General features: G+C 43.1%; 1 protein-coding gene and 1 pseudogene across 1 annotated transcript; one reads left to right on the plus strand and one right to left on the minus strand.

Annotated features, from left to right (window-relative positions):
- Positions 1-23534: 23534 nt before the first annotated feature.
- LOC126268246 (5S ribosomal RNA) lies at positions 23535-23652 on the minus strand (annotated as a pseudogene).
- Positions 23653-71856: 48204 nt separating this feature from the next.
- LOC126267886 (solute carrier family 26 member 10-like) lies at positions 71857-194036 on the plus strand. The gene is made up of 7 exons (XM_049973195.1): positions 71857-71910; positions 80143-80391; positions 134399-134841; positions 152190-152490; positions 161247-161359; positions 176384-176595; positions 193531-194036. The coding sequence occupies exons 1-7, from the start codon at positions 71857-71859 to the stop codon at positions 194034-194036; spliced, it is 1878 nt and encodes a 625-aa protein (XP_049829152.1).
- The last annotated feature ends 94322 nt before the right edge of the window (positions 194037-288358 follow it).

Consider the following 288358-nt stretch of genomic DNA (forward strand, 5'->3'; position numbering starts at 1 on the left):
AATACAGAGAAGCGACTGCAGCTAACGACGCCACGAATCAGTTAGATATCCGTAAAGCATTGGACACAAAGTGCCCAACTGCCAATTGTTTATGAAGGTCATATGAAATAGGTTCCCATACAGATGAGTGCCTCGAAGACTTCTTAAGAAACAGAACCCAGTACGTTATCTCCTCTGTTATGCCAGTCCCACCTGGTTTTATCCACCCCCCTCCACAAATGTTAGAAGTCCCTCCAGATCCTCGAGCGCCATGCACTCCACCTCGCCTTCTGTGTGCACCTCCTATCCCCCAAGTGGATCTTCTACAACCTGATTCCTTTCCCCCATCTGCTCTTTTTCCTCGAACATATCCATGTCGTCTACATCTCCCACCACCTTGATCTTCTTCATCCCCTGGTTGTTCCTCTTTTCCAATCCCCACCCTCTGCCGAGCCTTCACCATTGTGTCCCCTCTATCCACCTCCTCTATACCCTTCATCTCCTTTCCCAAGGAGGCTTCCATCGACTCCCCCTCCCACATGATGTCCTCTCTCCCTCAATTTATCCCTCCTCTCAACTCTGATCCTCATCTCCCCCTCCCTTCCTCTTTCCTTTTCCCAGGCTCCCTCTGCCCCCCTTCCATCCTGTTTCTGCTCTACCTATCCTCTCTCTGCCTCCCTTCTCTCCCCCAAGTCCTTTTGCTCTCTCCTCCACTGCCTTTTTCACTCTTTCTCGGGTCTGCCCAGCCCCCTCCCCCCCCTTTCTATGTCCGCTTCCCCCATTTGGCTCCCCCTTTTTTTTTTCTTTTCCTCTCCTCCCCCCTTTCCCGCCTCATTGGTCCGTGTCTCCCCCCCCCCCTCCCCCCCGCATCTGCCGCCGTGTGCCTCTGTAATGCTGTTTTAAGTGAGCGTTCAGTGTACTGCGTCCCCTGTCAGTGTTGCAAACAACCACCATACTGTCGCTAGTTGCGTTGTTTTTTTCTCGTGCGAACAGAAACCAGACTCTTGCCATGCTTTTTTTAATTGTGCCTATCTATTTGCTATGTGTTTTAATCAGCATCATTGACCGTTTTGTTTTTATATTTTCTTCGTATCGTTTTCTCCATGTTTCAGTTTTTAAGAGTCACCGTTTTATCGCCTGTTTTGTTTGTTTTTCATATCTCCTGATTCTGTTTTTTAACTTTCCTGTAGGCTGCAGAGCGCCGTATTGTGCTGCTGCCAGCCCATCCATCCCTCCTCGGGGGAGGGGGGGGGGAATCGAAAACCAATAAAGGAAAAAATAAGTACTTTGTCCTCGACGGCAAGTGTTCATCAGCGACAAGGGCATGGCCAGGAGTGCCCAAGGTAAATATGATAGGACTGCTCTTACTTTCTGCATACATAAATGATTGGACAGATGGAGTGAACAGCAATTTACGGCTCTTTGTTAATCTTGCTGTCGTATACAGGAAGGTGACGTTGAGAGACTGTAGGAGGATACAAGATGACTTAGACAAAATTTCTAGTTGGTTCGATGAATGGCAGATACATCTTAATATAGAAAAATGTGAGTTAATGAGGATGAGTATGAAAAACAAAGCCATAATTTTGCAAATACAGAATTAATAGTGTGATGCTGGACACATCGACATCGATTAAATATCTAGGCGTAACCTCGCAAAGCGGTATGACATGGAATGAGCATGTTAGGATTGTAGTAGGGAAGGAGAATGGTTGACTTCGGTTTATTCGGAGATTTTGAGGAAATTGTGGTTTATCTGCAAAGGAGACCGCACACAGGACACTAGTGAGACCCTTGTTGAATACTGTTCTAGTGTTTGGGATCCTCACCAGGTCTGATTAAAGGAAGACATCTAAGCAGTTCAGGGGTGGGCTGCTAGATTTATTACCGTACATTCGAGCAACGCGCAGGTACTACGGAGATACTTCGGGAAGTCAAATGGGAGGACTACGTTCCTCTTGAGGAAACTATACAGAAAATATAGTAAACCGGTATATCAGTCTGAGTGCAGACCGATTGTACTGCCGCCAACTTACATTCCGCATACAGAGGCTTACGGAATATGCGTGTAGATGTAGATGTAGATCTGATCATGAGTTATCCCAAAACGCATAAAATTAAAGCCATTAATTCACAGGGTGGTGACGTTTTACTAACTGGTGTTTTCAGCATCTCTGCAGCGCCGCTCCAATTATCCAGTGACTAGTTCACGTTCAAAGTTACTGAGGTCTACTGACTGACTCGTTCTGTTGTTACTGCTTCTCTGCTGACACCAGAATATTCCCCGCTTCCTTTTACACTCTCATGACATCTAGCGGTCAATTTTGCACTATGTAGGGGTAGCCCGATGCTTTCGATCAAATAATCTAGGCTTATCGACTTAACTGTATTGTGTATGCTGGCACTTCGGTGATACTCGCGTGTGGATGCATTTTTTTTCATTCTTCACCTAGAATTTGGCGTATGAGATAGTTGTGCCTGCACATTATTGTTATTGAGCCCATTACATGTTGTGCTTGCAGCACTGCTGTAATGATCACAACGTGCCGTAAACGTAATCGCTTTATGTGACGTCAAAGGGGGCGAATTACCTAATAGCAAATGATATGAAAGAAAGACATTATTTAGTATAAAGAAAAGCCTCATCCAGGAAAATAGCTTCTTTCAAAAACTCACTGTGCTGTAGACTCCAGCATAAAAAAGATTATTGATATTTATAGTGGATGGCGTTGCACTTAAAACGAACGTTAGTGTGTAATTGTGATGAGATTTTATATGTCTATACATTAATTGATAACAGTATGAGAGTCTAAATAAGCTAGGAAACTAGCTTATAGAAGAAGGTGGGTTAACTCTTCATGCACCAATTTTTTTCTAACTAGCTCTCTATTGCGTGTTGTTGCCATTAGTTTGGCTCTGGGACTTAACAGCTGAGGTCATCAGTCCCCTACAACTTAGAACTACTTAAACCGGTCGCGCGGTTCCAGACTGAAGAGCCTAGAACAGCACGGGCACACCGGCTGGCGTTGCCATTAGGAACAACTGTTAATTACGAATAATATTAAGAAAATTACTCATTGGCCTCTAGGCCTCTGTCGGTGTGGAGCTAAACTTATTTAGTGGTGTTATGTTGTCAGACAAGTCGGAAATCGATCATCTTCGTTGAAGGTCGATTAGACTAAAATTCCTGTTGAAGCAGCTGATAGAGGACGTTTTAGTCCACTTACATCACATCTCTATTTCAAATTCTAAAGGTGGCAGGGGTAAAATACCGGGAGCGAAACGCTATTTACAATTTGTACAGAAACCAAATGGTAGTTATAAAAGTCGAGGGGCGTGAAAGGGAAGCAGAAGTTGGGAAGGGAGTGAGACAGGGTTGTAGCCTGTCCCCGATGTTATTCAATCTGTATATTGAGCAAGTAGTAAAGGAAACAAAAGAAAAATTCGGATTAGGTATTAATGTCCGTGGAGAAGAAATAAAAACTTTGAGGTTCGCCGATGACATTGTAATTCTGTCAGAGATAGCAAATGACTTGGAAGAGCAGTTGAATGGAACGGACAGTGTTTTAAAAGGAGGATATAAGATGAACATGAACAAAAGCAAAACGAGGATAATGGAATGTAGTCGAATTAAGTCGCGTGATGCTGAGGGAATTAGATTAGGAAATGAGACACTTGAAGTAGTAAAGGAGTTTTGCTATTTGGGGAGCAAAATAACTGATGATGGTCGAAGTAGAGAGGATATAAAATGTAGACTGGCAATGGCAAGGAAAGCATTTCTGAAGAAGAGAAATTTATTAACATCGAGTGTAGATTTAAGTGTCAGGAAGTCGTTTCTGAAAGTATTTGTATGGAGTGTAGCCATGTATGGAAGTGAAACATGGACGATAAATAGTTTGGACAAGAGGAGAATAGAAGCCTTCTAAATGTGGTGCTACAGAAGAATGCTGAAGATTAGATGGGTAGATCACATAAATAATGAGGAGGTATTGAACAGAATAGGCGAGAAGAGGAGTTTGTGGCACAACTTGACAAGAAGAAGGGACCGGTTGGTAGGACATGTTCTGAGGTATCAAGGGATCACAAGTTTAGCATTGGAGGGCATCGTGGAGGGTAAAAATCGTAGAGGGAGACCAAGAGACGAATACACTAAGTATATTCAGAAGGATGTAGGTTGCAGTAAGTACAGGGAGATGAAGAGGCTTGTACACGATAGAGTAGCACGGAGAGCTGCATCAAACCAGTCTGAGGACTGAAGACAACAACAACATCTCATCTGAAGAACTGGCATTTATGAAATGTGTAATTGATGGCCTATGAAAGAACAATCTATATTTTCGGTTTTCTGGAACTGAAAAATGAATTTCGTTTTTTCTCCCACACAGTAACACTGTGATCTTAGTGCTGTGATCATAATTCTGTTCATCGTCGGCAAATTCAGTACAGTTCTATTCGTTACTTTGATATGATATACACAGTACTAAATCCAACTTTATTTATGAATATTCTTGAAGAAACTGGTGATTCTGAAATGGATGACACTGACAGATGACAAGAAGGATGAGTGAGAGCTGGCTGTACTTGATATTGGAAATTCCATTGTAGTAGCAGTTGAGACTGATGACCATGTTAAAGAAGAAAAAGATGTTGACGAAGGAGAAGGACAAGACGATACATCATTGTTGCTGCAGAACTAAAGAGTGCTCCAAAGCCCAATGAAGAGTTTACACTTCAATTCCGTTGGAAGAATTGTCGAAAAGATCTGTCCATGCCAAAATGGACAAGTATAGTTGATGTACCTTCTCAGATACGTCGTCCAAAAGAATGTTGACATACTTTTTTTTGGAAACGAAATGTTGGCCTTATTATCAAACAGGGTATGTCTAGTATCTTTAGGCGCGGAAGTCGAACACGCGCCAGAACAAACGGACGTGGTCAGCTCATAGAGGGCTCCGCCTCCGCGGCGGCTCTTCCACGCCAATAGCCGCTCCCTCTGGTTTCGTATATAGGGACCTGCTCTGCCCTAGTCCAGCCAGTCTGGTACTCGCTCTGGATTGCGTCCCTATCTCGGCGGTACCGCTTTCTGGTCGTTGCTCGTTGTTGACATTTGCCTGGCTCTAGTTCTGAGTGGATTTACTGCTGGTGTTTGGGGTTGTGGTTTCCACAAGCCTCCGTCGTTTATCTCTTCCTTGTTGTTTCGGTCATAGTCGGTCGTGGTCGGTTGTTGTCAGTTGTCGTTGGTCTGTCGCCGACTCGTCCTGTGTTTACCCGGTGGAGCGGGCTCCACCGCCGGCGGCTTCCCCGCCTGGCGGCTCCGATCCGCAGCCCAAGGCGTTCCCGCTGTTGGTTTTCGTTGCTACAGTATGTGTTTGAAAAATACTTGATTATCAGCATTCAGCATTCGAAGTTCGTCACTGAATGAAACGGAGCAATAAAAAAACCAAAGAGATGGGACTACAAAAAGGGTATACCGTCTGGGGTGAATGGTTTAGTACATAACTTCGAGCTATATACTGACGAGAACAGCCAAACTGAACAGCTTTCTGACACAAAAGGCAGTGAAAATATTGTGTTAAGACTCGCTAGTGCACTAACAGAGCACAGAAATTGTAAAAATATTGTTTGACAACTCGTTGTGTAGTGAAGCTTTGCAACTGGAACTAGCAGAAACACTAACCTATAGCATACGAGAAGCCACTGCTCGATACATCCATCTAAAAAGGATGTTTGTTTAATAGTGTCAAGGAAGTCAAGAGTTTTGAAAGGATTGGAAAAAAACGAAAGACAGTGTTTGATTTGAAATTACGTTATTCCGTTGTAAAGTAGCATGACAACAGCTTGCGACATTGTTCAGCATTATCGGGGCAGAAAACCGAAAGACTGAAGTATAAAGAGATGACAAGAAGTTGAAGAAATCAGTCAAGATAACTCATCACAGGTTGGCATTTTTTAACAAGGCCAGGAGTGTTATGGAATGGTCCACGGCATTCCATACCACAGTATATTTTTTGTATGCTTGGTCTGATGGCAGAGATGTCTTATAGAAGACATGAACCAGCATGTGGAATGCATCTGTATAGCACATTCCTCTAGCCTAGTTCAAGAAGGCCATACGTAGAGTTGTTTATATTTTTCTAGGGGAAAACTGTTGCAAAAAGCAATAGAGACCTAGAAGTAGTTCTGCTGAGAGCTCCTCTACAACAAAGGAAAGAAAGAACCATTTCCTGTAATGAGTAAAAAATAAGTGACTAGATGGCATAGGACATTTGTATTTCATGGACAAGAAAGGAAAGTTCAAGATTACATGCTGGTGAATTTGTTTCACAGAAGTTTTAAGTAGGCTGTTTAGGTTTTTTTATTGGTAACGCCACGTAGCGCTCTGTATGAAAATCACTGGCTGCGCTGTGTGCAGTCTGTGGCTGGTTTGCATTGTTGTTTGCTATTGTAGTGTTGAGCAACTGGATGTGAACAGCGCGTAGCGTTGCGCAGTTGGAGGTAAGCCGCCAGCAGTTGTGGGTTGGGGAGAGAGATGGCAGAATTTTAAGAGCAGACAATATGGACGTGTGTCCGCCAGAAAGAGTAAATTTGTAATACTGAATACCATGAACTGATATACATATTATGACTTTTGGACACTATTAAGGTAAATACGTAGTGTGTTCTCGGTCAAAATCTTTCATTTGCTAACTATGCCTATCAGTAGTTAGTGCCTTCAGTAGTTAGAATCTTTTATTTAGCTGGCAGTAGTCGCGCTCGCCATATTGCAGTAGTCCGAGTAACGAAAATTTTTGTGAGGTAAGTGATTTGTGAAAGGTATAGGTTAATGTTAGTCAGGGCCATTCGTTTGTAGGGATTATCGAAAGTCAGATTGCGTTGCGCTAAAAATATTGTGTGTCAGTTTAGTGTTGATCAGAATAGGTAAAGAGCGAAATGTCTGATTACGTTCAGTTCTGCTCAACTGTTTGAAAATCAAATAATGTAAGAGGTTTTCCAGCACAGTAATTCATTAATTTTTCTAAGGAGACGTTTCATAAAGCTAAGAACTGTTTCTGGAACAGTTTCATACCTCATATTATCATTTGGTTGCAAGTTCAAGAGCGCGACTGAAAATTTTATAAACATTGTAAATAAATGAAAAATATTTTGCATAAAACTTTTCATTGGTGTGCATATAGAAATAAATTTATGTATGAGACAAACCTCTTTATAAATATAAGTGAATAATGGGAAGACGTTGCCATATGGTAACAAACCTAAAATACTGAATAAATAACAACTAAATCAAAATTTTACAGTGTAATGTAGCTATTTTAAAATTAAAAGAGGTTTCCTAAAAGAAAAGTCGTGCAATATAAGGCTAATTTAAAAACTTCACTGATATCCAGAGTCGATTACACTTATATTTTCGGATCTCCGTGCTGCTGGAATATTTTTATCTCATTTATAAATCTTGTATTGATGTCATTGAATAAAAATATATCAGATGAGATTGGGCATAAGAGTGTTCAGCGAGTAGTAGCGATTAGTGGATTCTGCAACGCTTCAGCTGTCACTGTTTACTGGAGCAGAATAACGGTACAATTAATTAACACCTCGTTATTTCATTTCAGCTGGGTTTTAATTACATTTCTATTTTATGCTACGCCGAATTAATCAGTTCCCGATTGAATGTTAATTGGTTGCTGTGGAGGTGTACGAGGCGAGCTTTGCCAGGTGAGTAGCCGAGTCATAAGCCAATACACAATGTCACGTTCACCGTTTCTGATACATTGATTAGAAACACAAAAAAAAGATCAACATCTACTCCATTTACATTGTAATATGGATGAAATATGTCTGAGATTCCACTATCCACAGACGATAACGTATTTTGACAGCATCGTTTTGACGTCGAGTATTAAAAACGCTATATCTATTGACCATTGAGCAGTTTCCTTTTTATTTCTCCTTTTTCGTCGTGTAAGCTGTATTCGACGACGGGGAGAAGTGTGTTTTGAAAGGAGTCTGTGCCGTTAGCTCATTGTATTTTATATGTAACGAATCCAGATTTACAGGTTTCTGTGCACCGTTAATATTGAGCCAACACAGTACATTTAAGTAGCGAACGTAAACTAACCATATTACAAAAGAAGAAACCCATTTGCTGTTGTTATGCTACAAAATTTTCTTAATCACAAAACGACTTCTTCGTCTTCAGATTTCCAGACCGTTGTCAGGTCGACAATGGCAGTCAGTAGTACATGTGGATTTTACCTCGGGAAAGGATAAAGCCAATGACTGACAACAACATGGTTGGGGATAAAATACACTTTGTCATTTACAGGAGGCCGACCCCAGATTTTGCAGGCGTAAAGCTCAGAGCACTCTGTGATTACATTCCTCTCAAGATATTCCAACGGCGGCCGTTGCTGTGCTGGTCATAGAGTCTTCTCCTCCACTTCTGCTATCGCTGGTGAAGTCCCAGTACCCACACTAATATAAAATTACTGTATTGCAATCAATTTTTGTAAACTTATTTCATGTGAGAAGAATGTGCCTTCTGCAAGATTCTCACATCCAAGCAGCATCCCTAGAGATTATCTTTCCACTTAATATTACAGTGTGTATGTAAAACGTGTCCTACAACATAATAATGATAAAATGATATAGAAATGAATATAATTATTATATATTGTTAAAATGTTAGCAGTTTAACAGGTACATTGCTCACAATGTAACTTTCCATCAAATTGTAGCAAATTGATGTGCTATTAGAAAGGCATGGTAACATCGCAAAAAGATACAAATCTGAACTCAAGTAATTTTTTCGGGGAAATGCAAGAAATAGTAAAGAAGATTAAACAGGGAGGATAATGGAAAAGAGTAATAGAGCTGTAAGGTAAAAATGGAAATAGAGATAGCTGCTGTGACGTGTACGAAGGGGGCTTTACTAGGTGAGTAGCAGAATTAGATCCACAACAAAGTGCTACACGCAAAGTACCACTTGAAATTGATTCTTATGTGAAATATTCTGCATAATCTAATGCTGATCCACCAGGTTGTGGTTTCGTACGGCCATGGAGACTCAGCATCTTCAGAGCTCAAGAGCTTGTAAATGTCCTTCCAGATAATAATCTAGTAGGTTCAGGCACGACAACCTGGAATAATCCACTTCTTCCTCTCCATATGCCACCGAGTTTCTTATTTAGAAGGAAGAAAGGATTGAGAATGAAATGCAGACATCCACCGGGCGCGGAGTACTCACTGATGGAGCCATTTCTGCCAGCATATCAGGAAGAATATTTTTTAAGCTACGGCTGCAGATCGTTCATTAAACCTGCGTACAATATGAACAATTTTCTGAGAGCAAAAGAGACAGTGGCATTCGAATGCCTTGGGGCAGAAACGAGACGTTTCCGTGAGTTATCAGTCTCAGCTACTGAACAATACAGCACGTCATAACATTGTAGCAGGCACTGTGAATACAGTGCTGAGTTTAGTATGCCTCCTGTCCTGGGAGAAGGAGGCGGGACTGGCTTTCCCTACACACCTTCCCACGCCGCAGCAGCCGACATACCAAACACAAATGCAAGGGGCATTTCTGATTCTTCAGTTGCGCTAAATGAGAAGAAAGGGCTTAAATTAGAAAATGTTATAGGTGCTGGTGCGGACTAAGCACGCAGCAGCCGACATACCGAGCGGTGATCGCGTGCTTATTGCTCACGGCGTCCTCTGCGAAAAGGCCAAGCTGATACAAGTGTCATTGTCGACTACCTGAAGTACTAATGCATTCACAAGTGGCGATATCCTCATCGTCCATGGCCACCCTCAATCAGTATTGCCAACTTACTGCTTTTCGTACTAGACATGGTGATTCACAGACTTCGTCCACGCTGAACAATTAATATCATCGAGTAGTCCCAAAATTGGCGACAAATAACAATTTGCAATGTTTTATACAATTCATTTCGTATGTTAGAATTTTGACTGATATTTTGTTTTTTTTTATAGAACTGAACATAATTTGTTAGGATTAGGTTTCTACTTTGTCATGACTCATTATTTTACGACGAAGACTAGGATCGCCCGGCTGTGAGTTCTTAGCACTGATCTGTCTGCACCAGTGTTGTCGACCATATTGTTTAAACAGTACATTTATACGGGTTTTTCCCTGCTTTCTACGGTGTAAGGTTAGAACACTAAACCACACACAGTAAAAGCAGTCCTAGAATATGAATGTGAAATTAAAATGAAATTAATTTACATTGTGTCAACATTTATACGATTAAGTAGTTTGAAAAACACAAATGCATGGGGCATTTATGATGCTTTATTTGCGCTAAATGAGAAGAAAGGGCTTAAATTAGCCAATGTAATTGGTGCTGGTGCGGACTAAGCATCAGTAATGTGTGGCATCAATAATGTTCTCTTTAAAATTCTGAAACATGAATACGGGTAGCACATTTGCATTTTCTCGCTGTGTACGCCATTCCCTCCAGTCAAGTGTATCGCATGCATCTCGGGAAATTCTTCCCTAATGTATTTAATTTTTGATAAGAGAATTACACTTGGTTCAGCTAGTTCCTGAATAGACAACATTAATAGCACAAAATCTACCAGAGAATAAATTGTGGGGAGATTCCTTTAACAATACGGCTCTCAACCGAGCTGCTGTGAGTAGGATTTTGTAGCAATGTGTTGGACTTAAGCTGCATTTCTCAATCTCAGAATCAAAATACAACTGACATGTTGTCAGTGCATTTTATTGAGAAAAATAGAGTGTATTAAATGTAGTTCAAATCTGTGTTAGGAGAGGCGCAAACAGCTGTTTAAAGGTAGGAGACGAGGTCCTGGTAGAAGTAAAGCTGTGTGGACGGGGCGTGAGTCGTGCTTGGGTAGCTCAGTTGCTAGAGCAATTGCTCGCGAAAGGCAAAGGTCTCGAGTTCGAGTCTCGGTCTGCCAGGAAGTGTCAGCTGTTTAATAAGAAAGCAAATCCGACTAAGCTCCTTGCAACTCTCTTAATCGTTTTGACTTCTAATTGCCACAAAATATTCCAAACTGAGCGTTCAAGAAAGACACCAAGCTCTGAAATTACAAAACTAGCAGACGCTTTTGGTTTTCGTCGTATCAAATTGACAGAAAAGACGGCCAATTGAATAATCTCTCTCTAAAACCTGGGACAACAAATAAGGTGCAGGGAAATTTGGGTGGAAGTATTACAGTTTAGAGATGTTGAACATTTAAATCTATTTAAGGTCATGTGTAAACCGTCTGTGCCAGTGTTATCTCTCCCTCATAGTAATGCAGAAGTGGAAAGGTTGTTCAATGCTATGGATATAGCGAAAACCAATTTCCGTAATCGAAAGAGGACAGTTTTTTTAGATACAGTTTTCATGTAATGTACGGGTTAAAAAGAATGGAACATATGTTACTACAGGGTGTTTCAAAAATTACCGGTATATTTGAAACGGCAATAAAAACTAAACGAGCAGCGATAGAAATACACCGTTCGTTGCAATATGCTTGGGGCAACAGTACATTTTCAGGCGGACAAACTTTCGAAATTACAGTAGTTACAATTTTCAACAACAGATGGCGCTGCAAGTGATGTGAAAGATATAGAAGACAACGCAGTCTGTGGGTGCGCCATTCTGTACGTCGTCTTTCTGCTGTAAGCGTGTGCTGTTCACAACGTGCAAGTGTGCTGTGGACAACATGGTTTATTCCTTAGAACAGAGGATTTTTCTGGTGTTGGAATTCCACCGCCTAGAACCCAGTGTTGTTGCAACAAGACGAAGTTTTCAACGGAGGTTTAATGTAACCAAAGGACCGAAAAGCGATTCAATAAAGGATCTGTCTGAAAAATTTCAACGGACTGGGAACGTGACGGATGAACGTGGTGGAAAGGTAGGGCGACCGCGTACGGCAACCACAGAGGGCAACGCGCAGCTAGTGCAGCAGGTGATCCAACAGTGGCCTCGGGTTTCCGTTCGCCGTCTTGCAGCTGCGGTCCAAATGACGCCAACGTCCACGTATCGTCTCACGCGCCAGAGTTTACACCTCTGTCCATACAAAATTCAAACGTGGCAACCCCTCAGCGCCGCTACCAGTGCTGCACGAGAGACATTCGCTAACGATATAGTGCACAGGATTGATGACGGCGATATGCATGTGGGCAGCATTTGGTTTACTGACGAAGCTTATTTTTACCTGGACAGCTTCGTCAATAAACAGAACTGGCACATATGGGGAACCGAAAAGCCCCATGTTGCAGTCCCATCGTTCCTGAATCCTCAAAAAGTACTGGTCTGGGCCGCCATTTCTTCCAAAGGAATCACTGACCCATTTTTCAGATCCGAAACGATTACTGCATCACGCTATCCGGACATTCTTCGTGAATTTGTGGCGGTACAAACTGCCTTAGACGACACTGCGAACACCTCGTGGTTTATGCAAGATGGTGCCCGGCCACATCGCACGGCCGACGTCTTTAATTTCCTGAACGAATGTTTCGATGATCGTGTGATTGCTTTGGGCTATCCGAAACATACAGGAGGCGGCGTGGATTGGCCTCCCTATTCGCCAGACATGAACCCCTGTGACTTCTTTCTTTGGGGACACTTGAAAGACCAGGTGTACCGCCAGAATCCAGAAACAACTTAACAGCTGAAGCAGTACATCTCATCTGCATGTGAAGCCATTGCGCCAGACCCGTTGTCAAAGGTTTCGGGTAATTTCATTCAGAGACTACGCCATATTATTGCTACGCATGGTGGATATGTGGAAAATATCGAACTATAGAGTTTCCCAGACCGCAGCGCCATCTGTTGTTGACAATTGTAACTACTGTAATTTCGAAAGTTTGTCTGCCTGAAAATGTACTGTTGTCCCAAGCATATTGCAACAAACGGTGTATTTCTATCGCTGCTCGTTTAGTTTTTATTGGCGTTTCAAATATACCGCTCATTTTTTAAACATCCTGTATTATTAAGAACGCTCTGGTGAAAATAATTGGTTATAAGCCGCATATAGCTCGAAAAGTACTCTGCCTTCAAGTAGTGTGGCAGCATAAGAAGGTGATGAAACAGGAAGGTTTCCAGCCAACCAGCAGATGAGTATTAACTGATAAGCATTATTACTATAAAATACTCTGACGCGTGTTTTAGACCTTACTCGTCCGAAGTCAGCGTTCTTCTGATGACTTACATCGAATACTCCCTTTTAACCCATACGTCAAATGACTCACTCAGGAAATGACTCACTTAGGAAAAAACGTCTTTCAAACGGAGAGAGTCAGAAGACAGATTCAGTCGAAGTGAATACTTACTGACAAACAGAATCTGAACAATGTTAACACGAACGTAAAGTCAGCTATGGTATAAGGGCTCGGATGGCGTGTTGTCTAAAGAAGCCCATAAACTTTTGGTACTATGTTAAAGCAATCAACAGATCAGAGTCGTGTGTCCACATAATTATGAAGACATCGAAGGAGAACATGACGAAATGAAAGAAAGATACTGCACTGATTTCTGTCTTCACCAGAATGATGGCAAGGTTGAGAAATGACAGTGTTAATTAGTGGAGAAACATAGACATATCTCACTGATATTTATTGGTACGTTGTACTCTTGTATGACACATTTTTAGATACTCAGCGAATCATCTGTAGAAGTCGACTTAGGCCACTTGAACACTGATTTGTTTGCCCACGAGTGTCAGAAGGCTTCTGATGTCGTAATACTCGCTGGTGCCGTATTGTGTAACTTCTGGTAGGCCATCAATACACTTGCCACGAGGTGGTACATTTCGAGTGAATTCCTGTTGTTTTGTTGTGTTGTAACTAAGAAGTAAGTAACATTTGTATGTAGTAGCCTACGTTATCGGAGTTTGTGAACTTCTTTCGTTACTTGAACACCGCATAAACAATGCTTAAAAAATACTAATACGTCCTTTAATAGACGCAGTAGATGCAGGTACTTATGACCTCCTTGAGATTACAGTCCATAAGCTCCTTTGTTGTCACAAAGTAATGATGATTTATCTCTGGCCACTTGTGCCTTTCTGAACGAAGAAATGACATTTTCATAAACCAGGATGTCGATCACACATAGCTTGCTTGCTGACCTGATTCTCTGCTTTAAAGTGGAACAGAATCTAGTAATCCGGAAGCTGTAAACGTTCGCAGATGACAAATGGGTGCTGACTTGATGTAGTTGTTTGTTGATTGTTAGGCCGGCGTTGATACCGGTAACTACCTCAGAGCGACAGTGATACTTAGTAATCGATCAAATTAGCAGGCTGTATGTGAGGCTGTCCAACAGTGCCTGTATGTCAGATTTACAGAGTTAACATCTGCATTTGAGCTTTCTCATGGAGAGTACATATGTAAAATTTTCATTCTGCATCGGAGAATCGCATTGGATTGAAAATATGTACTTCGTCTGGAGTTCGTACTGTATTTATTAATGCTAGGTTAAAGGACTATACAGGATGTTTTAATGGTCACCACTATAACATTGGTACGTACCACAAAATGTGGTCACGGTGTTTGTCATCCTTTACCAAAGCACCCTCCAGTGTGGCACATTCTTCCCAGCTATGGATGAGTTGACGGAAATCTTCGTTGTAGACGTAAGCATTTTGGGTGTTGACCAAACGTTACGCTTTGGACACAACTTAATCGTCATTCTTGGCAAGGCCGCCACGCAAGGGTTTCTTCATTCGAGGAAAGAGAAAGAAATCACTTCATGCCGTGAGAGGAGAATATGGGATGGGTGGGGGGAATGAGTGAGACAAAATTTGACAGCCGAAGACGCACTATGTTTCACAGCCCTGAGCAGAGTGAGCTGGGACGTAGTTGTGGAGTAATAACGTACCATTGGACGGTTCCCCACGAAACTTAGTCTCGAAAGCCTCACATAACATTATCAGGAGGTTTCCGTAAAATGCTTTTTGTCACGATTTTCCCCTTACCGAGGGCTGTCTGCTAGCATCACACCATGGCAGTATCAGAACAGTCGGCATCACTTACCTGACGACGGCAGTGTCTTTCTAGAGTTTCCGCTTTTTTCCTGCGGTGGGGAAACCGTATCTAAACTGAACAGACTCGTTAATGTGAGCACTTGGGAAAAGCGTGAATAACCAACTCGTGCAGCGCGGACCGCTTCTAGACGCGCAGGAAAAGTGTAGTGTCCTGCGGTCGGCAGGAAAGAACTAACAGTCAAGTTTGAAGACACTTTATTATAACTAAAAAAGAAACGCGTACGGATCTCCGTGCCAGCACGTTCACAGGAGCTCAGTCCGTCAGTTCACCTGATGAAAGCTTATGGCATAGAGTAGGGTCGAAAGTGGGCACCATCGGAGCTACCGAAGCACGACTCACGCCCGGTCCTCACAGCTGTACTTGTGCCAGTATATCGTCTCCTACCTTCCAAACTTTACAGAAGCTCTCCTGCGAACCTTGCAGAACTAGTACTCCTGAAAGAGAGGATACTGCGGAGACATGGCTTAGCCACAGCCTTTGGGATGTTTCCAGAATGAGATTTTCACTCTGGAGCGGAGTGTGAGCTGATATGAAATTTACTGGCAGATTAAAACTGTGTGCCCGACCGAGACTCGAACTCGGGACCTTTGCCTTTCGGGGGCAAGTGTTCTACCATGGGAGAGCACGCGCACGTGAAAGGCAAAGGTCCCGAGTTCGAGTCTCGGTTGGCCACACAGTTTTAATCTGCCAGGAAGATTCACTGTTATCCAAGATCGAGGGATTTGTCCGAAGCCCCTGCCACGCCCCCCAGGCAGATGTTTGAATTTTGGTGGGAAATCGAAGTATGTGCTTCTACATGTCACCCTACAGGCCCCCGCTCCCCGCCCTCCCCCCACCCCGCTTTCCGACTTTTTGCATGATAGTGCTTTATCCTCTTGGAAAATGGGTAGGAATTTTGGAGGGAATTTTGCTCTAAGAGCTTACTGCTGCAGCTGAGGGGAGTTCGTATGGTGTTGCCCCCACCAGATACTGCTAATGGTGACATTCAATTTGAATATAATTTATTTATCTTTGCATAAATTTGCATTAATTAGTTTAAATTTGTTGAAATTTGTTTAAATTTAGTATCTACCTACAGCAGCAGTCTCTTAATGTGGTGTTCCCACCACAAGAGGCTGAGATGTCAGTGCTTTTTGACCTGTCGATGTGGAAGGAACATGTGTTCAATTAGTGAGACGTTGGTGCCACACAGGCGGAGTTTTAATAGCTGTTTTACATGCAATCATTCAGCAGAGGAATGCATGCACAGCTCACTGCATGAAGAATGGAAATGAGTCTCAATGCTTGAACATATGAAGAGGAAGAACACGGTCCTGCAAATAAATGTTTTTCATCGAGATGCATTAATGAATCATTAGACAATGCATGGAAACATCTCCCTCTGCCGGAACTCTCTATCATTTCTAAAACCTACATATTAGCTCCCATCCCACATGAAACAACTGCCTCTGATCCATCAGACCAAAGAACTGAGCTAGTTCACGAGTTTACCACTGGGGGGCTCCACGATAGATAAAGAAATCATGCAATTCAGCAGCCAATAGGAGCACAGCATCATGATGACATACACCTCATACAGACATGATAACTACTCGTAGATCACTGACATAATGCATGCGTAATGCTATACTGCGCGAGGTGGCGCAGTGACTAGCACACTGGACACTCATTTTGGAGGACGACGGACACTCATTTTGGAGAACGACGGTTCAATCCCGTGTTCGGCCATCCTGATTTTCGTGATTTCCCTAAATTGCTCCAGGAAAATGCCGGGATGGTTCCTTCGAAAGGGCATGGCTAACTTCCTTCCCCATCCTTTCCTAATACGATGAGACCGATGACATCACTGTCTGGTTTCCTCCCCCCAAAACAACCCAACCCATGTGTAATGCTATGCAAACATGCTCACAATGGTTAAACTCCCTTGAAATAATGCAGTGCACAAACAGTCAGTGCACATAAGTAACGGAACGTATTAGCATCTCGAACCCTGATTCTACTGGATGGAAAGCCTAAGCGCACCTCCTAACACATGGAATCCGTCCAGATATGGGAGAAGGTTAGGTTAGTGCACTACATTAATTTTAGCCTGCAAACTGACGCAAATATCGATCCTAATTACATAATTATTCGCAAAGATTATTCTTAATTACACAGCTATATGCATAGTGCTACACAAGCACAACATAAAATTGAAATACAGCGCAAAAACTGATAATACCATACAACTGGTGCTATCCTGCTGGGAAAAAATTTCGTGATACCACTTGAAACCAGTGACAGAAACACTAAATTTCTACACTACATCTAAAAGCTGGCGGAAAAACAAGCTGGGGAGTAAGGTGCTTTTGGTGGGAAATATATTCAATTCACTAGATGCTGATGTTGGACAGAGAGAGTTTAAGGAATGTATTACCTGCAAGCATTGTTTGATGCCAGAGCCTACTAGAAATCACCCTTCAGTGCAGCTAACGAATGCCAATACACGCTGTCACAGCTGGTGGAAAAAATGCGTCACAGTTCTAAACCACACTTCGGAATTGTCGTGAAAAACCAGCACTTATATTGAATGGGTCATAATGCAGCACATGTACTGGGGAAAATCGTCGTCCTATAGGACTGCAGGGGAGGCGGTAGCTGAACATGTGTTCTCCATGTACAATCACAAACTGCCGAAAATCGATGCCCTCTCACTTCCCTCCCTCCAATCACTTACACGGTGGATGGACACCTGGAGGGAGCCACTCCGTCAGCAGCCTGTATGTAGGTCGGTATACTTTGACTTATATTCGCGATGATACTCGCAAAGTAGTGGAGGGGGTGTTTAACAATGATACAGAAACTGATAAGCATCCTTCCGCATCACTGGTCGGTGATGGAATTATGATAAAATTGCTGAAAATGTTCGCACTATCAACTATGATGCTTATTATTAAAGTACATCGACAGTGTCTTTTCCATCCTAACAGTCGAGGTACAGTGTTGATTAACAGATAATGTGATTTACACTGTTAGATGTGTAGTTTCCTGGGGGAGTCAATGGACGAAATGTGTTAATGTCAGTTTAGAATCTGACAAAGGTGTCAATGTCGTGGCGAAAAAGAAATGTATGGCAGTGTACGCGCGAGCTACAGCAGAAAAATCAATGTTTCAAACAACGACACAGGGTCGCAGGGAGCGTCTCTTGCGACTTATTGTACAGTTTGTGGGGTACTGTCATCCTTCTACAATACAGCCGATGTAACTTTACACTGGTCTGTGCAATGGATAAATACCTGTATATTTAATGGGATCGCCGCATATATCGATTCCGATATATCGAAAGAGAGAGATGTGATAAAAATCGATCTGATGAAATTAACAGAGCTTTTCTAGTTTGTAATTTTTCTCTGCTTGATGGTACAGGATAACGATAATAGAGTGCTTGGGTGGTAGACGTGAATGGATCCTGAGGGATGCAGCAAGGAACACCGCCATAACTGTTTGTACTGTCATCGTGTTGCCGGAGGAGGCTTCATTTGACGCTGACCTTACAGCCTCCAGAATGTGGTGGGTATCGCTGTCTCCAACGTCTGGGTAAAATTGCTGAAATTGATCTCACTATCAACTGCGCTGTGTATTATAGTACATTGCTCCATATTAATGGCATCTTTCCAATACCAGCCGTCCACTTGGTACGCTGTTGACTACCACATCGTGACTGACACCACTCTGGTGAGATGCAGGTAATCTTGATGGAACACCGAATATCTGCTACTTGTCGCTGTGGAAAATGGGACAAAATGTAGAGAGGTCATCACCTTAATACAGTTGTTTGAAAGCGTTCCTCATTGCTACAGACTCTTCCTGTTTACATATGCTATGATAGCCCACATACGTTTTCATTTTTATTTTGTTTTTCACCATTAATTTAACAGTACCTCTTTTTATTTGTGCTACCTCACATGTTTTGTGACCAGCAGCTTCCAGGGATGGTCAACACCCGAGCAATAATCACGTACTGACTGCAAAATGACGGAACAATGCTTTTAGAAACGGATCACTGAGACATCCGCTATCCTTTAGACGTGAAGATGAGATTAACTGCATAGGTAATCACTATCAAATAGTTGTTAGAAGCGCTCTACAATGCCACAGACTTTCAGTTTCCGTATGTTGCGATGTCTTCCACATTTTTGTCAATAAGAAACATCGCGTCTGTGTTTTATTTCTACCAGCCTATGGGGTGGTATTTGTACAGTTTATGCCATGCGATGTTCAGTTTTTTGTGAGAAACAGAGGTTCGAAAGGTGATAATGTCGGTTTAGCAGCAGCTGACATGAGGCTCTAAGTCATGATACAAAAAACAAACAAACAAACCGTGTGGTGGTGTACTTTTCTTGGATATTCTACAATTGAAAAAAAAAACACTGTATTAAACTGCCTATGATGGAGCAATACAGGAACCTTCTTATGTGATTGATAGTCTGTTGCACATGGCCATCCTACACTACAGGGGATGAAACTTTACGCTGGTCTGTGGAAGCGACTTCGAACACTAAGCATCTGCTCCAATGTATCAATACCTGCATATTTAATAGGATCGCCACATGTGTGTGGGTGATGTACATGAATGCACCCTGAGAGACAAGGATCTCCTTCGGACTAGCTGTATGTAGTTTGTATATGTGTCACTGAATCTTTATCCTTTCTTCATACCATGTATTATGTGCAGTTTTTCTAATTTTCCGAACAAGAAACACAACCATAATTGCTCGTACTATCTCTCCTATTACCTCATGTTGCAGTGGAAAGCTTCGTTTGGTGCTGGTCTTACACACTGTATACGGCAAGCGGAAATATGTCACCATGGTCCTATTTGCACCATGTGGTCAACATGTGATCCTGTCGCATTAACTTTATTTTCCTACAGAATGCAGAATGTCAGACTTAAATTGGGGCCATCACATAGACTAACCTGCATGGATGGCAGGGACATAGGCTTAGGTGCAGTTACGAGATGCAAACGGACTGTCTAAAAACAGCACTGGAGATTCTGTCGTATGGGATCCTTAGCAGATAGATTCGTAAAAGTGACTCATTTCGAGATATGAGATTGCCACGAATATGATTCACCATCGCCTATAATCATTAAAAGATGTCTCTTCAGGATCCAGGATCCAACGCAAGTAAGTGGTTGAATGGATAGACTTGATTCAAAAGCTCTGACAGCATTTTCTAGCAGAAGGCTTAACACTATCAGTGGCTCATGTGTGTACCTTTAGACTCAAGACTGCTTTTTATGCATGGTGACGGTAAGGTGGTCGCGACGATCGTGCTTTTAATAGTACGGCTCTTACACGAAATGTATGTTGTGGGCTGTAGAATCCCTCTGAGGTTAGGTTCGGATGTTATTTCTCAATAGTGTTCCTCGAAAAGAACATCGTGTTCCCTCCACCGATTCCCATGTAACCTACCTGGTAAGTGTGATCCGACTACAGAAGAAAAAACAAAAACAAAAACTACTCGCCATGCAAAGTGACCCTCATGATCAATTTAGTTTCTAGATAACGAGAATGTTCTGCGTCGAGCGGTAGTTTTCGCATCAAAATAGACGAAGGTTTTTGCAGGGTGGTTGTGTCTCTACTGATCATTTGTGATCGGAGGCGGTACACGTCGATGGATGTCACAAATAAATGAGATGCGAGTGTAGTCGAATGGTAAAAGACTATACCGATTTGGTTCACAAAACTAAATAAAAATGGACTTTGTATGTTTTCATGGAAAGAGGACATTTATTATCTTCACGAATGTAGTTTTGTTCCTTTTTTTAATAGTCGCTTTATTATAGCAGTCGAATTGATATTAAATAGCACAGCGCAGAACGGCGGGCGAATTCTCAACGAGAAAAGTAACTCTCCCACGGTCCCAGTTTCGATTCCCGGTGGGGTCAGGTATTTTCACCTGCCTCGAGAAGACTGAGTGTTTATGTTGTTCTCATCATTTCATCATCGTTCATGAAAGTGGCGAGGATGGACTGAGCAAAGTTTGGAAAGTTGTACGAGAGCTGATAACTTTTCAGTTCAGTGCCCCACAAACCAAACATCATCATAATCACTCCCTCACTCCCTGCTGGAGCATCCTATGTGGAGTTAAATAAAAGTGTTTTCCATCCCAGAACGAAAGGCCTATTGGAGGTGTTGAGGATCTGTCTAGTCTGTGATAGCTCGTCGCCAAGGGTGCGCCCCCTAATCATTAGGGGTGGCTGTGCCACTATACTTTGGATGACCAAGATGCATTCAGGACAGCTGTTCTCTTATCGTCTTTTGTTTAGGTAACTATACCTGCTTTTGTGTTGGTGAAGAACCATCATCTCAAGGCAGACAGCGGCCTGCACATGTCGCAAGGCTGCTGGCGGAGTGGCTCCCTGCCTCTGTCTAGGTGGTTGGAGGGAGGGAGGAGAGAGGGCCTCGATTTTCGGCAGCTTGTGATTGTATATCGAAGAGAATGCATGTTCCACTACGACCTCCTCCGCAGTCTGTTAGGCCGACGATTTTCCCCAGTAAATGTGCTGCATTATGACCCATTCAATACGAGTGCTGTTTTTTTTACAACAATTTCCAAGTGTAGTTAGAGCTGTGACGCATATTTTTCCTTCAGCTGTGATAGCGTGTATTGGTTTCTGTTAGCTGGGTTGTAGGGTGATTTTTAGTAGGCATCTATAGCAAACTCTGACGTCAAACAATGATAGAGACTGTATGCTTGCATTTAATACACCTTACAACTCCTCTCTGACCAACATCAGAATCTAGTCAGTTGAACGTATTTCCCACCAAAAAGAATGAAGGTAGCACCTTATACCTCTGCCTTTTTTCCGCCAGCTTTTAGGGGTAGGGTAGAGTTTTAGTGTTTCTGTCGCGTGGGCTTGCTAAATTTTTTCCCAGCACCAATTGTATGGTATCATCAGTTTCTGCGGTGTATTGCGCTTTCTTTCCGTGCTTGTGTAGCACTACGCATATAGTCGTGTAATTAGGCTCAGTCTTTGTAATTAATTACGAAATTAGGATCGATATTTCCGCCAGTTTCCCGACCAAAATAAGTAAAGTACACTAACCTAACTTTCCTGTCCAAGATCTGGACAGTTTCCATGTGTTAGGGGGCGGGGGTTGGGCACTTGGCCTTTCCATCCAGTAGAATCAGGGGTTAAGTCGCTGATACGTTACGTTTTTGTGCGCTGTATTATTTTCGGGTGTTTAAGGGTTGTGAGCGTGTTTGCATAGTATTACACATGCGTTATTTCAGTGATCTAAGAGTAATTTGCACATCTGTACACGGTGTACATCATCATGATGCTGTGGTCCTACTGGCTGAACTGGATGATCACGTGAGCTATCGCTGTGAACACCCGAAGCAACTCCGTTCCTTGGTCTGATGGATCAGAGGCAGTTGTGTTTTGTGGGGTGGGAGCTTATATGTAGATTTTAGAAATGACAGACAGTTCCAGCAGAGGCAGATGGTTCCATACGTTGTGTTATGCATCTTTAATGCATCTCAATGGAAAGTATTTATTTGGAGGGCGGTATTCGTCCTCTTCATACGTTCAAGCATTAATGCTCTTTTCCATTCTTCATGCAGTGAGCTGTGGATGCCCTCCTCTGCTGAATGAGTACATGTAAATCAGCTGTTGAAACTCCCCGTGACTAGAACCAACATCTCGCTAATTGAACACATGCTCCTTCCACATCGGCAACTCAACAAGAACTGACATCTCAGCCTCTTGTGGTGGTAACACTACACTAAGCCACTACTGCTGTAGGTAGATAATAAATTTAAACGAATTTCAACAAATTTACACAAATTTATTCAAATTTAAACATTTTATATATTCGAATTGAATGACATCATGAGCAGTCTCTAGTGGGGGCCACACCATGCTAACTCACCTCAGCTTCAGGAGTAAACTCTTAGAACAAAATTCCATCCAGAATTCAAATTTTCCCGCCCATTTTCCAAGAGCATAACGCGCTATCATGCAAAAAGTCGGAAAATGAGGGCAGGGAACTGCCAGATGACGCAGCTGCTCTTTGTGAACAATACACAGTTTAAGAGTTCCACAATATTCGGGAGTGCTGCGGAACCACTGTAGCATAGCATGTGTCTCTTCACTGAATAGAACATTGCCCTGCTACATGTCATGAACTTTGATCCGAGTCAGAAACTGAAGAGCTAATTCAAAATGATGCTGCGAATCATAAGCTTTTAGTTGCTGATAGTCTGGCTTTTGTACGGGTACCTGCATAATATAGTCCGCGAAACTGTTCATAGTGTTGGCTAAACTAAACTAAACTCCTCCCGAACAGGCTATGATGGCCCAACGGTGCCGACCGGCCGCCGTGCCACCTCAGCCCATATGCATCGCTGGATGCGTATATGGACGTGCATGTGATCAGCACACCTCTCTCCCGACAGTATGTCAGTTTCCGAGACCAGAGCCGCTACCTGTCAATCAAGTAGCTCCTCAGTTTTGCCTCACAAGGGCTGAGTGCACCCCGCTTGCCAACAGCGCTTGGCAGACCGGATGGTCACCCATCCAAGTGCTAGCCTAGCCCGACAGCGCTTAACTTCGGTGATCTGACGGGAACCGGTGTTACCACTGCAGCAAGGCCGTTGGCCTCTTAGTGTTGGCTGTTTTGTAGAAATTTCTCGTGCTACAGCGTGACCACTAGTATTACCCGAGGCACGTGCTGCATGGTCAGTTACTTCAACAGCAGCCTCGACAAAATCTTCCACTGGGATAGCATGCCTTCGTCTTTCTGTGTCACCCCAAGGTCATCCATGTTTACTAATTGTATGATCTTCTTCTTTAAACAATTTAATTATGTAATTTGAAGGGGTAAGTGAAGAAGGGCAAGGAAAGCTGCATTGCTACTTAGTGTGGAGTCAATGATGATGATTGAAAAATGTGTGCCACACTGGGATTCGAGCCCAGGAGCTCCCTCTTAGTAGACAGTTGCGTTAACCACTGCGCCACTGAAACACAGTGTTTATCGTAAACGCGCGGACTATCTCGGCATGCACCCCCCAGCAACTCACATTCCCACCTAGCGCCACCTGTCAGTCATCTCCATCCATGTCCTCCATGCTCACCAATTTTTACATCCCCTCTGGAGGTCGAACGTAAATGTGGATCCGGACTGAAGATTGTGATCTCATTACCCGCCGAGACAAACCAATTATATGAATGTGTGGTGTCTGTTCTTTCAGATATGTGCAAAAGAGAAGACGCTCCGCATTCAGATAAACAATTTGATGTCAGAACTTCTAGTCGGCACACTCTCAATGCAGCCTCGTATTTGCTGTCGTTCACATTAAGCAGTCTCTCTTCTACACAGCGATACTGTTCACTCATGTTATGGCGTGTCAAATGACAGCGTGAATGTCATACCGCCACACGAACTGTGCACAGTGCCAGATTTGCACCTGGTGGCCAAAATTGGAACTAATTTCCTTCCAATGTAAATCGATTCTGCTTTAACGTATTATCGTATCTACCAAGTTCCACTGTCATTCGATAATTACAGCTCACAATGGACCACCGTGAGTAGCTGCACTTTAATTATAACCATCTGATACATTGAAAACGTAACACCCCACCGCATGCACCACCATAACAGTCACCCACACGCATCAGATGTACTTATTATACAACTCTCACACTTATAGAAGGAAAGGTTCCAGTATGAGCGAAAGACACGAAAAATCTTTCTAATTAGGGGGATGAACCTGCCCCTCGGGCTCTCTGTCATTTATACCACACGACCTTACTTGAAAGCAGCTAAAGGAATTTATAACAATATGTTTACGTAATGTGTATACATAAACATACAGTTATAAATGTCCCCGTTCGTAGTCGCTAATTATAACAATATGTTTACTTTTGTGCTGTAACATATAGCCATAATCAGCGGTGGAAATATAATTGCGAACGGCGACCGTGTGCGGCTGTTTCTTGTTGGATCGTCTGATCAGTCGGAAGTTGCATTGCAGAGAAGAATAAAAGCCTATTCAAAATATATTTATTTTTGGATAGCTCAACATGAATTTCCTAGGGGACCGTAGTTTATCATGCATTTACCAGTAGAATATGGCGCGGAGAAAATATTTCGCCGCATACAACTTCCGTCCGATTTCGAAGAAAGAATTCGTGACATGTGAACTCTATTTGGCAGAAACATAAAGAAAATTAAATAACTTCATGAAGGAGTGAGACATACATTCTATATTAAATAAATAGTCCATACACCAACTCCATTTAAATCTGAATTTATGGCAATTAATAGATGAACTTTCACTACAATGAAGAATTTTAACATGAATGCCGTTCTGACTGGCACTTCGCTTCTCGTAATGACAATAATTCCTATGTCGTTTTCACATACACGTCGCACAATAAATTTACTGCTATGCAGTATTGCACTTTTACATTACACTAAAGTAATATTATTTTCAGCTGCCTGCTGAGGTCACGGGGCGCTGTCAAACCGCAACAAATTATCCTATTATGGCCTATCACTCAACGCTCTAGTACGTAGGGTACTGGGAGCTCTCCTGGCCAACAACGTGTCGACAAATTAAGGCTATCGATGTCGATTAGACCTACTGGTTGCAATTCGTTTTATCGGCAGCGGCCACGACCCAGCGTGTCCGCTTCGCTCTTGCGGGCAGCCAGACGAGATACCGCAGCCCATTGCAGCCGCTCCCCCCCCCCCCCTTGCCACCCCTCCCCCTGCCGGCTCGTTGCGCCAATCAAGCCGGCGTCTGCTCCACAGAGGCAGCCGAGTGGAAACCGGAAGAGCGCCCGACGCTATTTGTCAACGGCGCCACTCTATGCCGCGCCACTGAGTCGATAATCGACGTCGATCGGCAGCCGGCCGATTGGTCGGTCATCAGAACGCCGAGAATCGATAGCGGCTATAGCACTGCAATCCGTCAGCATACTTCGTCAGTCGTTCTCCCGCCTGTCACAGAGACTGACGCACGCCGCACATCTTTGATCACGTCATCACAACTTAGTGCCCGATAGAGGCCATTCATTCCGTGTACCTACCAGCGAAACCGGCTATGTTTCGCAATCGTTAAATATGTATGAGTAAACGATATAGGTACTAACATCCTGCCTCGCCCTCTCTCCCTCTCCATCTCCTCTCTCTCTTTCTACTCCTTCTTTCCTGTCTCCGTCCATCGCCTCCTCCTTCTTTCTCACTCCATTTCCTAGATCTAAATCTACATACATACTCCGCAATCCACCATACGGTGCGTGGCGGAGGGTACCTCGTACCACAACTAGCATCTTCTCTCCCTGTTCCACTCCCAAACAGAACGAGGGAAAAATGACTGCCTATATGCCTCAGTACGAGCCCTAATCTCTCATATCTTATCTTTGTGGTCCTTCCGCGAAATGTAAGTCGGCGGCAGTAAAATTGTACTACAGCTAGCCTCAAATGCTGGTTCTCTAAATTTCCTCAGTAGCGATTCACGAAAAGAACGCCTCCTTTCTTCTAGAGGCTCCCACCCGAGTTCCTGAAGAATTTCCTTAACACTCGTGTGATGATCAAACCCACCAGTAACAAAACTAGCAGCCCGCCTCTGAACTGCTTCTATGTCCTCCCTCAATGCGACCTGATAAGGACCCCAAACGCTCGAGCAGTATAGATCGTTTTAGTGTTTTATAAGCGGTCTCCTTCACAGATGAACGACATTTTCCCAAAATTCTGCCAATGAACCGAAGACGACTATCCGCCTTCCCCACAACTGCCATTACATGCTTGTCGCACTTCATATCGCTCTGCAATGTTACGCCCAAATATTTAATCGACGTGACTGTGTCAAGCGCTACACTATTAATGGAGTATTGAAACATTACAGGATTCTTTTTCCTATTCATCTGCATTAATTTACATTTATCTATATTTAGAGTTTGCTGCCATTCTTTACAGCAATCACAAAAACTGTCCAAGTCATCTTCCTCTCTCTTTCCATCTTCTCCTACGCCCTCTCTGCGTCCTGTGCCCTTCCCCCTCCAACTCTTCTTCCCTCTCTCTCTCATTTTGATCCTCGTATATAGTTACTGCAAATGAAACTTTGATTGGGAACTAAAGTCGTTTTGAATGAGTATATTGTTTGCTATCATTCGTTACAGTGTATGAGAAATACCGCCCCAGCTGTTGGATCTGTTAGGCTGCTAACTCCAATTACAGTATTTCACATTGTTTAAACTCTACGAATGAGTAGGATCGGACGATTCAGATTAAATACTAGTATTGTAATCAAATGATAAACCATAAACAGAAATTTCCTGTCTTGTTCAAACCAACTGCAAGAAAGAAAACAAAACAGCGCGTTGTTGTATATACATGTTTTGTTCAACATTATATATTAAGAAAACGAATACACGTGGGACAAAAAATTTGTCTACTGGTTTCATTGCCTTGTTGTTGTTGTTCCTGTTAAAACCGACTGCACGAAAGAAAGAAACTTGCATATTTTTACAGCATAACGCAGCATTTTCTTTCTCGTAGCTAAAACATCTGTGAATTTTTGATGAAAATAATATATACCTTTTGGTTGCAAGGCATAAAAACGATTTGGTCTTTCCATCAATATTCAAAAGACAAATGTGCTAGCACAGCCACCTCCTGGCTCTTCTCTTTCCGATTTCAGCATATCCATTTCCGATACACCTTTGGAACAAGTGGACCACTTCCTTTATCTAGGAAGCATATTGTCATCTAATTGGTCATCTGAAATAGACTCGGACAACAGAATACGTGCTGCCCATGTAGCATTTGGTCGTCTCAGAAAAGGTGTCTTCCTGAATAAAGACCTAACGCTATAGACAAAACTGGTGGTGTATAAAGCTGTTCCCATCTCAACGCTGCTCTATGGTTGCGAAACCTAAACATTTTACCACCGCGATATGAAGAAAGAAGAAGGCTTCAACCAACAGAAGCTAAGGTACACATTAACATGAAACTGTATGACTTTATAATGAGTAGCACTGTTCTTGAGAAAGCGAAAATGAATAGTATAGAAGCTCTCATTATTGGGCACTAACTAAGATGGGTTGGACATGTCCAGCGGATGAGAGATAGACTTCCACGTCAAATGCTGTACAGTGAAGTGAGCAGAGGTTAAAGGCCGCGAGGTACCTCTCTTAAACGCTGTCAGGATCAGTATAAGAAAAATCTAAAAACCTTGAACATCGATCCGAATAACTGGTCCACCACAGCACACGATCACAGTCGCTGGCGCTCAGCTACCTCAAATGCTCTTCAGAACTTTGAGTGCGATCCTCAAAGACTGGAGAATGATAAACGCCAGACACGTAAACTCTTACCGGCTCCAGCCACGTCCTCCACCTTCCATCATTTGTTATTTCTGTGGTCACATGTTCCACGCTAGGATTGAACTAATAAGCCATCAAAGACATTTCCACGCCTGAACTGTGACAAAGGAAATCTCAGCAGAGAACTGAAAACTCGGATACGAGAATCAGCCGACGACGACGATGTCCTTCTGATTATTTATTAGAGTATCGTAGAAAAATTTAAAGTAAATCGGTCAAGAACTGTTGGAGATTTTTGCTGACAACGTACTGTATTATATATTTACATTAGTATACATTAACAAGAGCACAGCTTGTGCCTTTCAGGGTTTTTATTAAAGCAGCGAATAAGAAATTGAAGTAAATCAGTCAAGATTTTTCGAGATTAGTGGCAGCGTTTCCTCTTTATACATTTACTCTCTCTCTCTCTCTCTCTCTCTCTCTCTCTCTCTCTCTCTCTCTCTGCCCCTCATCCTGTAGTTGCCAGGATATTTATTTACCCTATTCTTCATTTACTTCATTTCCTCCTATACCACCTCGCTCCTCCTTCCTCCTCCTTTGTCCATGTACTCCACCATCTCACTGTGCATTTCCTCCAACACTCGCTCTCTGTCCTTCTCCTCGTTCCCCTCTAATTCCATTTCTTCCTTCCTCTCTCTCTGTCTTTGTCCACATCCTCCTCCCCTCTCTCTGTCCATTTCCTGCAAACCCATTTTACTCTCCTCTTTCCCTCTATCTCCTCATCTCCCTTTCTTTGTTCCCCTGCTCTCCCGCACCCTCTACCTGACCTATTCCTCCTCTTTCCTTTCTTTGTAGTATCCTCCTCTTCCCTCTCTCTGTCCATCTCCTGCTTTGCGCTTTAACTTTCTATTTCCTCGTATACTTTACATGTTCATATGTTACTCCCCTCACCCCTCTCACCTCTTCCTTCCCCACTATCTGTTCCCCTCTGCACCTTGACTCTCTCCGTCTCTCCATCTCGTCTTCCCCTTCTCTATCCACATCATCACTTCCACCCCAGTAGGAGGCTGGTGGTTTTAACCACCCAGTATTTCGTTCCATATTGTAGCTGATATTTATTCCAAGTTTGGTTGAACTTGATCCAGGAGAGTGAGATGAACTTTTCGCCCATGGATTTGTCCACATAGGCATATGTCAAATGTATTTCATACATATGTAACATATTTGACATGTATTTGTACACATAATTCTCCTGTATCTCTAGCGTGTTTCACCTTTCAGTTTCATATTGACTCATCTCGATGTTTATAACGTTATATCTGCTTCGCTATGTGTGTGACACACACAGTGGTTACGGTTACTACTAGTTACACCACAAATTGGGAAATGGGGCCAAATTTCTAGTAGTTTAGTGTCGAGTTGAGATTTTCACAAATGTTTTCTTCGTATCTTCAGAAACTAGCAGTACGACAATAAACAACCTTTCAAAATACGCCGCTAACGCCAATCAAAGTAATATTTGGCAATGCAATAATATAAAAAATATTTAAAGAACGTTAGTAAACAGGCTAATAAAGTAAACACAGAACTTTGTTAATAAGGTACGGTGAGGTAGTGAAGCTACGAACACCATCATTAAAAAAAAGTTAAACATGTCTCAGAAAACACACGACCAATGGCAATAAAAGGAATTTACAAACTTGGAGGAATTTAAAAAAAATTAGTCAAAAGTGTCGTAAAATATCATTAGAATATAACATACGACAGACCCGTGTAAGGCGGCCACAAATCACCCGCTCAGGAGGGATGCTCAGGCTAGACAGAATACTGACCAATTTAAATACGCTAGTAAACACAATTGCCACTCTCAGGTTGGTCACTGCGCCGACTTTTAGCAAGCGAAAACTTGTTATAATATGGCTTAACTTGCTGGCAGAATTAGAGCTAACGTCGTGCAAGGAAACATTACACCACACAGTCCTGAATGAGCGACCACATGATCAACCAACAAGAAGCATAAATTTACTCATAACCCACGACAGAATAGTACAACAATTACACCCCATCGGACAGTAACGAGAGGAGGAGGAAAGATCACTGTCTTCAATTACACCTGTGCTAGGGTCAGGAAACCCGGTCGCAGGAGGCCACAAGGCCGAATAGACGCTGGTTACACAAAATTATTACTTAATGATTAAACCTTCCAGGAACTTAACTTGCAATTATGCTCGAACAGGCAGTACACAACCTCCGATGGCAAGAATCCTTTCAGATTACGCTGATACTATAGCTCCCTACTTAGCACTCATATACAACCGCTCGCTCACCGATAGATCTGTACCTACAGATTGGAAAATTGCGCAGGTCGCACCAGTGTTCAAGAAGGGTAGTAGGAGTAATCCATTTAACTACAGACCTATATCATTGACGTCGGTTTGCAGTAGGGTTTTGGAGCATATACTGTATTCAAACATTATGAATCACCTCGAAGGGAACGATCTATTGACACGTAATCAGCATGGCTTCAGAAAACATCGCTCTTGTGCAACGCAGCTAGCTCTTTATTCGCACGAAGTAATGGCCGCTATCGACAGGGGATCTCAAGTTGATTCCGTATTTCTAGATTTCCGGAAAGCTTTTGACACCGTTCGTCATAAGCGACTTCTAATCAAGCTGCGGAGCTATGGGGTATCGTCTCAGTTGTGCGACTGGATTCGTGATTTCCTATCAGAAAGGTCGCAGTTCGTAGTAATAGACGGCAAATCATCGAGTAAAACTGAAGTGATATCAGATGTTCCCCAGGGAAGCGTCCTGGGACCTCTACTGTTCCTGATCTGTATAAATGACCTGGGTGACAATCTGAGCAGTTCTCTTAGACTGTTCGCAGATGATGCTGTAATTTACCGTCTAGTAAGGTCATCCGAAGACCAGTATCAGTTGCAAAGAGAAATCAGAGCTCGAACAGAAAGGTTTAGGTGTTCGTTTTTCCCGCTCGCTGTTCGGGAGTGGAATAGTAGAGAGAATGTATGATTGTGGTTCGATGAACCCTCTGCCAAGCACTTAAATGTGAATTGCAGAGTAGTCATGTAGATGTAGATCCGACAGCGCACGCGGCGCCAGCGTACTCAACACGCCACGGTCACGCAACAACACGCTGTCACCGGAGTTCACGTCTTCTCAGCAACATTGGCGGGTAGTGACCGCTCCTTCATGTTACGTGTCTCCTTTTAAACTCCAGTGTTGAAACGGAGGATTTAAAGGAACTTGTTAACGTCCCACCAAGGCGAAATTAACAGCAACTACTCGTGAGGCGAGTCTGTATACAACCAACAGGCGGGATACTCTTTCGTCAACTCGACCCGCTCGTTACACACAACCGACATACATCACGTGGCGACTCGGCACAACCGACCACGCCTGCTTCACGCTGGAGAGCCACACTGCCCTCCCGTGTCCACTACACTCCCTCTCCGCGCCACGCCCCTACTTCCGCGCCACCACCCGAGGTTACAATCGGTCAAAGATCTCACTTCCCGGAAGCAAAAACGCAGAGCAGAGGGAAAAGACAACCAAGCAGCCACTTAATGACAGACAACATATCAAACAAACATGTCAGGGGCAAAAACAGGAAAACCAGTGCAATCTAAACACAAGGTGTAGCACGAGTCGATACACGGCTCAGTGTGGTACAATGATATATTTTTATACTTATTTTCAGCGACATATGTGGATACAGTCTGCGCAATGTGTTTCCTATAGACGTAGTAGTAAAAGAGTAGTAAATTAAAGCGTCATGCATGTTTTTTCAAGCATTTCGTATTTGGCGACATTGTTGTACAATTACATATATTTGTATGTTCATTCAGCGGCATACGTGGATACTGCCTGCATAATGTGTTACGAATGACCGGTCTTTGTGGGCACGTGGTTCTAGGCGCTACAGCCTGGAACCGCGCGATCGCTACGGTCGCAGGTTCGAATCCCGCCTCGGGCATGGATGTGTGTGCTGTGCTTAGGTTAGTTAGGTGTAAGTAGTTCTAGGGGTCTGATGGCCTCAGATGTTAAGTCCCATTGTGCTCAGAGCCATTTGAACCATTTGTTGCGAATAGAGTTAGTGGCAAATATGTATGAAATTTAAACGTCTTTCATGAGGCAACAGTTTTCCACACATCTCTGTGATTATGACATTATACATTCTGAGGCACCTGTGTTCTAGGGGCAGCGTCTTTGATTAGCTATCAAAACATTCTCGATCCCGGGTTCGAAACCCGGCACTGTTTAAATTTTGGTTAATAATCAGCATTGGCTGCTGATGACTTTCGGCATAAGAAATCACCCTCATTCTTCCAACGGCCTCGTCAAAAAGGGCAGAGGAGTGGACATAGGTTCAGGGCACTACCCTTAAAGGAGCAATGATCGACGGCATGAGGATGCAAAAGGCATTGGAAACCACTGTATTAAAGTCATGTAACGTGTATCCCAGGACATGTGGCTTGTAATTGAAAAAGTGTCCTGATGAATTCTCCATTGGCAAAAGATTCCGTAATAGTTCGGATCTCCGGGAGGGGACTGCCAAGTGGAGGTGGACATGAGAAAAAGATTGAATAATCAACGAAAGGATAACGTTCTACGAGTCGAGGCGTGGAATTTCAGATGCTTGAACGTGGTATGGTAACCAGAAAATCTGAAAAGTGAAATGCAGAGGCTCAGTCTTGATGTACTATGGGTCAGTGCATGCGGTTCTAGGCGCTACAGTCCGGAACCGCGCGACCGCTACGGCCGCTGGTTCGAATCCTGCCTCGGGCATGGATTTGTGTGATGTCCTTAGGTTAGTTAGGTTTAAGTAGTTCTAAGTTCTAGGGGACTGATGACCACAGCAGTTAAGTCCCATAGTGCTTAGAGCCATATTACCCATCTATGGGTCAGTGAAGTGAAATGCAAAGAAGACAAGGATTTCTGGTCCGATGAGTACAGGGTAATATCAACACCAGCAGAACATGTCATAACGGGAATAGGATTCGTTATGAGTAGGAAGGTAGGGCAGAGAGAGTGTTACTGTAAGCAGTTCAGTGATAGCAGTATTCTAATTAAAATCAACAGCAAACCAATACCGATAATGACAGCACAGGTGTACATGTCAACGTCGTAAGCTGAAGATGAAGAGATATTGAAAGTATATCAGGATATTGAAAGGGTGATACAGTACGTAAAGGGATATGAAAATTTAATGCTCATGGGAGACTGGAATGCAGTTGTAGGGGAAGGAGTAGAAGAAAAGATTACAGGAGGATATGGGCTTTGGACAATGAATGGGAGAGAGGAAACACTAATTGAGTTCTGTAATAAATTTCAGGTAGTAGCAGCAAATACTTTGTCCAGGAATCACAAGATGAGGAAGTATACTTTGAAAAGGCTGGCTGATACGGGAAGATTTCAGTTAGATTACAACATGGTCAGACAGAGATTCCGAAATCAGACACTGGACTATAAACCATAACCAGGAGCAGATACAGACTCAGATCACAAATTAGTAGTGACAAAAAGTAAGCTGACGTTTGAGACATTAGTTAGGAAGAATCAATACGCAAAGAAGTAGGATATGGAAGTACTAAGAATGACGAGATACCCTTGAAATTCTCTAAGGCTACAGATACAGCAATAAGGAATAGCACGGTAGACAGTACAGTTGCAGAGAAAAGGAAATCTCTAAAAATGGCCATCACAGAAGTTCGAAAGAAAAATTTAGGTATAAAAAAGGTAATTGCAAACTGAGTAACAGAAGACATACCTTCTTTCGATCGATGAAAGGAGGAAGTACAAAAACGTTCCGGGAAACTCAGGACTACAGAAATACAAGTCGCTGAGGAATTAAATAAGTAGTTGTTGCAGGGAAGCTAAGACGAAATGGCTGCATGAAAAATGTGAAGAAATCGAAAGATAAATGATTGTCGGAAGGACAGACTCAGCATACAGGAAAGTCAAAACAACCGTAGGTGACATTAAAAGCAAGGGTGGTAAAATTTAGAGTGCGACCGGAATTCCACTCTTAATTGCAGAGGAGAGAGCGGATATATGGAAAGAATACATTGAAAGCCTCTTTGAGGGGGAAGATTTGTCTGATAGAAGAAGAAACGTTAGTCGATTTAGAAGAGATAGGGAATCCATTATTAGAATCAGAATTTAAATGAGCTCTTGAGGACGTAAAATGAAATAAGGTAGAAGGGATAGATAACATCCCATCAGAATTTCTAAAATCATGGGGGGAAGTGGCTACCAAAACTATAATTCAGAACATACCACTGAATTTCGGAAAAATATCATCCATACAATCCCGAAGACTGCAAGAGCGGAGAAGTGGGAGAATCATCGTAAAATCAACTTAACAGCGCATCCATCAAGTCGCTGACAAGAACAGTATAGAGAAGAATGGAAAGGAAAATTGAGAATTTGCTAGGTGACGATCAGTTTGGCTTCGGAAAAGGAAAAGGCACGAAGAGGCAATTCGGACGTTGCGGTTAATAATGGAATGAAGACTAAAGAAAAATCAAGGTAAGTTTATAAGATTTGTCGACCTGGAAAAAGCGTTCGACTATCTAAAATGGTGCAAGATGTTCGAAATTCTGAGAAAAACAGGGGTAAGTTGTAGGGAGAGACGGATACTAAACAATATGTACAAGAGCTAATAGGGAATAATAAGGGTGAACGATCAAGAACGAAGTGCTCGGGTTAAAAAGGGTGTAAGGCAGAGATGTAGTCTTTCTCTCCTACTGTTCAATCTGTAAATCGAAAAAGCAGTGATGGAAATGAAAGAAAGGTTCAAGAGTGGAATTAAAATTCAAGGGGGAAAGGATATCCACGATATGGTTCGCTGATGACATCGCTATCCTGAGTGGAAGTGAAGTATTAAATTGTTTGCTGAACTGAATGAGTAATGTAATGAGTGCAGAATATGGAATTATATTAAAGCGAAGAAAGACAAAAGTGATGAGAAGTAGCAGAAATGAGAACAGCGAGAAACTTAACATCCGGATTGATGGTCACGAAGTGGATGAAGTTAAGGAATTCTGCTACCTAGGCAGTAAAATAACCAGTGGCGGACGGAGCAAGGAAGACATCAAAAGCAGACTAGCAGTGGCAAAAAGGGCGTTCCTGGCCAAAAGAAGTCTACTAGTATCAAACATAGACCTTAATTTGAGGAAGATATTCCTGAGAATGTCCGTCTGGAGCACAGCGTTGTATGGTGGTGAAACATGGGCTCTGGGAAAACCGGAACAGAAGAGAATCGAAGCACTTGAGATGTGGTGCTACAGAAGAATGTTGAAAATGAGCTAGACTGATAAATTAAGGCATGAGGAGTTTATGCTCAGAATAGGAAAGGAAAGGAATATGTGGAAAACACTGATAAAGAGAAGGGACGGGATGATAGGACATCTGTTAAGACGTGAGCGAAAGATTTTCACGGTACTAGTGGGAGCTGTAGAGGGCAAAAACTGTAGAGGAAGGCAGAGATTTGAACACATCGAGCAAATAATTGAGGTCATAGGTTGTAGGTGCTACTCTCAGATGAAGATGTTGGCACACGAGAAGAATTCATGGCGGAGCTCGTCAAACCTGTCAGAAGACTGATGATCTCTCTCGCCTTCGCCCCCCCCCTCCCCCCCATGAATACCGTCTGCAAAATTTGCCGGGAATACAGTTAATATTAAAAAAGTAATGAAATAGAAGGTCATGCTTCATACTACAGTGTACAGTGTTACTGCACGAACAGCAAAAATGTAGTAAACGGTAAACATTTTTACTTTTCATGAATTTGTGGAGGGTTTCAGTGAGAAGAAGTTGTGTGAAGGTTTGAAATTAAGTGTAAAATTTTTTGAAAGTGTCCCAATGATCTCATTCTCAGCTACTGGATGAGTAAAGTACAGCTATTTATGTATCGTAGGCTACATTGCTTTTCATTCCCACCCGAATCTCTTTCATAGGGAGTTGGTGCTTGTCTCCACAGTGATACATTCTAGACGACATGTGATATGTGTGCCACGTTGGCTGAAATTGGAACTGTATTTTACGAGGAGATGCTGAGCATACGTACATACATTTTACAATACATACGAATATATATTTATTTTACATTCGACAGGTGGCACTTTCAATGAAGGTTACAATCAGTTAGCTATAATCTGAGGCTACTGGTAGCTGTAGATATGGAAGGTGAGATTTTGCAAGTAGATGGACGTGAGTTTCAAGTCACTACCATGGCTCAAAGACTATCTACTCCAAGGGTGGTCACGCCCGGGCTCAAGAACAAAAGCGCTCAGCCCCACTTCACATTTCCCTCACTGCCACGCGGTGTTGTCTGAGTACGCGGAGGGAGAAGGGGGAAAACAGCAAACGTGCTGCATAAAAAATTGTAATTTCACGTTTCTTAACACTGTACATCACAAAAACAAGTTTTCAGAATTAATTAATTATTTTTGGTGTGCCGAAGATATAATATGGTTTTTATATGGTACATACCGTCGGCATATGGACAGACTCAGACAGTTTCACAGAGTTTCGCACTCATGTTTCCATGTAATCATAACTTATTTAGTTTCACAATCGAAAAAAAGTCTTTCACAAAAATACATCGATCGAAATATTGTAGCCCTTTTGCAGCCTCATTACGGAGACTTGGAAAATCTACATGAGAAAAGCAATGTAGACATCCTGGACAGTTTCAACGCAAAAAGATTTGTAATTAAAACTAGAATTACCTTGCACGTCACTCAGTTACATCTGTACATGCACAGGGACGCTTTCAGCTGAAACAGCAAACGTTCTTAAAAACAGATTGATAATCTCCCCAAAACTTTATAAGACTTTCGTAGTGATTCCTGCACGACCACAATGAAATATTCGATCACTGCGCTTTCTTTACCGCCAGTGAGATTAGGGAAGAGGATTACCTTTGTCAGAACGTGTCCACTGTACAATGCGATTTTCTTTTTAAATGCATCCCCTTTAAATCAGGAAAAAGTTGCCTTACAATGCGTAACTGTGGGCAGTGTGCAGTCAAGTCCACTAAAACAAGTCCACTAAAATGTAAAGTTAACAATCCATTCCCGATGTTCTAATTTTCGTTCTCGCACTCCGTTTTCCTTCATAAATTCAACAATAGCGAGATTTTAAATAGAATAATCGTTCCAGGCATGTCCCTTGACTTAACCAACGTTCTTTTCAGTTGTGTATCAAATCTTCAGAATCTCCGCTTATTTCCACTGAAAAATGTTGCAACTGAAAATGGAATTATGGTTGCATTATCAGAAATTTTACTATTCGTGCCAACAATGTCTTCAAGTGCTTCATGCCCGCAACTTCAGCAGAAAGTGTTTCTTCGTGTGGAGGGCAATGAATCCTATCATTCGATCTTCGTAAATTTCTACTCTTTCATTGTCGTCTAAGAGTTCAAATTCTTTCTGCTTGGTACTGTAATTTCGTTTCGCAGCAAATAAGTAGTACCTGTCGCTTACACGAATTGAAAATTTTCATCCCTCTCTTCCGTCATTACCATTTTTTTAAAGGATTGCAGACTGCCTCTTTTTGTGCAAACAACCAGTGGACCTGTGAACGCCCTTCATGCCAAGAACAAATAGCTAAGGTTAAACAGCGCTGACACACCTATTTAGCTAACTTAGAGAGCAGTGGCAATGCAAAATGCTGCGCCAAAATGCTAAACAATTTTTTTTTTTCCGTTGCTGATCCCTGAGTTTGGTCGTTGCGGACGTCACATGACATCCGGTCAAGTTCTTCAAGTTCTTTTGTAGATACTTCCACTCAGTCACTTTTTTTTTTACAGAGGCTAACCAACTCTCTGACCGAACACGCTCAGCTACCGTGTCACTAGTTCCGGGTATTTCCGAGAAGGACCGAGTAATCCCGAGTGGCAAGCCGAGCCTTGGTTCACACACGTACCGCACACGCTGCACGTCCTGGGGCGGCCCTGACCAATTCCATGGTCTGGTACTCGACGGAACTCACCGCTTTTGTTGTATAGTGAAGCATATCTGCACGCTGAACTTCGAAGGCAGAGTCCTGCCGACCATGCAGGTGGCCAGGCAGTTCGGGTTTGAGTTCTTGCGGCCCATGTGGCAGTGGAACGATGCCGGACTCTGCTGCTCTTTTCCTCCCCGTGGTCTGTGCCTGCACCACTTAATTTATTCTCCGTATTCAGTGTGTTAGCTGCTTGAGGATTTCCGGTAAGAGCAATGCTCGCTAACACTGCATTGATGTAAAACTATACTATACCATTTTTCAGTTTTGTGTTATTATGTACGTCTTCTTGTATGAGAGTTTAGATATCTTTATTCGGATCAAGGCTTTGTCCAATATGCAAGGAGCAAGGTTAGTTTTTCATTAAGTCATCTATACAGCTTGTACACTCCTGGAAATTGAAATACGAACACCGTGAATTCATTGTCCCAGGAAGGGGACACTTTATTGACACATTCCTGGGGTCAGATACATCACATGATCACACTGACAGAACCACAGGCACATAGACACAGGCAACAGAGCATGCACAATGTCGGCACTAGTACAGTGTATATCCACCTTTCGCAGCAATGCAGGCTGCTATTCTCCCATGGAAACGATCGTAGAGATGCTGGATGTAGTCCTGTGGAACGGCTTGCCATGCCATTTCCACCTGGCGCCTCAGCTGGACCAGCGTTCGTGCTGGACGTGCAGACCGCGTGAGACGAAGCTTCATCCAGTCCCAAACATGCTCAATGGGGGACAGATCCGGAGATCTTGCTGGCCAGGGTAGTTGACTTACACCTTCTAGAGGACGTTGGGTGGCACGGGATACATGCGGAAGTGCATTGTCCTGTTGGAACAGTAAGTTCCCTTGCCGGTCTAGGAATGGTAGAACGATGGGTTCGATGACGGTTTGGATGTACCGTGCACTATTCAGTGTCCTCTCGACGATCACCAGAGGTGTACGGCCAGTGTAGCAGATCGCTCCCCACACCATGATGCCGGGTGTTGGCCCTTTGTGCCTCGGTCGTATGCAGTCCTGATTGTGGCGCTCACCTGCACGGCGCCAAACACGCATACGACCATCATTGGCACCAAGGCAGAAGCGACTCTCATCGCTGAAGACGACACGTCTCCATTCGTCCCTCCATTCACGCCTGTCGCGACACCACTGGAGGCGGGCTGCACGATGTTGGGGCGTGAGTGGAAGACGGCCTAACGGTGTGCGGGACCGTAGCCCAGCTTCATGGAGACGGTTGCGAATGGTCCTCGCCGATACCCCAGGAGCAACAGTGTCCCTAATTTGCTGGGAAGTGGCGGTGCGGTCCCGTACGACACTGCGTGGGATCCTACGGTCTTGGCGTGCATCCGTGCGTCGCTGCGGTCCGGTCCCAGGTCGACGGGGACGTGCACCTTCCGCCGACCACTGGCGACAACATCGATGTACTGTGGAGACCTCACGCCCCACGTGTTGAGCGATTCGGCGGTACGTCCACCCGGCCTCCCGCATGCCCACTATACGCCCTCGCTCAAAGTCCGTCAACTGCACATACGGTTCACGCCCACGCTGTCGCGGCATGCTACCAGTGTTAAAGACTGCGATGGAGCTCCGTATGCCACGGCAAACTGGCTGACACTGACGGCGGCGGTGCACAAATGCTGCGCAGCTAGCGCCATTCGACGGCCAACACCGCGGTTCCTGGTGTGTCCGCTGTGCCGTGCGTGTGATCATTGCTTGTATAGCCCTCTCGCAGTGTCCGGAGCAAGTATGGTGGATCTGACACACCGGTGTCAATGTGTTCTTTTTTCCATTTCCAGGAGTGTATTTCACGTTGCATTTCCACTCATTTAACACAGTCTTCAAAAGAACTAGGGGAATCCGTGTATCACGTCCGCTATGTTAAATCTGTTTTCGTACATGTACTGCTTGTAGTCTTATTGCGTAGCTTGAGATCTTCGCCATCAGTGTGGACAACAATTTATTACTGGCTGTGTTATACATTACGGTGTTAGTTTACCCATCAGACCACTCAGAAGGAAGTGACTGGCAGGCTGTTGTCCACCCTGTCCTCCAAATCATTTATGTATAAAAAGAACAGCAGCGGACGTATCACACTTCCCTGGGGAGCTCCTGACGGAACCCTTGTCTCTTGATAAACACTCGCCTTCGAGGCCAACATAGCGGGTTCTACAACTGTAGAAGTCTTCTAGTCACTCACATGTGCTCGCCTGCTATGGGGCACGGCGACAAATTCTTTTCGGAAATGTAGAAATCTGGGATGTGCCTGTTACCCTTCATCGATTATTCCCGTTATATAATGTTAGAAAAGTTCAAGTTGCCTTGCGCACTTGCGATGCTTTCTAAAACCACGCTGATTCTTGGATATAAGCTTCTAAGTCTCAAGAATGTTTAATATATTCGAACTGAAAATATGTTCTGCAGCAGGTATTCTGCAGCAAAGTGAAGCTGGGGATAGTGGTCTGCAGTTTTGTGGGTCCATTTTTTGTACCCTCTTTATACCCTGGAGTCACCTGCGCTTTTATCCAGTCACTTGTGACTTTGTTGGACGAGAGATTCACGATAAATGCAGGCGAGGGATGGGGCGATTGCGTTAGAGTAGTCTTTGTGAAACCGAGTTGGGAATCCATCCGGACCTCAATGTGTTCGTATGCTGACAGGTTATACCAAATGAAAATTTGATTATGTCCTTAGCACGCCAAAAATAATTTAATGATACTGTAAATTTGTTTTGTTTGTGACATACGTTGTTGCGAATCTTTTTTATATGAAGTCACACCACACACAAGACGTTCAGTGCTCCTTCCGTAACTAAATTGCCATTGCTGTGCATTCGCAGTTTCACTTTATTCCCTCACCTTACACTCTGACAGTATGTCATAATACCGTATAGGGGGAAGCGTGCAGCCAGGGGACAGCGCTTTGCACAAGAGTGAGAGCACTGCACATGTGCAGAATTCTTGGCCGTCCTTGACGTATTCATTGTTCATAAAGCTTACGTTGTTAATGTTCTTATTTTTATGTCTCAATGCTAGTTTCTCATAATGTGGCGCAGAATTGTTATAGCTTGACAATAATAACGTTCTTATTGGTCATTGGCAGCAGCTCTTGCTTATCCGTTATGTAGTTGTACAGGCACTACAAACCAAGAACAGAAATTTATATTTTCACTTTGTTGCCGTTGTCTTTATCTGCGGTCAAGGGTGTTGTGGTGAAAAGCAGTTTTTGCTGTTTTGTGATTACGTAGTTTTCGTTGACAAGTATTAGTAAATGGTTGGCCAGGTGTATGTAATAACTATTTGTCTGATTAGAATGTCCTGTATGTAAGTTCCCGACTTGATATGATTTACGATACTTCTGTATTAGTCTTAGGTTCCTGTAATTTTTTGAGAAACTTTTTCTCTACAGTGTGCCTTTGATTGTTAACTTAATCTAAATTCGGTTAAATGCTGTTTTTACTAATGAAAATCCGCTAGCTTTTATGTAACTAGCTTTTATGTAATATGCTTTGTCCTTTAACATACATGAACTTTCCACTGTCTATATCAATTTAAGAACTTTCTGTGCATAAGGTTACCCAAGAACTGCGTTGTCAATTTGGTAATTTTTCATTAAATCCATGGTTGTCGTGTTATAAAACTTTTCCAATTGTAAATATATGAAAGAGAGTGATCCGTTGCTGGAAATACAATATAACTGGATAGATAAAAAATCTACACACCAAGTGGCGGTAGGGGAATACACATGGCATTTTAGCTAGTTGCAAGCTTATTGAGCCAGTGGCTTCTTCTGGCAAAAGGGTTCAAGGGGAAGGAAGAGAGATGAAGGAAAAGTGGTGAGGTTTAGGAATAGGGGAGAATTACGGAAAATTTATTCGGGACCCAGGGTCAGAGGAGAGAGAGTAAGACTGATTGTTCGAGATTGTCTTTCCTTCTCATCCTACACGGTAAGTCTCCCCTGGCACGGGGTCTCGGGTAAATTTTCCGTATTTCTCCCCATTTTGTAACCTTCGCCAATCCATGTCCTTCATCCTTCTTCCTTCCCCTTCAACACTTCTCCCAGAAGCAGTTACTGGGTCTGAAAGCTTCTGCCAATTTCATAACTTTCATGTGTGTTTTACTGACATCGTTTGGTGAGTAGATTTTTTAATCTAGGCAATTACATTTTTCATTAGACAGTACGTTTGTGAAAAGGGTAGTTACTGAGCGAGCTGTTTTCGATATTTTACATTCCTTACGAAGTTCACGTCTTCTTATTGTTTCTGGTCGCCATTATCTTGTATTTGTTCGACGAATTTTTCTGGATGATTTCAGATTACATGCGTAAATATATTAATTTTGGTTACTCGGAGAGTATTATGTAAAATCCTACTACGATAAAGTTTGCTGGGCGCAAATAAAGCTTTAGTTCTATGACGCTCGCTGTTTTACGATTGAAAGAATACAATACACAAAATAACGACCTGAAGTTTATTTTAATAATAAAAGATAATTCTCAGTAACTTTATTTATGTCACTTAGGGCTTCATAAAGAAATTTATCGTGCGATATTTTTCATCCGCCAAAGCAGTATTATTAATGCAACGACTGCGCTGGAGAGTGACCAACCGCTAGCGGCGTTGCCTCAGGCGTGTGACGTCACTCTTCAGCCTGAGGCTTCAGACGTCAATCTAACCCGCATGGTGGCCGAAAGCGCTGTTGCGAGGAATGTGACAGCCTTCTTTTTTTTTTTTTTTTTTTTTTTTTGTAGGGTTCTGAACTTTACTGAGGTTGTAACCGTCGTCCCGGTTCATGACGTATAACGAAAGAAGAATTACGGTAGCCTCCCTTATTGAGCTCCCCGAAGTGGTGGTAGCCTGCGCAGCGAGTTTTGTTTTTCCTAAATAATAGCGTGTTTCCAGAAGCGAACGCGATCGGAAACGGCTTTTTGGACGGCTGGAGCGGCCTGGTGTGGCTCATGTGTTCTTCCATTCTGCCTCGCATCGTTCTTAATGTCTGTGTCACAATTCGTAGTTGAAGGTTCAAATGGCTCTGAGCACTATGGGACTTAACATCTGTGGTCATCAATCCCCTAGAACTTAGAACTACGTAAACCTAACTAACCTAAAGACATCACACACATCCATATCCGAGGCAGGATTCGAACCTGCAACCGTAGCGGTCACGCGGTTCCAGACTGAAGCGCCTAGAACCGCACGGCCACATCGGCTGGCTTCGTAGTTTAAGGGATGTAACAATATGTTTCTGGGTTTTGGAGTTTAATGTTGTTATTTTAGAACGGAATAATTAAATGTGTTCCGCCATTCTCCCCCTTACCTGACAAAAAGTGTTTCATTATTAATGAGCCCAGGATATGTCTGAGGCCGGACGTTCGTCAGACGTAAGTGTGGAGACGGCCATAGCCCACTGGACTTCTCCATCACGATGCAACAGGGAGATGGGTAACTTAATTTTTAGCTCAGTTCCATGTACTTCTAAATACACGTCTTAGTTACATGACTTCTCTGCAGATGACAATTAAGTAAGTGCCTGGAAGAGAGTTCGTCGACCCACTTTAAAGCTAGTTTACTAGCGCTCTACTATCGAAAGCGCGTGGGAATATCGAACACTCACATATTTCGGCGCGAGCACTTATTTCTCTAGCCTTATTAAGATGATGATTTCTCTTTATGTATGTCTGCAGCAAAAAATCTTCGCATTTGGAAGAGAAAGTTGGTGACTGAAATGTCGTGAAAAAATTATGCCACAAAGAGAAACACTTATTTTTGTTATAATTATTGATTGCCATCCAAACATGCCTATCGTAAGAGTAAGGCGTTCTTCCATATTTGGTGCTAAAAAAAAGCGAGCTGCCCTTCTTTGGACTTTCTCGCTGTCATCCGCCAGTCCTATCTGATACGAATCCCGTACCGAGCAGCAATTCTCCAGAAGAGAACGGACAAGTGTATTGTATGCAGTCTCTTTAATCGATCAGTTGAATCACTCAAGTGTTGTGCCAATAGAAGCAATCTTTGGTTCGCTCTCCGCACAACATAAGCTATGTGATAGTTCCAGTTTAAAAGGTTCGCTTTCCGCACAACATTACCAATGTCGTGACTGTTATCCCTAGATATTTAGTTGAAATGACAGTCTTCAGATATTTGTGATTTATATTGTTACCGCAATTTAACTGATTCCTTCTAGTACTCACGTGTGCGACCTCACACTTTTCGTTATTTAGGTTCGGTTGACAATCTCCGCACCATAAAGATGTAAATGACCTAGCAATTCTCTCTGTTCTTTTGAGGACCTTACTAGCAGTATATAACAGCATGATGTGCAAACAAGCTAAGAGGGCTGCTCAATTGACCTCTGTTCGTTTATATAGAGTACAGATAGAAGTGTGTGTTTGATACTTCCTCTGTTTTACTCGATGATTTCCGTCAATTGCTACAAACTGTGAGCTCTCTGACAGGGTCACGAATCCAGTAGTACGGTTCAGATGACACGCTGTATCACGCAATGTGATTAGAAGCCAGTATTGGGGAGCGGTGTCAAAAGCCTTCTGGAAATATACAAATATGAAAAATAATTTCAGATCCCCAGTCGATAGTACTCCTTGCTGTGTTAGAATGAGAATCTAGTTGTGTTGCATGCTAGCGATATTTTTTGAATCATTGCTGTCTACGTGTCAGTACATAATTTTTTCGAACCAAATTCATAATGTTCGAACATAGCATATGTGTGAAAGTCGCAATGCAGAACGACGTCTGTCACAAAGGTCTCTTATTTAGCGGATTACTCCTGCCTCCTTTCTTGAGTGTTGGTGTGACATGCACTGCTTTCCAGTCTTTAGGTACGGAACTGTCCTCGAGCGAGAAGTTGTATATGATTGCTAAGCACGGAGCTATTGTTGCAACGTGCCCTGAAAGGAATATAGCTGGAAGGCTGTACAATTTGTATGGATGTTGGAAGCTTCTCGTCACTGTCCTGCTTAATCCAAGGGATGTGGGATATCGAGAAGTATCATTCAAGTTGTTGTCTAACGTAGAGCCTACATTTAAACGATGGGTTCGCCCTTCAAGACGATAGTGCAAGACTACATGCGCTCACCAGGCGAATACCTTCTCCCAGGGCCGCACGGAGTGGCAGCGTGGTTTGAGGCGCCATGTCACGGATTGCGCGTCCCCTCCCGACGGAAGTTCGAGTCCTTCCTCGGGCATGGGTGTGTGTGTCGTTCTTAGCATATGTTAGTTTAAGTAGTGTGTAAGTCTATGGACAGCTGACCTCAGCAGTTTGGCCCCCTAGGAATTCAAAAAAATTTTTTCCTCCCAGGCTGTAGGAACCAACAGAAAGGAATTCTATGTTTTTATGAACGCGATGGAACATGAGCAGGATCGGGTCATAGTTACAATGCGTCGCCACAGGAACCCCTTTCATACACTAGCTAACCCCATGAGGATCACTATCGAAGAATGGGGTAGGTTTGAGGAGCAACGATGAGTACCTCCATGTTACAATGCGCAAAGTGAAGCAGGTAGCGTATAAATTGTTACACACAAGCATATTTCGATTTCAACGATATGTGGAGATATGCACTACGTGAGGGCCTGCACTTATTTGGTTTATTATTTTATTTTTATTTGGCAGTAAACATAAACACTTTGATGTAATCCGTGTTCAGATTCCTCAATTGCCGATACGCTGCTCGTCGAACGTATCAACGCTGAAAACTAGTGCTTGCTCCCCCTTCCACTTTTTACAAGTGTTCGTCTACCACATGTCTCCAGATAATGCGATAATGCGAAAGTTTGTTCTAGGAAGGATTATTTCTCTCAAATTAAGCTAAATATCATTTCAGGTCATATGACCATGTCGAAATTCGTTTTGTTTCTCTTTTTCAGAATAGTTTGACAAAATCGTTTAGTTAAACGCAGATAAAGTGCCACGCAATAATAACTGTCGCTTTGCAAAAGACATTGCCGCGTTGTTTAATTCTATAACCTTAGATCAATGTTCATTTTCTTAAACAATTAGCAATGTAACGGAACTCAGTCATCGCTGTCACGTATTACTCTTCTCCAACTTCTCTACTGCAACGTATAGAATGAATTTGATATTGCATATGAGGACTACCGTCAGGTGTGTCTACCGTAAGCCGGCCGCGGTGGTCTCGCGGTTCTAGGCGCGCAGTCCGGAACCGTGCGACTGCTACGGTCGCAGGTTCGAATCCTGCCTCGGGTATGGATGTGTGTGATGTCCTTAGGTTAGTTAGGTTTAAGTAGTTCTAAGTTCTAGGGGACTGATGACCACAGCAGTTGAGTCCCATAGTGCTCAGAGCCATTTGAATCATTTTGTCTACCGTAACGTTTCCCATCAGAGATAATGCGTTACAGTCAGTGATCTCTGTACATGAAGAGATAATAAGAGGAGATGGCGCGACTGATTTACGTTGTATGCTGCATTGAAGCCAAGGACGCCATGTTATATGGCCCAAAACATTAGCAGACTACTGTTTACGATTGCTTCCTTTTCTTAATTTCTGTCGTGTACGCACAAAAGCTGTTTTAAACAGAAAATGTTGCAGTTCTTTCGTGAATAACACAACGTAAGAAATACATTTTCCCACATTTTTCTGGTCTTAAATTCATATTTGATTCAGTAATAGGACGAAGTTCATCTGGTTAAAGTAACTTCGGTTTTGTTGTATATTTCGAATCACTAAGAGTATTTTGCTTATGTAAACTGACGGAGCTGATGTTCGGTCTATATTTTTTCCCGAAAATGCTGTGTTTAGTTGATTCCGACTCTTTCCTTCCCACATCGTTTGCCGAAAGAGCTTTTCGATTCGGGTTGATGGGAAATCTAAACTAAAATAACAGAAATAGAACCACTATAGCAAAAGTAAACAGAGCAACCTAAATTCGTGAGTAAAAAAGAAATCATTGCTTGAACGAGTCGATTTACTAATGAAATGTGATTTCGTTAGAATTAAGACTATACTCAGAGCGGTTAGTACGCCAGTATATGGTGCAAGTTAGCATTTTTGATCAGAAGACTTTCACCAGAGGCTAACGTTTCGGTTATGTAACAAGGCAGACGTCGGTGTCAAGTTTGTGACGATATGACAACTGCACTCACTATACCTCCATGTATCTGTACTACCTAGATGTCGACCTCTGATCTCATAGTGTAGAACTTAGGCGTGCCTGCGGAATCTTCTCATCTGCGTACTCCACCATGTTGTAACTAGGAAAAAAAAAAAAACAGCTGTCTGTACGTGATAGAGAATTACTTACATGTTTCGGGCTTTGAACTTTATGTCAGTAAGCGATAAACCGGTTTTATACCGGAGCAAACTCAAAGAGTATTTTCATTCTGCGTTCTCATTGCTCGTTTCACACTACTTCCCGCAAATGTGACGTCATTCTCTCGTCACGCGCAATGTCGATGATAGCATGATCTGCTATCGACTTTGTGACAAGAAATAATATAAATGTTATTACTCTTCCATTCACTCCCAGTAATTTGAACTGTTCTCTTAGGTTCCTGCCTAACAGCACACTCGGAATCGTTAAATATTTATTTCATTCCTCGTTATCAAATAACGCGGAATGTAAATAAAATAGGTAATTGCAGAAGATATTTGTGTTACATTCATAAGGAAGTCCCAGACAATATTATGAAGGCTAACATGAAAAAAAAATACATGTGACAGGATGCAAACCCAAAACTTTCGACTGCAGAGACGACAACACTTAAATCTGTGTTTTTTGTGATCTGTCTTGCTTATCACGTTCTCTGTTGAAGGTTTATATAGTTAACGTGTTATCAAATGATATTCAGTTATTGTGGTGACATATCTGTGATGAAATTTCAGTGCTCCGTTACCCCGAAACAGTGTACTGCAAATTATAAAACAAGAGAGTTTAATGTTTATTTTGTAAGTTACAAAGATAATAAACCACTCCTAACAGAGCACTCTTGTATAAAGGCATTAATCGCTGATAAATCGTTATGCGACATGTATTGTAATAATAATTATAATAAATCATTCAAAGAATGTCGTGTTTTTGTAAACATCCGGTACGCGCGCATGAAGTCTTGTGAGAGGCCCGTATCCAACGGTAGCGAAAGTCGATAGTCGATCATGCGGTTGTCGATATTATGTGTGACGTCAAAATGACGTGACATTTGCGGGAAATAGTGCTGGAGTTCGACATTCATACCTCCATGACATCCAGATGGTAAAGAGATCACCGGTTACAGTAACAATTTTTCCTATCAGAGATAATATTTAGCAATTGGACTCGAAAACCGTTACGATTTTCTCACACTCAGTCGTAACTGAGCGCAGTGGTTAGCACGCGATTTCGGGAGCACGACGATTCAAATTATGGTGAGACAAGGCAGGTTAAGATTTTCCGTGATTTTCCTAAATCGCGTAAGGAGAATACATGTGCGGTTTCTTTGAAAACGGCGTGGCTGATTTCCTTCCAAATACATTTCTAATGTAAGCTTGTATTGCGTCTCTGGCGACCTCGGTATTGACCAGACGTTAAAACTAATTTTCCTTCCTTTCATTCAATGAATATAGGTTCCTTCATCATGGTGTATAAACGCCCATTTTTATTTGCTTATCGCTCTCCTTCTTCTGCTCTAAGGTCGAAGGTGCTAATAATCAGTTGGTATTTACGAAAAAGTTTCGTTGCCTGTGAAACAAATGGCCATGACGTACGCAACGTTCTGGTTTCATTTCTATGGAAGAGCGTACAAAAAGCAGTATCTCAAAACTAGGGCTTGCGCTGTGTTTAATTTCAGTTTATGTATGAGCTTAATGAAACGTAACTTCATGACGAGCATTCGGAAAGCAACAAACAAGAACTGCACTGTTACTGTTAATAACAACAAATAATATTAACGCTTTTAGATACCAGAGAGCAGAAACTTACGTTCCATAGATAATGTTGCTAAAATACTTGATACCATGCTTGCAATACTATCTTTGTTGTGAGAAGTGTGTTATAAACGTAAGAGTATACTTCTACCATTGTGTGTAGTATAAGCGATTTGAGAGCAGTGTTGCTGTTTATTCACAGTTATAACCGTTATAATTAGTTTTTTTGTGAGTTGGGACTTTGCAGCATATAAAATTTTACCGTGGAACGTGATAATCGAGTGGCATTAAGAGGGTTTTATTGCACCATATTTAGAAGACATTGTGGAATTAAGGATCATCGCAGGGGATAAATAATTTCGCTCCTTGTTTCGTAATGTGTAAACCACTTTCAGCCGCTGGTAAGTGTTGTCAACTCTTTCCTACCATTACTATTTCTTGATCTAAAATGCTTGTCTCGAACCTAAATAATGTCTTATCTTATCACACGCTGTTACTATAATTCTCATTTTGCAGTACGCAGTATTTTATATCTCTTCATTTAACATGAAGTATGCAAAACGATTTCAGAAACAAACTTTGTTTATGACTGATAATTATGTGCATGTATAAGTAATGTGAAATTTTAGTCGTTGTCGCAGTTCAATATGAAGCGAAACGCGTGATCTTGATTATGTAGAATACGATAACTTTGTTTTGACAAAAAAAGCACATCTTATTTTGAATATTCCTTTACACATGTCTCGTGTTAAAGCGATTACATTGCATTTTTCTTTTCACAACTTTTGTTCTGTAAAGAAATGCCGTATTTTGACACCACTGAGTTATTTGTAACAATGGCACACTAGGATACATTTTCAGCACGCATAAATACGTTGTATTAGCTGTCTACCTCTGATGGCTTTTCTTGATGAGAGAATACGTCGGCTCTTCTCCGATTATTGAAAGTGTCAGGTCAATCCAGATTACTTCGTTGACAGTCTGAGTTGGCCTGATACGTTTGTGACATTTCTGCTGCCTCTGAAATGAATTACAGAAAGATACTCCACCTTATACAAAAGAGACGCACCGTTTTATTTTGGTTACTTTATCGGTGTGCTATGGTACTGCGACGCAGGGATTTAAGTGTACCGGGACTGTAGACTCGTTTCTGCAAACAAAAATAATTAAATAACTTTACTTCTCAATGTGATAATTAAAACGTTAAGACTGTCTTTTATACTTATTAAAATGAGCGTCTCATTTTGCGTTAATTACATCCAGTTGCCGTATATTCTGGAATCCTAGGCTGCGTTTTGTATGAGCATCATGTCAAAGAGGTCTTTAGTTACACTTGTCAATGTTTCAGGTTGTATCGTTATAATTATTCTAAATTTCTTGAAAGAACGGTAAGTTTTTGTAAAAGAAATTGAGTCTTGATTGCTGCTATAGGACATGCAATATATGCCATGTTCCTAATTAAGTATCAGCTCATATAAGTGATGTAACACAGATCAACAGTTGTAAGAGCTTAAGTTTCCTTGACCACTTTTCAAACATAAAATTAGGTGGAATAATGAGAAAAATGATTCCTTTTAAACATTAACAACAGTTGGAGGCAATATTTTTGAAGTTTTTGAGGTTAGTTTATTATAGGATCTTCTTCTGAATAACTGTGCTCCTTGATATGTTATTAAGCGATACGAAGGAAGTGATTTAGGAGCTTTCAACATGTAGAATGGAAGTAGGTACCTGTGCGAAAGATCCTGTGCACATACATTAACATTTAATTCCTCAGCCGTGTGTGTGTGTGTGTATTTCTTTTGTTCCATTAAATAACAAGAGAAAAATACATTTTCGTGTATATAATGCTGTTTTGAGCAATAACTAGTGAGGTCACATGTTCACCGACACCTAATCAACAGAGACCCCAATTTTTTCCAAATGCGAAAAAATTAGCAACATGTCCTGGCAAAGACTGTGACGGTATCTCATGAATGATATTGTATGAGTTGTGTAAGTGAAATTATTATTTTCTTGTTACCTTGAAATGTGCAGCATTCTAAAATGATTACTTTTTTTTACACTTCACTGGTTTCTAATTGATGAGCACAATCGTAACATGAAAGCCTAGCGTCTATCGTAAATAAACGTCAATAACTGCCCATAAACCAGAAATGAGTTGTGTGTATAGCGGGGCTGTTGTAATTTAACCTGATCCCAAATAACATGAGCTTTTTAATAATCCTTTTTAAAAAACGACAGAAAGCCAATAACAACCAACTACTTTTAATTGTGAAAATTCAAATAAAATACTAATTGTTATGTAGTTACCCTTACACAAATCAAGAGCCATCATATTTACTGAAGGCAACTTTTTACTACCACAAGCATTTATTTTGTTAACATTGTGTTTAAAGTCTTCTTGCAATATAAGACACACCATTTAGTAACAGTTACGCTTCCAAAAAAAATAAAAAAATAAATTAACCTTATGTAGAATCGTAATGACTCTAGAGTACATTTCAGGCCTTTATGGAAGCATGCAGAAATTTATATTTCTTCATTTCTTGTCTCCTTTCTCTCCTAAACTTTTTCTTAATTTAGACCAAAGAAGCCAATGTGTGGAGAAGATCCTCTGAATGGGTGCCGTGATGGTATGTCAAGAAATGAGGTTTCCCACAAAAGTAATGAGTTGTGTTGGTAAGTTCGCTGTTTGGATGTTTTTAACTCTATTATCTTCATCCATTTGCTTCAATTGAACTGTTTTATAACTGTTGCAGAAAACTTGGTTGCAGGAGTATCATCAAAATTAGCAATCGGGAAAGATATAACTCTTGCAGTCCACTGTGGTTGCACCTCTATGAGTCAGTTTTTTGCGCTCTCTTCTTGTTTAGCAGTTAATCTTCTCATTCTGAATCTTGGATCTAACATACCAAGAACATACTGAAACTGTTCTAGTGTTTGTACCTTTCGTTTTTTTTTATTACGTTCTTACAGGTTTCCACTTCAGGACTTCTTTAATGATCGATCCATAGTTCGACCGCATGTGCAGTATTGGTCGTCTCCGCTTGAAGAAGGCCCAGGACTATATAAATCCCTAACCATTCTAGGAGAAGATTAGTGACATCTTTGTAAATTATAACATTATCCACGATTTTGCTAATGTTAGCAGGGACTTTTTGAGAGTGTTATGCTGCAGGTTCTACATATTTACAAATATTATCAGTTCAAGCCTGTAGCAATAATCCTGGAAATCCCACCTAGTAGAATTTGAGAGTTGTGGCATACGATCACTATTTTCCTTTAACTAACCGAAGTGGTTGATAATGGTTCAACAAGTACTTATAAACTTAACCAACAAGCTTTATTACATTCGTAGGTGATACGTGTTCTTTGAGGAGATTAATGAAATTAGCTGAACAGGTTTTCCTTTAAAATCTGTCGCAATTTTATAACTTTAGTTTCATTATCACTGCAAACAGCAATTACATTTTTCTGAAAATTATATTCTCGCATTGTAATTTAATTTTTCGAAGATTCTATACAATATTTAGCTACGTTTGGTTGACTTCACGATCAACTGTATTTAACAGAAATTCTTGTTGGGGTATAAGGGTATTAGTTACTATAGTTCGGCCATTCTTCATGATAGACCACCAACCTCGCAGTAGTAAAACACTATGAGTTTTAACTGAAATTTTGCATGTACATCAATCTCAAGTGCAACTTTATCAAGCAACATTTCACGTACCTTGATTGCTTGAATCCTGTCTTTGTATTCTTGACTTGAGTTGTACTGAAGTCTATGATACTGGCGTAAATAGAATGTTCCTATCAATAGATTCAGCTGTTCCTTTTGTTTCTCACTGCTCTGAGTTAAAAAGTCCCACAGGTCAGTCTGATTTCTCTTCAGTGATGTTGAAATTGAGTGTTGACTGCCATGACCTGCTACTAGTGTACCATTATGACGCCTGCTCCTTCAAGAGAGCAGCTAGAGGGATAATGCATTTCCACTGTAGGACTAATATTGTTGTGTCTTGCTGGAGCTAAATCACGTGTCTCTCATTCCAGAGGAGTTGAAAAGTCTTTTATTTTACCGCGCTTATTCAGACGATATTTTATTGTTTCATATTTAACACTGTCCTCAACGTTGCAATGCTTCCAAAAAAAGCTTTCTTTTGTCTTCACCATATGTGACCCCTGAGCCCTTTGCAGCTGCCGTTCTTCCAGACCAAAAAGGATTGATGTAAAAAAAATTAGCTATAAGTAAGTAGTTGACTGTTATTCAATTCAGTTATTAAGGAGGTTATTTTTTGTTACAATTAGCTGATACATGCATTGCTTGCAACGGTTTGGTTAGTAATGCACACTACAGAATTTTATTTGGCAAGTATTCATTACACTTTGGCTCTCACAGAAAGAAACGTAGATAAAGTCAAGTAAATATTATGTGCAAAATAATGGAACAAAGAGAGAATATTCACAACCATGCACGTAAACGAAGGATTGTGATGACTGTGCAATGCTTTGGCTGCCAATATAAGAAATTTAATTTACCAATGTTTTCCTTTTTAATTTATCAGTTTTTTTCCACCAATAAAGCAGTTCTGAGAGTGAGTTTGTGTTCTGAATTAACTGTAAAAAATAAAATTTACGAGGTTAAGAGGAATCCATTTCTGCACTTCATCGTGGATCTTAAGAAATGTATAGATACATCTAACTTTTTACTTGAACGTCTATAAGGCAGAAAAAAACACTTTTGGTTATGAACTGAAAGATTTCGAAATGGCGTACTAAATTGAAGCTACATAAGACAAATTTTGCAGTCAGGCCACTGTATGTGACTGTTAAGTCCCAATTAAAAGGTAAACATTTTTTGTAATAGTAAGGTTACAGAAGTTTTTATGTTTGGTAAAACTTTTAGTGTAAGGGATAGCAAAGGTATATCAATAACTGAAGTGCCCTTTTTGCATCTATCGATATCACTTATGCACTAATATTGTTACTGACTAAATCCTCAAGTTTATATGAAGGGAACTCTCCCATTATAGAAAACTTGGTACGGTTTTGGCTTTTGATTTGGCTGAGTCAATACTTCTCTCGCTATCTTTTAACTATTTCACTTTTAATGTTTGTATATATCATTAAAAAGATGATTTGGCCACGGGAAGCAGTAATTCAAATATTATTGCAGACACTTTAAATATTCCTCTATGTTCAACAGATTCTTTAAACTGCAGCTTACCAGAGACACCGTCAACGAAGAGATCGACATTATAGCTGAGACTGGATTAGCTTGCGGTTACACTGAAAAATCCATCCATGCAATGGGTATGAAAAATTTCCAAAAGCAGCGGCAACAAGCACTACCCATTGGTGAAAGGACTAAATACTTTTCGTTGTTTCACTTTGGTCACTGCTGTGATAGAATAGGTTACGATAATTGAGAAGGCTAGCGTAAAAAAGGTTTCCGCGCTTGTAAGTCACTTGATTTCCACTTATATCACAGCCTTCATGACAAACCAAACAATTTTTTTAAAAAACAGCCTTCATGACAAACCGAACAATTTTTTTAAAAAACTGCGGTTTGTTAAATTCATTGTGTCTGACGCATGGGGCAAACGGGAAGGTACAAGATAAGTTGTTGTTGTGGTCTTCAGTCCAGAGACTGGCTTCATGCAGCTGTCCATGCTACTCTATCCTGCGCAAGCTTCTTCATCTCCCAGTTCCTCCTGTAACCTACATCCTTCTGAATGTGTTTAGTGCATTCATCTCTTGGTCTCCCTCTCTGATTTTCACCCTCCACGCAGCCTTCCAATACCCATCTAATATTCAGCATTCTTCTGTTGCACCACATTTCGAAAGCTTCTATTCTCTTCTTGTCTAAACTATTTATCGTCCACGTTTCACTTCCATACATTGCCACACTCCATACAAATACATTCAGAAACGACTTCCTGACACTTAGATCTATACTCGATGTTAACAAATTTCTCTTCTTCAGAAACGCTTTCCTTGCCATTGCCAGTCTACATTTTATATCCTCTCTACTTCGACTATCATCAGTTATTTTGCTCCCCAAATAACAAAACTCATTTACCACTTTAGGCGTCTCGTTTCCCAATCTAAATCCCGCAGCATCCCTTCAAGACAGTATCCATTCCGTTCAACTGCTCTTCCAAGTCCTTTGCTGTCTCTGGCAGAATTACAATGTCATCGTCGAACCTCAAAGTTTTTATTTCTTCTCCATGGTTTTTAATACCTACTCCGAATTTTTCTTTTGTTTCCTTTACTGTTTGCTCTATATACAGATTGAATAACAGCGGGGAGAGGCTACAACCCTGCCTCACACCCTTTTCAACCACTGCTTCCCTTTCATGTCCCTCGACTCTTATAACTGCCATCTGGTTTCTGTACAAATTGTAAATAGCCTTTCGATCCCTGTATTTTATTTCTGCCACATTCAGAATTTAAAAGACAGTATTCCAGTCAACATTGTGAAAAGCTTTCGCTAAGTCTAAAAATGCTAAAAACGTAGGTTTGCCTTCCCTTAATCTATTTTCTAAGATAAGTCGTAGGGTCAGTATTGCCTCACGTGTTCCAAGATTTCTACGGAATCCAAACTGATCTTCCCCGAGGTCGGCTTCGATCAGTTTTTCCATTCGTCTGTAAAGAACTCGTGTTAGTATTTTGCAGCCGTGGCTTATTGAACTGATAGTTCGGTAATTTTCAAATCTGTCAACACCTGCTTTCTTTGGGATTGGAATTATTATATTCTTCTTGAAGTCTGAGGGTATTTCGACTGTCTCATACATCTTGCTCACTAGACAGTAGAGGTTTGTTAGGCCTGGCTCTCCCAAGGCAGTCAGTATTTCTAACGGAATGTTGCCTGCTCGCGGGGCCTTGTTTCGACTTAGGTCTTTCAGTGCTCTGTCAAACCTTTCACGCAGTATCACATCTCCCATTTCATCTTCACTTACGTCCTCTTCCATTTCCCTTATTAATTTTCCTGTTGACAATATCTATCTTACCCCCAGTGATATGCGCCTCTAAATCCTTACATTTGTCCTCTAGCCATTCCTGCTGAGCCGTTTTGCACTCCCTGTCGGCCTCATTTTTGAGACGTTCGTATGCATTTTTGCGTAATGAATAAAGACGATGGTCCTCCTTTTGTATCGTTGTCCCAGTTCATGTTTTGTTCGTTTGCCATACCTCTGTATGTTATCCATTCATTTTAGCTTTAATCTTTTCGTATTTTTTCCATTCCTCATTTATACAGTATCTTGTTTATAACATCTCCTCTTAACGACCATCGATTTGCTTATTGTGACTTTCGAAGAAGTTTGTTATTCGTATATATGACATTTTTAACATTATTTTGTGCTTTATTAGCACAGTTGTTTCTTCGTACCTCGATTAGTCACTCGTAGCGCCATTTCACTCTTGCACTCACGCTATCGCGATACCATTTCTGTTAACTTGTTAGACTGTAATGCACTTCACGTTCAGTTGTACTCTGGAGCGCAGAAATCCCCCTTTCTTTTTATTCATTTAATCGTATGGCTTTGGCCCCCTTTCGGGCTGACCGTTCGCCGGGTGCCGGTCTTTCAACTTGACGCCAATTCGGTGACCTGCAGTCGATGAGGATGATAGGATGATGATGAGGAAAGAACAACACCCAGTTCCTGGGCGGAGAAAATTGCACGAACCAGCCGGTAATCGAACCCGGGCCCGGAGGATTGACAAGCCGTCACGCTGACCATTCAGCTACCGGGGCGGTCACCCTTTACTTTTAAGTATGTTCATATGTTTGCCCTGTATGTTTCAAATATAAAAGAATTAATAAATTTTTGGTTTGTCGTGATTCAGAACATCTGTATTTCTCTGTTGCGTAATGACTTTTGTAATCTTTTGACAGATGTTCTGATGATGAGCTAATCCCGAAGCGCATCTATAAACATGGATTACTGAAGATCAAGTGAAAAAAGAATTCTAGCTAGCTAAACAGTTGTAAAAACTTTTGTTAGGCAATGGTCCGAGAATCCCTTTAACCCCACAGAAACCCAAATTAAGCCACCGTGTGTGTGTGTCTCTGTTGTTTTTTTTTTAAATATCCTTATATCTTTGTTTTTCTCAAGCCTGCTGTACAGTGAGAGACTACATTCTACAGCTTATAGCCACGTCGTTCAATGAATAGCAGTTTGTTTTTTTCACGAGGTAGGAAATAAGGACGATTGGGGTTTATCGTCATGTGTATGATAAGGTCACTAGAAACGGAGCATAATCTGGGACTACGAGAGGGGCTTGTCATTTACAAAGAAACCATCCGAAACCATCCAGACGTTTGGTTGTAAGAAATTAAGAGAAACAACGAGAAACCTAAGACTCGAATCGCCGAGGGCCATTTGAAACGCTGTTCTCCCGAGTGGAATCCAGTGCGTTACCATGGCACCAACTCGATTAGTCGCTATTAGATCATCACAGTTTTGCAATTGAGACTCTCTCTTCTACATCTACATCTACAAGATTACTCTGCAATTCACATTTAAGGGCTTGGCAGAGGGTTCAGCGAACCACAATCATACTATCTCTCTACCATTCCACTCCCGTACAGCGCGCGAGAAAAATAAACACCTAATCCTTTCTGTTCGAGCTCTGATTTCTCTTATTTTATTTTGATTATCATTCCTACCTATGTAGGTTGGGCTCAACAAAATATTTTCGTATACGGAAGAGAAAGTTGGTGACTGAAATTTCGTAAATAGATCTCGCCGCGACGGGAAACGTCTTTGCTTTAATGACTTTCATCTCAACTCGCGTATCATATCTGCCACACTCTTTCCCCTATTACGTGATAACACAAAACGAGCCGCCCTATTTTGCACCCTTTCGATGTCCTCCGTCAATCCCACCTGGTAAGTATCCCACACCGCGCAGCAATATTCTAACAGAGGACGAACGAGTGTAGTGTAAGCTGTCTCTTTAGTGGACTTGTTGCATTTTCTAAGTGTCCTGCCAATGAAACGCAACCTTTGGGTCGCATTTCCCACAATATTATCTATGTGGTCTTTCCAACTGAAGTTGTTCTTAATTTTAACACCCAGTTACTTAGTTGAATTGACAGCCTTCAGAATTGTACTATTTATCGAGTAATCGAATTCCAACGGATTTCTTTTGGAACTCATGTGGGTCACCTCACACTTTTCGTTATTTAGAGTCAACTGCCACCTGCCACACCATACAGCAATCTTTTCTAAATCGCTTTGCAACTTGTACTGGTCTTCGGATGACCTTACCAGACGGTAAATTACAGCATCATCTGCGAACAACCTAAAAGAACTGCTCAGATTGTCACTCAGGTCATTTATATAGATCATGAACAGCAGAGGTTCCAGGACGCTTCCCTGGGGATACCTGATATCACTTCAGTGTTACTCGATGATTTGCCGTCTATTACTACGAACTGCGACCTTCCTGACAGGAAATCACGATCCCAGTCGCACAACGCAGACGATACTGATAGTAAAGTTTAAAGAATCCTCTCACCATATGAAGCAGATGAAACGCCGACTGTGGTAGCAGTGGCGTTGAATGCGTCATCAAATTCCATTGCCAGACTTTTGACGGCACCTCTATTACATCAGAATAGTTCATAGCAGGCTAGTGCGTGACACGTGAAAGGTAATTACACCAAAACAGAACCGATATCTGGCCTCACCTCTACAAGGAAATCCTATGAAATTTACAAGACAGTTGTATGCACTATGTACAGCCGTGTTAGGAAATGCCGTTACGCGAAAGCTGTTTATTGTAGCTCACAGTGCAAGAGGCCGACACGGACTTCGACGTAACTGGTGGATTAATGCCCGATCCTGTCTGGACTATCGGGAATCAGAACGCCTCCAAATATTCAGGTACGTAATGTTAAAATTTCGCAATGGACAACACAAAAAAGCTCTTGATATGCCCGTCGTGCATGAGTGATTTAAATGGTATGGAGGCAGGGATAATCTTACTACGGAACAGACACAATAAGTCCAGATTTATCCAATTTAATATATCTATTAAGCACACATGTGGGAAAAGAAATCTACAAGATATTTAAGTATGACAGAGGAACACAACAGTTAATAAACAAGGGACAGAACAAAAATTCCTTCAGGATTGCGAACGCCAACTCGAACTTACATCCTGTTTAGTGAATCAGCGCTTGTCAAACCAAAAGTAAGCACCAGAGTCCAACAGCAGCGTTTGCCCCGTCTAAATGTCATATGCATCCATCAAGATCTGATATCAGTGACGAAGTGCCCCCTTGGACTCTGATACCAGAGTAAGAGCTTAGGCGCCCGATGATGTCTGACACGAGGCTTTCTATCCATGAGAAAGCAACACACCTAAAACTTTCCTCAGCCAATAAAAGTGTGGTCAGCAGTTGAAACAAATAGATATCGACTCTCTGAAACGCTCTTCTAAGAAAATTTTAAAAATATCGATATACATATCGAGAAATTTTGAAACTCCATCGTCCAGCAGCATCAGCAAAACAAGAAAATTGTTTCCCTTGGCCTGTCAGTCTGTTTAACGGTGCTACTTGGATGTCTCCTCTTTGCCTTGAGAATTGGTTTTGGCAAGGCAATGGATGCGCTCCTCACTTCAAACTGTTAGAAGAGTGATCGACCCAACGCCTCTAAAACGAAACCGAGAAACCTGTGAGATGGCGAAGTACTGTTGTGAGAACCTATGGGCAAACAATTCTTAAATTGGTAACCGACAATTTTTCCATTACAAAAGAAGAAAATGTTTCGTGGATTGGTACACTGCATCATGTCGCTCCATAGTAAGCCACTCGGAGCGTAAGTAGTTTCTGTCTTTTGAAGTTTCTACCCCCGCAGACTTTGTAAAAGCAAACTTTTGTAGCGGGACACAAAAGAAGGAAACCGACCACATGACTCACAGCCACGCTACGGATCCCAGAGATACGAGTTTTTTCATGCCATTCGAGGATCTCCTCCTATGCCAGAGACACAGGTTTATCTTCCAAGCGCAAGTTCATTTACGGTCGTAATGATTAAAAATTGCTCATGCTTTGCCTCTATCTCGAGATGCATCTAAATTTCAAGCAGAAGATGGTATACCTTCGGGTATTAGGTAAGAAGGAAGACCAGAGCTTAACGTCCAGTCGACACTGAAGTAATTAGAAATGGGTTGCTATGAGCTACTACTCTTATGCAATTATTTCTTTTATTTCTTGAATTCCTCATTTATTCTTTTTATCAGAGAGGAGGAAATTGGCTTCACTTGAAACAAATCAGCCAGACCACGCCCTTCAACAGTAGTCTGTATAACTCACGTCCTCCATTTGGCGTCTCGTTCTCGTCAGTGTGTAATTACCCCTTTACTAATCGGTTAATGCAGTGGTATGACCTTGGCCGCTGAAGCCTAACGAGGCTGTCGTCTTCGAAACAAATTTGACCGGTTAATGGAGAGAAGTGCACTACAAATCTTTCTAAAGGATAACCCACTACACTCCATCACTTTCTACTTACTCGGGTTATGTTTAGAACTTAAAAAGGTGCTATCACTCACATAAGATACGAAATGAAAAGGGTAATCACATGATTTAGAGAGTCCACAACAAACTAAGTGAAATAATATATAAATTAATTTGTACTGGCCAGCCCTATTGGTCACTCTCCGGGCCAGGAATCTATATGTAAATATTTATCTGGGCCTATGGCAACAGAAAGTTGGTACACGTTTCTGGTAACACAATATGTTGCGAAATAATAATGAATAAAATAAAGCAATTGTCTGGTATCGTTAGTATTCAGAGATGTTAATTCGGAACACGGTATTGAAACTTATTATTGAAAAGTAAATGATTAGGTGGATGGAGCTGTTTTGTCGTGAGAATAATTTACGATAACCTCAGATTAAAGTTTACTTACGTGGACTAGATTTAAGGACATGGAAATCGAAGCACTTTTAATGGATTGCTGAAATTTTCTGGATCAACTGTCGGCTTTCAACATACTGACATCGTTGAAAGACGAACCATGCCAGTACACAACAGCGTTCTTACATCTGACATGGATATGAAATATGTGATCTTAATTTATTCTTTTGTTTGGTTTACAGTTGCCAGAATTACTTTAATTTTAAGTTGCTCTACTTAACTTTCTCTTCACTCAATCAGCAAGAATCGTTTTGCCTGTAAACATTATTGAACAACGATGATAACTTATCGATGTTTCATTTTTAATTAATTTCAGTTATCATTTTAACAAACAAACAAGACTAGCAATGTCTCTTCATAGTCATACAGTTTTTGACTATTTAAAGAACAACACTTGGGAGTTCCAGAAATGGTAGGGAATGGGACTACAATAAGCGATCCTAGGTAAGGTAACGGCCACCAAACAGAAACATACGTACTGGGATAGAAGAAGCCGTCAGACAGACATCTGGCTGTGACTTAGAAGACGTTGTTGAGTACTTTTCTCTAAATGGTTAAGTTGGAACATATTTTTGTAGTTTGTTCTTAGTGCATAGTAAACGGTAGCCAGAATGGTTGCAATGTGTTCGTAATGGCTGTCAGTAGCATTGGGCTTCAAACGACACCCTTTGTGGCGCCAAGAGACGAGAGAAAATTTGTGTGCAGAAATTAGTGTTTGTGTTCTCGACCACTGAAAGAAAATTCAACGTGGTAATTCTTTCATAATAGCGTCTGATTGTCTAAGTTAGCCTACATGCTTGTAACCAGGACGTCAATGGTCTCGCTGCCCAGACGCTGTAGCTCATTTGGTTTACAGTCCAAACGAATTCAAAAGTAATACCAGTGTACATGGCTACAACACTAGGAGAAAGGATGATCTTCACTACTCAAGGTTAAATCTAACTTTGGCTCAGAAAGGGGTAAATGATGCTGGCACAAAGGTCTTTGGTCACTTACCTAATAGCATCAAAAGCATCAGATAACCATATAGCATTTAAAAAGAAATTAAAAGAATTTCTGAATGGCAGCTCTTCTACTCATTAGATGATTTTTTGGATATAGAAAGTGGGTAATTTCCCCACCCCCCACCCAAAAAATGTAAGTGTCATGTAATATTTTGTGTAATGTAACATCTTGTATGGACACCTTTTATTAAACTGACTCACTCCACATCATTACGAAGTGCCGTATTCGTGATCTATGGAACAAGTACTAATATAATCTAATCTAATGTAATCTAATCTCAACAGGACGTTGATGTGCAGCGATAGTACAGCCTGTTCCTTTTTTTATTGCTGGGCTATGTTGTAATATCATAAACAAAAGCATACAAATACGACATCACTTTAGAAGATCGCGTACAGGAAGTTACTTTGTGAAAATTCCTGGCAGATTAAAATTGTGAGCCCGACCGAGACTCGAACTCGGGACTTTTGCCTTTCACGGGCAGGTGAACTACCATTTTTTTTTTTTTTTTAAATCTCAGTTTGTTCGGTATTGTTCGTTGCGTCTGCTTGGGACGGACATCGTAAGACATCCGTTTAAGTTCGTTGATGATAGATTAACCCAGTTTTTTTTATTACAGACGGCACGTAACCCTCTGACCGAACACGCTGAGCTCCCGTGCCGGCGATCCATCTGAGATATCGAAGCACGACTCACGCCAGGTACTCACAGCTTTACTTTTTGCCAGTATCTCGTCTCCTACCTTCCAAACTTTACAGAAGCTCTCCTGCGAACCCTGCAGAACTACAGTCTGCGTTCAGCAGGGCAGCAGTGCGCACCGCGCTCGTCCGTCCACGCCGCTGCGCCCGCGGAGTGTTTTGTTTACATCGTCGTCACAGCGATTCTCAGTCGAACACGCTCTAAATGCCAACTCTTACAGGAAGAACACTCTTAAGTTCACCTTCTCAAATGAATACGCACGACCCAAAGCACTGGCCGTCGAACGCTTCCTACGCGAAGACGTGAAGATCCCCCGTGACGAACTCATCGGCATACACCTATCGATCATTAGCAGCGTCGTTTGTGTTAAGATGACTTCTGACGCTGCCTGCAATGAGATTATTCAAAGGACGCCACATGGACTAAAATTTCGGCACTCCGACGGAAACGTCGGGCCTGTGGATGTCGACCGTGCAGGACTTGGCCTTCGGACGATCCGTGTATTCGAACTGCCTTTCGAGGTGAATGAAGATGAAGTCATCGCGGCGCTAAGCCCGTTCGGAAAAGTCCAGAGCCACGTAGCCGAGACATGGGCACAGTTTACGACGTATCCGGTGCTTAATGGTGTGAGACAAGTCCGAATCGATCTCAAACGGCACGTTCCATCGTACATTTCTATCGGCGGCTGCCGCGCGGTGGTCATTTACGACGGACAACCTCGAACATGTTCCGGTTGTGGCAAAGAAGGCCACGTCCGTAATGAATGCCTGCAACGCCGCATCACAGAACTAAGGCCCGACGATACGAACACCGACAGAAGCACGACCACCCTTCCAGTCACCTATGCGGCGACACTGCACGTCCAGCCCACACAAGACGCCGTTCATGAGCGTCTCTCTGGTCCGATACACTCGGAGGCGTCCCAGCACCTTGACACCGACGATGCCGCCCGTGAACATGTCCAACAGCCGGACACACGCACGCTAGAAGATCACAAGGATGCCAGTGAGAGTGTTCTGGAGAATGACGACCGCATCATAGCACCCGCTGCCTTTGTACCCGAACGACGTGAATCTCTTCCTTCCTAAGACACCGAAACTCATTGCCGAAAGCAGAAGTCGCCCAAACGACGAAAAAAACGCCGCAAGACATCAGAATCAACCATTGAGCCCCCTCCGCAGGACGAAGAGATGGCACATCACTCTGACGGAGAACACGATAACACTTTCTCCTCTGCCACGGAGACGCGTCATCCAAAAGACGGTGAACCGTCCAACAGAGAGCGTGCGCAAGCCCCGAGCCCTGAAGCCATGGAACATAGCACGCCTGTTGTCACCGACGCAACTGAGCCGACTCGGCCGGCGCTGCCACCTCTCGCCGATGTGAAACCTGTCGGACATTTTTCATGGGCGGATGACACGGATTTCCCACCTCCATCTGATGCGGAAATGAGATCTGTTCCTCCGTTAGACCAACACTAAAATGGGGGAAGTTTCTACGGCGACTACTGCGACTTCTATGGACTTCCAGCATCCACCACAACAATCTTCACCAGCTACGACCCTATCGGCAGCACGAATCTCCCATCAGGCGTACCGAATAGCTACTATCAACACTAATAATATCGGCTCCCACGCTAAACTTCAACTGCTCCGTGATACGCTAAGAGCAGCGGACATCGACATCGCCCAGTTACAAGAACTGAGGACAGCAACTTGGGCTGGGTGTTATGGATATGAGACGTACGCAGCCCCTGCAGCTATGGAACACACAGGCGCAGCCATCCTCCTCCGAGAAGGGATTGCAGTTTCCGATGTCGCATACCTCCCAACAGCGCGAGGGGTGGCCATCACAGTTGACGGACTCAAAATCATTAATCTGTACGCCCCATCGGGCACTGATAAACGGAGGGATCGCTCCCAGTTCTACGCAGAAGATATCACACCTTTATTCCTCGGCCGATACGATCATCTCATCGTAGGTGGAGATTTCAACTGCGTTCTCGAGCGCACAGACCAATACCCCCATTTCACCACATGTCCGGAACTTCGCTTCCTCGTCCGCCGCCTTCGTCTCCTCGACACTTGGCGAGTGGTACACGGCGACCGCCCGGGGTATACACACATTACGAGCCACTCCGCCAGCCGACTTGACAGAATATACATCTCTAACGCTCTAAAATCAGTTCTCCTCGACGCGGAACGTTGGCCGTCTGCCTTCTCGGATCATGACATCTACATCTGTACCATGAACCTACGTCGACAATCTATATGGCGCAGTGCAGGACCTTGGAAACTCAATGTAGCACTACTGCGGGACCCTGAATGTCGACAACAGGTCACCGACACGTGGCACACCTGTGTTCAACGAATTACGCGTTACGAGACTACACTGCAGTGGTGGTTGCTGTGCGCCAAACCGGCCATCCGACGCACATTGACACACTATGGCAGAGCCAAAGCCAGGTGGAATCACCATACAACTGATTTCTACTATAGCGCTCTACGTGAACTCATGGATCAACCTCCATCCCCGGATCGTCTAAAAGAAGCTCAACGCATTAACGCGAAGATTTTAACCTTGACCAGATGTCGTCTAGAGGGAGCTATTGTACGAGCACGCAGCCAAGATAGGATTAACGGTGAAGAACCTTCTATGCATCATATTATTCAAAATGTTCGTCGACGCCGACAGGCTTTAATGACAACTTTAGACTTAGCTGATGGACGCCGGCTGACTTCGCAAGCTACCATTGCGGATGCATTCACAACGCACTATAGACTTTTATATCAAGAGGTACCTGCCGGTGCAGAAGCCATTGCTGAGGTTACCCAGGAGACACTTGGTACTCTAAACGCAGCAGCTGCAACCCTCCTGACTTCTGAAGTGACCAACGACGACGTCCAAGGCGCTGTGGCTAAAGGGTCTCTGAATCGATCTCCCGGCCCGGATGGTTTACCTCTCGAATTTTACAGAACCTTCCAAGATTTGATGATGTCACGATGGAGGGACATGTACTGGGAACTTTTGTCCGGCGCGGCGAACCCGCCACCAATGTTCATGGAAGGCTTACTTGTACCAGTCCCGAAACCCGCAGGAGGAACACGACTCGACAGTTATCGGCCGATCACGTTACTCAATTCCGACTTCAAGATTTTCACACGCCTTCTAGCAGTGCGACTCAAACATGTCTTACGAGACATTGTTTCCCACGAACAAACATCTTTAGGCGGCGATCGTAATATACAGACAGCCCTCAGTGCATATCGAGATGTGATCGCTGTGGCAACAAACTCGAGGCTGCCAGGCGCTTTAATCTCCATCGACTTCAAACAAGCGTTTGACCGCGTCAATCATGCATTCCTGAACGCAGTGATGAACCGAATGGCAATTCCCCCGACGTTCACGCAAGTGGTTATGCGGCTCCTTCGTGGAGCAACGTCCAGACTTCTCGTCAACGGCAGACTTACAGAACCTATACGGATTGAACGCTCAGTACGGCAGGGTTGCCCCTTGTCGACGGTGCTTTATGCCATTGCGATGGAACCACTCATTTGCGGATTACGGCGACGTTTGACAGGTATTCCACTCCGGGATCATATGTACCGCTGCCGAGCTTACGCGGACGACTTGGCCCTCGTCGTACGTTCAGCGGCCGACGTACAAGCTGCGATGCAGTGGATTACCCGTTACAGTGAAGGGGCAGGGAGCGCTATGAACGTGGCAAAATCATGCGCCATGAAGATCGGCCGCGGCCTTCCCGCAGACAGCGTCGTCCCATTTCAACTGGTGGACACTCTTCGCTGTCTCGGGTTGGTGTACACGCGAGACATTCGCCGCACCTCGGCGATCAATTATCGGGCGCTGCTGCAACGCATCCGGGCCAACATACAAAATCACATTCTACGCCCGCTGAATATGTGCCAGAGAGTCACCTTCGTCAATAACCATCTGGCAACCCGGATACCCCATATAGCGCAGATTCTGCCCATCACTGCGACAATGGCGGCCAGATTACAGGCGGCTTTCGGCTATTTCATTTGCTCTGGACACATATTCAAAGTCCAGTATGAAGCTCTCACCTTACCGAAGCGGGATGGTGGCCTCGACCTGGTTAATGTGAGAGCCAGGACTACGGCACTTTACACCAATACTATGCTCCGGTTATGGAAAAGCCAAAAATGCTAGTTTTACTGGAATGTTGACCACCGAGCTCGCACCTGTTTCGAGACGCACACCGACGTCTTTGGCGCACATCCCACCTCCGATGTCACATATCGGCCGTTTCTTTTTGGAGTATAGCTACATATGCACCGAGCTCCCCAGGACTAGGAAGACGACCACCCGCGACAACTACCGCCTTCTCCGAAAGTCTCCACCACGCAGCCCCGCCGAAACACGTCAACCTCAAGTTTCATGGCCTACAGTTTGGAAAACGATCCACTAACCATATCAGACCACTGACACCACCTCTATGTGGTACCTTCTCGTCAACGGCAAGTATACTACAAGACAGAAACTGCATCGTATCGCACTGGTGGACTCACCCCTGGGCCTCAAATGCAATGTCGAAGATGCAGATTTACATCGTTTTGAGTGTGGGCCAGCAGCAGCTGTCTGGACCCTCGTACAGAAGATTGTGGCTTTCTACCTCCGAGTACCACCACATCACGTTTCTCCTACTATGATGATATATCCTGACACGACCTACTTCCCACCGGCTAAGTGGCACGCCGTCACATGGATCAGTGACATGGCTGTCAACTACCTCTTCCGGGACGACATCGTCGATCCGGTGGACTTCTGGACACGCCTCCAAGTACGTCAACACACACTTCGCCGGCATCGACACTATCGGGCCACTTTCGCGAACTATTTACAAAGTATTTTCACCAACCCGCCTCAAAGCTGGAATCTCAACGAACATTGCCAGCCAAGACTGGACGATCCCACGTTCCCCTTCAATGGTCAATGATAGAATGCATTTTGTTCTGATGGCGCGCCAAAGTGGAGCATGGCGCGGAAAGTATTCCTATTTTATTTCACTTCTCTTTTCTCCTCCTCTTCTAAGTTTTTTTCTCCTTATACATGTTTATTCCTTTCACACATAGCTCTCTATCTGCAGCCTATTTGTTTTTCTTTCTCCTGTGCTCCCCCAAAACAAAAAAAAATAAAAAAAAAGAGTTTGCTGCTGATGGTGACACTGTATACTCCTTTATGTAAAAAAAAGGCCTTTGCGGAAAAAAAAGATGGTAGAGCACTTGCCCGCGAAAGGCAAAGGTCCCGGGCACACAGTTTTAATCTGCTAGGAAGTTTCACGATTTATCCAGTTTGTTATTCCAATTACCTTCCTTTCTATGAAAGTACCTTCACAACTGTGAAAAAAAACTGCAATTTGTAATCACCAAAACATCGAAAACAAAACAGAGTAACGCAAAAACTATCACATGCAGAAGTACTATTAAGCAGTTGCCATGGATACAACAGCTCTGCGTAGGGCTGTTTGCGGCTCTTTTCCACTGCGTTTATCGAATCCATATACGAAGAGCGTATCGGTCTACTCTTCGTCAGTGTATCTATCCACACCACTGCGTATTAACTGCTGAAGTACACAAACCCGACTCAGAAAGAGTGAATCATCTTAAACTTGTACCGCAAATATTTCGATAATGGGAGAAGAAATTGATATGCGCATTTCACAGACAATCAGAGCGGCCCACGATTGCAGCCCATACACAGGTTGTTACAAGTTTCAAATGTGTATTTATTTACAACAGGTACAAATTTTTCGACGGAACAATCCCTATAAAAAATAAAAAAAAAGTTGGTAGAACACTTTCCCGCGAAAGACAAAGGTCCCGAGTTCGAGTCTCGGTCGGACACACAGTTTTAATCTGCCAGGAAGTTTCATATCAGCGCCCACTCCGCTGGAGAGTGATAATCTCATTCTGGAAACCTTTTTTGAGTCTATACCGGCCCTTTCATTTCTTAAATTGTCAAATAAATTAAGCGAACGATCTTCGGTGGCAGTGTCAGTAATCTGCACATAACTTGTACATTTGGAGTACCTTAGTTTGTGAACATAAATTACTAAATTTTCACGCATCATGATTTTTAAAATTCTTTTATTTATTTTTTCCCCTACTACATGATGATTGGAGAGTACATTCAAAGTATGGCCTGTTTGCAAATGTAACGTTTACAGAGCTCGCTGCCTCCAAATTTGTATCTTTCTCATTCTATGTACGTACTCCCACCTTACTCAAATGATCGAAGTTACTATCCACATAATTTTTTCTGTTTCCTTTTGTGAGAAGAATGTTGAATCTCTTCTGTTTTTACACATAAGTACATCTTCTGTTTTAGACTAATTGTTCTTTCGCTAGACAGCTGTTGTATTATAGACTGTAAGATGGCAAGAACTATGCCCCTTACATGAAGTCATTAAAGATCACCTAACTAACGTTGAGCGAACAGTAGGGCTGAATAAAAATGACTGACAAGGCACAATGCATCTTTCATAGGGTATAGTATGGACGTATTGGAATAATTAATGTCGGGTGATGGTTTTAAAGTAATTCACACGACATGAAAGCTTTGTGGAAAAGCATCGATTTACTGGAGGCTAGTTTATCCCAGGGAAGTATACAGAGTTGACCGTGGCTGGCTGGGGAGCAGCGAAGGGATGCAATAATAGGCAGCTTAGGGTGGCTCAAGTACTGAGAAAGCGGTAACGGGGCGCGGCCTGCAGCTGCCTTAAGATGAGTGACAGTGAGTGGGTGGTTGACCCCATGCTGGTGTACCAGGAAGCAGACGGAGAACTAGTACGCCTGTTGATAAATGTCTGTGGTCCTGTTTTCAGTGAAACATGCGAGTAAGCCATGCATAGCGACGATGGAGCGGTCAACATAGGCCAAAATATGCGTGTTCGTGACTATAGCAACTTCAAGCTGAATTCACGGCCCGCAGAGTCTGAAGAAAATCAGGTGAAGAGCGACAGAATGAAATACGCCAGCCTCCGATGGGAACATAGGACCGAGGAATTTGAAGTACTTTCCTGGGAGTCAGAATTCCGGAAACAATTGGTGTTTTGTGCAGATGCTAACCTTGATGGGTGGCCTGGGAAGAACTAAATAGCAGAAGTTGAGAGGAAGGGACATTTTGTGGGGATTTGTTCACTTCCCAGAGCAGTCATTGGTCGGCGCTGGGAAGCGACGCATAATTAACACAACTTTTGCAGCAGTTGGCGTAAGTGATTTTGCTGGAGGGGAAACCGAGACGAAGAGCGGACTGGGAGAAGTCCCCATATAGGTCTTACATTCGCAGCTTGCCTAGAGTGCGGATGTGGCGTTCTTTACTCAGCTTGCCTGAGAAAGAGTGAGCATCTCTGCAGTTTAGGACGTAGCAAAAGGAACGATTGAGCTTGGAGATAGGAAGTTTTGGTTCAGCTATGTACTGAGCAAGATAGCTAGGAGTGAATAGACGAGCGCACTCTTGCAGGAAAACGAGGTCGGCCGACGTCCACACAACGACGCCGCTCCGCCACGTTGTATTCGGTGATATTGCGGCCGCTCCGGCCACATTAATTTGTTGGATCACATCGGCAAAGTTTCCACGAAGGTTTCATGGCCCGTGTATTGTAGAAATCTTCTCGCACTTCGCATTACGCCTGGGTCAGTCGATAGGAATTACTTTTGAGTTATCGCGCTTTACTCCACGCAAACGCAATTTATAACCAGTGCCTCATAGGAGAGTCTTGCAGAGTGTTGTAATGTGATGATTGAAGGTTGGGAGTTAAAATAAATTTGGTGTTCAATAGCTGAATATAACATCAATGTGCACCCCTTTTTAATTAAAAGTGATCAATTCTAAATCAATTAATGTCAACACTGCCACCGCAGTTCAATCAGGAGTCACAGGGCCTTATTACTTTTTTTTTGCGTTATCCGATATTGCGGCAGTTTTGCACTCTCTGTTGATGTGTTAGTCAATTAGCTGGGCCCAACACACGCCAAAACCAGAGAAGTGACGTGTGGGGTGTTACAAGACTATCACCTCGGCCTGCTTGTCACTTAATCTGAAGTTCCTTTCTTGTTTTTGTCCTGTGACACTAGCAAATGTGGTATTCTGAATAGCCATAACACATTGGATACCTATCCCATGGCAGTTCAAATCCGAAATAAAACTTGTATACAAGATTCTTATAACATTTCACTGTTTCACTGTACATAGTGTTTAATATGACGTATAGTTAAGTTTTATTTCCATATATATATATATATATATATATATATATATATATATATATATATATATATATATATATACGACGAAACTTTTCGTATTCGTAACTGTGGGTTCTTTGGTTTTTGATTGCTCTGGGGGAAGGCTTATCAAACTAAAACACTTCAAATATTAGTTCATTTTATTACATAAACAATTAGAAGATTTATTTTACTTTGACCCAGTACTTTGCCACAGGAGTATCGGACAATTTACAACAGTCTTCGACTATGTAAGCTTCAGGTGATAACTAAGTAATAAACTGTTCTCTTGAGATACAATGTTCGACATTTATCACGGCACAAGTTAATGTGAAATTGGAACTGTCACTATCCTACACTACGGTGTCGACTGCAGTAGCTGAGGTGACGAATTGGGCGAGCTCTTGCATATTCGATAATATACTGACCTCCGGTGCGAGGGCATTGCTGTGCTGGAGAAGAGGCGTGGTGTGAAAATTATATTTGCTTATCTTTGTAATCCAGACAGTGTTATTCGTTAGGATCTGCACCATAATAAGCCACTTTCATGTAATTTGTAATGTTCGTCTACTGTTTATAACCAGTTCAGTCTAGATAATGACTGATGTACGGATACAGTCTGGCAACAGGGTGCCGTGCTTGCATTTAAAGTGAGCGTTACCTTCCGTAGGTTTGTGCCTGCGGTAGGTTCTGCCGGTCGCGGCAACTCGTGCTGAGATGGCCGCCAGCAGATCTCCGCCACAGCCGCGCCGAACTGTGTCCCCCGCGACGGTACCCGAGAGGAAGCCACCGCTTCCTCCGCAACCCAGCGGTTGGCAAATACTGTGGAAAAGATGCACTGCCTCTTGCAGCACTGCCTGTGTGCTAGAACGCTTCAAGAAGGTCAGTGCTGCCGCTGCAATTAAAAATATGTACCATAGTTCATAAATATTATCTGTGAGCGTATTGAGCTGTTTGGAGACCTTCGCTGTCTTACCTTCGTTGGATGGAACGTGGTTTTATCCTTCTCGTTTCGTCGGCGATTTGTTAATTGGAGCACATGTAGTCTCACATTCGTAGAGCGAACCTCCTGTACACGTTTAACTGCGATTAAGGTGGAAATGAACACCTAGGACCTGGCGATTAGGCACATGTGTCAGAATATTGAGATTCCGCAAAGTGGATGCCACTACAAAACCTAGCGCTATCGACACTATGTTTTAATATGCTTCTCGAGACACTGGGTGGGGAACTTTAGGAAAACGAAAATTTTTGTAGTGCATTTTAATATTATGTGCACTCCACAACATCTTTTTACGGTGCGACTATCCTTCCTTCTGATCAGTGTTATCTACATTCTATTGTAACGACACGGTATTTCATGTGAGTTAGCTGTTACTTAACAGTATGTGGGCTGCGGGGTACGTTATTGCATACGTGCTGCAGACTAAGGTACACACCACGTTTTTCAGTGATGATGATGATGGTATGATGATCATGATGGTGATGTTGCCACGATTGTTTGGACTCTCGAAATCAAGGTCTGTAGCACCGATTCTAAAATGAGATGAGCGTTATTAAATTAGTAAATGGAACTCTCATGTTTTCACGTACACAGACATTGCATAAGAGCGAGGGCACACACACGCGCGCGTGACCACACACACACACACACACACACACACACACACACAGACAGACAGACACACACGCAACAAAAAATGTCTCCCAGCAGTAGGGCTTTATGCTCGAAAAAAAAAAAGACAAATCATTATATAGAATACATTTAAACGTATATGTCGTGTTTGTTATTTCGGTCATGGGACATGTAGGAAAGAAGAGACACTATTTTCGTCCAGCAGCCATTATGAATTGAAACACAAAGTAATTACAGACACTGGGTGCGAGCGGACACTAATTGAAAGCAGGATGTGAGGATAATAGGCAAGGGGCAGTACATTACGGTGCACAGAAGAAGAATAGACTGTATTTACATCGTTTGTCGACAAACAATTTAGCTACCGTAAGTCGAATGCTTTTAGGTCGACTAGTACCTCGAAGCACGTATGGCACAAGGAAGCATCAGTGTTTATTTTCCCAACGGCGGCAAGTCAGATATTGAAGAGTGAAAAAGTGGATGGAAAACGGGTACTCTGTACTACCGGACGCCGTTCACTTTGCGGACCAGCTATGGCCATGCGGGAAAACATGAGGTCGTCAAATTTGTGAAGTGTCTTGTGGGAAGGCTGTTCGACTCAGAGAAAAAGCAACCAACCGTAAAAGCAACGAAACCTCTAATATGTTTACAGGTCAAGGTAACACATATAAAAACATCTGCCTATCTCAGCCAATCGCAATTTTCAGAGGTGGGTAAGGCCGTGGTGTCAGGCCACTACATCCAGGTGCCATGCTGGAATTTCCACGTCATTCCGGTGCGTGTCGTACTATGCAGACAGTAAGCTTTGCGTGGTATTGCACGGTCTTGTGTGGCTACAGGTACCTGTTATCTAACATACGAGGCGTGTTTTTTAAGTAAGTACCGTTCTGAAATTAAAAAAAAGACGTTCTAAGATATCTCAATAATTTTATTTTTACATGGAAGACTGTACCTTAGTCTACGCACTGACGCCGTTACATTCTGATTCTTCCTTGTTTACGTTGTGTACTGAGTGTTTAAGATGCCTTCTACTGTGAAGTACGGTCTGTTATAAGATTTCTTAGTGCTAAAATCCTAAAAGCGATCAATATTCATCGTGGGATCTTTGCTGTTTACGGAGAAAACATTATGAGTGATGGAATGGTAAGAAAGTGGGTGAGAGCATTTAAAGATGGCCGCACAAATGCGCACTATGAACAACGGAGGGGGCGTCCTTCGGTCGTTAATGAAAATCTGATACAGGACGTGGACAATAAGGTGACAGAAAACAGACGCTTTACGGTTTTCTCCTTGCGGGATGACTTTCCTAATATTTCTCGTAGTGTTTTGTATGGCATTGTGACCGAGCACTTGAATTAAGGAAAACTGTGCTCAAGTTGGGTACCGAAAATGTTGACGGATGTGCACAAAACCAAACGTTTAGACAGTGCACAGACTTTCCTTTAGCGGTGCCACAACGACGGCGATGATTTCTTAAGCCAAATTGTTACGGGTGATGAAACATGGGTGGCATAAATCACATCAGAATCAAAGCAACAGTCCATGGAAGTTGAGCAAGGGCATCGTTTTGCTGCAAGACAATGCCCGTCCGCATATGGCGAATCAGACTAAAGATCTCATCACATCTTTTCGATGGGAAACTCTAGATAATCCTCCGTACAGCCCAGATCTTGCGCCCAGTGACTACCATCTGTTCCTGCACTTGAAGAAACACCTGGGCGGTCAGCGTCTTCAAGACGATGACGAAGTCAAAACAGTGGAGATGCAGTGATTAACAACACCTAAATCGGGGAATCGCGCCACTAATAATACTAGGTGGTGGTGATTGACTTTCTAATGAGGCTCCCACAGGGTTTTCACAAGCAGCGGATGCCCCTGCAGCTCTGAATAGGTACGCTGGTATGCGCGACAGCGGCACTTCCCATCCGTCGTCAAATTGAGATTGTGAAGAGTCTTCACGTGTCCTGTACTCCGGCGAAGAATTAATTGTGTTATGTTCATCATCTTGGGTTTGTTGACGACTATTGGTAAGGCTTTCATAGTCTGCTCTTCTGAATCCCACAGCGGAACGGAGATTGTACGCCATCCTGCGATGTCCAACAAATAATACAAGCGTCGTAACAATACCCACCTCAGGTGACACAAAATTCATATGAACATTTACAATGGCAGTGGACTTTCTACTTGCATAACTTATGTACAAGCCTATATTTATTTCTACCCTGATCATAAGACCTCAATGCCCGTGAGGCCATTTTCTAGGATGGCCTTAGGCTGTGCGTTTCTGAGGTTATTTTATTGAGGTTCTAATAATTGTACCACAATCGTCAATAGCGACCTTGCCTAAAATCAAAGTACCTATTTACACACTTTATACCGTTTGGCATAAACACAATTTCTCTATAAGTGTCCGTAAATTGACGTATTAAATCATCCAAATTAGGCTTATAGTACCACAATTCTTCCAATACAATAACAGCTGGAAAATAATTAATCCTGTTGCCGTAAAGTGTTATAGCAAGTTCATCAATCCTGTGCTGGTTGTTATGAACAAGGAAGGCGTAGATCGTCCGGGTAGTTTCGGATATGGTCCCAGCTGGCATAAAAAAATTCCAACACAGACATTAGCTGTAAACAAATACCTTTATTCAGAATGTAACATTACCTTTCCTCTTACGTGAAGTCATATAGACTCTATTCCTTACAACAAATGTGACATATTTTACTTCACTTTGAACATTATCATTTTTCTCAGGCTCATCATCAGCAATTTGCAACCCAATATAAAATGGATTAGTAACTTGAAAAATACGGTTTTTTACTTTACACTCCTTCTCTAAATCTGTCCAGGATTTAACTTTAGATATATGAGCACTTTGTTCAGGCTTAGAATACGTTACAAACTTAAACCTATTCCTTCTAGTGTATTTACGACAAGGTACACCTGTTTACCTTTGTGGGTTCAGATCAAAGGCATCCATTTTATTAGTACAGGCTATACGAACTTTTTCTAATGCCCCCTGATCTTCTAATATCTTTTTGTTAGCTTGATCGTTTAGAGTTAGCCTTTCTATCTTAACATTAACCATATACACATATGTTACAATTTTATTAATAATTACAGAACCATATTTGTTACCAAAAAACTTAAATTTATCATTAATATCATAATGTTGAAGGGTAGAAAAGTTCTTCGCTTTTTCGTCTTGTTTCTCCAAAACTGCCATTTTACCATACTCAAAGCGTACACCATCTGTTTGAGTAAATTCTGTGCGCCACTTACACATACGACCGAATATAGGCCTAGTTAGATTTGTCCGACGGCGAATCCAATTCCGAGGGCGTGTAGCACGAAACTTCCGGTACATCCTCATCCGACGATAAACAGACAATTTCTTGCGGTGTTTCCGCATCCGGCGCGTTCGACGCGTCCACCTCATCCTTAAATGAAGGACATTGCACAATACGACAATCAGCATGTACGACATCAAGTCGGGAAATTAAAGCTTCATCTCCAATACTAAATTCATTCGATACAAATATGACCAAGCCGCGATGTGTAATAACCGTGCCAGATTTGTTTTTAACATGAACATACGACCGAGGGTATTCAAAAACTGGTACAACGTTATGGCAAGTACCTCAATATTGACGGAAATTAAGTAGAAAAGTAGAGTAAGGTACAGGCTTTCATGTAAAAATAAAATTATTGTGATATCTTAGCACGTCGTTTTTTAATTTCAAAGCGGTACTTACTGAAAAAGCACGCCTCGTAAATGTAGCAAAATGAGCACTTCATTTCAAGCGACCTATTCAGCAGCTTTGCAAGAGGTTCTCTTAACCCTAAGACGCCCAAGCGTTTTTTTCTAACTTGGATGCCTAAGGGGGAGGAGCAGGGGGTGGGTGGGTTCGGCGAAGCCACAAGTATTAAATAAGTTTACTGACGAAAAATTACAACTTTCAAAATTGTTTATGTATTTTAACTGAGGCATCGGTTTATAAATGTTGTTAATTGTTATAAATATCGGATTGAGTGAATAAAAAATTGACATATTACAATACAAAATACAGATGTGATCATATAGAATAGACTAATCTGAGTCCTCAACTCTAAGGCAAGATACACACTTCAAACTTTTTTCTGAATGTGTGTTACACACATGTTTATGACGATGTCCACAATACTGTTTCGATTTACTTAGGTTTTTGTACTTCTGCTTCTTTGTTTTAGCTTCTCTTACACACATATAGTACCGACCTTTCCCTGCAGGAGGCTGACGTGCTTCTGTTGTCACTTCTTTGGTTTTCTTTTGTAAAATAGTCTCCCTTGATTAAAAAATTTGTTAGATAACCCTCTTGCATTGGCACTTCTTTCTTCTGCCTGCAATTTCACTAGTTCCAGCGCCCTCTAAACAAGCTGAGTATTTCATCAATGATGAGGTGGACCCCAGGTTTATACAGTAGTAGAAACCTATCATTCACTTTGCTGAAAACATCACAGATTGCTGTGAACTTGACTGCTGTCCTTCTTAGTTGGCAGGTACTTTTGTCATCAAACCTTATGATTTCGAAAAGTTCCTTGAAACACTCTCTTGCCATAATACCCTTGTAAACTGGCTGACCCATTAGGTCTGACAAAAGATCGTGTACACTGACACAATTGTCCTTATTTGCCCCCATAAGTATCAGGAATCCTATAAAGGCATATAATTCTTTTTCATTAATCAAAGTAACATTTCGCCTAACTGCCTCTTCATTTCAATGTTTTACTATAACATGCATGATGTCAGGCGTAAGAAGTAAATTCAAGGATTCTCTAGGTGAATGGCAAACACCAGCTGAAGTTACTCCTGCCTGCTCTTTTACTATATTAGCAACAGACCTCCGAGGAATTCTAGGCTGTGTGGTTACGTACCTTCTTCCAGACTTGGCCACAATAACATCCTGATTATCACTGCCTGGAGCTGCGCTATCTTTATCTTCTCTGACTTCCACATCACTTTACCGATCTGAATCATACTCCATAACACCATCCTCATATTCACTTTCATTCCCCGAGTCAGAAATTTCATCCAAAATTTCATTCAGAACTCTTTCTATGGACGAGTCACATATTCTTTTAGCCATTTCTAAATCTTTGTGTGAACAGTAGGGAACTGCACTAACTCACTGCAAGTTTACAAGATAAATAACAACTGACTGACATCAACAGTCACTTCCTCTCAAAGTAAAACTATTGTTGTGAATATCAAGAATACCAACCAACAAGAAACTGACTTGTATTGTTTTAGAGATGAGAAATATGAAGTACTACTAAGGGAAATTTTCTGTAGCATGGAGGTAGAATGGGATAGGAATGATGATGGAAATATGATCACATTTGAGGAAGTGGAGAAAATGGTCAATAGATTGCAGTGCAATAAAGCAGCTGGGGTGGATGAAATTAAGTCGGAACTCATCAAATACAGTGGAATGTCAGTAGAAATGGCCTGGGAGTCGGGACAGGTTCCATCAGACTGGACAAAAGCAGTAATCAAACCAGTCTTTAAACACGGAAACAGAAAAGATTGTAACAACTACAGAAGTATCTCTTTAATCAGCACTGATAATAGAAATGGCCTGGGAGTTGGGACAGGTTCCATCAGACTGGACAAAAGCAGTAATCAAACCAGTCTTTAAACACGGAAACAGAAAAGATTGTAACAACTACAGAAGTATCTCTTTAATCAGCATTGTGGGTAAAATCTTTTCAGGTATTGTTGAGAGGAAAGTGCGATTATTAGTTGAGGACCAACTGGATGAAAATCAGTGTGGTTTTAGGCCTCTTAGAGGTTGTCAGGACCAGATCTTTAGCTTGCGGCAAATAATGGAGAAGTGTTATGAGTGGAACAGGGAATTGTATCTATGCTTTATAGATCCAGAAAAGGCATATGACCGGGTTCCTAGGAGGAAGTTATTGTCTGTTCTACGAGATTATCGAATAAGAGGCAAACTTTTGCAAGCAATTAAAGGCCTTTACATGAATAGTCAGGCAGCAGTTAGAGTTTACGGTGAATTGAGTTCATGGTTCAGAGTATTTTCAGGGGTAAGACAAGGCTGCAACCTGTCTCCACTGTTGTTCATATTATTTATGGATCATATGTTGAAAACAATTGAGTGGCTGGGCGAGATTAAGATACACAAAACACAAAATAAGCAGTCTTGCATATGCGGATGACTTTGTTATGATGGCAGATTCGATTGTAAGTTTGCAAAGTAATATTTCTGAGCTAGATAAGAAATGTAAGATCTATGGTATGAAGATTAGCATCTCCAAAAGGAAAGTAATGTCAGTGGGAAAGAAATATAAACGGATTGAGTCCCAAATAGGAGGAACAAAGTTAGAACAGGTGGACGGTTTCAAGTACTTAGGATGCATTTTCTCACAGGATGGCAACATAGTGAAAGAACCGGAAGCGAGGTTTAGCAAAGCTAATGCAGTGAGCGCTCAGCTACGATCTACTCTCTTCTGCAAGAAGGAAGTCAGTACCAAGACTAAGTTACCTGTGCACCGTTCAATCTTTCGACCAACTTTGTTGTATGGGAGCGAAAGCTGGGTGGATTCAGGTTACCTTATCAAGAAGGTTGAGGTTACGGATATGAAAGTAGCTAGGATGACTGCAGGTACTAGTAGATGGGAACAATGGCAGGAGGGTGTCCACAATGAGGAAATCAAAGAAAAACTGGGAATGAACTCTATAGATGTAGCAGTCAGGGCAAACAGGCTTAGATGGTGGGGTCATGTTACACGCATGGGAGAAGCAAGGTTACCCGAGAGACTCATGGGTTCAGCAGTAGAGGGTAGGAGGAGTCGGGGCAGACCAAGGAGAAGGTACCTGGATTCGGTTAAGAATGATTTTGAAGTAATAGGTTTAACATCAAAAGAGGCACTAATGTTAGCACTGAATAGGGGATCATAGAGGAATTTTATAAGGGAGCTATGCTCCAGACTGGATGCTGAAAGGCATAATCAGTCTCAAATGATGATGATGATGATGATGATGATGATGATGATGGAAGCCTAAAGGGTGGGGGGTTGTAGGAACCATAATAAGTTTGTTTATTTTTTCTTTCAAAGCTGGAATTTTCTATAAAATATATTGACACTAATGTTTCATAAAATAGCCAAGAAACAATAACTCAATGGGAATATGTAGTATGAAAGTTACTTGGGTAAAAGCAGGGGACATAAAAGAAATGTTGGTTCAACGAACCCCCCCATTAGGCGTCTTAGGGTTAATATTACACCTGGGTCACGAGGCCCCCTGGGCGACTGGGGCTGTACGGTGTACGGGAGGCCTTGTGTGAGTGAGGCTGTGGGCCCGCAGCTGGTGCCGGCGGCGGAGTGGGTGCCGCGGTACCGCTGGCGGCAGCAGCTGGCGGGCGACCTGTCCGCGGGGCTCGTGGTGGCCGTGATGCACGTGCCGCAGGGCCTGGGCTACGCGCTGCTGGCCGGAGCCGCGCCCGTCGGCGGGCTCTACGTCGCGCTGCTGCCCGTCTTCGTCTACGCCCTGTTCGGCACCTCGCGACACATCTCCATGGGCACCTTCGCCGTCACCTGTCTCATGACTGGCCAGGTCTCTACACCTATAATCACTAACGTGGAACATCTAGTGATAATGTGCTCGGGTTCGCAGCCGGACCTAGAAGCCAAGTTGACAGTCCAGCTGGACATCATCTACATCTACATCCCTACTGCGCAAGCCGCCTGACGGAGGGTACTTTGAGTATCCGAACGAATTCAAAAGTAATAGCAGTGTACATGGTTACAACACTACTCAAGGTTAAATCTAACTTTGGCTCAGAAGGGGGTAAATTATGCTGCCACAATTCTTTGGTCTCTTACCTAATAGCGTCAAAAGTCTGACAGATAGCCATATAGCGTTTAAAAGGAAATTAAAAGAATTTCTTAATGGCAACTCCTTCTACTCATTAGATGAATTTTTGGATATAGTAAGTGGGTAATTTCACAACCTCCACAAAAAAAAGAAAAAAAATATTGTGTGTCATGTAATATTTTGTGTAATGTAATATCTTGTACAGACACCGTTTGTTAACCTGACACGTTCCACATCATTACGAAGTGTCGTATTCGTGATCTATGGAACAAGTACTAATCTAATTTAGTCTAATCTAACCTCTGTCGGTTCTCCCTTCTATTCCAGTCTCCTACTGTTCGTGGAAAGAAGTATTGTCGATATGCCTCTGTGTGGGCTGTAAGCTATCTGATTTTATCCTCATGGTCTCTTCACGAGATATACGTAGCAAGGAGCAATATACTGCTTCACTCTTCGGTGAAGGTATCTTCTCGAAACTTCAACAAAAGCCCGTACCGAGCTACTGAGAGTCTCTCCTGCAGAGTCTTCCACTGGAATTTGTCATCTCCGTAACGCTTTCGCGATTAGTAAATGATCCTGTAACGAAGCGCGCTGCTCTCCGTTGGAGCTACTCTATCTCTTGTATCGATCCTATCTGGTACGGATCACACACCGGTGAGCAGTATTCAAGCAGTGAGCGAACAAGTGTACTGTAACCTACTTCCTTTGTTTTCGGACTGCATTTCTTTAGGATTCTTTCAATGAATCTCAGCCTGGCATCTGCTTTACCGACAATCAATTTTATATGATCATTCCATTTTAAATCACTCGTAATGCCTACTTGCAGATAATTTATCCAATTAACTGCTCCCAGTTGCTGACCTGCTGTATTGTAGCTAAATGACAAATGATGTTTCTTTATATGTATTGGCAGCCCATTACACTTGTCTACATTGAGATTCAATTGCCATTCTTTGGTCCATGGATCAATTCGTTGCAGATCCTCCTGCATTTCGGTACAGTTTTCCATTGTTACAACCTCTCAATATACTACAGCATCATCCGCAAAAAGCCTCAGTGAACTTCCGATGTTATCCACAAGGTCATTTATATACACTCCTGGAAATTGAAATAAGAACACCGTGAATTCATTGTCCCAGGAAGGGGAAACTTTATTGACACATTCCTGGGGTCAGATACATCACATGATCACACTGACAGAACCACAGGCACATAGACACAGGCAACAGAGCATGCACAATGTCGGCACTAGTACAGTGTATATCCACCTTTCGCAGCAATGCAGGCTGCTATTCTCCCATGGAGACGATGGTAGAGATGCTGGATGTAGTCCTGTGGAACGGCTTGCCATGCTATTTCCACCTGGCGCCTCAGTTGGTCCAGCGTTCGTGCTGGACGTGCAGACCGCGTGACACGACGCTTCATCCAGTCCCAAACATGCCCAATGGGGGACAGATCCGGAGATCTTGCTGGCCAGGGTAGTTGACTTACAACTTCTAGAGCACGTTGGGTGGCACGGGATACATGCGGACGTGCATTGTCCTGTTGGAACAGCAAGTTCCCTTGCCGGTGTAGGAATGGTACAACGATGGGTTCGATGACGATTTGGATGTACCATGTACTATTCAGTGTCCCCTCGACGATCACCAGAGGTGTACGGCCAGTGTAGGAGATCGCTCCCCACACCATGATGCCGGGTGTTGGCCCTGTGTGCCTCGGTCGTATGCAGTCCTGATTGTGGCGCTCACCTGCACGGCGCCAAACACGCATACGACCATCATTGGCACCAAGGCAGAAGCGACTCTCATCGCTGAAGACGACACGTCTCCATTCGTCCCTCCATTCACGCCTGTCGCGACACCACTGGAGGCGGGCTGCACGATGTTGGGGCGTGAGCGGATACCCCAGGAGCAACAGTGTCCCTTATTTGCTGGGAAGTGGCGGTGCGGTCCCCTACGGCACTGCGTAGGATCCTACGGTCTTGGCGTGCATCCGTGCGTCGCTGCGGTCCGGTCCCAGGTCGACGGGCACGTGCACCTTCCGCCGACCACTGGCGACAACATCGATGTACTGTGGAGACCTCACGCCCCACGTGTTGAGCAATTCGGTGGTACGTCCACCCGGCCTCCCACATGCCCACTATACGCCCTCGCTCAAAGTCCGTCAACTGCACATACGGTTCACGTCCACGCTGTCGAGGCATGCTACCAGTGTTAAAGACTGCGATGGAGCTCTGTATGCCACGGCAAACTGGCTGACACTGACGGCGGCGGTGCACAAATGCTGCGCAGCTAGCGCCATTCGACGGCCAACACCGCGGTTCCTGGTGTGTCCGCTGTGCCGTGCGTGTGATCATTGCTTGTACAGCCCTCTCGCAGTGTCCGGAGCAAGTATGGTGGGTCTGACACACCGGTGTCAATGTGTTCTTTTTTCCATTTCCAGAAGTGTATATTGTGAGTAGCAACGGTTCTACGACACTCCCCTGCGGTCCACCTGAATTCACTCTTACTTCGGAAGACTTCTCTCCATTGAGAATGACGTCGTGCGTTACGTCAGACGACGCTGTTGGTGAGTCTCGTCGAACTCGTGCTACGCTGACGTTGTCATGCCAACACTATCTCATGAAAACTGTACACACACCTGTGAGTGGACAGTAATATGAAGCGCAACTACCCTTCGTCTTTCTCAACTTGACCTCTGCTGAGGATACTTTCAATGAGGCGTACGTTGTAAGTTACCTCGAATACCGCCACGAAGATAATACCGGCAGTGCTGCATTATTCCTCTCCACAATTGGTTCTGCAGTTGGCCAATCATACACGTTGTTTCACTGGCATGCACTACATGGCCTGAAGTCTGCTAGCTTACTTTCAATAATACGTCTTAATGACTGTGAACGAATGGCTGCACATTCTCTCTCAAGAGCCGAAACGAAACATGGTTGTCATGTTGGTGACTGGAGGTAGATCGACGTTCGAACTCACTCCAAAGGTGTTCCATAGGGTAGCAAAATGGTCCAAATGGCTCTGAGCGCCTTGTGACTAAACTTCTGAGTTCATGAGTCCCCTAGAAATTAGAACTATTTAAACATAACTTACCTAATGACATCACACACATCCATGCCCGAGGCAAGATTCAAACCTGCGACCGTAGCGGTCGCGCGGTTCCCGATTGTAGCCTGTAGAACCGTTCGGCCACCTCGGCCGGCCCAATGGGTAACATTCGGTATTCTTGACACCCCAGTCTGTTTCACGAATGACAATGTTCACAAATCATTGCCTCACAGATTCTGCTTTATGATAGCATACACTGTCATGATGATACAAATAATCGTCTCCGAACTCTTCCTCTGCTGTATGTACTTCTCAACTCCGTAAAATGACTTCATATCCTTCAGTATTTAGTTCTCCTCTGCACTTTACTGTTGCACTACACATGATCGCAGGTAACGTTCCCAAGACCATCAGTGCGATTCATCTCTCCTAATCACTCGTTTCCATTAATTCATTGTCACCTGGAATCGCTCTTTCCATGGCCTCAAGCGTCGCTTCACGCTGACTGCAGGAAAGCGTGCCTTATACGGAGCTGCTCCACCATTGTACCCTATTGTTTTTACCTCCACACTAATGGGCAACCATCTATTAGGCGCACTATGAATGTAGTGGTGTGGACATGTTGCGAATGTGAGCATGCAAGGGATAAGTACCTGCAGCCGTACTATCCTCTGTCTCCTCGGTGGTTCAGATGGACGCCGGCACGGTAGCTCTGCGTGTTCGGTCAGAGGGTCAGTTGCCCTCTGTAATAATAATAAAAAACTGAGTTAATCGATCACCAACGAACTTAAACGGATGTCTTACGACGTCTGCCCCCAGCAGATTAAGCGAACAAAATGAGATTAAAAAAGAAAGATGGGTAGAGCGTCTGTCATGTAATCAGGAAATCTCGGGTTCGAGTCCCGGTCGGGGTACACATTTTCAACATGCCCCCAATGATGTACATCAACGCCTGTTTGCAGCTAGAGTGTTGAATTAATTATCATTTAATTCTAGAGAAGCTGCACGGTCATCAATGGTATCTGTACTTTCGCGAACAGATACTACTTTCATATTTCCCTACATGAAGCCGATGTGCTAGATGGACTGCTGGTAGCAAATTGGAACTCACGAGTGAATCCTGCCGCTGATTCCACGAGATTTATTACAACCACCGACTCCAATGCTCGACGGCTCCTCTCCGGCAGTGCAGAATGTCTGCCTGGTTTTCTCTATGCTGTGACTGTTCCTTCGCGTTTCCTGTTCACACTAACATCACCGATAGTCGACTTTGGCACCTTTCGAATGGCTTAAAACGACCCAGATGGATTTGTTACTCAGGTGAGATCCAATGACTAGTCCAAGTTGGAGGTCGCTAAACTCTCCTGGCCTATTCGTTCTACTGCTCCTGCCTCTGTTCTCACAACACAATACTCCCGATCTCCTGTTACACTGGCTCACCCGCCTCTCGTGAAGCCTAATGGACACTCCTCATCACGCAGTGGTGTCCGGATACTTTTGATCAGTAGAGTACATGGACCAGCAGACAGTACTCACAGTATCCACCAAGTGCTGGGACCGATGCTTCCAGTGCAAAACGCACCAGCCGCTCCGCTGCCTTGATTAACCACCAAAATCATCTGCCGCCTGAGAAAGTCGTCTCAAAATGATCCATTAAATTAAGCTGTCTGATAATCTTCTAGGTACATCTACATCTACATCTACATTCGTACTCCGCAAGCCATCCAATGGTGTGTGGCGGAGGGCACTTTACGTGCCACTGTCATTACCTCCCTTTCCTGTTCCAGTCGCGTATGGTTCGCGGGAAGAACGACTGTCTGAAAGCCTCCGTGCGCTCTCGAATCTCTCTAATTTTACATTCGTGATGTCCACGGGAGGTATAAGTAGGGGGAAGCAGTATATTCGATACCTCATCCAGAAACGCACCCTCTCGAAACCTGGCGAGCGGGCTACACCGCGATGCAGAACGCCTCTCTTGCAGAGTCTGCCACTTGAGTTTGCTAAACATCTCCGTAACGCTATGACGGTTACCAAATAACCCTGTGACGAAACGCGCCGCTCTTCTTTGGATCTTCTCTATCTCCTCCGTCAACCCGATCTGGTACGGATCCCACACTGATGAGCAATACTCAAGTATACGTCGAACGAGTGTTTTGTAAGCCACCTCCTTTGTTGATGGACAAAGGTAGAGTCAAGTTCTGTCCTCTTAGGAAGCCATCAAGCCCTGCGCTGACATGCACTAAAGTATGACGTTCTCAGCCGGTAGTAGATTTTAACATGCAGTTTTCTTTCCAACGGCTACGCTGTTAGTGCCTTCGCAGTGGGTACAGCACACACAACTCCTGGCGCATGAGGTTAGTAATCTCGTGTTTATGGGTGCCATCTCCAGAGTAGTAACATTTCGAAGGTACTCAGGACCAGCAGCGTCCCATCTCCAGACTACTGCCAGCTGAACCGTCCAAATATTATGACGAATTGAATATCTGCTTGACAACTCTAGAATATCATAAACAGTAATGTTTACGTCAGTGTAGAATACAGGGGCTATAATGTACTACCCGTATTACTGTGCGTTTTTTAAGTCAGGTGCTTCAGCTGTGCTGCCAAACTCATATATTTCTAGAACCTATTAAGATGTCATAACTCTGTTTTCAGACACAAAATTATTAAAAAATCGCCATAAAACATGATCTGCTGTCATAGTGAGGCGTGGGTCCTTTATTTCGCTCCAGTCTGGAGCCGATGTATCGGCAGAATTACTCATGTGTGCACAATGACAGATAGTATGAAGCGGATTCAGTCGAGTACGTAGTTCTAATTTTTATCCGCCAGAGTACAGTAGCGGGCAGAGAAATTCAAGAAACGGGTCAAGAAAATGTTTTTGTGAATTGTTCTGTTTGTTTCTTCAAGGCTTTTATTGTTTATTTATGTTTGTGTAGTTTTGTACATGTTTTTAGTAGTGTGAATAATGCTTAAATATGGTCTAAAGTACATATGCAGATCACTGTTATACTACCATACACTGCACGAACTAGCGTGACAATTTTTTAAGACAGTGTGAATGCACACGACGGGGAATTTTGTATCATAATATGTTAACTAACTTTAAGGTAAAAGTAAAGCTAATTCGAGTGCAAATGAAAAGAGTTAATAACATAAAGTAGAAATAAAACTTTTGAATGTTAAGTATTTATTTCGGGAAAAATTACGGTTCGAAAGTGTGTTATTTGTTGATTGGTTAGGCCGGTATTACGCTATCAAATCTCTTTCTCAAAGTTGATATGTCAAATATTTATGTCAAAGAAATTTGATGATGTGATTGGGGACTTTGTCAAATGTCGCCTGTCATCAAATAAATATGATCAAATCTAGGGCTTCGCCGTACATTTGATCATAAAAATCGTTTGTCTTGTGTTCACTGCAATGTGAAACGTAACTGCTTGGAGCTGTGGTGTCGCTACAGCTACTTGACGTCTCTGTAGTGTGTTTGTAAATATGGCTTAAACGTTGGTGTGTTCCTTCGACTCCTTTTTTTATATTTTTAATAAACTCGCCTCGACAAGGTTGGGGGTGAGCAAGGGGTACAGTGCATGCTATCAGTTGTGCGTTGATGGGCATGTGGAATATGCTGTAAGCGACTTCATGTCCACAGTTACAGCTACAGCCATCCACCTCTACATCTGGAAACATCCAGGCAGCTTTTCAGTAAGCCGGGATAGAGAATAGAAAATAAAAAAAATTCTTTGTTAGTACTCTACTTTGTTTATGCCTGAAGTCTAGATGCCACAAGTTAAAAAGCGCTTCATCTGTTTCGTACCTTTTATTAATTTTGCAGTTGTTCGAACACTAATTCCATCATTCAAAAATAAAAATAGTTTTTATTGCCCATATAGTGTACTAAACATTTATTTTCATTCACGTATTGTCCATTTAGTGCTTTATAAATCACTTCACATCTTTCAGGGATTATTTTGGTTAGTGTACAATGTGATATTCGAGTGCTGTGTTGTAAACTAGGGTAGCTCTCTCCTGTGTCAAGAAAACCCACTTTCCCCGTTTGCCTGTCTTTGGCACGTAAAGCATTTCTAAAAAGAGTATTATCTTTTGTAATATGAGAAGCCACTTTACTGAGCAAATACTGAAATACACTCTCACCCATTTGGAAGTAATTTGCGTCCTCCATTGGCAGCTCTCGTAAAACATTTGCTGAATGCTTTTACTACCTCGGTTTCATCCAAATATGTTTCCTTTTTTTCTGCTGCTTTTCTTCCAAGTACACACACAGTGCAGTTGTGGCACTAGCAACAATAAGAGGCTGTTGTCCGCCATCTTGAAATTGATGAAAAATATGACGACAGTGAATACCCGTTTTTAGCGCGACGTCAGATATCTTTGTCAAATTTGACGAATATGGTCATATCTTTGATCAAATCTTTGTCAAAGAAATATGATAGTGTAATACCGGCCTTAGTCATGAAAATCGGGGACTAACGCGGGAGAATTAACAAATTTCTATTGACCTTAAAGAAAACTTGCCAATCAGAGAACAGTATTCTTCCCGCGTCTTTTGGCTTGGAGACAGCGAATGCTTACAGCAGTCTAAAGAGTCGGAGCCCAGCCTTTCAATGTGTAGTATGAGCTCCGAAGGAAGATATAGTTTGGCGGTTTTAGTTGTGGTACATGCCTCAAAGATGCTTTGAAGTAAAGCAAAATTTATACCGGTGCTTTTTTTTAATAGAAAATATGGATTTTTTAAGTAATTTTGTGCATGAATAAAGACAGTAATTCTGCGTGGCATATTGAACAGATCGGTGACCAAACACTTGATAAACTTAATAGTATGGCGAGCATTTTATTTAAGAACAATCCGTGTTAGTAGCTGTTCAGATTTCAGGAAATACGTTACCATAAACTTTCTAATGTGAATGAAAGGGTTTGTACGTGACTGTGTTAGGATTAGCAAGGGCTTGGCAGAAAACGTGTAATTCTCAACTTGGGCGTATATCAAAGTTTTGCCAGTGTTTCCACCTTTCATTCAAAATTAAATCCTTTTCCCGAATCTTAGAACAGTTACGTTGTATGCTGCCTGGTGCGAGTCGCAGTACGGTAGGTTTCTGCTCGGCTTCCATACCGGTGATCTGCTGCCATGAGTTCACAGCTAGGTACTGGTTTAATCCCAGAAAGGAACTGCGCCACCACAGTGGGTGTGTTAATTTATGAGATGCTGGTACCTACCCCACCTTTCCAAATGGTTCTGTGATACATTCTGCTGAACCCATCGCAAATTTCAAAGAGAAGAATAAATAGCGTGTTCTGTATTTAAATACAGTGACAGAAAAACTCACAACACGAGAAGGAGTTGTGCAACATAAATGAAAGTTGGTAGGCGTGTCTCCTCATGATGATGTGTGTCCAGAGTTCGTGTCTATCGTATATGAGTGGCGCTATGCAAATCAGGTCCGCTTTGAAACGTCCCCTTTGAAAAATTTATACACGACTGTGCTTAAACTGAAACACAATATTTTTAGCGCAACGCAATCTGACTTTCAAGAATCCATACGAAAGAATGGCCCGGACTAACATTAATCTATACCTTTCACAAATCACTTACCTCAGAAAAATCTTCGTTACTCGAACTACTGCAATACAGCGAGCGCCACTACTGCCGGCTAACTAAAAGAATCAAACTACTGAAGGCACTAACTACTGATAGGTATAGTTAGCAAATGAAAGATTTTAATAGAGAACAAACAGTGTATTTACCTTAATAGTCAAAATATACATGGTAGTTCATGACATCCAGTCTTACAAATTACAAAACTCCGCCATTTCTCTCCCCACATCCACCACTGCTGGCGGCTCGCCTCCAACTGCTCAACGCTACGCGCTGTTAGCATCCAGCTGCCGCTGCCCGACACTACAATGGCAGACAACAATGCAAACTAGCCACAGACTGCACACGGCACAGCCAGTGATTTTTATACAGAGCGCTACGTGGCGGCGGCGTTACCAATAAAAAAAACCTAAACAGCCTACTTACATAGCCCCATACTCCCCACAAAAAAATTTACAAATTGTTTTGGGCAGTGGCCAATACAGATTTGAAAATTTTTTTCATAATTACAATGACAAAGAAATGAAATGCACACACTTATCGATACAATGTTGGTCAAAAGCTAAAATTTTCTTTCAGTCCATAAAAACAGTCCTGATCATTCATCAAAGTAAAATTGCAGTGTTTTTCTCAAAGTCTGAGTAGTAAAAGAAAATGCACACAGAAGTAGTGGATTTCCATGCAGTCTTGAAGAAGTAGTGTTGTCCCTCCAACGGTAAGACAGTGCTGACTCTTGACATGCAGACAGGTAGTGGGCCACAACAGAGCAAACCCACAGCAAAGTCAGTCGAAGTTTTGAAGAATATTGGTAGGTAGGTCATCACAGAGCAGACTCATTGTAGTCCTGGTAGAGATTATTGTATTGGTAGGCTACCAGAGGTGCAGACACACTGCAGTACTTGTAGAAATAATGGTATTGGTGGGTCATCAAAGGTGTAGACCCACTGTAGTCCTTGTAGAGATGGCCAGCAGCCATCTGTTTGACTGTGCAGGCGCACAATCGCCATTGAAGAGTCTTGCGGATAATATAGCAAGTCCATAACCACCACTTGTGCACTCACAAAAATTGTTTTTGAAATGTCCTTACAACCAGCAATGCTGTTATCCAGTCCCTTACTGAATTATTAACATACGTGCAAACACTATCAATTCGTACTTCTCACATATTGTCCATATACTATGACCAACAGAAATGTGTGCAGTGAAATGTAACTTACAAGTTAATTAATTTGATGAACAGGTGTCAATTACAATTTTATAACATGAGAATACAATAACAAAGGTACAAAATATATCATTAAAGAACATAATAGTACAGATAACATTTGCAGTAATACAGGCTTTATAAAAGAATCGAAATAACATATACATCAGTGTTACAGGAATTATGACAGGAGCATATACATAAAAAATCAGAATAAATTTCGAAACATCAACTTCACACATGAGCATTAAAACAAAACAGAATAAATAATGTGTAAACATCTTTACTAAGTAAATAACATGTTATTAATGCAAATTATATTTGAGGATAACAGTACTCCTCATAATAGTGAATGTAGCTTAGTATTAGAAGAGAAAAATTTCTATGAACAGTACACAGAGACAGGAAGAAAACAAATACACAAGGGTACACAAACGCATAGTAGGATAACAGAAGAGGAAAGGGCAGGGTTTGTTTTCATTGTAACATTTGGTACTGCAATCCAACCCAAAACTTCATTCTGTAGATCTTTCGCCATTACTCAACATTTGTTTCCACCAAAAATATCCTATCCAAGCATGCTTTCTGTATTTTGTTCACATCCTATTTGAAAAATAGTTTTTATCCACTGTACACTACTTTTTTTTGTCCAAACCATTTTCTTATAGCTTCTCAATGCTTTTCTTTCAATTCATCATAGTTAGTTTCTTATATAGTCTACCCCCTCTTAAGCTAACTTAAACCTACTGAGCTCAGATGCTAAACTAAGGGGCGACGCAATGCAGCAGCACAAAACAAATTAACACAAACAGCAATGACCCAAAAAAATGCAGATTTGCAAAGTGAGCAGCAGTAAATGTAATAACTTATATCTAAACATGACAAACCCACAAGCAGAAAAAATAGTATACTAAAGACAACAATTCAGATAAGGGAAAGTTATAATCACATCTTAATGCCTATGTAATTGAAGTGGTGCATCACAAAAACTAATGCTACAACAAATTACCAAATACTTGAAAAGAAAATTATATATACAGTTACTGTTATTAGTCGCTTCTTATTGCTCTTTCCATTCCAAGAGCTCCTTTTTCGAAGAATGTGGATCATAAAATAATTATTTAATAGATCTGTTGACAGAAAGTGTTCACATTAGCAAATGCATTTAATTTTATTATATAAAACCAGTGCTGCAACACAGCTGGAAACCAGATATCAAATGAAATAAGAAACTATGAAAGGCAAAGCATAAAAATATCCTTCAATAGTCATGTGACATTTCATAAGTTATTACAAATTCTCTCAACTCTTGTAGAAAGGCACTTGTCATAATCAGGTGTGCAGATGTAAGAATGTTTCAAAGAAATAAGCGTATCGTATTTGCGGTGTTTTCTACAAAGGACTGTCAATAGCGAGGATAATGGCCTCCCTTTTTTTTTTCACCTGTGCCTCTGAAAGGCACACACTCTGGCTTGTTTCCTGGTAGCTGTCGCCCAGCTGGGTGCCCACGACGCATTACGTGCAGGTGGTCACTTAACTTTCTTTACCGAAATATTTACGACACCAGTTTCCGCTACAGTGGCATTCTCATATAAAAAAATTCACAGGTCAAGAATTTGCGTTACAAATCTGTAGAAACAAATTCCTTTAAATATAATAGTGTCCAAAAAATTTTCGCCAGCATAGTGATATATTCACGCATATACACACATTTTATAACTCTTAAAGTACGATTCTTGGTTTCCAACCACCTTTTTCACAAACCAGAGTCCCTAACCACTACTCATTATTCCTTACCTTATTCGTCGACACTTCTTCAATATTTCATCACAACAGATATGTAGCATAATCAAATAAGTCACATAGCATCAGCTTATTGATCATAAACATACCGCAATGGCATAATACACATCGTCGTAGTAATAATAACATCATAACACCTGAGTCAAATCTCAAAAACGTCGTAGCTTTCTGCAATAATTTCAAAACCTAAAAAAAATTCTCTGCTCATGTCAAAAGTGTCATCTACCTCAAACGTACTTTAAAAATCATGATCTCATACCAAATATGTCATTCAAAGCTACTATAGTATCACAATGGTTCTGAAAAAATATGAACAGTTCACAAAGTACAGACAAAATACAATTTCGTAAGTGTGAAGTTATCCAACTGTGTAATTGGGTAAACATGTGTCACTGACGTAATAAAAAACAAAGTTTGTCTCCCAGTTAAATGATCAGATACCTGTGTAATTTATGTGTTAGAGAAATATGGTACCGATGTGTAAAATTGTATCAGCAAATACCATATTAGCTAGGGCTCCTTGTGCTTGCCAAACACATGGTAAACAAAGTAGGCGTGTACCCCCCTGAGGATTAATGTAATTATACCCTCAGGTTTTACAGATTACAGCAATGGAATGAAATGTATCACAGAAAACTTTCTTTTTAATTCAACAATATTAATAAATAAATGGTTTAAGTACCAAATTAATCACTCAAATGAGTGCCCTGTAGTGCTAAATGTGCGTTTTGTTGTAAGATAATTCTGTGGAACTGTCGTAGTTATCGTCCTCTGTAAGCAAAGTTCTGCTGATGATAAACAAAAGTGAAATGTTTTGCGTATAGATATCGTAGTTCTTACGTACCTTAGCGTGATCAAGAAAGTACCATAATGTAACGTATTGTTGTGCTACAGAAAAGGCTGTCTCATTGTAGCTGTACCACAAAGTTACTACTAAAACATGTTTTCCTTTCCAGAAGAATTCAGAAAAACGGTGCAGATATAAAAAATATACATCGCAAAAGCACAATGTAAATTGTGTCACACATTAGTAGCGTTGTGATATAATCGTGTAGCTATCAAAGAAACCAAATGCTAAGTCATCTTTAATCTCAAAGAAAGTACTTCAAATAAAGAATGTCTTTTCAACTAAACCAAAATGTTGCATTAAAACCTCATTAACAGTATATGTTCTAAGTATGTAAGCCTTATAGTCGTTACGTAATCGTGCAACTAACAAGCAAGAATGTACAAATAACACTGTGTCGTCTGTTCACTATAACAATGCATTCGTAATTTCTGTTTAAAAATGTTCCTTAGGCTCTAGACTGGACAGTTAACTTCAAAACATTGTTGCATGTTAACAGTTTCTCAGTGTGACAAAGCATAATATAAATGTGAAGTGAAATGTTTTATGGCAAAGACAAAGTTAAAAAGCAGATTATATTTCAATAAACGGTTTTACATGTGAAATGTGGTGTAAACCTTTACTCTTCCTAGTACGCAGAGTTTCAACTTCAACGCAATTATCATGTTTATCATGTTGTATACGTCGGTAAGGAATGCTTTAGCGTCTATGTTATTTTTCACGGAGCCAGCCGGCGCACGCGATTGCCTGCGGTGCGAGTCATTATCTGTTTCTTTGTTGGCGCGCGTCGTTATTGGGATTAGGAGACCTAACTTCTACAAATTCACCTTGCCGAGAGGGCCCTGCTCTGTTTGAATCCCGCCAGTTCTGATGCAATTCAGGTCTGTCGTTACGATCATATCGTCTGTCGTCATGTCGGAAATTTCTGTAATTAATTTCTTGTCGGTCACGTGGTGGAGAATTTCTCCCTGAATCGTAACTGCGCGCTGGACCGTTGCGTCTGAAGTTATTCCGTCTCCCTTGATGATAATTATTTTGGTTCCCGTTTTGTCTGTTTCTCTGATAGTCTCTGTGATATTCATTACTACGGAAATGCGATCTTTCTCTGTAACTATTACTCTGCCAGTGGTTGTCATATGGGTGGTGTCTGTTTTGGTCACGATTTGTGTTGTGAGAATGGCCTTGTCGTGTCCAGTTATTGTTTCTTTCATCGCGGAATTGCGACGGATGTGACCTGTAGTGATTGTTTTCCTGTTTTCGCATCCCACGACTGTCTGTGTCAATTTCTAATTCTTGTAAGAGTCCCTGAAAAGCTTCAATGTTGTCTTTGCAACGTCCTGCCAAAATAATATGTCGTAAATGTTCAGGCAATTTCATTAAGCAAATGTGGATGAGTTCTGTGGGGCTCTATGGGTTTGAAAGATATTGATTCTTATGTAACATGTCTTCAAAATATTTCACAAGACTGGAAAATTCAGATTGTTCGAAATGTTTCATCATTATGATGCCATGTTTTACTCGGTCTTGTGTGGCTTGAGACCAATATGCTGAGAGGAAGGCATGGTAAAATTCTTCTTCACTGTGGCAATCGTGAATGACCGATCGCATTCTTACAGCTGGTTCATCCTCCAAGTAGCCACACATAAATTCTAATCTGTGTTCTAATGACCAGTTGGGAGGAAAACAATGAGAGAATTGATGAAGCCACACTGGTGGATGAATGTCGTTGCCAGAATTCTTAAATGTTTTGAATTTACGTGTAGTAATGAACAGCTTATAGTCAAAATCATCATGTCGGCGAGTCGCATGTCGGTCATTGTTACATCGTTTCGACGGTTCCATCTCAAAATTCAGTGTACCTTGCCAATTTCTTTCATGATTTCCGTAATGCCCTGTGTTATTATTTTGTGGTTGTTCTGTATTGCTATGTCCCTCTTCCCGTACTGGGGCGCGAGTGTCCTCTGAAATATGTAATTCTTGTATTACTTGAGCCAACTGATCTTGTACTTCCCACATTTCTCTTTTGTACTGTGTGTTGATTTGATTTTGATTCTGTTTGAATTTTCTAATTTGTTCATACTCTTCAGTGTCAGTGAAGGCTACAGGTTTTGTGTCATTCAGATCATCATCTACCTTTGTAGATAAGTTATTGAACTGATCTGAAAGTTCGGCTACTTTATCCAATAGTGAAATTATTTCCTCTGTGTGTCTTCCTGAAACAATTTTCAGAGTATCTACTGTGCCTTTAAGTTCGCTTGAGTTTTTGCAAGTTGCGTAACCGAATCGGTAGATGCAACTGAGTCAGTTTTAGCTTGTAAGGTCTCATGATTTTCATGAACAATAGTTTGCAGTTCTTTTATGGCTGCTTCGTGATTCTGTAATGCATTTTCATGCCGCGAAAAAATAGGTTGGAAATGCTCACAAATTTTTCTTTTTGCATCATTACAGACTTTTTGACATTTTGATTCGATGTTATGTAACTCATTAGTTAAATCTACACGTGTTTGTTCAAGTGTGATGTCTAACTTTTGAAGCTTTTGTTCCATTGTGTCTAACTTTTGAAGATTTTGTTCCATTGTGTCTTACGCTTGAAGCTTTTGCTGTGTTTGTCTCTGATTTTGTTCCATTGTGTCTAACTTTTGAAGATTTTGTTCCATTGTGTCTAACTGTTGCTGTGTTTGTTTCTGATTTTGTTTCATTTGCTGCATTAATTGCAATAATAATGTATTAGTGTCGGGAATCTGTTCCTCTATGCTTTTCGGCAGTGCATTTGCACTGGCAACATTCACATTTTGACAAGCAGAAAATGTGTCTTGACTTGTGACTTCTGAAATTTTCCCGGCGTATTTGTTCTTCTAATAATTTCCGGGTATGCAGCCGGATCCCGTCGACATTCTGCCACGATATTTCGGCCCAGAGACGTCCGGCCATCATCAGGTGAGTACACAACTACTGAAGAGCCCAGGTGCAGTCGCGGTATTTATACCGATTCATATCGGCCCAGAGACGTCCGGCCATCATCAGGTGAGTACACAACTACTGAAGAGCCCAGGTGCAGTCGCGGTATTTATACCGATTCATATCGGTATAAATACCGCGACTGCACCTGGGCTCTTCAGTAGTTGTGTACTCACCTGATGATGGCCGGACGTCTCTGGGCCGAAATATCGTGGCAGAATGTCGACGGGATCCGGCTGCATACCCGGAAATTATTAGAAGTGTCTTGACTTATTTGAGAAAACGGTGAGGACGCAAAACCTGAATCTACAGTATTTGCAAGAATGTGTCCTGTCATTTTGGAATCCTGAGGCGAGCTGTTGCTGACCGATCGATCGATAATGCTTCCCTGTTCACTAATTGTTTCACTGTCTACACCATTGTTTGCAGCCCGCTCCATTTCCCTATGTACAGTTACCAAATTACTACTTTGAACATTAGTTAATTCATTACATGGTGGCGCTAACACACTGCTTTCGTCTTCACTGTCATTTCTCAGTGTACTTTGGAGCCTAGTATTACGTTTTTCACACGCCATTTTTGTCACAATATTTCACACGACAACACAGAAAAACACAATTTGAAGAGCAAAAGTAAGAGAACACATGAACATAGCACTGAAAATAATATCTAGTTAATTGCAAGCGCAGCTGCGAAATACTTGGTGCAAATCTACATGCATGCCACAACTGTTTTACTGTACAACAATGAAAGGCTACAACTACAAAGGAGATTCTCTCTACAATTATGCGCTAGCAATAAACAAAATCTACACTTATTACACAAACTACAAGAAAAAAAACCAGAAGATTCCAGTGAGGTATCCTCGGCTAGGGGTCGACATATGAAACGTCCCCTTAGAAAAATTATACACGACTGTGCTTAAACTGAAACACAATATTTTTAGCGCAACGCAATCTGACTTTCAAAAATCCCTACGAAAGAATGGCCCAGACTAACATTAATCTATACCTTTCACAAATCACTTTCCTCAGAAAAATCTTCATTACTCGAACTACTGCAATACAGCGAGCGCCACTACTGCCAGCTAACTAAAAGAATCAAACTACGGAATGCACTAACTACTGATAGGTATAGTTGAAAAATGAAAGATTTTAATAGAGAACAAACAGTGTATTTACCTTAATAGTCAAAATATATATAGTAGTTCATGACATCCAGTCTTACAAATTGCAAAACTCCGCCATTTCTCTCTCCACATCCACCACTGCTGGCGGCTCGCCTCCAACTGCTCAACGCTACGCGCTGTTAGCATCCAGCTGCCGCTGCCCGACACTACAATGGCAGACAACAATGCAAACCAGCCACAGACTGCACACGGCACAGCCAGTGATTTTTATACAGAGCGCTACGTGGCGGCGGCGTTACCAATAAAAAAAGAACTAAACAGCCTACTTACAGCTTTAAATACACTCTGTGACGATCGTGGGTGTTAGTTATCTTTGAGACTGGACGTGGTGGGTTTATGTCAGTCAAGAATACATTTACAGTGACAAAGACGTCATTATCAACAGCTCACTGAGTTTTAACGAGGTCGTGTAACACTGCTACGATAGTTATCTGGAAGCTAGGGATACAAGGCATGTAGCCTTAGCATGCATTGTCCAAAGGTGAGTTGCTCCCTTTGCCATGTAGCAAGAAGCCAGTGGAAGGAATGAGCATTCCAAACATTCGTTAGCTTGTCGATTAGTGTTGTGGTGACTGTTAGAAATTAGTGTTTTGTATCCGGCTTCCGCCAAGTGCAAAGCGCGCACTATAATTCGCTAATGACATGAACGCTACTGCGACTCATCGCGAAATTCTTTCAGTTTATAAAGAGGATGTAATGTCAAGGCAGCATGTGACGAAATGGGCACTGAATTTCAATTTTGGAAGGACGGAATTTCGCGATGAAGACATATGCGGAAGGCCGTCTGTTGTGACTGACGATGTGCTGCAGAAAACTGAAGAAAATACAGCGAGGAAAATTATTGTGTCAGTGTTTTGGGACAGAAAAGAGGTTCTGCTCGTTCATTTTATGGAAGCACGTGAAACAATAATTGCTGCATGATATTATGAGACCATGAAGAAACTTCGCAGACCCATACACAACAAATGACGCAGAATGCTGACAATGGCAGTCTGTCTCCTTCACGACAACGCGCATCCCCACACCGCTCATGCAACACAAGAGTTGTTGACTTTGTTTGGCTGGTCTATTTTAACCCACCCCTCACACAGCCCCAATCTTGCACGTAGTGACCATCAGCTGTTCACTAAATTGAAGGAACACTTATCCGACGACAACGAGGTGAAAATCGAAGTGAAGAAGTGGCTATAAAATGGCGGCGGGAGACGTCTGTGACAAAGGAATCAAGACACTTGTCCCTCGCATGGCAAAACGTTTTGAGGTGAACAGCGATTATGTGGAAAATAATGCGAGACCTATTCTACAATGAATGGAAATTTTATTAAAATAAATTCAGCTTTTGTACTGCAAAAAACTCTTGTACTCAGATTAGCCTCGTACTAGAAGCGGACTGTTCCTTCTGCGGAATTGCAGAAATACTTCGCAGGGATGCAGCCACTATAAAAGTTTGCTGGCGGCGGTTTGTCACGAGGATGGTACGGTCGGAACAAGATTGGACTCCGGACGGCTACGTGGCACTACTACATATACATCTACTTCTATACTCCGCAAGCCACCCAACGGTGTGTGGCGGAGGGCACTTTACGTGTCATTGTCGTTACCTCCCTTTCCTGTTCCAGTCGCGTATGGTTCACGGATAGAACGACTGCCGGAAAGCCTCCGTGTGCATTCGCATCTCTCTAATTTTGCACTCGTGATCTCCTCGGGAGGTATAAGTAGGGGAAAGCAATATACTCGATACCTCATCCATTAACGCACCCTCTCGAAAACTGGACAGCAAGCTACGCCGCGATGCAGAACGCCTCTCTTGCAGAGTCTGCCACTTGAGTTTGCTAAACATCTCCGTAACGCTATCACTGTTACCAAATAACCCTGTGACGAAACGCGCCGCTCTTCTTTGGATCTTCTCTATCTCCTCCGTCAACCCGATCTGGTACGGATCCCACACTGATGAGCAATACTCAAGTATAGGTAGAACGAGTGTTTTGTAAGCCACCTCCTTTGTTGATGGACAAAGGTAGAGTCAAGTTCTGTCCTCTTAGGAAGCCATCAAGCCCTGCGCTGACATCCACTAAAGTATGACGTTCTCAGCCGGTAGTTTTCTTTACAACGGCTACGCTGTTAGTGCCTTCGCAGTGGGTACAGCACACACAACTCCTGGCGCATGAGGTTAGTAATCTCGTGTTTATGGGTGCCATCTCCAGAGTAGTAACATTTCGACGGTACTCAGGACCAGAAGCGTCCCATCTCCAGATTACTGCCAGCTGAACCGTCTCTTGTAGAGTCTGCCACTTCAGTTTGCAGATTTCAGAGTACTTGGTGGCTCAACACAAAAGTTTTGTCTCAAGTACAGACAGTGTTGAGGATCAGTGGACAAAGTTCAAAACCATGGTACAATATGCGTTAGATTGAGTATGTGCCAAGCAAGATCGTAAGAGATGGGAAAGAGCCACCGTGGTACAACAACCGAGTTAGAAAACTGCTGCGGAAGCAAAGGGAACTTCACAGCAAACATAAACATAGCCAAAGCCTTGCAGACAAACAAAAATTAGCGAAATGCAGTGTGAGGAGGGCTATGCGAGAGGCTTTCAATGAATTCGAAAGTAAAGTTCTATGTACTGACTTGGCAGAAAATCCTAAGAAATTTTGGTCCTATGTCAAAGCGGTAGGTGGATCAAAACAAAATGTCCAGACACTCTGTGACCAAAATGGTACTGAAACAGAGGATGACAGACTAAAGGCCGAATTACTAAATGTCTTCTTCCAAAGCTGTTTCACAGAGGAAGACTGCACTGTGCTCCCTTCTCTAGATTGTCGCACAGTTGACAAAATGGTAGATATCGAAGTAGATGACAGAGGGATAGAGAAACAATTAAAATCGCTCAAAAGAGGAAAGGCCGCTGGTCCTGATGGAATACCAGTTCGATTTTACACAGAGTACGCGAAGGAACTTGCCCCCCTTCTTGCAGCGGTGTACCGTAGGTCTCTAGAAGAGCGAAGCGTTCCAAAGGATTGGAAAAGGGCACAGGTCATCACCGTTTTCAAGAAGGGACGTCGAACAGATGTGCAGAACTATAGACCTATATCTCTAACGTCGATCAGTTGTAGAATTTTGAAACACGTATTATGTTCGAGTATAATGTCTTTTCTGGAGACTAGAAATCTACTCTGTAGGAATCAGCATGGGTTTCGAAAAAGACGGTCGTGTGAAACCCAGCTCGCGCTATTCGTCCACGAGACTCAGAGGGCCTTAGACACGGGTTCACAGGTAGATGCCGTGTTTCTTGACTTCCGCAAGGCGTTTGACACAGTTCCCCACAGTCGTTTAATGAACAAAGTAAGAGCATACGGACTATCAGATCAATTGTGTGATTGGATTGAGGAGTTCCTAGATAACAGAACGCAGCATGTCATTCTCAATGGAGAGAAGTCTTCCGAAGTAAGAGTGATTTCAGGTGTGCCGCAGGGGAGTGTCATAGGACCGTTGCTATTCACAATATACATAAATGACCTGGTGGATGACATCGGAAGTTCACTGAGGCTTTTTGCAGATGATGCTGTGGTGTATCGAGAGGTTGCAACAATGGAAAATTGTACTGAAATGCAGGAGGATCTGCAGCGAATTGACGCATGGTGCACAGAATGGCAATTGAATCTCAATGTAGACAAGTGTAATGTGATGCGAATACATAGAAAGATAGGTCCCTTATCATTTAGCTACAAAATAGCAGGTCAGCAACTGGAAGCAGTTAATTTCATAAATTATCTGGGAGTACTCATTAGGAGTGATTTAAAATGGAATGATCATATAAAGATGATCGTCGGTAAAGCAGATGCCAGACTGAGATTCATTGGAAGAATCCTAAGGAAATGCAATCCGACAACAAAGGAAGTAGGTTACACTACGCTTGTTCGCCCAATGCTTGAATACTGCTCAGCAGTGTGGGATCTGCACCAGGTAGGGTTGATAGAAGAGATAGAGAAGATCCAACGGAGAGCAGCGCGCTTCGTTACAGGATCATTTAGTAATTGCGAAAGCGTTACGGAGATGATAGATAAACTCCAGTGGAAGACTCTGCAGGAGAGACGCTCAGTAGCTCGGTACGGGCTTTTGTTAAAGTTTCGAGAACATACCTTCACCGAAGAGTCAAGCAGTATATTGCTCCCTCCTACGTATATCTCGCGAAGAGACCATGAGGATAAAATCAGAGAGATTAGAGCCCACACAGAAGCATACCGACAATCCTTCTTTCCACGTACAATACGAGACTGGAATAGAAGGGAGAACCGATAGAGGTACTCAGGGTACCCTCCGCCACACACCGTCAGGTGGCTTGCGGAGTATGGATGTAGATGTAGATGTAGACATCTCCGTAACGCTATCACGATTACCAAATAACCCTGTGACGAAACGTACCGCTCTTCTTTGGATCTTCTCTATCTTCTCCGTCAACCCTACCTGGTAAGGATCCCACACTGGTGAGCAATCCTCAAGTATAGGTCGAACTAGTGTTTTATAAGCCACCTCCTTTGTTGATGGACTACATTTTCTAATGACTCTCCCAATGAATGTCAATCTGGCACCCGCCTTACCAACAATTAATTTCATATGATCATTCCGCTTCAAATCGTTCCATAAGCATACCTCCAGATATTTTACAGAAGTAACTGCTACCAGTGTTTGTTCCGAAATCATATTATCATACAATAAAGGATCCTTGTTTCTATGTATTCGCAATACATTACATTTGTCTATGTTAAGTGTCAGTTGTCACTCCCTGCACCAAGTGTCTATCCGCTGCAGATCTCCTGCATTTCGCTGCAATTTTCTAATGCTGCAACAAGACCATAGTGTTTGGCTTATGGCTCTGGCCCGTCGTGATGCATCCGCAGCACCAATTTCAGCAGTAGTAGGCACCACAGTCACACAACGAAATATTAGAAATCGGTTATTTCAAGGGTATCTCCTTGCCAGACTCACTGTAGAGTGTTTTCCAAAGAATGGTTTAAATGCCTCTGAGCACTACAGGACTTAACTCTAAGGTCATCAATCCCCTAGAACTTAGAACTACTTAAGCATAGCTAATCTAAGGACATCACACACGTCCGTGTCTGAGGCAGGATTCGAACCTGTGACCGTAGTGGTCGCGCGATTCCAGACTGTAGTGCCTAGAACCTCTCGGCCACGCTGGCTGGAAATGTATTCCCTTGGCCCCAAAATACCACCGTGACGTTCAAATGTTCAAATGTGTGTGAATTCCTAAGAGACCACACTGCTGAGGTCATTGGTCCCTAGTCTTACACACTACTTAAACTAACTTAGCTAAGAACAACACACACGCCCATGTCCGATGGAGAACTCGAACCTCCGGCGGGAGGGGCCGCGTAATCCGTGACATGGCGCCTTAAACCACGCGGCCACTCCGCACGGCTTCAGTGGTGTCATGTGAGGACTCATTGGACGACAGAGTGGATGTCTGTTGCGTTTTCTGACGACAGCTGATAGCTGGTTCACCCTCCGTGCCAGTAATGGTCATGTGTTGGTTAGGAGGAGGCCAGTTGAGAACCTGCATCCAACCTGTCTGCGTGTTAGACACGCTGGACCCACACCTGGAGCTATGGTCTGAGATATGGTTTCGTATGACAGCAGGAACACACCCGTGGCTATCCCACACACCCTGACTGCAGATATGTACGTCAATCTGGTGATTCGACCGGTTGAGCTCTCATTCATCAACAGCATTCCAAGAGGTGATTCCCAACAGGATAACGCTATCCAGCATACCGTCTTTGCACCCATCACGGTCTACAGAATGTCAACACGTTGGCTTGGCGTCCTCGATCACCAGATCTGTCTCCAGTCGGGCAGATAAGGGACATCACTGGACAACATCTCCACGACCAGCATTAACCGTCCCTGTATTGAACGACTAAGTGCAACGGGCATGGAACTCTTTTCTACAAACTGACATCCAGCACCTGTACAACACAATGCATTGCATGATGTAAGCGGCAGTAATTTTGTTTCCACTGGGCCCGCAGCTCGATATAAGTCGTGTAAAGACATTATGAATTAAGTCCAAAAAGCTGCGTCTGAGATGTTTATTTAATCACGACACACCTGTTTCAGCATTATTGCTACGGTAAATAAGGGAAATAGATAAGTAACTGCTCTGATGTAAACTTACAACATCGCTGATTAAACGTCAAAAAAAATATTGTCGCACACAACAAATAAAATGCAGGCTATAACTTACAACAAATATAGCCTATGAAAGCTACGTCATAAAATAACTTAAAAAGACATAAGAAAAACGCTTAGGTGACTAACCAGCAATGTTACAGGTAATAATTCCATAAATATATGGTTGACAATTTCATATATGACAAGTAGGTTACCGTCTGCCCTAGAAAATAGTATATAATAAAACCATTACTTTCAGATCGCCTGATGATAGCAATGGAGCTAAATGAGGCCTGTCGTGATTGTACGAACATCTCAATAAAGAAGCAGCTTTTTGGACTTAATTTATAATGTCTTTACAAAACAATGCACCCCGTTCAACATTCCGGCGCCTAAACCGGTTATTAATGTGCCAACATTTCATATTTGCAATTGCTTATCTCACGCTTACATTAACTTGTGATCTTACAATGTTAGTGACTTAAATATGTTACATTGATAAATATATTCCCTAAATTTCATTACTCCGCCGGCAGGAGTGACTGTGCGGTTCTAGGCGCTACAGTCTGGAGCCGAGCGACCGCTACGGTCGCAGGTTCGAATCCTACCTCGGGTATGGATGTATGTGATGTCTTTAGGTTATTTAGTTTTAATTAGTTCTACGTTCTAGGCGACTGATGACCTCAGAAGTTAAGTCGCATAGTGCTCAGAGCCATATTTTTCATTACTCTACATTAATTATTTCTTGGTTCAGCGATTCTTCTTCCGTCTGTGCACTTCAAGCAATTTTGTAGAAACTACAATACCTAGAACTTAGGAATTATCTGCCTTTGTCATCAAACTGGCTGCTATCTACTATGCTGTAGTTCCTCATTTCCAACCGTTTTAAGGAAATGCGTCACGTGAGTCACAGAGGAAACAGTGCTACATCTCCGCAATACCGGTACAAAGGTCTATGGATGAGTGTAGCTGCCTATTCTGTTTGTGTAGTTCTCATACTAGATACAAAGAAGTCCTTCAAAGCAAAACAGAAATTCCTTATTCCAACTCTAGGTGGAGAACGCAGAATGAATGCAGAAACAGTTTAGATTTACTCACGAATGTATCCTGAAGGACAGTGTCCATCCGGAATGACAGTGAAGAGAATGTAACATAAATGCAGTGGAATGGTATGCAGAGGTTAACGGACAAGCCTGCAACATGCTGTACGAAAGAAATAGATGTTACATCAGGTGTTGCTGAAGTCCAAACGTTACCTCCAGACAAACTGAGATAGTCTCTGGAGTAAGTAAGGCCAGGGTGGTTCGAATTTGCCCGCTAACTGCTTCAAACAGTGTCATATGTGACTTTACAAGCAGATTAACCCGCAGGCATCCAGAAAACTCGTGGAATTCTATCTCTCCGTCTTCAGAGGGTTCTCTTTACTTATAAACTATGTTTACGGAGTGATGGAAAGCTGAATGTAAGAATTATGTGTTATTGATACACAGAGGAAACGCGCTGGCTGCAGCAGGTTCAGCACCAGAGGCACTGAAATGTGGACGTTTGGTGTGGGATTATTGGTGACTATGTAATTCGTTCTTACTTCACTGAAGAAACCTTCACGGCTAACACACACGCACAGTTTCTAGCGGAATTCTACTGATCCTCCTAGACGAAGTACCACTTGAATAACGTGCATGTAATTGTGTGGTACCAGCACGATGGGTGTTCAGCTCACTGCCTCGCTGTGGCTAGAAAGGTAATGACGCAGACCTGTTCTGGTCGCTGCATACAACTTGAGTGCGTTAGCAATTCGCCTACATGTTCGCCCGATTGGAAGCCACTAAAGTGAGCGTCATATATGTTGGCGGCCGAGTTTAGGTTCGTTCTGCTCATCTGACGTCACAAAACACAGTCAGCCAATGAACAGAAACGACGTTGCCACAACTCGACTGCAGTGCACAGCAGAGACGAGTGTCTTCAGTTTTAGAAACGTTCCGTCATAAATAAAGTAATTGAACAAAAGCATTGTCTTGATAGCAGACTTTCTTTTATAGAAAGTTTGGAAAAGCGTTCTTTATACCAATTGCTTCATATCCTATTAATTTATTCATTAATTAAAGCCGGCCACGGTGGTCTTGCGGTTCTTGGCGCGCAGTCCTGAACCGTGCGACTGCTACGGTCGCAGGTTCGAATCCTGCCTCGGGCATGGATGTGTGTGATGTCCTTAGGTTAGTTAGGTTTACGTAGTTCTAAGTTCTATGGGACTGATGACCACAGCTGTTACGTCCCATAGTGCTCAGAGCCATTTGAACCAATTAATTAAAACAAAGAAGCAATATGCTTCCTAATTGAGGCGTTAGCAAGGAAAGGTGTTTGTATCATTCTCACTAACCGCTTTTTCGCAATAAAGAACAGCGGTAATTGTTTATTTCCTGTTGTACTTCGACGAAACGTGAGTAATTCATGGTCATACCAACAGTGTTTGACGGTATTGTGTAATATTGTAAAGTCCTGTTGAACAGCGAGCTGCGTTAGCGTAATGGGTGTGGTGTGAGTCTGCTGAGCCAAAGGTTGTGAGTTCCAACCTTGATTGGTGCTAATTATTTTCTTTCTTTTAAATATAATATCGAAGTGTCTTACTTCACGAATTTTAATCGTTTGAATGTAATTTTTTGAAATTTCTAGTGCCAACTAAAATCGACCATACGGGAAGTATGCGCTATGGAGTTTTACCTCTGCAAACTCTTCAAAATTTCGTGCACTGGTTTACTACATCTAATGCTGCACAATAACTGCGTTGAACATCGAAACAAAATTCATTTATGGGGGGAAGGTATCAGTCAAGAAGATGTGTAAAAATAAAATTTTTGGGCCAAATATTTTTTGTGAAATCGAATGATAAAGTGTGTCAAAGGAGTCGAAACACCATGTGTCTGCACAGGCGAACCGTGCAGTGATGACAAAATCGCGCACATCGCGGAATGCGGGAAGCACGTGTCTGTAGCAGCGAAAGGGTTAATGCGGCCGTGGTGGCTTTTACTTCATAAACTGCCCGCTCCCCCCTAAACGTAGCTTTGCGAACTATACTATACTGTGGCGCTGATTCTCTTGGCGCTCACAGCTGGCAACGCAGCAATCTCCCGCGTCTGGGCGGGCATGCGCGAACCGCCAGGATAAAAGAATTGAACTATAGAGTCTTTGAGTATGCTTAAATGTGAGATGCACAACTTACGACGACCAGAGATGAATTACAACATCACATTTTCTACCGTGTGGAAAGATATCAAACGAATTTTTTCAGTATGTCGAGATAGCCTAGCACGAGTGATACATCATGTATTACACGGGGGCCATTTGGCCTATTTAATGACGTACATGGAATTAAATAGAACTGTTAATGACTACTTTCTTTTGAGATTTCACTTTTACTAATATTGCTTTTATGCATTAGTGTAAGTGTGCATCTTGAGTTTAACTTCTTCTTAATGTTTTTGTAAATTTATAGTTGTTGTTTGACGATCTTTACATATGAATTTCCTGCTGTATCCATCCAACTTAATTAGAGCTGTTACCGAAGTTAAATGCTGAATACATCCTTTAGTTTTCAGATGCAGAATGAGTCTAACCACAGGCATCCAAGTGCGACTGGTAAAAATTCTAAATAAAAATGTTCTGAACTGTTTTCAACGATTTGCGATTAGACTCGCGTAGCTGTGTCATGCTAGAGCATCCCTTCAGTTGGGCGTGACAGTTCTATATAGTTACACGGTATTTAAGAGAAGATATCAACCGGTTTGTTGTTAAAAACAGATAAAGTTCTAAATGTATTAACTGCTCCGCAACTATTCATCGCGTTTCTGATAGTATGACTGAAATTATCTTTCTGCGATCTTCTGTAATAGTAGTATAAAATTACAAGAGTTACCTTTAAGAGAACGAAGGTGACACTGATATATCAGTAAACATGAAATAGGGACTATACGTCGTATAGTGATGATTTTCTTACAGTTTACGTGGGTGGAAACAAAATTACGATGTCTTAAACGATTCCGGAAATATTTTTGGAGAATGGGCTACTTGAATCACCTTCTGTGCAAAGCGTTTCATTATTATAAGTTAGCTAGCCGTGAGCAGATCACTTGGGCCTGTCAAATGGAGAAACTGTTATAGAAACTGTTATATATTCTGCTACCAGTATCGTAGATTTCAAAGAGATGAGTAAAATGGCGTGTTCTTTATTTAAATACAGTGACGGAAAAAGTCACAACCCAAAGAAGGAGTTGTGCAACATAATGAAAGTTGGCAGGCGTGTTTCTTTATTTGACAGTTCATGTCTGTCCAGACTTTGTGTCAGTGGCATAAGAGTGGCGCTATGTAAATCAGGTTTGCTTTAAATACACTCTGTGTCTGCCTGTTACCTGATTCAAAAACGGAAACGGCTTCCATAGCTTCTGGACCAGATATTTGAGGTATTATCAAGCCCCTGTTTTTCTAGAATCGTTTCCTTGTTCTCATTATTGTCTCACGCGAATTGGGAATATTTAAGTTCGACATCAATGGAGTAACACGGCACTGTAAGGGTGGTTACTCAGGGAGGTCTTCCGGTAGCCCTTTGAGGCTCCTTTCACGGTACATCTTCCTTCGTGCCACGGGCTGTTGGGAACTGATTGTACCAGAACCTTAGGCTGGATACCTAGAATTTTGTAGAAAGGACTATGGAAATGCCTGTGGAGGGTGACCTCCAGGTCAATCTACTAATACCTGTCCAGCTTGGGAGGGCCTGACAATAGCAGCGGTACAGCCGGCATAGCCCTTAACTTCACGCGACCTCGCAAAACTCTCCATCCGCACGGCCAGTGCTAAGATAAGGCAGTTTCATCAGGAGAACACGCTCAGGGAGTTAATCACAATCAAACTCATCACCTTGTGTGGAATGACATCCGTTCATTGTCCTATTAACAACCCCAACACCACCGTTTCCTTACGCAGTGCCTAATACAGTTTAAATAATAATTCCCTGATCCAATATCCTTTGAATAACAATAACCATTCTGGCTAGAGCAATGTACACTCGATTTCGACAGTTACAAATATCAAGCAGCAAACACAATAGCGAAGTTGCGGCCGCAAACCCAAGTTTGACCTAGCTAAAATGACAATGATTGTGTAACTGCCGATACCAGTCCGAATTATCATTTCCCCAGAGATGCCTCCTCCCTCGACGAGCGTCTTCCATTGATTCCCGAAATTTGTTTAACTTACAAGTCTGTTAGTCAGCCGACACTGTAGATAGGGTTCACATGCATTTATTGGCGCCAGCTGGTGTGGCTGAGCGGTTCTAGGCGCTACAGTATGGAACCACGCGACCGCTACGGTCGCAGGTTCGAATCCTGCTTCGGGCATGGATGTGTATGATGTCCTTAGGTTAGTTAGGTTTAAGAATTTCTGAGTTCCAGGAGACTGATGACATCAGAAGCTAAGTCCCATAGTGGTCAGAGACGTTTGATCCATTTATTGGTTCGGGCCTCTGTACGACTGCAAACAATCCTCCAGTTTGTCCCACTGCCTGGCAGAGCTACTAGTAACCGAATACTGGAAAAATATTGACGCTACAGGTAATCTATCAGAATACGCTGTTCAGTGAGAACTATCCCAAGTGTGAAGCTAAGCTTGGTAATAGGGAAGATTAATGCCCTACCCCACTGCAAATGCCGACAATGAGAGTGTCCTACACTCAAACTGTGTGGAACATTTTGCAAAAATCCTGCCGACAGTGCTGTTACACTGAGATGGACGCCATTTCAAATCCTCGTCCGGAATTACGGATTTCGGTTTTCCGTGGTGTCCCTAAACAGCTTAAGCTTAACGCTGCGCGATTCCTCTGAAATAATACACTGCTGACGCCCCTGTGCTCTGTCTGTAATAACCTCGACGTTGACGGGGTATTACACTGCAAATCTCGGTGAGGCCCGCGCAACTCCATCGTCCATAGCGTTCTTACTTGCTGCAATCATTGTGCGTAAAATCCCCTTGATACTGAAAACGATATGGAATAATTTCTGCGACTACTGCACATCCTCACCTACATAAACAACTTATGTTCCAATCTGATCCTACGTTTCTTTTTAAAAATTGCGGTACGTTGGGAATGTTTCATACCAACAACGGTGTCCAAAATTAAAGCAAAAAACTCCTATTTTCCAGTCCTGCGTCTAATTCGTGATATAATCATACAAACTGTCACATATGTCGTTCTGCACGGAAGATGGTCTTCCGCTCAACAGTCAACCGCGCCAGCAATCACGTCATGGCTCCTATAAAGCGGGTTAGTGTTTCCAGGGAGACCCACATGCACAACTGCTGTAGACAGTCACAGACGGTGCAGTATGGCACAAGAAGACGCCTACAGACTCTCTACTGTGGAGGGCCGTAGGAAGAATGGGAGCAGGAGAGTCGCAAACTGATGTGGCACGATGGCTAAATATGAATCGTTCTGTTGTTTCTCTGATGAGGCGGCGGTTTAGACAGACCGAAACTGTTTTCCGGAGACTAGGACAGCGCCCACCATGTGTGACATCAGAAAGAGTAGACCGTTGTTTGGCTGTAAGGGCACCACGGTACCGCCTTAGTACTTCACTGCTACTGGAATCTGGCCTCGCAGCATACCCTGGACGTGCAGTATCGAGGCAAACGGTCTACAGAAGGCTTCGGCAGAGTGGCCTTTATTGATGGAGACGTGCTTTCTGTTTACCTCTGGCGTGTCTTCGCAGAAGAGAATGACTAGACTGGAGCAGTCAAGGTTCCACCCAGACTGTTTAAAGGTGGGCCAATGTTCCTTTCATATATGAGTCCCTATTTGGTCTGGAGAGTGATTCTCGACAGATTCGTATGTGGAGGACACGTGCAACACGATTTCGGGACCCAAACATTGTAGAAAAAGACCTATATCGAGGAGGTTCCTTAATGGTGGGAGCAAGGATTATGTTTCCACTCGAACACCTCTTCATGAACTTGTACTGAGGAATTGGCAAGGTTCAACTGCTGTCACGTTTCATGATGACATCTTGGGACCTCATCTGCTGCTGTTGATAGGTGCTGTGGGCCTAGACTTCGTACTGACGGACGACAGTGCTCGACTTCATAAAGAACGGGTCGTTGATATTCTTTTGTAAATGGAAGATATTGCACGCATGATGTGGCGCATAATGTGTCCTATAGAGGACGTCTCGGATCCATCAGAGACGCGTGTTGCATCACGTCAGCATCCACTAGTCACTCTCAAAGACTTGCTAGCCGCTCCTCAGGAAGAAAGGGCAACATGAGATTGATGTCATCATTCACAACATGTCCCGTCATTGTCAGTTCTCTATTGGTGCCAGAGGTGGTCACACCCCATACTGAGCACATTAACATTAAACTGGCAGATTAAAACTGTGTGCCCGACCGAGACTCGAACTCGTGACCTTTGCCTTTCGCGGGCAAGTGCTCTACCACCTGAGCTACCGAAGCACGACTCACGGCCGGTACTCACAGCTTCACTTCTGCCAGTATCCGTCTCCTACCTTCCAAACATTACAGAAGCTCTCCTGCGAACCTTGCAGAACTAGCACTCCTGAAAGAAAGGATATTGCGGACACATGGCTTAGCCACAGCCTGGGGGATGTTTCCAGAATGAGATTTTCACTCTGCAGCGGAGTGTGCGCTGATATGAAACTTCCTGACAGATTAAAACTGTGTGCCCGACCGAGACTCTAACTCGGGACCTTTGCCTTTCGCGGGCAAGTGCTCTACCAACAGAGCTACCGAAGCACGACTCACGCCTGCTACTCACAGCTTTACTTCCGCCAGTATCCGTCTCCTACCTTCCAAACTTTACAGAAGGTCTCCTGCGAACCTTGCAGAACTAGCCATGTCTCCGCAATATCCATTCTTTCAGGAGTGCTAGTTCTGCAAGGTTTGCAGGAGAGCTTCTGTAAAGTTTGGAATGTAGGAGCCGGATACTGGCAGAAATAAAGCTGTGAGGACCGGGTGCGACTCGTGCTTCGGTAGCTGAGGTGGTAGAGCACTTGCCCGCGAAAGGAAAAGGTCCCGAGTTCGATTCTCGGTCGGGCACACAGTTTTAATCTGCCAGGAAGTTTCATATCAGCGCACACTCCGCTGCAGAGTGAAAATCTCATTCTGGAAACATTCCCCCAGGCTGTGGCTAAGCCATGTCTCCGCAATATCCTTTCTTTCAGGAGTGCTAGTTCTGCAAAGTTCGCAGGAGAGCTTCTGTAAAGTTTGGAAGGTAGGAGATGGATACTGGCAGAAGTAAAGCTGTGAGTACCGGCCGTGAGTTGTGCTTCGGTAGCTCAGATGGTAGAGCACTTGCCCGCGAAAGGCAAAGGTCCCGAGTTCGAGTCTCGGTCGGGCACACAGTTTTAATCTTCCAGGAAGTTTCAAAGATTATGCTGCTGCGTTTCTGATTCAAGAATGGCATTTGAGTATTGATTGTTTGTGTGTAGGATGGTAGTAGCTGAAAATATTCCCAGCACCTGTCGACATTCCGCAGTGTCAGTATCGTGGCCTATTGAGATTATGGTTTATTGGTCTGGGATCCCGTGAGTGTAATGCTAATATTAGATAGATTGGTTGGGAATCACTATTCCCAGCGCCATACAGGACCTGGATGGCCCCACGCATCTAGCGCCTGAGAGGACAGAAGTATTTCTCGCTCAGACAAGGAGGATCGTGGAGTTACGCCACATATCTTTAGTGACGAAACAGTCTTGTTTGTAGTGAGACATGCATCTACAAGTACGGGGCAACGACGTCTGGAGGGTCACGGATTGTCAGCACGTCAACCATTGTGGCGGATTTCCTTGACGCGGCTGCAGACAGAAGCACTCCAGCACCAGTGGGCCCAGTCAGACCGCTGGATGCAGGAGCTGAGCCACTTCGCCTTTTCAAACGAGTCGCACTCCTGTGTGTAGTTTCACGATGGAGGTTTACGAGTGTGGAGGCGCCAAGGGTGACGAATGTCGGGAGGTTGTATTCGTTATCATTATCAGCACCATCATCACACTGGCCCACTACATGGCATGATAGTATAGGATGCCGCTGGATACACAACACGACTATCTTAGTTTCACATAAGCTGTAGTTACGACAGCTGACAGAAGCACTGTTGCAAACACATGGGGCACTCAGTATTCTTCCTGATCAACTACATGAACACAATATTTAAAATGTTGTTATTTTCTGCCTTCCTGGTGTTGCAGATTCTTATGGTGTGTATGGTGAAGTAATGTACTTAGCTTTTTTTCCTTTTTTTCCAATGGGCCCGCAGCTCCATATAAGTCGTGTAAAGACACGAATTAATCCCAAAAAGCTCCTTCTTTTTGGGATCTTTATTTAATCACGACAGGTCTGGTCCAAAATGGTTCAAATGGCTCTGAGCACAATGGGACTTAACATCTATGGTCATCAGTCCCCTAGAACTTAGAACTGCTTAAATCTAACTAACCTAAGGACATCACACAACACCCAGTCATCACGAGGCAGAGAAAATCCCTGAACCCGCCGGGAATCGAACGACAGGTCTGTTTCAGCACTATTGACACTAAAAGACGTAAGAAAAACGCTTAAGTGACTAACCAGCGATGTTATACGTAAGTTAAGAATTCCGTAACTATGTGGTTGTCAATTTCATGTATGACAAGTAGGCTCCCGTCTGCCCTAGAAAATAATATATAATAAAACCATTACTTTTCAGACCGCCTGATGATGGCAATAGTAATGTAACAGGCCTGTCGTGATTAAATAAACATTTCAAAAATCTGTCTCGCGTGTGTCTTAATTCATATTGTCTTGAACGTGGCCTTGTTACAGGTAATCCCTTTGCTAATGTTCAGAAATAAAAGGAAACTAAACCCAACGTTGATTTGAGTGCCTGACGATCTAGCTCCGCTTCTCTGTAACACAATGTCCAGTGTTTTAGGCTACATGAAACCTCAGCTCACAGTCTAATACTGAGCGTGCGGCATCAGTGATTATTTACAGATGTTACCCGTGAAATTCTGATGAATATAAAGCTGATGCCAAGTTGGAAAGTCTTGAGAAAGCCATACATCACTTGAGACAAAACTACGAAGGCTATTTTCTTTTTTCAATTTCCGATCGGTGGCGAAAACTACAATGAAAATAAAAAATGTTTTATTTGCACCACCTTCCAGCTACATCTCTGCACAGTCGCCCCTTCCCTTGGGGCGTTCATTTGCACACACTTCGCAGTCGAAAACAACATTCTGAAGTGCGATGTGCAACAGAATGACGTTCTCGACAGCGTATCCTTCGACACTGGTGACACCCCCAGACGATTTAACCCTTCTCTAAGGATATCGTGGGGCTGCAATAACATTAAACATGATGTGACAGACTCTTGCATACAGTATGGAATCACTAGGGACCATTCAAAACCATTCGACGAAATTTGAACGTTATCTGTTTTCAGCCCTCCTGTTTTGCACCTTCCTGTGGCGTTATCACAAGGGGCGGATTACGACACTGACATGTGTATGAATAAATCGGCAAAGGATCCCTCTAAGAGAGTTCAGTTTGGGAACACCCTCAGTGCTAAGCATACACTTGTCATTGAGCACTTAAAAAAATAACTGTACAAAAACACCCATTGACCTAATCGTGGGTACCTGTGCGCAGGCAATCTTTTCAGCAACCATCAGATTCCGCTTGCCCTCAAGCAGACGCTAGAGCAAAAGTGTAACACCACTTAATTGTTAGGTATCGGGCGGTTTGTCAACTCATGGTTGCCTGGGAATCGGTTAAAGGTTGTCTCTGTACATATCCATTTTAGTAGCGCTCAGCAAAGGTGTGCGAGTGGCACCAAGGGTGTAGCTGAACCGGAGGAGTCTTAGAACGACAATTCACCGTTTTACTCATTCGTTTTCAGTGTCGGCACCTCCCCATGATCACGCAACAGTAGCGCGCTAAACAGGAGGGCTGATAAAGAAGAATCACCTTTCGTTGCTTTTGAGCATGCTCAGATTTCGTCTAATGGTTCTGAACGGTCCCTAGGGCTTTCACCAAGGCAACAGGGCAATATCAGTAGTCACGATTTATTTCAAGGGGTTAGATCCAGTTCGAAGGTGTTGCAGCCCCATCATGTCCTTACATAAGGTGTGGATCGTTTGAGCGACGGGATGTCGTAGTGTCAAAGTTTGCAAAGAACATTCTTCTGTTGCACATAGCAGTGCAAAGTCAAAGTTAACGACCACGAAATGCGTGCAAATGAGCTGTCCCAGTGGAAGGGCAGGTTTTATTTACACTGCTCATGGCATCTCCAGAGCCCCTTTTCATACACATTCTGAGCGGTGGTGTTTGAAATGGTTTCCGCAGCCAGTCATAACAAAACCGTGTAATTTCAACCCTGGGTATCGTGGTTCCGACTTCAATCGCAGAGGCATCGAGAGAAAAGGCGATATGTGGTTAAGAGGGTGTGTGAGAACCTTCCAATACGTGTGATACGTCCACTGTGACGCTGGGTGGAATTGTAGTGAATTTTGGCGCCAGTGTGACAATGTGTTGCAGAGAAGCGTCGCAGAGTCAGAGAGTGACTTCGCAAGTCGCAACGCTTTTGCATCGTCAGAGAGGAAGGCTCTTGATACTTTTGAGTCAAGTTTCCTAGATGTGGATCGCAATGGAGGAAAGTGACGGGCTTTCAAAGTGATCCTTTAATTTTTTGCCGCAATGCACATTCCGCGCGAGTTGTTTAGTACAATTTTAAGAATTTCGGTATGCTGCTTTAGCTACTTTTTAACAGAAATTAAGTTTCCAATTACTAATAGGGTTTAGCATTTATATTTATTTGTCTTTGTTTTATTCAATCATACTGCCAACAGCTTGGTACAAACACAAGAATGTATCGAAAGACATCAGTGTAAAGACAGCGAATAATGATCTAAGTTTATTTTGCAGTACCCACATATGATGTAGGCACAATAAGTATAGACAAAGAATCTTGGATTGATAACCAGTTAGACTTAGAATATAAAAAAAAATTCAGTGAATATTAAGGAGTATAAACTTCAGTTTAGAGAGTGTATGTAGCCACAGACAGTACAAAAACATTTATAAACTTAAGTAACTATCTCGTTTAAAATCAAAAAGAAATTTGAATATTTGAGTATATTGATGACGCAATAAAATAGGAGCACTTGTTGTAAGTGCTCCTATTTTACAAGCTGCTGGAGTAAGCGGTTTTCGTGTGCTTCGAAGATACTGTAGAAAGAAATGGTGCTTATCTCCTTCTTTCGTGTGACAGAATGGCTACGATCCTCTGACAGAATGGCACGAACGGTTATCTTTGATGTCTACAGAAAGTAAGTGGAAATCACATGAACCATGGAATGTACGAATTCGGATCTAATTACCGTTAGGATCGCATCAGGTTTTTGACCTTCATTGCAGATCTGAAGGAGACAAACCTCTACCCATTCTTATTCCGCCAGTTGCCATATACGTAACTTAAAACTGGAGGATGGTGGTTTGACGTTCTTCACAGGACCGGAAACGTTGACTTTCTTCACTAGCTAGTCAATCTTTTAATTGCAAACAAATCCTACTTCGTTTTTCAATGGATCTCACATACTTTGCAGTATTCAGATATTCGTTTTATTGCTCCACTATGGGTTTTCAGTAGACTGCTATACGCCTTTACATTTCACATTTAAAAGAAGAAACTTCAGTGTTGTAGCAGACAGCAAGAACTGCACTCCGTGTTGCTCCATCTATCGACTGACTGCCCACCTCATCCCTTCACCACACACCTCCTACCAGCTCCAGCGTAGTCACGCATGGTTGCTGCTATTGGTCTGCGGCTGCTGTCTGCTCAGCGGACCAGGCGTGTGCAACTCATACGCATGAGTCGGTGCCTAAAAATCCATTACGGCCACATCTGGTCCGCAGCGACCAAGTACCTCACTGTGCTGTGCGCTCTATGTTGTACCCTAAATCCACAGCGCCATGTTACTACCCGCTGGTGCATACTACAGTTGTGTTGCAATGTATCCAGTTTCAAGCATGGCCGGCCGCTGTGACCGAGCGGTGCTAGGCGCTTCAGTCCGGTACCGCACTGCTGCTACGTCGCAGGTTCGAATCCTGCCTCAGATATGGATGTGTGTCATATCCTTAGGTTAGTTAGGTTTTAGTATTCCTAAGTTCTAGGGGACTGATGACCTCAGATGTTAAGTCCCATAGTGCTTAGAGCCATTTGAACCATTTTTTCAAGCATCTTTCTACGCAGTTTTTTATCCGCGTCCGTGGCACTCAGTACCTAAATGCTTTCATGGAACTAATACCAATGTACCAAACTCAATGTATCACATTTCCAATGTTCATCATCAGTGTTAATAGAAAGAAAAGACTAAAATTCCTAGTTTACGGTTTTCAGATGGGTTGATTATCACAATTCAGTTTAATAGTAATGCTTGCCTTCTTCTTTGGCCTGAGAGATCGTATGTCCTCTCTACATTCCTCCACCAATCAAATCTGTTCCAGGCTTTCGTAGTCCTTTCGTGTTTTCTCGGGCCCATCCCCTTCGTATCCATGTTGATATCATCCTTCCATCTCGTCCGTGGCCTTCCTCGGTCCTTCTACCCTCTACGAATTCTGAGACTGCTACTCGCGGTATTCTTTTTTCTTCTACGCTAATTAGGTGTCATTCGCACATCAATATTCTTCTGTCTGCCATTATCAGCTTATGAGTAGAGGCCTGCCAATCCCGGCTTTTTTAATATCCGCCATTCCCGTGCCCGGCGATCCCTGTCGGGGCTACATATTTTCCTTAATATCTTTCTAATACTAGCAGTTTTGTTCATCTGTTTTGCTTAACGCAAATGTTTCAGACGCATATAGAGCTACTGAGAGAATTACATTCGAGTATCTACATTTGCTATCTACATTTGCATCTACACAAATTAAGTCCCTGCAGAAGGTTCATCGAACCAACTTTAAGCTACTTCTCTACCGTTGCACTCTCAAATAGTGTTCGGGAGAACATAAAACTAAAATCTTTCCCGGCGAGCTCTCATTTCTCTTATTTTATTATGATGACCATTTCTCCATGTGCAGCTCGGCACTGACAAACTATTTTCACGTTCTGAGGAGAATGTTGGTGTTTGAAATATCGTGAAAAGGTCCTGTCGCAGTGAAAAATACTTTCGTTTTAAGGACTGCCAGCCCTGTTCGTGTGTCATATCCGTGGCACTCTCTTCCCTGTTTCACCATAACACAAAACAAGTTGCACTTCTCTGAACTCTTTCGATGGCCCCTGTCATTCATATCTGATGCGGACTCTCTCCCCTCCCCCCCCCCCCCCCCCCCCTCCCAGCATAGCAATATTCCAGAAGAGGGCGGACAAGCGTAATATAATCTGTCTCTTTAGTAAACCTGTTGCATTTTCTAAGTGTTCTGCCAATGATCGCCGTCTTTGGTTTTCTTTCCCCAAAACAGTATCGCTCCAATTTAAATTATTTGTAGTTGCAATCCATAAGTATTTAGTTGAGATTACAGCCTCTAGATTTGTGTGATTTATCAGGTAACTGAAATTTATCGGATTCTTTCTAGTGTTCATGTGGGTGACTTGAGATTTTTAATGATATAGAGTGAACAGCGACTTCTTGCACGTTACAGATATTTTGACTAAATGACTTTGCGATTCGTTTTGATCACTGGATGACATTACGTGACTGTAAATGGCATCATAATCTGCAAAAAATCTAAGAGTGCTGCTCAGATTGTCTCCTAAATAATTTATGTAGATCAGGAACGCCAGAGGGCCTGTAACACGGCCCTTTGGAAGGCAAACGAACGATGTACGCGCCTTTATCTGCAGCAGGAATGCCTGTCCTCTCTCACTGACGTCAAACCACCACTGCAGTGTGATTTTAAAATGTCTCTGAACTGTTCTATAGCGTAGCACGTTCCGTAAGTCAATAAATACCCCATTCGTCACTGCGATTCTTACCTTAATCTCTATCTCCGTTCTGTTTTGTTCTTCAAAAATGCTTCCCAAATTTTAAAATTGCCTATCCTTTTAAAAGTGACTGAAGCAGCTGTCAGTTGGATGCCGTCATTGGGTGCATTGCTCACTACCATGTACTCAATTTTCTCCTCTTTTACTACACTTCTCCTCTTTTACTACACTACTCGCGTTTAAAATTGCTACACCAAGAAGAAATGCAGATGATAAACGGGAATTCATTGGACAAATGTATTATGCTACAACTTACATGTGTTTATATTATCACGAAATTTGGGTGCGTAGATCCTGAGAAATCAGTACCCAGAACAATCACCTCTGGCCGTAATAACGGTCTTGATATCCCTGGGCATTGAGTCAAACAGAGCTTGGATGGCGTGCACAGAGAGAGCTGCCCATGCAGCTTCAACACGATACCACAGTTCATCAAGAGTAGTGACTGGCGTATTGTGACGAGCCAGTTTTCCATTGGTGAGAGATGTGTAGAATATGCTGGCCATGGCAGCAGTCGAACATTTTCTGTATCCAGAAAGGCCCATACAGACCTGCAACATACGGTCGTGCATTATCCTACTGAAATGTGGGGTTTCGCAGGGATCGAATGAAGGGTAGAGCCACGGGTCGTACCACATCTGAAATGTAACGTCCACTGTTCAAAGAGCCGTCAATGCGAACAAGAGGTGACCCAGACATGTAACCAGAGGAACCCCATGCCAAAACGCCAGGTGATACGCCAGTATGGCGATGACGAATAAACGCTTCCAATGTGCGTTCACCGCGATGTCACCAAAGACGGATGCAACCATCATGATGCTGTAAACAGAACCTGGTTTCATCCGAAAAAATGACGTTTTGCCATTCGTGCACCCAGTTTCTCCGTTGAGTACACTATTGCAGGCGCTCATGTCTGTGATACAGCGTCAAGGGTAACCGCAGCCATGGTCTCCGAGCTGATAGTCCATGCTGCTGCAAACGTCGTCGAACTGTTCGTACAGATGGTTGTTGTCTTGCAAACATCCCCTTCTGTTGACTCAGGGATCGAGACATGGCTGTACGATCCATTACAGCCATGCGGAAAAGATTCCTGTCATCTCGACTGCTAGTTATACGAGTCTGTAGAATGTCATCTTCGTGGTGTAGCAATTTTATTGGCCAGTAGTGTAGTAAATTTGTTTTGCTTGCAATATTTCGGTAAGAACTTGTCATGAGCTGGAACTCCTTCTAAACATTCATTGTGGTGTCTGTTTATTCTATATCGTGTCTCCCTACCACTTTCGCGCAACGACGCACTGGGACGCACTGGGACCTGTTGCTGGTAAGGTGACGCCAGACCACACATGACATGTAGAATTCAGTAGAGTTCAGTGAGACTAGCGATGATATAACCAAATACTTACTGATCTCAGCGTCAGCTCCACTGCACTTCCTGTAAAAGAATCTTAATACTAACTAAGTTTAGTGGAAGGTGTTCAAAGCTTTCCTGTTTTTAGTTAGCTGGTAAAATAACGTCCAAAAAGCAGTTACGTTTACCATCGCATATTTTATTCTACTCACAAAATATAGTTTATAAATTGCACTATTGATAAAAGGAAATGTTTTAATACAGGATGGTAAAAACTAATTGCGTTCAACAAAAATGTGAACGAATATTCCCTGAATGGGTTTCCAAGTTCTAGAATCGATCGAAGGATGACCTATGCCGTATCACATCTATAATCTAGGTTTAATTTAAGTTTCAGAAAAGAGAAAACTATCAAAATGATCTACAGTGACCCTCAATTATCTTTAATTACTCATCTAACTTGTCCTAAATTACAAAATGTGAACACCATGAGATTTACTTGACGATCGACACTAGTATTACGCAAAAACGGGGTGTAACAGATGAGACTTCTGCAGTTCTGAGTGAAGCCTCATGCGCTCAAAAATGCGGCAATGCGTGCGTTTATTACCTTGTCGGTGTTTAGGCAGCGTCAGGGCAGTGGCGGGCAGCACAGCTCCGCTCACCTCGCCATCTTGGAAGCAACCCCTTCATAACTTCTCCGTCCTACAATTTACCGAATTTGGTTTACAAAAACTATATGGCTGTGTTTTCATTTGACCAATCAGGGTCTCAATGTTAACCTTAAGCTCCGCCTACAAAAATTCTGTCTATCCAATGAGAAACGTTATACTTTCATGGTGGGGCAATGTTTTTAAAGTTTGAAACGTAACAGAGACGCGAAAAGTCTCACGCTAATACCTGCAGCTGGAATGGTCCTTTTAGAGTTATCGTAAGATCTATACTGTTCTTCTGGAGGGCTCTATCTTTTAACATGGGCTGGGGGGGGGGGGTGGTGGTCCTAATGTAACAGATACGCGAAAAGGCTCACGCTAAAACTTGCGGGTGGTAGTGGCCCTTTTTGTGTTATCGTAAGATCTATACTGTTTTTCTGGAGGGCTCTAGCTTTTAACATGGGCTGGGGGGTGGTCCTTGACTTAACAGAGATGGGAAAAAGTCTCATGCTAAAACATGTGGGTGGTGTGCCCTAGTGGATAGCTGGCGACGTGGGCGTCCAGTCCGTCCCTTATAGTAGGGCCTTCTAGCTTAACACGGCTCTGCTCTCGGCTTCTGTCCTCGTTTCTTCCCTCGGAACTGCGTCAGTCTCACAGTGGGAAGGTACGACATGCATTTAGGCATTCTTGTGTTAGTCTGTGGTATTCCATTTGCTCACTCGTTACTCGTATTACTTCGGTTAATTTAATGTCACGATTTATTCGGAGCTATGTGACATACTACTAGATTTGCTTATTATGTCAGGGTTTTCATGGCGTCATTGTATGCGGTATGGGTCAGCAAACCGCTCTCCTGGCCATTGTTGTGACTCGCTCAAGAAGCACCTCAGCTGTCGTTACCAGTTGAGTGCATCTCGTTTTAGTCATCCCACTCTGACAGTACCGGGAATCGAGTCTGGATCCTAAGCATGGCAGTCAGCCGTGTTGACCTGTCAGATGTCGAGGTGGGCTCATTATTTATTACACAGTCTTATTACAGCTGGGTTTAATTCTTTGTATTACTTGCCTGTCTCTCCTAGAATTAAATTAAAAAATGTTGGAGGTAATACACTTTCTTGTCTAAGACTATTTCTAACATCAAAGTGCTCTGTCAATCCTGTACAGATCTTTACTCTGGAACAGGTTTACTTTAAACACGTCTGTACTAGACGTGTTAACTTTTGTGGAAACCGAAACACTTTCACGACATTGATGAATACAAATGACATGCTCCCAATTGAACGTAAAAAGATGATCTATAGTTGATATGTTCCTCTTGAAAACACTTTCAAAGTCCTTTACAGATCCTTCTGTAATTGGGATCATTCTTTTCAGTAGACGCTGAGATAGAATTTCGTAGCTTACATCAAGGAATGCAGTCCCTCTATAATTATCACATACCAGTGGATACTTCAACACACAAGGGAATTCAAGGCAGTTCATCCGATATCTCACTGCTATATTACCTACATAAATTAAGACAGAGACATGGATTTAATTTTTACTTACGCATAAAACCTGAAAGGTTATCTTGGTGAAGGTTTTAAGATAGTAGTTCATGAAGTTATCGATGTGGTTTTTCATGGTTCAAATATGTCGCCCACTCGCTCCATCATTGCCCAATAAATATCGAGTCGAGATGGCGATATCACAGCAACAAAAGGAGTTTTGTGTTCTCTGATTCAACAGCTGAAATTCAATTACAACTGGACGGCGTGATTTTCGTCTAGAATACGGGACTGTACCTCTTACAGCGTTCGATGATGGCCCCAACGGTTTCAATACACTGGTTGTTTATGTATTGGGAAATCACCATTTCGCCTTAAATTGCTCAGTCAACATTTTTGTCCATGTAAGTGTACTCTTCGTACGAGCTGAGACTTGTGCATTGATCGTGTGTGTGTCTGGCGTGTTTTGTGGCGATGTTTATGTTCCAGACCGTACAGCATTTAATCGCTACAAACTTTTCATAACTGTGATAAGTAACGTGCAGAGCTTTTTCAATTCATTCTGGAAGTGACCATAGAAGTAAACAATTTTCATTCAAGTTTAATGTTCAGTGATGATGCAAGGTTCTATTTGAGTGGCAAATTGAACAGCCACGTTGTGAGAATATGTGTAATGTAGCCGCCACGTACAATAGCCGAGCATAATATGCACTCTGCGAAGCTTCATACGTTTTACACCGTGTCCTCTGAAAAAAAAAATCATCCACATTTTTTTGTGGGACAGACGTGTTGCACAGAAAATTCACAATTTCTTTCCGGGGTGTGTATATCAATCTTTAAAGTTGTTACTTGGAGCAGACGCAGAGAATCAGATCCGGCTCATACTGCGTGTCACCATCGGTATCTATGTCTTGTGCAGTGTTGCACAAGGCGGGACACCACTCGCATTGCGTTTTGCGAAACTGTAATCAACAAGAGGGACCAGCGCAGTATGACATCACCAAATGCGTCATTCGGTAAGCCTTGCACTACAGAGCCGTAACATGTAACCTCTGAGCTCAGCCGCTGCATGGCATCCTAACACTGACGCAAAGTGTAAAGACAAGGGGAACTAACGATCAATGACACACGACGGCGAGGACAAGTCCGCTGGTACACCTACATCTACGTAGATAGTCCGCGAGCCACCGAATGGTGCGTGGCAGAGGTTACCTCTAGATAATGAGGCCAAATCGTCAACCACGATGACGTTATGTCCAGCTTAAATAAGATTGCTCCTGAAGCCTCACCATCAATGTATGGTCATCCCATCTTGCAGATCTCTGATTCCGAAGGAATGTGCTGCCTGGAGCCAAGAGAAGACTTCACATCTGAGACCTCAGCCAGCATGTTATAGTGGAACGTACCCATTGCAAGTGGATAAGTTGGTCACCAACGGGTTTGAAGAAGACGTGGAAGAGCCTGGCTATGGCCCCGGCGAAACACCGTACCGGCTAACTGCAAACTACCGCCTAAACCTGTTGCGTGTGGCACATGATTATCGCCTTCCTGGCTGTATGTAACACCGCTCTCCTGTCTGTATATTGTGTTCCTGGTTTCGATCCTGGGCTTCCATATTCACGAAACCCGCTCTCCGTTAGTCTTGGCACACACTTAAGCACGCGTTCCTCTTCGAGAGCGCTGGGGCCGGTAACACTACCTGCCCATGACCTGCGGTAGGCTTGCGCCTACCGACTACTCTCATGGCCACCTGCACGACACGGCCTACTCTGTTATGTCTGCAGTGCTGCTCCACGCGAGTGTGCCAGTCAGCGTGGCCTCTCCATGTAGGAGAATACAATCGGTGCGACAAATCTAATTCCAGACAATGCTGTTTTACTGACGCCTTAGGACATATGACACGCATACACACCAGCTCCAAAGCTCAGCCTCCAGCACCACTAACGTCACCACCTCATCAGCTCACTGTAAATCATGACCCAGGAGGTGACCACTACAGAAAGTTATCGGAGTCATAACCTGAATATTTCACCAACTGCGACATAATCGCATATACAAACAGTGATCCAATACTGTAAAATGCTTTTTCATTCTAGTCTCTGATCACAATATGAGTTCTTTAGACGATGACCGGTTTCAGTCTGTAATGACCATCTTCAGATCTAAAATAAATAAATATATACATCTAGTGAGCAGTGTGTCTTTTAACATAAAACAGCAATATGTATCACAATATACTGTCATGCAGCCAGGCAAATGTACAGATGAAATATGGTAAAACGTACCTTTTTTACACCATGTCCTAAAGTGATACGGCCATAATGGCATCGTCAAAACATATAAATATAATCAGCATAGCATCATCACATAGATTTAAGATATGGTGATTAATAGGCCAAATCGTAAACATAGTGATTATGGCCAACTAGCTACTGAAGTACAGTAGCATCCAGAAACCTGTTTGCCTGCACCCTCCCTAGATGTCGCTACTGTGGGTTTGCTTATGTGTAGTCATCATTTACGCAAAAACATAATCTGATAAAAGCGCATTACATAAAATGCATGTAGTAGACTTATTAAGACTGATGACTATCATAGAAACCAACTGTGATTTATTAAAATATGAATGAGGTTACCCATGTAAAATTGCCAAGCGGTTAAAGGCGCTACAGTCTGGAACCGCGTGACCGCTACGGTAGCAGGTTGGAATCCTGCCTCAGGAATGGATGTGTGTGATGTCCTTAGGTTAGTTAGGTTTAAGTAGTCCTACGTTCTAGGGGACTGATGACCTTAGACGTTAAGTCCCATAGTTCTCAGAGCCGTTTGAACCTTTTTTTTTTTTTTGTAAAATTATTAAAAGGAAATATAAGGTGAGTATAGGTCCGACCCTTTTTTATGGTGAATTTACGATCAATAATTAATATAGCGTAATACACTGCCTCTGGCAACCTATAAATTGCTTATGAAAGATGAAATGTCTATATGACAGCTGAAAAAGAGACAGATTAATGAACAGCGCCCTCTGTTGGGTCGGCCGCTAGGTTCTTATGAAGGCGCGCACCGATCGTAAGAACATAACCAATAGAGGGCTTTATATACATCGTGACATGTCTCCCGCAGAAAACGATTAAACAACATGTAAGCATTCAATAAATAAAATTATATAGTTTGGCTATACATGCATTTTATCTAATGTGCTTTTATCAGATTATGTTTTTGCTTAAATGATGACTACATATAAGCAAACCCACAGTAGCGACATCTAGGGAGGGTGTAGGCAAACAGGTTTCTGGATGCTACTGTACTTCAGTAGCTAGTTGGCCATAATCACTATGTTTACGATGTGGCCTATTCTACACCATATCTTAAAAAATATGTAACGATGCTATGCAGATTACATTTATATGTTTTGACGATGCCATTATGGCCATATCACTTTAGGAAATGGTGTAAAAAAGGTATGTTTTACCATATTTCATCTGTACATTTCCCTGGTTGAATGACAGTATATTTTGATACATATTGATGTTTAATGGTAAAAGAGACACTGCTCACTACATGTATATATTTATTTATTTTGGGTCTGAGGATGGTCATTACAGACTGAAACTGGTCATCGTCTAAAGAATTCATATTGTGATCAGAGACTAGAGTAAAAAAGCATGACATGAATATGTGGGAGATTTGGCTTTTCGCACAACTACGCGACTCTGTCTAAAAAATTTGTTTTTTCGACATGACAGAGTACCACCACATTGGAAACCGGATTTAAGAACTCTCGTAAAAGTGAACTGCCTAAAAGGTGGCTCTGTAGAATGTGCTGTCAGAGACATACTCGTGGGCAGTCGCATAACTGATCGTAACCCTTACAAGACCGCCCTGCAGTGCTCTGAATACATCACGGTAGAGTGAGTGCCTATTACTCTGTATGCTTAACTGTGTTAATTCTTTCACAATGCGAGGCTCCTTGTACTTTTTGTCCATAAAACAACATATCTATAAATCCAGCATACTAGCTGGTTTCACAGCTATCGTTTACTTTATTTCCATAATTGACCATATTACCTGAAACATAACGTACTGTAAATATGATACCAGCTACTGCAATCAGCGAATTAGACTTGGTACCAGAATACCTCTCAGTCAAGGTGACCACACTTGGACTGCATTCAAGGCATGCTTACAAACTGAACTCTACACGTTGCTCTTAACGATACAGAGTCGACAGATGCTAATGTAATTTCAGGACTACCCCAAGGAAGTGTGGTAGGACCGTTACTGCTAAATGACCTAGTAGAAAATGTCAGAAGCTACATAATGCAGATGATGCAGTTGTCTATAAGAAAGTAGCAAAGCCGGAAGACAGCGTCAATTTGCAAAATGACCTGCGGAGGACTGATGAATGTTTCAGCTTGTGGCAGTTGGCCCTGAATTTAAATTGGAGTAACATATTGTGCGTGTATAGAAGAAGAAATCCACTATAGGACAACTACACCATTGATGATAAATTTCTGAAAACTGTATCTGTCGTAAAATTTCTAGGCTTAGCCATCAAGAGCGATCTTAAGCAGAATGGCCACATGAAACAGTAGGGAAAGATGATCCCAGACTGAGATTCATAAAAATAGTCTTAAGGAAATGCTGTTCATCTACTGAAGAAGTGGTTTATAAAGTGTTTGTTCGACCGATTCTTGAATATTGTTCATCAGTCTGGGAGCCTTACCACGTAGGACCCGATAGAACAGATAGAGAAGTTCCAACGAAGAGCGGCGCGTTTCCTCACTGACGCGTTTCCTCACAGCATTGTTTGGTCGGCGCGAGACTCCAGTGACAGAAACTACTAGAGACCTTATACATAACTGAGTGACTTCCTAATGAAATTCCGAAAGAATACGTTCCGGAAAGAGCCGGACAACATAATAGCCCCGCCTTACATACGTCTCGCGACATGATCAAACTGAGAAAATTCTCGAAATTAGAGCTGATATAGAGATTTAACGATAATTATTCTTCCCACGAGCCTTTTGCGAATACTACAGAGTCAGGGGATCGCTCGGTGGTACCCGAAACACTCTCCGTCAGACACTGGCAGGTGAGCCGCAGAGGACGGATGTAGATGTAGATGTAACAACAATAGTATTTTGATTTTTCAGTGGTGTGGGAGTGACTGTTTTGAGGAGAGGCTGTGAGACAACAGTGGAATGGGCGCCACACTAAAAAAAGAAAAAAAACCATGAGTTACTAATGGTACGAAAATGCAACTAAATGGTTTTGTTTTATATTAAGTCACGGTCTGTCAGCTTGAATAGACCTTAGTTCACCCTAACTGAATGCTTCTTCTCACTGTCGCCCCCCCCCCCCTCCTCCCCCTCCAACAGCCGTCTGATTGCAGCATGAAACACAATGTGGAGGGAGAAAAAGAACTACACTGTGTTTCAAAAATATTCTTCCGATTTCTCAAGGCTAAGACTTTTAGCTTACTGAAAATGGAATCTCCAGATGAATTTCAATTTACACAGAGGACAACAAACTTTTTTGTCTGTTATATGTTCGCACTTGAACATTAGTGTACATTTTACAATTAGGTTTAAGATCAAAATCTGCATTTTCATTTCACAGATGTTTAATGTGCTCTTCGTCAGGCGCTTAGCACACATCCAGCCAGTACTCAGTTTCGTCCCACACTTTTGACAGCAAGTCTGGATTTACGGCACTCCCTGCTAATGCTATGCAACGTCGTCGTTCACACGAAGTTGTTGGGAGGGGTCGCATAGATGGAGTCTCTCATAAACCACAAAGTAGGAAGTGAGACGTACACTACCCCTTCTCTTTACTGCAGAAGTTATGTGTAGACTGCGTTCAGGTAATGTATTGAAATGTTAATGTCTTTTGCAAATCGGTTCCCATTCGGTAGCATGCGCTATCTACACTACTGATCATTAAAATTGCTACACTAAGAAGAAATGCAGAAGATAGATGGGTATTCATTGGATAATAATGTTATACCAGAAGTGAAATGTGATTACATTTTCACGCAATTTGGGTGCGTAGATCCTGAGAAATCGGTGCCCAAACCAACCAACTCTGGCCGTAATAACGGCCTTGATACGCCTCATCATTGAGTCAAACAGAGCTTGGATGGCGTGTACAGGTACAGCTGCTCATGTAGCTTCAACACGATACCACAGTTCATCAAGAGAAGTGACTGGCGTATTGTGACGAGCCAGTTGCCCAGCCTCCATTGACCAGATGTTTTCAATTGATGAGAGATCTGGAGAATATGCTGGTCAGGGCAGCAGTAGAACATTTTCTGTATCCAGAAAGACCCGTACAGGACCTGCAACATGCGATGGTGCATTATCCCGCTGAAATGAAGAGATTCGCAGAGATCGAATGAAGGGTAGAGCCACGGGTCGTAACAGATCTGAAATGTAAAGTCCACTGTTCAAAGTGTCGTCAATGCGAACAAGAGGTGACCGAGGTGGCCGGGTGAAAAACCAGTATGGCGATGACGAATACACGCTTTTAATGTGCATTCACTACGATGTCGCCAAACACATTTGCGACCATCATGATGCTGTAAACAGAACCTAGATTCATCCCCAAAAAAATGACGTTTTGCCATTCGTGCACTCAGGCTCGTCGCTAAGTACACCATCGCAGGCGCTCATGTCTGTGATGCAGCCTCAAGGGTAACCGCAGCCATGGTCTCCGAGCTGATAGTCCATGCTGCTGCAAACGTCGTCGAACTGTTCGTGCAGATGGTTGTTGTCTTTCAAACGTCCCCATCTGTTGACTCAGGGATCGAGACGTGGCTGCAAGATCCGTTACAGTCACACGGATAAGATGTCTGTCATCGACTGCTAGCGATACGAAGCCGTTGGGATCCAGCACGGCGTTCCATATTACCCTCCTGAACCCACCGATTCCATATTCTACTAACAGTCATTGGATCTCGACTAACGCGAGCAGCAATATCGCGATACGATAAACCGCAATGGCGATAGGCTACAATCCGATCTTTATCAAAGTCGGAAACGGGATGGTACACATTTCTCCTCCTTACAGAAGGCATCACATCAACGTTTCACCAGGCAACGCCGGTCAACTGCTGTTTGTGTATGAGAAATCGGTTGGAAACTTTCCTCATGTCAGCAAGTTGTAGGTGTCGCCACCGGCGCCAACCCTGTGTGAATACTCTGAAAACCTAATCATTTGCATATCATGGCATCTTCTTCCCGTCGGTTAAATTTCGCGTCTGTAGCACATCATCTTCATGGTGTAGCAATTTTAATGGCCAGTAGTATAATATGTTCCAATCGCAGCTTACAAAAACGGGATTTTTCGGAGGCTCTTATGTAGTAGACAGGTATGGTCAAATGTTTTGAATATCCCTTTGGCTATGGACCATTTGTGCTCCGGACAGAAGGGTCGTCTTGGTTTCACTATCCTACAGTATACGGTCAAAATATGAATATTACACACTTCGTCCTGGTTAAGCAAATGGAGCTAATTGGTTGTTTCGTGTTGTATTTGATGTGGTTACTGTGGGCCTTAAGGGGATTATGGAGGCACCATTAATTCATGGGGCGTTCCGCAGAAAACAACAAAAAAGGTTTTTCCGTTCTTTTGTAAGAACACAAATCTGCGGATTGCAAGGCGGCTAGACACAGCAAACGGCAGAAATTTTTACGACGTGTTCCTAAGATCCTGACCTCAAAGAACATCTAAAACTTTCTTGATGTCTTTGTCCGCTTGCTATTTGTATTAAAAGTTACTCTGCTTATAGACGTACGATACGCACGAAAACTCCTGCCTCAGGCGAAATGTAAATAACATATTAGCGCAAGAAATTGCTCAGATTTTCACGTTATATTTGTAGGTACTTATCTAGAGGCACCATGTTCCCAGTTTCAAAAGTATTTATCCACTATCGAGAAACACCCCAAAAGCATGGTATTTGGGTACCAAACTCGAGCTGCAGATTTCAAGACGGCTGTGCGCAGCAAATGGCTGTAATTTTTTATCCCAATTTCGGAACGCCTTGAAAATTTTCTTTATATCTGTTTCCGAGGTATAGAAGTTCAAAGTTATTAGCTCGTAGTCGGTTCCTTAGAGAACACAAAAAGGTGTTTTCTTACAGTTTTTTCAGTACCAAAAAACGGCCATGGCTATGCATAGCAAATGAGTGCAGTTTACAATATGTTCCTAATATTCTGCTCTCGAACAACGATGAAAAATTTCCTGATATCTTTATCGGTTTCCTAGACAGAGATTCAAATCCACCATACTTATATACGTAAAATACGCAGTGAAATGCAGTGTGAGACGAAATCTAAACAATAAATAACTGAAGCAGATTGTTCAAATTTTGAAGGTATATTTTCTAAGCATTTACCTAGATTCGCTCAACTTCTCATTTTCCAAAATATTACTCAGTTCATGCGCGGTTCCTTAGAAGACCCCAAATACGCGTTTCTTACCATATTTTCGTACCAAAAACCAGCCACCGTTTCCAAGAGGGCTATCCACTGAAAATTGCTTAAATTTCTATAATACGTTCCTAGGATCCTAATATCGAATAGCCTTGAAAATTTTCTTGATACATTTATCCGTTTCCCAGACACAGTGTTTCAAAGTTACCATACCTGTACACGTAAAATACGAACGTGAAATTCGATGGAGCCGAAAGGTACTTAATAAAGTGAATTAGCATGGAGAAAAGTACCGTGAAGTGTCTCTGTTATCGTCATAAGTGTTTTAGGAACGCCAAGTTGTAGTACTGAAACACATGCAAAGTTTTTGTGTATGTGAAATCAGGTCTGAGATGAGATGTAAAATTAGTTTTCCTACCTGATGACCGACCATTATATCTGTATGTGGAGCTGAAGCACCATGCAGAGTGTTGGCACAATCATCTGTGCTCAGTGACGTACTAATTCGGCAAAGTGTCTTCCACTTGTTGCACAGCCAGTTATATGATCGTTTTAGAAGTTTCGAAGTGGTCGCCTTCAGCAGATGGTGCCACATGATGTAAGTTGGAGTCACGAAAGTAATAACACCTATGGGCACTGCCATCAGCGTGTCTTCTTTCGCACCTTCTTTTCTTGTGCTACTCTGCTTCTTAAATATCACTCTGAACTGTCAATTAGGGCGGTTCACAAACAAGTCGAGTACACTTGTTATTCCAGAAACGTTATCGTGGAAGTAGGGGTCAGGAGGTGCTGGTGAAATAACACACACTGTTAAGGTTATCTTTTATTTTAAAGGCATTGTCAATAATAAATTTTTAAGTCTGGCATTAAAAAAAAACTTTCCAATAGTTGACAAATTTTCTTTACGAAAAGGAGAGTGCCAAGTATGACGTTAACAACTTCCCAATGGTAAAATTTTAAGACAACAATTTAAGAAAAAAACTGTTTTAATAGCTGGCATATTTTCTCTATGTAAAGGATATTGTACGGTACGACGTTAACAACTTCCTAATATTAAGATTTTAAACGTGTTATATCTATAAGAGAACAATTCCTTTAAAAACAAAACTGTTAAGTAGGTAGTTTGTACGAAAGCTAAAATAGTTGTCTTTCGCCACTTAAATAACTTATATTACGCCTGTCAGTTGTTACGAGATAAATGTGAATATGCCAGCACACAAACCTTTACATTAAAGGAAGTTTTCAAAAAAAAAATTCCTTAGCTCGGAGAGGAAGTGACACGTGTAAAGGGGGCCTAATCACAATATGCGGAATAGTTATTGGTGGTCTACAGGACCACAGTAGATGAGCTCCAAAACTTCCATTACAAGCCATCACCTCCCCGAGTTACCCAAAACCAGAAGATATAGCAAGGGCGGTGCCTGCAAAGACTTCGGACCACAGAGACACGCGATTCCGACCCTAAGTCACCCAATCGAGGTATCAATGAAACAGCCCGACCAAGAAGCAATTATCACATTCCCGCAGACAAGAAAACAAAAACTGTGGTGGGAAGACCCCAATAAAACCACTGGTGAAGAAACTCATACACTTCACTAGAACTTGAAAAACCCCTTTTTATAACTCTGTTACTGTTTTCAGTACTCAACTTCTCACACTCGATCACAGCGCCGAGAACACGTTGCACTTCCAAATGCTCGTCAGAGCCATTCGCCTCCAGTAGTTTCACCGGCAGATAAGAAGACATACGGTCCCACGCGCTGATCTCTCGCACCACGGCTTCTAAGCTCCATAAGCCACGTACAGGCAGGTAAGGCAGACTTAGCCCCTGTCAGGCAAGAGGTCGGCCAAAGCACGTGGCGAGCAGTTGACGACCCCCAACAACAGGGCCCCGCTCGCGCCACCACCTCTCTCGGTCACAGCCCAGTATAATCTGTCTGTAAACTCAAGAGCGAGCAGCACGTTTGGTGGGGGAAGTGGCCTTTCCCGGAAGAACGCTGCCACCGGCCTACAGGGGCAGCCAAAATCTTTTGCCCGTTACCTGTTTGGAGGTGTAGATCGGCGTGCAGTGATATACTTCGTTTCTTAGTTGCCAATGTTAGCCAGTTAACTTTGTATACGTACTGATACACTTCGATTTCCTGAAGTGATGGATAATCGTCAAGGATTGCAAGAAAATGTGCAGAATACGAGGAAGAGGAGGTACTTGCTGAGTAACGAGCGTTCGATCGCCTCTAATGTTATTACATCGTGTATTAAAGAGCCGACCCAAAAACAACTGTTGGCTAATATTACCAGTGCCAGTCAAAGGGCTGCAATTTATGCAAACGTCAGCAGCGTCCAATAGGACGCATAAGGAAGATACGCGCGAATAAGCCGCGTGGTTTATTGAAATTGCCACGAAGGAATACTAATAATCTTGGGAGGAAACCGATCGTTATAGACAGTTTCTAAACCACGTAAAACCTTTGATGCTTATGGAACACTAAATCTCCATCTTGGTCACTCTTCACCTGATTCTGAGACATATTGCTTGAAATCTGTGCGCAATACCTATTCTAAACACTGCTGAAATTTTCTTCGAAACATATACGTGGATTCTGGAATTCAAAAAGCTTGACATACGAGATGCGTTCACGTATTAATTTTAGTTTTGGTAAGAACTTTTTTGTTAATCTACAGCAATGTTATCCTCTTCAAAATATTTCGCATTACATACTATATACTTGTGCCAGTGCTTTTTCCAATTTCCGAAATTCTTTAGGAACTGTTCCTTCGGGGTAGTTCATAGGTCTCTTAACTGCGCATTTTTAATCTCATCCATGTTTGTAAAACCGCTGTCCTTTAAGGCCTGCTTTGAAATGTTTATACCACTTGTAGGCCGTTGGTTCACTTATAACAGGCTCACCAAAAGCAATATTTAACATTTCTAAAAATTTCATACACTTCATTCCATTCCTGTAACAAAATTTAGTACAGATTCTCTAATCTATTTTTATACCAAACAAATAATCGTTGATGCTTCCAAAACACATGTAACCTTTTTGACTGCTGACAACAGAGTAAATACCCAATATGCATAACATTGTACACAAACGTTTGAGACATGTTTACGAAGATTGTGCCAAAAAGTAGTGAAAATCGGACCAATACAACACGCAAAATTATAAATTTCTGCTTACTTTTTAAACACTCTTCGTGTTGCAAAAATTGTTAAGTTTCAATGCAGTCCTTCAAAGAAAATATCTACCTTTTAATAGCAACACAAAGTAAGAACAATCCTCAAATTCTACAGATTGATTGCATTATATGGGGTTCGTTTTACGAACAGCAATAGAGGAACATACGATACATTCAGATGAACAGGCATTCGGTTCTATGTTTGTAGTATAATCCTGACTTCCATTCTTATCTTAATATTATTTACTCTATAATATTGTGTTTCGGAAGAAGGTATCGTTTTTTGTACTCCTTATGGTCTTAATGCATTTGTCTAAAAATGAAAGTAGCCGAGACGTATCTGTAGACGGCGTCGCCACAGATTTAAATCGCGCGCCCCGGCAGGGCCGGTACTGCGATGTGAAACGGCCTGTAGAAGCGCCTTGTGACGTAGCTGGGTTGGGAGGGTGGGGACTCGCTAGCTCGCTCTTCAGTTTACCGGCAGACTATACGTATGCTCCGATCATCACGCGACCGTAAACTTGCTCCACCTCCCGCCAGAAAGCGGTAGCGGTCCAAACAGCGTCCCAAATCGAAAGCGTCACCGCAGGCACTAGACGCGAAGCGAAAGCACTCCGCCTGGCGCGCATTTCGAAGAGCCGGACACGACTACGGCTCACTCTCCTTTTGTCTATTGCGCCTTTCCGTCCTTCTGCGGTAGAAGAGTTATCGTACATTTCCAACTGTGCTATCTCCGGGTTTGCTATCGGTTCGAGTGGTAGTGGGGATGGCGCAGATCGTGTCGGAGCACGCGGGGGACGGTGTGACTCCCGAGGAGGTGGTGAGCATGGTGTCGCTGTGGTGCGGTCTGCTGCTGCTGACTCTGTGGGTGCTGCGCCTGGGGGCGCTGTGCCGAGTGCTGAGCGAGACGCTGGTGAGCTCCATCACCACGGGCGCAGCAGTGCACGTCTTCACCTCGCAGCTGCTCGAGGCGCTGGGCGTGGCGCGCGACGCACCCAAGCACCACGGCCTGCTGCGCCTCGTCTACACCTACGGGGACCTGTTCTCGGGCAGCCTGCCTCCCAGGCTGCCCGCCATTGCCACCGCGCTCATCACCATCGCGGTGCTGGTGGTCTACCAGTTGGCTGTGCCGAAACTGGTCAGCCGATGGCTGTCTGCCGAGCTGGTCGTCCTCGTCGTCACCACCGCTACCGCCTCCCAAGTTGATTTCTCTGCCAGGTAACAACCTTATACTGTCCAAAGATCCGAAAGAGCCCAGCTAAGTTAGTTAGTTAGAACAAATTACATCAACTCAGTACAGCCTATTAGGTCGAAATAAATAGGTAGTCTTCCGACAACAGCTCACGCAGTGACATGTACCAAGTGCACACTCTAAGGCCACTTATGGCTGGGTGGTTGGTGGCTGTTGCACAATTGAAAGTCGAAAGATGTGAACTGAATGAAACTTCCTGGCCAATTAAAACTGTGGTCCGGACCGAGACTCGAACTCGGGACCTTTGCCTTTCGCTGGCAAGCGCTCTAGTCTCAGAGTGAAAATCTCATTCTGGAAACATCCCCCAGGTTTTGGCTAAGCCATGTCTGCACAATATCCTTTCTTTCAGGAGTTCTAGTTCTGCAAGGTTGGCAGGAGAAAAAAATGGTTCAAATGGCTCTGAGCACTATGGGGCTTAACATCTGAGGTCATCAGTCCCCTAGAACTTAGAACTACTTAAACCTAACTAACCTAAGGACATCACACACATCCATGCCCGAGGCAGGATTCGAACCTGCGACCGTAGCGGTCGTGCGGTTCCAGACTGTAGCGCCTAGAACCGCTCGGCCACTCCGGCCGGCTTGGCAGGAGAGCTTCTGTAAACTTTCTAAGGTAGGAGACGAGATACTGGCAGAAATATGGCTGTGAAGACGCGGCGTGAGTCGTACTTGGGTAGCTCAGTTGGTAGAGCACTTGCCCGCGGAAGGCAAAGGTCCCGAGTTCGAGTCTCGGTCCGGCACACAGTTTTAATCTGCCAGGAAGTTTCATATCAGTGCACACTCAGCTGCACAGTGAAAATCTCATTCTGGAAACATCCCACAGGCTGTGGCTAAGCCGTGTCTCCGCAGTATCCTGTCTTTCAGGAGTGCTAGTTCTGCAAGTTTGCAGGAGAGCTTCTGTAAACTCTGGAAGGCAGGATACGAGATAATGGCAGAAGTAAGGCATCACGGACGGGCCGTGAGTCGTGCTTGTGTAGCTCGGTTGGTAGAGCACTTGCCTGCGGAAGGTGAAGGTCCCGAGTTCGACTCTCGGGCCGATGTACAGTTTTAATATGGAAGGAAGTTTCATATCAGCGCCCACTCCGCTGCAGAGTGAAAATCTCATTCTGGTAGTGAATTATTTTTTGTCAGCGCCCACATCAGACATGAAATGCTATTTTTAGTCATGAAATACTCATTTTCTGATATGAATCCAGATTTTATTTAAATTTTTAGTCTGTTACCTTCTTATTTCCTGGGACATTATTTTCAGCCCACAGCCAACTTTCTCACAAAAAGCGGCATAATATGCAAATTCCTTCTCTTTTTGCGCCCAAAACCAACGACTCAGTAATAAGTGCCAAAATCACGACTTACAGCGGGCCATTTCTTTTATAAAGCAATCTCAATTGCTTGAAGTTAGTTGCCACATTAGAGATTAAGCAGAATTTGGAGGTTGGCAGAAACTATAATGAATACATTGTGCCTGGAACGTTATTTAAAACTCACCAACGTACAGAAGAAGAGTGCTAAAATGAATCATTACAATGGCCCTCCTTTTTTTATGAGCATCTAGGGCAAATGGTGGCCACAGTTTAAGCCTGATTCTTCTTGGGCATGTTATTACAGCGATTACAAAGGAGAACAGGTTCTACAGCCTACTCTGTATCTGCTAAAATATCGGGACTAACAAACACCAACGGTTAAGGTGTTACAAAACTGTTAAAAACTTAGAACGTGGAGCACCCAGAGTGATTCACTTCAGTCAGAGGAAAATCGAGTGTGTTCCCCCCTTAACGGGTGACGATGGCAGGAATGACTGTACTCAGTATGTAGTCCAATAGAAATTATTTCCTCGCAACGAGAGGGGTTAGTGGGAGTTGCCCAAGCCGAAGGTTATGCTTGTTCGGCGTGCTTTTTCGTACGAATAGGTGAATAATATTCATGCTAGAGCAATACGGAGTGTGTGCACAGAGCAACGCTGAGATCATCTAATGGGAAAGATTTACTGAAGGGTCTTTGTAGCTGAGTCACAATCTTCACAGCAACGTCATCAGCTGCATTCCCTGACATGTAAGCATGTCCAAGATCCCATAAAAATGATGCAATAGTGCCAGTATTAGCTTCTGAAAGAAGACATTCGTGGATCTCTTACAATACAATCATTAAAAAATCAGTGAGCCAGTGGATGTAAATTGAAAACTGCAGATGTGATCGTAACGCCTTTGTTTGTATAAGAAGGTGTGAACAGTATGCTCCCACCAGTCCTGCAACAGCCGCCACCTGATGTACATTCATTTATATTTTTAGATCTATATGTGGTTGTCCCAGGACTGGTGGACGCCATAGCCTCATATTTTTACCTCATGATTGAATTATTTCGTAGAACACTGCTATTTTTAACTTTTGACCTACTCATTTTCTGACATGAATCCAGATTTCAATTAAATCTTTAGCCTGCTACCTTCTTATTTCCTGGGACATTATTTTCAGCCGGCCCTGGTGGTCGAGCGGTTCTAGGTGCTACTGTCTGGAACCGCGCGACCGCTACGATCGCAGATTCGAATCCTCCCTCGGGCATGGATGTGTGTGATGTCCTTAGGTTAGTTAGGTTTAAGTAGTTCTAAGTTCTAGGGGACTGATGACCTCAGAAGTTAAGACTCATAGTGCTCAGAGCCACTTGGACCATTACTTTCAGCCCACGACCTACTTTCTCACAAAATTTAGGGAAAATCTACTCTTTGCAGATGTGCGTTACCACACCCGTTGAAGGTGCAGCCACGAAAAAGTAATATGTTACCACCACCCCTCTGGAGCTGCAGCTGTTAATATAACAATTGGGGTGGGGGCGTACTAACCAATCTAGCAACCGAGAAATATGGTGGTAGTCATCTATGTAGCCCTAAAGAGTGACTACAGCCGCTATAAATGCACAGCCGATCCACAAACGAATTTTGTTTTCTTTTTCGTTACAGTCATTTCATTTTCCCATGTGGGGGTATGCTGGTAGTAGTGATGTAGCGTTCTTCAGCCTACAAGAGTATTGATAAACATGGAAATTTGAACAAATGTACCATTATCGAGGATAATGTGAAGATGCGATGTGTTGGAGCTGACATTGTGTGACGGACTGCTCAGAGTAAGTTAAAGCTCAAAGCATTCAAAGTTAAAGCTCAAAGCATTCTACTTATTGACCTGCTCCACAGTCCAAGACCTAGCTGCACAGCTGGGCGTCTGTACTGATAGAGCTGACACACTCATCCACCATTTGGGATACTCAGAGGTGTGTACCCTCCCTCATCCATCCTACAGTCCAGATCTCCTACGTTCTCACTGCCATCTGTCTGGCCCAATGAAGGACGCATTGTGCAGGAAGCAGTACATAGATGAGGAGGGTATTCATGCAGCAAGATGTCAACACAGTGGTGCCGTGGAAGCACACAGGCTCTCCAAGTATTGGAGGGTAAGGCTGTTGTATTCAACTGCGACTTCATTGAAAAATAAGGTTTTGTAATAATATAGTGTATGGAATCCTGAATACAACCAACCTGGTTTCAGAAAAAGGTGTTGTATTATGTATTGGACACTCCTTGTATCTGTGGTACTGATACATGTTGTCGACTTCGATGTAGCACCATGATCTTTGATGCACTCCAGTTTCTAACACAGTTGTACAATCTATTGCATCAGAAACGAATTATAAAATGGTATCGATGACACTGCAGCACCCGCTAGCGGCAGAACGCCCACGCTAACTAGCTCTGATGCATTCAGGCGCTAGGAGATCAAGAAATCAAAATTTTAAACAATTTTATCTTGAAATTCTTCTATCATTGCATTGTTTTTGTTGTAATATGAGTCAATTTGTTACAATTTTTGCTGCAGCATGGGGCATTTTGTTACAATTTGATTGTAATTGGCGTAATTTATCACAAGTTTTGCTGTAAACTAAGGCAATTTGCTAAAATTTTTGTTCTAATCAAATATAAAATTAAAGTATATGGGGAAATTTGTTACGTTATGTTGCGAGGTGTTACAGTGTAACAGCTAATCGGCGTCGAATGCTCTATCTTATTATGTGTATTTCATTGCCAAATCAGCATCAGGAATTATGAAGAGAGAGGTCTGCATGATACCAAAATAAGCATATGGCGAAATGTCAAAAAGAAGTAATAGTTGGTTCTTCACTGAAGAATTCGCTAATAAATGTGGAATTAATTTTATAACGCTTCAGTAATTCTGTTGCAAAATGGAATCTCACTCTTAAAGACTGCTGCTGTGCCTAGTTTTGAATGCAAAACATTCCACCAGGCTCTGTCAGAGAAACCAATGCAAAAGAAGATGGAATGGGGAAAAGATACTAAAGCCAAAGAAAACACAATGTAAATGAAAGAAGTGTCTGGTGTTATTGGAGGAGGAGGAGGAGGAGGAGAGGAAGAAGAAGAAGAAGAGGTTGATTACGATGAGGATGATGTCACTGAAGTGCATAAGAGAAATGGAGAAATATCAGGACCAAGTAGTATTAAATACAAAAACATAATTAAAACAGCATTAGCTGGTAGGTAACCATCTTGATGTTGAAGCTCTTTTGTCTGTGTTTGCTTTAACAATAAGATGTGTTTTTGAGTGGGGTCCACGTTTAACAAAACACAATTTTGTTTTCTGTCCCAGACATGTTTCACTGCAGTTGCAGCGTCATCAGTGGATTTTATATTATTATTGCTGTTAAACACAAGAAATGTTCTTTACTGTTTAAATACATGTAAACTTTAGTTTCTAAAATGTAATTACCGCTTTTTGGAGAGCACATAAAATTGTGTATTCATACCTTCTTACCACATGATGTGGTTTTCCTTCTGCATTACATCTTTACAGTGTCTGTTTTTCTTTATAGTTTGTCATCTGAAACCATATACAAGTTAATGTAGGCAAAACATTTACGCAAAAATTCTAAAATGTTATGGCTATACCTGAGATTAATAATTTATGTGAAAGATTGTGTGTGTTTGATTATCTATTTAAATAATGTTTCACTTACGTTTTCATTTTTCGTCATCTTCTTCACTGTCAAGTGCTGTGTGTAGCTGGTAGACATCGCGGCAGCAACCAATATTGACACTTAGCACAAAAAATGAATTATGTGTCTACAGAATATATATAAATTACAATGGTTCAGATGAGATTGTTGATCATGCAAACTTTTGATTGTGTTAGCAAGCGTTGGAAATACAGCTCCTATGAATGAGAACTTTTCAGTAATTTTAAAGCTTTTAGAAAGACGTATTATAGAATAATGATGTCAACGAACCTTGGGATTACAGTTCATGTGAATGAGAGAGTTTCAATAATTTCAGAGCGCTGAGAAACATGTATTATCCAATATCGAAATATCACATTACAGTTGTGCCAGCTGTATGCAATCATACATCCTCAGAAGCTCTTTCATAATTATGTATTGGCCATGCACAGCATCTTTGGTGGTATAATACACTCCTGGAAATGGAAAAAAGTTACGAGTGCGTGATTTAGAACTGTGACCAGCTTCGAACATATTTGAGTATATTATCACTTCCTGCTCTGGCAGTAATAAGTTAGTCTGCACATATTGTTAATGACGAAGTGAAAAAAAATGTACCCTCCTGGAAATGGAAAAAAGAACACATTGACACCGGTGTGTCAGACCCACCATACTTGCTCCGGAGGGCTGTACAAGCAATGATCACACGCACGGCACAGCGGACTTACCAGGAACCGCGGTGTTGGCCGTCGAATGGCGCTGGCTGCGCAGCATTTGTGCACCGCCGCCATCAGTGTCAGCCAGTTTGCCGTGGCATACGGAGCTCCATCGTAGTCTTTAACACTGGTAGCATGCCGCGACAGCGTGGACGTGAACCGTATGTGCAGTTGACGGACTTTGAGCGAGGGCGTATAGTGGGCATGTGGGAGGCCAGGTGGCCGAATTGCTCAACACGTGGGGCGTGAGGTCTCCACAGTACATCGATGTTGTCGCCAGTGGTCGGCGGAAGGTGCACGTGCCCGTCGACCTGGGACCGGACCGCAGCGACGCACGGATGCACGCCAAGACCGTAGGATCCTACGCAGTGCCGTAGGGGACCGCACCGCCACTTCCCAGCAAATTAGGGACACTGTTGCTCCTGGGGTATCGGCGAGGACCATTCGCAACCGTCTCCATGAAGCTGGGCTACGGTCCCGCACACCGTTAGTTCGTCTTCCGCTCACGCCCCAACATCGTGAAGCCCGCCTCCAGTGGTGTCACGACAGGTGTGAATGGAGGGACGAATGGAGACGTGTCGTCTTCAGCGATGAGAGTCGCTTCTGCCTTGGTGCCAATGATGGTCGTATGCGTGTTTGGCGTCGTGCAGGTGAGCGCCACAATGAGGACTGCATACGACCGAGGCACACAGGGCCAACACCCGGCATCATGGTGTGGGGAGCGATCTCCTACACTGGCCGTACACCTCTGGTGATCGTCGAGGGGACACTGAATAGAGCACGGTACATCGAAACCGTCATCGAACCCATCGTTTTACCATTCCTAGACCGGCAAGGGAACTTGCTGTTCCAACAGGACAATGCACGTCCGCATGTATCCCGTGCCACCCAACGTGCTCTAGAAGGTGTAAGTCAACTACCCTGGCCAGCAAGATCCCCGGATCTGTCCCCCATTGAGCATGTTTGGGACTGGATGAAGCGTCGTCTCACGCGGTCTGCACGTCCAGCACGAACGCTAGTCCAACTGAGGCACGAGGTGGAAATGGCATGGCAAGCCGTTCCACAGGACTACATCCAGCATCTCTACGATCGTCTCCATGGGAGAATAGCAGCCTGCATTACTGCGAAAGGTGGATATACACTGTACTAGTGCCGACATTGTGCATGCTCTGTTGCCTGTGTCTATGTGCCTGTGGTTCTGTCAGTGTGATCATGTGATGTATCTGACCCCAGGAATGTGTCAATAAAGTTTCCCCTTCCTGGGACAATGAATTCACGGTGTTCTTATTTCAATTTCCAGGAGTGTATAATAACTTCACTTTTTCGACATTGCTATTTACGGTATCACTGTTGTTGATGGTAAATATTACTATACAGGGTGTGCATTTTAAATTAGCAATGGGCCATGTTATATGTGTGGTAGTTCAGCCAGCACTACAACGTCGTGAGCCATATTTCATAGTACTAAATTGTGCCTCCAAATCACATATGTTCAACACAATATTAACAAATATTAATTCGTTATACTGACACATTCGCATGAAGTCAATCTGTTCAGTTTGTACAGAAAGACATCCTGTACAGCAGTAAAGAACTTGTTACATGCAACATTTTGGAGGAAAATGAATTTTTTCTCCACGTGTGATTAAAAATTTAAACGTGATCATACATTTGATTGCCTTAAGAAATATATAAAAGTATAGAAACTTAGTTTAAAGGACAGTCCATCGAGCTTTATGATCATAAAAGTTACTGCCATTCGAAATTCAGTTGTGGTGGTAGGATACGAACACATACTTGCAGACAGAGATTTGAAATGATGTTTTGGTAATGCACATGGTGTTAAACATCAAAGTTTAATATTTACACTTTGTCAGAAATGTTATTTAAACACTGTTGATGGCTATGAAGCTAACATAAAGTTGGTTATTATGCAAGGCGTCCATGTTAGACCAACACAACAATGTTAAGAGCCTCACTTTAACAGTTAAGTGTTACACAAAACAACATATCTATGAAACAATATTAGGAAGTGCTGATTTGTTATGCTGCTACATTTTCAGGTAGCCAACCGTATGTTATACAGGAAGTATTTTTACTAAAAATATACTAAACAACAGTGAAGGGCTCTTGTTATGTGCTAATGTCATTAATTGTCTGTGTTCGTATTTGCCTTGCTGTATAAGGCAAGTGTTTTTATTGCTTCGAAATGCACTTAAATATTATTTACAGTGAAATATTAATGACTTTATACAGATATAAATGTATATTGCTTAAAAATTTTGATTCTTATTATTTTATTTGTATCCCACAACCCTGTTCAAAAAACTGATTTCTATACGCTGTAAAATCTGCTTGTATAGTATTAAGATCACAAATAGCTATGACAGACTTAGGTATTACCCATGTGGGTGACTGCACTTGTTAATGCAACCTCTTTTAGAATGAGGAGTATGTCAGACTGTAATCAGATTAATGACAAGGGGTCAGTGTGCCCAAAAGTCTAGATGTGGTTTTCAGGAAGTTTCTCACATCCTACTACGGTAATGTCGGGCTGGTTCCCATGTCCCACGTTAGATTCACTCTATGCAAACATTTAGAACACTTTCTCATACCTGCGCACAGATTTTACTACACACCCATGCACAAAGGGTACACTGCTTGTGTCTGGTGCGATAAATAAGTATCTAATACTCTCAGTGTTCGTTCTCCATGAAGTCTCACTCAGCACCATACTTAGGTATTCCGTCTGCAAATTCTAAATGTATAAATTTCATACTTCTACAAGTGATTGTAACAGACTTTGTTACTGCACACATACAATTGTTTATGTATGTATGTGCATTATGTACACACATATAATCCACAACATCATCGAATAATGTCCTTACATATGGATGACACCGACTCAGACTGTGTACTGCCATACAGACTACACAGTATAGATCATTAAAGTCCAAGAAAATTCATTAATGAACTGTGAAGGGTCTTCTAATATTAACTTTGACATAGGAGTCCTGCACATGTAATGATTTATGATGTAATGTTACTGAAGATGTCTTTGTCAGGAAAAGCATTTGCTGAGTCATACACTGTTGTCATCAAAAGATCACTGTACCTCATCTTGTTAAATAGATGAATCCACTCCATCTCAGTATACTGCACTTTAGTATTATGTTGAACATTCTATTACTCCACAGTCACTAGTTCAGGCTACTCCTACATTAACACATTTTGCGCCACATGCTGTTAACATGTACAGGTTGGTAATCAGGAGCATTTGCACATGAACTAGCAATGACCGTCCATCGCTATGAGGGTGAAAATGTACTATGCCATACCCATACAAACTTAATGAATGTCGGAATTGTTATACATGGAACACTTTGCACAGTAAAGTAAAACCTTTCCATAAACATGTTTTTGCTATATTTGAAATTATTTGCGAAACATATCGTTTACTTACTACACTTCTGCCCTGTTCCAAGTAAAACATGTTGAATTTTGTTGATATTGTTGTCTGCTGTGCGGAGATGTTGGCACTTGTTATTGAAGATACAAGTCGCGGAATTGAATGTGAATAAGTAAAAAAAATAAAATAAAATAAAATAAATAAAAAATGGTGTAATCTTCTGGTTCAACATGCGCTGAACGTAGTTTATCAACAGGCCTAACAATAACTTTCTGGTCAGAAAACGGAACTGTGTAGTGATGGAAGCATATAGATTCACGGAGTAGTAACGTTTCCATGTTTCCAGGTGTGTGTGTGTGTGTGTTTGTGTGTGTGTGTGTGTGTGTGTGTGTGCGTGTGTGTTTGAGTACTAAATTGTTATCCCCCAGGATATTTCTTGACATTATCTAATATTTATCGCTATTAAATTATGTTATCTATCCTGTAGAACGTATTACGTCATCACATAGGAACTGACAGTTGTCAGGGGTGACTGTTGATGATGTTCCAGTCGAACGTTCTGTCTGTCTTGTGATTTCAGCGCTGCTACCTACCTGCTAACTGATAATACTACCGCTGGCCAGCCACAACTTTACTATGAAAATTTCTGCTGCAAACACCTTCATCATCAGACGATTTACATCTTCCCAGATTTTTTGATTTTTTTGAGTGTGGCAATGATGGGTACGCTGCGAGCTCGATTTCAGAATGCTACGTCAGTAAAAAGCCTTAGATAATCCTCTGTCTGTAACTCAGTCAAATTCACTTAATACTATGATTACTTCAGCAACTCAAGGCACTGAAGGCATTGTGTCTGATGTTACTGTTAAGGAAATGACAAGTTACGTATAAGTAGTGATAATGTTACACTTGAGAAAACAAGTTATATTAGTATTAGTGCCAATCTATGTTACTCTGAATTGAGGATTCCATTTGATACCACTAATAATAATGACATGTTGTCTAAAGGTAAATCTGTTTCCCCCACCATCAGCCGTATTCATGTTGATCACTTCAAAACGTCAGGTCAACACTAGTCACTTACTATCGCGTCTTTTAAATGAATTCAGAGGTAATCAAGAGCAGTGGGTAGACGTTCAAGAAGTAACATAAGAAAGAGTATCTGCAAAATAAGTGAACAACATAGTCCTGGCAGCAAATTATTACAGGAACGGTTAGCAAGTGTGCATCAACAATTGCAGTAAAGCACAAAAAGGAAAATAGGGCTGGTACGAATATACTGATAGCACAAATTCAGAATTTGTAAAGCAAGTAGGCATCAGCTGAGGATGACACTTCAGATAGATTTAACGAAGAACCTAGTGAAATGAGTGGCAAGCTGCGGCCTGAATATGATGCGAAAATTACCACTGTTGAGGATAAGCCTACTGCAATTGAAGAAAGTCGAATCGAGGCGAGGAAAGTAGTAGAAAATTAGAACAAACTCTTGCAGAAAAATTTGAATGTATTTATGAGAGGAGCGGTCCAGGGATAATGATAAAAATTCAGCTCGTGAAGCTGTTCATCAGGTTTAGCTAATCATGTTTCTACTCCGCAGAAGGATTGAATTACTTAAACTCAGTACAGACAAGGAAACGTTACGGACTAAGTAGGAAAAACGTAAGAATGCTGTCAACATTAATGAACTCAATGCTGTTGGAGCGCATGTGTTTGTGGACGTTGAGCAAAACTCACATAGTTGAGTACAAACAGTGGTCGTGATCTCTGAAGAAGTTAGATCACTTTTATGTTCTAAAGAATGGCAGATACAAATAAACCAGAGGACGAGAGACTCAGCCAAAGAGTTGCTGAAAAGAATATCTGACACTGAGGCAACGCAGGGTAATGGACCTGTTAAAACAATTGTCATATGTAGAATCGGATTCCTGATTAACAATACTATTCGGTTCATGAGGAAGTGCTAGAACCTAAATACGGTAATGCTACGACACTAGCTCACCACATTCGACAACAGTATGATAGCGGTCAGGTTTGCGTAAAACATGACTTCAGGCGTATTTTTAATACTATGTATTCTTGCGAGTAAGCTGCATGCTACGTGTGCATTAATTTTTCTTTACATGCGTAGATACCCTTTTGCGTTTAAGTGCTCATGTAAAATCTTCCCAGTTGCAGCCTGTAAATTATGATGGCTCACATCAGTCTGGAGTGGTGGAGTGTACCACTTTGAATTTCACATCATTCTGTTGAGAGAAATGATATCTAGCACGTATGAAGCTATAGAAGGTGTTTCAAAATGATGTTTTAAAAATTTTGGGGCAGATTCCTCACACCAAAATAAGAAAGGAAGTCCACTAAATACTGGCTCTAAAATGCTTATCTGAAGGGCTATGAGCAGTTGTACATCCTTGATACTCGGACCATCTCTTCTAGCTCTTTATTTACCATGTATTGCGGGGGAGGTGATGGACCTAAACAAGAAAAATATGTTCAATAAACATGGGCTCTAAAATACATCCCTTAAGAGGTAGGAGGACTTCTTCAGTAGAAGAGCTGTATCGAGGCTGAACAAGTACTCATAATTCTTAAGGTATGCGTTCCAGAGCCCATCTGCGAATAGTATCACAGGCATCGTGAATACGCTATTGAATAGCCTGCACGTTGGGAAATGGTTCAGCATAGACAACTCTTTTCAGATGCTCTCAGAGGTAAAAATCCAGGGGGTTTAAGTCCAGTGATCTAGCACGCCACGCTACAGGGCCTCAGTATTCTATCCAACGTCTGGGGAAGATGTTGCTGAGCTGGCGGTGAAGTGAGTGGAAGAGGGTGGTGCTCCCTGATGCAGAAACCACATAACCAGTCGTATTACCAAAGGTACATTCTGAAGCATCCAAAGCATCCAAGGCAGAATATTCCACAGGAATAATAGATTCCTCTGATGAGGACTGTTAAGTAATAACTGGTCCAAGTAAGTGGTCGCCAAGAATCCCGACCACACATTGATGCTGAATCTGTATTGATAAAACATCCCAACCATTCAGAATGATTCAAATGGCTCTGAGCACCTAGAACGTAGAATTACTTAAACCTAACTAACCTAAGGACATCACACACATCCATGCCCGAGGCAGGATTCGAACCTGCTACCGTAGCAGTCGCGTGGGCCCAGACTGAAGCACCTAGAACCGTTCGGTCACACCAGCCGGCCCCAACCATTCCCTGAGAATTGTCTGTAGCGCACATATGACGATTATGCAGAACGACGATGCCAGTTTCGGTAAAGACTGCCTCGTTGGTAAAGAGGACTGATGACAGAAATCCCATAACTGTGATGGTCTGGTGCAAAAACTATCGACAAAGTTTCATAGAGGGAGGCCCACTGCTGATAATCCTTGCACTCGTTGCAGGTTGTAGGGATTGTAGCAGTTGTCATACAGGATACATATAATCGTACTTTGGCTTACATCATGTTGGCTGGCCACTTGCCCGCAACTTGTATTACAGTTCGTCACAATATCTCGTACACCCTGCTCTGCCAGACCTGATATATCAACAGTCCGCTGCCTTCCCTCACGTTCATCTAGGAAAAATTACTCTTGTTCACACAAACGCTCAAGAGGAAATTTTGTGAGATGTGGTTAGTTTCTCGGAAGGGACATATTTTGGTAGAGGTATACTGCCTCTCGACCGTTTCCATCTGGTTGGCCGCATACAAACACCATCTTGGCTTGTTTGTGACACATAATTATACCAAACTATGTTGCTGATTACAGTACGATGCGTCAGTCACACGGCCTGCAACACACAAGGAACATGTGGGATGGGGTCAGAGGAACTTTCGTTCTTCAGCACCGTCTACCTTGAGAATGATGTGTTTCTGGACACATATTCATCAGACCTCTTTTCCTCTGTTGTCAGTCAGGAATCCGTCCCTGCATTTTGTCGGTTTTATGAATGTTAAACTGATAGATTGAAGTGTAATGAAGTCAATCCTGATTTAGCTGGACTTTAATCATGTGTAGAAGTAAATCGTGGATGACAGGCAGTTCGGAAAAGTACAGAATAGTAGCTTTTGAAGTGTGATGCTACAGAATAATGCTGAAGAATAAATGGGTAGATCATGTAACTAACAAGGAGATAGCAAACAGTATTTGGGAGGGAAGAAATTTGTGACAGAACTTGAATAAAAGAAGAGATCAGTTGATAGAACACTTTATGAGACATACGGTGTGGTCAGTACAGCAACGGATGGAAATGTGACGGTTAAAACTTGTAGAGGGAGGCCAAGAGAAGATTACTGTCAGCAGGATCAAAAGGAAGTAGGTTGAAGTAGTTATTCAGAGATGAAAATGCTTGAACAACATAGAGTAGCTTGGAGAGCTGCATCAGACCAGTCTTCAGTTTGAAGACAAAAACAACGACAACAACACTGTCGAGTACTTTTAAAAATGGCTCTGAGCACTATGGGACTTAACATCTATGGTCATCAGTCCCCTAGAACTTAGAACTACTTAAACCTAACTAACTTAAGTACATCACACAACATCCAGGCATCAGAGAAAATCCCTGACGCCGCCGCTGAATCGAACCCGGGAACGCGGGCGTGGGAAGCGAGAACGCTACCGCACGACCACGAGATGCGGGCCGAGTACTGTTATTACTGCCGTTAGGTTAAGGAGTCTAGTTTGTTGTGCTGCACAACTTGCTCCTTTCAAATTGCCTTTATCGTCCGCCAAATGTTGGCATTCGATTCATAATTTAATAGCCTCTGTGTGATCTCTTAGAAGGGCCTCTGCAGTGTGCTTCCACCTCACAGGAGGGAGTTGTAAGAAGTACATGCCGTGTGAACACATCTGGACAGGAGATAGGGCCTGGAGAAGCCATTTGGACATGAATGTAATGCATTTGGCCTGGTGTGCTGGCGGCATGGAGGAGAGTGCCTCAGAGTGCACTGTGGTGTGACTTAGTCAGTCACAGTGGCTTGCACATCATGACTAGGCAGCACAGCCATCTCTCTTGGCCCATAGTGTGGGCAGGGGCAGATGCGCTGGTGGGTAGTGCTCTCTGGATGCTGTGAATGCTTATAATAACATTGTAACTGCTCCAGACCTTCTTCTCACTCTGTGTGGTACAGAGTGACCACATACGTAACTGCCTGTGATAATGGTTGAACGTGGAGTCATGGGAAAACAACTTAATTTGTTAAAAAAATAGAGTCTGAATCTCCATAATGTGTTTGTTACGTAGAAAGAGTGCACTTCTTACAAGAATGAACGCAGCACCTCTACAGTGTAACTGCTATGTGGCAAGGGTGTACTAGAAGTATGCCAATACTTTATAGCAAGTATGTATTTTCTTTATAGAATGCATTAAAATACATCAGTAATTGTTTTGAGTAAGCAAAATACCTTTCACTTTTGTGACATGTATGTCCATTTTTAGTTACAACTGCACTGTAGACATTAGAACTACTGTTTAGGGTGACTAACGTTGCAGGCTTTACCATGTTTCATTATGCTATCAGAGTAACAACCATCTTGAGTTACTGGACTTAACAGTTAACAAATATTGGGCAGCCAAGTTTTTATTGTGGAATCCATTGTGGACCATGAATCACAGTAATTTAGAAAAGGCTATATTGGAGAAATATTTAGCAGCCATATTGGGTCAGGGATTATAGCAATAAAAATAAGGATTGCATAAATGTGGAGACAGCCATCTTGAGTAATGAATTAAAGCAATAAGGATAATGAATTGGGTAACAGAACTGGGAAGTAAATAAGCACTATCATCTACTCTCCAATTAATTTGATAACACACAAGTGTCAAAAATTAGTTCCTAAATAAACAACAGGTAACAGCATAGGTACGCTGCTGGGAGGGGGTAAAGACTGGTGAGTGGGACAGAAGGGTCTTGCCTTGAAAGTGACTGGTGGGGGAGGGTGTCATAAACCATTGTGCCAGGAAGCACGTAGCTCCCTTACTACACTGACCAAGGCAATATAGGACATCATTTGAAACATAGCGTCTTGTAGGACTCTAGGGTAGTGCACAGCTACCAGCCTTGACACGGTCATCATGCTGGCAGTCTGCAGTGCAACAGACATTGTTACATTGGAAAGAAGAGGATTTCCTGACCCAACCGTCCCGTACAGTGCTCCATTACCTAGTTAACAACACAACTTTAATCTTAAGTGGTAGTCGTGTGATGACTGAGATCCAGAATGGGATTCACTATGTCATTCCTAAATGCATCGATCTATACTCGCATATCGCTTGCGGAATATGAACATCAATATCATGGAATGATAAGCTGTAGTCAAAACAGGCCACTATTCATTCTGCATACTAGCACAGATTTCTAATTCGTACACAAGGGATGACACAATATTCTCCGAAACAATGTGCATTCAAATGCGTTTCTGAATGGAAATCTGGATTATAATCTTCTGATATTTACGGAATTTGGGACACATCACTGCAATACTTTATGTGGCTCAACTGAAATGATTAAAATTTACGTACAGATCCTTGTAGCACGCATCAAATTAATCTAAGATTTGTTGGATGTAACCTTTAGGATGTTGCAAATTTAATGGAAGCATTAGAAAGTTCGCATTGTTTTGTACCTAGTCAGTGGCTTGTTTCGAAATATTAAGTGAACCCCATTTTTAAGGCTGTAGATGTATAGGATTGCTGCTAGCCGTTTTATAGGCAACTCACAAGGGAACCTCCCCATCGCACCCCTCTCAGATTTAGTTATAAGTTGTCACAGTGGGTAGACCTTGAAAAACTGAACACAGACCAATCGAGAAAACAGGAAGAAGTAGTGTGGAACTATGAAAAAATAAGCAAAATATACAAACTGAATAGTCCATGCGTAGGTTAGGCAACATCAAGGAGGGTGTGAGCCGAGGAACACCGTGGGCCCTTGTTTAGCGTGAGCAGCTGCAGGACGAGAGGTCCTTTGTTCAAGTCTTCCCTCGAGTGAAAAGTTTAATTTTTTATTTTCAGATAATTATCTGTCCGTCCCTCTGTCCGATGCGACGTAGCTGACGGTAAACACATTGAAAAATTTGAAAACGTTAAAAACATATGTTTTGACAGAGCAAAGGGAAAACTGTGCGACTATAAAACTGTTGCATTCATTTGTTGCAGTTGATGTGACAAACTCTTATGTTTTCATCACTTTTTTGGGAGTCATTATCACATCCACAAGAAAACCTAAATCGGGAAAGGTAGAAGAATCTTTTTACCCATTTGCCAAGTGTACAAGTTAGGTGAGTCGCAAACATATTCCTGTCATGTGACGCACATGCCGTCACCAGTGTCGTATAGAATATATCAAACGTGTTTTCTTGTGGAGAAATCGGTTGACCTATGACGTTGCGATCAAATGTTTTCGGTTCCCATTGGAGACGCACGTTCTTTTGTCTACTAATCGCACGGTTTTGCGGTGCGGTCGAAAAACACAGACACTAAACTTATTACAGTGAACAGAGACGTTAATGAACGAACGAACAGGTCATAACTTTGCGAAAATAATGAAAGTAAATTTTTCACTCAAGGGAAGACTTGAACCAAGGGCCCGCAGCTGCTCACGCTAACCGCGACGGCGCTCCTTAGCTCATACTAGCCTTGATGTTGCCTATCTTGCGCATGGACAGTGCACAGCTTTGTATATTTTGCTTATTTTTTCATAGTTCCACACAACTTCTTCCTGTTTTCTCAATTGATATGTGTTCGGTTTTTCAAGGCCTGTCCACTGTGTCAACTAATAACTAAATCTGAGCGGGGTGTGTCAGTAGCATGGAATTAATTGTGACAATTTGTACTTAGAGTAACAAAATACGAATCGAGATCAGACATCAGTTGGTCCACACTCTGTGATCGGTTTGTAATACTGGCATTCTCACAACACGCTTACATTCTGTTTGTGTCAGGTTCGCTGTGATATGGGGAATGGGATTGACTGCTGGTGGCTCAAGAAGGTCCAACGAGTCCGTGGCTGTGGAGTAAATAGACAAAGTGAAAATTTCATGAAGAATGTGTGTCTATAAATACGTCACTTCGTGGAAATGACTTGTAGTCAAACAAAATATCGGTTGTAAATCCGACTCGTTATTTTATTGTTGCCAATTTTACGAAAGACGGAGTGTCGGTGTGCAAATGTGAGGTGGCGTGACGGCAGGTGGAACATGTCGGTGGTGGGGCCCGTTCCTAGCGGGCTGCCGAAGTTGCGCGACCCCGTGGGTGACTGGAAGCTGATGGGGGCGGTGGCGGTGGGCTCGTTGGGTGTGGCGGCCGTCAGCTTCGCGGTGAGCACATCGATGGCGCTGCTGCTGGCGCGCGGCCGCTACCGCGTGCGCCTCAACCAGGAGCTGCTGGCGCAGGGGCTGACCGCGGTCGCCTCCGCCGTCAGCGGGGGCGTGCCGCCCTCCGCCTCGCTGTCGCGCTCCCTGCTGCAGAGGGACGCGGGCGGCTCCACGCAGGTACCGCGCGTCCACATACACCACTGGCCATTAAAACTGCTACACCACGAAGATGACGTGCTCCAGACGTGAAATTTAACCGACAGGAAGAAGAAGCTGTGATAGGCAAATGATTAGCTTGTCAGAGCATTCACACAAGGTTGGCGCCGGTGGCGACACCTACAACGTGCTGGCATGAGGAAAGTTTCCAACCGATTTCTCATACACAAACAGCAGCTGAGCGGCGTTACCTGGTGAAACGTTGTTGTGATGCCTCGTGTAAGGAGGAGAAATGCGTACCATCTCGTTTCCGACTTTGTGATTGTAGCCTATCACGATTGAGGTTTATCGTATCGCGACATTTCTGCTCGCGTTGGTCGAGATCCAATGACTGTAAGCAGAATATGGAATCGGTGGGTTCAGGAGGTAATACGGAACGCGATGCTGGATCCCAACGGCCTCGTAACACTAGCAGTCGAGATGACACGCATCTTTTCCACATGGCTGTAACGGATCGTGCAGCCAAGTCTCGATCCCGGAGTCAACAGATGGGAACGTTTGAAAGACAACAACCATCTGCACGAACAGTTCGACGACGTTTGCAGCAGCATGGACTATCAGCTCGGAGAAGATGGCTGCGGTTACCCCTCACGCTGCATCACAGACAGTAGCGCCTGCGATGGTTTACTCGACGACGAACCTGGGTGCACGAATGGCAAAATGTCATTTTTTCGGATGAATCCAGGTTCTGTTTACAGTATCATGATGGTCGTATCCGTGTTTGGCGACATCGCGGTGAACGCACATTGGAAGGGTGTATTCGTCATCGCCATATTGGCGTATCACCCGGCTTGATGGTATGGGGTGCGATCGGTTACACGTCTCGGACACCTTTTGTTCGCACTGACGGCACTATGAACAGTAGACGTTACATTTCAGATGTGTTACGACTCGTGGCGCTACCCTTCAATCGATCCCTGCGAAACCCTACATTTCAGCAGGATAATGCACGACCGCATGTTGCAGGTCCTGTATGGGATTTTCTGGATACACAAAATGTTCGACTGCTGCCCTGGCCAGCACATTCTCCAGATCTCTCACCAACTGAAAACGTCTGGTCAATAGTGGCCGGGCAACTGGGTCGTCACAATACGCCAGTCACTACTCTTGATGAACTGTGGTATCGTCTTGAATCTGCATGGGCAGCTCTACCTGTACACGCCATCCAAGCTCTGTTTGACTCAATGCTCAGGCGTATCAAGGCCGTTATTACGGCCAGAGGTGGTTGTTGTGGGTACTGATTTCTCAGGACCTATGCCCCCAAATTGCTTGAATCTCATGTCAGTTCTAGTATAACATATTTGTCCAATAAATGCCCGTTTATCATCTGCATTTCTTCTTGGTGCGGCAGGTTTAATGGTCAGTAGTGTAGTTTCGCCTTGCCGGTGGCCTAACACCAAAACTGTCAAGTGCAAGCGTGTACGGAGGCCCACGAGTGGCTTACGTAAGAAGCGTCGACTCAATATTCCCCGAGCAATCTTTCTGCAGAGCGTGTAAAACAAAAACTATTTGATGAAAAGTATCTGGGCACCTATTAGTGGTTTGTAATATGGGGTGTGTACACCTTTTGCGTTTATGAGAGCCTGAATTCTGCTGGAGAACCTTCCACTGAGGTTTCTGAATATCTGGGAAGTTGTGTGGTAACCCATCTTTACTCAAAAACCTAGACATGAGAGGGAGTGATGCTGGACTCTGAGACCTGTAGTGAAGTCTACATTCTAATTCATCCAAAACGTGTCCCATTCCATTCAGATCAATCATCTGTGGGGGCCAGGCCATTTCGGGAATGCTATTGTCCTCAGACCAGTGACCCAGAGATGATGCTCTATAACACGGTGGAGTTTCACGGTGATGCAACGGTTATCTTCTGTGATTTGTTCCTCTAGTCTGCTCACTGAGAAGTGCTGTAAAATGTGTTTACATCATTGCGCATTTAGCGTCTTCTTAAGCGCGGTAGGAACATCACACCCTAGCCACGGAGAACATCCCATTCCATTACACTATCATTGTCCTACCCGATAGCTGAGTGGTCATCGTGACGGATTGCCGTCCTAAGGGCCGGGTTCGATTACCGGTTGGGTCGGAGATTTTCTCCGCTCAGGGACTGGTGGACTGGGTGTTGTGTTGTCATCATCATTTCATACTTATCAGGCGCGCAGTCGCCCAATGTGGCGTTGTATGTAATAAGACCTGCACCAAGGCGGCCGGATCTGCCCCGCAAGGGGCCTCCCGGCCAGTGACGACAAACGCTCATTTCATTAAACCATCAATGCCATACTTCAGTGTTGACACGACAAATGATGCAGATAATGTTCTCCAGGCAACCCCAAACATAAACACTTCCATAGGATTGCCCCAGAATCCAGTGTGATTGATGACTCCAGATCACTCATTACTAGTCATTCACTGTCTAGGGGCGTTAGTGTTTACATCAGCTCAAGCGCCGCTTACGAATGACTACAGAGAAGTATGGCTCACGAGCAGCTGCCCGACCACTGTACCCATTTCTTTTCATCTCTCTGGTTACAGTCATTGTAGTATCTGAACCGCTGGTAGCACTTTGAAACTCTCGAGTGATTCGTTCAGTAGATTTCACGCGGCTTTTTTAACACCCTCCCAATATTGGACGGTCACTGCCCGTCTGTCATTATGTCTGCCTGGTCTTGGTTTTTGTGTGTGGTTGTCCCTTCACCTAGTCACTTCACAATCACATCACCAACGGTCGACGTGGCCAGCTTTAGAAGGGTTGAAATGTCAATGATGGATTTGTTGGTAAGGTGACATGCAACGACTAGTCTACGTTCCAAGTCACTGAGCTATCATGATCGAATTATTGTGCTGTTACTGGTTCTCTACTGAGAACACAATACCATCTTTTGGACCGGCGTGTGCGCTTCTTGTGACATATGATGCTCAGTCCCACATTACATTGCGGTGTCCAAGTACTTTTGATCAGCCATTGTACGAGTACGAAACAGTCCCCCCACCCACTCGCCTGAACCGGTACGCCTCGTTGCATTCACCGGCAAAAGTGACAGTATATAAAATGACTTTCATCTTAATGTGTGTTTGGAGAGAGGGATTGTTTTTTGATTGAGAAATTTTCTTTAAGTCGTAACTGGTACCTGAATTTTGATTTCTGCCTCCTTGAATGATCAGCTTCTGCACCAGTTGGTGACGTATTATAATCTGGAGGAAGTTATGGTTCTTTAAGGTTTAAAATACGACTCTGTTAGTTACTTGGCCGTATTGCTGATAGCTTTGAGCCCAAGTTTTCGTAGCTTTTCATACCTAAGGGAACACTGTTGTAAATAAATAAGATCAAACAGCAATTTGCTTTTCGTGAGAAAAGGAGATTGCCTATCACTCAAATTTCCTTCAAACTACATGCCTTACTGCCTCAAAATTGGTCAGTGGAGTTCAGCACCATACTATTGTGCAAGAACATAATCCAATTAAGAAATTATGAGAGGGTGTTACGTATTGAATGAAAACTATACAGAATGCACTTCCTTTCCTGAATTTTAGTGAGCTTTTTAAACTTACATCGATTGATAGCCAGCGACGACAATGAAGTTCACCTCCTTTTCCCAAAAAACAACATATTTCTGTTCTTCATTTCCAGAAAATTTGTATAAATAAATCTGGGCACCTATTACACATACTTTACTCGGTTTCATCACTGAAATGGGAGTATTCATTAAATGTAACAAAACGTTCTGAGCGATGGCCTAGCAACACGTCCTCTTTCCACAAGATACATATCAACAGTCCTCTTTTTTTAATAAATCAATAGTCTTTTTTTTAGAGTCCATACTCAAAGATGCACAACTACTATCGTTGCAGCGATTGCGCGCTAAAAAGTTTCTTACTGTCCAGTTGCGCTTCACTTCAATTCAAATACTTTTTGAATTAAAATTTACATTTACCGTATTTACATACATAAAACCAGGCACAAATTAGTTGAAAAAGCAGGGTGAGGCTCACGTAACATTACAAGCATGTGACGTAAAAGATAGGCAGCAGCTTACGAGTACACGGGGTGGCAAGTGCATACTCACTGTAACAAAAGACTTGCAATCCGCCTAGGTTTCTGTATAAAGCTATTCTCACAAAACTCATAGCAGGTTATAAATTTTCTACACTTTTCTAATACCTAGAATACTTCGTCTGTCGTACATCACCCATAAACGTAAACCTCCTACAAATATTATTCCACATGCTTAAAGAAAAAAAAAGATCAGATTTTAATATTCCGTCTACGACAAAATTATCAACGAGAATGCCGAAGTGCTGCTAGCACTAGAACAGGGAAATAAATCAGCCATGACTCTTCAGTGAAACGATTTCCTCCACTTACCTTAAACGACTGAGTAAAACCACAGACAGTTCAAATATCACTTACCAGATGGTTATTTGGAAAGCTCATCCCCCGAATGCGAGTCCACTTTCTTAAGCAATGCGCATATCTTTCGGTCTCCTGTTCCGCAATACTCTGGTCGTTCTACCTCCAAGCCCTTCTAATGCGTGCCCACCGTAATTGCAATCGTCTCGACGTGAAATCATCATATACCGTCTTATCGACTGTTATCTACCTTACCGTAACCACACAAAATAGGTTCGCACACACTCTATTCTTGCTTATGTGCAGTCCTACCACCCTCATCATATATACATCCTATTCGTCCCGAGATTTACTTTCCACAGCATATTTCTATTAATACGTTCTCCAATCAAATGACAACCCAATCCCTTTCCTACAGCTATCAGGATCACTAAACATCGTCATTTCAATAGACACAACTGGCTTATCTCACTAGGGGTTAAGATAGATACTGCCTACAGGAAAATTAAAGAGACCTTTGGAGAAAAGAAAACCACTTGTCCGAATATCAAGAGCTCAGATGGAAACCCAGTTCTAAGCAAAGAAGGGAAAGCAGAAAGGTGGAAGGAGTATATAGAGGGTCTATAATGTGCTTGAGGACAATATTATGGAAATGGAAGACGATGTAGATGAAGATGAAATGGGAGATACGATATTGCGTGAAGAGTTTGACAGATCACTGAAAGACCTGAGTCGAAACAAGGCCCCGGGAGTAGACAACATTCCATTAGAACTACTGATGGCCTTGGGAGAGCCAGTCCTGACAAAACTCTACCATCTGGTGAGCAAGATCTATGAGACAGGCGAAATAACCTCATACTTCAAGAAGAATATAATAATTCCAATCCCAAAGAAAGCAGGTGTTGGCAGATGTGAAAATTACCGAACTATCGGTTTAATAAGTCACAGCTGCAAAATACTAACGCGAATTCTTTACAGACGAATGGAAAAACTGGTAGAAGCCGACCTCGGGGAAGATCAGTTTGTATTCCGTAGAAATATTGAAACACGTGAGGCAATACTGACCCTACGACTTATCTTAGAAGAAAGATTAAGGAAAGGCAAACCTACGTTTCTAGCATTTGTAGACTTAGAGAAAGCTTATGACAATGTTGACTAGAATTCTCTCTTTCAAAAGAGGTGACAGCGGTAAAATACAGGGAGCGAAAGGCTATTTATAATTTGTATAGAAACCAGATGGCAGTTATAAGAGTTAAGGGGCATGAAAGGGAAGCAATGGTTGGGAAGGGAGTGAGACAGGGTTGTAGCCTCTCGCCGATGTTATTCAATCTGTATATTGGGCAAGGAGTAAAGGAAACAAAAGAAAAATTCGGAGTAGGAATTAAAATCCATGGAGAAGAAATAAAAACTTTGAGGTTCCCCGATGACATTGTAATTTTATCAGAGACAGCAAAAGACTTGGAAGATCAGTTGAACGGAATGGATTGTGTCTTGAAAGGAGTATATAAGATGAACATCAACAAAAGCAAATCGAGGATAATGGAAAGTAGTCGAATTGAGTCTGGTGATGCTGAGGGAATTAGATTAGGAAGTGAGACACTTAAAGTAGTAAAGGAGTTTTGCTATTTATGAAGCAAAATAACTAATGATGGTCGAAGTAGAGAGGATATAAAATGTAGACTGGCAATGGCAAGAAAGCGTTTCTGAAGAAGAGAAATTTGTTAACATTGAGTATAGATTATGTATCAGGAAGTCGTTTCTCAAAGTATTTGTATGGAGTGTAGCCATGTATGGAAATGAAACATGGACGATAAATAGTTTGGACAAGGGAGAATAGAAGCTTTCGAAGTGTGGTGCTACAGAAGAATGCTCAAGATTAGATGGGTAGATCACGTAACTAATTAGGAGGTATTGAATAGAATTGGGGAGAAGAGGAGTTTGTGGCACAACTTGACAAGAAGAACGGACCGGTTGGTAGGACATGTTCTGAGGCATCAAGGGATAACCAATTTAGTATTGGAGGGCAGCGTAGATGGTACTAATCGTAGAGGGAGACCAAGAGATGTATACACTAAACCGATTCTGAAGGATGTAGGTTGCAGTAGGTACTGGGAGATGAAGAAGCTTGCAAAGGAGAGAGTAGCAGCAAACCAGTCTCTGGACTGAAGACCACAACAACAAGTGCAGCACGGAACTGAATATGCTGCTTAACATTACATTTCACAACCACACCGCCTTTTAATAACACAGCGGGGAAGGAAACCGTTTTGATGTTAAAATGTTGCTGCAGTCCTAGAATTTGATGTCGGATCAAATGAGGGCAGTATTACACTAAACATGAGGGTACAAAGGGACTTTAAAAATCTGTAGCAACAAAACTATTCAACAGATCAAGTTAGTAGTTGTTTGCATCATTCTGGAGCGTGCTCCAACGTTGCAAATAATGTTATTTTTTTCCTTTGGACTTAACTTTTTTGGTTTACCCAAAAGGACTGTGGAAGCGGGTAAAATGACACACTACTACCGTTGAATTATACATAGTTTCTAGATTAATAAACTAATAAGAAGTTTAAAGTAGGTCATGATTACGACTAGATGTTGGTGATTTAGTGTAAATTCTTTTCGTTATAACCGCCATATAACGGAGGATTCCGGAAATTGTGAATGGAGATTGGTATGTAGGAAGTATTGGAGAGGAAATGCAAATGATCATATTACATTACTGGACACAAGACCTCATCTGGCGTTGTTCAGCTACCCGACGCAAGGAATGAGATGAAATGATTGAAACACCATAAACACCCATTCTCTGGGCGACGAAAATCTCTGACCTGGCTCGAAATGCATCTTGAGATTCTCCCATATAGAGGTAGTGACGCTAAGCGCTAGACCATGAGCTGCCGAGGTTTGGAGAGAAATTTTTGTGTAAAATGGTAGGGGATATCTGCCAGTATGAGAGTGTAGCCCCGCGGATCGAGCTGACCCTCAAGCCGGGGGTTCGAGTCCTCCCTTGGGCATGAGTGGGTGTGTTGACCCTAGGTTAGTTAGGTTTAAATAGTTCTAAGTCTAGGAGGCTGATGATCTCAGATGTTAAGTCCCATAGTGCTCAGAGTCGACTCATCAACGAAAGAAGTGGCTTATAAAGCGCTTGTTCGGCCAATTCATGAGTATTGCTCATCTATCTGGGATCGCTATCAAGTACGACTGACAGAGGAGATAGAGAAGATCCAACAAAGAGCGGCGCGTTTCGTCACGGGATAGTTTACCTGGCGAGAGAGCGTTACGGAGATGCTAAACAAACCTCACTGGCAGACGTTACAAGAGAGGCGTTGTGCATCACGGAGAGATTTACTATTGAAATTTCGGGACAGCACTTTTGAGTCGGACAACATATTACTTCCCCCCACATACCGGTACATGTCGCGCATTGCCGTGCGGGTAGCCGAATTGACTGGGGCGGCTTGTCACGGTGCTTGCGGTTCCCCCCACGGAGATTCGAGTCCTGCCTATGGCATGGGTGTATGTGTTGTACGTAGCGTAAGTTAGTTTAAGTTAGTTTCAGTAGTGTTTAAGCTTAGGGATCGATTACAAATGGTTCAAATGTCTCTGAGCTCTATGGGACTTGACATATGAGGTCATCAGTCCCCTAGAACCTAGAATTACTTAAGCCAAACTAGCCTAAGGGCAGCACTCATATCCATGCCCCAGGCAGGATTCGAACCTACGACCTTAGCGGTCTCGCGGTTCCACACTGAAGCCACACCGGCCGGCGGACCGATAACTTCAGCAGTTTAGTCCCTTTGGCACTCACACACATTTGAACATTTGATTTGGAAGTGTAACAGCCATGAACAGGAAACTCAAATGTAGAGAGCCTGTATTCGCAGTGGACAATGATTTTTATGCTGCGACTATCGTTTGCATCTATCGTGAAAATAAGACAAGAGAGGTTACAGTAGGTACTAAGGCATATAAGCAGTCATATTTCCCTCGCTCAATACGCGACTGGAATGGGGAAGGAAATCGATAACATTGGTACATGTCCTCCGTGCCATGCACTGCAGAATGGCTTGCGGACTGCAGATGTAAGTGTACATTTACATGTCTATGTTGCAAATAACTGATAGGCCAGATGCCAACTGGGTAAGGAAAGGGTGTATTTCAACCTTCGTTTGGGGTGGAGGGATGGATGGGTAGATTTCAAGGATTCGCAACATTACTGAAACAAAATTTCATTCTTACGGGTGCCACCCCAGTGGCAATCGAAAGACTTTTGTGCCCTGCCTCCTATTTGTTACTTGTAGCAGTGACACGTTTAGAATGAACCAGCCTGGCAGGAGGACAGGACGCTGAGTGAGCGCGTTGTCGCCAGCTCGCCGGTCTCGTGTCCTGCGCCGTGCTGCTGGCTGTGGTGCAGGGCGCCGGTCCGCTGTTCGAGCCTCTGCCCAGGGCCGTGCTGTCCGCCGTCATCATCGTGGCCCTCAGGTACAGTAACACTACCTCAACCTGCCACTGGGGACCGCTAGTGTAAGTGCTGGTACTACCTGACACATTTGAGCCATAAGATAAGCAATGATCGCGTCGCAAAAAAATTTTACTGATGCTCACTATAGCGAACAGTGTAATAAAAATATGACTGTTTAACGATGTAAAGTGAAAATATTCACGCTCTTGATATGCGAATCAATAAAGCCACCAACATCAAATTGTTAGGTAGAATGCTAGGTACGCAGCATATACCGGACAAGTCTTCGACTTTCGTAAGGTTCACGCACAAACAATGGAATATACACTATGTTGATATATTTTTCCCTGCAACGTACTGACGCAAAGCTAAATTAAACATAGCTCCAATCCCGCCCTTTCGACCAAGGATGTACGCCGGTTTCCAATGGTCAAAATCACAAGTTGGAATTAGAAATCTCCTTTGAAATATTTCCAAGACCGATCCACTCTATCTCTTTTACCAGCTCGCCTGATCTTGACGAAGGATGTCGGGATCTGGAAAGTGGCAGACCTCGAAGAGCCCTATGTACCGACCATAGTCGGAAATTATTGAAAACATTCTGACCGAGTGTGCCCAGATTGTCTCCGTGCAGATACATTTTTATAGTGTTCAAGGTAGTTTGGCAGGTGGCAATGAGGAAGTTTCCGAACTCGCTAGTCTTAGAGGGATCCTTTGCCGACTTACTCACGCACGTGTCAGTCTCGCACCCTTATCCCTCCCCATCCCCCGTCGCTTCACTTGATCTGTACAGAGGAGAGTGCAAAACAGGAGAGCTCAAAGAACAGAAGCACGCTTACCTGCTTCAGATTTCGACGAATAGGTTTGTTAATATTTCTAGAGGGTTCAGCATGTGCACCAGGACAGAAACTGCATTGCACTGCACTCCAAAGGCTTTTCTGGCACATCATGTCCTCAGAGAAGGGTTGAGTCGTCAAGAGGTATCAGCAGTAACAGACGTTGGTAAGAAAGACATCCTGTTGTCCATCCCACTGAGAATTGCCGTTGTTGACGGCTGAAAGTGCAAGACTCAACGCCGCAAAGGAGGCGACGGATTCATCGATGCCTTTTGTGTCACCCCCTGAGGCCTCTTCATCTCGATTCTGAACCTCAGTCCGTCTTATGGATTTTCTTTGGCCACCCATAAGAAAACTGTCGTGGTTGTGATGTTCTTTGCGGAGGCGCGGAAAGCTGGGATGAATAAAAGGTAAAAGAAACTACGACGATTTCCCCATCATGTAACAAATCCGCGGTATCTTTGGGTAGAACTTTGGTGAAAATTGGTACCAATGGACATCATTAATGCACCTGCCACTACACGCGAACTTCTGATCTGGGGCCCTTTTTTGCATGTGTCAACATGCACTGTTTGAAGCGTCGCTGAGCCCGAGGGTGACTTTGCAGGACGCCATCACGCTTTTTGACGATTACAGAGGAACCTTGTAGGCACCTTTGTGCCAAATTTTGAAGTTCTACGTTGCAATCGAAGATAATTTCGGGGTTTCGAAAATGTGACCATTTAATTGTGTTTCTCAGTGTAGCTGTTGAATCAGACCATAGACATGAGCATTTGCATTGGATAATAAGAAATCCCGTTTAGTTATATCCTGCAATTCTGTGTGCTGAAAATTGCTGTTCCTTTACTGGGGTACATGGGTGAGTTCGAAATCGAACGATCTATAGATCGACTACGACTGCTGTGTGTTGAAGGCAACAATGTATACCCGTGTGAGGAAAACGTAAAAATACAGTGTACCACGCAGCCTCGAAATCTGAAATACCTTTTCGGGGTAATCCACTCGACTTCAACTGAAGTAAGTATACGATTGATGGTGAGTCTTGTGCAGGTCTGGTTACCGTACGATTCCACAACTGAGGTATATACAACTGTTTTTTCGCAGTCACATATACTGCCTGCGACACTGATGTATAGTGGTTTGACGTCCAATCGACTTCGCCACTGCATCTGCCGAGACGCCTATGACGCGATTGGCTTCTGGAACGTCGCTCCACAAGTTAATTAGTTAAATGTAAATGAGCGCTTATTTATTAAACACACGTTGGCCATAAAATCCAGTTAAGGTTAGACGGAAACGCGAATCTGGCTAGACTGAGAACTAAGTCCAATAACAAACAGTCACATCCAGAAGTGAACTCCATTACCAACATAGCTGAGCTAGGAGCTATGGTGGTTACTGTCCTGTAGAGCTGTTTACTGTAGGCGGCTGATTCCAGACTGGTGGGTGCTCTCTCCAGACTGCTGCTAAGTGCCAACGCCGGACTTCGTAGCTGACGCATTCTGGCTATATCTGCTGAAAAACTTTGTCCGTACGAAGAATATCGGCAGACTTGTTAGGTCACCCTCGTATATGGCTGAAGCTACAGTCTGTAATCAGCTTTACGTCCGCTGGCTATCCAAGCGCAGTGATGTCATCGTATTGCCTAACTGGCTCACTTGATGAGGCATAGCAATATAGTGCAGCCACTGCCGGTGGCTTCTGTGGTCAACCGCGGACGGGCTCGCCACCTTTGGCGTCGCCTAGAGATGTGGGCTACGCTGACAAGCCACCTTGATGGAAGGGTGGATTATCTAGCGGGGGAAGTGGTGTGGGAGACGACAGTATGCCACAGAAGGCATTTTCCTTGCCATGCTACACTGAATAGCCAAAGAAACCGGTACACCTACCTAATATCGTGAAGCGCCCCCGCGAAAACTCAGAAGTGCCGTAATACGACGTGGCATGGACTCGCATAATGTCTGAAGTAGTGCTAGAGCCAACTGATACCATGAATCTTGCAGGGTTGTCCATAAATCGGTAAGAGTACGACGGGTGAAGCTCTCTTCTGAACATGTTGCAAGGCATCCTAGATATGCTCAATAATGTTCATGCCAGGGGAGATTTGTGGCCATCGGAAGTGTTTAAACTCAGAAGAGTGTTCCTGGACCAACTCTGTAGCACTTCTGGACGTGTTGGGTGTTGCATTGTTCTATTGGAATTGCCCATGTCCGTCGGAATGCACAATGGATGTGAAGGGATGCAGGTGTTCAGACAGGAAGCTTACGTACCTGTCACCTATCAGGGTCGCATCTAGACGTATCAGGGGTCCCATATCGCTCCAATTGCACACATTCCACTCCGTTACAGAGCCTGCACCAGCTTCAACAGTCCCCTGCTGACATGCAGGGTCCACGGATTCATGAGGTCGCCACCGTACCCGTACATGTCCATCCACACGATACAATTTAAAACGAGACTCGTCCGACCAGACATTTTCCAGTCATCAACAGGCCAATGTCGGCGCCCAGGTGAAGCATAAAGCTTTGTGTCGTGCAATCATTAAGGGTACACGAGTGGGCCTTCGGCTCCGAAAGCTCGTATCGATGACGTTTCGTTGAATGGTTGGCACACTGACACTTGTTGATGGCCCAGCACTGAAATCTGCAGCAATTTGCGGTAAGGTTGCACTTCTGTCATGCTGAATGATTCTCTTCAGTCGTCGTTGGTTCCGTTCTTGCAGGATCTTTTTCCGGCCGCAGCGATAGTGGAAATTTGATGTTTACCGGATTGCTGATATTCACAGTACGCTCGTGAAATGGTCGCAGAGGAAAATTCCCACCTCATCCTTACCTCGGAAATGCTGTGTCCTATCGCTCTTGCGGCGACTACAACACCACATTCAAACTTACTTAAATCTTGATAAGCTGCCATTGTAGCAGCAATAACAATCTAGGAACTTAGCCAGATACCTGTTGTGTTATATAGGCGTTGCCGACCGCAGCATCGTATTTTGCCTGTTTGCGTATCTCTGTATGTGAATAGGAATGCGTATACCAGTTTGTTTGGCGCTTCAGTGTAGTGTGACTTACGGAATTAAGCGGTTAATTTCGGGGTGCACCCTTTGTCTCAAATTCACGTAGATTTTTCCACACGAGAGTCCAAGGACGATACTATGGGCCGAAGTAACGTTAAATTCAAATTCGCCGTTGGACTATCTCGCTTTGTGTTGAACCAGTGCTACTATTGTCTGTGTATTGGCTTTGTTTTGTATACTTTTCTACCCATGTGTTATTATAGCAGCTCTTTTCTCTGTTCAGTGTCACTAAATTGGGACACCTCATAATGATTTCCTCTGAAAGTTTTTATTTACGTGATTTACTAAGAAGATTACATCTTATATTTGCTTTCCAGGACGTCTGCCTCTTTCTTTTCAAAAGGAAATAACACAGGTTGCTTGCAAATGTTCAAAAGTCTGACACCTCCGAACAGCGGACATGCGCATTATACTCCAAGCAGTAAGTCAGTGTCAACATGAAGTTCAAGATCTTCTGGTCGAATAAAATCAGTCTCTCCTCAGAATTTTGAGTCATCGTGCAGTACCAACAGGTTATTGGGAGTTATGTCTGGCTTTCCTTAGCAACGTAGGTTAAATTTCTCGAATGTTAAATGCGACGCGTAAGTTGTTGGCCCACAGCCACCATGTTCATTTGCAGCTCTGAATACTGGATGAAAATGATGGTTAATGAGTGAAATGAGCTGGTTTGTTGATTCTACTGGGACAGAATGCATCCTGTCTCTTATGCAGAATTATACATTGGCATTTCACTTAGTGTGAAAGGGCCAACTTATTATTTCAGTTTACTTGTGATGGAGATTGTTATTCAGCGGTCCATGAAAAATGTACTACATATTTGTGCGATACTTGTGTGAAACAGTGTTCTGGCTGGGTATTTGACCAACGCAAAAGTCCTCCATCCACGGCCAACATTTCAATGCTTTTATCACGTATATTTTTGATATTTTTTGCCAACTATGACTATACCATAAGAGAAAATTGTTTCCTACAATTTCGACGCCATCTTCGAAGCAATTCATAAAGCCACAATAACGAGGAGTAAAGGCAATAGTCGTGACCAGTATAGCCATACAGCGTTGACATTTGCTCTGACACTTCTTAACATATTGGACTGCCACATAATCACATTCCAATACGCTGGACTGCTACGTACTTCTGACAGCAGAGCTAAACAGAGCTGTTACTCATCTAAATAACGTGTCTTGACAATTTATTTCTGTTCCAGTTTGTCTCCTGAATATTTGCTTGTTCTGAGCGCTAATTAACATGGCGACCTGTGGATTGGTTTCTGCTACCAAGTCCCAGTCCCATAAGAGCATTGAAACGTCTTCTCCAACACCGAAGGAGGATTCCTTTTCTTTCCGGAAGTCTCTGGACCTAAAAAACATTCTTCCACGGCTTTGATAGGTGAAATGAGAACATAACTGGGAAACTAGTAGAACGCAATTCTATGGGTGCATCTAACATTTACGACACATTAATTCAGATTATGACAGTACTGCGCTTACTAGTATCTTGAGTATTTATTTAGTTACTAGGCAGTCTACTCATTTGTTTGCTGCAGTGGACTGACGTCTTTATTGTTCATTGAATTTGTATCTTTAGAGTTTTTAAGTATATTATCACCTGAGCTGTAGCATAATTTATTGTTGAAGTCATCGTTTCCATCCCGACTATTTAAAAGTATACATGCTAAGTGTTATACTATACATATACACTAACGGCACATCTCGGTGCTGTAGACTACTTAAAAGTGTCTTATTGCTATAGAAATAGTGGGAGCGTGTCACCTCACACACCAAGTACTAACTCTGTGGCCACCGAGGGAAGTAGATATATCCACATGCATTCACTTGCCATCTGAAACTACTATTCTGAATGCCCTTACACAATCTCATTGAGTCTATAAAGCTATCACAGATGGAAGTGAACTTTTTGGCCGAAATTGAAAGGTCGTATACAGGGTGGAGAAAACAGGGTTGATTGTAAGATCGGGGGAAGGTATGGGACGTGGGATATAGCAAAATGTCCTTGGGTCGGAAAGGGACCGTTTTCTAACTACAGTCCTCAGCTTGTGCTCTCGTGGTAGCGTTCTCGCTTCCCGAGCACGAGGTCCAGGGTTCGATTACCGGAGGATTCAGGGATTTTTACCTGCCCCGAGATGATTGGATGTTGTTGCGTCGTCTCCATTATCATCTTTCATCCCCATGAAGGTCGGAGGAAGGCAACGGCAAACCATCTCCATTAGGACATTGCCCTGTAAGGCGGTGCGGGTCTCCCGCATCGTTCGCCTACGCTCTGTCAAGAAGCATGGAACTTTATTTCCATTTTCCATTGTAACTACAGTCATAAAACGAAAGCTAGCTCTTGATAGGCTCGCGTAAGTTTGTCTGGTAAGCGAACGTGTATGATTTTGTCTATCAGTGCGGTTTTCACCATGTCTTAGTTAACACTTATTGATATACTGAACTTAATAGAGTAGTCCATTTATGCTCTCTCTACTTTAGCAAAAATTAAAACATGTGGACTCTAGATTTCATTATTAATGATATTACACATTCCAGTACCAGATGTGTGATATTTACTGTAGTGCTGTGTTCGCAATATGGCTCATTAGCTTAAAAAATTAATGTAATTAAGGACCATTAATGAAGATGATTTCGTAGCAAAGCTTTATTAGCTAAACATAACAGAAAATTAACGTGTAATGTAACAACCCATGCATATTAATTTCATATTTGCCTTTCTTACACAGTGAAGTTGAAAGCAATGTCGTTGCATTTTTTTTTATTTCTAACTGCAGTCTGTCACATAGCAGGCGTTAGCTGCGCTAGTTTATGTAACTGCAAACACTTCCGCGCGCTGTCTGTCGTTTGCTACAATCTGCAAATGTTCTGAATATAGCTTCGCTTATAAAAGTGAATCACTTTTGTGGTACGCTGCGTGAAGAAACCGGTGGCATATTTATTCCGTCATGACTGAGCAGAAAGTGTTGTGCTTGATAATTATCAGTGGAGACAGGCGAAATGAAAAGAGTATCGGATTATTCCGCTCCAGAGGGCAGCACATCTTCCTCTGAGCCTTGGCGACAGGGGCATCCATTTCGATCGATACAGATGTCCTGATTGTAATGCTAATTATGGCTGTGTGAGACAGCGTCTGTCCATCCTCTACACATGGAAGCACACAGAAATGGCATATCCTGTTTGCGAGTTACGGTTCCCAGTAATTATATCAGGTGGAACGGTGCAATTCAATTTCTGTCGTGAAAGCGAGTAGGGCGCGACGCAGGGTGCAACTAAATTCCCTTCACAGACTTTGAGGGCAGGTTCCTTACACCAAAACAACTACAAAAATCTTTAATACACATGGTCTCTAAAATACGTACCTTAAGAGCTATGGGTACTTACGTTTCTTCGATACTGTAAAATACATCTCTTCTACTGCAAGCTCTTTGCTTTCCATATTTTCAGAGGAGGTAATATCGTAAAAGAAGTCCAGTAAACATGATTTCTAAATTGCATCTCTTAAAAGCAATGAGCACTTTTTCATCTTTGCTATTGTCAAACACATCTCTTCTATTGAACAGCTGTTCATAGCTCTTAATGTATTCATTTTGGAGCCCATGTTTACTTTACAAATTTTTCTTGTTTTGGTCCAAAAATACGGAAAGCAAAGAGACAGTAATAGAATGCTATCGATTATGAACAAGTGCCCATAGCTGTTAAGGTATGCATTTTAGAGCTAATGATTTCTGGACATATATTTCTTGTTTTGGTGTATGTTTCTTCCTTCTAGAAGTTTCCGAACGTGTCAAGGTACTCTTTTGCTTCTCCTAGCAACCAATTACACACCATTACTGCTGGATCAGGGACAATTTCAGTAAGAGTTGTGATGAAGGCTGTTTTACAGGATACTGCAGTTCTAACTGCTGATGTACTTTGATGTTTTGCAGTAGCATTGTGAAGTAAAACCTACAGGTATTGTGGGCAACAGGATGGTTTTCATAGTAGTGTTCCCATTCGAATATCTTATTCTGCGTCATGATTAGAAGCAAATATCAAAAGTGTACAAATCATTGTTGTAATGTCTACACATGTGCCGGGGATTCCCGTCAGCTACGTAACAGACACACTTTACACTTGGAAGCAAATAAAAACTTTTTACGAGATTTACGGTCATCAGCCTTGTTAATAACTTCAATTCACCTCCTGCTAGGGGTATTGAAAATCTGATCCACATTAAATAAAAACTTGATACTTTAATTTTTTTTCGACGGAATATTAAAACATTCGAAAGACAGAATGTGACGATTACTGTCTTAGCCACAACGAATGATTCGTTGCATATTTAATCTTTGATTAGCGGAGTATGCTCTAAAATTAACATTCGTTCATACCATTCCTTCCGAAAGACGCGCTGATAGCGAATTTTAATAAAATCGTAATATTCGTATAGCGTGACATATACACTGAAGAGCCAAAGAAACTGATACACCAGCCTAATATAGTGTAGGACCCTGCGAGTGTGCAGAAGTGCTGCAACACCAGGTGGCTTGCACTCGACTAATGTCTGAAGTGGTGCTGGAGGGAGCTGATACTATGAAACCTGCAGGGCTGTCCATAAGTCAGTAAGAGTACGAGGAGGAGGAGATCTCTTCTGAACAGCACGCTGCTAGGCATCTCAGGTATGCTAAATACTGTTCATGTCTGGGGAGTTTAGTGGCCAGCGTAAGTGTTTAAACTCAGAAGAGTGTTCTTGGAGTCACTCTGTAGCAATTATGGACGTGTGGGGTGTCTCATTGTCCTGCTGGAATTGTCCAAGTCCGTCGGAAGGCGCAATGGACACGATTGGTTGTAGGTGATCAGACAGAATGGTTACGTACGTGTCAACTGTCACAGTCGTATCTAGACGGATCACGGGTCCCATATCACAGGCCCCACACCCTTACAGAGCCTCCACCAGCTTGAATAGTCCCCTGCTGACATGCAAGGGTCGACGGATTCATGAGTTTGTCTCCATACCCGTACACGTCCAACTGCGCGAGACTCGTCCGACCAGTCAACAAGTTTCCAGTCATGTCGGTGTTGACGGGGCCAGGCGGGGCGTAAAGCACTGTATTGTGAAATCATCAAGGGAACACGAGTCGGGCTTCGGCTCCGAAAGCTGATGTCAATGATGTTCAAAATGGTTCAAATGGCTCTGAGCACTATGGGACTTAACTGCTGAGGTCATCAGTCCCCTTGAACTTAGAACTGCTTAAACCTAACTAACCTAAGGACATGACACACATCGATGCCCGAGGCAGGATTCGAACCTGCGACCGTAGCGGTCGCGCGGTTCCAGACTGTGGCACCTAGAACCGCTCGGCCACTGCAGCTGGCGATGATGTTTCGTTGAATGGTTGGCATTCTGATAATTGTTGATGTCCTTGCATTGAAATCTGCAGCAATATGCAGAAGGGTTGCACTTTTATCATGCAGAACGATTCTCTTCAATCGTCGTTGGCTCCGTTCTTGCAGGATCTTTTTCCAGCCGTATTGATGTCGGAGGTTTGATGTTTCACCGGGTTTCTGATATTCACGGTACACTCGTGAAATAGTCGTACGGGAAAATTGCCACTTCATAACTACCTCGGAGATGCTGTGTGGTATCCCTCGTGCGCCGACTATAACACCAGTTCAAATTCAATTAAATCTTGATAACCTGCTATTGTATCTGCAGTAACCGATCTAGCAACTGCGATAGACACTTGTTCTCTTATACAGCCGTTGTCGACCGCAACGCCGTATACTGCCTGTTTACGTATGGCTGAATTTGAATACTCAAGCCTATATCAGTTTCTTTAGTGCTTCAGTGTACATCGTAAGACAGAGAGATAAACATATATTTTATGATATAAAAAAAACGAATTTAGTATTAATATTTACGCTGCTCACTCATAATTAAGGATAAGAGCCACTCATAATTCGAGAGAATAGTTCCGTACTCGCCTGTAACATACGGCCAGCGGAAGCTGAAGGACAACCATGCGAATCTGAATGATATTATATGCAGGAAAATTCGTAACTGTCTGTTCGAGAAGACGCATGTTCCAGTATTTTTATCTCAGGAAACACGTGCACCTGCAGCTCAGAACTGAAACTTCTAACGATGAATGTAGACGGTTGCTAAACCTTCGTGATAGACAAATGACTCATGGCGTACGACACGTAATTTATTTAAATATTTTATAAACTTTGAATCACATCGTCAGCATGAGACAGATAGTGAGGTAATTCTCATGTCTACATATTGTCCCAAGGAGTATCTTTATAAAAATAATAGTTATTAATGAAAAGAGCCTCAAGATGTTGATTCGCCCAGCCATACTTCCTCTAATTCCTCAGTTTAATAAGACACAGCTGGGCAAAATACTACACGAATTCTCTACAGACGAATGGAAAAACTAGTAGAACCCGACCACGGGGAAGATCAGTTTGGATTCCGTAGAAATACTGAAACACGTGAGGCAATACTGACCTTACGAATTATCTTAGAAGAAAGATTAAGGAAAGGCAAACCTACGTTTCTAGCATTTGTAGACTTAGAGAAAGCTTTTGACAATGTTGGCTGGAGTACTCTCTTTCAAATTCTAAAGGTGGCAGGGGTAAAATACAGGGAGCGAAAGACTATTTACAATTTGTACAGAAAGTACAAGAGTCGAGGGGCATCAAAGGGGAGCAGTGGTTGGTAAGGGAGTGAAAGAGGGTTGTAGCCTATCCCCGATGTTATTCAATCTGTATATAGAGCAAGCAGTAAAGGAAACAAAAGAAAAATTCGGAGTGGGTATTAAAATCCATGGAGAAGAAATAAAAACTTTGAGGTTCGCCGGTGACATTGTAATTCTGTCAGAGACAGCAAAGGACTTGCAAAAGCAGTTGAACGGAATGGACAGTATCTTGAAAGGAGGATATAAGATGAACATCAACAAAAGCAAAACGAGGATAATGGAATGTAGTCGTTTTAAGTCGGGTGATGCTGAGGGAATTAGATTAGGAAGTGAGACACTTAAAGTAGTAAAGGAGTTTTGCTATTTGGGGAGCATAATAACTGATGATGGTCGAAGTAGAGAGGATATAAAATGTAGACTGGCAACGGCAAGGAAAGCGTTTCTGAAGAAGAGAAGTTTGTTAACATCGAGTATAGATTTAAGTGTCAGGAAGTCATTTCTGAAAGTATTTGCATGTAGTGTAGCCATGTATGGAAGTGAATCATGGACGATAAATAGTTTGGACAAGAAGAGAATAGAAGCTTTCGAAATGTGGCGCTACAGAAGAATGCTGAAGATTAGATGGGTAGATCACATAACTAATGAGGAAGTATTGAATCGGATTGGGGAGAAGAGAAGTTTATGGCAGAACTTGACCAGGAGAAGGGATCGGTTGGTAGGACATGTTCTGAGGTATCAAGGGATCACCAATTTAGTATTGGAGGGCAGCGTGGAGGGTAAAAATCGTAGAGGGAGACCAAGAGATGAATACACTAAGCAGATTCAGAAGGATGTAGGTTGCAGTAGGTACTGGGAGATGAAGAAGCTTGCACAGGATAGAGTAGCATGGAGAGCTGCATCAAACCAGTCACAGGACTGAAGACCACAACAACAACAACAACTGTGTCTAATGTACTAAAAAATTGTTCGTGCAAAAGATAAATTTGAGGCTTCCTGTTACACGATTTGCTACACTGAACTTATCATTTACTATCGATATAGTCCAATGGCCAGACTCCCAGTAATCTGAAGGCATATTTTGAATTACATGCAGCGGATTATGTGTTAAAGTTTCGAGGGCTTACATTTGTGAGCAAATTTGTCACTGCCTAAATCAACCCAATTAGAAATTCAATCTGTTATTACTCACTGTGTGCTTTTTACCTTCCACTAGACGGTGCATTTGCAGTGGCAGTATTCCTTTGACGTACTGAAGCAGATGCATACAGAATTATTCCGATATCACAGAGGTTTAAATTCTTTCTTTATGTTCCATGAGTTCTCGAAATCATTTCAGACGAATACGGAGATTAATTCATATGGTGGTCCACGGCTGGTTCGTCAGCCTGCACTTAGTACAACTGTGTAAATAGTTTTTTTTTAAGTTCATATTATTCCCATGGGTACGAAGAAGATGGCACGCTCAAGGGTGTCGTGAATATCTTATCTCAAGGAGAAAAAGAATTGGAAGTCTAGACCAAGTCCTTAGAACACGGGAAAAAAACCACTGATACGGCCATGAATTTTTAGCATCCATCAAAAGTGAGCCTTCAGGGTTATTGTTTGCATACGACAGGATCACCTCGTTAACCCTGTGTCTGTCTGCCTGTCTCACCGACTGTTAAAAGCCTTTTTATCAGGAACGCGTAGACGTATAAAACTGAAATTTATCACATTCTGAGGTCTATTGTCCCTTGCCGGTGTAAAACGTTGAAGCTTCTAAGCTAATGTTGTCAAAAGATACGGCAATTTATGTTACATATTTTGGTAGTCGCAAACTCACTAGACAAAACCTACAGGCCACTTCTCGCTAGCCGAGTATCATGAACTTTGCCAAGAAGCAAAGTTTCACACTACAACCAAAGGAAAAAAATCCCAAAACTGACAGCTTTTTTTAAAATTTCATCTTACACTCTGTCTGTTTGTCCGTCTCTTAAGAGCCTTTTCTCCTGAGCAATGGGTAGACCTATGAAGTTGAAATTTATGTTACATATTAAGTTATATAAGCCCTTAGCGGTGTAACAAATGTAAGCTTCTAAGAGGATGCAGCCAAAAGATACGGTCACTTAAGCCACACATTTTGATATTGGTAAACTGACTCATCAAAACCTATACGGTACTTCCCGTTGGCCCATAATCTTGAAATTTGTCAAGAAGCAAGATTCCACTGTAGAAATGAAAGAAGAAAGCTGAAAGTATTATCACGTCATATGAAGAAATGTTCTTTTGTCATTTGTTATCCGACGACAAATTTGAAACGAAAACAATCAGTAGTTCTGCATTCAGCTCCACTGACTGTCAACGGTAAAAGTGAAATATCAGGCGAAGAATGATTTTATTGCTCATATAACGTGTTTCGGAAATTACATCAGATATTCAGGAGTGATTACTGCACGCAGATAAGGCGTTTCAAGTTGTATATTAAAAGACACTCGCAGAGTAGTAAAGCACTAATACTAGTCTGTGGATATTTGTTTTGCATAGAACTGGAAGCGCCGATCTACGTGCAGTGATCGGGCCTGGATATCTGACAATAGATTCTGAAACGCGTCATATGCGCTATAAAGCCATTCTTGGCATAGTATTTGATTTTTACCATTGTGATGCAGTTGTCCTGAATGGAGAACTGCTGGTTATAATAATAATAATGGCCGTCTGCCTCCTGCATGACTTTGTGTCACATATACAGAGTGGTTCATTTATTGTGACCGGGGAAAATATCTCACGAAATAAGCATCAAACGGAAAAACTACAATAAACGAAATTCGTATAGCTTGAAGAGGGAAACCAGATGGCGCTATGGTTGGCGTGCTAGATGGCGCTGCCATAGGTCAAACAGAAATCAACTGCGTTTTTTTAAAATAGGAACCCCCATTTTATTACATTCGTGTGATACGTAAAGAAATATGAATGTTTTAGTTGGACCACTTTTTTCGCCATATGGTAGATGGTGCTGTAATAGTCACAAACATGTGGCTCACAATTTTAAACGAACAGTTGGTAACAGATAGGTTTTTTGAAATTAAAATACAGAACGTAGGTACGTTTGAACGTTTTATTTCGGTTGTTCCAATGTAATACATGTACCTTTGTGAACTTATCATTTCTGATAACACATGCTGTTACAGCGTGGTTACCTGTAAATACCACATTAACAGAATAAATGCTCAAAATGACGTCCGTCAACCTCAATGCATTTGACAATAAGTGTAACGACATTCGTCTCAACACCGACGTTTTTGAGATTCCCGATCCTCGCGCAATTAGTCTGCTACTGGTGTGCGGATTAGCCGGGACAGCAGCTAAAGCACCTACTTGGGCATCATCATTTCTTGCAGGTGGTGGTTGACGTTTCACATGTGGCTGAACAGTTCCTGTTTCCTTAAATAACGTAACTACGTGGCGAACGGTCCGGACACTTGCATTATGTCATCCAGGATACCGAGCAGCATTCGTAGCACACGCCCGTTGGGCATTTTGATCACAATAGCCATACATCAACACGATATCGACCTTTTCCGTAATTGGTTTACGGTTAACTTTAACACGGGTAATGTATCACAAAGTAAATACCGTCCTAACTGGCGGAATATTACGAGATACCACGTACTTGTACGTCTGTGACTATTACAGCGAAAAATGTGGTCCAACTAAAACATTCATATTTCTTTACGTACTACACGAATATGTAACAAAAAATGGGAGTTCCCATTAAAAAAAAAAAGCAGTTGATATCCGTTTGACCTATGGCAGCGCCATCTAGCGGATCAATCAGAGCGCCATCTGGTTTCCCCCTTCAAGATAGACGAGTTTTGTCCTTTGTACTTTTTTTCGTTTGATGCTTATTTCGTGAGATATTTGGCCCAGTCACTATCAATGGGCCACCCTGTATAGTGCTGAAACTGAAACATTCTCGAAAATATTTGAATCTCTGGGACCGATATCTTGCAACTATCAGTGTCAGTAACAGGCAAAAATGGTCGAAGTTGTCGATTGCCAGAATGGATGAACTATCTGTATACGTAATTAAGTTTTTATGGAACCCTCGATTAGATCTCACCCTGGCCAGTTTTTTAGTCCTTTATTTTTTTAATGACTGAAGGATTGCGAGACAATACAGCTGAAGAGAGGATGAACACGCCTAGATGAAGAAGGGCACCGCACGGTGGGAGGGGGTGAGCGACGGGGGAGGGCAGATGGTAGTACCGTAGCCACAGTCACTCAGTCGTTGCTCGGCTGTGTGCGTAAAATCGATTAGGTACAGGTACTTTTGTCTCGATACCGAGTAAGTACCGGTGGAAGTATTCGGTATCGAAACAAAAGTCTGGGATACTTTGTCGTACCTACTTTGTCGTGGCTAGGGGGATACGAGAGGAGTGAGGCGGCGGTCGTGTGGCAGGGGAATGGTGATGGCCGCGAGCCGCGACGTGCCGCGCATGTTCCGGCTGAGCGTACTCGACGGCGGCGTGTGGGTGGCCTCCTTCCTGGGCGTCGTGCTGCTCGACACGGCGCTCGGCCTGCTGCTGGGCGTGGCGCTGTCGCTGCTCTTCCTGGTTGTCAGGGGGGCCGCGCCGCGAGTACAGGTGCTCGGCATGCTGGCCGCCGCCAAAGGTGAGCCGCCGGAACCCCACCCCCTCAGGTTTACCGGTAACATGGTGGAGCGGGCAGCACAGGAAAAAGTGAACACAGATGAAGCACGAAAACAGGAACGTCATCGACCCCTAGGCCTACACACTAGTTCTTGCTGCTGTTGTTGTGGTGGTCTTCCGTCCAGAGACTGGTTTGATCCAGGTCTTCATGCTACTCTATCCTGTGCAAGGCTCTTCATCTCCCAGTACCTACTGCAGCCTACATCTTTCTGAATCTGCTTAGTGAATTCATCTCTTGGTCTCTCTCTACGATTTTTACCCTCCACGCTGCCCTCCAATACTAAACTGGTGATCCCTTGACGCCTCAGAACATGTCATACCAACCGATCCCTTCTTCTAGTCAAGCTGTGACACAAACTCCTCTTCTCCCCAATTCTATTCAATACGTCCTCCTTACTTATGTGATCTACCCATCTAATCTTCATTTCAAAAGCTTCTATTCTCTTCTTCTCCAAACTATTTATCGTCCATGTTTCACTTCCATACATGGCTACACTACATACAAATACTTTCACAAACGATTTCGACACTTCAATCTATACTCTATGTTAACAAATTTCTCTTATTCAGAAACGCTTTCCTTGCCATTCCCAGTCTACAGTTTATATCCTCTCTACTTCGACCATCATCAGTTATTATGCTCCCCAAATAGCAAAACTCCTTTACTACTTTAAGTGTCTCGTATCCTAGTCAAATTCCCTCAACATCACTCGACTTAATGCGACTACTTTCCATTATCCTCGTTTTGCTTTAGCTGATGTTCATATTATATCCTCCTTTCAAGACACTATCCATTCCCTTCAACTGCTCTTCCACGTCCTTTGCTGTCTCTGACTGAATTACAGTGTCATGTGCAAACCTCAAAGTTTTTATTTCTTCTCCATGGATTTTAATACATACTCCGAATTTTTCTTTTGTTTCCTTTACTGCTTGCTCAATATACAGATTGAATAACATCGGGGAGAGACTACAACCCTGTCTCACTCCCTTTCCAACCGTTCCTTCCCTTTCGTGTCCCTCAACTCTTATAACAGCCATCTGGTTTCTGTACAAATTATAAATAGCCTTTCGCTCCCTTTATTTTATCCCTGCCACCTTTAGAATTTCAAAGAGAGTATTCCAGTCAACATTGTCAAAAGCTTTCTCTACAAATGCTAGAAACGTAGGTTTGCCTATCCTTAATCTAGCTTCTAAGGTAAGTCGTAAGGTCGGTATTGGCTCACGTGTTCCAATATTTCTACGGAATCCAAACTGATCTTCCCCTGAGGTCGGCTTCTACTAGTTTTTCCATTCGTCTGTAAAGATTTCGCGTTAGTATTTTGCAGCCGTGACTTATTAAACTGATAGTTCGGTAATTTTCGCGTCTCTCAACACCTACTTTCTTTGGGATTGGAATTATTATATTCCTATTGAGGTTTGAGGGTATTTCGCCTGTCTCATACATCTTACTCACCAGATGGTAGAGTTTCGTCAGGACTGGTTTTCCCAAGGCTGTCAGTAGTTCTAATGGAATGTTGTCTACTCCCGGAGCCTTGTTTCGACTTACGGCTTTCAGTGCACTGTCAAACTCTTCACGCCGTACCGCATCTCCCATTTCATCTTAATCTACATCCTCTTCCATTTCCATAATATTGTCCTCAAGTACATTGCCCTTGTATAGGCCCTCTACATACTCCCTCCACCTTTCTGCTTTCGCTTCTTTGCCTAGAACTGGGATTCCATTTGAGCTCTTGATATTCATACAAGTGGTTCTCTTTTCTCCAAACGTCTCTTTAATTTTCCAGTAGGCAGTATCTTTCTTATCCCTAGTGATATACGTACGTTTTTACATCGTTACATTTGTCCTCTAGCCATCCCTGCTTAGCCATTTTGCACTTCCTGTCGATCTCATTTTTGAGCCGTTTGTATTCGTTTTTGCGTGCTTCATTTATTGCATTTTTGTAGTTTCTCCTTTCATGGATTAAATTCAATATCTCTTCTGTTATCAGTCCTGGAGATTCAAATATTTTCGAGAATATTTTAGTTTCAAAATTATACAGGGTGGTCTATTATCGTGACTGGGCCAAATATCTCACGAAATATGCATCAAACGAAAAAACTACAAAGAACGAAACTCGTCTAGCTTGATTTATATTAGCCCTCGTCCTTTTACCTACTTGATCCTCTGCGGCGTTCGCTATTTCGTCTCTACAAGCTACCCATTTTTCTTCTACTGTATTTCATTCCATCATTCTTGTCCATCGTTCCCTAATGCTCTCCCTGAAGCTCTCTACAACCTCAGATTCTTTGAGTTTATCCAGGTCCAATCTCCTCAAAGACCCACCATTTTGCAGTTTCTTCGGTTTTAATCTACAGTTCATAACCAATAGATATGGCCAGAGTCCACATCTGCCCCTGGAAATGTCTTACAGTTTAAAACCTGTTAGCACTAGTTAATCTTACTTAAACTAACTTACGCAAAGGACAACACACACAGCTATGCCCGAGGGAGGACTCGATCCTCCGACGGAGGGAGCTGCGCGAACAGTGTCAAGGCGTCCCAGACCGCGCGGCTACCCCAAGCGACTGTGAAAACAGAGGCAAAATAGAAACAGTGTACAATCCACGCTCAAGTTGTATAACATGGAGCGAGTATGAATAGCCGGCGCGTCGTGTTTGTGTGCTCGCGCTATTTGAATTCGAAGTGGGAAATCCGTGTTCAGATCTCCCTCGTGCCCGATTTTTCTTTTTTTTCCACAAAATTATGATGTGTTCTTCCAGTCATTGGCGTGTCTGTTCGCTGTATTCAAATTTGTGTCTGTATCGTTGTGCAACGCTCGTTTGCAATAGCAAGTTATAAGGAAGAGACCTCCGGTTGTACCTATCTCTTAAAAATGGTTCAAATGGCTCTGAGCACTATGGGACTAAACTCCTGTGGTCATCAGTCCCCTAGAACTCAGAACCATTTAAACCTAGCTTACCTAAGGACTTCACACACATCCATGTCCGAGGTAGGATTCGAACCTGCGACCGTAGCGGTCACGCTGTTCCAGACTGTAGCACCTAGAACCTCTAGGCCACCCCGGCCGGCCGTACCTACCTCTTATTTGTCTTACACAAGTACCACATCTTATGACTCTTGCGTTCCATACTGGAAGTTTTGGCTTTTGAATCCTTTGTTGTAACACAGTTCACACCAATTTATTTCTTATTTTAATTTCTGTGAGAAGCATCTCCCCTGCTGTCACTCTCTCTCTTTCCAAGCATTAATCCCGACCCTGCGAGGTCAACTGTCATTGTTCATCGGATGTGGGCTGTTAATTTTAAAGGGGTGGCCGGATGCCCTTCTTGCCGCCACCCCGTACCCCCTAGGACTTAATCAGTGTACCCCAACTGTCTGCGTCTAGTGTAAATCTTGAAGTAGTGTGAACGTGTTACAAATGTCTGCGAGCCGTGTAACTGAGGCGGAATGTGGGGACCAGCCCAGTATTCACCTAGCGCGATGTGGAAAACCGCCTATAAACCACATCCACGCTGATCTGCACACAGGCGCTCGTCGTTAGTCCGCCGGGCAGATCCGATCTGGGGGCAGCCGCGCCTACCCTAGTCCAGGAAGCAGCGTGTTAGTGCTCTCGGCTACCCTGGCGGATATCTCGCCTGCTGTCACTATTGATCATATTTACTTGTGACGGTAATATATTCTTACCACATGGCTCACATTCTGTAATCAATGTTTAGTATGACGGCTGCCAAGACTACAAAAGGAGAACAGATACATCAATAGCTATACGGAGAGTTCTTAATTTTGTAAAGGAAAATGGGCGTGAGGGAGATTTGAATACGGATCTCCGAGTTTGCAGTTCAGTACTGTGACCGTACAGCGCTGTGGTTCTTGTAATTCGCACGATGTTGCACATCTTGAGCTTGGACAGTTCAGTGTTTCTCTTTTGTTTCTCTTTTTACAGTTCAGTACACCTTCTTCTTCCTGATTTAGTGCTTGACCTGTATTCAGTTTATGACGGGGGTGTCCACCGGCCCATGTTACCACTAAATCCGAGAGTTATGCCATGGAAAGTTACCCTTCTGAGAGCGCTCCGATGGCGAACGCAACTTGACACACAGCCAGGGCCACAGGAGGGAAGGTAGTAACAGCGTGCGTATGATTCGTGGAGGTAGAAGCCCGGCATACACTGTAACAGCGTTACTGCTTATCGCGCAATAGTACTCCTGAAATTGGTGCCCCCTGCTGGCTATTGTGAAGAAAATGACTTAGTAGTAGTAAAATGACTTAAACCACAACACGCTGTGTTACCTAGTCCTGTCACGAAACTGCGCCACATGTACAGAAAACATATCTCAGGGATTTACTTTGCGTAATTCTGATGGTAAATCTCGATTATTTAATAGCAAAAGAACAGGTTTTTCAACGACCTTAACGGATGTAACCACGTCGGAGTTTCGGAACAAAAATCAAAAGGACATGAAACACGAAACCCCCGTAGATAAGTATTTAAATAATGAAGGAAATTGTTATAATCTTTTACCGTTTTAACTGTAAGAGCCGAATAAAGTCACTCTAGGTCATGAGTAAGTCGTAATATGACGTTTGACATAGCTGCCTGCTCAGATTCAAAATTCCCACCTATAGCGTGCCTTGCACGAATAGCGGACGAGCCGCCTAACTGTGGTAGGTCGGTGTTCAGAATTTAATGATGGACACAACATAACGCGGGCTGGCGCATACCACAATAAAACACACAAATGTGCGTTTTGAGAATACGTAAAACACGTGCAATAACAACTACCATAAAATGAATGAATAAGACAGAGAAACTGAATAGTATCAACTACTATTAAGAGTGAATTAGTGAATTCGACAATGACAACACATTGCAAAGACACTTTCTACATTTAGTTTTTTTTAAAAAAAGCATATACTCAGAAAAGCTTTCACGAAAGTGAAAGAAAGTGAAGCTGAAGCTCCATGAGACGCTTTAAGAGGATACAGAGAGAGCGTTTGGCATCAGAGCTTCTCGTCGCGCGGTCTGTGCATTGAGACGTCGTTGTTCGCTTATCGCGGCTGGCGGCGTAATTGAAGTAGCTCTGTCAGACAGGAAACTGCAGCCGATACATTCTCTTGATTAGTAAATGATTCCCCTGTGAGTAATAGTCTTTCGTTGCATTCCTTTACTCACAGGCTGGTCAGATATAATCGTTACTGTGTAGATCTATTTTCTATACATTCGTGATTTCAACGTCCCATACACACGTTTTTGTTGATAACGTCCCGTACACAATTTTGAAACAGTAAACAATGCACTTTTACTAGAGATCGCGACGTTAATAACAGTCTGCTTTCTTGGCAATAACAATCGCCAACTCATATTTCTTGCGAAAAGCAGAACCACATGTACCAAACAATTCATAATTCTCCACGGCGAAAGTTAAAGTTATACTGCGAGCAGTAAATCATTAACTCATGCACAAGATAATAAGTTCATTGTACTGTAATTCGGTCAACTCAGTTACGTGCAAAACAACTCGGTTCTTTCTGTGAAAATCACAGTCCATTTACATAAACATTTTACATAAACATTGTCGCTGCTGTTTATAGTACTCAATGAAGCTCACTGTTTACATTTTGTTTCATAACGTCCACGACAAAATTTAGTTTATAGCGTGACCGAAAAATAAGAACGTGGTCATAGATTCTCGTGTGCCTCCGTCGACCCCGCTTACACAACACACTCGTCCACTCCACGGCGCTACGCCCCTCCATAATGTCACTCTTCTACTCCCAGTCATCGATTCGGTCTCGCATCGCAGTTAATACGACAGTGCTGCATGTAACGTTTTATATCACACAGCGCTTTTCAAAAAAGCATTACAAAGAAAATGAAACATATATTGACACATTTTCATACAAAATTAAGAGGCGGTTCTAGGCGCTACAGTCTGGAACCGTGCGACCGCTACGGTCGCGGGTTCGAATCCTGCCTCGGGCATGGATGTGTGTGATGTTCTTAGGTTAGTTAGGTTTGAGTAGTTCTAAGTTCTAGGGGACTGATGACCTCAGATGTTAAGTGCCATGGTGCTCAGAGCCATTTGAACAATTAAGAGATTCATATAGAAATATTAATAAATCAAAAAGCATTTACATTTCATACTAGACAATCAAAGAACAAATATTCTAAACCATCAAAATATATAAATGATAATTAATTGAAACCCTGAGCTGCCCACAGGTGTTGTTGATATACCTCGATGCGGACTGCTGAAAATGTGTGCCCCGACCGGAGGTGTGCAACGGTAAGTCCCTGTAGTCGCGCTATTCATCTGTGTTCTCGGTGGCTGAGACGGATAGAGCGTGTACCATGTAAGCAGGAGATCCCGGGTTCGAGTCCCGTTCGGGCACATATTTTCAGCTGTCCTCATCGAGGTATTTGAACAACACCTGTCGGCAGGTGAGGATTTCAGTTAATCATTTTAGTGAAGCTGCACGGTCAATGGTATCTGTTCTTTCGAGAACATTTACTATCTTCATATACATCAAAATATATGTGTACAGAATAAACGAAGCAGGAGAACAGAAAGAAGGAAAAAGAAATATCTCTAATAATTAACCATATTTTCACACTGCACACCGTACGTATTGTTTCTCCCACTTTTCGAGAGCTTCCTGGAACTGATTTTCTGGGATGGCGCGCATATCTCCTGTTGAACTGTGTTGAATCTCTTCTACGGCTTGGAAACTACGTCCTTTATAACGTGGTTCCATGTTTGGGAAACAGAAAAAAGTCTTTTGGGCTATGTCCGGAGAACACGGTGGATGGGACACAACGGGAATTTAGTGTTTTGCTGCGGACAAGGAGTAACGCGTGATCCGGAGCACTGTCCGGATAACACATCCAAGTCCGGTTCTCCCAAAATCCACGACCCTTCCTGCACGCAGCGTCTCTCATGAGTGCTAGGATTCCCTGGTAGATTTCCTCGATTACCATCTGAGCACGTGATGCAGATTCCTGATGGACAGTGGCGATGTGGAAGACGGTCCAGGCTTGGGATGGTCGCCGACCGTCAGTCTCCCTCGTCGAAAACGCTTGAACTACTCACTGCGCTGCGTACGACTCGTTCAGTTAGCTCAGCAGCTGCAGCAGTTTTGCCTCGCCAAGATCGAAGATAAATTTCACTCTCTCTCACACACACATATGCACACACACACACACACACACACACACACACACACACACACACACAGAGAGAGAGAGAGGGGGGAGAGAGAGAGAGAGAGAGAGAGAGAGAGAGAGAGAGAGAGAGAGAGAGAGAGAGAGGGGGGGGGGGGGGTCTCGTTTCCCGAGCACGAGGTCCCGGGTTCGATTCCCAGCAGGGTCAGGGATTTTCACCTGCTTTGAGATGACTGGGTACTTGTATTGTCCTTATCATTTCATCATCATTCATGACAGTGGCGAGATTGGACTGAGCAAAGGTTGGGAATCTGTACAGGCGCTGATAACTGCCCAGATGAACGCCCCATAAACCAAACATCATCATCATCGGCTTCCAATGTCACTCCGGCACTAATCCGAAAAGCGGATTATGCACGCGTTCAGGTCAGCGGCCGAGGCTGACTTTGTAAGGGTCAGAGCGAAAAGCGGTGGACGGCAGTTTGTTGTGTAAGCCTGTCGCTAAGTGCGCACAGCAGCAGCAGCGCACTCCCTCGGACAGTTGGCGCGATATTTCAAAAGCTGGTTTCGTTTCTTTTTGAAATAACATTGTGATCAAAAGTCCACCTAACGGTGCGTGACGCAGGGGCTGCTATGTGCCGCTATTAGTTCTCTTTCATGTTCTAATTGCAAATGGCGCGAGGGAGGAACGACGGTTGATATGTCTTCGAACGAGCCCTAACTCCTCTTATCTTGTCTTCTCGATCCGTAAGCAAAATGTACCCTGGCGATAGTACAGTCATTCTCCAGTCAGCAGAAAATGCCGGTTCTCTGAATTTTCTCGATATTATTCCGCGAAAAGAACGTTTCCTTCCCTACAGGGATTCCGTTCTCTTCCCTCCGAGAATTCCCGTTTGAATTCACGGACCATTTCCGTAATACCCGCGTGCTAATTGAGGCTACCTGTTGTGGTATCGATAGTAACGAGGCCACGTAGTTTCAAAGGTTGGAAGTACCACGAGACACCGACGGCAGCGTCCTCTAGCTGGTGCTGTGCAGCTCTACGAGCTCCGCTACAGATTCAGTCCATTTTCATCAGGCGCAGGCAGCCAGGACACTTCACTTCAGCTTCGCATCTCATTCCAAGTTATGTATTCTTATTGCTTAAGTAAAGGAGATTTAAATTCACACAGCAGTACAGACGTGTTTTACCCTTTCCTGAGCAAACCCACGGGATACAAAATTTGTAACGAATCTTGCAGAATATTTCATTGTTTTCCTGGTGCAGATCCCCAACTTCAGAGCACTACTCAAGAGGTGGTCGCATTAGTGCTCCATATGCTGGTTTGTGTACAGACAGGCAACACTTTCCTAAAATTCTTTCAATAATCAAAAGTATCATTTGCCTTCCTTGTTACTGTCCTTAGGTGCTCTTTTCATTTCATTTCGCTTCGCAACGCTACCCCTGGATATTTAATGGACGTGACTGTGCAAGCAAAACCCTACTAAAGCTGTAGTCGAACACAGCGGTATTGTTTTCTATTAACATTGCATTAACACCCAGGGTGGTTATAATAAAACTTGAGCCAATGTAGACGGAAAACTGTTTATAGTATGGGTACCAAACTTTGTAGGAACGACACAGAAATTAAGTTGTTAGTAGTGTGTCATGGCTTAATGTTAGCCGCTGGTACTGGTACGTCGACGTAGTGTTGAAACACGAGCATTAGTTTGCATTACAGTTGCAGAATGTCAACTTGGGCGTGGAAGAGGTTAGGAAGGCTTTATCATAAAGCTATTTTATTGAAACAACAGTAATAGAGCTGGTGTTCTTCGCGAGTATCGACGCATTAAAGGAATACAGAGAGGTTGAGGATAATGATTCGGAAGTTTGAATTAACTGACGATTTGTGAATTGCTCCTGGGAGACGCCGACGGCCAATTGCGCCACCAGTTGTTGCCATCACTGAGAGAGCTGGACGCAAAGACAGTTTTTCAAGCAGTGCTCGAGCTGCTCCTCCATTCGTTAAGTGGTGCGAACAATTGTAAAATGGTATCCGTGCAAACTTTACATTACCCAGCAACTTTTTCGGCGTGATGCAGACTTTAGAGTAGAGTTTGCTCTTACTTTTCCTGCAGAGTTGAAGTTGACGACGTGTGGCCTTGCAACATTTTGTGGAGCGAGGAAGGATACTTCATTCTCACTGAGACAGTGAACACACACAGTTACCACATTTGGCGATTGTCACCGCCATCGGACGTCCATAAATTTCCACTCCATAGTTGTGTTCTGCAGAAAATACTAATGTACATGTCCTGTGAATATTAACGTCCTATCTCTAGTCCTTCAAGGTGTTCTGTTTTTTTTCTGAACATGAGTGTACATGTATAACCTTTTTGTTACGCTGTATTTTGAGTAGACATGAATCGCGCCTGATTCGAGACATTGAATTTTTACTGTAGTTTGTAGGCGGCGTAGAAACGGATCTATGCATAGTGGAAACTACGCACTGAAATTCATATGTGCAATAAATCGTTCAGATATGTAAGGAACTTCCTATAAGAATGGCGCAATGACTATTTCTGACTAGTGCCTCTATTCACGAAACTTTGTTCCGTTTTAGCGCTCGCAGATCCCTCTTCCTCCAGCCACTGCTGTCAAGTACATTCTTCTGGAACCGTTGAATATCTCAGCATTATCTAAATATGGTAACACAGAACAGGTCACACAATTCTGATAAGATCATCCATGAGAATGATGGCAAAAGATTCAAGAGAGTACACCAGTTCAAATACCTGGGATCTCGGTTTATCACGGACAACAACATAAAAATGGACATCAAGGAAAGAGTAGCAGTGGGAACGAAATGCATGCATTCCCTCAGAGAGACGCTTGGCTCTAAATTGATCTCAGTGAACACTTAAGATGAAAATCTACAACACAGTGATATGCCCAGCAGTAATGTTAAGTTCAGAGACATGGAGCATGACTATTTGAGGACGATATGGGGACCAGTTTTAGATAATGGAGAATGGAGGAGGAGAAAAAACGAGGATATTTACCTTCTGATGCGACCACCAACACAAGATAAAGAACAAAAGAATACAATGTGTGGGCCATGTAGCCCGTATGCCAGATGGAAGACAGGCGAAGATGGTACTAGCGGGGAAACCAAACACCAAACGCCCCATTGGACGACCAAGGCAGCGCTGGATGGACGACCTGGCGAAGCACCTAGCAGCTCTGGGAACTGAAGACACCTGGAGGAACCGGGCCCAAAACAGGGAGGAATGGAGGCAGTTTGTGGAAGCAGCGCGTGGTCTGCAGGGCCTGTGATTGCTGAATATCTATCTATCTATCATCCATGTGGACTAAATGAGCGTTATATACTCTCGTATGCAAAACTTAAGGACGTAAGTAGCTTTCGCATGATGACTCTCATTGCTCGCTAAACTTGGCCTTATATAGAAAAACTCTTACAAAATGACACACAAGGTAACTGAAAGAAATACGCTATGAGTCGAGCAGAAATGACACTTTTATTAGATTATGAAAATTACACCGAGATCACACTGATTTACGATGGTGCCCTGGTCAATGCAAAAGGGGGAAATGGGTCTTAATAGGGCGTGTGATCACATCGGGAGGCAGTGCATGTTCTGCGACGTGGCCCCATGCTCGTCATAAAGTTGGTAAGCATCACCTGTCGCATGACTTTCCGTTCCTCCAGCATCGCGGCAGACGGCTGGTTCATGTGCATGTGCCGCAGAACGCCTCCTCAACATGTCCCACATGTGCTCGATGGGACTGAAGTTGGGGAAACGGACAGGCCAGTCCGTTTTCGAATATCCACTTTTTCGAACAGCTTCTCCATCTGTGGTGCTGGATGCTGTGGCGCCTCGTTATCCATAAGTCAGGGCCGAATTGGCCCCCCTGATAAAGCGCACAAGGGGAAGGAGTAGAGTGTCACAATAACTGATCGTGTTCAAAGATCTGGAGGTCAGTACGTCTACGTAACGTTATGCCTCCTCACAACATAATAATACCTCGATCACCAAATCAGTTATGTTCGACAGTTTTCCTTGGTGTGCTATCTGTTCTGATCAGTCGCCATATGAGGGTACGTCTAGAATCACTACGCAGACTCAGTGGGCTCTCATCCGAAAATAGCACACAGCCCTACTCTTCATTGATCCAGTTCCTAAGCACTTGGCACCATCGCAAAACGTTGAACATTGTACGCTTAGGGGTGAGTTTCACTTGTGAATGTCCATTCACCTTTTGGTAGTAACTTTCTCTGCACCAGTTTGCACCCCTACCCTGTCAGGAAAGGAATAATGCTTCTTGACTGGATGATCTGTAGTAGAACACTAAACGATTGTATAGGGTGCATCAAAAGTTTTCTATTGTCAGGTTAACTAAGCTTTTAAAGGACAAATAGTCTTCGAAGGAATATAACGATGTGTTGTTACTCCTTTGATACATAATAACCACGAAGTCCCTACTAATCTGAAGTTATCGATATACAAAGACAGTTTCCCTTAATAATCAGCTTATGGCATTGAACCAGACCTGTTGCCGAAAATCTTACGAGCGGATGTTCTGTGTTTATCACTACTCACTCAAATACTCCACAACTGGATCCCTTTCAACGTGCAGTTCTCGGTCGTGACTATCAAAATATACTAGGCGGACTTTAGTTATTCATTAAGTCACAGTTTGCACAGAAAGTCTGGAATTCATACTTGATGACTTTAGAACACTCCACATTCAAGTTTGAGTCATAATTCCGTTAAATTACGATCAATTTTCAGAGATCCTAATACATGCATAAACTTATAAGATCATAGTAAGAGGACTATCAAATTACTATCAAAATATTTTGTACGTACAACAAATATTAGGTAGTTTTACCAACAACAGAGCACTGACAGTTACGTGGCGGTTTGCTATTGATGTAATACACAAGTCGAGGTCACCTACCCTTAAGTACCAATATGTAATCAGTCAAGATTTCAAGGTGTATCATGTATATTAAGGATTTCAGCGACATTGTATTTGCCGGTTCCTTGAAAATAGCTATAAAAGCAGAAACAGATTTCTCGTGAAATAAAAATTGATAATTAAACAGCAGGCCGATGTGGCCGAGAGTTCCAGGTGCTTCAGTCTGGAAACGCGAGACCGCTACAGTCACAGGTTCGAACCCTGTCTCGGGCATGGATGTGTATAATGTGCCTAGGTTAGTTAGGTTTAAGTTGGTCTTAATTATAGGGGACTGAGAACCTAAGATGTTAAGTTCAATATTGCTCAGAGTAATTTGAAACATTTTGGCAGGTAAATTGCAGCTATACTGGAATATCTTTATAGCAAAGTATTCATGTAGTACGTTTATTCATTGGGCTATTGATTTTTGTCGTTTGTTCAAAAATGGTTCAAAAGGCTCTGAGCACTTGGGACTTAACATCACAGGTCATCAGTCCCCTAGAACGTAGAACTATTTAAACCTAACTACCCTAAGGACATCACACACATCCATGCCCGAGGCAGGATTCGACCCTGCGACCGTAGCGGTCGCGCGGTTACAGATGTCGTTTGTTAGTTTGTGGTCTACGGTATCGCTAGTTTTAAGAACTTTCAGTTGGGTTCCTATGTTTGTTGGGTGGTGGTTTTGGGTCAGTAAAGTATCCGAAAATGTTCAGATGGAGCTGTTACTTTCCAACGCTGTTAGATATTACGAGTGTGTGCGTCCGAATTTCTTACGTGCACTGTGCAGTGTTATGCGTCACTAGTTAAGTTCATAGAGTATATACATCTATACAGTGAGCATAGCCTATAGCGCATGTACTCATCACCAAACCAGTATTGTCACTTGATTATTGGGCAACGCTGCTTGTCTACAATTTGCGGTTATAGTTAAATTTGAATATTACACATATTCGCCTTGTTTTAGATGCTTTCCTTCACGATTGAGTTTTAGTGGCATTTATATTGCAGTATCGTCGTTGCTACGGTTATAAAGAGAAGTATGTTAACTTAGAACTAGTCACTTTTCAAAGGTGTGTACTATAAATCTATAATTGTAAATGACGTATTTACATGAGGCACTTTTTATGTTGAAAAATATCGGCACGGTATTATAAAGTGATGCGTTGCACAGGCAATTTCTGCGATTTTATGGCCAGGTATTTACGAAACAAGTGATAAGTAAATTTTCAAATGTGTTTGAGTAAACTGCCAGTAAATGTATTCCTACCAGTGTTATGTTCGTACGCAGATACACTTTATACATGACAGTTGATTGATTCCCTCCGATCTATGCATGTTCTCAGATCCTTGTGTGTTTATAAGTAATCATGGATGAGAAACTTTCGTATACATTGTCACCGAATGTAATTAATTAGGACAGATTCGGAAATAAGAATCAGTGCAGCGAAAAATATTACTTGTCTATAAAAAGCAGAACAGTAGAAAGATATATTCAAAATATTAATGGAGAAGCAGGTGGTGGAAATCGCTTACTCTATTTGCTGTAATAATTTCGTAGTTCGAAATTCGTTGTTCCTTCGTAACACTTCGGCGCCTTGTACAGTGTAACGTAATTAATTAGAGCAGAAATTCCACAATACTAGTAGCTACATCAGAAAATGTAGTACGATATTGTTGGCTGTCACTTCTTATACTGTTACTGAAAAAATGTAAAACAAGTGGAATCTGAGCAAAGGAAGTGTGGCAAAAGAGCACAATATCATTGCCCTTCTCAAATTTTAGCCAAAGTTAGTTCCAGATATCGAATTGTTAATATGTCTTCAAACCGTGTATACATAGTTTCAGGGTACTTCTGAAGGTAGTCAGTCAGTAGGAACGAAGTATGTTGTTGTTGTTGTGGTCTTCAGCCCTGAGACTGGCTTGATGCAGCTCTCCATGCTACTCTATCCTGTGCAAGCTGCTTCATCTCCCAGTACGTACTGCAGCCTACATCCTTCTGAATTTGCTTAGTGTGTCCATCTCCCTCTACGATTTTTACCCTCCACGCTGCCCTCAAACACCAAGTTGGTGATTCCTTGAGGCCTCAGAACATGTCCTACCAACCAATCCCTTCTTCTAGTCAAGTTGTGCCACAAACTCCTCTTCTCCCCAATTCTGTTCAATACCTCCTCATTAGTTATGTTATCTACGCATCTAATCTTCAGCATTCTTATGTATAACCACATTTCGAAAGTTGCTATTCTCTTCTTGTCCGAACTATTTATTGTCCATGTTTCACTTCCATACATAGCTACACTCCATACAAATACTATCAGAAACGAATTCCTGACACTTAAATCTATACTCGATACTAACAAATTTCTCTTCTTCAGAAACGCTTTCCTTGTCATTGCCAGTCTACATTTTATATCCTCTCTACTTCGACCCGTATACTAACAAATTTCTCTTCTTCAGAAACGCTTTCCTTGTCATTGCCAGTCTACATTTTATATCCTCTCTACTTCGACCATCATCAGTTATTTTGCTCCCCAAATAGCAAAACTCCTTACTACTTTAAGTGTCTCATTCCATAATCTAAGTCCCTCAGTCCCCAAGTTAACTCGACTACATTTAAGGTTCGCCAATGACATTGTAATTCTGTCAGAGACAGCAAAGGGCTTGCAAGAGCCATAGAAAGGAATGGACAGTGTCTTTAATTTTTTTCCTTTATTGAATTTCGATTCCTCCCTAAGGGGGTGGGCTGGCAGCAGCTTAGTACGCTGCTCTGCAGCCTACAGACTTTTCAAAACATAAGAAGAAGATAAGAAACAATAAAAGCAGGCGATGAAACGGTGACTTAAATTATAAAACGGTGGAAAATTGTGGAAAGTTAACACATAAAACAAAGGGTTCGCAATGCTAATAAAATACACAGGAAGCAGACAGGTAAAATAGTAGACAGACAATTAAAAAATATGGTGACAGTCTGGTTTCTGTTTGCAAGAGATATAAAAATCACACTCAGTGACAGTATGATTTCCATTCGCAACACTTCAGAAAAGACACAGAACACTGAACACTCACAATAAACACTGAACTAAAATATTGGCATAAAGATGACACACCATAGCCAAGGGCTGAAGGGGGGGGGGGGGGGGGAACTGGACAGATGAGGGGGAAAACAAGGATTGAGGAGAGGAGAAACGAAAAGGGGGAGGGGAGAACCGAAGGCGGTAGAGGACTCATAAGGGGTGGTGCTGGGGCAGACGTGAGAGGGAATGGGAAAAGGCAGGAAGGATGGGGGGGAATGCAAAGGGACTTGGGGGAGGGAAGGGGCGCAGAGAGAGGGTAGATGGGGAATAAAGAGTATGGAAGGAGGGAAGAGGGAGCCCATGAAAAGGATGGAGGAAAGGAGGGGGGTGAGGATCAGAGTTGTTAGGAGGGATAAATGGAGGGAGAGAGGGCATCATTCGGGAGGGGAGGTTGATGGAAGCCACCTTGGGAAAGGAGATGAAGGGTGTAGAGATGGAGGGTAGCGGGGACGTGGCAGGGGGTGGGGATGCGAGAGGAAAGGAGCAACCAGGGGTGGGGGATCAAGGCGGCGGGAGACGTAGAGTATGGGGATATGTTCGAGGAATAGGAGCAGATGGGGGAAAGGAACGAGGTCAAAGAGGATCTGCTTGAGGGACAGGAGGCATATACAGAAGGCGAGGCAGAGTGCATGACGCTGAAGGATCTGGAGGGACTAATGGAATTTGGGAGGGGGGGGGGGGCAGATAACCAGGTGGGCATAACAGAGGATGGGACGGATTAAGGATTTGCTGTCTAGATGTTTTTTTTACTTAATTGTTATTTTAATCACCTCATACAAGGTGCGCTGTCAGCAGCATATTACGCTACTCTTCAGCCATGAGTGGTACAATAATATAACATACAGGGGGCACAGCTAAAACAATAAAAACGGCGGGAAAAAACTGTAGACATAAACATAAAGCCGTTCACGCTGGACGAGTAAAAACACTAACACTTGTTGACACGGTGCACATAACACGGATGACTGCGACGGCACATGTGAACAGTGGTGGCATGACGGCGAAAGAACACTAAACACAAAACGAAGGCACGCACACGAGACAATGATGGCGATGATCTCCGGCGCGCGAATGTCCACTGGGTGTGTACGAGTCCGGGGACCTGCCAAGAGAGGAGGAGTGGGGGTGGGAGTGGGAGAGGGGAGAGCAGAGATGCCACGGGCAGGGAAGATAGGGGGAAGGGAGGAAGGGGGAGGGGAAACCTAGGGGAGGAGCGGTGGAGGAAGGGGAATGGGGAGAAAAGGAGAGAGAAAGGGGGGGAGAGCGCCTAAAGGAAAAGACACAGGAAGGTGAGGGAGGATCAATGTTGATAGGAGGGGTAGATGGAGGGGAGGAGGACATCATCAGGGAGGGGGAGTTGGCGGAAGCCACCTTGGGAGAGGGTAAGGTGGGTGGAGTGATGGAGACTGGGTGGGACGTGGGAATTCAGGCGCGGCAGCGGGCGGGGGTGGGAGAGGATGGGGGAGACAAGCGGGTGAGGAGGATCGAGTTTACGGGAAGTGTACAGGATCTGTAACGGATTAAGGATTTGGTGTCTAGAAAGGACGAGCGAAGTAATAATTCTCAAAATACACTAAACACTATACGAGCGCCGTCCCAGAATCGTGTGACTCGAAGTGCAAAGAGATGTCGCTGACAGAATTCTCGTTTTGCGCTTCCGGAAGACCGCTCACTTTGTACGGTCGCTATACGCGCAGGCCCGCCGGCGTACGTGGAGCTGGACGGCAACGCGGCCGCCGTGGAGCGGCCCGGCGTGCGCGTGGTGCGGCTGTTGGCCGGCGCCGCGCTGGCGTTCCCCAGCCGGGACGAGCTGCGCGAGCAGGTGTTCGGCGCGGTGGGCGTGGAGCCGGCCCGGGTGCTGGAGCTGCAGCGGCTGGCGCTGGCCGCAGAGCCGGACTCGGCGCAGCAGCGCGACCTGCTGGAGCGCGCCGAGCAGGCGGCGACGCCGCAGTGGCGCGTGCGGGCCGGCGCCGCGCCGCAGCCGCACCGCCTCACGCACGTCGTGCTCGACCTCTCCACCGTCACCTCCTGCGACTTCTCGTCCGCCAGGAGCCTCGAGCTGCTCGCCGCCATCTACGACGCCATCGACGTCACCGTGGTGCTCGTGCTGCAACAGCCCCTCTACTCGCTCGAGTCGGTGCTCAGCGTGGACGCCGCCGTCCGGATGATCGGCGCGCTCAGGGAAGAAGAAGAAGAAGACTGATGTCTGGCTGTAATCACGTATAACGGGCATCACTGAATAACGGGCAGCGTCGGTTCTGCACGGAGTAACCGTCGGTTATTCGCATAACAGAAAGACTTTCCTTCTAGGATCACTTATTGACTGTATGGATTCCTTTGTTTTTGCGTGTATTTCGAGTATAAGAAGCCTATTTTTATAATATTTACTTATGTAACATTTTAGATAATTTGTTTTAGAAAGTAACTGTATTAGTAACTTTATGTAGAGCACGACTTTTGACATGTGAAGTTTATATCCTTGGAAGCAAAATAAAGTTTATAGGGAAGAGTTGATGTGTGTTGTTAATCTGATATCCATCTTATTTATACCATTCAAAGTGAGCTGCATGTACAGAATCTTTTAGAAACCATATAGACACCCATAGGTGAGGCGAATTTGGTGTCACAAGAAGTGAACCCGCTAGAATAAAAGGAGGCATTTAGTATGTTGTTGTCAGCAGAGGAGCAGTAACAGTAGAATGGTTCAGCAGAGCTCATTGACTTCGAACAAGAACTAGTCACTGCATGTCACCTTAGTAAGAAATCCATCAGGAACATTGCGACCCTTCTAAAACTGCCCAGATCGACTACTGATAATGATAGCTGTCAAGTGGAGATGCAAAGAAACGACAGAAGCAAAATAAAGACCAGACAGACCTCATGTACTGGCGGACGGTCACCGTCAAGCACTCAGTGGTTCTAAGAAATCTAATAAAATCAGCTAAAGGAAATATTGTCAGTTTCAAAGTGTTACCAACAGTCCAGCCATACAGGGGCTGTGTGTAGGGCGTTAAAGGGAACAGCGGTTGAGCCGCTCCTGAAAAGCCACGTATTTCTATAGTCAGTGTTATGTGACAGTTGGGTTGAAAAAGCGACGACACCACAGTACAGTGGATAACTGGAAGAAAGTGATCTGGACTGATGAATCACGCTATAAGCGTCTTCAGGCTACAAGTGGATCATAGGGACCATCCGCCCTCCGTGTCATCCTCAGATGAGGATGCGGATAGGAGGGCATGTGGTCAGCACACCGCTCTCCCAGTCGTTATCATGGTTTTCTATGACCGAAGCCAGTACTATTCGGTCGAGTAGCTCAATTGGATTCATGAGGCTAAGTCCGCCTCGGAAAATGGCAACAGTGCATGGCGGCCTGGATGGTCACCCATCCAAGTGCTGGCCACACCCGACAGCGCTGAACTTCGGTGATCTGACAGGAACCGGTGTATCCACTGCGGCAATGCCTTTGCCACGATGAGTCACGTTATACCGTATGTTAATCCAGTGGAAGGATTTGCGGTTGGTGAATGCCTGGAAAATATTACCTGCCATCATCGGCAGTTCCAACAGTGGAGTACACAGGAGGTAGTATAAGGATGTGGCGATGTTTTAGTTAGTGAACATATAGTTATGAAAACATTTTGCAGCATCGTGTGCTGTGTAAAGTGGAGGAACAGCTCGGAGTCAACGATTGCTCGTATCACTACAACAATGCACCCTCTCCTAAAGCGCGACTGCTACGATCTTAGGTTCGAATCCTGCCTCGGGCATGGATGTGTGTGATGTCCTTAGGTTACTTAGGTTTAAGTAGTTCTAAGTTCTAGGGGACTGATGACCATAGATGTTAAGTCCCATAGTGCTCACAGCCATTTGAACCTCTCATAAAGCAACATTTGTGAGACAATGGTTTGTGGACAATAACAGCCCTGTAATGGACCGACCTGTGCAGAGTCCCGACCTGAACACAATGGAATACCTTTGGGACGACTTAGAACTCGATTTAGCTCCCAACCCTAGGTTCCAACATTACTACCATCTCTGCTTATGGCTCTTCAGGGAGAATGCCCTATCGTTCCTCCACAGACACTCAGGTACGTTGCTGCAGCCAGCAGGTTCAAGACGCCATAAGGCTGAAGCCTGCTGCTCCAGCCATTTGAATGCCAACTAATAGGTTTCCATTCACTGCAGATCGGATAGTGTACATATCAAAAATAACTTTAGTCAATTGATATAAGATTAAGAGCAGAAAGAAAGCCGTTAATCTGTGTGCCAACTCAGCGTGCTGACCAGCTCAGTTGTACAAATCTATGAGGTCACACAGAAAACACTGGTTAGCCTGCAAGTCAAGGCATAGCCGTGCCACACGTGTACGAAGGTTGTCCAGAAAGTAAGTTCCGATCGGTCGCTAAATGAAAACCACAGTGAAAATCAGGAACATTTCATTTGCAAGAGTTAGCTACACTTTCCAGATACTTATCTACATGCTCGTTTTCCAGCTTACAGATTTGTCGGAGCGTTATATCAAATTTCCAACACCATCTTAATAGAAGGCAGCCGCCTGTGCTTTCCCATAATTCTCTACGCTGGTCTATAGCGCGTAGCCTGCGCCGAAGTGTTGTCTTCGTATGCAGCGTTTCGTGTGAACAGATATGATACTCAGGACGAGCCAATTAGGGCTGTGTTGTTGGTGATCGAGCACTTCCCATGGAAAAGGCTGCAGGAACGTCTTCACTACTGCTGCAGAGTGCGGCTGAGAATTGCCATGAAGAAGGAAGTGCGTGGCAATTGTATTAGGTGGCTGCATTCATTAAGGCGAAGCCTCTCAGCACGCCCTCCTGATCGGCCGGAGACATCGTTGTTCTAGGCACATTTACTCACTCACAGTGCGCTCACAACTGAAAAGAGTGTCTTGATGCGATCGGCGGTCATTCGAGAGACACTACCCATACATCTGTGCAAAGCTTCATCGGGTTTTCACTGTGGTGTCCATTCGTGACCTAACGGAACTTACTTTCTGGACAACACTCGTAGAACGTCATGTAAGCCCCGTTAGCTTTATAGTCTTTCTCATACCACTTTACAGAAACTATTCATCAAAAAAATGTCAACTTCATGGATAAATGCCAATCATCTCGGTAATGGTGACACTTATTGCGATATTCGTATTTAAGTAAGACATTTCACGAAATTCGAAAAGGTTTGCATTTTACGACTAGTGCATATTACACCATATGCTGCTGTGAGTGAAATTTAACCAAGACATCGAATTTTTCTTTAAAATTGGGAGGAGGTCTCTATTTGTCTCTAATCTCAAGAAAATGGAATTTACGTAGCACTTTCACATCCGACCTCTTGGGTGCGAGAATGAAATATTCATAACATACGACACATCTCTTAAATCGTTCGAGATATCGATACGAGATTTTAGCAAATGACAGCACGCAACGAGGAGAGTATTTCCCCGTACGGTTAATGTACACAACTTGCTTACCTATGTCGACTCAGAGTAAGCTACAGTTTCTATTTAATTTCATTTTATTTTTTTACAACCTAATGCTGTAATTTTTAAAAATTCATTTACGGCTATTGGAAAGAGAGCTCGCTAGTATGAAAATACATGTGAAATTTCTTACCTTACGTTAGAGCAAACCGACATAACGAGGATTTGTTTAAGGTATTCACCATTTTGGTTGCCTGTTGCTTGTTAAATAAGACACTATTTCAAGATTCAGTCGCAGTAGCTATTAAAAGGTGAGCATGTGCAATTTATACAAGTTTTCGTAAAAAACCAAATTAAACTTGTCAATAAAGGAAATATAGCCGTTCCTAATAACTGATGATGCTTGTCCAAACGAGAAATGGTTAACATTTCAGACAAAAATAAATCGCCAGTTCTGTTGCAGTTTTGGTAGAACCCTGTAACCCACCGTGTTTCTAACAGTGACCGACTGGAATGGCAAATTATCAATGTACTTTCTCCTGTTTTTCATCTCAAAAACACAAATTAATTCGCAGCAAATAGTGTACCATATTTGTGTTCCTATCCCCATTCAGAGTGAAGTGGTGAACTTATCCTCCATAATTAACTTTTAACGTGTTAAAGTTAGTTCAAAAATACTTATAATCCACTTTATCCTTAATTAACAGTCTTGAGCTACGTCGTAAGCGAATTTGATTAATCAAAATACAGGATTGCACACTCATCTTTTAAAGCGATAAATTCTCTCATAGCCGTACACGTTTGCTGGAAGTAAACACAATTTCCCTTACATTTCGTCAAAGAAGTCTTAAGGCAGAGAAGCAGAACCATCTTCCACGTTAGTTAAACTGCTTTTTTGTACTACTGACACTACATGTAGTGCTCACCGTACTACAGTTTGGTTGCTGAATATACTGAGGATCTCTCTGCAGAAGTGGTTGGTGTATGTTACATGATGACACATTCGAGGATGTTATCCGTATTCGTTGTTGACCGGAGAGGTGTATAAAAGGCAACCAAACATCAACTTTTGTTGCATGACTGTTTTTCCCATAATTATCCTCTAACTATTATAAAATCATAGTTAATTGTCTAACAATATCCGAATAATTAATCCCCATCATTAATGAGGTTTGTATCAGTATTAGTGGTTCCAAGTGCTAATGAATGCTGTTGTTGTTGTTGTTGTGGTCTTCAGTCCTGAGACTGGTTTGATGCAGCTCTCCTAGCTACTCTATCCTGTGCAAGCTTCTTCGTCTTCCATTACCTACTCCAGCCTACATCCTTCTGAATCTGCTTAGCGTATTCATCTCTCGGTCTCCCTCCACGATCTTTACCCTCCCCGCTGCCCTCCAATACTAAATTGGTGATCCCTTGATGTCCCAGAACATGACCTACCAACCGATCCCTTCTTCTAGTCAAGTTCTGCCACAAGCTCTTCTTCTCCCCAATTCTATTCAATACCACCTCATTAGTTATGTGATCTACACATCTTCAGCATTCCTCTGTAGCACCACATTTTTAAAGCTTCTATTCTCTTCTTGTCTAAACTATTTATCGCCCACGTTTCACTTCCATACATGGCTACACTCCATACAAATACTTTCAGAAACGACTTCCTGACACTTAAATCTATACTCGATGTTAAAAAACTTCTCTTCTTCAAATTTCTCTTCTTCAGAAACGCTTTCCTTGGCATTGCCAGTCTACATTTTATATCCTCTCTACTTCGACCATCATCAGTTATTTTGCTCCCCAAATAGCAAAACTCCTTTACTACTTTAAGTGTCTCATTTCCTAATCTAATTCGATCAGCATCACCCGACTTATTTCGACTGCATTCCATTATCCTCGTTTTGCTTTTGTTGATGTTCGTCTTATACCCTCCTTTCAGGACACTGTCCATTCCGTTCAACTGCTGTTCTAAGTCCTTGGCTGTCTCTGATAGAATTACAATGTCATCTGCGAACCTCAATGTTTTTATTTCTTCTCCATGGATTTTAATACATACTCCGAACTTTTCTTTTGTTTCCTTTACTGCTTACTCAATATACAGATTGAATAACATCGGGGAGAGGCTACAGCCCTGTCTTACTCCCTTCCCAACCACTGCTTCCCTTTCAGACCCCTCGACTCTTATAACTGCCATCTGCTTTCTGTACAAATTATAAATAGCCTTCGCTCCCTGTATTTTACCCCTGCCATCTACACAATTTGAAAGAGAGTATTCCAATCAACATTGTCAAAAGCTTTCTCTAAGTCTACAAATGCTACAAACGGAGGTTTGTCTTTCCTTAATCTTTCTTCTAAGATAAGTCGTAGGGTCAGTATTGCCTCATGTGTTCGAACATTTCTACGTTATCCAAATTGATCTTCCTTGAGTTGGCTTCTATCAGTTTTTCCATTCGTCTGTAAAGAATTCGCGTTAGTATTTTGCAGCTGTGACATATTAAACTGATAGTTCTTTAATTTTCACATCTGGCATCTGAATGTAGCTGACACATTATAACATGAAGTGCTTGTTCATCTAAGTAAGACACCACTGAAGAAGCTGCAAGTAAGTAGGCGTGACAAGGTCATGTAGACAGCCAGGAGTCCCACACCCCAGACAAGTTCCTGGAATGACCAAACGGCCAGCTACAAATGTCAACACGTCTTGACTAACAAGCTTTCCTCTGAGGAGGAGCCAGCAACAGTAGGATATCCAAAAAACAAAATTTTGAAAAACACAGCCCTCAGTCGCGAACACAATTAATTTGCGTCCTAGGTTTCGGTGTCACAAGGGACATCTTTTTCTGACAAAGTTAAAACTAAATGTTACAGCATAACGTAGCAAAAAATACGAAAGCTGCGGTCATACCTGACAGCGTCAGATAGACAGAATTAAAATAAAATGCAACAGAGGTGCACGCCACTAGGGGCTGCCATGTGCCGTCTGCTTCAGTCAACACAAAATTGAAACATCATGTAACTTGCGTGCCACGGCTACTTCGAGACAATACCGCCATCTGGTGGCTAATTGGTAAAACAAGCTATTTCGTAAACATCTGTCTTAACTGCAGAGAGGGAAATAAACAAACACCTGAACGGTATACATGAAGTAATTACAATAGCTGGGTATTGTATAATATAAAATACAACTAATGAATGACGCTGTAGTACAAAAATTCCAGAATAAATGCATAAAGAAGACACATACGAAATATCCATTAAATGACATTATTGCTTGCTATAACAGATACGTTATAAAAAGCAAATTTGTTTTTTAATTTACGTATATGAGCCATGAAAAGTAGAAAGAAATGGTATCTCTGAATCTGCAAGAAGTAGATGGTACATCAAAGTATTAGACCTCGTCAAGCAGCGGCTTTAATGCATTGAAATAACTTCTACCGCGCAACTGCACCCGCTCGTTGAGAAAAAGTCCTTCATTCTAAAGTAAATGCTTAAAAATTTCTAGCTCCTCCAAAATATCAAGTTCACGCCCTTTTTTTCAATATGCAAAATTTCCAACTTCTCGACCCCTTTAGGAGAGCGCCCTGTGATTAACAGGTGATCTGAAAACGAAGAATTAGGGGCACACGAACTGTTTTTCCTCAGAAAATGTTCTTTACAGCGAACTGAAAAGCCACGTCCTGTTTGACCAATATAATAGGCACCGCAACTGTCACATGGAATCTTGTGGACACTAGAATTCTGCAGAGGGCTAATAGCTGACTTTAAATTATGGATCACATTGTTTTTCAAGTTGTTATTTGTAGAAAAGGCAATATTATATTTGTATTTAATCCGAAGCAACCTTTGAATCTGGTATGCCCCTGGAGCTAAAAATAGAATTGAGAAGAATTTTTTCTCCGATTCTTCTGGGACGCTGATGAAAGAACCAAGTGCAGCACCCTTCTTGCCAATCTTCGTTCTGAGGACATCATCTACCAACCGACCTTCGTAACCATTATTGACCGCCACAGTTTTAATAAGACTAGTCTCATTATTAAAGTTTTCTTTCGAGAGGGGAATGGAAAGTGCTCTGTGAAATTTTGTATAATACAACAGTCGCTGATTGACAGCCATGTTAAAAACGTTAAGTAGGATATCCCTTTGGGGTACTAGTAGAAACTGTGTTGTGTTACGACATGAACGTGGAAGGTACAGAAAGGAAATTTATAGCAAAACCCAAGACTCTTTGGGCAGCAAAATGTAGAAAATAGGACCTTCCTCGAAATACATCACCGTCAGGGGATACGATGAAAATGTGGAGAGGGAATCTACATTCAGATCACCTTTGTGTTGTGAGCATGAGATTCTAACGGACTTGTGCACATCAAGAACCAAATGTTTAACACAGTGTAGGAACCACTTGGATTGGCTACTGTAAATAAATTAGCGGTTATAAAGAAAAACAGGGCTGAGTTGTCGAGGGCCAATCTCACTGCCGAACAAAAAGATAGAGAGGCTGTTTTTCAGCGTAAAGTGTTAGGGAACAATTTACTGTCTAACCGCCTGAAATCGAAGCTTCAGAGTGGACCTGCTTCTTGTAAGAAATCTTTTTACTGGTAGCCTTTCGGTATTTCTGTTGCTCACGTAATGAATGAAAATGCGAGAGCCCAAGTCTTCCTTTTGGGAAGCTGGCGAAACATCACCTCATCTCATCGCCCGACGCTTTTGCCAGCCTTCACCGCCAGCCAGGAGCCAAGCAAATGAGTACCTCTTCGAGCACATGAGCTGCCCAAAGACTGTCATCCGGCTCTCCATGCTATTGTGGCTATGTCTCACTATATTAATTTGCAGGTAAGTTTGAAGTGGCTGAAAAATGATTAATTGATTCCGCACCAACAACCTGTGTGTGTAGTTAAGTGTGAATCAGCCCGAAATGACAGTAGTTTGACAATTTCACAGCAACGATGTCTTATATTTAGAAAGTATGGGCACTGTTATACAGATGATATAGATATTACTTGGTTGTTTATATGTCTACTTTTGCTCTACCTTCGTAGTAGTTTATGTTTATAGCGATCGTAGACGCTATTAATTTATAGATGGTTAATGGGTGGGCGTATTTTCTTTGACGTGTATGCTTTTGTCAATTTCTATTTTCCATAATTTTTCGAAAATTAAATTTTAGTGCGTGTTGTACTGACATTATGAGATACGTAACCAATCTATGGATACGAGCAACTATGCGCAGGTTTAATTTTTTTCCGGCATCTTTGGCTAGACAATGCACTTTTAATTTATCAGTTTTCTTTCTCGAGAATTTCAATAATTTTTAACGCCCATCTCTTCATTAACTATGTGCTGTGGTCGATTTCTTACGTGTACGTAAATTTCAAGTTCCTCAAGAGTGCTCACGCTAAGATATTTATTCTGTGAATCACGTGCAATGCACGTTCAGTTGTATCTACCAGGCGTTGATGGTCTTTTAGGAGGGGAAAAATTGATTGGTTATTGTGGATATTCCTAACGTGTTCTTTAGACCGTGTGATAAAATTAGTTCCGGTCTGGAAAGTGTAGAAATTATTGCAGCTTTTGCATGCGACTGTGTGTATGTTACGACCAGCATAGGTTGGTGAATTTATGTTACGTTATAACATTTTCTGTCTGCGTTTGTTAGTGGTCTGTGCTCCTATGCATACACAGGAAACATATGTCAGAGTGTGAGTAGAATATGTACTAAAATGCCATATTTTATGAAAAATTATCAAGAAATGAAGTTATAAAAAGCATACATGTCAAATAAAAAACGCCTACATAGTTAACATTACTAAATTAGTAGCACTTACGATCGCCGAAATCATAGACTACAAGGAGCATACAGCAACCATAGTTATACGTACAACCAAATAATATGTACACCATCTGTATAACAGTGCTTAAACCTCGAAAGACGCGAAGAGTGGCCGTGCCGTTAGAGGCGCAATATCATGGATTGCGCGGCCCATTTCGCCGGAGGGCATGGGTGTGTGTGTGTTGTTCTTAGCATCAGTTAGTTTAAGTTGGTTCAAGTAGTGTGTAACTCCACCGACCGACAACCTCATCAGTCTGTTCCCTTACGAATTCACACACACACACACACACACACACACACACACACACACACACATATGTATACCTCGTAAACATATTACATCATATCTGCGTCTTGATGCGATCGGCGATCATTCGAGAGACACTACCCATACATCCGTGCAAAGCTTCATCGGGTTTTCACTGTGGTGTCCATTTCGTGACCTATCGGAACTTACTTTCTGGACAACACTCGTAGAATGTCATGTGAGCCCCGTTAGCTTTATAGTCTTCCTCATACCGCTTTACAGAAACTATTGATCAAACAAATGTCAACTTCATGGATAAATGCCCATCATCTCGGTAATGGTGACACTTATTGCGATATTCGTATTTAAGTAAGACACTTCACGAAATTCGAAAAGGTTTGCAATGAAAAATATGGGTCGCTATGATCTTACGACTGGTGCATATTACACCGTATGCTGCTGCGAGTGAAATTTAACCAAGACATTGAATTTGTCTTTAAAATTGGGAGGAGGTCTGTATCTGCCTCCAAACTCGAGAAAATGGAATTTACGTAGCACTTTCACATCCGACCTCTTGGGTGCGAGAATGAAATATTCATAACATACCTCACATCCCTTAAATCGTTCGAGATATCGATACGAGATTTTAGCAAATGACAGCACGCAAGGAGAAGAGTATTTCCCCGTATTGTTAATGTACAGAACTTGCTTGCCTATGTCAAGTCAGAGTTGGTTCAAGTAGTGTGTAACTCTAGGGACCGATGACCTCAGCGATCTGTTCCCTTACGAATTGACACACACACCTCGTAAACATATTACATCATATCAGCGAAACTGTCAAATCACTGTCATAACAAATTTATTACTACTTTAATTCAGCAAGCATAGAACTATAGTCAAAATACAGTCGCCAGTGATATTATGTGTATGTCAACCCATCTATATGCGTGAGCAGCTATCCATGGTCATGGTTGTATTGTAACATAAAAATGTATCATGGAATTACTGTCAGCCACATTGTACGATAGGTCACCGGATAATGGCAGATTAACAGAAATAGATTTGTGGTATAATATCGTGTAACTTATTTTTTGAAGTTCCATCGCAGGACACCACGCTCCGTCAGTACCCCAGCTGACCCATCTGAAACATAGTTTCGAAACCATAAAATCTTATCGACATTTACTAGTACTGGTTTTGTAAAATGCTGTGTGACCACGTTTCTATGGTGTAGAGCCAGCTGCATCTTCAGTATACTGTAGCGGGACTCCGAATTTCGCCGCGCTACACTCGTTCCCTCAGACATAAATTATACCGTCGCAGCGGTATGAGCGCGCCACGGCAGAGAAAATACAAAAATTGTAACTCTTTTTTTCTATCCGTTTCTTTATTTGTCTCTCGAGAGCGGACGCTTAATGCAGACGTGATCTGATTAAGACAAAGAAACTTATTAATGTGTAGACATTGTGGAAGTTACGAAATTCGGAGGTAGGAGAGAAGCAATTGTCTTTAATATCAAGATGGTTTTGGATACATTAGAAATTCCTGGACAATGAAACTTATTGCAAGATTTCGGAGCAGACTTTTCACGCAGAAATGAAGGAGATTTTTGAAGATCTGGACGCCGCACGAAAGAAGACATTTAACCTGGTAAAGGATGAACTCTTATGTACGCCATTTCCCCCTGTCAGGTCCATTTTGTTAGTCTCTGTACTTTTTCAATAATTTTTGTAGTGGAAATTGGTTTAACTTTTGCTCAAAAACGCCACAAGAACCACCCTAACAATAGCTTTTCCGAATCACGAAGTCCGATAGCTTTTCTGTAATACGAAGTCCGATTTGCTTTTCATTCTTTTCTTTTTTCACGGTCAGTTACGATTTTAAAAGCCCCTTTTTATTCATCATTTCTTCCCATATTTTGAACCTTTTCTTTTCTTCTCTGTTTTTCTACTTTATTAACCACTACAATAGATATGCAGAACAGTTGGACAAGTAACTAACAATTGTATTTGAATTTTATGTTCTTAGGGGGTCAGTCTGATAGAAAAAGAATGCACGTCCAAGATCAAAGATGTTTCTTCTCTCTTACTACATTTAGCAATTCTAGTACCTTTGGATCACCTTTAAAGAAATTCATATTGTTGGAGTAGATGAGAAACTGATTGAGAAAGTGTGAAGTGTGTGTGTGTGTGAGAGAGAGGGAGAGAGAGAGAGAGAGGGAGAGAGAGAGAGAGAAGATACAGAGGAGAGAGAAGTGGGACGAGTTCGAAGTTTGGTGCGAGGGAAGTTGCAGCTGAATGGGGACGGCAGTTGGCGGGGCAGGGGAATGAGTGTGAGAGAGACAAGAAAGTGAAATCGGGGAGATGGAGGGATGCTCTTTATTTCGTCATGATTTCAAGGACTTGGAAAGCAGTACGTAACGGTTAAAGGATCACTACAAAGGTACCCGGCAGTTAAAATCAATAACATAAAACGAGAAGTTTTAACTCGATATCTGGGGGTGCAGTTTGACGAACAGCATAGATTCAACAAACACGTATGATTAATCATGAAGAAAGCCGAAAGTATATTTCACGCCGCGCACGGTAGCCGCGTGGTCTGAGGCGTCCTGCCACGTTCCGCACGGCTCTCCCCGTCGGAGGTTCGAGTCCTCCCTCGGGCATGGGTGTGTGTGTCGCCCATAGCGTAGGTTAGTTTAAGTTAGATTAAGTAGTGCGTAAGCTTAGGGACCGATGACCTCAGCAGTTTGGTCCCATAAGACTTTACCACAAATTTTCAATTTCCGTATACTTCAGAAACTAGGAACACTAATTTTGAGACGATGCACACATACGCGTAAGAATGTAGTACTGTGCACTTTTTGAGTCAGTTCTGAGCTTTGTAGTTGCGACATGGGCACACACACTTTTTCCCACTATTGTGCGGGGACAGAGGCGTGTGCTGTATAGACTATCTGGGGTGTTCGGCACTGCATCAGTCGATACGCTGTACGTGGTGCTTGGAATATAGCCAATCAACATTACATATCGGACTGCAACATCTGGCATAAGATGGCCAGACCTGAGATAGTGTTGCAGGACAGTGGATAGCACATAGAACACAGGCGACACCTAAAAAATTGGCAAGTGGACAATTGGCAATAAGATTGTCAGTACCGGCGGAGGCATGGTTTATTATGTGACTTGACGTTGATCTTATCCCATGCACTGGCAATGCGTCTCGCTTTCAGAAAGCAAGTGATGCACATGGAGGGAAATTGGTTCCCCAAAACACTTCCTTCTGAAGTGCATCAAATACAGCCACTTGCAAACCAACGGAGGACACATAACGGAAACTACACTATACGAAGCACTGAGGGACCCGCGTACATGGACGCAACCGAACGCAATCGCTAACAACATTTCAGAAGCAGAGCGTGACGTTTACAAACAGACTCTTCAATACAGAAGGCGCAGAAGACGAAGACAGGCCGACATAGATAGCTCGAGTAGTTTCAGTACTGACGATGAACCGAGTGACAGTGACAACGCCGGCATAACATAGGCACACAAAACACACGTAAAATGGAACACACAAAACATTCAGAACAAGTAACACGAACATTAATCAAGGATTAATATCTCATTATATACGAATGTACTAAAAGTAGAAATAATTAGAACAGTCGATGGGTAGATATTGTTCTAGAATCCACGTTAAACCTTTGCATATCGTTGTTAAGTAGTAATATAACTGAACGCATCATTGTGAATGTAACAACATGAATGTAATAAAAATTCAATATAAAGTAAGAAAGCAGTAATTGAAACAGCGTTAATATGCAACAGTGACGGATCATGCGCTTACGTAGTATATACAAAATTATCAAGTACACTACTCAAAGAAACTATTTTTGTTATAAAATTTTATTTCTGTGGATCCATAACCTCAATATGTTTTGTCTGTATTATTTTTTTAAAAATTATCTATGCTTTTAGTCAGTTTCGACCTTTGGCCATTTTCAAGTTCCATGCGATGACTGCAGAGTGTGACATTTCTTGTTAAATCTGATACATTCCTTCAACTAGATACCATTTTTGTGAACATCCGTTGATAATATATAATTTTACCCCGTTATACCTCTGGCAAAATTTTATTTTTATGGGGTCCATAGCCATGACGAGTTTTATGAATGAAAACATTGTGCAGGTAACCTATATTTTTTCGATTTTCTATATGATTGGCTAATGTAGACCTTTTGCTGTTTTCAGTCATCTTGGGATGACTGTAGCTTGTAGACATTTCTTGCTGAATCGGATACATTCGTTCACTTTTTTTTTCCATTTACGTGAAGTTCCGTTAGTAGGATATAGTATTAACCCGTTCCACCTCTAGCGAACATTTTAAAATTCAATTTTTGTGGAGGTCTGTAATTTTGTTACACAAATATGTTTTTGCAACATTAATAATTAGATTAATTGTGGCTTGTTATTTCTTTCTAAGTGAGGCCTCTGTATACGTTAATTAGATTATATTGAGGCAGGACATTATTCCAAAGCCACGCAAACTTTGTATACTAACTAATCTCGTTGCAGTAGTTGTTATGGAACCTAATAAATATTAACTCACGCAGCACGATAACAAAGAACGCCAACACCAATTAGATTAGATCCCCATGGACTACACAAATAAAGTTTTCCCGAGGAGTGATGTTCATGTGGATAATACTAATTTGGGTAGCACCACACAGGGGCACTGGACTTGAAGTTCAATATCAATTCCCCTTACCCAGGTAGTGTTGGTGAAGGGACATCTACACTCCTGGAAATGGAAAAAAGAACACATTGACACCGGTGCGTCAGACCCACCATTCTTGCTCCGGACACTGCGAGAGGGCTGTACAAGCAATGATCACACGCACGGCACAGCGGACACACCAGGAACCGCGGTGTTGGCCGTCGAATGGCGCTACCTGCGCAGCATTTGTGCACCGCCGCCGTCAGTCTCAGCCAGTTTGCCGTGGCATACGGAGCTCCATCGCATTCTTTAACACTGGTAGCATGCCGCGACAGCGTGGACGTGAACCGTATGTGCAGTTGACGGACTTTGAGCGAGGGCGTATAGTGGGCATGCGAGAGGCCGGGTGGACGTACCGCCGAATTGCTCAACACGTGGGGCGTGAGGTCTCCACAGTACATCGACGTTGTCGCCAGTGGTCGGTGCACGTGCCCGTCGACCTGGGACCGGACCGCAGCGACGCACGGATGCACGCCAAGACCGTAGGATCCTACGCAGTGCCGTAGGGGACCGCACCGCCACTTCCCAGCAAATTAGGGACACTGTTGCTCCTGGGGTATCGGCGAGGACCATTCGCAACCGTCTCCATGAAGCTGGGCTACGGTCCCGCACACCGTTAGGCCGTCTTCCGCTCACGCCCCAACATCGTACAGCCCGCCTCCAGTGGTGTCACGACAGGCGTGAATGGAGGGACGAATGGAGACGTGTCGTCTTCAGCGATGAGAGTCGCTTCTGCCTTGGTGCCAATGATGGTCGTATGCGTGTTTGGCGCCGTGCAGGTGAGCGCCACAATCAGGACTGCATACGACCGAGGCACACAGGGCCAACATCCGGCATCATGGTGTGGGGAGCGATCTCCTATACTGGCCGTACACCTCTGGTGATCGTCGAGGGGACACTGAATAGTGCACGGTACATCCAAACCGTCATGGAACCCATCGTTCTACCATTCCTAGATCGGCAAGGGAACTTGCTGTTCCAACAGGACGATGCACGTCCGCATGTATCCCGTGCCACTCAACGTGCTCTAGAAGGTGTAAGTCAACTACCCTGGCCAGCAAGATCTCCAGGTCTGTCCCCCATTGAGCATGTTTGGGACTGGATGAAGCGTCGTCTCACGCGGTCTTCACGTCCAGCACGTACGCTGGTCCAACTGAGGCGCCAGGTGGGAATGTCATGGCAAGCCGTTCCACAGGACTATATCCAGCATCTCTACGATCGTCTCCCTGGGAGAATAGCAGCCTGCATTGCTGCGAAAGGTGGATATACACTGTACTAGTACCGACATTGTGCATGCTCTGTTGCCTGTGTCTATATGCCTGTGGTTCTGTCAGTGTGATCATGTGATGTATCTGACCCCAGGAATGTGTCAATAAAGTTTCCCCTTCCTGGGATAATGAATTCACGGTGTTCTTATTTCAATTTCCAGGAGTGTATATCTACTCTTTCCTGTCTTGTTTTTATTCTCTTCTTATAATATGCCATAAATCTATAATTTCGTAGTTTCACATTTCTGCATTTTTTTTTAAAGTAAGTGTAATTGCTGTAAGTACCAGAGTGGAGTCAAACGAACTCTACGCAGCCCCACCTCCACATGTTACTGGCTGGGCATAATTTTAGTGCGTGGTGGTGGCCATGGGTGGTAGCTAAGAGGTCTGTATGGAGCACTACTGCCTGCATAATGTAATAAGACCGCAGACCCTAGTAATCACAAAAAAGAAAGTACACATAGGGATGAGCATTGTACTATTTAACTACCGCCTTAACGTCTTCATGGAGCGTTTAATTGAACGACGTGTTCTACGGAATACTAGAGACCTTCAGAGGTCGCACATTAATGGTTCTCGATGAAACCTTTCGGAAAAAAGAGAGGAAAGTATTAAATGTGAAAAATGATACGGGTGGCTAAACGAAAGCTGAATTCCTCCATGATATCTTAAATTGAGGAAGCAGGAATCCACTTTTTCTATTTCTCTTAATGATAATCTGAAATTTTTCTGATGTTTTCGCAGATTTCTATACGATGTGCGAAATTTCAATCTTATCAGACGAACAGGTGATGTGTGAATGTGCGAAAAGACTTTAGGTACCAATTTGTAACGCGGAAACCTATACGAAAAGAAAAGTGAATACTTATTTTATAAGTTTTTCTATGGTAAAGTTGACAATCTATTAAACGCACGATATACGAGGGTGAGTCAAATGAAAACCTTAAACTTTTTTACCCTGTAAGTTGGTAAGCATGCTACAAACACCGTGCAGAATGGCCTCTAGGTGGCAGCATAGTGCAGATGCACACATACCGACGTAGTATCAGTATGAAGATGGCCGCCACACTTGCGACTTGCACCAGGGAAGAACAGCGTTCTGTTTTTCGGTTTTTGCGTAGTGAAGGTGTCAAACCAATTGTAATTCATCGACGAATGAATGGTCAGTACGGTGATGCACGTTTGTCACAGCAGCAAGTCTACGAATGCAGTAGGAAGTTCGCAAATGGTGTGACTTCAGTGGAAGATGCTCCTGGTCCAGGTCAGGCACAACGAGTTGTGACTCCACACAACATTGCAGCAGTTGAAGCCATAGTGAAGGAGAACCACCGGGTCACACTGAATGACACTGCAGCATGTTTACAGATTAGTCATGGGTCAGCACACCACATTGTGCATGATGTGCTCCAGTTTTATAAAGTGTCTGCAAGATGGGTGCCACGGCAGCTGACTCCTGAAATGAGAGAACGGCGTGTTGATGCTTGTGAAGAACTTCTTCGGCGCTTTGAACGAGAAGGTGATGGCTTCCTTACAAGAATCGTTACTGGGGACGAAACATGGGTTCACTTCCACCAACCGGAAACGAAGAGAGCGAGCAAGGAATGGCGCCATTCCTCATCACCAAAACCAAAGAAGTTTCGAACAGAACCATCAGCAGGGAAGGTTATGTTGCCTCTCTTTTGGGACCAAAAAGGTGTCATTTTGGAGCAATACATGCCTAGAGGGACCACTGTCACCAGTGCATCATAAACAGATCTCATAAAAAATCATCTGCGGCCTCCAATCAAATCAAAGCGACGTGGATTGCTGGCAACAGGTGTCCTTTTTCAACATGACAATGCAAGGCCCCAGACTGCCCGTACAACAGTTGTAATAATCACAGACCTGCATTTTTAGTGTCTTCCTCATCCACCATACTCACCAGACCTTGCCCCAAGTGATTTTCATACGTCTGAACCACTGAAAGACGCAATGGGAGGAAAGAAGTTTCATTCTGATTAAGAGGTAAGCCACGCGGTGCATGAGTGGTTGCGCGGACTACCAAAATATTTTTTTAGATTTATGCACTTTGTAAGCGCTGGAAGACTTGCATTGAGCGTGGGGGATACTATGGAGAAAAGTGATACAGCCTTGTACCATTTCTACACAATAAATAATACTAAAAAAATATTTTAGGTTTTCATTTGACTCACGCTCATAGTTTCGCTGTTGTAGTGCCGAAACAACAGCTACAAAATAGTGTGCAGTCTTCGAGAGAGCACTGACTGATGCGTCTTCGACATTTATTCAGTAGTGTACCTTCCCCTTATCTGTGAGAAAGGTTAAGCACGGATCGTAAATGAGAAAGGACAAAAAAATTTCTTACACCGTATGTGTCAAGAAGAGCTAAGTATCATGTAATATCCTGCCACATAAATCCCGCGAAACAACCATGGCAGTAATTTCATACAAATTAGTGACCGTAATGAGGCTTACCCTTCCGCAGTCTTCGTGCGCACAGACATTATATTCACCACCTATAATACACTCCTGGAAATTGAAATAAGAACAGCGTGAATTCATTGTCCCAGGAAGGGGAAACTTTATTGACACATTCCTGGGGTCAGATACATCACATGATCACACTGACAGAACCACAGGCACATAGACACAGGCAACAGGGCATGCACAATGTCGGCACTAGTACAGTGCATATCCACCTTTCGCAGCAATGCAGGCTGCTATTCTCCCATGGAGACGATCGTAGAGATGCTGGATGTAGTCCTGTGGAACGGCTTGCCATACCATTTCCACCTGGCGCCTCAGTTGGATCAGCGTTCGTGCTGGACGTGCAGACCGCGTGAGACGACGCTTCATCCAGTCACAAACATGCTCAATGGGGGACAGATCCGGAGATCTTGGTGGCCAGGGTAGTTGACTTACACCTTCTAGAGCACGTTGAGTGGCACGGGATACATGCGGACGTGCATTGTCCTGTTAGAACAGCACGTTCCCTTGCCGGTCTAGGAATGGTAGCACGATGGGTTCGATGACGGTTTGGATGTACCGTGCACTATTCAGTGTCCCCTCGACGATCACCAGAGATGTACGGCCAGTGTAGGAGATCCCTCCCCACACCATGATGCCGGGTGTTGGCCATGTGTGCCTCGGTCGTATGCAGTCCTGATTGTGGCGCTCACCTGCAAGGCGCCAAACACGTATACGACCATCATTGGCACCAAGGCAGAAGCGACTCTCATCGCTGAAGAAGACACGTCTCTATTCGTCCCTCCATTCACGCCTGTCGCGACACCACTGGAGGCGGGCTGCACGATGTTAGGGCGTGAGCGGAAGACGGCCTAACGGTGTGCGGGACCGTAGCCCAGCTTCATGGAGACGGTTGCGAATGGTCCTCGCCGATACCCCAGGAGCAACAGTGTCCCTAATTTGCTGGGAAGTGGCAGTGCGGTCCCCTACGGCACTGCGTAGGATCCTACGGTCTTGGCGTGCATCCGTGCGTCGCTGCGGTCCGGTCCCAGGTCGACGGGCACGTGCACCTTCCGCTGACCACTGGCGACAACATCGATGTACTGTGGAGACCTCACGCCCCACGTGTTGAGCAATTCGGCGGTACGTCCACCCGGCCTCCCGCATGCCCACTATACGTCCTCGCTCAAAGTCCGTCAACTGCACATACGGTTCACGTCCACGCTGTCGCGGCATGCTACCAGTGTTAAAGACTGCGATGGAGCTCCATATGCCACGGCAAACTGGCTGACACTGACGGCGGCGGTGCACAAATGCTGCGCAGCTAGCGCCATTCGACGGCCAACACCGCGGTTCCTGGTGTGTCCGCTGTGCCGTGCGTGTGATCATTGCTTGTACAGCCCTCTGGCAGTGTCCGGAGCAAGTATGGTGGGTCTGACACACCGGTGTCAATGTGTTCTTTTTTCCATTTCCAGGAGTGTATATCAAAATTTAATCAACGTCTAAAAGGGGTGTGAAGGTCGTGCAAATGGGACGTCCGCCCTCATAATCCCGTAGACACTTCCAGATGGTGCAAAAATTATTCTGAAATTCATGAGTAAAATATGTGAGGTTGCCTTTTTAAACTGCATATGGATGCCGCTTAATTTATGACTAAAACAGAGCACAATCGAAGGCGACAAATAAATTGACGAGGTTCAAGATGTTTTGCTAAGAAAACGGTAAGCCCAAATGGATATTACTTATACTGCCCAGTCCCATTAACGTGAGCACCTGACAAAAGCCTGACCACCTTTCGCACCGCCGGCCGCTTCTAGATGTACAGGAAGAGAGTCAATAAGGTTCTAGAAGTGACCGACAGGCATCTGCAAACACGCCGATTCCACTGTCGTGGCCAGTTGAGCTAAGTTTCTCATTTGAGGATCCACGCGCGAATAGCCCGACCGACGTTATTTTATTTTATTTACACGTCAAGTACCGTGGGACGAAATGGCGGAGCAAATCTCCAAGGTCATGTAACGTGTCAGTACATGAAATTACAAGATAAAAGTAATAAAACATAAAAACAAAGTTTATGAACGCGAAAAAAGTCAGTCCATAAGATTAAGCAAACGCAATCAACAATAGAAAGAGAATCAGCTTAATTTATCGAGGAAATCCTCGACAGAATAGAAAAAGTGACCAATGAGGTAACTCTTCAGTTTAGATTTGAAAGCGCGTTGATTACTGCTAAGATTTTTGAATTCGAGCGGCAGCTCATTGAAAATGAATGCAGCAGTATAGTGCACACCTTTCTGCACAAGAGTTAAGGAAGTCTGATCCAAATGCAGGTTTGATTTCTCCCGAGTATTAACCGAGTGAAAGCTGCTTATTCTTGTTAATAAGCTAATATTGTTAACAATGAATAACAATAAAGAATATATATATTGAGAGGCCAATGTCAAAATACCCAGACTCGTGAACAGGGGTCGACAAGAGTTTCGTGAACTTACACCAATTATTGTCCGAACTGCCCGTTTGTGAGCCAAAAATATTTCTTCTAGAATGGGAAGAGTTACCAGAAAATATGATACCATACGACGTACGCGAATGAAAATAACCAAAGTAGACTAATGTTCGTGTCGAACGATCACTCAATTCAGATGCCGTTCGTATAGTAAAAATGGCAGTATTAAGTCTTTCCACGACACCTCACTATCTATCTGAACACCTAGAAATTTGAACTGTTCACTTTCACCAATTATAAGCCAGTTCTGAGAAATGAAAACGTCAGAAATAGTAAAAACTAAGCCTTACTGTCATTTAGCGTTAGTTTATTTTCTACAAGCCAAGAACTTAGGTCTTGTACTGCAATATTTGAAACCGAGCCAGTATTGCACACAACATCCTTTACTACCAAGGTAAAGCAAACAGAAATATTTTAGAGTTACCCATAATACTAGAGCACATACTATTTATATAAATAAAGAACAGGAGTGGCCCAAACACTGATCCCTGGGGCACCCCCCAACCCCCTCACCTCACAGTACCCAACTCAGACCCCAAATCACAGCCGTTATCAACATTGTGAATAATGACCATTTGCTGCCTGTTGCTAAACTAAGAGGTGAATCAATTGTGAGCTGTTCCCCATAATGGTCCAACTTCTGGTGCAATATTTTGTGATCAACACAATCAAATGCCTTACTTAAACTAAAAAAAAATATGCCAAGCGTTCGAAACCTTTTGTTTAACCATCTTATCCAGTACCTCACTGAGAAAAGAAAATATAGCATTTTCAGCTGTTAAACATCTTCAAAAGCCGAACTTTACATTTGATAGCAAATTGTGTGACATAAAACGATCAACTATCCTTATATTTACAGCTTTTCTAATAACTTTTGTAAACACTAATGGGATAGTAATATGTCTAAAATTATCTACATTATCTCTCTCTCCCTTTTTATAAAGCGGCTTTGCTACTGAGTACTTTAATCGCTCAGGAAACTGACCACAGCTAAATAAAAAATTACAAACATGGCTAAATACAGGCCTAACATGTGCAGTACAGTACTTCATTATTCTGCTAATTTAACAGAAATGCTCAGAAAATGATTGTTAAATACTGTACATATATCTGATTTATCATTAACAGAAATATTTTTACTGCGAAATGACTTTATATCGTCGATCTTGTGCTGTTGACCATACACTTGCTTCACAACTGACCATATGGTTTTAATTTTATCTTGTGAATTTGCTATTCTATTTGCATACCACATACTCTTTGCCTCCCTAATAACATTTTTAAGCACCTTAGAATACTGTTTGTATTGGGCCACTGTAGCTTGATTGTGACTACTTCTAACATTATGATATAATTCCCTCTTTGTTCTACAAGATATCCTTATTCCACTAGTCAGCACCCGGACTCCCTATTACTGCTAATATCCCGTTTAGAACGTCATAATGGAAAGCAACTCTCGAAGAACATGAGAAATGTGTTAAGGAAAGCATTGTATTATTCATCTATGTTATCGACACTATAAACATCCTGTCACTGTTGTTCCTTGACAAGGTTTAAAAAACTCTCTATTGGTGTTGGATTAACTTCCCTACATAGTTTATAATTAAATATGACATTTGTTTGAGTACAAAACCCTTATTGTGTTAAAATTTGTGCATGATGGTCTGAAAGGCCATTCACACTTTTACTATCAGAATGGCCATCCAGTAATGAAGAATGAATAAAAATATTGTCTATGGCTGTTCTGCTGTTCGACTGCGTCCTATTTGGAAAAGATACAGTCTGCATCAGATAATATGAATTTAGGAGATATACCAACATCCTTTTTCTTGCACCATCATATACTAAATTAATATTGAAATCAACACATATAACCAATTTCTGGTACTTACTACAAAGTGAATCAAGAACTCTCTCTAGGTTTAGCAGATATGCTCTGAAGTCAGAGTTAGTGGATCTATAAACAACAATTAGAAGTTTAGTTTCACTAAATTCAACTGCCCCTGCACAACATTCAAATATCTGTTGAGTACAGTGTCATGATACGTCTATGGACTCAAATGGAATACTGTTTTTTATGTACATAACCTCCCTCCACCCCGCAAGGAACTCCTTGATAAACAGCCAGCTAACCTGTATCCTGGTAAAGGAAGCCTCTAAATTGTAAAATTATTTAAGTGGTGCTCTGTTATACCGATAATTTCAGAGTCAACGTCTATAATCAGTTCACCAGGTTTATCTCTAATACGTGGTCCCATAGACACTCGATTGGGTTTTAATCTGGATAGATTGTTGTCTAGGAAAGAAGGTAAATTCATGCTGGCGTTCTTTGAACCATGCACGCACGCTTTGAGCTGTAAGACACCTTGCATTGTCCTGCTGGTACATGCCATTGTGCCGAGGAAATCCAGGCTGCCTTTAGGGATGGACATGGTTCCAAAGGATAGATGTATACTTGTGTTGAGCCACTGCCCATCCCAGAATGAAGAGATCACCCAGGGAATGCCACAAACACATTTCCCAGGGCGTTCAATTTCAGACGTTTCACGCCGTACATACCAAATGCCATAGTTCTGATATAGTGCAAAACCTGACTCATCTGGAAAGGTCAACTGTCGCCAAGCAGCGGATGTCTAGTTGTAGCACTGGCATACTAATTCCAGCCTTCGTCGATGATGAACAACAGTCACTGTGGATGCCAGACCCAGGCGCCTGTTGTGGAGGCCCACACGCAGCAACGTTCGTGGAACAGTTGTTGAGAAAAAACTGTTGGTAGCCCCTTGGTTCATCTAGTTAAAATGGTTCAAATGGCTCTGAGCACTATGGGACTTAACTTATTAGGCCATCAGTCCCCTAGAACTTAGAACTACTTAAACCTAACTAACCTAAGGACATCACACACATCCATGCCCGAGGCATGATTCGAACCTGCGACCGTAGCGGTCGCGCGGTTCCAGACTGTAGAGCCTACAACCGCTCGCCCACCCCGGCCGCTGGTTCATCTGGGCGGTCAGTTGCTCAACAGTTGCGCGACTACTCGACCTCAAACATCTCCGTAGCCGTCGTTCGCCCCTGTCTGCGCTCCATGGCGCACCGCACTTGTTCAGCACCAGTTTTGGACAGGGCCATTTTGCCACGCACAGTATGCTTTAAGCAAGGCCGCACTCGAACAGTTTACAAACTTAGCGGTTTCGGAAACGCTACCAACCTTGTTCCGAGAGCAAATGACAATACCCTACTGGACATCAGATAAATCGCCTCATTTCCACATTACGACAACGACTGCACTGTTTTCTGCATCGCGCCGACACGCTTTTATACATTTCAATGCTACTGCTGCCATTTCCTGTCTGCCATCTGTGAGTGGTTTTTGCGTGTTGATGTCGAACATATTCGGTGGTCACATTAAAGATACTGGACCGTGTATTGGTGGAATCGACCTGCTTTTCTTTACCTTCTCCTCGTTTTAAATTTTGAGAAGAGTGTTTTCTATAGTTATTGAACTGTTGACAACCGATTAGTTTGTTCAGTTTTATAGCTCGACAGGAGATGGTAAAATCTGCGGAAGGTGAGAGTGAAAATCTCAAAGAAATATTGGGAATCAAGGGACAAGGTGAAGCTCATTTTAGTTTTAATAGAGATGTTTCTGAAATTTCTGTACATCGCTGAATGCTGTTTGGAAGACATTCTTTGAAAATTGTTAGATTTTATAATTAACTACGAAATAACGCTCATATATGAAATGTAGCGTGGTTTTGGGAAAGGACTGCTTATTGGCAATGGAGTTTACCAGAAATAGGAAAGAAAGTAGATGACAGACATACTACAAGAAGCCATATATCTCGCGACACTATTTTTCGAAAACTCCAGTAATGCTCAAGGTAGGAAATTCAAATATACCTATGCGGCGTTGTACCTCTCACCTGGAAATCTTGTAGAAAACTTCACGCATAGGTGTACAGTGTGATATTCTTGCACGCTCCATCCATCAATGGGATAGAAGAAACCTCAAAATTGCGTAGTACAATAAAAATAACCCTCGTTAGGTGTCGACAACCAGCCACTGATCTAAAAGTAATTTCATTTCATATATCAATGCTTTAGTGGTAAACATTAGTGACTGCTGTCCTTCGACGAAAAGCAGCTTTCCCACATGAGTTTACACGCATATAAGGCAACTCGCCACTCTATAACCAAGCCGCCCTCTATCAAGAAAACCGCTCATGGAAAACGGTCAAGGAACTGCACACATCTCAGTCCAACTACTGTGGGAACCACACTGGACAGACACTTGTCCCCCACAGTCTCAGAAATTGCCCTGAGTAATTTAGAAACTCCCTGTCTTCGACGAGGCGACCAGAAGATACACAACGACTAACAGAATACAAACCAATCGTGGCAGCAGCGAGGAGTCTCTCCATAGACGGGAAACGCTCAATCTCCAAAACGCCACAGTTGAACAGCAAGACAAACCGTTCCAGAAATATGTACATAACGTCAATACAGGGTATATCGTGGAACTCTCAACGATTTCCTAATGACAACAAACGAGGTAATCAATGTATTACAAATTTAAATGTCTGTTTGTAAATTCACATTGGTATTGTTTCTATTTTATTTTATTTTATATTGTTCCTATAAACCATGTTGTTGTTGTTATAAACAATGTTTTCTGGGTGGAATAAAATTACCAATGGTAAACTTGACTGCTTTTTCGACGTTAGTTTACCAGCTAACTAAAAATAGGAAAGCCATGAACGACTTCCACTAAATTTAGTTAGAATTAAGATTCTTTTACAGGGAGTGCAGTGGAGCTGACGCTGAAATCATTAAGTATCTGGTTATATCATCGCTAGTCTCACTGAACTCTTATGAATTCTACATGTCATGTGTGGCCTGGCGTCACCTTACCAGCAACAGGTCCCAGGTTCAAACTAGTCAGTTCCCTAAAAAAACGCTCAGAGCATCGTTGCGCGAAAGTGGTAGGGAGACACGACTTTGAAGAAACAGACACCACGCAGAACGTTAGACATTTATAGGGGCTCTGGAATGTTCTATGTTGGGATACAAAAGCACTTCTCTTAGTGTACATGACGTTTCTAGTTGGATACACAATAATTTTGGGCCGTCCAGATAATGATATCTGTGATAAATGCATTGTTCAGTTTAAGGCTATATATAAACTCAAGACAAGCTGCCTAAAGTGGCTGTGGGAAGAAACACTGTCTTTTCCTCTTTGCATGTGAATTTATGAGTTACAGATAGGCTGGTTCTCCAGAAAAGAGAAGAATACTAAGAATATAAATATAATATAAGAATATGAATACGACTGGCCAATGGATAGAGCAGATAAGTGAGAGCGGAGACTTGCAGCCCGTGGATTCTTATGATTGGCGCGAAACCATTGTGGGTGCGGTTACGTGAGCGCTTTGTCTGTAGAAGAATCTGATCTTGACTCTTATTAAGAGTGGGTTGCACCTGGGACACTTGTTCTGGGTGTGACATCGCACTGTTGTTGTTGTAGTCTTCAGTCCTGAGAGTGGTTTGATGCAGCTCTCCATGCTACTCTATCCTGTGCAAGCTTCTTCATCTCCCAGTACTTGCTGCAACCTACATCCTTCTGAATCTGCTTAGTGTATTCATCTCTTGGTCTCCCTCTACGTTTTTTACCCTCCACGCTGCCCTCCATTGCTAAATTTGTGATCCCTTGATGCCTCAGAACACGTCCTACCAACCGGTCCGTTCTTCTTGTCAAGTTGTGCCACAAACTCCTCTTCTCCCCAATTCTATTCGATACCTCCTAATTAGTTACGCGAGCTACCCATCTAATCTTGAGCATTCTTCTGTAGCACCACATTTCGAAAGCTTCTATTCTCTTCTTGTCCAAACTATTTATCGTCCATGTTTCACTTCCATACTTGGCTACACTCCATACAAATACTTTCAGAAACGACTTCCTGATACATAATCTATACTCAATGTTAACAAATTTCTCTTCTTCAGAAACGCTTTCTTGCCATTGCCAGTCTACATTTTATATCCTCTCTCCTTCGACCATCATCAGTTATTTTGCTCCCCAAATAGCGAAACTCCTTTACTACTTTAAGTGTCTCATTTCCTAATCTAATTCCCTCAGCATCACCCGACTTCATTCGACTACATTCCATTATCCTCGTTTTGCTTTCGTTGATGTTCATCTTATACCCTCCTCTCAATACACAGTCCATTCAGTTCAACTGCTCTTCCAAGTCCTTTGCTGTCTCTGACAAAATTACAATGTCATCGGCGAACCTCAAAATTTTTATTTCTTCTCCATGGACTTTAATACCTACTCCGAATTTTTTTTGTTTCCTTTACTGCTTGCTTAATAGACAAATTGAATAATATCGGGGATAGGCTACAACCCTGTCTCACTCCCTTTCCAACCACTGCTTCCCTTTCATGTCCCTTATAACTGCCATCTGATTTCTGTACAAATTGTAAATAGCCTTTCGCTCCCTGTATTTTACCCCTGCCACCTTTAGAATTTGAGACTATTCCACTCAACATTGTGAAAAGCTTTCTCTATGACTACAAATGCTAGAAATGTAGGTTTGCCATTCCTTAATCTATTTTCTAAGACAAGTCGTAGGGTCAGTATTGCCTCACATGTTCCAACATTTCTGCGGAATTCAAACTGATCTTCGCCGAGGTCGACTTCTACCAGTTTTTCCATTCGTCTGTAAATAATTCGCGCTAGTATTTTGAAGCTGTGACTTATTAAACTGATAGTTCGGTAATTTTCACATCTGGTAACACCTGCTTTCTTTGGGATTGGAATTATTATATTCATCTTGAGGTCTGAGGGACTTTCGCCTGTCTCATACATCATGCTCAGCAAATGATAGAATTTTGTCAGGACTGGGTCTCCCAAGGCCGTCAGTAGTTCCATTGGAATGTTGACTACTCCCGGGGCCTTGTTTCGACTCAGGTCTTTCAGTGCTCTGTCAAACTCTTCACACAGTATCGTATCTCCCATTTCATGTTTATCTACATCCTCTTCCATTTCCATAATATTGTCCCCAAGTACATCGCCCTTGTATAGGCCCTCAAATACTCCTTCCACCTTTCTGCTTTCCCTTCTTTGGTTAGAACTGGGTTTCCAACTGAGCTCTTGATATTCATACAAGTGGCACTCTTTTCTCCAAAGGTCTGTTTAATTTTCCTGTAGGCAGTATCTATCTTACCCCTATTGAGAGAAGCATCTATATCCTTACATTTGTCCTCTAGCCATCCCTGCTTAGCCATTTTTCACTTCCTGTCGATCTCATTTTTGAGACGTTTGTATTCCTTTTTGTCTGTTTCATTTACTGCGTTTTTATATTTTCTCCTTTCATCAATTAAATTCAATATTTCTTCTGGTGCCAAGGTTTTCTACTACCCCTCGTCTTTTTACCTACTTGATCCTCTGCTGCCTTCACTACTCCATCCCTCAGAGCGACCCATTCTTCTTTCCCCCATTCCAGTCAATTGTTTCCTTATGCTCTCCCTTAAACACTGTACAACCTCTGGTTTAGTCAGTTTATCCAGGTCCCATCTCCTTAAATTCCCACCTTTTTGCAATTCCTTCAGTTTTAATCTACAATTCATAACCAATAGATTGTGGTCAGAGTCCACATCTGCCCCTGGAAATGTCTTACAATTTAAAACCTGGTTCCTAAATTTCCGTCTTACCATTATATAATCTATCTGATACCTTCTAGTATCTCCAGGATTCTTCGATGTATATAACCTTCTTTTATGTTTCTTGAACCAAGTGTTAGCTATCATTAACTTATGCTCTGTGCAAAATTTCACCAGTCGGCTTCCTGTTTCATTTCTCTTCTCCAATCTATATTCACCTACTATGTTTCCTTCTCTCCCTTTTCCTACTCTCGAATTCCAGTCACCTCTGACTATTAAAGTTTCATCTCCCTTCACTACCTGAATAATTTCTTTTTTCTCATCATATATTTCATCAATTTCTTCATCATCTGCAGAGCTAGTTGGCATATAAACTTCTACTACTGTAGTAGGCATGGGCTCCGTGTCTATCTTGACCACAATAATGCGTTCACTATGCTGTTGTGTTAGTAGCTTACCCACACTCCTATTAGTTTTATTCATTATGAAATCTACTCCTGCATTACCCATATTTGATTTTGTATTTATAACCCTGTATTCACCTGACCAGAAGTCTTGTTCCTCCTGCCACCAGACTTCACTAATTCCCACTATATCTGACTTCATCCTATCCATTTCCCTTTTTAAATTTTCTAACCTACCTCCCCGATTAAGGGATCTGTCATTCCACGCTTCGATCCGTTTTTTTTTCTCCTGATAACGACGTCCTCCTGAGTAGTCCTCGCCCGGAGATACGAATGGGGGACTATTTTACCTCCGAAATATTTTACCCAAAAGGGTGCCATCATCATTTAACCATAGAGTAAAGCTGCTTGCCCTCAGGAAGAATTACGGCTGTAGTTTCCCCTTGTTTTCAGCCGTTCACAGTACCAGCACAGCAAGGCCGTTTTGGTTAGTGTTGCTAGGCCAGACCAGGCAATCATCCAGACTGTTGCCCCTGCAACTACTGAAAAGGCTGCTGCCCCTCTTCAGGAACCACACGTTTGTCTGGCCTCTCAACAGATACCCCTCCGTTGTGGTTGAACCTACGGTACGGCCATCTGTATCGCTGAGGCACGAAAGCCTCCTCCCACCGGCAAGGTCCGTGGTTCATGGAAATTGTATTCAATCTCTTATCTCTCTGGATGGAATAGTCAAGCAATAAAAATGCAGTATTAATGTTCAGAGAGATCTTGACACTATCACCCCAGAAAAAATATTGCCAGCAAAGTCTCACTACAGAAATGCGCACAGTTTAGCAATTAACTATTTGCCAATAGTTTAGCAGCATTCAGCTTACGACGGTTGAATCACAGCCGCAGTCATTTCTGTAACACAAAGGTAATCGAAGTAGAAAGCCTGTATAAGTCAATTACTGGATTTCTTTCATTGGTGAAATACTGGTAAATTGTTCAGGGATTGGACAAAATATGCAAACACGGCGAGAAAAATATACTTAAACATAAACACAGGTACTGGCCGAGTAAGCAAGTTGCGCTGTTGTATTTGACACGTACGGCACCTAAACAATCCCCTAAAATTGTTGCTAGGGTCAGGCGTGGTGAGAACAGTGTTCTTTGCCGTCGTGAATGGATTGTGTTGGACCTGAGTGGATTCGAACGTGGGCATATTGTTCGTACTCTGTAACCAAGGTAGCCGAAGTGCTTGGCATTTCAAGAGCCACCGTAAAGAAGATTTACAGCACTCTGTGACCCGCTAAGTCACAACTAGACGAAAGTGAGTGCAGAGTGATCATGACAGACGGTCATTGAAGAGGACTGGGACAGAAAGTAAGAGGGTGACAGCTGCAAAAGTCACTGCAGAACTGAATGTTGCACGCTTGTAGCCTGTCAGTTCGAAAACAACACGGAAGGAGCTCCAGAAGCATGGAACAGTAGGACGATCTGGAATTCTAAAACCACTCGTCATTGACGCAAATGGCCGTAACATGAAAACTTGGTACCGAAGCCATAAAACCTCGACTATGTGTTCTTTTTGTGTACTGTGGTGATGGCCGAGCGGTTCTAGGCACTACAGTCTGGAACTAAGCGACCGCTACGGTCGCAGGTTCGAATCCTGCTTTGGGCATGGATGTGTGTGGTGTCCTTAGGTTAGTTAGGATTAAGTAGTTCTAAGTTCTAGGGGACTGATGACCTCAGATTTTAAGTCCCATAGTGCTCAGAGCCATTTGTACCATTTTTTTAAACTGTGGTGAACGTCTAACAAACATTTGTTGGAAATAGATGGGCACAAGGGGACAGCAGCAGAAGGGGCAGGAGGATGTGCGGATTATGGCCGCTGAGTACTTCAGCAGGGTACGACTGAGGACTGACATCATCCTGCAAGAACTAAGGAAGGTTAGCCATTTCTCCTTCGAAGTCCCTACCATGACCTTTGACGTTTGTTCTTTGAATGTGTTTACCATTCTTTGACCCTCACCGTTAGATGCCAGGAGGAAAGGTGTCAACGTGATGCGCAGTATGCCATTCCAAAAGCAGAATTCTGCAAATGTTTTCGATCCAAATTGTGGACCATTTTCGGACACCACGTTACGGGACAGGCCTTCTGTGGCCAAGACCTTTGTCAGAACCTGGACCGTGGTGTCCTCTGTGGTGGTGGAAATGAAATAAACCACACGAGTTTATATTGACAATGCGCCCATCACTATCAGTCATATTTAATTCGGGAAAGTCTTCTGATCATAGAACGAAGGTTTCCACTACCGGATGACATAGCTGCTGGTAAACCTTTCAGGATGTGAGGTCGCGGTCCAAGAAGCTTTTCTGTTGCTGACGTTTCGTCCAGGACTGCGCTGGACATCCTCAGAAGCGCTCCTCAAGCTGAGTCTTGCCGACTGCCCAGTGCGTCGGCTAGAGTCAGTGGAGGAGCACCTCTGAGGATGTCTAGCGAAGTCCTGAACGAAACGTCAGGAGAGTTTCTTGGACTACGACCTCACATCCTGAAAAGTTTACCAGGAACTAAATTACGAATGGCCATGCAAATCCTGAATTTATCCTGTGCTATTTGTGTCATGGTGCTGGCCACAGTGGGAAGATTTTTGGTGGAGCTGCTCGATTTTGAGAGCTCCTGGTATATGCCGGCAGACGTTAACAGAAGAATTGAACCACATGAAGACCATATGGGGTGTGTGAGGAAAGTTCCCTTTGGCAGCCATACACCTGCGGAGTCATTGTTGCCAGTCTTGGTAGCAGCGCTGAAAACTCTTTACCTGGTAGGGCTATTAACATGTTTATCACATTCTTTTGCATGTTCTCCAGAGTCCCAAAATATGACCTTTTAAGACATTTTTGAATTTGGAGAACAGAAAAAAGTCAGAGATCACGTCAACACAGGGGCGTTGGAACGTCAGGAATGCCTTTCGAGGTACAAAATTCCCTGATTACGTGGTTGTGTGATATGGGGCATCGTTATGATGCAGTACCCACTTGTCTGTAATGTCCAGTCTCACTCGATTCGAATTTTTTCTGAGCCTTTTAAGGACATCTTTGTAAAACACTTCGTTGACAGTGTCCTGAAGGAACAAATTCTTTATGGTTATTATTCTTCGTCGGTTTTAGAAGTTGAAGATCTTCCTAAGCGAGGTTTATCTTCAACGCATTCTCGGCCTTCCCAAAATAATTTGTGCCAGCGAAAAACTTGTGCTCTTGAAAAAATATGTTCGCCATAGGCCTGCTTCAACTTTCAAAGGTCAGCCGGCTGATGTGGCCGAGCGGTTCTATGCGCTACAGTCCGGAACCGCGCCACCGCTACGGTCGCAGGTTCGAATGCTGCCTCGGGCATGGATGTGTGTGATGTCCTTAGGTTAGTTAGGTTTAAGTGGTTCTAAGTTCTACGGGACTGCTGGCCTCAGATGTTTAGTCCCATAGTGCTCAGAGCCATTTGAACCATTTTATCAAAGGTCACACTTACAGATTCTCCAAGTTTAACACAAAATTGGATTGCATAACGTTGCTCTTAATTCCACTGTTCTATTTTCGTAACACACAACGAGCACACAATTTCATTGACTGCGCTCTCAGAACTCACGTGGTGGCTGTACGGAGCTGAAACTGGGACCGAGCATCTGTAAGGGACAAGCAGGTCTTCACAAGTATTAAAATACAGCGTTGCCAGACCGCTCGCAGTGTCTTCATTCTCCTTAATTTTCTCGCACTCTCGCACTCCTCGTGCGGTTGTGTAACTCCTCTGACGAACACGAGGTTGAAACCAGCTAGAATCTGGGCACAGGTTACAGGCAGATTATACGTGCCTTTGTCACACCACACACTTACGACGTTCCGAATGAAATTTAAGGTGAATTATTGGACGTCCGTTATGTCAAAACATCACAAAGAAAGACAGATATAACATTTTCCACTTTGACAGTTTATATGACATATACTCACGGTTCGTGTTGGAGCCGTTCTGTATTCGTCCTTGCCGTTGTCCTGGTGATGGTCTTCTTCTGAATTGACCAGTACCTGTACACATGTCTTTCCATAACGTTATTTCGTTGTGCTATGCTGACAGCAATCATCTGTATACACTATAATACTGGAATTATAAATTATCGATCACTGTTGTGTGGGAGAAACAATTTTTGGTGCTCCATGTTCATGTGATAGAAACTGCACAAAACAGCCGAATTCAAAGCCATCTACAAGAGAACACACGAAAGCTCTGTTGACATTTCTGTACGAAATGTGGAAGACGTTAAAATCAATGAGTAATATTAATAACACCACAACATTAGTTATACCCGCACTGGGGTCTTGTAACTTCGGAGCGCGCATTAAACAACTTAATTACTAGACTAATAACTAAATTTTGATGTGAACGGCTATATGTAAACAGTAACAGCGAACTGTTCATGACGAACTGAAAAGGCTTTCTTACAGAAGCCTGAAGAGGCTAGGAACGAAGTCTGTCTTGCTTCTTGGACTCCCTGTTGGTGGGCTCCGGTATTCGTAGACAAACTTCAAAGTGAAAAGCACGTCTCACTTCGGCCTGCTCATAACGGTGGTTTATTAATTACAGACTGTACACCAAAAGACGCATCTGAAGACGGCGCGAGGTCACCGCACGTCTTTCAAACTGCCTCCGTCCTCTGCCGCTTTTTAATGAATTAGTAGCGTGAAACTGTCTCTTCCTTTTTTATTTTTTTAGTTTCTCCTCACTCATCATACTGAAGATGAAACTCGCTTTTACCTAAGAGAAGGATTTTCCCAGTCATGTTTTGCGACGATGGTAAAGGCTATTACACTGAGGTAACAGAAGCCGTGGGATAGTTGCATATACAAGCAGATGTCGGAAGCAGCGCTTACACAGGATATACAGGGAAAGCGCATTGGGGGATCTGTCATTTTTACTCATATGATTCATGCGAAAAGGTTTGTAACCTCCCTGTTACTAATCGGCCTATCCTGCTTCCGATATAAAATATGACCGTGGATTGCGCGTATACCTAATGGAATTTTTTCTAATTGTATAAGGCTCTCTTTCCTGAAGAAGTAATACCAATAAGTAGGGGGAAAGAGTACAACCGATCTTTCTGATAGAAAAGCCTAATAAAAATAAAAAAGTAATTAAACCGAACAGGGTCACAATTTGGAAAAATGAAAGTTATTTTGTGCATTCACTCACGAACAACACTGGACAGAAAAGGGCAACCACTGATCATGAATCCAAAAGTTACACCAATGAACGGAAATGAACTAATTAAGGTCGGCAGCCCACTAGGGAGATTTACATCCAAAATGCTGTACAAGATTATGGGAAATAAAAACATTTATTATCAAACACTGACGTGGCAATTGAAGATCGTCACCTTTTTTGACACTAATTTTGGGTGAGTATGTAATGATAAAGAAAACGGAAAAGTCACTTTTACGTTAAGTCTGTCATTAAATTTTGAAAAAGGCAATCGAGTTATGATTTGAAAATATGCATTTAAATTGTATGTTAGTATCGAACTTCGTTACGTGAACAATGACTTCATTATTGTGTTTATACTGGTTGCTGGTGAGGAGGAAATTTAGTTATGAGTATTTTATTAATGATCTCATTCATACGCAGCCATATCACAGTCATTACAGTCGCTGAAGGAAGTTATAAAAAAAGCTTTAGTTGTTTAATCAGAATCGGACGATGACTCTCCTTGTCCGCAGTCTTGATGATTCGAAGCGACTTGCAATCCTGTGTAAATAAAATGTCTTGCTTTTCCTGCGTTGCGTAGTCAGTCGGGAAACCTCAGATCAAACGGAAAGTTTGCTTTGATAGAGTTCAATTATCCGATGCAATAATGGAGCTCATAGGATCTAATAATTGCAGCGTCGTTTCCAATTCATTGGAAGTTCCCTTTTGATTACCAACGAAACGACACATCCGTACAAATTTCCAATTAGAGAATACATATATAGCAAAATTCTTTACAGACCTTTTATGTAAATGCTCAGTATATATTCTCTTGATCAGCATACAATATATCTACTATCTCAAAGAAATTTAGAGAAAGGCAGGCACATTTTTACTTTGCTGTTACTTAATTTTCAAATTGTATTTCATATTATTGTCTGAACAACTGAGCCTTTTTTTACTGACTTGAACAGAATTAAATTTTAATTTACTAGAATACGTACCAAATCAAACATCCATGTGCTCCATGCAATATGTAAAATAAATAAAGCTTCCACACTCTTAATTTGTGCATTTTCTTTTGATTAGGATTTTTTCCAGCGATAAGTTCTCAAACTTCGGTTAGCATATAAGGAAAAAAGGGAACAAGGACCCTGCTTGGTAACAATGTCCGGGGGCAATGAGGACACAATGGCCCTGAATTTAACTGATTATTATTTGAATAAAGTTCATTAATCAAATCACATTCAGTTGTGCTGCTGGGTTAGTCGTTAATACCTTCTACCAATGAACAGTCTTACTTCAGTTCTGAGCGTGAGACGAAACTCGGAGCCGACGACGAATCTGTGTTGCTGGCACTGCTGCTGTTGTTGAAGACGGTAGCATCTTGTGGGGCCACGGCTAATTACAAAAAATGGCTCTGAGTACTATGGGACTTAACATCAGAGGTCATCAGTCCCCTAGAACTACTTAAACCTAACTAACCTAAGGACATCACACAGATCCATGCCCGAGGCAGGATTCAAACGTGCGACCGTTGAGGTCGCTCGGTTCCAAACTGAAGCGCTTAGAACCGCTCGGCCACACCGGCCGGCCGGCTAATTACAGGAACGGGCAATCGTAATTAATACAGCCTCTTCCGCCCGTCCACTTTCCTTCCTCCTGCCACTAGCCCTCTGGCCGGGGCGCGTACATGATGCCGCCAAAAATGGTACTCTCTACTGCGAGAGCGTTAAACACCACACTTTCGCACACGACAGGTGCTGGAACCTGTCTCCCGCTCTCTCCGCTTGCTCTTCGCAACAAACCCCTACCCAAAGATATTACAACGCACAAGCACTGATATTATTGTTGCTAGTCGACGCAAATAACAATTCCTTTTGATTTTTCCCAGTGCTTGTAAGTTTCACAGTAAAACACAGATAAGTACACTGAAACGTCAACAGATTTCTACCTAAATGTACACGTACAGTGAGCAATGTCCCTACTTATTAAAAGAAAGCATTTAAATTACAAATATTTACATACAATTAAAAAAATTATATATCAGTACAGGTGAAATGCATTCTGCATTTTCGGTGTTACAGGTTTCCGACGTGATTACGGCCGCACGATGCGAATTAACAGATTTCGAACGCGGAATGGTAGCTGGAACTAGACGCATGGGACATTCCATTTCGGAAATAGTTAGGGAATTCAATATTACGAGATCCACAGTGTCAAGAGCGTGCCGCGATTACCTAATTTCAAGAATTACTTCTCACCACGGACAACGCAGTGGACGACAGCTATCAGATAACGACCTACAGTAGCGATGTTTGCGTAGAGCTGTCAGTGCTCACAGAGAAGCAGCACTGTGTGGAATAATCGCAGAAATCGCTGTGGGACGTCCAGAGAACTTATTCGTTAGGAAAGTGCGGCGAAATCTGGCGTTAATGGGCTGTGGCGTCCGACAACCGATGCGAGTGCCTTTGATAACAGCAAGACATCACCTAAAGCTCCTCTCCTGGTCTCTTGGCCATTTCAGTTAGACCATAGGCGACTGGGAAACTGTGGCTGGGTCGGACGAGTCCCAGTTTCAGGCAGTAAGAGCTGATGGCAGGGTTCACGTGCGGTGCACCCCTTACGAAACCATGAACCCAAGTTGTCAACAAGACGCCGTGCAAGCCGGTACTGACTCCAAAATAGTGTGGGCTGCGTTTTCATAGAATGGACTGGGTCCTCTCGTCCAACTGGAGCGATCTTTGGTTGGTTGTCTTCGGCTACTTGGAGACCATTTACAGCCGTTCATGGACATCATGTTCTCAAAAAAAAAAAAAAAAAAAAAACAAAAAACAAAAAGAAGAAAAAACCACATGAAATTTTTATGGACGACAATGTGCCATATCAATGGGCCACAGCTGCTCGAGATTTGTTTGAAGAAAATTCTGGAGGATTCGAGCGAATGATTTGACCTTTCAGATCGACCGCCATGAATCCTATCGAAACCTAAACCGTGTGAGGGTAGAAGAGCCAAAGTGCGAGACAAACCTGCAGCAATGGGGCTTCCTAAAAGAGAATGAGAACACTCTCTGTCTGTGTGGCTCTGCCCAGGATCCTCAACACCTGCTTATGTTTACATATTTAGACCAGCCCTGCACAATGAATGACTTATGGGAGGCAAATGACAAGGCCATATTGGCTGCTAATTTTTGGAAGTCTGAAGTCTAGTTCCGGACACGGAAAGTAAGTAAGTAAGTAATCCTATGGAACATTTGCGGGACTTAATCAAGAGGTCAGTTCGTACAAAAATAAATAAATAAATAAATAAATAAAATAAATAAAAAAATAAAAAACCTGCTCTGACAACGTTTCGAAATTATGGATGAATATAGAGTCAGCAAGGCTCAATATTTCTGCAGGGAACTTCGAAAGACTTCTTGAGACCACACCACGTCGGGTTGCTGCACTAATACGGGAAAAATGACGTCCGATATGATTTTGGGAGGTATCCTATGACTTTTGCCACCTCAGTGTGTAACTTATAGGAAGATCGAATCACATTACTCCTAAATTCAAACATTATAAAGTCATTCCTATCATTAATAGCCCAGTTAGAGCTACGTCCATTATCAAAGTAACAATTCATTGATCCCTACCCGCCCGGGTAGCTGCACACGTCAGCGCTACGACTTCGGAGACGAGAGGTATGCTCCGGATCGAATCCGCCAGCTCAGTGTGTCGGTCGGGCTGTATATGGTTTTCAGGCAGTTTTCCACATCCGACTCGGTGAATACCGGGCCAGTTTCCATCTTCAACCTCAGACACGTGCTATGCAAACAGTTTGTGCACTTTCTCACAGTTGCACATGCATTTGTCACATACGCAAACATACTGGTTACACTGCTTCTGTCCTGGGAGATGAGTATGAGGCTGATGGCCTTAGTTGTTTGATTTCCTTAAACGCCTAGCCACAATTAGTCTCGATCACTCAGGATGAGTCCTATCAATCAATCCTTTCTTTTAGTCGAACTGTGCCATTATTTTTTCTCCAGTCCTATTCCATACATTCTCATCAGTTACTCAAACTACATATTTATTCTTCAGCATTCGTTTGCAGCACATTTTAAAAGCTTATATTCTCTTCTTATCTGAAATGTTTTGTCGTCTATTTTTAACATATTTATAAAAATTATACAGTACATTTAAAAATAATAATGTGGATGAGAAATTATGAATTAAATCGTCTTTACTATTTCTCTAGAAACTGTAGTTCTTCGAATTAAGTTCTACACGAAAATTTTTTTACACTTGTTATACTGATAAATGCATATTACTTCAGCTTTAAGTCCTTTATACATGTCAGTCTGGTGATGTTCACCTAGGGTTTACGTAGGGAAATAGGCGTTGTTGTTGTTGTTGTGGTCTTCAGTCCTGAGACTGGTTTGATGCAGCTCTCCATGCTACTCTATCCTGTGCAAGCTTCTTCATCTCCCAGTACCTACTGCAACCTACATCCTTCTGAATCTGCTTAGTGTACTCATCTCTCGGTCTCCCTCTACGATTTTTACCCTCCACACTGCCCTCCAATGCTAAATTTGTGATCCCTTGATGCCTCAAAACATGTCCTACCAACCGATCCCTTCTTCTAGTCAAGTTGTGCCACAAACTTCTCTTCTCCCCAATCCTATTCAATACCTCCTCATTAGTTACGTGATCTATCCACCTTATCTTCAGTATTCTTCTGTAGCACCACATTTCGAAAGCTTCTATTCTCTTCTTGTCCAAACTAGTTATCGTCCATGTTTCACTTCCATACATGGCTACACTCCAAACAAATACTTTCAGAAATGACTTCCTGACACTTAAATCTATATTCGATGTTAACAAATTTCTCTTCTTCAGAAATGCTTTCCTTGCCATTGCCAGTCTACATTTTATATCCTCTCTACTTCGACCATCATCAGTTATTTTACTTCCTAAATAGCAAAACTCCTTTACTACTTTAAGTATCTCATTTCCTAATCTAATTCCCTCAGCATCACCCGATTTAATTGGACTACATTCCATTATCCTCGTTTTGCTTTTGTTGATGTTCATCTTATATCCTCCTTTCAAGACACTGTCCATTCCGTTCAACTGCTCTTCCAAGTCCTTTGCCGTCTCTGACAGAATTACAATGTCATCGGCGAACCTCAAAGTTTTTACTTCGTCTCCATGAATTTTAATACCTACTCCAAATTTTTCTTTTGTTTCCTTTACTGCTTGCTCAATATACAGATTGAATAACATCGGGGAGAGGCTACAACCCTGTCTCACTCCTTTCCCAACCACTGCTTCCCTTTCATGCCCCTCGACTCTTATGACTGCCATCTGGTTTCTGTACAAATTGTAAATAGCCTTTCGCTCCCTGTATTTTACCCCTGCCACCTTTAGAATTTGAAAAAGAGTATTCCAGTCAACATTGTCAAAAGCTTTCTCTAAGTCTACAAATGCTAGAAACGTAGGTTTACCTTTTCTTAATCTTTCTTCTAAGATAAGTCGTAAGGTCAGTATTGCCTCACGTGTTCCAACATTTCGACGGAATCCAAACTGATCCTCCCCGAGGTCCGCATCTACCAGTTTTTCCATTCGTCTGTAAAGAATTCGCGTTAGTATTTTGCAGCTGTGACTTATTAAACTGATAGTTCGGTAATTTTCACATCTGTCAGCACCTGCTTTCTTTGGGATTGGAATTATTATATTCTTCTTGAAGTCTGAGGGTATGTGGCCTGTCTCATACATCTTGCTCACCAGCTGGTAGAGTTTTGTCATGACTGGCTCTCCCAAGGCCGTCAGTAGTTCTAATGGAATGTTGTCTACTCCGGGGGCCTTGTTCCGACTCAGGTCTTTCAGTGCTCTGTCAAACTCTTCACGCAATATCGTATCACCCATTTCGTCTTCATCTACATCCTCTTCCATTTCCATAATATTGTCCTCAAGTACATCACCCTTGTATAAACCTTCTATATACTCCTTCCACCTTTCTGCCTTCCCTTCTTTGCTTAGAACTGGGTTGCCATCTGAGCTCTTGATATTCATACACGTGGTTCTCTTCTCTCCAAAGGTCTCTTTAATTTTCCTGTAGGCAGTATCTATCTTACCCCTAGTGAGGTAAGCCTCTACATCCTTACATTTATCCTCTAGCCATCCCTGTTTAGCCATTTTGCACTTCCTCTCGATCTCATTTTTGAGACGTTTGTATTCCTTTTTGCCTGCTTCATTTACTGCATTTTTATATTTTCTCCTTTCATCAATTAAATTCAATATTTCTTCTGTTACCCAAGGATTTCTAGCAGCCCTCGTCTTTTTACCTACTTTATCCTCTGCTGCCTTCACTACTTCATCCCTCAGAGCTACCCATTCTTCTTCTACTGTATTTCTTTCCCCTATTCCTGTCAATTGTTCCCTTATGCTCTCCCTGAAACTCTGTACAACCTCTGGTTCTTTCAGTTTATCCAGGTCCCATCTCCTTAATTTCCCACATTTTTGCAGTTTCTTCAGTTTTAATCTACAGGTCATAACCAATAGATTGTGGTCAGAGTCCACATCTGCCCCTGGAAATGTCTTACAACTTAAAACCTGGTTCCTAAATCTCTGTCTTACCATTATATAATCTATCTGATACCTTTTAGTATCTCCAGGGTTCTTCCACGTATACAACCTTCTTTCATGATTCTTAAACCAAGTGTTACCTATGACTAAGTTGTGCTCTGTACAAAATTCTACTAGGCGGCTTCCTCTTTCATTTCTTAGCCCCAATCCATATTCACCTACTATGTTTCCTTCTCTCCCTTTTCCTACACTCGAATTCCAGTCACCCATTACTATTAAATTTTCGTCTCCCTTCACTATCTGAATAATTTCTTTATTGAAATAAATAATGAGGACTTCGTTAATAACCTTTTTTGTAAGTGTAGTTTAGCTAATTTACTCGAGACTAAACTGTAATGCACTTTGTAACTATCCTGTTACATATGTTATTTTTAGTCGCCGATATAATATTAATTTTAAATGTAAAGCTAGAATAAAAAATAACTTTTCTATTTTTTTAAAATTTTATTTGCTGCCATTTAGAAATGACCTCCCTGAGTGACAACTGTTGCAGATGGATAGATAAAAACACCTCTATCGTCAGCCGCGGTTTCTTCTCTCGTCTGGAGTCCATTGTCATATTCCTGTTTGTCATCTTGTGTCTGACAAACGTTGTAAGTAGCCATGCCATCATAGGCGCTTCCTTTTTTTGCAGTCTAGAATTGTGCTTTCGACTTTCATGAACTCCCTGATTCTGCAATTTGCAACATGATCAAGTCTGGAATGTTCGCAGCTCCATCTGAGCGGGCAACAGGTGGTCCTTTCGCCTTTGAGTTAGTTCGCACAACTCTACGCCGTACGTCGTGATACTTTCAGTGATAGAGCGAAAGACGATATGGTTTGTTCTGCGTGTTGTATTGTTGTTCCAGACGATCCCATTTAGTTGTTTTATGGCTTACTTCCCTTGGCCAATTGATCATTTATATTATCCATACTTTCGCCATTTGACTACGGTCTCAGTCTCAAGTACTGAAAGCTGCAACGCTCTTCAACAGTATCAGCACCCACTTGTATGTCAGTAATATTAGTTTCTCTGAACTTTAGATATTCTGTCTCAGGTATTTATATAGTAATTCACTGTCTTTGGTATTCTTCTTTTAACGTGCAGGTTCTATTAATAAGTTTTGGAAAAAAATCATATGCTCTGTTAAGAAAGCCTGACCGGCCAACCAGCTTCGCTTTCCAGGGAATGCAGTGCGGTTGTTTGAAAAAAAAAAAATGTAATCTAATTTGAAGAATGCAGTCTGGTTTTAGTTCAGTAATCAGTGATTTAATTTATAAAGCGATACAATATGATAGTGAGGTTAATATTTTCGATGCGTTTAGGTAATGCGCAGTTTTTAACCCTGGAGCAGGCACTCCGGCGCACAGAGTACGCCAAACTTAAAATGATATTCGACTAGTTGGTACCACTGGAGACATTTGAAACTCTAGCTATTTCTTCATTAGCACCCTGACTATTGCTGCGCGCAGTTCTCGGTGTTAAAAGAATTATGTGTAACGTTGTCAAAGTTGTCGCACTCAGTGCCCCACGTGACTAGTTATATATATGTAAGCATTTTATTACTTCCCCGAACATACTGTATTATTTTAGTTAAACTATACCTTTGCTCCGTGTTTGTTGGATTTTTTTTATTTTAGAGCAGCAAAACTTTTAACTGGCTAGGAACTTGAGTGGCTTGTGAATGAAGATCCAGATTTTGTGAAAGATGTCGTTAGAATATCGGACTACTATACCTATGATGAGGAAGAGGTAATTACTCAGAGTGGTCATGACGCTGATAGTGAACAGCATTACGACTCGGATGAAAACGAAGATAGTAACTGTCAATCAGGCTGTGCTAGAGATTGGTTTGTGGGGAAGGAACGGAACTTCAAAATGAAGGAAAACTGCTATCTCAACTACAACCAAGGCGAGAAGTAAAAATACTGTAAAATATTTTTCAGTACCCAAGGCTATTGTCAGTGGCGTAACAACTGAACCATTGAGGTATCCGGATTCAATAAGATAATCAGCATGTAAATGACCAATAACATTGTAAAATATACAAAGAAATACATTCAACTAAAACCAGAATTTTGTGAGTATCAGGGAGGAAGAGATTATAAAAGAAACGACGAGAAGTGAGACAGCGGCACTCATTAGTTTACTTTATGTTGTGGTTGGCAGGAGAGCGAACCGTGTTTTCTAAAGGAGGCCGAAATGCTTTCGTCTCATCTCACGCAGGCTGGCGTGAGGTCTGGAACATGACAAGGGAATTTGAATAGAGAAAAACGGACGTAGCTGGTGGAATACTTAACTTTAACCCATTAATGGAGAACGTCGCTCTTTATGGTACATGATTCACAATATCAATTGTACGGATACTGGCGTCTTGCTGGGTCGTAGCAAATAACGTAGCTGAAGGCTGTGCTAACTATCGTCTCGGCAAATTAGAGCGTAGAAGTCAGTGAACCATCGCTAGCAAAGTCGGCTGTACAACTGGGGCGAGTGCTAGGAAGTCTCTCTAGACCTGCCGTGTGGCGGCGCGCGGTCTGCAATCAATTGATAGTGGCGACACGCGGGTCCGACGTACACTACCGGACCGCGGCCGATTTTAAGGCTACCACCTAGCAAGTGTGGTGTCTGGCGGTGACACCACATTCCTTCCCCGCAAATCGGCGTCCGCCGTGGGGAGGACCGCATGTTGACGTATGCGACGAGGTGGGGAGCCTAACAACAGTCGAGGCTGTGCCACCCGCACCCTGCCATTCGGACCGCGGGGAGCTAGGAAACTCCTGAAAACCTGCTCCAGGATGCACGGCAACATGCGGTGTATGCGCCCGTAGAGAGACAAGAGGGGCCGAAGGGTCGACCTCCATCGGGCCGGGGCACCCGACGGGCGAAGACGACATATGGTCCGGAGCGGGCAAGAGTTCCATGTCGGAGGACAACTGCTCACGGGAAGCGATCGGCGGCGCGTGACCCAGGGAGGCGCCCGGCGGTTGCAGCGACGCGTCCACTGCGGGCGTCGCCGGCGGGAGAACAGGCGGCGGCGGCGGGGGCGGCGGCGCGTCGCCATGGGGCAAAATGGAAGGCAGCGTCGGTAACACCTGGGGCTGAGGCGAGCCAGTAGATGGGTCCCCGGGGCGCTGACGGGACGGCACCGTCACTGAAAGCAGACGAAGAGCGGCAGATCCCTTGCGTCGACAGAGGCGTAGCTGATTGAGATGCTGACGCACCTCACCAGAGGCCCCCAAAACCAGATACATAGCGCGTCCGAGGCAGCGAAGAATGCGCCCTTCGAACCAACGCCGTGAACCTCGGTAGCGGCGATAGTAGACAACGTCACCTGGAGCAAAAGCAGGTGTCTGCCGCTGCACAGGAACCTGAGGCGGCGGATGTAGCAAAGACATCAAGGTTCGATGATGGCGACCGTGGAGCAACTCAGCTGGCGAGCGGCCATCTCGGGGCTGAGAGCGATACGAGAACAAAAAGAGCAATAACGCGTCCTCCCGAGAATGCGACTCTTTCAACTTCAACATCTGTGACTTGAAAGTCCTGACCAATCGTTCAGCGGCACCGTTTGACTGTGGCGAAAACGGCGCGGACGTCAGATGTTGAATACCATTGGCCTTGCAGAATGACTGAAATTCTGCGGACATGAATTGTGGGCCATTGTCGGAAACAATAGTCTGTGGAAGACCTTCAATGCAAAAGATAGCGGATAACGCTTGGATGGTGGCAGATGACGTCGTGGAAGACATCCGGACAACAAAAGGAAAATTACTGAATGAATCTACCACAAGCAACCATCGAGCATTTCAGAACGGACCAGCAAAATCGATGTGTAAGCGTTGCCAAGGGGATGTGGCTTTTGGCGATGCAAAGAATTTCCGCGGTGGTGTTGATTGTTGTTCGGCACACACCAGGCAAAAAGAGCACATATTCGTAATCGCGGCATCGATTCCGAACCAAGTAAAGTGCTCACGAGCTAGTTGTTTCGTTCTCACTATACCCCAATGACCTTGGTGGAGAAGCTGTAAGACAGTGGACTGTAAAGAACGTGGTACCACGACCCTGGACTGATCATTATCAGAACGCAACAGCAAAACACCACGTCGTACAAAAAGTCTCTCCTTCTGAGCAAAAAAAGCGGTGAACCAACGGGTCATCGATCCGTGACTTTGACAAGGGCCACTGCGTAGCAAAAAAACGCAGAACGGGAGCAAGGACAGGGTCAGCAGCTGTGGCTGTAGCTACACGACGAAAATCAGTGGGAAACGATTCGACCACGTCATCGGTTTCCGCATCAATGAACAGGCAAGCAAGTTCGGAGGAATCGAATGCCCTATCCTCAGCAACAGGCAAGCGGGACAACGCATCGGCGTTTCCGTGCTTAGCAGTGGACCGATACAAGATATCGTGGCGGTACTGCGAGAGGAAAATAGACCAGCGAATGAATTTCTGCGCTGTACGTGGAGGTACAGGCTTGGTCGGATGAAAAAGCAATGTCAAAGGTTTGTGGTCTGTGATTATGGTAAAGTGACGACCATACAAGAAATCATGAAACTTTGTAACACCATATACGAGAGCCAATGCTTCTTTCTCGATCTGTGAATAATTTCTTTGCGCAGATGAGAGCAATTTGGACGCAAAGGCAATAGGGCGATCGTGCGATCCATCTTTGTGCGCAAGCACATCACCGATCCCGAAATCCGATGCATCCACCACCATTAACAAAAGGGGCTTCTGGGGATCGAATGGCGTTTTGGAAAGCAACGCCGATTTCAACTGGCGAAAGGCGTGTTCGCATTCCGTCGTCCAGGCGAACCGAACACCCTTACGGCGTAAGCGATGAAGCGGAGCTGAAATGGAAGAGGCATGCGGAATATAGCGATGGTAGTAATTTATTTTTCCCAGCACACTCTGGAGCTGCTTCAAATTCTGCGGCGACGGAAAGTCTTGTATAGCACGCAGGTGAGTGGAACTGGGATGTATGCCTTGGGCATTGATTACATGTCCCAAGAATAGTAAGTCCCGAGCAAAAAACACACATTTGTCCTTTCGCAAGCGAAGATCATTTTGTCGCAGGACCTGAAATAACGTTCTGATATTGGCCAAATGTTCTTCTTCAGTCTTTCCACACATCACAATATCGTCAAGATAATTTGCTGCAGTAGGGAGCGACGCGCAAAGAGTTTGTAGATATTGCTGAAACAGTGCAGGGGCGGATGCACACCCGAATGGCAGTCGTTTAAATTGATACAACCCACGTTGCGTGTTAACCACCAAAACGCGCTGGGATTCTTCGTCCACCGGTATTTGCAAGTACGCATCTGCTAGGTCCAACTTCGAAAAATATTTACCCGGGCACAGTTTGTCAAAAAGATCTTCCGGGCGGGGTAAAGGAAAAGTTGCAATCACTAGTTGTGGATTCACTGTTGCCTTAAAGTCCACACAAAGTCTCAACTTTCCGGAAGGTTTTGGCAAAATTACTAAGGGTGACTCCCAGAGAGAAGCCTGCACACGTTCAATTACACCTTGTGATTCCAAATCGAGTGATGTTTTTGCGACCTCATCACACAATGCGCGTGGAACATTGCGCGCTCTGAAAAATTTCGGTTTGCGCGTTTACTTTCAGGTCCAAATGTGCTTTATAGTTCTTAGCGCAACCGAGGCCCGGTGCAAAAATGTCTGCAAATTCTTCACATAGACGAGAAACACTGCCTGAAGGCACAGTCTGGTTCACTGATAGGACCTTATTTACTATAGACAAGTTAAACAACTGAAATAAATCGAAACCAAACAAGTTCACTGCAGAAGAAGAACGAAGGACGTAAAATGACACAAGTTTTGTTTGTCCTTTGTAGGTAGCAAGAAGGCTGCACTGTCCTAACACAGGGATAGCTTGACCGGAATAACTACTTAAATTAACCTTTGCGGCACGCAACGGAGGTGTGCCCAGCAGTTTGTAAGTGTCTTGATTGATCAGTGGATCTGCAGCTCCGGTATCGAGCTGGAATGGTGTCACTTTACCGTTAATGTCCAGTTCTACAAAAAGTTTATTGTTCTCCTGACGGCAAGAGCGACTGGCTCGTGCAGCGTGAACTGACACTGGTACAAAATCACTTGTGGCTTGACAAGAGTTCCGGCGATGTCGACGCACACTATTTTTGGGACGAGCACAGTCACTGTTAGAGCCGGCGCGGCCGGGCGCGACGGTTGTTTACTGCTCCGTGCAACTCGCCCGGCGGGCCGGTTAACCTGACACACTGCTGGCCAAGTTTCAAATGATTCCTGAGCAAAGTCAAGTGTGTCCCGCCGATCCAATATGTCCATCACTTGTTGAAAGGAGGGATTTACTAGTTTCAAAATCTGTTCCCTTATACGAACATCAGAAACGTTCTGTGCAATTGCATCACGTACCATAGTATCTGAATAACGGAGTCCACATTGACACTCAAAAGCACAATCCCTAGTAAGGCCTTGCAAGGTTGCAACCCACTCCCGATTAGTCTGACCTGCCGTACGTTTTGTACGAAAGAAGGTATACCGTTTGGCAACGACATTGACTGATTCTTTGAAATATGCATCTAATGCAGACAAAATTTCTTCGTAGGACAGAGTTGCTACGTCGCGTCGGGGAAATAATTTGACTATCACACGGTACGTTTGTACCCCTACTGAGGACAACAAAAAGGGCAGCCGCTCGTTACCTTGAATTCTGTAGGCGGCGAGATGGAATCCAAATTGGCGTGACCACTCCGTCCAGCTTTCCAGTGTAGCATCGAAAGGTCGAAAAGTTGGTGCAACAGCGTGTTGTATCTGCGTTAGCGGTGAAGCGGCTGCTGCCGCATCGTTTTGCATCGCACGTAGACCCTGGACGAGCTGTCCAAGGGCATCCAGTAAGGCCTGCGTCTGCTGATTCTGTAAGCGATAAAATTCGGACAGTACATCTGGGGATTGTGGCGAAGCCATCACACAAGTAAATCAGGGCAATTTAGATAAAAACACTTTCACTCTCGTCGCCAATGTTGTGGTTGGCAGGAGAGCCATCCGTGTTTTTCTAAAGGAGGCCGAAATGCACGCGTCTCAGCTCACGCAGGCTGGCGTGAGGTCTGGAACATGACAAGGGAATTATAATTGAGAAAAACGGACGTAGCTGGTGGAATACTTAACTTTAATCCATTAATGGAGAACGTCGCTCTTTATGGTACATGATTCACAATATCAATTGTACGGATACTGGCGCCTTGCTAGGTCGTAGCATATAACGTAGCTGAAGGCTGTGCTAACTATCGTCTCGGCAAATGAGAGCGTAGAAGTCAGTGAACCATCGCTAGCAAAGTCGGCTGTATAACTGGGGCGAGTGCTAGGGAGTCTCTCTAGACCTGCCGTGTGGCGGCACTCGGTCTGCAATCACTGATAGTGGCGACACGCGGGTCCGACGTATACTACCGGACCGTGGCCGATTTAAAGGCTACCACCTAGCAAGTGTGGTGTCTGGCGGTGACACCACACTTTACCTTTCCAGAATGAAGAAAGTTAACCACATGGATGTAGTGGGGCTGTGGAATGCCAGTGAATAAGAGCCGAATTTCCGAGCCTTCCTAAGGATGTTTCTTGTCCTTTCGGAGGTACCGAACAACATCTGAACAAGTTGAGGAGCTTTCTTCTAAGAAACGGAGACGTTGTGTTATTTGTGGAAGGACCAATGGTATTAACACAACAATAAAATGTGATTCATATAAGAGTTTTGTGTGAAGGAAGCATATGATTATTGCTTACGCATGTGAAAAGAGTGAAGACGAAATTTCGCTCATTGATATATCATTTTGTGTTCTGTTGTTTTATAAGAAGCGCCCGGAGCGGTGGAAAGTTTTTGATAGATTCAGATGCTATATTCTAGGGCTCCGGTTATATTCTTACACTGGTAACTTAATTTGCCAGGGTTTTCTTTTTGTTTTAGGCCCCTTACCGCACTGGTTCACCAGATACAAATCCTCAAAACTTAATTTTTACTAAGCTTCAGGACTCTGGATCTGAAAACAACATTTAACTTCTAATTTAATATAAGCATCTGTTTTAAGAGAAGGAACGATAGAGTTTCCATTGCAAACATTAATAGAACAGTACATAGCATGTACAGAAGAGGGGTCTTGCGCTGGTCAGTGATTTCTGACACTCTTCTGAATATGTGTAAATCTTCTGAATGCGAAACGCTACATCTTCCACTGCGTCTGTAGATTTAATGCTCCACATTTTCTCCACAACAAGTAGTCAACTTGTGACAGATTTGGTGATCTCGAATGCCAGCAAACACATCTCTCTATATCCGCCTCTCACAAAACTCTTTATCCAGATGTTCTGCAACGATTGTTAGAACAAAGATTGTTGCCAGAATGATACGACAGTGAAGAGCAGAAATAAATTTACGTTTGGTACTATCAGTTCATTTCCTTTCGTCGTAGTGAGCTGTAGGACGCTAGAGGAAATTTAACCACATACTAACTCCAATCTTCTTATCTTCTATCTTATCATTCCTGGAATTTTGTTAATGATTTTCCTCCCTTTGTACATTACGAATTGGCCATAGAAATACCAAGAGGAACTGCAGCCCCCCCCCCCCCCCTCGCAAAAGATTAACCTGTAAATAGAGTCACATTTGCTTTCATACGAAATGGTAACACTAAGCCATACCAGATTCTGATGTGAATAAAAGTATAAGACGGACCGAAATAATGTTATGTGAATGGCAAATTAAAAAAATCTGCATTAGGCCAGCACTTGATACAAAGCGGTGTATGGAATTAGACCAGCACTTGTTGCGAAGTTGTGCTTGGAGAGTCAAATGGTTCAAATGGCTCTGAGCACTATGGGACCTAACATCTATGGTCATCAGTCCCCTAGAACTTAGAACTAAGTAAACCTAACTAACCTAAGGACATCACACAACACCCAGTCACCACGAGGCAGAGAAAATCCCTGACCCCGCCTGGAAGCGAACCCGGGAACCCGGACGTGGGTAGCGAGAACGCTACCGCAGGGCCATCAGCTGCGGACTTGGAGAGTCAGAATGGAATAAATTTCTGAGAAGTGTTCTAATCCTCTAGTTAAGTATGTAGTTGTCAGAGATGGCTGGTGAAATTTTCTGACGAAGCTACAGGCCAACAATTTCTGCGCCAGAGTAAGCAGCAATGCAATAACTCTGTGCATTTATATTTAACATTTTGACGAAGAGGCTATGTGGGAAGCGTTGTTTCAGCAGATTGCAGAAATAACTATGAGTACATTGAAGAATTAACGTGAAAATTGTCACATTCATCTAAAAAGTTACAGGAAAAGCTGGGAAAGATGTTACATGTTGCGTTAACTTGATTTTAAGTTATATTTCCACCAAGTATTTCTTTATTATACAACTGGTCAAAAGACAGCATCACCAGGAAAGGAAGCAAACAACTAAATTTTATTTATATGTGTTGTGTCTGTTTTTTCAGACGTATCCAAAAGAGCAGAGAACATTCACGATATCGCAGCCATACAACTACACGACGAAACTGAAATCCCGATATTAGCCGCAATCTGACAATGAAATAAATACAGTAGCGACAAGTGAAAATTTGTGCTGGACCAGAGTCGAACATTGATTTCCAGCCATACGCGAGGGGTAGCATGTACTGCTTGAATGTCTAAACACTCTTTAGAAGTTCCCAACGTGTCGTACACTGAAGACGTTGCGTCCCCTGATTACTACGCTCATTGCTCGCTGCCTCACGCTGAATGCCGCAAGAGGTAGGACGGAGAATGCATCTGCATTGAATGATCGTTAATTGCCGTCAAGAAGCGGTTAAGGCGACCGTTCGTGAATGCGAGAAATCCGGGTAGGAGTCCCGATGCGACATAAATTTTCACGTGTCGCCATTGACTTTATTGCAATGGTCGCTTGCGGGTAATGTCTGGATTTCAGTTTTGTCGACTAAATTTTACACAGGAAGTCTGAATAAGAACGCCTTCAGTGACAATTTTTTCGTGTTTTATTAAATTACGCGATGCGTTTTGGATCCTGTGGGTAAATTATGTGGTGAAAATCGTCTAATACATAATTTAATTTTGCTCTTTAGTGAAGAGAAATGCATTCCTGTTATGAGAAAGTTAAATGTCAGAGTTTTTATTTCCTGAATCGGGTACAGGTTGTTTGAAAAACAGTGGAAAATGGTGAAAAGTTTTCCGGACGAACCAGGATGAACATTTTTAACCTTTTGAGGTCAGCATACCTTGGTTTTTTCATACAGTTGTCTCACATCACGCGACTCAAAGCGCACATTTGCTTACAATAAAAAAAATCACAAATGTAGTTTAACTTAATGTGATGAAAGATGAAGTTCATCACATAGTGCCAGAAATCTGACTTTCAACAAGCTGATACAAGCAGGGATTGAATTTAAAACAAGCCTTTACAATTACTAAAATAAATATGACTAGCGAAATCTATTTGTTCATTTAACATAGAGCCAAGATTTCTGGTTTTCTGAAGGTATATTTCCAACAAAACCCGTTTCCAAGAAAACATAAACGATTTCACAATGAACCAATTTCTAAAATCATTTATTTAACAGCATGTGCTAGAAATAAAAATGAAATGAATCACATTGAAAGCAGTTCAAATGTATTACACCATGAACGCAGTGATAAGACCGTAAATGTGTTAGAACACTTGGAAATATGCCGCCACAAAATCAAAAGGACGGAATGTATATTAAATGAACAAATAGATTACTTTCGCCACCTGTTATTTTAATAATTATGTGCACTAATTTTAAATTTATTCCTTGCTTACATCAGCTTCGTTAAAGTCACATCTCTGACACTACGTGATAAACTTAATCTCCTGTCACATGAGGTTAAACTACTGTTTTTAAACAGTTGGAAACAAATGTGCCCTCTGAGTGGCATGATGTACAACATCTGCATGAATTCTGACATCAGAAGGATAAAAATTTTCATCCTTGTTTGTTCGGTAAGTTTTACACCGTTTTTACATTGTTTCTCATATATTTCCGCACTCGACACACGAAATCCATAAAAATTAGAAACTAGAATCTTGTATTCGTGGGGATCGACAGCTTCCAGATGCTTAATAAACATAAACATGGTGCATAGTAGGATGTAAAGTGATTTTTATTTAATCGGGCCACTAGCTGATTTCGACTACTTGTCACTGTCAAGCACTTGTAAAACCAACATAGGAATGTACTACATTGTATGCAGCTTGTGCTTATAGCTAGCTACGGCTGCCACCAGTTGTCAACAGCGTAGCAGTTCGCCAGATACAAGATGAGTAAATATATTTATTTAAAGCTGTCTTGTGTCCACTAATATTTTGCTTGCCTGTCCAGATTCCTACGGCGACAGATCTCTTTGGCCACCTTCCGTCAATTTATCATTAACAGCGATGTCATAACATTTGATCCCTCGGAACATAAAAGTTTCCGATGTGCAACACAACAGTTCCATGTGGACACGAACTCTTCAAATTCGAAACATGATGACAGCACACTTACATCTCATAGTTACGTTAGACAATGTCATGTAACACGCTACACTTATGAGTACTCTAACGGCAGAGGCATGAAAAATAAAGATGTAGAACATTAATAATGGTTGTTTTACTTAAAAAGCCTTAAGAGTACATAAAAAATTGGAAGACTGCTTTTCAATAAGCACTGTGTTGCTGGATACTTGTCGGAAACTTAGTTGTCGTCCCTCAACTGTTTACAGCTTTCTCATGTTTCTTACTGCATCAAAGTGTCACTCGATAGTGAGTACTACCAACGACTAGTCCACTTTACTGCCCTTTGCGTCAGCCGTTTGTACAGGGTGCTACAGAAAGGTACGGCCAAACTTTCAGGAAACATTCCTCACACAAAAAGAGAGAAAATATGTTATGTGGACATGTGTCCGGAAACGCTTACTTTCCATGTTAGATCTCATTTTATTACTTCTCTTCAAATCACATTAATCATGGAATGGAAACACACAGCAACAAAACGTACCAGCGTGACTTCAAACTGTTACAGGAAATGTTCAAAATGTCCTCCGTTAACAAGGATACATGCATCCACCCTCCGTCGCATGGAATCCCTGATGCGCTGATGCAGCCCTGGAGAATGGCGTATTGTATCATAGCCGTCCACAATACGAGCACGAAGGGTCTCTACATTTGGGGTTGCGTAGACAAGAGCTTTCAAAGGTCAGAGGGTTGAGGTCAGGAGAGCATGGAGGCTATGGAATTGGCCCGCCTCTACCAATCCATCGGTCACCGAACCTGTTGTTGAGAAGTGTACGAACAATTCGACTGAAATGTGCAGGAGTTCCACTGTGCATGAACCACATGTTGTGTCGTACTTGTAAAGGCATATGTTCTAGCAGCACAGGTAGAGTATCTCGTGTGAGATCATGATAACGTGCTCTATTGAGCGTAGGTGGAAGAACATGGGGCCCAACCAAGACATCACCAACAATGCCTGCCCAAACGTTCACAGAAAATCTGTGTTGATGACGTGATTGCACAATTCCGTGGGGGTTCTCGTCAACCCACACATGTTGATTGTGAAAATTTACAATTTGATCACGTTGGAATGAATCCTCATCCGTAAAGAAAACATTTGCACTGAAATGAGGATTGACACATTGTTGGATAAACCATTCGCAGAAGTGTACCCGTGGAGGCCAATGATCTGCTGACAGTGCCTGCACACGCTGTACATGGTACGGAAACAACTGGTTCTCCCGTAGCATTCTCCATACAGTGACGTGGTCAACGTTACCTTGTACAGCAGCAACAACTCTGACGCTGACAATAGGGTTATCGTCAACTGCACGAAGAATTGCCTCGTCCATTGCAGGTGTCCTCGCCGTTCTAGGTCTTCCCCAGTCGCGAGTCATAGGCTGGAATGTTCCGTGCTCCTTAAGACGCCGATCAATTGCTTCGAACGTCTTCCTGTCGGGACACCTTCGTTCTGGAAATCTGTCTCGATACAAAAGTACAGCGCCACGGCTATTGCCCCGTGCTAATCCACACATCAAACGGGCATCTGCCAACTCCGCATTTGTAAACATTGGACTGACTGCAAAACCACGTTCGTGATGAACACTAACCTGTTGATGCTACGTACTGATGTGCTTGATGCTAGTACTGTAGAGCAATGAGTCGCATGTCAACACAAGCACTCAAGTCGACATTACCTTCCTTCAATTGGGCCAACTGGCCGTGAATCGAGGAAGTGCAGTTCATACTGACGAAACTAAAATGAGCTCTAACATGGAAATCAAGCGTTGCCGGACACATGCCCAAATAACATCTTTTCTTTATTTGTGTGTGAGGAATGTTTCGTGAAAGTTTAGCCGTACGTTTTTGTAACACCCTGTATACTGTTTTTTCATGTGCTTTTCTGAGAGTTTCTCCTGTCTAGAGGTTTCCGAAAGGTCATTCTTCCCCAAGCTTTTCAAACGCTCTGGGTGTATGCCAGCATCTGCTAGTTGCTTTGGTATCCCAGGATGTTGTCCTATCTAGCCGTTGCAGCACCGCCGTTTCGTCAGCAGGGTAACGACAAATCTGACTTCATGTGGAGCCATGGTCCACTTTTTTGCCAGACACCACCCCTTGTGCGTTTTCTTAATACTACTATTAGTAAATTTTGTCTCCTTTCCTCGCAGCTGTGCCGCTTCTTGCATTAAAAAAATTCTGTAGCTATGATAAGTCATTGCACTGTCCATGAAGGTACCAGTGCTCTAATCAAACCCATTTTCTGACTCTAGATGCACGACGTGATTGTGCGATTCTACAGGGTTGAGCGAACTGTATGTCTTCTCAGCCGCTAGATTCTTGGGCCATTGTGATCTTGCATATGACTGAAAGAGGTGTTCTTGAAGCCGTCGACTGCATATTCAGATGCCGATCGCTGGATCCCGACCATAAGGAGCAGCAGTATTACAGTACAGTAAACTGCAGTCTCCAGACACTACCGTCTTTCCACTGTCGAGATCAGACAGTACATTAGGTGTTTCCCTTCTTAAGTGAGGAATAAAACGAACTTCGCAGAAACAAAAGAATATTAAGATGTTATTTCTGAATGAAAAACCCGCTGCTTAATGTCTCCTTACCAACGAAATGTAGATAAGGCTGAAATGATAAAGATCTGCATTTCCACATCTTTAATACACTCCATACAAATCTAACATTAGTTGTAAGACACTTTCACTATATTTTAATTTTTGGCGGCCAACACTGTACAGTCATGTGCTTGCGTCAATGTTGTCAAAATTTATCAGAAAACTTGCGGAACGCTGTATCAATAAGTGCGTTTATGTACCTCATGGAACTGCCAGGCGCTTTCGCTGATTTCGTGTTACTTTGACTAGCAGCTGTCAGTTTTGGCTGCGGAAAAGGTTTCAATCAGCTGGCGTAGCACTGTACGGGTACGGTTTCCAGACGCTTTGCGCGTACCTTCTCACTAAAATCGGACTGTTTCTCGTCTGCTACTCTGGATAGTTCGTTTTAATAACGCTTTGTATGCGGTGGAATATGTCAACAGAGACTTCTTTAGTCACGGTTTCATCCACTGAAATGACCTGGAAAGGTATGAGGCGTAATAAGAGAAAATAATGAAAACATAATTATGCTTGATTCTAGTGACTCGAGATTTTTCCTTCTTTAAGTGTGTTTTTGCCTTCCTTTGATTTTTTTTCTTAGGTTCAAATGGTTCTAATGGCTCAGAGCACTATGGGACTTAAAATCTAAGATCATCTGTCCCCTAGATTTAGAACTACTTAAACCTAACTAACCTAAGTACATCACACACATCCATGCCCGAGGCAGGATTCGAACCTGCGACCGTAGCAGCAGCGCGTATCCGGACTGAAGCGCCTAGAACTGCTCGGCCACAGCGGGCGGCTTCTTAGGTAAAGAGAGGAACTATCAGTGTCTATGTATATCCAAATGGTATGACGTACTTTGCATTTTGGACCCGAGTTTTCTTCTACGACATGTAAACAAAACCAAACTCTCATACGGTTTTAGTACTTCTCTCGAGTTGGTCATCGGTTTGTTTCCGTATAATTTGAGGCATGCGCGATCTGTTTTCATCTGTAATGGAGTTGTTTGGAGGTCCAGAGAGGGAGATGTCTGCAATACAATCCAGCAACAGCAAACTTCATTTTGGCAATCACACTGCCCTTTTTAAATCGTCAGCGGAAACGCAGTAGTTTTCTGTTTGAAACTTATTCATTATTTAGCTTTCTGAAATAAGTGATGTGCAAGGGTCACCCTTATTTTCAAGTGAAATTTACGATGTTAACCTAAAATGTGTCTTAGTACATGTGTGTTGTTACCTTCAGTTTGTCATAACACCCATAAAAGTCGAAAACAGTGAAATAGATGGGGACTAAAGCTAAAATGGGAAAAGAAACGACACGGCTTTTCGTTTACAAGTAAGAAATTAATAACCTGTTTTCCGTCCATGAACTATATGATTATTACCTCCACTGAAAGGAAGAGTTTTAGACGAATACCATGCATTTTAATGTCAAATATTATCCCTCGCCTTTAATCACACTATCTAGATGTAGATAAGTAGAACATCCTTGCCAGATGAGTTCAAAATGGTTCAAATGGCTCTGAGCACTATGGGACTCAACTGCTGTGGTCATTAGTCTCCTAGAACTTAGAACTACTTAAACCTAACTAACCTAAGGACATCACACACATCCATGCCCGAGGCAGGATTCGAACCTGCGGCAGTAGCAGTCGCACGGTTCCGGACTGCGCGCCTAGAACCACGAGACCACCGCGGCCAGTTTGCCAGATGAGTAATAATATTTTTAAGAACGAATGTTTTACTCAATAGCGCAGAGTTAGCTGTTTTAATTTCACTTCCAACTGCTTGCTGCTGTAGAAATAACGGCTTTGAAGATCTTCATTATAAGACTCTGGTATTTCTTTCTGCCTCCTGGGAACGCTAACGTTCACATCCCTTCATCTGCTTTTCGGAAACATGCACTATTAGCGACTTATTTTGTGAGAGACTGCTCCACTTTGAGGAGCAGTCGTGCAGCACGCCTGGGATTTCAGAGCAGATCCTCTGTGAAGAGCTTAGCACTCTCTATGCGGAGAGAGCAAAACGTAGTCTATTGCAAACAAGCAGCGCAAAGACAACAGCTCCAGCGTTTCTGAAGTCCATTCACCATTTCTAGTACGTCTGCTACTGTGCGAGAGACCGAGCAGAGAATTTCTAGAACACTCTCAGATCTACCTTTCACTGCGGTAGTGGAAAACTGAAGTCCCCGCGACAGCCTCAGCGACGATGCTCGTGGAGTGCCTGTGCATTTCAGCGAAATTACCATTAGAGCAAGGTAGAGTTTAGAAATCCACACGTACAGGCAGTCGTGGCTTTTGAAAATGTTGATTCCAATACTCTCCTTGAAATACTGAAGACATCAGGGATAAAATAGGGGAACAAATGTTATTACCAAATAGCTCAGATATTAGAATGCAATTCTAAGCAACGTATGGTATGAAAATAAGGCAGTTGTTGAGTTGGGAGTGAGAGGGGTTTGTTGCCATGCTATGTGTGCGTTGAGCAGGCAACGAAGGAAATAAAGAGAAAAATTTGTATACAGGATTGTTTTTCATGTAGAAAAAATTAACGATTTACGGTTTGTGGATGACACTGTCATTCTGTTACAGAAATAGCAAACGACTTGGTAAATAAGCTAAACGGGAATGAGAGTGTCTTGAGAACAAGTTATGAAGAGCAAGTGCAGTAAAACAAGAGAGAAGTGATGTAGTAAAATTAAATCCACCGATGCTAAGCGAATTAGATTAAGAAATTAGACACTGAAAGTTGTAGAGGACTTCCGTTATTTTGGCAGCAAGGTGACTGACCATGGCCAATGAAGAGGATTTAAAATGCAACCAGGCGATAATAAGAAAATAATTTAGGAAAAAGAGAAATTTCTTAACATGCGATATAATTTTGTACTAGGTACGCGCGGAAAATAATTACTGTTTAGATGTACTGCCACTGCAACACTACTATTGCAGTTCTAAACAATCGCTTTCGTCTCTGTGGCTCATTGTCTTTCCACTGATGCTGCGTTGTGCTGTGTTTAAATTTGTTAATGACAACCCAAAATGTTTGAGATTGAAACGTCCCCTCAGAAAAATTATACATGACTGTGCTTAAACTGACAGACAATATATTTTTTTAGCGCAACACAATGTGACTTTCAATTATTCCTACAAAAGAATGGCCCTGACTAACATTAACCTATACCTTTCACATATCACTTACCTCACCAAAAATCTTCGTTACTCGAACTACTGGAATACAGGGAGCGCCACTACTGCCAGCTAAATAAAAGATTCAAACTACGGAAGGCACTAACTACTGATAGGCATAGTTAGCAAATGAATGATTTTGATAGAGAACAAACAATGTATTTACCTTACTAGCGTTCAAAAGTCATAATATACATAGCACTTCATGACATCCAGTCCTACAAATTTCAAAACTCCGCCATTTCTCTCCCTACATCCACCACTACTGGCGGTTCACCTCCAACTGCGCAACGCTACGCGCTGCTAACATCCAGCTGCCCAACACTACAATGGCGAGTATTACAACAATGCCAACCAGCCACTGACTGCACACAGCACAGCTAGTGATTTTCATACAGAGTGCTACGTGGCGTTACGAATATAAAAAGACTAAACAGCCTACATACAAGAGAATGTCTGAGCCTGCTGGCCGTGAAGCGCGTTTGTAATAGGGTTTTTTGACGCAAGGAATGTTAAGCTAGCTGAAATTCATCAACTTGGCGAGTGAGGTGCGTTCTGTAATAGGATCTCTGAACACAAAAAGTATAAAGCTAGCTGAAATTCATCGTCAACTTGTAGAGGTTTATGGTGAAAATGAAATGACTGTTCTAATGGTACGAAAATATGTGAGACAGTTCAACGTATCAAGTTCATGACGTAATGAGCGACATTCTGTTGGCAGTGATGGATTGGTTGAGAAAATGAACAAGAAAGTCGTGAAAACAGACGGTTCACAGTAAGAATGCTTTGTGACGAGTTTCCGCAAATTTAAAAAACTGTTTTGCATGATATTGTGGCAAATCCTTCAAAGTTTCGCAAATTTTGTTCACGCCGGTTTTGAAAAATGCTTAAAGATGTCCACAAAAAGAAGCGACTTGGCAATGCTTTGACATTTCTTTCCCGATATAGTGTCCAAGGAGATGAATCCTTAAACAGATTTGTTAACAGTGATGAAACTTGTGTTTGTCGTGTCATTTCAGCATCGAAATAACGGCTGATGGGGTGGAGGTACTCACGATACCCCAAAATACAAAAATTCAAAACAACGTTATCAGCACAAAGAATAATGTCAGTCAAGGAATATTGTTGGTTCATGACAACACACTTCCCCATTCTAATGATGTATCTCAAAACGTTATTCACCAATTCAGTCAGGAGCAGCTCGATCACCGGCTGTACAGCCTCAATCTCACACCTTCTGACTACAACTTGCTCTTGAATTGGAAGCTTGATTTTGGAGGAAGGAGCTTTTGCAGCGATCAAGTCCCAAATACGGCATTAACCTAGGGCTGTCTTCACTGGCGGTATCTTTCTATGAAGAGGACACTGAAAAGTTGATTTCCCGCTATGACAAACGTCTGTACAATTGTGGAAACTACATAGAAATATAGTTTAAGAAATGCTCTTTCGTGTGAAAGTAACTTTTGGTTTGAAATCATTGTTTTAAGACTTCTGTTCCAAAACAGTACCTACCTTCCTGAATTGCAGCATATGTTACGAAGTCTTATGCAAGTGTTTCTCTGGAGTACAGTTTTACCAGGAAGTGAAACGCAGAAGGTAAGTGGTACAGCCAAATGCGTTGGTTGGAACATAAATAGCGGCAACACTGCTGTGGTGACACTACGCAATGGAATCTACTATTGTCGCTGACAGCGCTCGTTGTTGACATACAGGGTGTTTCAAAAATGACCGGTATATTTGAAACGGCAATACAAACTAAACGAGCAGCGATAGAAATGCACCGTTTGTTGCAATATGATTGGGACAACAGTACATTTTCAGGCAGACAGACTTTCGAAATTACAGTAGTTACAATTGTCAACAACAGATGGCGCTGCGGTCTGGGAAACTCTATAGTACGATATTTTCCACATATCCACCATGCGTAGCAATAATATGGCGTAGTCTCTGAATGAAATTACCCGAAACCTTTGACAACGTGTCTGGCGGAATGGCTTCACATGCAGATGAGATGTACTGCTTCAGCTGTTCAATTGTTTCTGGATTCTGGCGGTACACCTGGTCTTTCAAGTATCCCCACAGAAAGAAGTCACAGGGGTTCATGGCTGGCGAATAGGGAGGCCAGTCCACGCCGCCTCCTGTATGTTTCGGATAGCGCAAAGCAATCACACGATCATCGAAATATTCATCCAGGTAATTAAAGACGTCGGCCGTGCGATGTGGCCGGGCACCATCTTGCATAAACCACAAGGTGTTCGCAGTGTCGTCTAAGGCAGTTTGTACCGCCACAAATTCACGAAGAATGTCCAGATAGCGTGATGCACTAATCGTTTCGTATTTGAAAAATGGGCCAATGATTCCTTTGGAAGAAATGGCGGCCCAGACCAGTACTTTTTGAGGATGCAGGGACGATGGGACTGCAACATGGGGCTTTTTGGTTCCCTATATGCGCCAGTTCTGTTTATTGACGAAGCCGTCCAGGTAAAAGTAAGCTTCGTCAGTAAACCAAATGCTGCCCACATGCATATCGCCGTCATCAATCCTGTGCACTATATCGTTAGCGAATGTCTCTTGTGCAGCAACGGTAGCGGCGCTGAGGGGTTGCCGCGTTTGAATTTTGTATGGATAGAGGTGTAAACTCTGGCGCATGAGACGATACGTGGACGTTGGCGTCATTTGGACCGCAGCTGCAACACGGCGAACGGAAACCGCTGTTGGATCACCTGTTGCACTAGCTGCGGGTTGCCCTCTGTGGTTGCCGTACGCGGTCGCCCTACCTTTCCAGCACGTTCGTCCGTCACGTTCCCAGTCCGTTGAAATTTTTCAAACACATCCTTTATTGTATCGCTTTTCGGTCCTTTGGTTACATTAAACCTCCGTTGAAAACTTCGTCTTGTTGCAACAACACTGTGTTCCAGGCGGTGGAATTCCAACACCAGAAAAATCCTCTGTTCTAAGGAATAAACCATGTTGTCCACAGCACACTTGCACGTTGTGAACAGCACACGCTTACAGCGGAAAGACGACGTACAGAATGGCGCACCCACAGACTGCGTTGTCTTCTATATCTTTCACATCACTTGCAGCGCCATCTGTTGTTGAAAATTGTAACTACTGTCATTTCGAAAGTCTGTCCGCCTGAAAATGTACTGTTGTCCCAAGCATATTGCAACAAACGGTGTATTTCTATCGCTGCTCGTTTAGTTTTTATTGCCGTTTCAAATATACCTGTCATTTTTGAAACACCCTGTACGGACCCTACCTCCGAGCAAACAGACTCGCAGTCCCACGTCACCGGCGTGTGCGCAATCGAGGGAAACATAGTCATTTGTGAGAGAGCGGTCTAATGTAACGGTATCACTACGTTTTCGAAACAGAACAGCGGAGTTGGAGAAAGATTGAACGTGCCAAAGGTCTTACATCACGACAGTGTCATCAAGGTCTTCAAGAGGCGTGCGGGGAATGGGCATTGTCGTACAGAACAGTGGCACTTTGGGTACAAACGTTCAACGAAGGTCGGCAAACTGTGGCAGACATGCATGGGGCAGGTCGTCCTAGAGTCCCAAGTGCATGCTGTTGCCGCGTTAGTGGACAGTGATTGACGCCCGCGAAACCGGATTAGCGCATACTTCTGCGCTACGCATTCTGAAGGAACGCCTGGGTATGCGAAAAATTGCATCATGGTGGGTTCCGCGTGACATGATGGAAATGGAGAAATGGATGCGTTACGACGCTGCTCAATCGCAGTTTTAGCGCTATGAGCGCGAAGGAGCAACTTTCTTACGCCGTATCGCAACACTGGATGAGACATGGGCCACACCTTACGACCCAAACCTGAAGCACCAATCCAACGAATGGCGTCATTATTGGTCGCCGCGAAAGTCGAAGGTGCGTCAGAGCCCCACAATGGGGACAGTTATGGTGATTCTCGTGTACGACTGTGATGGTGTTATCCTAACGCATTACGTTCCTCCACGGCAGACCGTCAATGCACTGGCGCATGCAGCGCAAGCTGTTGCTGGTCTGTTCGGTCGATGGGACTGGTAAGTACTGCACCATCCACCATACTCCCCGGACTTAAGTCCTTGTGACTTTGATTTAATTCCGAAGATGAAGGAACCACTTCGTGGCATTCGCTTCAGAACTGTTCCAGAGATTAGAGTGGCAGTAGACCTCTCCATTCGCACCATCAACAGAACAGACTCTGCTAACGGTATACTACGCCTTCCACATTGCTGGCAACGGCTTTTACTCAACGCTGGTGACTACTTGGCAGGACAGTAACATGTGCAAACATGTAACTCTTTTGTATAGGTTGTGAATAAACAGTTGCCACCATTTAAGTTCCAACCCTCGTAGAAAATAGGGGCTTCTGCATTTTGTACTGCAGAGGAACGATGAGAAAAGAACCAGTTGATAGAATAACGAATGTTGAGGTACTGAATCGAACTGGGGACAAGCAAATTATGGCACAACTAAAAGAAAGGATAGTTCGATAGAAGGCAACCTATGGTCTCAAGGGACCATCCGTTTGGTGGCGGATGGCAAGTGTCAGGGGGGCAAACTTTATAGGAAGACCAAAGATTGACCGATGGAAGCAGGTACGATCGGAATTAGGTTGCAGAAGATGCGCATGAATGATAAGATTGGCAGCTGATGGAGTAGCATGCAGAGCAGCCTTAGGGCAGTCTTTAGACTGAACATCACGACAACAAGGAGTGCTCATTGCAGAATCAGCTGTGGTTTTGCTTCCATGTTACATACCGAGCAGTTCACACATAGGTTCTTAGTACTGTAAGTGGCTTGGCACCATACCATAGTTGTGTTACTATATGCGTTTCAGTCTCCTGGGTGCAACCATCACTATAATATGCCCGCATCTCGTAGTCGTGCGGTAGCGTTCTCGCTTCCCACGCCCGGATTCCCGGGTTCGATTCCCGGCGGGGTCAGGGATTTTCTCTGTCTCGTGATGGCTGGGTGATATGTGATGTCCTTAGGTTAGTTAGGTTTAAGTAGTTCTAAGTTCTAGGGGACTGATGACCTAAGATGTTAAGTCCCATAGCGCTCAGAGCCATTTGAGCCACTATAATATAGTGCGCAACGGAGGGTGGCGCGCTGTGACGAGGGGAACTATACCACCAAGTGATTCGGCCAGTGGCGTCATGCTGCTACTCTGCCTGTAGCGTGCACTTCTGGGTCCTCGGAGATAATTTAGCATTGATTTCCCCTTAGATTAGGGAGGATGTGAGGTTATCTAGCCAGTATAGTTTGCATTATGTGAGGCATACACTGTGATGACAAAAGTCTTGGGATACCCCCTAATACCGTGTTGGACTTCCCTTTGCCGAGCGTAGTACGTGGCATGGACCCAAGTCGTTGGGAGCCACTGCTGAGATAGTGAGCCACGTTGCGTCTATAGCCATCCACAATTGCGAAAGTTTAGTCGCTACAGGATTTTGTGTACAAATTAACTCTCGATTACGTCCCTCATATGTTCTAAGGGCCGGCCGGTGTGGCCGAGCGATTCTAGGTGATTTAGTCGATATTCTGTGTGATTCATGTCGGGCGATCTTCGTGGCCAAATCATTCACTCGAATTGTCCAGAGTGTTCTTCAAACAAATCTCGAATAATTGTAGCTCGGTGTCGTGGCGCATTGTCGTCCATAAGAAATCCATTGTTGTCTGGTAACATGAAATCCATGAACGACTGCAAATGGTATCCAAGTAGCTGAATGTAACTATTTCCAGTCAATTATCGGTTCAGTTGGACCGGAGGAGTCAGTCTATTCCACGTAAAAACAGCGCATACCATTATGGAACCTCCACCAGCTTGCACATTACCTAGTCGACAAGTTGGGTCCATGGCTTCGTGGGCTCTGCGTTACACTCGAAGACTACCATCGATTCTACCAACTGAAATCGAGACTCGTATGACGAGGCTACGGATTCCAGACGTCTAGGGTCAACCGATATGGTCACGACCATAAGGCAGAAGGCCCAAGGCATTTAACCTTAAATAATATTTAAGCGCAAATGATGTAAGACTTGATAAGTAAGAATCAAAAATTTTAAAGCAGCTGAAGGCCCATCGTTTTAAGACCAGTACAACTACGATAAATTTTCAACAGGCAGATGGCACACAGCTTTATCTTGAAAGAAAGTAATACTTGATAAGTAAGAACCTTAAATCTTAAAGCGGCTGAGGTCACATGCTTTTAAGAAACAGTACAATTACAATAAATTTTTAACAGGCTGAAAGTCCTCAGCTTTATCGTCCAAAAGGTAATACTTGAGAAGTGATATCCTTAAAACGTAAAGCGGCTAAAGGCCGATGCTTTAAAACAATTCAATAATTTTGAAACAGGCAGAAAGCCCAAGCTTTTTCTTCAGACAATCTAAGACTTGCACAGTTTAGAAAAAAACTTACTTTTAAAACGGCTAAAGACCTTTGATTTTAAAAACACAATTACTAGCATACAAATTCCAACCATCAGCTATGAGCCATTAAAAATACACAATTAAACGCCAACAAGAAAGGAAGTATAGGCAATGGTGCTCAGATGTTTCCAGGGGGCTCAGTCTGCCCTTGAAATCTTAACGTTGCCTTAGGCGAGACAAGAAGTAGGCCCAACTATACTCGATTCGCCGGCGACACAACCAAGAGACAGCCAGGGACCCACCGACAAGACGACTTGCTAATCACCGACCAGTATACGAGAATTACAAAGCCAAAACGTTACAGACATAGCAGCCAACAAACGAAAATACATTACGCTGTCAAAACCTACACCCATCTTTCACAGTGACAACAGGTGAGGAAAGGACACGGCCTAAATTTACGTCACCGACCAGGGCAGGTAACCAGAACACTAACGGCCACAAGGCAGAAAATTCTGCTGGTGCACTTGAAATTCAAATTGACGAATATACACTCCTGGAAATTGAAATAAGAACACCGTGAATTCATTGTCCCAGGAAGGGGAAAATTTATTGACACATTCCTGGGGTCAGATACATCACATGATCACACTGACAGAACCACAGGCACATAGACACAGGCAAACAGAGCATGAACAATGTCGGCACTAGTACAGTGTATATCCACCTTTCGCAGCAATGCAGGCTGCTATTCTCCCATGGAGACGATCGTAGAGATGCTGGATGTAGTCCTGTGGAACGGCTTGCCATACCATTTCCACCTAGCGCCTCAGTTGGACCAGCGTTCGTGCTGGACGTGCAGACCACGTGAGACGACGCTTCATGGGGGACAGATCCGGAGATCTTGCTGACCAGTGTAGTTGACTTACACCTTCTAGAGCACGTTGGGTGGCACGGGATACATGCGGACGTGCATTGTCCTGTTGGAACAGCAAGTTCCCTTGCCGGTCTAGGAAAGGTAGAACGATGGGTTCGATGACGGTTTGGATGTACCGTGCACTATCCAGTGTCCCCTCGACGATCACCAGAGGTGTACGGCCAGTGTAGGACATCGCTCCCCACACCATGATGCCGGGTGTTGGCCCTGTGTGCCTCGGTCGTATGCAGTCCTGATTGTGGCGCTCACCTGCACGGCGCCAAACACGCATACGACCATCATTGGCACCAAGGCAGAAGCGACTCTCATCGCTGAAGACGACACGTCTCCATTCGTCCCTCCATTCACGCCTGTCGCGACACCACTGGAGGCGGGCTGCACGATGTTGGGGCGTGAGCGGAAGACGGCCTAACGGTGTGCGGGACCGTAGCCCAGCTTCATGGAGACGGTTGCGAATGGTCCTCGCCGATACCCCAGGAGCAACAGTGTCGCTAATTTGCTGGGAAGTGGCGGTGCGGTCCGCTACGGCACTGCGTAGGTTCCTACGGTCTTGGCGTGCATCCGTGCGTCGCTGCGGTCCGGTCCCAGGTCGACGGGCACGTGCACCTTCCGCCGACCACTGGCGACAACATCGATGTACTGTGGAGACCTCACGCCCCACGTGTTGAGCAATTCGGCGGTACGTCCACCCGGCCTCCCGCATGCCCACTATACGCCCTCGCTCAAAGTCCGTCAACTGCACATACGGTTCACGTCCACGCTATCGCGGCATGCTACCAGTGTTAAAGACTGCGATGGAGCTCCGTATGCCACGGCAAGATGGCTGACACTGACGGCGGCGGTGCACAAATGCTGCGCAGCTAGCGCCATTCGACGGCCAACACCGCGGTTCCTGGTGTGTCCGCTGTGCCGTGCGTGTGATCATTGCTTGCACAGCCCTCTCGCAGTGTCCGGAGCAAGTATGGTGGGTCTGACACACCGGTGTCAATGTGTTCTTTTTTCCATTTCCAGGAGTGTAGTTAGCTCCACCACACAGCTGCTTAAGCTTCAACAATTCGAACACTCGCTGTTGCTGCCAGGAATACCGCCAACAGCGAATCACGACCCAAGGGGACAACGTGAACAGACGTGGCTTCGGGAATAAAATCACCACTCAACTTTCATGTCCTGGGTCCGTGAGCCACGGATCTCATAGCACTCGGAACAGCCCTCACACGCTCCGACACTGTGTAGGGACCGCCAGCGGGCCTGGCCGACTGTGCCGCGCGGAGACCTGCTTGCTGATCTTTTCCAACCGACTGACTGGCTGCACACTGCTAAGCCAGAGCTATAGGCACCAGACCAAAGATGGTATACGCAGCAAATATCGATGATACACACCGATGCTGCCACACGTAGAAAGAGGAAGAACCACGGCATAACCGCAATAACCGCGGGAAACCAAATGCAGAGTAGCAGCCAAGTTTTAAAGCAACGCATAAGCTGTGGTGAGCTCGGCTCATACATCATACATTCTAACATTTGTCCAGAATGCAAAATGGTGTTCCCCGGGACGGCTTCGTTAAGCTTTTCATTCTGATGTAAAGAATTCGTGTTGGTACTTTGACAGTATGAATTATGAAACTGATGATACTAAACTGAAGATATTCAGACCTACCGGCACCTGTTTTCTTTGGATCTGCAATTGTTGCATTCTTTTTGAAGTCAGAGGGTATTTCGCCTGTCTCATATATCTTGCACAATAAGTGGAACAGCTGTCTCATGGCTGGTTCTCCGAAGGACATCACTAGTTCTGACGGAATGGGGAATATTCACAAAAGCTTGTGCAAAGTCTATGGAGCATCTGCTGTAGACAGAGGTAAGTCGCTGCGGAAGAAGGGTGAGGTCATCAGAAGGCGGTTCGGAGGAGCTCCACGGTTTGTATCGGTCGGGGAGACCATCCACGGCCGTCACACCTGACACGCTGCAGCGAGCTGATGTTGTCATCCTCAGGGTCAGACGCTTTGGGACTCGGCAGTTGGCGCTGCATCTGTCAATCTGCAAAGGAAGTGTAGATGCAATTATGCGCACTCTTGGATATTCAAAAGTGTGTGCAAGATGCATCCCGCGGCGTCTAACAGTGGATTACAAAAGACACAGAAAATACATTTATCTCGATTTGTTTCAACGTTTTGAAGCTGAGGGGGAGGCCTTCTTGTCCCAGATTTTGACAGCTGATGAAAATCCAAAGCAACTGCTTCCACCTCTTAGGTCATGGTCATCGCATTCAGGGACTGTGAAGGTGTGATTCTCATTGATGTGGTGCCAAGAGGTGGTACCATTAATTCAGAAGCATCTGTGAACACATTAACAAAACTCAAGACATCGGCGCCACAACAGTCTACATGTTTTCCTGCAACACGATAACGCTCGACCCCACACAAGTCTGAGGACTGCTGAACGCATCGCAAAACAGGGTTGGACAGTGTTACTCCATGCACTCTACAGCCCTAACCTAACCCCTAGGACTTCCACTTGTCTGAGCCATTAAAGGATGCAATTCGTGGAAGACATTTTAAGGGCGATGAGGAGGTGATTCACACAGTGGAGCACTGGTTCCGCCATCAGAACAAGGATTGCCACCGACAGGGCATACACGCCCTTGTTTCGCGCTGGAGGAAGGCTGTAGAACGGGATGGAGATTACGTGGAAAAATTCTTTCCTGTGTGTAATTCTCATTATGTTCAATAAAGAATTATTAAAGAAAAATATGCGGTGCATTACTTTCTGCGCAACCCTGTAACAAATGTCTGCCAATTGTTGCACCACATAAAGGAACCGACCGGCACTATCTTGTAAAATGGCCCCTTTGGCTTCAAAGACTCCCTCGGAAGGAAATTTCGTTAACTAATCTTAAAGCTGTAGCAATAGTGCAGAGTTGCCCTGACTGGGCAAATTTAGTAGGGGTAGATATGAGAGGAGAAAGGGTGATCCATGGTACCATTATGCAAAAATTAATGTTATGAAGACATCCCAAGTACATGAACGTTCCGATTACACATAACTGTAACCAGTAAAATTATAGTCAATGGATTGCAGTAATTTCCTTTTACTTGATTAACCCTGTGACTGTTGTAGCTGTTGGCTATAGCGTTAATTGCTAATTTCCTTCGTTCATGCTTTAGTGATGAAATTAATAAGGTACTCTTATTTTTTAGCTCAAACATGAATTTTTGAATTTCACTTCTTCCATGAAGTCGAGTGTCGGCTTCAGCATTTTTCGCCAACTGATAATACTGAGAGCTCATGTTGACGTGGAGTTGTGGCATAAATCAACGAATGTTTACTTTACAATGAATCAGTTCATTTTCTACGACACCATGTATGATAGAGCACGGTGAGGATGAAGAAATAGTGAAAGGAGAGGCTCTTTCGGTCCAGCCTGTTCCATGGGCACAGGATTATTTGTACGGCTTTTACGACATCAGCGCAATTGGATCAAAGATTGCTAGCCGACTGCGTAGAACGCGCTTTTCTGTCACCAATAACTTTTTCTTATGCCTTTCAGACGTTATTATACTGAGAACGACTCAATACTGTAAATAAAATAAAATCCAGCAGTCAAATGCTTGTTGTGACCAGCAAGAAAAGGCAGTTTTTATGACAGCCAGCACATGGTGCATTATATGTCACGATTTGAATATCCCATTGAAATGTTACTTTATAAATGAATAAAACCGGGCCCCAGTTTTAATTAACGCGTGAAAATATTGTAAATAATTTTACATACATAAATAAATTTGTATATTAATTGAGAGAAACGATGTACTAAAGTGATGACGTATTTTTAATTATTTATGAGTACCTTTATTTGTCTAGCGATATAAGAAAGCGGAATGTGACAAGCTCTCTCTCTCTCTCTCTCTCTCTCTCTCTCTCTGTCTCTCTCTCTTTTGTCCTCCGCTATCGAGATAATCTGTCTAAGAGTCACTTGCACACTTTTATTGAATAATTATGTTAATTTGATGTTAAGTAGTTGTGTTTCATTTAAGATCCCTTTCCTTGCTATTCATGTTATATGTGATTTTATTACCCATTTTTGTTAGTCCACTTTTAGGTTGCATCGAAGAGAAGTTGCTGGCGCACTGTTTGGTGGACACGGCCCTACGCTGTAATTGATCATTCGTCATTTAATCCATGAGATTATAATTCATACGTCCCGAGATAGTTATCACCGATCATTTTCTCTCAAAATCTGGGTAATGTTATTACACGAAACTCGCAGTATGCAGATAGGTCATTGGCCTCCAAACAATGTCGTGCACCGACGCACATGCGAACTAATGTAATGACGATACTGGAAGGCAGAGTTCAGCTTAATTAGGAAAGGGAAAAAAAATTCTGTTCCATGTTTTAACATTTCAATATTATTGCCTGCAGCAAAGCAAGAAACGTTCATGTATTGTTCTCAACCAGTACTTACCAATTATTCAATGCTTTCTTAAAAGTCATGTTTACTAGCAGAGACAAAATCCATTAACATTCCATTTTAATTAATCAATTCATATCTATGTAACCAATAACAATAATACAAACATATCTCTTTTATCATTTTTTTATTGAGAAACGCTACACCATCCATTAGTAAACGTTACGAATCTACAGTAACAATACCAATATTTGCGAAGGTCTGTTCTATGCCTGTGTTTGGTATGCTCCACATCCGTGTAGCTGCGTCCTATGTGTAGTGGATGCGTGTTGAGTTAAGCAGATCCCGACACCTCTCCAGCCTAAGTCGCAAGTCACATAAAATGTGGCCTTAGGCAGTCGCAAAATCGTCAGAGCCTGTGATACAGACACTCCACTCAGCTCTGTATCAAAGATCTGCAGTTAGTCTTGTCAACAGTTCTGCAGATAGTCAGCTGTGCCTTCATCTTGTAAGAGTGGCTGCCTTTACCACCTCAGCCGCTGGAAACCAGACGAAATCTCCTTTAAATCATCTGAAAATACATGCTGCTCTTCATCTATCTGTGTTAAGTAATGAATGATTTTGCATTGAGGAGCGGGCTCATAAGGAGGAATGAAGCAGTTTATAGGAAATTATCCTATTAAGAATACATTTTGCTATCCGATATGCTACTCAAAGCCAATATCTTTTGTGTTCACACTGTTACTCTTTCGAAACTCTCTGGATACCCACTGCAAACTCTCTGTGAAATCTCAGTGAAATTACTATTTGTAAAATACCTACTTTTCGACTTTTGGTTTGTTGTTTGAAAATTGATAATGCATACCTGCACCGAAAATATATGATCAAAAAGTTGTAATCAGTAACTACGTACTGTACGTATTACGATCGCTTACTGTTTCTCTGTTCCGTCGTGGCTATCATTATCAATAATATTTCTCTACTATATTTTTATTTAGTTGTTTAGTCTATGTTTTCTTTGATGTCCCCACCTCATAGTTGCATTCACTGTTTATCCATTTCTTGCACTACTCTTCATACGTGTTCACCAATACACCAAGTACAGTGTTTGTGCCTACCTTGCGCGGTCGGTATGGCGAATTTTACAACCAAGCGCCCCAGATCTTCGTGTTGTGCAGCCACCATGTCTTCTCTATGACGTCATGTGGAGTCACTCTGAAGCATTGGTCGTAGCGTGTTTGTTGTACCTTTTTACTGTCTCTATAAGCGTTCTCCAATATGGTATGGAGCAGTATATAGTACATAATGACGCAGAACTCTACATTGTTCGTATTCTGCCGATATTTAAAGCGGCTGTTTACTCCTGATATCAGCTGTACTGTTTGACACACATCTATTTTGTGTCGCACGAATGTATTTTCAGCGAAGGCAGACCCTGTTGTGGTGTTGTCGAATTGTATGCCTTTTACCATCCGTCCTTGGTCATTGCGTTTTATGGCATAATAACACCCACAAAGTTCCTTCCTTCCTCATATTGTCCACGATACCTGCAACATATCAGTGTAGCCATCAGTAGTAGCCATCCAATATGTGAAGAAAACTGAGGGCAACACAGTCGCCAAACGAACTTTTCGATGACGTATTTCTTTATTTATTTATTCATTTATTTTTAATAAACCTTCGTACTGCACCAAGACACTGCAAAACAAACGATACAAGCTGAATCAGAACTCCACCGACAAAAATCTGAATGCAGTTCATGAATATTTTCTGAGTATTTTCGCACAAGGTATACATGGTCTCTGGTGGCACATTACAAAGTAATAATGTAATCATGACTTTTCCGATTTTTACCCCAGTTACCTTTACCTCTGTTAAAACAGTTGAAGACAATGAAAAATCCTGTAATATACAATTATCAAAATGTACCATACAAAACACAGATTAATGCAGACAGATACAAAACTAATGTGTTGTGGTTGTAGTTCGTGCTGGAGCAGCCCATCCTGCCGTTGTTGCATTACATTCACAAACCTACACACGAAAAGCAGTTACTATGTAACAAACCGCGGGATGCTTATAGCTAATTGCTCAGAAAATTTTCCTGAACAACATTCGACATTTTGACAGTGTCTTCTGGCTACAACGCAACCCTGTCGATTTATTTTCGTTGTTTTATATAGCTTTATCATCTTTATTTTTCTCGTGTATCCTTTACTATCGAATATGTGTTCGTTTGAGAAATTATATATATCTGCTGCCACCTCACTTCTAGTTGTCTTCAGATAAATGAGAAGCCGGAGAGGGGGACCTCGCTTTTCTTCTCCTTGTGGATGTTGAACTGAGAGAACTCATAGAGAGTATAATACTAGCCTTACGTTCATACGTCACTCTTCCCTAACAACCGAACCTGCTATTCTTTTCGCGGGAAAATTCACGTATGACACTAACTTACCGTAAAACATGCTATTGTTACCCTCTGAGAGGATTTTGAAATTTTGACTGGGTGTGTAACTAATGGACAAAGTTATTGGACTATAATTTTGAATATAGTGAAATTAACAGAAATACTAAACAGACATAAATCTTGGGAGTTAATGAAAGAGGTAAAATTCATATGTGAATTTAAAAAATGAACGGTCCGCAGCCCAGTTGGGCATATCAATTTGGAAAGATATGTTTAAGAAAATTGGATATTGGTTATTAAAGTTAATTTTATTAATATTTTCCTTTGAATAGTTCACAGGATACATTCTGTCATAGGGTACTCTGAGCTATGTGTAGCGGCAGTTACCAATAACGCACACTTTAGTAATTATGGAAAGCAAATTTGCACCACGCTCGTACTAATAACAGCTACACGCAAGATCATTACTTAAACCAATACTGAAATGTTACTACATGAAGTACAGAACTAAATTTGGACTTCTGTCTTAAGTGACATGTAAAAACACAATTAAAAATAAATATCAGAATTACACTGTAACAAGTATCAGATTTCCTTAGAAGCAGTAAGAGTCCAATTATCTCGAACTCGATCGGGATTCATAAACTAGTATTGTGTCACTAGTCAAACTCTGTGATTGTTTCAGCAGAAAACACTAATTCATACAAAGCTAATGCTTAACTTCATGTGGAATAGTTTATATTTTTACTTTGCAAGTAAAAAAAGAATTCAGCTCCGATCTTAATTAACTTCAAAAAAGGAATCATTCATGATAGAAAAAAGACTGCGTTATGTTTTAAAATGAACTTAACTTATTTGCCTTTTTAATCACCTGTGAAGCAGGTATTTTAGACAATAACATTTACACAATCTGGCACTGTATTCTTGCAAAACTATGGTTTGCAATAAACTGAAAACACTTTAGCAGATACCTGACTTCACTTTTGTGAGTTTAGCTTTAACTTTTGCTACTCCTTTCACGTTAGACAAACAAAAGAAACCACTTTGAACAACTTGAAAGCAATAATTGTTCATTTAAGACAGGATACTCGGTTTTAGTTCGCGAACATGATAGAAGACATGGTTGTAACACAGATTTATAGCATTTAGATTATTATTAAAACCACTCATACAAGTTAACTGGTCCATTCCCATGTACATATCTGGATGTATGAAGTTAGTGAAGCAGTATCAACTGTACTCACGGCACTTGCGGATCGAATGCTCTATAAATGTCCTTCTTGGCGTCGGATTTTGAACATATTAAAGCCATTACTTTTTGCCAAGAGTACCAAACAACAGCCAGATCCACATTCGAGGCAAAACTCACTTGCAAAGCAGCTTCCAATTGCCTGTCTTGGCATCGTCGAAGTGTACCATGCTACGGCTAGCCGCTTACTCCGCACCATTCCCACCAAGGAGCCGCCCAGTTCGACCACCAAAACCACCTTTTACATCGCGCCATACCACTTCCGTTATGGAGAGACTTCACTACATCTTTTATATTTTACGATACAAGTGCCCTAACCGTGAACCAGCTTCCAGTTAACATTGTCTTTCTTATAAACATACAAAACCCCAAACTTCCTGTCACAAATCAATGACCTTAACTAACAAAGATTATACACTCCATAATTGCAGCTACGCAGTTGCATACTACATTCCTACTGAAACGTCCCCTTTGAAAAATTTATACAAGGCTGTGCTTAAACTGACACACAATATTTTTAGCGCAACGCAATCTGACTTTCAATAATCCCTACAAAAGAATGGCCCTGACTAACATTAATCTATACCTTTCACAAATCACTTACCTCACCAAAAATCTTCGTTACTCGAACTACTGCAATACAGCGAGCGCCACTACTGCCAGCTAAATAAAAGATTCAAACTACGGAAGTCACTAACTACTGATAGGCACAGTTAGCAAATGAAAGATTTTAATAGAGAACAAACAATGTATTTACCTTAATAGTTATAATATATATATATATATATATATATATATATATATATATATATATATATATATATATATATATATATATATATCAGTTCATGACATCCAGTCTTACAAATTACAAAACACCGCCATCTCTCTCCCCACCTCCACCACTGCTGGCGGCTCACCTCCAACTGCGCAACGCTACGCGCTTTTAACATCCAGGTGCCCAACCCTACGATGGCGGGTATTACAACAATGCCAACTAGCCACTGACTACACACAGCACAGCTAGTGACTTTTCATGCAGAGCGCTCTGTGGCGTTACCAATAAAAAAACCTTAACAGCCTACTTACACTACTTCTAATCGATATACGTGTTCCAAGAGCTGTCAAGTTACCTTGATATAAGCAAGGATATCATGCTATCGTGATCCATATCCTTAGCAGCAAGCGACCTAGCAGCATGCACAGGCTTGTGTGCTTTAAACCGTCATTTCACTGGATGTGGGAAAGCGCTTGGACCAGGATCTGGTGGCGTCAGAGCGTTGAATTCCACTTTCCGCTAGATTGAGGACCGTAAAGTGAAGAATCTAGCTTCCCATATTTTTTTCTCGTGGAAATGAACGTGATCAATCAGATCCAACATCGTTCTACGTCACAAGCAGAAGCTGCGAACATCCAAATTGTATTTAATTAAACTATATGTTTCATGTTTTTTTTTCACATAGTGTACGTCGTATGAATAGAAGCTGCTTCAGAACATCAGCAAACTGAAGATTTCTCGATAATGTATCAGTCCAGCTTCGATTTGTTGTAATAAAATAACAAGGAAATACTTGTCGGCGTTCAAAGTATTCCTGTGTTCGATTTTTTAACTCTTATAACATGTGTGATATGATAGTATACTGTTTCAGTGCTACGGCACAATAATGATCTTTGAAAAGCATGTCATTTTGATACAATATTTCATAGCAGGAGATCATACAATGACAGTTGTAGATACATTCTTTACACCGTATATACTACATACGGAGACACAGCTAATGTGCTGAAGCCGCGTCTGCAGCTCGTGGTCGTGCGTTAGCGTTCTCGCTTCCCACGCCCGGGTTCTCGGGGTCGATTCCCGGCGGGGTCAGGGATTTTCTCTGCCTCGTGATGACTGTGTGTTGTGAGATGATACTTAGGTTTAAGTAGTTCTAAGTTCTAGGGGACTGATGACCATAGATGCTAAGTCCCATAGTGCTCAGAGCCATTTTTTATTTCTGAAGCCGTAGAAGTTGATACCGTTGTGAGTGAAGACGTGAAAGGTAATAAGTTCGCACCTACCTCTCCCTTCAAAAACATTTGTCTTTCAACATTTGTTTTCTAAAAGATTGTGTGTCTTTTTTATTTAATATAGTGTTACCTGTAGTAGGAGATGTTATTTATTACCAATAATGTATTTGCTGTAATTCTTGATGCAAAGAAAAATGACTGGAATGTTTCCCCAGTGGCCAGAATTATTAACGTAACTGTCGATCTATGTCAGAAAGTAAACACAATATGCTCATTGGCAGTCCTTATTCTTATGAAAGTTTATGTAAGATATGTAAACCTATCTCTTGGTATTATCGACTGCCTCCTGTTTGCATCATTTCGGTAAATATCCCTTTGAATGGTCCAAATGGCCCTAATCACTATGGGACATCTGAAGTCATCAGTCCCCTAGCCTAGGAACTACTTAAAGCTAACTAAACTAAGGACATCACACAAATACATGCACGAGGCGGCATTCGAACCTACGACCGTAGGAGCAGCAAGGTTCCGGACTGAAGCGCCTAGAACTGCTCGGTCACAGCGGCCGGCTCGCTTTGAATGGCGGTGAGAAGCTACGAAAAATAATGTCCTCCTCCATTCAAATGAAATTACAAAACGAATCTGTCTTGAAATCTATGTGGTTAAGTACGTTACTTCACAACGACGCTAGTCGAAGCAACACAAAGAATGTGGATACTATGGTTGCGTATTTTTTTCTTTTATTGTTAGTTCATCCTGCTCCCTGTATATCGTCAGGGAGTGGGCTGCTAGCTGTGCAATTATTCGCTCTTTTTTTTTAAAATAAATTACAATGACAAACCCAAACAAAATTTAGGTTTGTTTTCTACCTTAAATTAAAAATCAAGGGCGGGCTGTTGAAAACCAGAAATATATACATTTTAAAAACATATCGTAGGAAGTTGAAATTATTCTGATAAATACACAGAAACACTGCACTTTCAAGTAAAATATGAGAGACCAGCAGTAGGGTGAGAGATAACGCTGGAGGAGAGAGTACATTCCATAGGGATGTGGATAGGAAGAAGATGGCTGTTAGTTGGGAAAACTACGTAGAGGAGAGGCAGGAGCTGAGGTGGGAAAGACAGAGGGTGAGCAGTGTGTCGCTTGGGTCGGGCAGTCGTTGTAAGAGGAAACGGATGAGGATGGGTGGAGAGGGAAAGGAGGGAGGAGTCCTGACGTGGAGTGGGTGAGGTGGGGAAGAGCTAAAGCTGGTAGGAGGGAGAAATAGAGGGGCGGATCTCATTGTCTGAGACAGAGAGTTGGTTGAAGTCGCTTTGGGACAGGATATGAGGTCTGTGTAGGTACGGAGTGATGTGCTTGCGAAAGGGTGGCAGCATACCATAGTTGGTGATCAGAGGGAAGACAGTGGGGTTATTGAAGACTTGTTTGCATACTGTGTAGGATTGGCGTAGGTGATCGATGTTGTTGAGGAGGGGTGGGAATTTAATGAGATGGTTGAGGATCCAGGTGGGGAAAGGTAAATGGATGCACAAAGTGGGATGGAGCGCACTGTGTTTGAGGATTTGGAGAGACTCCTGGAACATTGGTGGGGCAGAGATCCATGTGACATATGCACTGCAGAGAAAAGTCCAGATGCGGAGTTTGTAGGTGTAGAGAATTTGGAGGGATATAACCGTCACGTTAGGCCTGTTGGTAATTTTGGTAATTTTAGTCTATTGTGAGCTTTCTGTTGGACAGTGAGTAAATGAAGTTTCCTCTTTTGTTGCCAGTCGAGGCTCAGTCCGAGATATTTTAGTGTGTTTGTTAGCTGGATGAGGCGGTTGTAAGTGGTAAGGTAGAGGTCACGGAGGTAAAGCTGGTGGTGGTTCCTCCTATATTTATTGCTGAGTTTTGTTGGGGGTTGATCTTGAGTAGCCATTGGTTACTCCAGGAGGTCTCACCAATCAGATTTGAAGGTATCGTTGCTATTTGTGGAATGCAGAGGGGAGGGCAAGGAAAGTGGTGTCATCAGCATACTGAAGGAGGTGGAGTGGTGAGAGTATCAGTAGAACTAGTGTTGTTAGTAGTGACAAAATATGGGCGATTAGACAGGAAGGATGTAATGGGGCAGATGTAATTAATTGCAAGTGCGTATATCTGGATTTTCAAAAGAAGACCTGAATGCCATACACAGTTGTAGACTTATTCTAGGTTGAGGGAGACAAAAAAAGTGGGGCTATGGGAGTTGGGTTGGTGGGACAAGAGGTGGGTGAGGTGCAGGAGAAGATGATCAGAGGAGAAATTAGGACGGAAACCACACTGTTTAACGCAAAGAACTGGTGTTGGGTCAAGTATTGATGGATGCTTCGGGAGAGGATGGATTCGAAGACCTTGCTAAAGACTGAGGTGAAGCAGATGGGGCAGAAGGAGAAGATATCAGTAGCAGGTTTTTGGGGTTTGAGGAAAAGTAGGATTTTTGATGTTTTTCATTGTTAAGGATAGTAACGAGTGGAGGGAATAGTGGTGTAAAGGACACCAAGAGTGATAAGAAGGGAGAGAGGACACTTTACGCGGCGTCGATAAGTAAAGCAGTAGTGATCGGAGGAAGTATAGCGTTTTTTGTGGATTACTTGTTTTATGTCACCTAACGTAATTGGCGTATTTAATTCTGTGTGTGGAATGTTTTCCAGGTACTGTATGGTGGGGGCCAGAGATGGGACAGTGGTATTTGTACGTGTATGGATGGTACTGAAGAGAGATTCATCAGACAGACAGGACTCAAAGTGATTAGCTTCGCTCAGGTTGTCGGCTAAGGGATGGTTATCGTGGAGAAGCAGGTAGTAAGATATGGGGCTACAGTGAGTTAGTTGATGGCATGCTTTTCAGTACTTGGATGAGTTAACAGGGACTGAAGCACTTAGACTGGTGCATGTCTGGAGCCAGTCACGGTGTTTTCTTACGTTTAATAAGTTCCTATCCATGCATAACTTGACATTAGACACTATACCTACATTTAGTTTAAAACCGAAAACGGGTTGAAGATCCTGTTGAGTTAACAAATAATATCTACCAGTAGTTACGTCAGATAGCTGCACAGCATTATTCGCTGTTCAAGTCATCTACGAGTTCAGAAACATCTTCGTGATTTCTTCTGCTTTTCGTTGACAGTCGCTACAGAGTTAACGCAACTGTTTACGCGCGGCCATTTTCATGAAGGAACTGTGTGATTTATGGCGCAAACTGCCGCTGGAGTGCGCTGAGGTCGCCAGTCACGATCAGGAGCACTGCCTGTAAGATGTGGGAAATCACTTCAGAGCGTTCAGCAACCACGACGCACAATGCAGCTGGCAAGCTTCGTGGTGAGAAACACGTCCTGTGTGAGGGTGGCTTTCTAGCTTCTGCTTTTTTGGAGGACGTTGCACTGTCATGTCGCGCCGAAAATACGGGTCAGTAGAGCTGTGTTTGGTCGTGTTCCTATGGTTGGAAGTTGAATAAACTACGTCAAGAACGTCATCTTTTACTCCCTATAAGTCTTACTGTCATTTATAATTAATATTGCGGTAGATACACTGGCGGAAATTAATCACAGCATCAAAAAAATTATTAATGTAGCATAATGAAATTTTGGGAATACATTGGCCTAGGTAACATAATTAAGTGATTAACATTTCAAAACCATAGGTCAATGCAATCGCGGGATATGCCATTGCCAATGTGAAATGCTGGTACATTAGCAACCGTTATAATTGCCAGTATGTTGAATGGAAGCATTCAATGACGCGTGCATGGTGTTGTACGGATGCCGGATGTCAGTTTGTGGTATGGAGTTCCATGCCTTTTGCACGTGGTCAGTCAATACAGGGACTGTAAACGCCGGTCGTGGATGACTCTGGAATTGTCGCATACGTGATCGACTGGAGACAGACCTAGGGGTCGAGCAGACCCTGGAAACATGTCAGTACTCCGTAGAGTATAAGTGTTTACAACAGTGGCATATGGGTGAACGTTATCATGTTGGAAAACGTGACCTGGGATGATGTTCATGAACGGCAGCTCAACAGATCGAACCACTAGAAAGTAGTACAGTTTTGCAGTCAGAGTGCGTGCGATAACCACGAGATTGCTGCTACCGTCATACGAAATGGCAACCCAGCCCATTACTCCAGCTGTAGTTCCAGGGCATCTAGCACTCAGACAGGTCTGACGCACGCCATTAACTAACCTTGTTCTAACCAACACATGGCCACCACTGGCACCCAGACAGAACCAGCTTTCATCTCAAAACACAACATACCTCCATCCTGGCATCCATTAGCTCTCGCTTGACACTGCCGAAGTCGCAAATGGTGGTGGTGTGAGGTCAATGGAATGCACTCTTTTGGGCGTCTGTCTCGGGGGCGTCCTTGAAATAATCGATTTGTAACAGTTCGTTGTGTCACTTGGTGCCAACTGACGGTCAAATTGCTGCTGCAGACGCAGTACGATGCGCCAGAGCCGTACGCCGGACACGATGCTCTCCCCTGTCGGTAGTGCCACGTGGGCTTCTTCCGACTGTAGATTCTCGTGACCACCGATGCCAGCAATCATGTACAGTGACTGTATTCCTGCCAAGTCTTCGTGCAATATCGCAGAAGGGGCATCCACCTTCTCATAGTCCTATTACACGACCTCGTTCAAACGAGTTGTTGATAATATCGTCTTTGGCGCCTTAAAGGAATTCCTGACTGATATAAACTCACCACGTCCAGACTCAAAAGCGATATAACTCACACATTACAGCATGTGTTTGAAGGAAACGTGATTTGTATCCTTCCAGGGGCGTTAACAGCGACAGCCTTATTAGAGTTACCGAAATTTGAATACACATCATCTTTAAGATGTAGTAACACGCCTACATACTCACGTTTATGTCGCAGAAATTGTTCTTGCTGTTGTGATTTTTTCCCTGTCTGTGTAATTACAGACACGGTGAGGGTTCGTTTATATTTTAAGTTACTCGTTGTAATCTTCAGCTCGGAGTAATCTACGAACGCCCGACTTGTTAAATAATCTTCTTATCTGAAGAAGAACTTAATTTTTATTACATATCAGAACTTGGCAACTCCGAACTTTTAAGGTTTTCATTGCGTCTTTAAATACAACGCAGATTAGATGATCTTGTTACAGGAGACTTTTTGGGTAAGGAATAACAAGCGTATTTTTAAAAAGTATATAGTCGTTGGTATTTCTTGACAGCGCGGTTGGCGCAGAACACTCTCTGCCGGCTTTGACAACTTTTCCCGTCGAAATTCCAGGTACATCTTCAACTCTGTTGTCACGGCACGGAGGTCAGGTGGAATAACTATACTGTATACTGTAAACGATTATCCTGGATAACAAATATGCATATAATTCTACTAACAAAGCTTGTTCATTTATATTTATAAATATTAACCAAACTTTAGGTACAAAGTATCTGGAAAACCTTGCACACTCACAACACAACACGAAAAGGTAGGCTGCTCTTTAGTTTCTATTATCGGTCGTGGTCTGACGTAAGCCGCTCCCTTCGAGCTCCAAAAGTAAATAATTAAGGACACAGTCAGTTTAGCTAAAATTACGAGCTAGGGAGCGCTCCTACATGGACTACGATAATTATCAACCTTTTCCTTACTTTACGCTAGTAGAAGAACGTAAAAAAGTTATTCTACACTCCTGGAAATGGAAAAAGGAACACATTGACACCGGTGTGTCAGACCCACCATACTTGCTCCGGACACTGCGAGAGGGCTGTACAAACAATGATCACACGCACGGCACAGCGGACACACCAGGAACCGCGGTGTTGGCCGTCGAATGGCGCTAGCTGCGCAGCATTTGTGCACCGCCGCCGTCAGTGTCAGCCAGTTTGCCGTGGCATACGGAGCTCCATCGCAGTCTTTAACACTGGTAGCATGCCGCGACAGCGTGGACGTGAACCGTATGTGCAGTTGACGGACTTTGAGCGAGGGCGTATAGTGGGCATGCGGGAGGCCGGGTGGACGTACCGCCGAATTGCTCAACACGTGGGGCGTGAGGTCTCCACAGTACATCGATGTTGTCCCCAGTGGTCGGCGGAAGGTGCACGTGGCCGTCGACCTGGGACCGGACCGCAGCGACGCACGGATGCACGCCAAGACCGTACGAAACTACGCAGTGCCGTAGGGGACCGCACCGCCACTTCCCAGCAAATTAGCGACACAGTTGCTTCTGGGGTATCGGCGAGGACCATTCGCAACCGTCTCCATGAAGCTGGGCTGCGGTCCCGCACACCGTTAGGCCGTCTTCCGCTCACGCCCCAACATCGTGCAGCCCGCCTCCAGTGGTGTCACGACAGGCGTGAATGGAGGGACGAATGGAGACGTGTCGTCTTCAGCGATGAGAGTCGCTTGTGCCTTGGTGCCAATGATGGTCGTATGCGTGTTTGGCGCCGTGCAGGTGAGCGCCACAATCAGGATTGCATACGACCGAGGCACACAGGGCCAACACCCGGCATCATGGTGTGGGGAGCGATCTCCTACACTGGCCGTACACCTCTGGTGATCGTCGAGGGGACACTGAATAGTGCATGGTACATCCAAACCGTCATCGAACCCATCGTTGTACCATTCCTAGACCGGCAAGGGAACTTGCTGTTCCAACAGGACAATGCACGTCCGCATGTATCCCGAGCCACCCAACGTGCTCTAGAAGGTGTAAGTCAACTACCCTGGCCAGCAAGATCTCCGGATCTGTCCCCCATTGAGCATGTTTGGGACTGGATGAAGCGTCGTCTCACGCGGTCTGCACGTCCAGCACGAACGCTGGTCCAACTGAGGCGCCAGGTGGAAATGGCATGGCAAGCCGTTCCACAGGACTACATCCAGCATCTCTACGATCATCTCCATGGGAGAATAGCAGCCTGCATTGCTGCGAAAGGTGGATATACATTGTACTAGTGCCAACATTGAGCATGCTCTGTTTCCTGTGTCTATGTGTCTGTGGTTCTGTCAGTGTGATCATGTGATGTATCTGACCCCAGGAATGTGTCAATAAAGTTTCCCCTTCCTGGGACAATGAATTCACGGTGTTTTTATTTCAATTTCCAGTAGTGTATTAAGCTAGAAAAGATATTTTCCAGCAGGCCCATGAAGTTTGTGTGTGAGGTTTCATTCTTTGTAACGAAAGATACTGAATCGAAATAGTACTGAAATTCATACACTTTTGTTTAGAATGAAATAAATATGAATTTAATGTGTACCTCTAAAAGTGCAAGTGTTCCCCAGAAGGGAAGGCACTGCATTTTTTTTCTTTAACAATTCTTTGTCGAATGTAATGAGAATTTCACACTCGGAGGAATGCTGTTTTATGTACACACCAGACTTTACAGGTAATATCCATCCCGTTTTATGGGCTTCCTACAGCGCGAAACAAGGGCGTCTATAACAACCTTTGCCCTGATGGCGGAGCCAGTGCTTCACAGTATGAATCACCTCCTCATCATCCTGAAAATGACTTCCACGAATGTCATTGTTTAATGGCCCAAACAAGTGGAATTCCGAGGTGGCTAGGTAAGGCCTGTAGGATGGATGTGGTAACAATGTCCAACTCTGTCGTAGCGTACATCACCTACAGACACAATTTTAAAACTGTCGTGCAGCTACGCCATCTATCGGAAGTGACGGAAAAATTGACGCGGTCACTCAGGGGACTTCATATAATACATATATTACGTTTCTCAGTCGAAGTATTGTTTTCGGCTGAGAAAAAAATGCGGTGAATTACTTTATGGGCAATCCTCGTATAACGCAGACTGTCAGAGATTTTGGTCTTGCGTTTCGTAATGACTACCCAACCAGATAACCCACAACCAATTCACATTTTAACCTGACGTACGTTAGCTGAATAAACAGTGCATTTCATAACGCCGTATGTCTACTTGTAAATGAAAAAACAAAATTGGTATACAGTAACGGAAATGCCGGAACAATATTCACGTCCAGGATTTGATTGGCACTTCACGAATTCGCAAATGGGTCCTCTTCGCGTTACGGTTGTCCATATTAAAAGAGGCACCCTTTGCCCAGGCGCGCCTCTTTAGGCAGTAAAATCTCGGCACTGCGTCGCCGGCTATTGTCTTCCCGCAGCAGAGAACAATAGCGACCGATAGAACGGCCGACGAGAAGGCTCGTCAGACGCACAGCGCCGGAGTCGCACTTCCGCGTGAGATGCGGCCCGACGTCCGAACGTTTCGTCGTTTGCCAACTAGGGACGGAAAACACGTCGTGGAGGGAGTGTAACTGCAAAGCACTCCAGGACCGCGATCGGCGTCTTTCGGGAGCGATTTGGCTTCGGGGCCGTTGAACTTTATGCGGCTGTATCTCGGCGGCAGTATCTATGGGCACCCGCGCGTCTATAATCACCGCTGCCAGCCCCCGCGGAACGATGTTAATACCGATCGATCCGTCGTCTGAGAGATACGAAGGCGCCAGCGTGCCTAAAAAGAAATATTCTGTATGACGACCGTGCTTTACCACGGACCGCTAAAACTGCGTCGTAGAATTTTTTATGTCATATCTTTCAATAATTCCGATGCTTTCTCAAGTATTAAAGAAAATGTGAGGGCTATAAAGATTTGGTACGCCGAGAACAATAAAAAACAAAGCTCTCTGCCTTTATTGTTGCAGAATTTCATTGCTTCCGAGGGCGTCTCAGTGGCACAGTATTCTGCAGACTGTGATGCAGAGCGAAACATTGAAGCGCGGATGGGGGACTCAGTGGTGCGACGTAGGAATGAAACACAGGATGGGTGTAAACTTTTTCCTGAGTAAAAAAAAAAAAAAAAATATTGTATTGAACTATGCTAGATAGAATTGTGCAGTTCGTTGCAAATGGTAGCTTAGCTCACAACGTTCACGTGTTCGCTGTTTGGCTCTAGTAGAAAGTCTAGACTACACTCTGTTTCTCTCCATGTAAGCCAATAGCTTTTCAAACACCGGAGTTTCTCATCAAGAGGGTATTTCATGCGATCTTTATTTAGACAAAATAGGCTTAATTTTCATAGACAGCTGATTTTTATTTCAAAATTACCAGTTTCGGTCAATTTCGCACTTCTTCAGATCATATGTCATGGCGTAGTGGAACTATCATTTGACGGACATATATAGGCGACGTTGTCTGAAACCGGTAATTTTGAAATAAAAAAACAGCGATCGACAGTCAGAGAAATAAGCCTATTTCGAACATCTCTTCGGGTACAGCATTAACAGCATCTGGTATTCGTGAGGTAAGAGATTTCCCAGCAGGAACCGGTAAACTGTACACCTTATCGTTATCGTAACGAAAACATAAAAAGTCAAGTAGGGTTGTAAAACCTAAAATGCCAATAACATACCTTATGCACCATTTTTAGCCGTTTTATATCCATTGATAACTTGAACTGTACTTCCGATTCTGACTCTATAAGCTTTATTACAGGAACTGAGCTGAAGGGCCAAAGAAACAGATACACCTGCCCGATATCGTGTAGGGTCCCCGCGAGCACGCAGAAGTGCAACACGACGTGGCGTGGACTCGGCTAATGTCTGAAGTGGTGCTGGAGGGAAATGACACCATGAATCGTATAGTGTTGTCCATAAATCCGTAACCGTAGGAGGGAATGGAGATCTCTTCTCAACAGCACGTTGCAAGGCATCCCAGATAAGCTCAATAATGTTCATGTCTGGGGAGTTTGGTGGTCAGCGGAAGTGCTTAAACTCAGAAGAGTATTCTTTGAGCCACTCTGTAGCAATTCTGGACGAGTGGAGTGTCGCACTGTCCTGCTGGAATTTCCCAAGCCTGTCGGAATGCACAGTGGACACGAATGCATGTAACTGATCAGATAGGATGATTACGTACGTGTCACCTGTAAGAGGCGTATCTAGACGTATCGGGGGCCACAAATCAATCCAACTACACACGTCCCACACCATCGGAGAGCCTCTACCAGCTTTAACAGTCCCCTGCTGACATGCACGGTCCATGTATTCAAGAGGCTGTATCCATACCCGTACACGTCCATCCGCTCAATTCAGCTCGAAACGAGACTCGTCCGACCAGGCAACATGTTTCCAGTCAGCAACTGTCCAATACCGATGTTGACGGGCCCAGGCGAGCCGTAAAGCTTTCTGTAGTGCAGTCATCAAGGGTACACGAGTGAGCGTTCGGCTCCGAAATCCCATATCTATAATGTCTCGTTGAATAGTTCGCACGTTGAAACTTGTTGATGGCCCAGTATTGAAATCTGCAGCAATTTGCGGAAGGGTTGCAATTCTGTCACGTTGAACGAGTCTCTTCAGTCGTCGCTGGACCCGTTCTTGCACGATCTTTTTCCGGCCACAGCGATCTCGTAGATTTGGTGTTTTACCCGATTGCTGATATTCATGGTACACTCGTGAAATGGTCGTACGGAAAAATTCCAATTTCACCGCTATCTCGGAGATGTTGTGTTCCATCGCTCATGCACCGACAACACCACTACGTCAGAACCCACTTACATCTTGATAACCTACCATTGCAGCAGCAATAACCGGTCTAACCACTGTGTCAAACACATGTTCTCTTACAGGGTGTTTCAAAAATGACCGGTATATTTGAAACGGCAATACAAACTAAACGAGCAGCGATAGAAATACACCGTTTGTTGCAATATGATTGGGACAACAGTACATTTTCAGGCAGACAAACTTTCGAAATTACAGTAGTTACAATTGTCAACAACAGATGGCGCTGCGGTCTGGGAAACTCTATAGTACGATATTTTCCACATATCCACCTTGCGTAGCAATAATATGGCGTAGTCTCTTAATGAAATTACCCGAAACCTTTGACAACGTGTCTGGCGGAATGGCTTCACATGCAGATGAGATGTACTGCTTCAGCTGTTCAATTATTCCTGGATTCTGGCGGTACACCTGGTCTTTTAAGTGTCCCCACAGAAAGAAGTCACAGGGGTTCATGTCTGGCGAATAGGGAGGCCAATCCACGTCGCCTCCTGTATGTTTCGGATAGCCCAAAGCAATCACACGATCATCGAAATATTCGTTCAGGAAATTAAAGACGTCGGCCGTGCGATGTGGCCGGGCACCATCTTGCATAAACCACGAGGTGTTCGCAGTGTCGTCTAAGGCAGTTTGTACCGCCACAAATTCACGAAGAATGTCCAGATAGCGTGATGCAGTAATCGTTTCGGATCTGAAAAATGGGCCAATGATTCCTTTGGAAGAAATGGCGGCCCAGACCAGTACTTTTTGAGGATGCAGGGACGATGGGACTGCAACATGGGGCTTTTCGGTTCCCCATATGTGCCATTTCTGTTTATTGACGAAGCCGTCCAGGTAAAAATAAGCTTCGTCAGTAAACCAAATGCTGCCCAAATGCATATCGCCGTCATCAATCCTGTGCACTATATCGTTAGCGAATGTCTCTCGTGCAGCAATGGTAGCGGCGCTGAGGGGTTACCGCGTTTGAATTTTGTATGGATAGAGGTGTAAACTCTGGCGCATGAGACGATACGTGGACGTTGGCGTCATTTGGACCGCAGCTGCAACACGGCGAACGGAAACCCGAGGCCGCTGTTGGATCACCTGCTGCACTAGCTGAGGGTTGCCCTCTGTGGTTGCCGTACGCGGTCGCCCTACCTTTCCAGCACGTTCATCTGTCACGTTCCCAGTCCGTTGAAATTTTTCAAACAGATCCCTTATTGTATCGCTTTTCGGTACTTTGGTTACATTAAACCTCCGTTGAAAACTTCGTCTTGTTGCAACAACACTGTGTTCTAGGCGGAGGAATTCCAACACCAGAAAAATCCTCTGTTCTAAGGAATAAACCATGTTGTCCACAGCACACTTGCACGTTGTGAACAGCACACCCTTACAGCAGAAAGACGACGTACAGAATGGCGCACCCACAGACTGCGTTGTCTTCTATATCTTTCACATCACTTGCAGCCCCATCTGTTGTTGAAAATTGTAACTACTACAATTTCGAAAGTTTGTCCGCCTGAAAATGTACTGTTGTCCCAAGCATATTGCAACAAACGTTGTATTTAGTTTTTATTGCCGTTTCAAATATACCGGTCATTTTTGAAACACCCTGTATATGTAGGTGTTGCCAATCCCACCGCCGTATTATGTCTGTTTACATATCTCTGTATTTGTATCTGCATGCCTGTACCAGTTTATTTGGCGCTTCAGTATATATTTAACACGTAATCGATGTAACAGTGTATTTATTTCTGATAGTATATAATTGATTGTCAAGACAATGAAAATATTGTAAATTGTTGGGTAACAGCCAAGGGAACTATATTTAAATGGATCGATAGCAAAGACAAAAAGCTAGAAGCTGTGCCGTTGCTTATCTTTGCCTGTGGAAACTCTGTCGCCTTGCGAGCAGAGAGGAAGCGGAGCAATTTTTGGAAATTTGTGATAAGATCTTAAAAATGGTACCAAACTGCTGAGATCGCCGGTTACTTACTACTTAATCTAACTAACGCTAAGGGCGACACACACACCCATGACCGATGGAGGATTCGAGCCTCCGACGGGGATAGCCACGCGGTCTGTGACAAGACGCCCTAGACCTCGCGGTCACAAAGATGCAGAGCAGCTTGAGTCATGAAAGAGTGCGGAAGTGTTTGTTGAGGACTCTCACAGGCGCAGTGAGCAGCTATGATAGCGGGAATGTAGGCGCACCAAATTCTTCAGCCTGTGAGTATTGAGCGGTAGGAGTGGTCAGGCGGTGGAAGTTGCAATTGCTTCTGTTGCCTGTCGCATAATTACCCATGGCTCTAAAGACGACTCGGCGTTCTCAACCTGCAGTAGCAGCAAAAACGGCAGCTCACCATTGTCGCCGGCTATACTCTTCGTCGTCTGCACAGCTACAACATCCTAAGACTGTTAAGATAAAAATTATAAACTGATATAGGCATTACCCAGCAGCCTTTCTTTCAAAATGTATTGCTTAGCTGAATTATGACGTGCAATAGTTACAACTTGTAGGGAACCAGTCTTGTCATTGTCCTCAGGCATTATTACCAAGCAGGGTCCCTTTTCCTTACCATGCAATCACAGAGTGTCCTAAATAGATTAAAACTAATCAAGTACTTACTGCCAGTTTTTTTTTTTGTTTCTGTGCTAATGACTAGTTTCAGTCTAAACGTTGTTGTCTCAGTAACTATTCATTCTTTTATTGCACAACAGAGGCTTAACTAATTTGCAGTCCTGACTATTAAATTCATTCACTTAAATTAACGTAAAATGCCACTGGAAAAACTAATATCTAAGATACAGCACAAATTAATAATGCGATATTTCATTTATTTTGAATTTAGCTTAGCGAGCGACATCTGTTGGCTAGGTATGTATTTTGTTGTTGTTATTTTAAGAGTAAAAGCAGATGCTCATTTACTTAATCTAAATTCAATGTAATCTTGCAATAATGAAAAGTAAATTGCTTGCCTTTTTTTGAATTTTGCGTTACGTTACACCGACGTTACTGAAAGTCAATTTTTTACATAACCAAGCTTAAGTTAAGCCAGTCATTTATTTAATCAGTAACTTTATTTACTTTACTTTCAAATTTTAGCATTTCAGTATAAGTAACTGCAAACTCAGTGCTTTCTGATTCATTTATTTTCTTGTAAACTGTTGTGCTGTGGAAAAGCGTGACCAGCTTCTGTTGCCACGACAGGGATTATTTACTTAAATTTCTTTCCTATTATCTTTCCTAAAATTCTGGAGCTTCATTGCCCTAGCAGTCTGGCGACCGTTTAATTACCTCCTCTCTAGTGAATCAGTGTTTTCTTTGTATTATCAGTATTTTTTGTATTAAGTATTACGTAGTACGCTCCCTCCCTCCCCATCTTGTGCGGTTCGTGAGCGACTGCACTATATTCCGCCCATTTCAACATTATTAGCAGTATTAGGTTAATTTTAGAACAGATTCTTCCTTCAGAAGGGTCAGTTGTACACTGCAAATAACCGGTGTTGTTTTCCTTCGGTTACGATGGCCTCACTCACTGTAAAATTTCATTAGGCGTATGCGATCACAGTCAGGTATACCGCAGTCCAACAGGCCGATTAGGAAGGGAGAGGCTACAGGGTTATGTGTGGTGGATGTGGGCGCCTGATGTTGAACTATCTCTGCCTATCCATCTGTCCGGAAAAATTTCTTACAAGAACTGGTGGTGAACAAGTAACTCCCCACGTTGGCAGTGCATCATCTTGTTGAAACATTAATCATGATTAAAATTCCTGTAACTGAAGTACAACGGCAGGTTAGAACATGTCCACGTAAACCGGTGGCTTAATGGTAGGCCTAGTGAAAGAGAACGGGCCAACAATTTTGTTGCTCTGTAAGCTACAACGCACATTCACTTTCCGGCTGTTCTTTATCTGCCGTACGAAGATATTTCTGTTATCCGACACCCAGATCCGGGTATTACGCCTGTCTACTTTCCCGGAGATGTGAAAAGTGGCTTCATCGGAAAAACAAATATGAATAACGTCTCAAATATGAAATTGCTCTCGACCATAGGCACTTTGAAACTAGTTGTGTACTATGATGGCGTGCTGAAAACTAACGTCTCTGAATTTTATGTGAAAATTCTTAAAGTCTGTTAGTAACACAAACGTTAGTAACATTCTACATCCTTATTCTTCACGTTCAAATATTTATTTCACAACATAGTCATCCTAACGACGAAGAAATTTCTCCCAACGTGAGATTAGTTTGTTGATAGTGCCACTGCAGAAACTTTGATTTCGATGACGGAGCCACAATCTCAGCCCAGCTGGCTCCGCTTCATCACTACAAAGTGAAGTCGTAGAAGGTATTCTTGAGGTTTAGGAAACAGATGAAACTCGGAAGGAGTCAAGTCGGGACTGTATATAAGATGACTGCTGGCCGGAGGTTCGAATCGTTCCTCGGGCATGGGTGTGTGTGTTTGTCCATAGGATAATCTAGGTTAAGTAGTGTGTAATCTTAGGGACTGATGACCTTAGTCATGTGACACACATTTGAACATTTGATGATTTATGACAGTGATGCCAAAGCGTCCGATTGTTGCAAATTTCACAGCTCTCGTGTGTGGTCTGACATTTACATGCTGAAGGAGTGTGTGCTCTATGTGTGAAAGAGCTCTCCAAACACGAAAATGGATTACAACACGTTTTCTCTCACGCACCGCTAAGTTACGTTAAACACCGCCATATTAAACGCAATAATTATGAGACCTCTAGCGGCAGAGGGCTTCAGTACACAGACATGAAGAATAAAGAAGTATAATGTTAATAACGTATGCATTATTTAAGACGTTTTAAGAGTTTTCACTTTAAAAATTCGGAGACGTTAATTTCTGGCAGCTTCTTGCATAATAGACGGTCGAGTTCCATAGAACCAAAAACAGCATTGCACTTTCTCAGGCTGTTGTGTCGTAACACAGGATGGAGGGAAGTTAGGGGGATTAATGTCAGTTTGCATTTTCCGAGCGGTGAGGAGCAAATGCAGGAAGACAAATTCCCAGTGAAGGACTGTAATCAGCAGCAACCGCTGTCACAGGGCATCTACGAGATATGCGGATTTTCGGACTTGACAGGAGGCTTGCAGCAGCAGACTCACGGAATTCAGGGGTCTGGTTAACACAGTTCATTTGTGACCAGCCTAACTACTGCACTGAAGGCTAATTCTAAACATTAAAGAAAGCAAAGGAGGCAATCGGTTGCACAACAGAAGTCAGTGTCTGAAGCCACGGGGGCAGGTGCTAACAGAAGCAGCGAACACTAGTAGCACGTTAGGGGCAAACTTCAAGTGAGAATGATAGAAGTGTCGGAGCTTACCGGGGATGGCCACGAGTGACACGGGGTCGGCGCGCCAGTGGTCCGACTGAGAACTCCCTCTCAATACAAACATACTGTTTTTAAAGAACTGTGGCGAGGCACCATTTCTCCCTTTCCGTAGGCGACCCAGCAATCCACTGGTACTTAGCAATCTTCGGCCAATGCGGAGAGTCGTTCTGCTCCTCCAATGCGCCTCTGGCCAACCACATTTAGATTCCTCCCGTACTCCTAATCGGTAGGTAGGAATGCATCTGGATTTTACACTCATGCTCGTAAATTAAGGATAATGCTGATACATGGTGGAAAAACGCTCTGGTGGGCGGTTTGTGGGTTTAAATCACCTCAGGGTATAACTATGCGGTGCATTTGACCAGCAGTGGCACCGGCAGCAGTCCGCATACACAGAGGTGTGTTGGTGCATGCCATAGTACGGTGCAGCGAGTAAGTGTGCAGACGTTTTCACACGTGCTAATGGTGACTGTGTGTTGAAAATGGCTCAAAGAACACATATTGATGACGTTAAAAGAGGTAAAACACTAGGGCGACTGGAGGCAGGTCAAGCACAGTAGCACGGGCCCTTCGTGGGCCCCAAAGTGTGATCTCAAGATTATGGCAACGATTACAGCAGACAGGAAACGTTTCCAGGTGCTACAGTACGGGACGTCCACTGTGTGCAACACCACAAGACGACCGATATTTCACCATCAGTGCCCGCAGACGGCCACGGTGTACTGCAGGTAGCCTTGCCCAGGACATTACCGGAGCCACTGGAACAGTTGTCTCCAGACACACAGTCTACAGACGACTGAAAATACATGGTTTATTCGCCCGGAGACCTGCAAGGTGCGTTCCACTGACTCCTGGTCACAGGAGAGCCCGTAAAGCCTGGTGTCAAGAACACAGTACGTGGTCATTGGAGCAGTGGTCCCAGGTTATGTTCACGGACGAGTCCAGGTATAGTCTAAACAGTGATTCTCGACGGGTTTTCATCTGTCGTGAACCAGGAACCAGATACCAACCTCTTAATGTCCTTGAAAGGGACCTGTATGGTGGTCGTGGTTTGATGGTGTGGTGTGGGATAATGGGTGCACGTTCACCCCTGAATGTCTTTGATAGAGGAACTGTAACAGGGCAGGTGTATCGGAAAATCATTTTGCACCAGTATGTCCGCCTTTTCAGGGGTGCAGTGGGTCCCACCTTCCTCCTGATGGATGACAACGCACGGCCCCACCGAGCTGACATCGTGGAGGAGTACCCTGAAACACAAGATATCAAGCGAATGGAGTGGCCTGCCTGTTCCGCAGACCTAAACCCCATCGAGCACGTCTGGGATGCTCTCGGTCGACGTATTGATGCACGTCTTCAAACCCTTAGGACACTTCAGGAGCTCCGACAGGCACTGGTGCAAGAATTGGAGGCTATACTCGAGCAGTTGCTCGACCACCTGATCCAGAGTATGCCAACCCGTTGTGCGGCCTGTGTACGTGTGCATGGTGATCATATCCCATATCGGTGTCGAGTTACATGCGCAGGAAACAGTGGCGTTTTATAGCACATGTGTTTCGGGACGGTTTTCTCAACTTATCACCAATACCATGGACTTACATATCTGTGTCGTGTATCTTATCTAGGTGCCTATGCTAATAGCGCCAGTTTTGTGTAGTACCACGTTGTGTGACACCACATTATGAAATTATCCTTAATTCATGAGCATCAGTGTACGTTAACGAACTGTTGAAAGCTAAACGTCGTTGCCACTCCTGTTATGGCCAGCAACAACAGAGTCTTGGGTCAAAAATGGTTCAAATGGCTCTGAGCACTATGGGACTTAACATCCATGGTCATCAGTCCCCTAGAACGTAGAAATACTTAAACCTAACTAACCAAAGGACTGCACACAACACCCAGCCATCACGAGGCAGAGAAAATCCCTGACCCCGACGGGAATCGAAACCGGGAAGCCGGGCGTGGAAAGCGAGAACGCTACCGCACGACCACGAGATGCGGGCAGTCTTAGGTTACTTGGCCCCTTCCTCCGTCCTTCTGTGGTTGGGGACTGCTGTAGTAGCACTCTAACCTGTGTCAACCCACTGATGTTGCAGTTCTCAGGAGCAAGTGTCCAGCTTGCTGCCTCTGCTAAGACGTGTCTTTTCGTGGTCACCTTCTACAGGGAAGCCTTACGACAGTGTCTAGGTGATGAATGGAGCTATCAGGTAATTTTCTGAAGTGAAACTTCTGCAGTGGGACAGCTGCCCAGAGCGGTTGCAGTTTGCACAGCCCTAGTTTTACTATTTATCTCCGGAAACCAAAATGCTACTACTTTTGCTGTCTGCGTCGTGTCTCTGATTTCCTACCATGGAGTTCCCTTGATGACATCAAATTCGAGCGTAACAACGTATAAGTCATTATGGCGTCAATATACGACAGTACGTAGATGCTGATACATGTCGGACAATTGTCAGACTGGCACTTAAGTGCTGTTCAAAGTTAAATTGAAAACATTTGTATCTGAGCTTTATTCGATTTAATTAAAACAATACTTAATGACCGTAATTCATAGCGTCAGTGACTGACAAGAATAAGCCGCCTATTTCCTTGTTAATTCATTCTCTGATGACTGTTCAACACGTAATTTTCTCTGTAGGTTAATTGGGTACGTGATAAGACAGTCTGGAGGCAGAGGGATAGGGCAGTAACAAGATGTCCGGACCTAGCCCCTGGGGGCTCTGGCCCAACTTCTCAGAGGAAGGCGCGAGGCGCGGTGACTGCCCAGAGCAAATACCAGCCAGTGGCCGGGCCGCAGTCCGTGTTGGCACTTGTGTATTGCGTATCTGCCTTTTTTCGCCAAATGCGCCCTGTGCGATGTGGGGTGCAGGGTTACTTTTACAGAAATCGTTAATATAGAGTGGAGAACGCCTGCACTCGCAGAGTGTTTCAAATTTTACAAGCAGGGCTAGCCGCACGAAATACAGCTAAAAAAACCTTGCTTTTTTGTGACGAAATGTTGCCTCCCAGAAGTGCTATGCGATGGGCAGTCAGGGGCACGTGAAGATCTCGTCGTTCCGTGAGATGTTTCTGGCCTCATTGCGAACGGAAATTGTTTTGTTTTTGTGAAGTCAAAGTCTGACTTTGTGTCACCACTTTACGTGGGGTGAATAACCTACTGCCTAAAAGTTGTAAAAGGCTAATCTAGAAGCAGTAACTGAGTAGGAGAAGACAGGAGGTCAAATTCCAACGAGTACAGATGCAAAGGTGAGTGCACTGGCCGATGTTCTGAGCTTAGCTAAGGAGTTGGAGAGCAGCTTAAAATAACTTAAGAACTTCGTTCTTGAGTGTGTAAACACTGGTTAATGTTGTCAATCTTTTCTGAGGGGGGGACTAATTCTCTCCTAAACAAAAATATCATTTTGCAGCATTTTACCAAGCGTTTTTCATCGGCGCACAAAAAGCGTAGAATATACACTCCTGGAAATTGAAATAAGAACACCGTGAATTCATTGTCCCAGGAAGGGGAAACTTTATTGACACATTCCTGGGGTCAGATACA

This window comes from Schistocerca gregaria, chromosome 4 (genome assembly GCF_023897955.1).
Source record: "Schistocerca gregaria isolate iqSchGreg1 chromosome 4, iqSchGreg1.2, whole genome shotgun sequence".
NCBI lineage: Eukaryota > Metazoa > Arthropoda > Insecta > Orthoptera > Acrididae > Schistocerca > Schistocerca gregaria.

Excerpts from the sequence above, each read along its gene's own strand:
- LOC126267886 (XM_049973195.1), top strand. The coding sequence starts at position 71,857 with ATGGCCGCCAGCAGATCTCCGCCACAGCCGCGCCGAACTGTGTCCCCC. Across the intron at positions 80,392-134,398 it reads CCTGTCTCATGACTGGCCAG|ATCGTGTCGGAGCACGCGGG; the intron begins GTCTCTACACCT and ends GGGATGGCGCAG. Across the intron at positions 161,360-176,383 it reads GTCATCATCGTGGCCCTCAG|GGGAATGGTGATGGCCGCGA; the intron begins GTACAGTAACAC and ends GTCGTGTGGCAG.